General features: G+C 44.1%; 4 protein-coding genes across 29 annotated transcripts; 3 read left to right on the top strand and 1 right to left on the bottom strand.

Moving 5' to 3' along the window:
• Nucleotides 1-35646: 35646 nt before the first annotated feature.
• LOC134577772 (alkaline phosphatase-like) lies at nucleotides 35647-58907 on the bottom strand. 2 transcript variants are annotated; one of them, XM_063436662.1, is made up of 12 exons: nucleotides 58754-58907; nucleotides 45221-45363; nucleotides 44290-44409; nucleotides 43999-44114; nucleotides 42391-42565; nucleotides 42137-42312; nucleotides 41686-41829; nucleotides 40945-41014; nucleotides 40371-40505; nucleotides 38169-38360; nucleotides 37710-37829; nucleotides 35647-36806 (listed from the first exon to the last, which is right to left on the bottom strand). In XM_063436662.1, exons 2-12 carry the CDS (start codon nucleotides 45282-45284, stop codon nucleotides 36535-36537), a joined length of 1584 nt encoding a protein of 527 aa, XP_063292732.1. In that variant the 5' UTR covers nucleotides 45285-45363; nucleotides 58754-58907; the 3' UTR covers nucleotides 35647-36534. The 2 variants fall into 2 exon arrangements, with proteins under 2 accessions (XP_063292732.1, XP_063292733.1); XM_063436663.1 differs by lacking the exon at nucleotides 58754-58907 and adding an exon at nucleotides 50646-50868.
• Nucleotides 41365-120968, top strand: ECE1 (endothelin converting enzyme 1). 5 transcript variants are annotated; one of them, XM_063436645.1, is made up of 20 exons: nucleotides 41365-41433; nucleotides 41975-42024; nucleotides 93430-93516; nucleotides 100627-100768; nucleotides 101152-101361; nucleotides 104304-104428; nucleotides 107585-107731; nucleotides 108366-108431; nucleotides 108529-108717; nucleotides 109208-109350; nucleotides 109439-109553; nucleotides 111201-111311; nucleotides 111489-111587; nucleotides 112392-112469; nucleotides 113541-113644; nucleotides 116702-116812; nucleotides 117873-117944; nucleotides 118015-118201; nucleotides 119169-119264; nucleotides 120059-120968. In XM_063436645.1, the coding sequence occupies exons 2-20, from the start codon at nucleotides 41980-41982 to the stop codon at nucleotides 120233-120235; spliced, it is 2304 nt and encodes a 767-aa protein (XP_063292715.1). In that variant the 5' UTR covers nucleotides 41365-41433; nucleotides 41975-41979; the 3' UTR covers nucleotides 120236-120968. The 5 variants fall into 5 exon arrangements, with proteins under 5 accessions (XP_063292715.1, XP_063292714.1, XP_063292716.1 ...); XM_063436644.1 differs by lacking the exon at nucleotides 41365-41433 and having other exon boundaries at nucleotides 117873-117940; nucleotides 118011-118201; XM_063436646.1 differs by lacking the exons at nucleotides 41365-41433; nucleotides 41975-42024 and adding an exon at nucleotides 86327-86431.
• Nucleotides 120969-139511: 18543 nt separating this feature from the next.
• On the top strand, nucleotides 139512-214003 carry EIF4G3 (eukaryotic translation initiation factor 4 gamma 3). Of its 21 annotated transcripts, none has more exons than XM_063435916.1 (37): nucleotides 139512-139877; nucleotides 169186-169264; nucleotides 171068-171199; nucleotides 171290-171361; nucleotides 173038-173133; nucleotides 176065-176097; nucleotides 180650-180670; nucleotides 181755-181934; nucleotides 182319-182433; nucleotides 183097-183171; nucleotides 184299-184399; nucleotides 184611-184730; nucleotides 185728-185833; nucleotides 186856-187632; nucleotides 189652-189740; nucleotides 189992-190217; nucleotides 190994-191178; nucleotides 192450-192572; nucleotides 192692-192865; nucleotides 193026-193223; nucleotides 193679-193825; nucleotides 194069-194305; nucleotides 194392-194496; nucleotides 195924-196056; nucleotides 196160-196257; nucleotides 197777-197870; nucleotides 198643-198757; nucleotides 199989-200188; nucleotides 200655-200785; nucleotides 203675-203847; nucleotides 204476-204601; nucleotides 208722-208803; nucleotides 209007-209105; nucleotides 210867-211010; nucleotides 211572-211653; nucleotides 211737-211883; nucleotides 212184-214003. In XM_063435916.1, exons 1-37 carry the CDS (start codon nucleotides 139747-139749, stop codon nucleotides 212363-212365), a joined length of 5328 nt encoding a protein of 1775 aa, XP_063291986.1. In that variant the 5' UTR covers nucleotides 139512-139746; the 3' UTR covers nucleotides 212366-214003. The 21 variants fall into 21 exon arrangements, with proteins under 21 accessions (XP_063291986.1, XP_063291985.1, XP_063291984.1 ...); XM_063435915.1 differs by having other exon boundaries at nucleotides 185725-185833; nucleotides 196163-196257; XM_063435914.1 differs by having other exon boundaries at nucleotides 185725-185833.
• Nucleotides 214004-234059: 20056 nt separating this feature from the next.
• HP1BP3 (heterochromatin protein 1 binding protein 3) lies at nucleotides 234060-249824 on the top strand. The gene is made up of 12 exons (XM_063437132.1): nucleotides 234060-234141; nucleotides 239302-239400; nucleotides 239571-239727; nucleotides 240322-240484; nucleotides 241804-241947; nucleotides 242686-242766; nucleotides 243218-243372; nucleotides 244351-244441; nucleotides 245936-246095; nucleotides 246552-246663; nucleotides 246744-246872; nucleotides 248409-249824. Exons 2-12 carry the CDS (start codon nucleotides 239319-239321, stop codon nucleotides 248698-248700), a joined length of 1566 nt encoding a protein of 521 aa, XP_063293202.1. The 5' UTR covers nucleotides 234060-234141; nucleotides 239302-239318; the 3' UTR covers nucleotides 248701-249824.
• The last annotated feature ends 2606 nt before the right edge of the window (nucleotides 249825-252430 follow it).

The raw sequence follows: 252430 nt of genomic DNA, 5'->3' as shown, positions 1-252430 counted from the left end.
ATCATTGACATAGGGGCATAACTGAAGATTGGAATACATTTTTTTTTTTTTAACTTACCGGTAAGTTACAAAAAGGTTTACGGAGTCTCCTATATTCAAAAATTTTGGAAGCGAATATGGAAAATATTAATTTGGGAAGCTGGTATAGAGGCAGTCGCTCCACAACAGAAGATATAGGTACCCCCCCCCAAAAAAAAAAAAAATCAAACCCTTCCCTAATCTTGCACCAGAGTTTAACTCACCAGAAAAATAACTATTTAATTATTTGCGTAAACAAATTCTCCAACTCAGATCTAATTATAGAGCTGCTAATTAGATCTGCTATTTAGATATAACATTTGGTATAATAGAATACCATAACCCTAAACCCTTCCAGATAAATAAAAGAGAAATATTTTACTACCTTTGATAAGGGATATAAATAAATTTTTGTTTTTTTTGTATTGACCTTTATATTCTTTATACAATTTACAAAATATAGTCATTCTCTTATTTTACTCACAAGACCAGAGGTGTAACTAGAAACCACTGGGCTTCGGTGCAAAAATTACCCTGGATCCCCCTCATGTGTCTCATTCCCCCCGCCCCCAGCCCCTCCATGTGTCTCATTCTCCCCCATTCCATGTGTCTCCATTCCCCACAACCCTTCAAGATGTCTAATTCTGCCCCTCCATGTCTCAATCCCCCCCATCCCTTCCATATGCCTCAACTCCCCTGTCCATGTGTCCCTTCTGTGTGTGTCTCATTACCCCCCAGGCCCTTCTGTGTGTGTCTTAATACCCCCAGGCCCTTCTGTGTGTGTCTCATTACCCCCAGGCCCTTCTGTGTGTGTCTCATTACCCCCCAGGCCCTTCTGTGTGTGTCTCAATAACCCCAGGCCCTTCTGTGTGTGTCTCAATATCCCCCAGGCCCTTCTGTGTGTGTCTCATTACCCCCCAGGCCCTTCTGTGTGTGTCTCAATAACCCCAGGCCCTTCTGTGTGTGTCTCAATATCCCCCAGGCCCTTCTGTGTGTGTCTCATTACCCCCCCAGGCCCTTCTGTTTGTGTCTCATTACCCCCGAGGCCCTTCTGTGTGTGTCTCAATACCCCCAGGCCCTTATGTGTGTGTCTCATTACCCCCAAGGCCCTTCTGTGTATGTCTCATTACTCCCCAGGCCCTTCTGTGTGTGTCTCAATAACCCCAGGCCCTTCTGTGTGTGTCTCAATATCCCCCAGGCCCTTCTGTGTGTGTCTCATTACCCCCCAGGTCCTTCTGTTTGTGTCTCATTACCCCCCAGGCCCTTCTGTGTGTGTCTCAATAACCCCCTCCCCTTCTTTGTGTGTTTCAATAACCGCTTTTGTTCTGCCACAAGACGGTTTATAATGAGGGAAATAATAATAAAAAAGAAAAGAAAAATACATGTGTCTCAATACCCACCCCACAGGCCATTCTGTTTGTGTCTCAATATCCCCCAGGCCCTTCTGTGTGTGTCTCTGTCTCATTACCCCCTGGGCAATTTTGTGTGTGTCTCAATACCCCCAGGCCATTCTGTGTGTGTCTCAATACCCCCAGGCCCTTCTGTGTGTGTCTCTGTCTCAATACCCCCTGGCCCTTCTGCAGGGCCGGATTAACATAGGGGCTGATGGAGCTGCAGCTCCAGGCCCAGGCCCATGGAATAGGCCCATTTAAAAAAAAATATTTTTTTTTTTACACACTACTCTTAGGTTTGCCACCTGACTGGTATTTTACTGGCACAGCCGGTATTTGAGGTTGCCTGGCCATGCCAGTATTGCAGTAATACCGGCAATACAAATGCAGGTATTTTTCTCAGAATAGATGGAGATTACTCTGCAATACCAGCACCGACCACTAGGGGTCACTGTGTGTGGAGAGAGGCAGGGATAGGAAGTTACAGCATAACCCTCCCTGCCTCTCTCTACTACTCAGTGATCTGTGGGGGAGCAGCTACACAGCACAGAGAGTCCAGACAGCAGCTCTACAGCTCAGGTAAGTGAGGGATGGGGGGAAAGGCAGCAGGGACACATGGGGACACTGAGACACTAGGGGACACATGTGGACACTGAGACACATTGGGACACTGAGACACTAGGGGACATATGGGGACACAGACACTAGGTGACACAGACACTTGGGGACACATACACTAGGGGACACATGGGAACACAGACACTAGGGGACACAGACACTGGGAGACCTGGAAACACTGAGACACTTGGGGACACAGGAAAACATGGGGACACTTGGGGACACTGGAAAACATGGGGACACTGAGAGACTAGGGACACTGGGACACATGTGGATGCTGAGACACATGGGGATGCTGTGAGACATAGGGACATTGGGAGACACTGAGACATTGGGACACGGAGACAGGGGCGTATTAGCCGCGAGGCAAACAAGGCATTTGCCTTGGGCGGCATTTTCCAGGGGGCGGCAAAAAAAGCCGCCCCCCAAATGCCCAAGGCAAATGTCTTGTTAGCCTTGCGGCTAACAGACATGCCGGATGGACTGATGGGCTGCTGGGCGGCACTGCCGGGCGGGCGTGCGGGCGGGCGGGCGGGCGGCCGGCCGGCCGGCTGGCGAGGGAGCACTTCCCCTGAGCGGTCTGCTCAGCTCCCTCGCCAGCCGCAGAGTGAGGCTGGGAGGCGGAGCCGGAATATGACGTCATATTCCGGCTCCCAGCCTCACTCTGAGGCGCGCGAGGGAGCTGAGCAGACAGCTCAGGGGAAGTGCTCCCTCGCCAGCCGGCCGCCCGATCACCCAGCAGCCACTGGACCGCCAGGGAGGAAGAGACCCCCCCCCTCCCCAGCATTCCCAAAAGTAAGGAGGCTGGGGGGGGCGGGGGGGTGTTAAATAAATAAAAAAAATGTGGTAAAAAAAAATGTGGTAAAAAAAAATAAAAAAATAAATGTTAAAAATAAATTTTAAAAAATGTGTTAAAAATAAATTAAAAAAAAAGTGTTATAAATAAAAAAAAACGTGTTAAAAACAAATAAAAAAACAAATGTGTTAAAAATAAATTTAAAAAAAATGTGTTAATGTGGGTGAGTGTGTGTCTGTGTCTGTTAGTGTGTGTGTCTGTTAGTGTGTGTGTGTGTCTGTTAGTGTGTGTGTGTCAGTGTGTGTGTCTGTTAGTGTTTGTGTCTGTTAGTGTGTGTGTGTCAGTGTGTGTGTCTGCTAGTGTTTGTGTCTGTTAGTGTTTGTGTCTGTTAGTGTGTGTGTGTCTGTTAGTGTGTGTTTGCCTGTGAGTGTGTGTGTATGTTAGTGAGTGTGTGTCTGCTAGTGAGTGTGTTTGTCTGTTACTGAGTGTGAGTGAGTCTGTTAGTGTGTGTGTGTTTCTGTTAGCTAGTGTATGCGTATCTGTCAATGAATGTGTGTGTATTTAGAATGCGGGGCGGGGGGAAAGGTTGGGTGGGGGTGGCGCGGGGGGAGGGGGGGCGCCTGAGTTTTGTCCTGCCTAGGGCAGCACAAAACCAGGATACACCACTGCACGGAGACACTATGTTCCCATTTCTCCCAGTGTCCCCATGTCCCCCATCCAGTGTTGCTAGGGTCTCAGTGTCCTCAAGTCTCCCAGTGTCTGTGTCCCATGTCTCTCAGTGTGCCTAGTGTCCCCATGTGTCCCAGTGTCCCTATATGTCCCAGTGTCCCCGTGTCTATGTCCACAACTGTCCCCATGTCTACCAGTGTCCCCAAGTGTCTGTCTCCCAAGTGTCTGTCTCCCAGCCAGTGTCCCCTAGTCTTCCAATGTCCCCAAGTCTCCCAGTGTCCCCTAGTCTCCCAGTGTCTGTGTTTCCATGTCTCTGTGTCCCTAGTGTCTTAGTGTCCCCAAATGTTTCAGTGTCCCCATGTCTCCCAGTGTCTGTGTTCCTAGTGTCTCAGTGTGCCTAGTGTCCCTATATGTCCCAGTGTCCCCATGTCTATGTCCACAACTGTCCCCATGTCTCCCAGTGTCCCCAAGTGTCTGTCTCCCAGCCAGTGTCCCCAAGTCTCCCAGTGTCCCCTAGTCTCCCAGTGTCTGTGTTCCCATGTCTCTGTGTCCCTAGTGTCTTAGTGTCCCCAAATGTTTCAGTGTCCCCATGTCTCCCAGTTTCCCTAAATGTCTCAGTGTCCCCGGGTCTCTCAGGGACACACTGAGACATTGGGACACTGGGAGAAATGAGGACACTGAGACACTGGGAGACTAGGGGACTGGGTGACATGGGGACACTGACACTGTGATACATAGGGACACTGAGACATTGGGTGACTTGCGAGACTGAGACACTGGGAGCAATCCATCTATACAGCAGAATCAAACTGTGAGTAGTTTGTTGGTGTTTTTACATAATTTTCTCAGATTCACTCCTTTTGATTATACAAATGAGGCTGGTATTTTTTTCCAAGAAAGGTGGCAGCCCTAACTACTCTTCACATACTCTTGCTTAAAAGAGCACTATAGGGTCAGGGACACAATCATGTATTTCTGACTCTATTATGTTAAAACCACCACCCTGGCCCCTTCTTGCCTCCCTAAGTATAGTAAAATATAACTTGTATTCAAGTCTGCAGCTGCTGGCTCTGCCTCTGAACTAACTGTCTGCTGACATCATCAGAAGTGGTGGTCTGAGCAAATTACAATACTTCCCCATAGGATTGGCTGAGACTGTCAACTAGGCAGATCAGGGGCAGAGCCAGCACAAGTCCAACATAGCCCTGGCCAATCAGCATCTCCTCATAAAGATAAATTGAATCAATGCATCTCTATGAGGAATGTTCAGTGTCTGCATGCAGAGGGTGGAGACACTAAATGGCAGTGCTACACACTAGGCAGTACTGCCCCAGGAAGCACCTCTAGCAGCCATCTAAGGAGGAGTGGCCAGTGGAGTTATTTTATCTGAAAATACAGTGTTTACTACAAAAGGCCTGAATGGAAAGACACCTCCCTGGACTGACAAGGAAGGGGGGACATGACTGCGGCTAGGATAAGGAGTCTTAAAGGAAGAGCAGATGGGAGGGGGATATATGGATACATAGTTGCTAAGATGGAAGACAGTTATAAGGACAGTGAGGGGAGGGGACTTACCAGTCAGCTCTTGGAAGTGCAGGGATCCTGACTTTCAGATTTTCAGATTTGCATCTGTCTTTCTTTGCTGACCCCTTAAAAAAAAAAAAAAAAAAAAAATATTATAGACATTATTCTTAAAAAGTTTTATACTTACCTGTTCCTGAATTTTGAGAGTGATGGACGTTTCCCAGGAATCGTTGGTGGCCCTGTTGCAGGCTTATCGGGCTGCACATGGTGCAGGCTCGTTAGCAGAGGTGTTGGCCGGCATGGATGGCGTCCCCGGTGAAGAGGCTCGACCTGTGGAAGGTGGGCGGCGGGCCAGGCGTTCAAGGCCGCCGTCGCGACTGTCTCCCAGCCCGGTGAGAGGAGGTCGTGAAGGCCGAAGAAGCCGGCGAGCTGGAGTGGCTGGGAATGTGGAGCCGAGCCTGGTGTCGTCCCCCCGAGCGATCCGGTCCCAGGTGAGAGCTGCGGCTGCGTCCGGCAGCCATTTCCAAGATGGCGATTCGGCGGGAAGATCCAGGAGCCCTCCACCTTCTCTTCCGGCGCGGCCGGAAGTGACGTCACGACGCCGGTCGCGCACGGCCGGCGCGCCGGATATGACGACAGCAGCCGGCGACGGGCAAAACCCGGAAGTGGGTGCCCGCGCCGGAAATAGGACGCCGGGCGCCCGGAGACCACAAGCGCCGGCGGAAGAAGGCGGCAATAGGGGTGCTGTGAGCCGGACAGCAGCCCCAAGGAGATGGGAGTCCCCAGGACCGGCCGGTTCATGGGGTGCCGCGGATCAGGCGGCAGCCCCAAGATTGCAGTACTGCCAGGATGCCGGCGGTCGGGAGGCCGTGTCGGCTGCAGCCCCTCTGGGAGCTGGGAGGCTCCAGGGGGAGTCCGGTGAGGAGGAGGAGTCTGAGGAGGAGCGAGAAGGTGAAGGAGGACGCCCCCTGCGCCTCCCCTCATTTGGTGAGTCAGCATGCGCAGGCGCCTGGGGTGCTGCAGGGATTTCAGGTCAGGATAGCGAGGTGTTGCGCCTGCTGAGGATGTTAGTGGAGGGGCAAGCCAGGGGTACTGGGCTAGGGGCTCAGGGTCCCGGTAGTGCGGATAGTTTGAGGGGTCATGGGGTTGGGGTGGGTTCCTTTCTCCCAGGGTGTGAACTGGCTCCCCTAGGTTTACATGTGCCAGCGGAGGTGCAAGAGAAGATTATTCGTGGTGAGTATGTGGATCTCCTTTCTCTCGTTCCGCCAGACAAGGAGTCCGTGGACAGACCGCGACGTGGCGAACAATTGGAGGGAGAAAAGGGTAAGGCTATCCCGCGTACGTTCGGTAATTGGCTGCAAGGATTTAATATCTTTGCCAGCGTACTAGTGCGCCGTTTCCCTGAGAGGGCCCCCTCTTTATTTGGTTATTTGGACTTAATTTGGGGCGCCTACAAGGTTTATGGAGGGCAATGCTGGTTCAAATACGACCAGCAATTCCGCCAGAAGATGGCGGCGTGTCCGGGTATGGGTTTTGGGGTGCAGGACGGCAGCCTGTGGCTGCTACTTATGACCCCGTGTAGACCCTCTCCCTTTTCGGGGGCGGCCGGCGTCCCCACGGGTACGTCGGCAGGTCAGAGGAAGGGAGTCTGTTGGCTCTTCAACGAGAGCCACTGTAAGTGGTTTAGCTCCTGCAGATTCCGGCACGAGTGTGCCCACTGTGGGGGAGCCCACCCGGCTCTCCGTTGTTTCAAGAAGGGCAGACCATCTGCCTCCAAGGGCTCTGGTAGGGACGACGTTCCTCGCAGAGAGGACTCCAGTGAGCGTGGAAAAGATGCGTCCATGGCTCGTCCAGTATCCTAAGAGGGACGTTGCTAGCCTCTTGTTCGACGGTTTCACAACGGGTTTCTGGATTCCCTTTGTGCTGTCGGACGAGGGCCAGTTCGCGGACAATCTTCGGTCCACGCGGGGAAAAGAGGTTTTGTTACAAGAAAAGTTGGAGGCGGAGATTCAACGGGGCCGCATGGCCGGCCCCTTTGATTCCCCCCCATTCCACAACCTGAGGGTGTCTCCGCTGGGTCTGGTACCCAAAAAGGATCCGGGAGTTTTTCGATTGATTCACCATCTCTCGTACCCTTCGGGGTCGTCGGTCAATGATGACATTGACAGGGATGCGTGCAGGGTACGTTATGCGTCCTTCGACTCGGCATTGCTCCTCCTGCGGCGGGCCGGTCGTGGGGCGTTATTAGCAAAATCGGACATTGAATCGGCCTTTCGTTTGTTGCCGGTTCATCCGGATTGCTTTCACTTGTTGGGGTGTTTCGCTAACGGTTGCTTCTATTATGATATGTGTATGCCCATGGGCTGCGCTATCTCTTGTTATCATTTCGAACTGTTTTCTTCTTTTTTGGAGTGGGTCACGTCCAGAGTTGCGGGTTTGTGTTCGTTGACACATTACCTGGATGATTTTTTGTTTGTTGGTCCGTCGGGTTCCCAGGATTGTACAGCGTTGCTTCAGGCATTCCGGCGGGTGGCGGCTGAGTTCGGGGTTCCTGTGTCCGAACAAAAAACGGTTGGCCCGGTGTTGGTCCTTTCATCTCTTGGGTATCGAAATCGATACCGAGGGAATGGTTTTCCGGCTTCCGGAAGAGAAGTTGGAGGGGTTGCTGCGGATGGTGGACTTAGTCAAAGGTTCCAAGAAGGTTCAGTTGCGTCAGATGCAGGGCCTGTTGGGGCACTTGGTTTTTGCATGTCGGGTGTTACCGATGGGTCGGGCATTTTGTCGTAGATTGTCCTTGTCCACGGTGGGGGTGAAGGAACCTTTCCATTACATTCGGATCACGAGGCGCCTTCGGGCGGATCTGGCAGTGTGGAGCTCCTTCCTCAGACGTTACAACGGGCACTCTTGCTGGTTGAGGGAGGCCACCACCAATGCTGCCTTGGATCTGTTTACCGATGCCTCGGGGTCAGTTGGTTTTGGAGCGTATTTTCGGGGTCAGTGGTGCGCGGGGGAGTGGCCGGAGGAATGGCAGTCTTCCCCATTTCGAAGGAATTTGACCTTTTTGGAACTGTTTCCGATAGTGGTCGCCCTGGAACTGTGGGGTGAGGAGCTGAGAAATCACACGGTGGTCTTTCACACGGACAACATGAGTGTGGTCCATGTGATTGCCCGATCGTCCTCCTCGTCCCCTCCAGTGTTGGCTCTTCTCCGTCACCTCGTGCTCCTTAGTCTTCAGTTTAATGTTTGGGTGCGGGCGCAACATGTCCCGGGTGTGCAAAATGTGGTGGCTGATGCATTGTCTCGCTTGCAGTGGGAACGGTTTCGCGAGGCAGCGCCGGAGGCGCGGCGGACCGGTCTGCAGTGTCCGGACTCCTTATGGAAGCTCGATTTCGAGGCCTGATGGGTTTGGTATCGGACTCCTTGGCGGAGGCTTCCTGGAAGGCATACCGGGCAGTGTGGAAACAGTGGCTGTCGGCAGCACGGGACGGGGATGTATCCACGGAAATGGGACGTACGGAGGCGACTCTTGTGTTGCTGGATGACTTGGTCAGGAGAGGTAGGTCTTGCGCAGTAGCGGAGAAGGCGCTGGCTGCCCTGTCTTTCTTGTTTCGATTTATGGGCTGGCGGGATGTTACTAAGGAATTTGGGATCCAGAGGGTGGTGAAGGGGTGGCGACTGCGGCGTCGCCCGGATCGTCGTCGTCCGATTTCGGTGGAAATGTTGCGGCGGATTCTTTTAGTCTTGCCGCGGGTCTGTGGCTCGGATTATGTATCGAAGTTGTTTCGCGTAGCCTTCTCGGTCTGCTTTTTTGGAGCCTTTCGCATCGGCGAGTTGGTAGCCCCGAGCAAGGGGAAGGCCTCGCCTTTGGCATTGTCGGATGTGCGGTGGTCTACTTCCTCCGTTGACATTTTTGTGTGGCGCTCTAAGACGGACCAGGCGGCCCGGGGTGCCTGGGTTAGTTTAGGGGCCACGAGGGATGTCGTCTGTCCTGTCGGGGCTTTTCACGATTTTCTGGAGGTGCGCCCGGAGCGGGGAGGCCCTTTGTTGGCTCACGCGGATGGGTCTCCCCTAACACGCTATCAGTTCTCGGCAATGCTGAAGAGAGCATTGGCCGCGGGTGGTATGGAAAGTCAAGGGTTTTCGGCCCATTCCTTTCGGATTGGGGCGGCTACCCAGGCAAGTGTTTTGGGTTACTCGGCTGCGGGCATTAAACGCATTGGAAGATGGGAGTCGGGGCGTTTTAAGTCTTATGTCCGACCTCATATGCTGTAACCCTCTTCTCGTTGTAGGTGGGCGGCCCCGGTACGTGTGGATACTAGGGCATTCCTACGTGTACTGGGCAGCTAGGCGAGCTGAAGACCGGGCCTATGGACGAAATTTGGGGTTCTCAGTGGACTTGGCCCGAGTCAGGTGGAAGGGCATTAGGGGCCTCCGATGGCAGCAAGTATATCCTGAGTTCGTGGAGCTCCGTAAGTTTGTGTCAGGGCCGGTGGTGGTGGTGGTCCATGCGGGCGGGAACGACTTGGGGGTTTCCAGGACTGTGGACCTTCTCCACGCGATTCGGCACGACTTGGCGAGGTGCATGGCGCTGTTTCCGGACATGACCTTGGTTTGGTCGGAGGTGGTTTCCAGGCCGTGCTGGCGCGCGCTGCCGCACTCGCGCGGTTTGGAGAAGAGCCGGCGCAAGCTGAACATTGCAGTGGGGAAATTTGTCCGGCGGCTAGGTGGGGTGGTCGTTCGACACGTGGAGCTGGAAGGGGAGAACCAGAACTTAATGAGGAGGGATGGGGTCCACTTAAATGAGATAGGTTTGGACATCCTGAACACGGGTTTGCAGAGTGGGATTGAGGCTGCGCTGTCGGCGGGGGGCGCGATGACGGCAGGAGGCGTGAGGGGAAGTCGTCATCGCGGTGGCGGGAGTCCTGGCCAGCGCAGGCAGAAGTGATGGAGTTGCCGAGGAGGCTTGGGGAGTCGCAGCCTGTTGGGAGCTGATGGCGGAGGCAGGCTGCTCATGGACTCATGGTTTGTGGGGATAGACCTGTCTGTTGGGCAATCACCCCAACAGCTGACAGTATTTATGTTGCTGGCATGGAAAATTAATAAAGCTGTGGCCGATGCCCTTACCCAACTTTATACGGTCTCTGTGTGTCATTGGGAAAGGGGGGCACCGGGTGGGTGGTACAGTCATCTAGACAGCAGTCAAGACACCTCCCTGGACTGACAAGGAAGGGGGGACATGACTGCGGCTAGGATAAGGAGTCTTAAAGGAAGAGCAGATGGGAGGGGGATATATGGATACATAGTTGCTAAGATGGAAGACAGTTATAAGGACAGTGAGGGGAGGGGACTTACCAGTCAGCTCTTGGAAGTGCAGGGATCCTGACCATCCCGCCCTCCCGCCCTTAGGACATTTGGTTATTGAAGGAATGTGGGTTTTGTTTCTGGTGCTTGTTGTTGGTTGTCTTTTCTTGTTTTGTCACAGCATGCGGGAGTCCTGGCCAGCGCAGGCAGAAGTGATGGAGTTGCCGAGGAGGCTTGGGGAGTCGCAGCCTGTTGGGAGCTGATGGCGGAGGCAGGCTGCTCATGGACTCATGGTTTGTGGGGATAGACCTGTCTGTTGGGCAATCACCCCAACAGCTGACAGTATTTATGTTGCTGGCATGGAAAATTAATAAAGCTGTGGCCGATGCCCTTACCCAACTTTATACGGTCTCTGTGTGTCATTGGGAAAGGGGGGCACCGGGTGGGTGGTACAGTCATCTAGACAGCAGTCATGATTCTACTTACCAGAACAAATACAACAAGCTGTAGTTGTTCTGGTGACTATAGTGTCCCTTTAAGTTTGGAAGCTTAAGAGGGATGTATGGGAACAAAACATTTGTGGACTGGCTGACAATAAAATTAGTTTAGGTAATGCAGACGTTGGTCTCTCTAACACTGTGGCATGTCCCCTTTCTTCTACACTCACTACATACACCTTTTCTCTGTCTCAAACTATATACCAGGAACTTCTGCCTGCTAGTAAGAAGGTAAGGAGCCAAGTGGACCAGCGAGTGCTAGGGGACAGTCCTTGGAAAGCATGGAGTGAGCGCGTCATTAGATGCATTTATGTCAACCTCAGGGTGCTGCCTGCATAGTATGCCCTTAGTTGGACAGCCTGCAGGATTGGCAGGCAGCCTGACATGCATTCATGCCAGGCTGTCCTTCAAATTCTTTGGACAGACATGCCCCCTTTTTGGGCATGTTCTCCCCTTTTAGCAGGTCTGGTCACGTGATTCGCACCAGTGACACACCCTTTTACCCCGCCCATTGACTTCCTGCTTCACTGGACACTGCTATTAGGGGTTATGGATTTACTTGAAAGATGAAATCATAAATTAGAGAGAGATTAGCATAGAGTATGTGTTTTCTTATAGCTGCATCCTATGAGTTTCCCTCCAGTACCATCTCCATCAGATACATGACGCTTGGGAGGAATTACTGTTTTAGTGTTTTTGGTCGATAAGATTACGTAATTAGGCCCATCATAATTGTCAGCACCAGGCCCAGTGTGCTCTTAATCCGGCCCTGCCCTTCTGTGTGTGTCTCAATACTCCCCAGGCCCTTCTGTGTGTGTCTCAATACCCCCTGGCCCTTCTGTGTGTGTCTCAATACCCCCTGGCCCTTCTGTGTGTGTCTCAATACTCCGGGCTGTTCTGCCACAAGACGGTTTATAATGAGGGAAATTAATAATAAAAAAGAAAAGAAAAATACATGGACACGTTTATTCAGTAAAGAGAATTATAGGGAATTATTTTCATTTAATATTTTCCCTAGTCTGCTATTTGGCCCTAAATTTAAAAATGTACAGGGTTTTCAGTAAAGTGAGAATTCAAAGTGAGCTTCAAATTTTAGGCCAAACTAGCCGACCTGTCAGCAGAGAATCTTTTACAGTTTGGCTGTTTTGGTCTTAAATTTGAAATTCTCTTTGAATTCTCACTGATTGAATAAGCCTGTAACTGTCATTTTCCAGTTTGATAAACGTGACAGTGGCAACCAGGAAGTGTAACTTCTACATTATCGGGGTGTCTGTAGAGGGGGTGGTCCTTGGAATTTGCCCTGTATTCTTGGCAATCCACTCTAGACTGGTTTAACAATAAAGGATGAAACCCAATTTAACAGCATTCCCTTTTGCAGCGTAAGAAAGTTACAAATTATAGGGCATCACTTTTCATGCATTGCCCATAAGATGCAGAAAGTCTACATGAAGTGGCAAACTTAATCTGGCATACAAGTGCCAATAGTCCTGAATTTGTCAGAACAGTCACGCATTTTAGAATACTGTCCCTGCAAAGAAATGTCCTGGTGACCTGTCCCACATTTTGAAACTGGAATTTCACTAGGGCCATTCACAGAGCACTTCAGTAGCCCTCTGTAGGTTGGACCCACTCACAGTGCCCTGTGCAGCCTGCTCTCTCGATGTCCTATCAAAGTAAAATAATACAAATAATAAACTCTATCACACACGAAGCCCAACCAGCCTCAAAGCTAACTGAGACTCATGGGAAATGTAGTTTGAAAATCCCAGTCCAGGGCTGACCAGGGGTGGTGGGAATTGTAGGTGAAAACATTCTGTTTGCTATCTGTGATACATGAATCTTTAAGAGGGTGTCTGAGTACAGCTTATGGTTACCAGATCCTGAACATATCATTTATAGACATTGATTGGCAGCATGTGAAAAGTATTGTCCTGCAGTATGAAGAATTCATATGCTGCAGGGAAATAAAATCATTAATGGAACCGTGTATTGTAGTGATTATGGTGACAGGATTGCCTTTCCGTGTCAGCTGATCACTCTCACCCAATGTGCAAAGCCTGGCACCTAGCTCAGATTGAGAGCTTCTGATAGACTCCAGGTAAAAAGTCAAACTGTTAGAAAATGGCATGGCTACTTATATGGAGGGGGGCAATGGGGCAACGCGGCCACCAAAATCTATTATCAACAACTATTTGGATCAAAAAGAACATTTAGGAAGCCAAAGTGAATTTCTGATATCAGACCTAAGCAGCCGAGCTGGAAGCATAGATGACTTGGAGAATTTTTCCAGTTTGGCTAGTTTGGCCTTAACTTTGAAGTTCATTTTAATTCACTTGAATTTTCCAAGTTTTCTCTCTTTAGTGAATAAGCCTGACAGAGCAATTAACCCCTAACGAGATCCCTGACTTTTATCCTAACAAACTAATTGTGCTATGGGTTTTTTATTATGGTGAGAACTAATTATTGGTTAATTGCCAATGTAACATATAGGGAGTGGCAGGGAACAGCTGATTTACTGGTTCTGGTTAGACACAGGCTTTGTGTTTGATATAGTTTAAAGGTTTTTGCAATGGGGATAGATGGCGTTGCCCTCATTCCTACCCATAAGTTACCAGAGTCCGGTATGTATTGCATCTGCGGAGTCTAGATATTGTGTCTAATTGTTTTGTATTGTTGTTTTTGCTTTAGTAACTAACTTTAGTTGAAATTTCATGCTATGTGTTTGGAGCTTTTCTTTGCTCTTCCACAGGAAATGGCTGAAGTTGTGACTCTTGACTCCCACCCCCCCGAGGCAGATATTTAATACCCCTGTACTGAGTGAACCATTCAGACGCCTGTGCAGTGTTTTTGTGTCTGTCAGGGGGTTGTTAATGCCACTTTTGTGACCGTAGGTGCAGGGATAGGCCACCTTTGGCACTCCAGATGTTTTGGACTACATCCCCCATAATGCTCTGACATCCATAGTGCTGGCAAAGCATCATGGGAGGTGTAGTCCAAAACATCTGGAGTGCCGAAGGTTGCCTATGCCTGCCGTAGGGTGACTGGTGCCCCAGTGGGCTGGAGACTGTTTATTCAGCCGCTCAGTATTTGTGTTGGTTTGAAAGGGTCATGTGTAGCTTTATTTGACTCTTATATATGTGATGGCTTTGTTTATGCACTTTGTTGGGATTAACGTGGTTAATATGTGGTATGGATGGGTTAGTCTGTAAATATTCCTCTGTCGTGTAGGTGTTGCTGCCAATTACTAAACAATCACTTTAATCTGATAATCAAACAACCTCTTAATCTGTTCTGGAGAATGGGATGTATTGTGGACAGAGCAGAGTTTGCAATCTTTACGTTTATCTGAGACTTTCAGTTTATTCTATTAGCTTGTGCTTATTTCTTTTTTATTCTTCCTCTGGGTGCAATAAACAATCTCATTAACCTAGATACCGTAATTAACTGCATTTCCATATTATCTAGATTATTTTATTTCCACAAATACAACAATGCAAATAGCTTTCTCTTCTATTTAAGTTCTAGTACAATTGGCTGAAATGACTTTTGTGTTTCTCTGGGCGGAGATGGCCATTTCCTAATTTCTGTATAATCACAATTTTCAAGTCTTGGCACTTATAAATAAAAGGGCGTACAAACCTTGTGAATCCAGTCTGTGATTTGCATAGAGGCTCCCAGCATTCCACAGAGCAGGACACTGTAAATGATTCTTTGAAACTTGGACCCAAACTTATTAACTGTAAATCCTATTTTGTTAAAGAGTAACGTGAACAGGTTAAACCTGATCAATGCAAGGTATAGGCCATGTTTAACAATCTTTCATACGTGTAAGGTCTAAACCGGTATCTCAAACTCTACCTTCCCCCAGATGTGGTTCACCTACAATCCCTACGATTCTCAGGTTATCTATTGCATTTAAAGAATTCTGGGAGTTGTACATCTTTGGGGGACCAGAGCCTGAGATTTCTCGTCTAACGGATAATCCAAATAAGAACACCTTGCTCACAGTGTCTATAGTGAGATTGGCAAGTCACTGGAAGTCAGAGTGCAGAGGTGGCCTGCACAGGGCCGGGCATTAGGCAGAGTAGCCACCTGAATACAGGTGCATGGCATGTAGGGGGCGCTACGGTTTTCAGCGTTCATAATGTGCCTGGACCGTGTAAGCATTGACTAAATTCTCTTAAAATGAATCGTAAGGCAGCAACCTTTTATGATGCAAGGACGTTGCGTAACTTAGTCCTGCACACGACCCTATCCTTACACCCCTTTTACTAGAGACCCCACCTGCTACATGCCCCTTAGATAAGTTTAAGAGCTCTGAATGGCTGCATGTGGTTTGCACGAGCTTTTCATGTATAACAAAACTCTATTAACCCTATAGTGCCAGAAAAACTGCTTTGTTTTCCTGTCACCTAGAGGATCCCTTTAAGTGAGGGAAGAGAGAACGACTTTCCTTGCCCAGTCTGCCTCCTATGTTTGATATCAGAGCTGCATTAACCGTTATGTAGGGTGTAACGCTCAGTGCTGTCCCAGCCTCCAGTGTCTGTGTGTGAGGCTGGACAGGAAGTGGAAGGGATCACTTCCCATCTGTCTACTAACAGCCTCTAACACAGGAAGTGCCTTCCAGAGGGAGCAAGGGCCGCATGCACAGTGTAACAACCCCTACATCTCTATTAAACTCTGCAAGGGGAGCACTTTAAAAATAACATTCCAAGCTATCCATGCCTGTACCATGAACACCCCTAATACAGAACCCTAAATTTAACTCCTCCCAAAAAAGTTTCCTTTGCCTCCAATTTTAAGCATCATAAGCCCAAATCATGAACCTTTACCTTAAACCCAAATTTAACTCCTATTCTAAACTAAGCACCTCATGTACCCAATACTTAATTTACCTCCTCTGACCCTAAATATCTTTCAGTCCTTAAACCCCCTTTACCCGGACCACTTCAAACATACCACGACAAGTTGCTTTTCTGATCTCGGTTTTCTTACACTGTTTTTATTTTTATTTTGCTATATGATGCTGTAGACTATGGTGACTGGGTTACATTAAAAAGCAGGTTCTCTGCCAGGGCACGTTCTAACTTTATTTCATATCCTATAACTGTCCCCCTCCACAAATACAGCCGTGAATTTAACCTCATCGTATTCTGCCAAGAACTCTGCTCTGTGAACCTGTAATTAAAGATGATAAAAGCCGCTACCATGTCATTTATTCCAGTCCAAATATTGTGACTTTTGTAATATGTAAAAATCTATTTGTATATTTTGGTGCAGAATATCTTCTTTAAAACAGACTTATCCTTTCAGTAGAAAATAAATCTAATTCTTGTTTGTAGAAGGACAAGTCAAGCGTTTCAGCATTTTTATTAGAATTTAAAACACGGATTCTCTGAATCAGTGTCAGTTTATATTTTGCATAGATTTATTTTTTCCTCATTTTTTTTTATTTTATATTTGTGGGCTATGTACCATCGATATAAAAAAAATCTCATGTGTGCTTATTCTCTAAACCATGAACTAACCAGGGAATTTAAAAAAGAGGGGAGATCGGGGGCAGAGAGTACGTAAATTGGTCCAAATAAGCCTGTATATTTTCTTACTATTTGGTGAATTACTGATCATTCCCAGTCTAGCAAATAACCCAGATTGTTTGCGGTGACATATGGTCAACAGGAAGGATTCAAAATGGCATGCACCAGCCCCCCATGTTGTCTGAGGCTTGTGCGGATCAAACTGCAGTACATGCATCAGGGGGCAGTGATGTTAGAACTGTGTACTATGGCATGAAATCTTGTAAAACGGGGAGAATCTGGTAACCACAGGTATGGCTTTAGAGTTACACAGTATAATAAAACTGTTGTATAATCCATTAACACACGAGATGAGCAGAATTGGTTGGCTACAAAGATTATGAAGTCTGAAAGTAGAATAAAGGCCTAAACTCAAAACTTTTTTATTTTTTCTCTCCCTCCCTCCCATTTTATCTAAAATGTTTGCTGCATTTCAATAAATCTGCAACTCCCCATGATTCACACTACGATTGTTGGTGCAGCCACTAATAGACTTCTACTCTGTCTACCGTAGCGGTAACCTGTCATGGAGCTCGGTACAGACACACAGCTAGGGGGCAACTTGTATCACTGTGAATACTGGACACAGTGTTAGAGACCGGTTATATTGCTTGAAAAGAAACCTTTTTAAAATAATTTAGAAAAACTGCCGTTATAAGGTTGTCTTCCAACACAGTGCATTATAACTGCAGCTATAAGGTTATGGTGTAAGGAGGTCCCCTGTCTCCCTGCACGCAGTATATTATAACTGCAGCTATAAGGTTATGGCGTAAGGAGGTCCCCTGTCTCCCCGCACACAGTGTATTATAACTGCAGCTATAAGGTTATGGTGTAAGGAGGTCCCCTGTCTCCCCGCACACAGTGTATTATAACTGCAGCTATAAGGTTATGGCGTAAGGAGGTCCCCTGTCTCCCCGCACACAGTGTATTATAACTGCAGCTATAAGGTTATGGCGTAAGGAGGTCCCCTGTCTCCCCGCACACAGTGTATTATAACTGCAGCTATAAGGTTATGGCGTAAGGAGGTCCCCTGTCTCCCCGCACACAGTGTATTATAACTGCAGCTATAAGGTTATGGTGTAAGGAGGTCCCCTGTCTCCCTGCACACAGTGTATTATAACTGCAGCTATAAGGTTATGGCGTAAGGAGGTCCCCTGTCTCCCTGCACGCAGTGTATTATAACTGCAGCTATAAGGTTATGGCGTAAGGAGGTCCCCTGTCTCCCCGCACACAGTGTATTATAACTGCAGCTATAAGGTTATGGTGTAAGGAGGTCCCCTGTCTCCCTGCACACCGTGTATTATAACTGCAGCTATAAGGTTATGGTGTAAGGAGGTCCCCTGTCTCCCTGCACGCAGTGTATTATAACTGTAGCTATAAGGTTATGGTGTAAGGAGGTCCCCTGTCTCTCCACACACAGTGAATTATAACTGCAGCTATAAGGTTATGGTGTAAGGAGGTCCCCTGTCTCCCCGCACACAGTGTATTATAACTGCAGCTATAAGGTTATGGCGTAAGGAGGTCCCCTGTCTCCCCGCACACAGTGTATTATAACTGCAGCTATAAGGTTATGGTGTAAGGAGGTCCCCTGTCTCCCCACACACAGTGTATTATAACTGCAGCTATAAGGTTATGGCGTAAGGAGGTCCCCTGTCTCCCTGCACGCAGTGTATTATAACTGCAGCTATAAGGTTATGGCGTAAGGAGGTCCCCTGTCTCCCCGCACACAGTGTATTATAACTGCAGCTATAAGGTTATGGTGTAAGGAGGTCCCCTGTCTCCCTGCACACCGTGTATTATAACTGCAGCTATAAGGTTATGGTGTAAGGAGGTCCCCTGTCTCCCTGCACGCAGTGTATTATAACTGTAGCTATAAGGTTATGGTGTAAGGAGGTCCCCTGTCTCTCCACACACAGTGAATTATAACTGCAGCTATAAGGTTATGGTGTAAGGAGGTCCCCTGTCTCTCCACACACAGTGAATTATAACTGCAGCTATAAGGTTATGGTGTAAGGAGGTCCCCTGTCTCCCTGCACGCAGTATATTATAACTGCAGCTATAAGGTTATGGAGTAAGGAGGTCCCCTGTCTCCCTGCACGCAGTATATTATAACTGCAGCTATAAGGTTATGGAGTAAGGAGGTCCCCTGTCTCCCTGCACACCGTGTATTATAACTGCAGCTATAAGGTTATGGTGTAAGGAGGTCCCCTGTCTCCCTGCACGCAGTGTATTATAACTGTAGCTATAAGGTTATGGTGTAAGGAGGTCCCCTGTCTCTCCACACACAGTGAATTATAACTGCAGCTATAAGGTTATGGTGTAAGGAGGTCCCCTGTCTCCCTGCACGCAGTATATTATAACTGCAGCTATAAGGTTATGGAGTAAGGAGGTCCCCTGTCTCCCTGCACGCAGTATATTATAACTGCAGCTATAAGGTTATGGTGTAAGGAGGTCCCCTGTCTCCCTGCACGCAGTGTATTATAACTGCAGCTATAAGGTTATGGTGTAAGGAGGTCCCCTGTCTCCCTGCACGCAGTGTATTATAACTGCAGCTATAAGGTTATGGTGTAAGGAGGTCCCCTGTCTCCCCGCACACAGTGAATTATAACTGCAGCTATAAGGTTATGGTGTAAGGAGGTCCCCTGTCTCCCTGCACGCAGTGTATTATAACTGTAGCTATAAGGTTATGGTGTAAGGAGGTCCCCTGTCTCTCCACACACAGTGAATTATAACTGCAGCTATAAGGTTATGGTGTAAGGAGGTCCCCTGTCTCCCTGCACGCAGTATATTATAACTGCAGCTATAAGGTTATGGAGTAAGGAGGTCCCCTGTCTCCCTGCACGCAGTATATTATAACTGCAGCTATAAGGTTATGGAGTAAGGAGGTCCCCTGTCTCCCTGCACACCGTGTATTATAACTGCAGCTATAAGGTTATGGTGTAAGGAGGTCCCCTGTCTCCCTGCACGCAGTGTATTATAACTGCAGCTATAAGGTTATGGTGTAAGGAGGTCCCCTGTCTCCCTGCACGCAGTGTATTATAACTGCAGCTATAAGGTTATGGTGTAAGGAGGTCCCCTGTCTCCCCGCACACAGTGTATTATAACTGCAGCTATAAGGTTATGGTGTAAGGAGGTCCCCTGTCTCCCTGCACGCAGTGTATTTTAACTGTAGCTATAAGGTTATGGTGTAAGGAGGTCCCCTGTCTCTCCACACACAGTGAATTATAACTGCAGCTATAAGGTTATGGTGTAAGGAGGTCCCCTGTCTCCCTGCACGCAGTATATTATAACTGCAGCTATAAGGTTATGGAGTAAGGAGGTCCCCTGTCTCCCTGCACACCGTGTATTATAACTGCAGCTATAAGGTTATGGAGTAAGGAGGTCCCCTGTCTCCCTACACACCGTGTATTATAACTGCAGCTATAAGGTTATGGTGTAAGGAGGTCCCCTGTCTCCCTGCACGCAGTGTATTATAACTGCAGCTATAAGGTTATGGTGTAAGGAGGTCCCCTGTCTCCCTGCACGCAGTGTATTATAACTGCAGCTATAAGGTTATGGTGTAAGGAGGTCCCCTGTCTCCCCGCACACAGTGTATTATAACTGCAGCTATAAGATTATGGTGTAAGGAGGTCCCCTGTCTCCCCGCACACCATGTATTATAACTGTAGCTATAAGGTTATGGTGTAAGAAAATATTGTTAATGTGCACCTACTGAACACCATGTGTCTGATATTGGAGTTAATTAGTGAGTTTCGTATAGAAAACTGTCTAGACTGGAGAATTTCCTTCTGCACTAAAAGCAAACCAGAGTTGGGTGGGGGTATTTCACAAGGATCGCCTTGCACTGTGTAAGCTTTATCCAGTTACTTCATGTGCCAGGGCGGCTGCTGTTCTGAACTTTCCTTATAAAGTTTGATTTCAGATAAACACATTAATCCTTCCTTTCATCCTGTCCTGAGAAGTGTGATGCTGATTGTAGTAATCGCTGAGTAACACGCGCACCGGCCTCCGTAAAGCGCTTCTGGCAACGGAAGCAATCTTCTTAGTAATGATGGAAAGCTCTATTCATTTTGGCCATTTGTTGGCATTTTATTTGGAAAGCAACAGATATTTTGTGCGTCTAAATCTGCAGACTTTAAACAATATAAAATCTTGTGATCCTTCCTGGCATATAGTAAGATAAATATTGTAAGTATTCATGGCTGGAATTTTCAACAATTACATGTTTTCTGGTGAAAACTGATCTTCTGCCGTGATTTCTGAGTAATAAACCTATTAAATGTTATCCATTCTATAAACCAATCCCTTAGATCAGCCAGCATTCAGGATTTAAAAGATGGCGACACCTCGGCATGTACAAATCTATAAATCCTGTTTATCTCGGCATATAGGAGGCTCTAAATAAACTGCTTGTTCAGAACATCCTTCAAACTTCCACTCCAAGGTTTGATTCTTGGGTTAACCGAGTTAATGTGGCAAACTGCACATATTAATAAAGCTATGACATGCGCACAGTCGATTATTCGGCAGGTGCGCTGTTTACCCCAAACCCCCCGATAACTTACAGACACCGTATTTCTGTTGGAATAAAAAAGTCCACAGCTTTATTTATTATTACAAACAAGGTAACAAATTGGGGTCATTGCCACAAAAGTAAATATACCTCCACCCCCCACCGTACATAAATTACCCCCGGCAATGACCCCGCCAATAACAATAAATAACATTATAAATAACCAATAACACATAACATATGGCCTACCAAAGAGGCCCCATATCCATAACTTTTTAAACTGTAGGGGTGTACCGAGACCCCCCTACACCACCTGGTTCGGAGCCACCGATGAGCTCGAACCCACAAACCATTTCACACTCCAGTTTAATCCAGCCTAACCAATTTATACTCCTCCTACCTTCCAATTACCCAAGCCCTATCCCGCCGCTGTGACCAAACGGGAACTCCAAAACAACAGGGAGGGTGGGAGGGACAATTACCAGGTAAGTGTCAGTTTAGTTAAAATGTCCCTTAGTCATAAAATGGCCGCTTAATATACTCCTATAGTCCAACCCCCATTTACAATAACCACACCCCTTTAACTGGTTACTCCCCTGCCTACTCCTGGCTCTGTCAAGGCCCACTCCCCTGACTGCGCTGTTCCATGGGCTACATGACATGCGCACAGTCGATTATTCGGCAGGTGCGCTGTTTACCCCAAACCCCCCGATAACTTACAGACACCGTATTTCTGTTGGAATAAAAAAGTCCACAGCTTTATTTATTATTACAAACAAGGTAACAAATTGGGGTCATTGCCACAAAAGTAAATATACCTCCACCCCCCACCGTACATAAATTACCCCCGGCAATGACCCCGCCAATAACAATAAATAACATTATAAATAACCAATAACACATAACATATGGCCTACCAAAGAGGCCCCATATCCATAACTTTTTAAACTGTAGGGGTGTACCGAGACCCCCCTACACCACCTGGTTCGGAGCCACCGATGAGCTCGAACCCACAAACCATTTCACACTCCAGTTTAATCCAGCCTAACCAATTTATACTCCTCCTACCTTCCAATTACCCAAGCCCTATCCCGCCATAGCAAGAGACTTGACCCCTTAATGTCTCGAGCGACCCCCACCACACATAAATAGGGCTTTGGAAATACCCTCCTGGAATCCTAAGTTTAGTAGATCACACCCCACATCAGACAGGTGCACACCATCCCGCCTAAAATAACCGGGCAACCCGCCCTCCAATTCAAAGTGCCTCACTGGGACCCCCCCTAGTCTCCTAATAAAGACAGACATGGCCTTATTTACTTTACCACGGCAACGTGCCACAGCCGCCGGGTCCCTGGCATGCCTCCAGTTCAACCGCGGCACCATTTCAGACCAAACTATTGTAACTCCTGGGACCAGAGCCCTCACCCTGTCCAGGTCCCTCTTCATTCTCCTGACCAACACCTTCTGGGGGACCAAACCTAAGTCATTGCCCCCACCGTGAATCAACAGTATATCCGGGGCAAACCCCTTGGACAACATCCCAAAAATTTCACCACTTATACTCTGCCAGCTGAAACCCCTAAAACCAAACCACCGAAGGTCCACTGTGTCCAGAAGAAAACCCAGTTGTGTGCCTTGTCTCCGAACTGCGGCCCTCTTCTCCGCCCAGTAGACAAACGAGTGACCCACCAGCCAAGCGACCAAGCCTGAAAGGAAACAAATTCAGTTAACCGGCAGAGCACCCTTTTCCCACATCCACAACATTCCATTCACACCAACCTTTCCGGCCTCACATATGCACGGAACCTGATGGATTCCCATCTCCCAATCTGCTTTATCCGCTCCTCCCCCAGCCCGAGCCGCGCCGCCTCAGTCGCAGCCCCGATACGGAAGGAGTGCGTACCAAATTGTCCGGGCTGCAAGCCCAATCTCGTCAACCCCATGCGGAAGACTCGCAAGAACTGAAAGCGCGACAGCGCCTTCCCATCCTCGTGAATCAGGAAGCAACCACCAACCTGCGGGCGAACCCGTAAAAACACGTCCCCACACGCAACCGGGCACACCGGGGACCCTGGTAGTGAGGACAGGACAACATTCTTACCTTTTCCGAAGACATCCGTCTTCGAGCGCCGGAGCCAAATCACGACCTTGTCCTGTTCTATAGCCACATCCTCATACCGGAGGCCCGATGCCCCCGACCTATTGGCGCTCACCAATTCGCCAATACGAAAAGCCCCAAAGAAAGCCCACACGAAAGCCACAGAGAACACAGTTACTTCAAATGCCGAACTACACACTTCGTTCAACAACCCCACCAACCCTTGAAGGGTGGCAAAGGACACAGGCCTCCTCGTATCCACAGACCTCCTGCCCTTCTTGAAACCCTTCAAAGTTTGCTTTACCAAGAAATGTTTGGTCAGGTCTTCCCACCCGTTAAACTTGAACAGGAAGGCTAACGCAGACATGTAGCGCTCCACCCTAGAAGAGGATGACCCACCTGCCACCAACCTGCAAAGAAGCCACAACAGCGTGTCCAACCTACCAGCTGCAGAATCGCCTGCTCCCGCCTGGGACAACATTTCTTCCCATTCACACCAAACCTTAGTATAAGCGGTCCAAGTCCCCGGCGCCAGTGAGCTCCTTATGTATCGCCCAAGCACAACGTCCCGAGCCGCCACATCTCCTCCGGGCATGCCTGCCCTGTCGCTTGTGCGTCCGGCGCTGCTTCCCGGAACCGCACCCACTGTGAACGAGACAGAGCGTCAGCGACCACATTCAGCAGGCCCGGCACGTGCCGTGCCCGGAAGACAATGTTCCAAGACATACACAAGAGCACTAGCTGCCGCAACAACCTAACCACTGGCAGGGACGAAGCCGATAGACTGTTAATTACCTGTACCACTGCCATATTATCAGAGTGGAAGATAACTTTCTTGTCCCTGAGCTCCTCGCCCCATAGTGACACCGCTACCACAACTGGAAAAAGCTCCAAAAAGGCGAGGTTCCGAATCAAGGGGCTCTCGGACCAAGCCTCAGGCCAAACCTCGGCACACCACTTGCCCCCAAGGTAAGCCCCAAAGCCAACGCTCCCCGAGGCGTCCGTAAACAGCCCGGCTTCGCCAGATGCCTTCATCACATCCCTGAAAAACACCCGTCCGTTAAACTCAGTGAGGAAGCGGTCCCATATGTCCAAGTCCTCTCTCATACCCACCGACACCCTGATGTAATGACTCGGCAGACGGACCCCACAGGTAGCCCTAGCCAGCAATCTACCAAAAACTCTTCCCATAGGGATCACCTTACAAGCGAAATTAAGGCTGCCGAGCAAGGACTGCAGTCCCCGCAGCGTAACTTTCCTAGCGCCCTTTATCGCGCGCACCTGCTGGCGGAGCACCCTCAACTTCTCCTCCGGCAGCCTACATTCCCCCACGACCGAGTCAATTTCCAGCCCCAAAAAACTCAGACACTCGGTCGGGCCCACTGTCTTGTCCTCGGCCAGAGGAATCCCAAACTGTTGGGCTAACCTCTGGAACACCCGCAGTATTTGGGCACATCTGTCGGACCCAGCCGGGCCCACACACAGAAAGTCGTCCAAGTAATGGACCACCGTACCCCCGCCCGATTCCCTGCGCACTACCCACTCCAGGAACGTGCTAAACTTTTCAAAATACGCACATGAAATGGAGCAACCCATGGGTAGGCACAGGTCCACGAAAAACTTACCCTCAAAAAGGCACCCTAACAAATGGTGACAGTCTGGGTGGATAGGAAGTAGCCGGAATGCTGCCTCCACATCCACCTTCGCCATCAAAGCCCCTCGCCCTGCTCTCCGAACCAACTCGACAGCATGGTCGAATGATGCATACGATACGGAGCACAGGGCCTCATCGATATCATCATTTACTGACGCCCCTTTCGGGAATGATAAATGATGAATCAACCTAAACTTACCCGCCTCCTTCTTGGGGACTACCCCCAGCGGGGATACCCTCAAGTCAGGCAGCGGCGGAGCCTCGAACGGCCCAGCCATCCTACCCAGTTGCACCTCCTTCAGCAACTTGTCCCTCACAACTCCCGGGTGTTCACCCACCGACTTGATGTTACTGCATAACCTCCCCACATCCCTACTCTGAAACGGTATTGAAAAACCCTCCGTAAAGCCGTGCCATAAGAATTCAGCGTCCTGACGGTTACCGTACTCTTTTAACCACGGCAGCATCTCGCCTACTTTCACCGGGGTTGCCCCCCGCGGCAGCGGAGGGGGCCGACGCTCCAACGGCTCCCGCTCCTGGTGCAGACTTACCTCGCTTAAAACACCGGCTGGCTCCGTGTGCACCCCCACAACCTGAGCACTCGTGCTTAAACCGGCACGACGCACCCCACTTACATTGGCCCTCGTTAAAGAGCCAACAGAAGCCTTTCTTTTGCCCGGCCGATGCAGGTCCCCCAGGGGCCGCACCGGCCGTCCCTTGAAAGGGCGCAGCCTTTTGCGCCATCATGAGCCGCATCCAGAGGGGAAGGTCCATTTGATCCCACCGCATGCTGGGATTCGCCGCTAACCTCTGGCGAAACTGCTCATCGTACCGCCACCAGGCGACCCCGCCATAGGTCCGGTACGCTTCCCCAATCCCATCTAGGTAGCAAAACAATTGGGAGCATTTATCCGGCGACTTTTCCCCTATCACGCTGGCCAGGATACAGAAGGCCCGCAGCCAGTTCCCAAACGTTTTAGGAATCTTCCGATACCTACGCTTTTTCTCCTCCTCCTCCTTCTTTGCGTCCTTCTTGTCCTCCTCCTTCATGTCTAAGAACTCCTCCAGCGGGAGCAAGGAAAAAACCTCCACAAACTCACCCTTCCAAATTTTCTCCTTGATGTCCATTTTCAGATGACAACCTAATGGGCCCGAAAAAGACACGTGCACGTTTTGCCGCGCAGCGTCGGTAATTTCGCCCCCAATACCTACCTTGTCCCCCGACTCCTTACTAGTTTCAGACACAGATAACCCCACTTCGCTATCCAGCGTTGGGCCCACGGCCCTACCTTGTAACCCCTGGCCTTTCTCACACGTCCACACTCTCCCAAACTGAGGTGAAGCCATTTCCCCACCCGCCCATGAATCTAAGAAAGATTTTAAGCAATTCAATAGTGTTCCTGCGTGTGGTGTAACAGTTGACTCACCGCCTGAGCCCGAAGCCGCAGAAGGCTGTGGGTTCGTTTCCCGTCCGTCCGCCATGCTTGGCTCCGGAGCATCCAATTGGCGCCGACTCCCGTCAGCCTGGCCCTGCCTCAGGACCGCGGGTGTAGTGCTGCGAGACCTGCAAGGAGAACGACACCTGGGTAGTGTGTCCACATGATCACATACCCGCCCAACCTCCTTATGTTCCTGCCTGTAGTTCCGCACCATATCCCGTCTCCCTGCCTGGCCCTCCCGGCCGTAAGCACTGCGCCGCTGACCTGGCGAGCTCCTGCCTGATGACCCAGACGCACTGCGCCGCTGCCTCCACCTCCGGTCCCTTGAGGCCGATCTCCTTCTGCTAAACCTGCTTGCAGACCTGCTCCTCTCTCTACCCCTCCACCCGTCAGCCTGCCTCCTGTCATGTCGGGCACTGACGCCGTGCTGCTCCCTGCTGCGATGCGGCCTAGGGCTCCGCGAGAGACCCCTCGGTCCCCGGGAGCCGCCCCTGCGGCCCTCCCGCTCTCTCCCAGCCCGTCCTGCCTCCATGCCCTGAGCTGAGTCCTGGGAGCTATCCCGACTTGCTGAACCTGGCCCCTTTTGGGCCGCCTTGCGAACTGGGGATTCCGCCTGTCTATCCTGGCGTTTCCTGTCTGCTAAAGCCGCGGGCCCTGCCGGCCCCAATGTACCTGGCTGAGCGGACCCGCCGTCTGCGTCCCTTGTGCTGAACCTGGCCCCACTAGAGGCCGCCCCCGATGTGTTCCCTTGCCCAGGGGCTCCCCCTGCCATCAGGGGGACCGCCTGATCACTAGAGGCCTCCGCTCTGCCCCCCTCCCGCTGCCCAGCCCCAGCGCCATTCCCTGACTCACCGGGCCGCAACCGCTCACTGCTTCCACCATCCGATCTGCTCTGGGTCCTGGCTCCAGCCGCAACCGTCCCGCCTGCCGCCTCCCGGCGGGGCGCACACCGCGTGGTAGGCCTCGGCCTAGCTGCTGCCCGCGCCCGGCCAGCACCGCGTCGGACCGACGGTGCCGGCCGCGGTACATCCACTCCGCTGGGGCCCGCTACCTCATCCAGGGCCCCAACAGACTCCGCTGACGGGCTCCTCCGTCTGCCGACTTCGGGCTCCATGCCCGGGCTCAGCCGCTGGGGCGGTCTCGCCCTCCTCATGGAACGCCGTGCAGCCGCCGCAGGGGTTGTAGGGGGGGGACCCTGAGCCCCCAGTTGCTCGTGAAGCCAGGCCAGTCCTCTATCCCGCACAGCAGCTCTCACTCCCTCCAGGATTTCTTCCATTGATGCCATGATCTGCAAGACAAAAGAAAAAACCAACACAGACCTGCCAAAAACAATTACCAGGTAAGTGTCAGTTTAGTTAAAATGTCCCTTAGTCATAAAATGGCCGCTTAATATACTCCTATAGTCCAACCCCCATTTACAATAACCACACCCCTTTAACTGGTTACTCCCCTGCCTACTCCTGGCTCTGTCAAGGCCCACTCCCCTGACTGCGCTGTTCCATGGGCTACATGATGGTGGCTATAGTGTGAGTTATTGTTGTGTTTGGAGAGATGTATGGCTTGCCTTCAAGAGGGGGTGTTGGGACGATAATTTACAAGACACTTCAAACTGTGATTAAAACTTATTTTGTGGGGGGCGGGGCCTGACCAGCATGGCGGATGGTCGCAACTTGCAGGAGCTCTCTACCAAACAACTGTCCTGAGCGTCTTTCCGAGACTCCTGCTACACACAATCTGCACCAAAGAGCGACTTGCCTGAAGTGGACGACGGCTGGAGTGTTCCGGGCCGGAAAACCGGGATGCCGCCCGTCAAAAACTTGAAGGAGTGGCTGCGGCCTAGTGGCAGCTTTGGGTGGGAGAAACGGCCGATCTCCCATCCCCTGTCTGCCCCCCTAGCAAAGCTTCAGAGAGTCCCGTTCCCCCCCCCCTGGACCGGGGGGGATATCCCGGTCCACACCCCACTGACTGCAGAGCGGATGGCTCCTGGCAGCCCACGCCTCAGAATAGCGGAGAGTGACCCCACATACAAAATGGTGGACACACTCCCCTGCAACAGCCGAGTCCAGCGAACAAGCACGAACTGCGGTCTGGCACCACAGGAGAGCCTAGAGTCGAGACTTGATGCCATCCTGGAGGCTTTCTGGGCAAAGTTAGCAGCACGAGAGGCAAGCCCCAAACGGGACCTCGAGGTGAAAACCCAGAGGCGGGAAGCACGAAATGGCCACAGACTACATGGTGGTACACAACACTATACAGCACGCGCCACTGGAAACAACCGCCTACCTAGATCTGGGGTCACCAAACGACCAACCCGTCGGCACCGACCAAGCAAGCGGAGTACCCTACCCACACGGCAACGCAAAACCTCGACCCAGATCCATTCTCCCCATACAAGGAGAGACCTGGACTACGCAAGGCCCCCGGATAGCGGCTCCGAGAAGAGGACCTCAGCACGGGCCTGGGGCCGGAGAGCTCCATCACTACACCTCCAGCCAATAATGGGAGTCGGAACCCACAGCGCTTACCCCATCACTGCAGCGCTACGCACTCCTGCGGCCCCCACGATTTCCCGGCTGAAAATGGGTATTGGCTGAAGGCCGCTATACAGAACCCCCTATCTCTAAAAGAGCAAGGTACCAAGGACTCTGTCACTGTTAACCCCAAGGGCCACTGCAAAAGAGACACTCAGTGCGTACACCAGTTTGGAAGATGTGCTCGCGATGAGACTCTTAAGGCACGGACTGTTTTGCTCCTAGCTGTGTTACCCAGTTAGTCATATAGCCTATTTAACGAGGGTGACAAGCTACATATGCTCGCACGTTTTAAAAATGTTATAACCTGTTCATAGCTTAACCCACCTAACCAGCTCTACCAGCGCTGTACTAGCCAGAATTGTTTAAAAGTTAAATTTAGACATGTCATGGGCATAGCGCACTCTGTAGTACCTTACTCGAGTTTAATGTAACTTAACAAGACAGCGAAACACTAGTACTACTGCAAATGTTCCATAAGTTGCACAGACTATTCTCTAAGCTTGTCTGTAAAATTTCATTGTTACACGACACAAAACAAAAAATGAGGCATCAATGTCACGGAAATGTAGACCAACAATGTTAGCACTGTAATAATCTTGTATCGTATATCTGGCTCACACGTTTCCCTTTCTTCATTCTGTACCCCATCGCTAATGCCTTAATAAAAGAAAGATTGACAAAAAAAAAAAAACTTATTTTGTGCAGTGCCTGACCATACGCAGGAAAACTTGTGACCATTTCTCACAATAGAATTCCTTAGGTTTGTCCTCCTGAATGGCAGGTTTGGTGATATTGGCGATCAAGTCTCCTAGACAAGGTTACAGAGTAATATATCGCCATGTGGGGCAACACTGAGGCTGGTTATTTCTGTATGGGGTAGTTAAATCAATGGATTGCAATCTGATGTGTTGGGTTTAGTTATTAGTTTAGTGGTATATTCATTTTTTTCACTCATTGTTACTTTGTGCCCAAGCTGTTGGGCTGTTCTGGCCTATATTTCTAGTGTATTGATGTGCAGTTTTTGTTCTCAAAGTTCTTACCCACAAGAATGTCTTTAGAAAAACACAATGTTGTGTATTGGCGAGCCCAGCCCACATGCATATCTAGCATGACAGGAGACCTCCATCATATCCTTTATTTTCCTATTTGGTTTGGATGCTATACTGCATCAGATAATGTCATCCTGTGCTGCTTCCTGTATCCTAGAGTTTCTGCTGGAGGACTTGCAGCTCCCTGTAAAACAGCCAAGGAATGTGTTGCATGTTCTTCTTAAAGGGGAACTTTCACTTCCAGGGATTTTATTTTTACTTGGATTCAATAATTAAGTTTGTGAGGTGTTTAGCAGCAAATGTAAGGGGGAGAAGAGTAGAGCTGTCTTCCAGGATCAAAATCCCTGGCCTTATAGCATTCCGAGCACAACCACTGCATCGAAAGCAACGGTGGGGGTGCAGAAACATATGGGGAGGAAAACAAAAGCCGAAACCGGATCGATCCTGGCTTTCAGCTGATATCCGCCATCTGTTGCAGAGAACGCATGGCACAGGCAGGCCCGTTGTGGTGGCTGACCTGGACAGCTTCTCCAAAACTTCGGATGCCTTGCTTCTCCATGGGATGGAAGAGCTGGGCTACCGGGGATCCTTCAAGCCATCTCTGCTTGTACAGGGTGCCTCTCCCCTAGTGACCACGGAGGTCCTAACTTCTCTCCTGGCAAACGTCCAGCAGAGCTTGTCCTCTAATACGTCAGGGGATATGGAACAGGCCACTGAACATAATCACAAAACAAAATCTCCGACCTGCCACAACAGATAGGAGCACTCCCCTCGGCTCATAACATTCTGGAACACTAAGTGGCGGCCCTAGAAGATAGATGGAGGTGGAAGCACCTGGAAATCAGTGGCCTATCTGAAAGCCTCAGCACAACAGATGCCCCACTTCCTGCGCAGGTTGTCTGTGGCCCTCTTACCTCCTAAGAAAGTGAAAACTATCCAACTGGATTGCGTGTTCAGAGTGCCAAAACCCCAATCAGCCAAGGCATCACTCTCCAGTGACTTACTGATAAAATTTCAAAACTGGCAGGCTGCCTTCCTGAATGCCACTAGAGGAAAGAAGTCCACTAGTGCATTGACTGAGCTTCAGCTGATCACAGCCAATGAGCCGAGGCCTCCACTGCCTGCTTCTGGCTGTTAATAAGCAGTAGTGGAGGCATGAATTGGCTCTCGGCAGACCCTAGATAAATTCTCTTCCAAAACTGACACTCCTGGTATCCCTATAGTGTGCTTTTGTGGTGTGATCTGTGCCTTTAACACAAATTATGGGTGATTTTCAGCGTCATATTCAATGATAGTCTAGAGAAACGGCAGTTGCCCCATAAGCTGACTCTGCATTTCTCTTGAGAGCTATCAATTTATTTTAATTTTTTTTTTAAGATTAAGTTTCCTTTGTACTGGATTCTGTACCAAACACAGCTAAACATGACATGGACTGCCTTTATACCGCATTCAATATCTGATGGACTTGCTGCATCCACAAATCCGGATATCTGTCTGAATCCACTTTGAGTCCATGTGAAGTTGAAAAATATTATAATTTTTGCCTTCGACCGTACAATCTGAGAGGCCAGCAAATGGTTAATGTTTCAGTGTTTATATGGTGGTGTGAGTGTTTAGAGTAGGATGTTGGCCTGTTTTGAATGAAAGCTGATATCAAGGGGAGGAAAAGCTAGGAAGATTTAATATAAACAATTGGAATAATGAACTTGGCATTAATTTCACTCACGTTCCGGATTTCTGCTCTGTAGACAAAGAGACTATTCAGTGTAGGGTCATGGTATGATCTGATTTTTATTCTTTATTTTTAATTCACCCAAGGCAGTGGTTTGTCCAATGTAGACGGCTTGCAGAGTACACATTTTCTTGATTCTCACCATCTGTAGTACAGGCTTGGAGTTGGCTCCTGCAGCAGTTTCTAGCATTCCATTTTTATTTCCCCACTGGAAACTCCATTTCTTCTAATAAATGTGGTTTTAAAGTCACAGAAAATGAACTAGTAATCCGCTTATTGTGGTATCGGCGACTTTGGTGAAACTCTATCCAAGGTCGGGATGGGAAGGACGCCCATTTTGCCCGAGGTTCTACTGTGAGTTGGCCGGACGGTCTAATGGCTAATTAGGCCTCAACTGCCTAGAATTAAAACTTTTTTTTTTTAATTTTAGTACCATAATTGCTAAACCTGATTTATCTGAAAGTGAAACAACGATGGACTGACCATTGGGACCTCGGTCGTTGAACTAGGGCTGGACGCCAGCAGGAGTTTAGATGCACACTTTGATTAACTGTAACGTCAATCCAACCTCACCTACACTTGAATAACTTCCATAAAAATTCCCTGCAATGCCCAAAATTCTCCTACCAGTCTGAACTGCAGCATTGAGGTTATCTGGCTGCAACAGGTGATGCCTCTCAACAAAATTGCACCCGGTGTTATTTTGGATACCAGGTGTAAAATCCTACTCTAGCAAGAAATCGGTTGCTCCCTGTTTGCTTCATGTAGGCAGAATATATTGTAGTAGTTTTAAACATCTGGTGAGATGTGCTCTGGAACTGCCTAATCTAGTCACCGCTATCAAACTTAAATTTTTTTGGGTGGGGTGGAGAGTGCATACTTTCCTTTCTTAAAGGGAAACTATAGTGTCCCCTCTCCCTCCCCAGTGGTGCAGAAAGCCCCTTCTGTCAATTATCCGATTCCAGCGCCAATGTCCCTCAGCGCTGGTTCAGGGTCAACCTTTGTCCCTTCCAGCTGTCAGCTGGCGTGGGAGATCTAATGCGCATGCACGGTGATGGCAGTGCTTGTGTTAGTACTTCCCCTATAGGAAACCATGTGTAAGTATTTCCTATGGGGTTTTGAGAGATGCTGGACGTCCAGTGTCAGGTGACCAAAAGTTGCCGAGCAACCCTTAAGTCCTTCTAGTGGCTGTATGGTACTAGAGATGGAGTTAATCCTACATGATAATTATTGCAGATTAGTAAAAACTGTAATAATTACCTTTTTGCAGGGTTAAGGGACCTGAGACTGCACCCAGTCCATTTCAATGAGCTGAAGTGGTCAGAGTGCCTACAGTGTCCCTTTAAAGCTATTGCCTATTTTGTGCGATTTGTACAGTATTCTCTTCATTCTACTGAAATGTAACATGTTTGACCAGAAATTGGATGTTTTTCTGGTGACTTCTTGTTCGAGAGTCAGATAGCGAGCCTTTTCAGTTAATTGTGTCTAGGTTAGATCCATTCTGAGATCTGCCTCATTGCATTGGTTTTCTGCTCTGTCCTTATTTTACCCAGTGGTACTGGCTGAATGATGCACACCCCAGTCAGCAGTCATTGGGGGTAGCTCTGAAAGGATGGCATGCTCTGTGATCATGGCTAAAGCTAGCTTCACCTGTGATCGCTGGGCTCCAGAGTTTGTGCATAAAATTTGTATTTCAGAAAATATTGAGGAGCGGGGGAGAGCTGAATAGCATGTAGTGTCACTTTTATCCATAACCTTTGTCACAACCAATACATACACTGACCCCAAAATACAGCATGGGTCTTACAGGGGGGCTTGGGGTCTGCTCAGTTGGTGCTGCAGTGGGGCTTCAACTTTTCAGGGATTGGTAGAACATCCCCAAGAGTAACCCCCACTAAACCTAAATGCTTGTGAGGGTATGTAGTGCCTTAGACTGGTTAAACTGATGGCATACAGATTATCTATAAACCCGATTCTGAAAGTTTAGAGGTGCTGACTGACAGAGGATCCAGATCTAGGTTACTGTGGATGGAGTGAATCTGGTCCTAGGACCCACATTAACCTTTAAGTGGCACTTATCCCATGTGACTAAGCTTCCATATTGGAGTAGGTGGCATCTGACTGTGTATCAGACCTAGAACTGATACTTTTTATCCCGGGCAGTAAATGGTGAAATAATCCATATAATCTTCACAGCACAGATTTCATGTCTGAGGTCATTAAATAGAAGACAAAGTAGTGCTGCTTTGGCTTGCCCTGCCTTCCTGTTTAGGGATAAGATAGACTCTTCAGATCACTTTGTTTAGTATTTTAATATCCCATAATTTAAGGGATGATGGTAAATGAATGTTTATAATGTGACATCCCCCCCATTGGCTTCCCAGATTGAACAGAGCCTCGCTTGCAGGTTTAGTTATGAAAATAGTCAATTCTGTGGACCTTGCACATATGGGAGTGTGGTTTGTATTTTTCTCATCCCCTTCCCGAATTGAGCCTTACTAAGGCTTCACAAAGGATATGTATTTTTCGAGAACCAGATACTCTATGCCGCAGCGTTTCCCAATTGGTGTTCCACAGAACCCTGCTGCGAGAACACCATTTGGGTTCCGCCAGAATTTATAAAAACAAAATGGCGGCGAGGGTGCAGTGGGCAGTGATCTCCCTCGCGTGCACAGCAGTGATGTGTCAGGATCGGGACAGGGATCCAACACGCAGAGTACAAACAGTAGCCAGATACGTATACCGGACCTTAGAATGGCCGGACTAACGTAAGTAGTACAGTATAGAATGGTCAAAGACAAGCCGAGGTCGAGGGTAACAGAAGACAGGTAAGCGAGAGACAAGCCGAATCAAGGGTAACAGAGATAAGCAGAGTAAGGTAAACAAGCCGGGTCAAAACCAAAAGGATAATAGAATACACAAGCACTGAGTGACTAGAACAAGCTAGAACCACGACAGGGCAATGAGCTAATGAACGAAGCTCTGTTAAATACCCTGTTCAGAGCAGTAACCACGCCTCCGAGGCTTCCTGATTGGTCCTGCAGCAATTGAGTGACAGGTCGTTCCGGAGGAGTGTCCTGATGACAACTTCCTGCCTAGATGCTGTAAAAGGCAGTCACTCCCTCGGGGCCGGCCTTGCATGACCGGATAAACCGTGGGGAAGGGAGCCATCAGGCCGTCTGGATGGAGGAACAGCTAAGTCTCTACCTCTTTCGGAGGTAGAGACCGCAGGTACCCTGACATGATGCCCGAGCCGGAATGTGACATCACTCCAGCATCACTAAGAGGCGCACGAGAGAGCTGAGCAGAGAGGTCACTGCTGAATCGCTAGTGTAGAATATTGCATATTCTGTATATTCCTATTCAAATACATATTAAGGTGTGGCTGTATAATGGGTTAAACAGAACAGATGGTGTTTCCTATTCTGTACCATGAGGTCTCTGGAATTTGCTGTATAAGAGATTTGGGGTGGTCTTTATATGGGGAATTTCCTTATATGGCTATTCTAAACTACAGGTTATGACGTAATTTGGGCTATAAAGGGCAGAGGACAAAGGACCACGTTCTCTTGCCTTTCCTGCTACGATCCGATGTCCTGAATTGCTGATACAAAGACGACTCTGTAACCATTAAGACATACCATCTGTTAAGTATATTATGATTTGCTATTGAAGTAGAATAAATACTTATTTTTTATAAAGAACGTCAGATTGCGTATTAATACTTTTCAATAATATAGACATATATTATTGTGGCGAGCATTTGGCCCAAGACTATATATACATATATATATATATATATATAAAAGACTTATTCAACTAAATAAACACACAGGAAGATATTACAAATACACTGCCAAAGGGTTGTACTGAAAAAAAATTGGGAACCCCTGCTATATTGATATACTACTGGATGCTTGATGGAGGGGCAAAATGGCTTCTGAATCTAGGACTGCAGTGATTAGGTGGTGATTGTTTATTTATTTCCCCAAGCCCCTGAGGACCAAGCAATGTCCCATGCAGGAATCCAGTTAATTGTTAAATGAAAATGTGACTTGGTTGGCTTCAAAAGTGCTTGCGATATAAAAAAAAAATTCACACACAATTTGTACATTTTATAAAACAGATCTTATTTCACTTTCATTTCATATAATGTACATTTAAACCTGCTATCCCTGGTCCCCTCTCCGCCCCCCCTCCCCCCCCCCCCCCCCCCCACTAACTTGTGAGTGGCTAGGATTTTTTTTTCTCTCTGCATGGAGTTTGGTGAATCCCACCAAAAAATGGGTTCCTGAGATTAGTTTGTCATCATGTCTGTGTGGGAAGATTTACAAAGTTAAACCCACACAGGACCGTGACAAGAGTGTGCTGGTCCTTAAATAATCTTTAACATGGTTACTGCCATATCTCAAGATAACGTCGGCAAATGTATAGATACTGATTTTGAATTGAATAATACCACACTTGTTAAATACCTGTTGGTAACAAACTAGTTAAGGAGATGGAAGATGTATGTTGGTCTGTGGCAGCAGCAATCTTGAATTGCTCCTCTGGTTAACATTTGCTGTTGATATCACACCACGCGTATACAGGTAGACATTCACCATGTAGTTTTAAAACCTGTATATCACCCACATTATTTGTCACGGACAGTCCCTTTGTCCTATGTAATTTTTGGGCAAGTTATATATTTTTATTTTTTTCCCACAGTATGGTTTCAAATGTAGTGGGAATAAATATCCATTTCCAACTTGTACATTGCTAATAGTTATTTGACACTGAACTGGGGTAAATAAATCTGATTAAATGGCCATCCTTAATTCTTTAACCCCTTAAGGACCAAACTTCTGGAATAAAAGGGAATCATGACATGTCACACATGTCATGTGTCCTTAATTCTTTAACCGCATGTTGGAATGGAAAAACTATGCCAGTCTTGCCAAGGTTGCCCATGAGAACTTATTGTGTGTAACCAATATTGTTGGACACTTAACAGCCAATACAAATAGTCAGAGCAACCAAAGCCTTTAGTCTGTAGGTTCTAGGCAAAGATGACTCCTATGGCTCTGCTGTCTCTACGAAGAGGTAGATCTTCTTTGGACCTGATCTTGTGTTTCCATTCTTAAAACAAGAGTTGAAGTGTTAGAATGGATACCAGTGTGGAGACCAGGATCATGGAGGCTGGCAGGCTTTTACTTCCACTGGCTGATGAGCAGTGGTCTTCATTCTGGCCGATGCATGCAGCATATGCCATAACGTGAGGGATGTAATTCTGTTCATGAACGCCATGTAGAAGATGTGCCATTGGACCCTTGGCAAAGACTGCCACATCCTCCCCACCATGTGTCTCACTTTTCAGAGGTACTGCAGACTGCGCCAGGTAGTTGTTTTGAGCTGTGAAGAGAACGAATAGGACACTGAAATGTATATATTGGTTTTTTAGCAGTTTATGACCAGAATCAATAAATATTTTACCCTTTTTTTTTTTTTTTGCCAAAGCTCCCTTGGTTCTGGTCACCTTCTCCTCTCATGACCTCATGGAGCATGGCCTCCTCTACAAAGGTTTATTCTAATGCTCTTAATAGAAGCCTTGGGGATGCAATGTGCGGAGAGCACCTTGTGCACATCCACGCTTTCCCATAGGAAACCACCAAATCCATGAGTTTCCACGTCACACCTCTAAAGGTAGACTTAACACCTACACATAGAACTGTGGATGTTTAATATCCAAAATGGCTGCACCAGTTACATAACCTTTCTTAAACCTTCCACACATTGAGATGATTTTTAAACATCTTCCGTTATATGTGCATGAACCGTCATTTAGGCATGAGGTAGGGGGAAAGGCTAAAACACTGGTTTTGGTTGAAGTAACCCTTTCTGAGGTGGTTCCAATACACAAAATGCTAACTCTCTCCTCCGTTCCATCGGAGAGGAGGATAGTGGTGCCAAATTTGGGCTAGCTAATGATGCTGTCAGAAGTGAAGTTAAAGCTCTGGCAGCTATGGGGGTTTTCTCTGCACATTGATACTCCAGATACCATGATCACTTCAAATCAATGAAATGTTCTTGGTCCTTAAAGTAACCTTTTACATACAAACTGAGAAATGAGGTATGTAATGCACTTATGCCATCATACCTGGATGTATACAGGGTCGGGGTTGGGCTCTGACGCCTCACCCCCCCCCCCATCAAACTAAACCAAACTTGCACAAAAGTGTCCAGAGATCTGACCGGTAACCGAATGGAAAATGTGACTCCATTAGGATGCTCCTGGCAGAAATGGTGTCTACTCACTGAAATCCACTGTAGAAACATTTTCCCGTGAGCCATCCACCATTTTGTAGCCAGGACCGTTGCCATAGAGGATTGAAGTAAATGGTTTCTGGTCGATATCACTTGGAGATGGCGCTAAACCTGAAAAGAGAGAAAGTTTGTTAGAAGCTGGTAGAATCTTCTCTCCTGACACTGCCTGCATCAGTCCGAAGAATACAGGTTGTTGAATACCAAAGGTCAAACTTTGGCACAGGATACAATATTTCCACATAACCCATTCAGGGAATTGTAGACATTTGCAAAAAAATCTTATGTGATTTGTCGGAATAAAATTCTACATTGTTTGTGTGTATATATGCATGGCTACAACAGGCAGGTGTGTTGGTAAGCATGCTCCTAGTTGCAAACTGGTTGGGTGTAATGCTAGAAAGTGATTTTTATTATATGAATGTAATGTTTGATCTATACATAGCTTCTCACCAAAGATGGGGTTCCCTCGATGTGTGTATCCACCGAAGGTAAAAACATGGGAGTGATCCGCCGTGACGACAGTCAGTGTATCTTCTTCTCGGGTCATGGTGCTGGCAACACCGATGGCAATGTCCATCTGCACTGCCTCATGTAGGGCCTGTTTTGCCTTTCCTTCATGGTGACCATGGTCAATTCTGCCTCCTGTAGACAAAAAGGGCATGTTATCTAAACCTGAACATGGGAGCAACTGCAAAGGAAACAGGCTCACACTTGTATAAATCCAAATTATAATTACTCGGTAGGGTGCAAGCTTTACATTTTAAAAGTATTAAAATATGAAACACAATCACAAATCTGTGCTTGTGTTTTTTTGTTTTGTTTTTTGGAAAAGGTGTGAAGGTCATGACTAATTGGGGGGGATATTTGATTCCTCTTTCAAGGCTGGATTTCCCATTGAGTAGCACAAGAACAATGTACCTTCTTTCCACAGACTGATTTCTAAACAGTTATTGTAGTTTAAAGACCCATTACTGGGAGTACTATTGCTTTGGACCTCTGTTATACACGCCTACTAACAAAATTGAGCTCCTAGAAAAGAGGGACAGAGGAATTTGGGACCAAAATAGGGACTGTCCTTCCAAAATAAGGAGGTATTGAGTAGGAGATCTATGTTTATCAGAGCTGCATTAACAGTTATGGAGGGTGTAACTCTCAGTGCTGTCCCAGCCTCCAGTGTCTGTGTGAGGCTGGACAGGAAGTGGAAGGGATCACTTCCCATCTGTCCACCATCCACAGGAAATGCCTTGCAGAGGGAGGCATTAGCACAGCAATGAGTCGTGCATATTCTGTAACTGCTCCTACTACTGTTATCAATTGCAGGAGCGTGAGTAATTTGCAAATATCCCTTCAAACGCCACGTGCCTTAAAGCGGCATGTAACACTTGAGTACTTTGCCGAATTTGCAAAGTCCCCTGACCGTGACATCACTGCGGTTTGGAAGGAGGGGGCAGGGTCCAGGTAAGTGAGTTTACTTACCTGACCCTATCCCTCGCAGGCATGGCCATCATGGTCTGGCGTGGTCCTCCTCAGTGCTGACGTCACTGTTCTCCACATTAAGGTCGAAAGGGATCCCACTTCCCTGCAGTCATCAAGGAAAATCAGGCAAAGGAGAAATACAGAGACAAAATAGACTCCACTTTGTCTCAGTGTATCTCTCGACTGGGTTGGACTTTCAGTGAAACTTTAACAGTCAAAATGAGAATCATAAAGATGCTCTCTATGAAATCTATTTTTTAAATAACAAATTTTGGGGGAATGTCAGTGCTGTTGTAAAATCCCCTTTTCCTGGATGCTAAATTTAAAGGGATACAACTGATCATGCCCTTGCAGTCTCCCTGCTCATTTATCTGCTTTTTACAAGTTTAACCCCTTAAGGACACATGACATGTGACATGTCATGATTCCTTATTATTCCAGAAGTTTGGTCCTTAAGGGGTTAAATAACATTGTTTATACAGTCCATACACCTCACTACATGTGACGACACAGCCTTCCAAAACACTTCCTGTAACTAGACCTTTAATATTTAACCTTCCTTTTTTTGTACTACAGTCAGTTTAATTATTTTATTTTTATTTTTTAAGCACATTCTCTGGTAGACTTCTAGACCATGCAGGTGCCTTCCATGTGTGGATTTATTTTTTTATTTCGATTTACAGAGCAGCAGGTAAAGACATCTGACTGAAAAATGAAACCATTTTGTTTTAATGCAGGCTCTGTCACTTGGAGCCAAATGAGGTGTGGCTACAGCTGTATAAATAAACATGTGATTTACCTCCTAAATGGTAGCGGATTGAGCAGTGAGACCTCATAGGCACCAAAACTGCCTAATTAAGCTAAAGTTGTTTTGAGGACTATAATGTCCCTTTAACCCTTATAAAACCTAAACAAACATGTTCCTTATTTCCAAATGTAAGCACTCAAAGCCTAAACTGGGGGATGTAGAACACCTTGGTGGAGTACTCATGTGCAAGTAACAGTAACCCTTGTGGTTATGATGAAATGATGCATTCATAGATTGTCTCCATGGTGCTGTCTCCAGACAGTTCCCACTTTCGCAGGAAGTAGAGACCTGTTGAAATTGGGTCTCATGGTGGGTATGGGCAATCAAACTTCTACGAAGTTAACTGCTGTCTTCAATTGTTGACATACCTTCCACGAGCAGGAAGAAGCCTCTGGGATTTTTCTTCAGGATATTCATGGACATTGTTACCATTTCTGTCAGAGATGGGTCTGTTGACTTATTTCGTTCCAATTCATAAACCATATCCATGGGTTCAAACAATCCTGCAGCAAAAATACAGTTTAACCACATCTTACTATGAGATCTAGGCCAATGTGAGGAGCATTATCTAAGGTTCTGGGAATCTGATGGGGGCACTGGTTAGGTCAGGACAATTGTATAATGAGATTGTGTATTGCTAGCCCTGACTGGTTGCCATAGTAATTTTGGAAATGACTGGGCCTGACTGTGTAACTGGTGGACCAGTCTGGCTGTATTGGGGCTGGCATGGTTGGATCCATGTAGTCATTAGGGTTCTGACTGGGGATGGCTGTATTGGGGCCTGCCTGGTTGGGTTCTGACTGATGGGGATGGCTGTATAATGTGGTGCTAGGAGTGCAAAGTTGGGACAGAGGATTAAGCCTTTCAGCCCAAAGGGACCTTAAAATGACCAGTGTCGATAGTCCTGGACTTTGATGCGGTGATTGCTTTTGTCTGACTTACCGAGAAGGTAATCCACATCCTGCGGTCTAAGTGCCATTAACTGATCCCGGTTCCAGACATAGCGTGCTGCCTATGGAGAAATCAGAATATTGTTTAAGAATTCTCCTAAAGATGTTCTTTGTCTTGGCCTCACTTGCGTTGAGCATTTAGAGATTTTTTAAAATATATTTTAAATGTCTAGTTTTATTGTCTATATGCAGGCCCAGTCTGTAAGTGCTATGAAAAGACAACATATTGCAGCACTATTCTTAATCTGACCAATCAAAGAGTAAAGTGGGCAGGATTTGAAGTGTGTTTATATTCTAAAAATATTATACAAGATCTTGTTTCCATCTCCAGATATCTACAGTGATTTGTGCAAAATCTATAAAATGTACCATAATGCACTCTAACAAAGTGTCTTACTTGCAGGATCAAATATGGGCAATGTGTCAACTCGGAGACAGGAGTCTGGCTCGGACCAAGAGATCTACTCTCTGTGTAAAGCAGGTACAGTCCAACCTTCACATGCAATGCAGACCTACACCCTTGGATATAAACTAAATGTACTTTGTGTGCAGTATACTCCATATCGTTCATTAAATTAGGTCATATAACAGGTGATCTTAAAGAGACCACAAATATGGATGTGACTTAAGGGATAGGGGGGTGGATGTCAGTCAGAATGCATGGCCGTTTTCCAGAGCCAATAGATTAATTTAGATGGAGGTTAAGGTTTCCGACCTGTAGTGTATAACTTACCTGTTTGTTGGGTTTATTATCCAGCCAGACTTTGGTCAAATTCAAACCGTCATGCCGTGAGCCGTTTGCCTTGGGGTCTTCAGGATACTCCACGTCTGGGGTGTTTAGGGGAAACATGTACTTCCTTCCACCACCCATGATCACCTACATAATTTAGGGGAAGGGGTGAGTACAGTTCAGAAGCCTACCCTCCTAGAGTGTAATGTTAAAATCAAATAAAGCGGCAGGGAGGATGTGATTTGTCTGTAACCTAAATTTAAAAAACTTAAATGTATTTATTTATTTTTAGCTAAAATGCTTCTGTTCACATTGAGTATGAAGTCTGTTGTTCCTGTAAAGGTAAGAGTTAACTGAAATCTCTTCGTGTGGTTGCATTGGTGAAGCTATACTTGTGTTGTGCAGTAGTTCTCCTTTCTGTTTTGTATTTTACTTTACCACAATACGTACTTACATCGATATTGGGAATGTTATTGAAGAGCTGCCAGGCAATGTCCTTACAGCCCTGGGTGATGGCATCATTGGGCATTTCGTGATCTGAGTACCAATCCCGGTTAACACAGTGGGCATATGCTGCGCTGGGGGTGGCATGGTTGATTCTTGTAGTTGTAACTACACCAACTGATTTCCCTGTGGGTGGAAAGTGTAAAAATAAATTAAATGGCAGATTTACATGTTTTCACAAGGATTATATGCCCCCACACTCACCTGCATTTTTGGCCCATTTTAGGATGGAGTCCACTTCGTTGCCCTTGGTAGTATTGCACAGCCCGCGTACAGCTGCTGCGTTCACACCCACTGTGCCCTCATTGGCTTTCACCCCACACAAGTAGGCTGTGGCAGTGCCAGCACTGTCCGCTACCTGTGCATCGGTGTTGTATGTCTGTGGGAGACAAATCGTAACTCTAATTGCATTCTGTCTAGCGTAACGCACTACACTCTCCTCTGGCCATGAAAGGGTTTAGGGCCTTACTAAGACCTTGTTAAAGACTTGCTTGTAAAGATTTTTCCTTGGCTGGCATCTGAGCAGAAATGTGATTAAAAGCATAAAGCTGTAGAGTTGTATCCACCATCCTCCATCTCTAGTGATCTCATGGGGCCTTGGTGTCCATGAAAACTTGGTTGGCACGATTTTACGCTGGTGAGGCACACTGAAAGTGTTGCCCCAGTATTTAAAGGTACATGCTGCAGTAGGGACACCTATCAAGAGTTCTGCGTACTGTGGTTAGCAACCTTTTGTCATCTCACCATCAGCAAGAAGTTATGTATTCAGGAAAACGTGGGTCTGGCAACCATTAGTGGCTTCATTAGAATGGATATTCACCTTATTGACCATGTAACTGGATTTATAATGTCCTACATAGGTGGGTACAAGACTTAAGTATTTTCTTTTCAATGTTCAAATGTTAAGCCAAAAGAATGCTGGGAAACTGAAATCTGCATGGAATGTAGAGCTGGATTAATAAGTAGAGACCACTATCCCTGCTAACTGCAACCTGGCTGGATGAGAGTAAAGTTCATTCTGCTATATTTAAGCTGAAGTTTGACTTGTGGACTGGTGACTCCCTGCTCACAGATTACTTATTATAACAGGCAGGAATGTGCTTGTACACTGCTCCCCTTAATGAGGCCAACGGTGATTCCCACAGAAAGGATTGGTCAGAATCAGGATTGTGGCCATGGTCCGGTTTTAGGCGCAAGGTGCTTTCCACAATTTATTTATTTTGTGGTCTGGTCAGACAGGTAAACTGAACAAGGATTCACTCATTGGCAAAGTTATATTTGTCTTTTGGTTTTTCCCAAAAGTTAACATTTGAGTCTAAAATTAAAATCTGGGTTAGGAAGGAGAAAACTGACGTAAACACTAGTGAAACCATACTCGTCTGTTTCCACATCAATAAGCCATTTTGCTAAACTGACATCTTTTATTACAGGTTTTCTTGGTTTTTCCAGTCTATATAAAATTCTCCTGGGGCGAAAGTCCCTCGTCTGATACAAGGTTTTGGAAAGTCTGGAGCACAGCTGTTCAGATGTCAAACACTGCAATAATTTTACTGTACACTTGCGTAATTAAACCATTCACACATTCCTCAGAGCGAGACGTCCTTTGAAGGGCTAAATGGACAGTTTAAAAGTAACCTCTAAAAAAACATAAACCTACCTTTTGGTTTTTCGATTTGGATCTAATTCAAACTGCAGCATTTAGGCTAAACAGACAGACTATTGTTGAATTGGAGACTTTGAGAATTTACTATTGTTTTTTGCAGATCAAGGATTAATTCAAAGGTTCACATTTCAGAAGAATAAAGGTCTCACCTTTGCAAGAGCCACATATGGAAACTTATCCATTTCCAGTTCAGTTTCTTCTCCAGGCTGTCCATCAAGCTGTCCTTTAAGGATACGAGTAGCAGTCACAGTTGGTACCCCCATACCTGAGAAAAGAAGTCCTGTTTAAATGAACTAGTCTACTGGTTCTAGAGGTAGTGTTCATGCTACCTGCCTACACCGCGTTTGGTCTTCTTGCCATCCCTGAGGCATATAGGACCATTTTAGATTTGGAGACCATCCTGAGGAACATGGGACCGCACCAGGCTTGGTGTTGCTTACCGTCGCCAAGGAACATGATGACATTCTTTGCAACCTTGGTGTTTAGTTTCTGAAGGTCCAGAGCTCGTTTCAAGGTTTGCTGGGCTTGATCCCGCCAGTAATCTGGATTCTTTTCTCTCTCTGCAACATGGAAGACAAATGGCTCAACATTCAGAGTGCAGAAACGGATAAAGAAATTTTGATTAAAAAATGGAAATGTATCTCTGGTTTAAATTTCCCTATGTTAAACCTGAATGTGATGGTTCGTGTATTAGAAAGCTCTTATTGGCAAGAGGGAAAAAATTTATTTAGCGTGAACCTCGTCTTCAGATGATTACCACAAATTACATTGGCCTGTTTATACAAAAAGTAAAAGTAATATCGACTGTAAAGCGGATCATTCAAAGGCAAACTCTGCGAAAAACAAGTGGAATGATCTTGCTGATTTTTTTTTTCATGATAACACTCCCCCTCCCCCCCTTGAAAATTGCCATTTAAAATATCTCCATCTACTGGCTTTCCATGCTTTTGCATGATGGGCTGAGTTCATAATTTATAAATTATATTAATTTATCCTTGTGACAACTGGTCCTCTTACTTCCTGGTTTGGTTAGCTCAGTGGAGATAAACTCAAGAGGCAACAATTGCCCAGAGCACCTGCCTTCCACAGATTTCTCATTGAGCTGCATTGGAAAGTCTGTGATTGGACAGCCACAGAAATTCTGGGCGGGGCTAGAAAGGGAGGCTTTTTTTTTCTTTTTTTTTAAAGGTAGTTAAATTGATGGATCAGTTGTCTCAGTAAATAATGGCATATAGTGAAAATGTTGAGATGCAGAATCAGGTGTTTATTAAATCTGCCAATTTGCCAAAAACCAAACTTACGAGATGGCAATATTTTCATAAATTTCCTGCAATGTGTCACAGTATGGCTGTGATGTTGACCGTTCTTTACCTGGGAAGGAGCTGCATGAGGAGAGTTCAACAACCAGCAACAATATCCATAGTTTCACCACCATCTTCGCTCCTCGGGGCCGGACTATCCGCCACGAACTTGTATCTTGATTTTAGAACAGTTCCAGTACTTTGGGACTAGTCCTGGTGGGAGAGAAGGCATCCGTTGTTAAAATCCCTATTGACCATTTTTTATTCCCTTTCTTTCTATTCACTAAACACATGGACTCTTGTTTCCAGCCCATCCAGCAGAGCACGAAGATAAATCGATGACTTTGTTTTTCTATATTGCCTGTGCATCGGCTAAGACCTATAATAAAGATACAAATGCTTTGTTTAGAGTCTGACAAACTAAATCTATGTGATCTTGGGATATCATGTGAGTAAAGTGCAGCCTATTTTAGTGTGGGGGCTGCACTTTTCCAGGAAGCCTCATTCTCATTTGCTCTTTGGCGAACTGCATCCCAAGGCCCGCATTCTTGGACACTCTCTCAACATGTAGTTCTATGGCAAATGCTGCCACAATGTAACTTTCAGGGCATGACCCTTTCACTCCCTTCATGTAGGAACCTTGTTCCAGCCCTGGGAGGTTGGTGGGGTTTTTAGAAGCCATAGTAAAATTGTGGGCAATGTGAAGCTCAAAGACTACAACCACTAATTGTCAGGGGGGATGCCCATTATACCACAGAATTGAAATTAAGTCCTTATCTCGGTGTTACCACATAATCGTTTAATATTGGAACGTTTTAGGGTTCAGATACCTATATATTATATATGAAACAAAAAACTGACCGTGTTGGCTAGTTGGATTGACTTCTACTCACGCTTAACCCCAGCTTCAATTACCATGCCAACTGGATCCTTCTAGGGTTATGTTAATTACCCACTGCCTTGGTAAACTTTGATCTATTGAGTTTGGCGACACCTAGATCAAAATTCTGAGAGTTCGAGGTGTCACTCTCCGGTTTCTGGTTTGGAAGGATGCCACCAGCCACAGTTCAATTTAAAGATTTCCCTGCGGGACTAGTCTGTAAACATAGTATCTAACAAGGGAAGGGTGAAAGGTGGTGTCACTGCTCCAGCCTTGCCAATGAACCCCTGGCATCACTAGGATCATTTCTGACTGGTGTTTGTGTGTGATCCTTTATATGGAATAATAGAATGTATGTTACTTTCTCTGCAAATACAAACATTGCTTAATTTTGTAAGTGAAATATCATAACTGGCTGGTCACGCGATTTTCTGAATGGCAGAACATGGGTAACAGGCAGTTGGTAAATACCCGTTTACTGAATGATTTGCTCAGTTTCTGATAAAATGAATATCGGTAACATAGCAATTCTAAATATGTATCAAGGCCTACAGGATATCACAAATATAATGCCGTAGCAGACATACCCTTCAGTGATGGGCTATGTGTGGGATCCGCGTCATTATCTTGTTTCCCTTTTCATTTGAACAGATGTAGTCTTTATAACACTGCAGTTCTAATGCCCAAATACAGATCTATCCTGTTACATTATTAATTCATCTGAGATTTTTTTTGCACACATTGTACCATCCATTGTTTAGGCTTAACTTAAAGAGACACTCTAAGCATCAAAACCACTTTAGCTCAATTAAGTATTTTGGCTGTGTAGATCATGCCCCTGCAGTCTCAATTTGCTGCCATTAAAGCGTTAAACCCTTTTATTTTTTATTTTTTTATGCTCTCCCAACCACACCTCCCCCGACTGTGACTCACACAGCCTGTGGAGAAAAAATGGTTTTGTTTTCAATCAGATGTTAACAAATTTTATTTCTTTTTTAATCCCCCCCCCCCCCTCCCCCTTCCTCCTGCTCTGTAAAGTGAATTTTAATTACACAAGATGCTCCTGCAAGGTTTAAAAAAATTATTAAAAGAAATTAGACTGTAATAAAGGAAGTTTAAACCTCAATCTCTTTACAGGAAATGTGTAGGGAGGCTGTTTGAGTCACATGCAAGGAAGGTGTGGCTAGAGCTGCATAAACATGTGAATTGACTCCTAAATGGCAGAGAATTGAGCAATGCGACTGCAGGGGGGCAATTATATACACCAAAATTACTTTGTTAATCTAAAGTTGTGTTGGTGCCTATAGTATGCCTTTAAAGGGGCAATCGGACAAAATACAAAATTAAAATGACTGTTTAGTAGATATACCTAAATGGAACCGTGACTGCATTTAATTAGGCTTTTTTTTTTTTTTTTTTTTCCTGCCCAGACTGTCTGTTCAGACTTCGCAATGCAGCTGAGTGAAAAGTCTTTGCAAGACGGGTGCTCTGGGCAAAAGCTGACTCTTGAATTTAGTAACCCTGAGCTAACCCAGGGAGTACATTACAGTTTAATAGCCAAGCGGGTGGAACAAAGTTTAGTTTTTTTGTTTGTTTTTTAAAGTGTTCCTCTTGAAATCTGCACTTTCTAATGTTAAGGGCTTATTCTTCACACAAAGCACTTAAGCAAGCTGGTGAGCAATGTTTTGCAAAATGCTCAGTGGGATTATGCCTTTATTTTTTATTTTTTTTTATTTTTGCGGAGCCGTCTCATTATATGTAATGGTAAATTTGTAAATGATATGAAAGATCTTAAACAAGTCTACTTTAAAATGTCGCTGAAATGGGAAGAAACTGTAATAATGTAATTCAACACACAAACTGGTTCATGAAGGACAAATACAAAATTAGATCTGCGTTACACTATGAATTCACTGCCTGCGTGTTGGGACTCTCATAATTCTATGTAATCCTTAAAACCACTCATAGCTGAGATTGGGAGGGATGTCCTAACTTTTCATTTTTTTCCTGCTAAACTAGATCTATTTGGGTGTGATGTGGGTTTTATAAGCCTGTTTTAATGAGGAAATGATGAATTGTTACTCAACACCCTTCTCTTTCTGAAAACATTGTTGGGCAATCCTGTGCTATTTTTTTTTTTTTGTCACAAAAATGTCTCTGGCCTAGTGTGACCTCTGCCAAACACAGATCTTAATAGGTTTGGTGTTTGGGGGGGAGGTGTGACTGTGTGTGACTGTGACTGTGTGTGACTGTGTGTGACTGTGTGTGACTGTGTGTGACTGTGTGTGACTGTGTGTGACTGTGTGTGACTGTGTGTGACTGTGTGTGACTGTGTGTGACTGTGTGTGTGTCGTGTATTAATCGAAAGATACACAGCTGCCATGTCCAAGGAAGTAACTGGGTGCACAGTGCTGCCCACACTGTAACATGTATAACAAATACTTGCAAAATAATCTTGGCTTGTTGACTTGTGTATACATATACGCAATGTTGTGCTTTTTTTTTTAATAAAAATTCCCTCCCTTTTAACAGCCCAAATTACATCCATTGGCATTCGTGTGGGGAGATATTAAACTTTCAAACCTCTTTCCCATTCTTCTCTGGTTATGAAATAAAATTCTGCCGAGCTCCTGAGACTGACCGTGTTAAAAGGCTTTCCGTTGCACTGGAGAAGTCATTGCTGCTAGAGTAACATACCGATTGGAAGGACCAGATCTATAGGAGCCTGTCAAACCGCTCCTTTTTTTTTATAGACTATTTCTGAAGTTTCCAATACTCTGACATATCAGATTGAGATCCAACATGACCACTTCCAGGATTAGAATTTATTTGTGTATCCCAGATTACTCATTGGGCTGCAGAAGCATTATGGGAAACATAGTTCACCGCGATCTGCTTGTATTTCAGTGTCCATTATTACACTATGTAATAATCAGATTATGGGTTACATATAGATTAATCCGCCATCTGTTATCGGGAATATTTTTGGCTATTTGAGTCAGATAAAGATATGCTTTAATTGCTCTAAACTTCCACCAGACTTTGGCAACTAGTCAGCTCTGGCTAGTGGAACATCACACCTGGTACCACAGTGGACCCCCCACTGGCTCTGAGGAAAGCAGTTAATCCTCCTACCCCCACGTCTGCATTAAGCTATAGACCTTTAAAGATTGGTACTCTTGCCAGTAAGCCAGCCGCCCCCCCCCCCCCCCTCACTCGCCTATAGCAGCACCCAGGAGGGCAAACTGCTGCAACAAGGAACGTATATTCCCCAAACAGGGAATCTTAGTGGTAACGATTCTCTGTGTATGTGCCGATACCCTGTCCATTCCAAGAGGTCATCTACGGAGACGTTTGCAATCGCTAGTAACTCAGGACTTTGAATTTGTCAAGGAAAGGAGACAGAGCTTCATACCGTGAACAAATACACACTTCACCATTACACTTGTGGGAGCAGGCTCTAAAAACATGGAGCAATTGCATAGAACATCCCTTTAAACAAATATTAAACTTTATACATTTCTGCTCTGGGTGTAACAAGATCCCACTGGTGGGTAGAAGCTATTTTACCCACAGATACACCCTTTTCCCAGTATTTTGGCAGAGGGGGCACTGCATTATCTTATCTAGTACCAGATCTGTATTGTTTGGGACACCCTGAATGGAGCGTTACGATGTAAATATTTATCTGCTCTTTACATATCGCACCCGTGAAGTAAATCCCTTAACCAGATATAACGTTTGCTTGTAGCTGGCTGCAATATGAAGCTTTTTAACTCCTATATTGTAAGATTTGAGCTTCACCTCTCCTGTTAATATGATCTCTTATATCCATTACTTGTCAGAAATCGCCATTCTGGAATTGTAAATTGCTGCGGATATACTGGAGTATATAAATGGAATCGATAATCCACTTATCCCTGAGTTAGAATTACTGTAGTCTTGTATTCTGTAAAAGCTGGACAGTTTCATAAAAGGGAACTTAAAGCAGCACTGTCGCCATGAACATGAAATACTCATTTTTACTGTCGAGACTTAACTAAACGTCCAACCCATTCAAGAGACCTACTGAGAGGGACTACTTTCTCTCTGTAGGTTTCCTACGCCTGACACTTCTAGACACTGGGTGGAGTTACCGCCATCGAAGTGTCAATCCCCCCCCCCCCCCAGCCGTCACCAGAGATGGCTGCAAGGTATTGGCTCTGGGGACTGCAGGGTCTCGCGGGATCCCCCATAGAACTTAATGCTTTACTCTAGTGCATATGTAAGGGTTCAGCAGTGACATTGATGCACCAGGACTTGAAGAGGACCTGCTGGAAGAAGATGGCAGTGCCCACAAGGGACGGGTTCAGGTAAGTAAATCTCTCCTTTACCTGCTGCCACTGTCCCCTCATCCCCCCCCCCTAGTGGCAGTGTCATTCGGGGATCTCTGCAAAGTCCCCAGACATGGACGGTGCCACTTTAATCCTTAAAACAAGACTTGGCTCTCAATGTCTTATGTGGGTATCATGTCTGGATGAAATGCTAATCTTGGATTGCAGTATAACATGCTGCCACCATGCTCTTCTTACCCCTAGCTCTACCCATTCAGCACTCACACGTTCTGTTTGCTTACCCTGCCAGCCTACAGGTGAAATAGCACAGACAAGTCAGCACAAGGAAAGCCACGATGGAGCAGACCACGGTGGTGAGGATGAAGTGTGTCTCATTGTCTAGAGCCATGGTTGGATGTAGATCTTGATGCTGAGACTCAATGGAATATAGACCGCTTATCTGCTAGCTCGCACTCTCTCTCGCTCGCTCATACACAATCTGTGTATGTCAGCCGATTACTGGATTTATAGCTCCTTGGATTATTCCGCAAGAGGAGATTAAATGTACATTGAAACAGAGATGCAGTTACACTAGTATCATGCCAGTCAGCGTGCGCTCCTGCTGTAAGAGCTTGACCCTTTATCAAATAAAATAATTAACCTTAATTCCATGATTGACAGTGTAGTGGTTATAATTTTAAGATCTGTACAAAGACCAGTTGAATCTGACAATTAACCCCGTTGTACGTTCTTAGTCTGAGTGTATGAAGCGGGCCCCAGGAGGGAAGTCTAACCTCTCCATTGAAGGTTCATTCTAATTGGGCCTGATGGAGGGTTCAGCCTTCTGAACGTGAACCACAATCTGTTGAACGAATCTATTTTTGTGATATAAAAATCGGCTCTGTGTCCAGTGACTTATAAAATGATCTCTCTATCTAAACTTGGCCACATGACTTGTCACCATAATGGAAGAATGGCCACAGAAGTAAAAAAAAAATAAACTTAATCTGCTTCCATACAGCTCCCTAGTTCTGACTCTCCATCTTAAAAAAAAAAAAAAAAGTTGCCATGAATGCAAGTTTTAATAAAATGCATAAGGAAATTAGACTCTGGTTCTTTATAGCAGTCAAGTTGACAGAACTTTGCAATTTACCCACAATCCATCAGTAAAATGCCACAGAGACACATCACAGGCATTGTGGGCAGTCAGCACTTGCCCCCATGCTAATCAGCATTCAGATGTCTGAAGACCTTGCATTACCTTGTGCTGTCATCGCAAAGATACATCTGGTCATTCGGTTATAAAGAAACCGGTTTAAAAGAATAGCTGAATGTTCTTATTAGGATGGCTGCCTACTAGAGTCTCCATGGAGCCGGAGTACTTTCAGTAACTTTGTAACCAGTAACTGGCTGATCTGGAGAGAGCGTTGACGGTAGAATGGTGGAGTGACACTAAATGTAATCTCCTCGGCCAGGCGTGAATTGTATTTTATATAACCAGGTTATTATGAAATGTGTGTATTTACACACCCAGTAGTAATTTGATTTATATCTGCTTTGATAAACCTCTACTAAAATGTACTGTTTCATTGGGCGTAATGGAAATGCCGTAGATTCCATACACTTTGCTGTACATTGAATAGGCTGGGAACATGTTTTGTGTTCCGTTCATGCAGAATACCTGGTTTAACAACATGGAAAGCAGTTTAGATATCTATACTACTCTAGCTTTCCTGGGGACTCCAGGCCTGATTGCTGCCATGTATTCAGTCAGGGCGAGTAAAGACTTACTGGCCAGACATGTCACAATAATGGGCTACTTGTCATGTGTCTTCATGTAGTTTACCAGATCATCCACTACCAACATTACAGTGCAGGGCAGGATCCTCTATGTACTAGATAAGTGGTTTAAACCATAATCGATGAGAACAAGGATAGAAAAGGGTTTCTATAGTACAGACTCCCTATAAATCCTCTTCACCCCTGTGGTATTGTCTGTACGGTGCTCCGCATGTCCTTGTAAGGCGAATGGGACCTATTGAGAGGCCTGTTTCACAGAAGTCTACATTTTAATAATTGCAGAAGTATTAATGGTTACTGAAAAGTAGACCTGGGTTCACATACAGGAAATACCAGCTGGCTGTAAATGTGGTATGATGGTCTGAAATGGTAATCTTACACCCTTTTGGCTATAGTAACTTAAATTCTAGCAACACTTACTAATCATGTGGCAAGTAGCAGTGTCGGTGTGTTGAAAATATCCAGACATGTATTGAAATATCATATGGAGGGCTGCGCGAGGTGTTGGGATATGGCTGGTTTCTATGGCTTGCGTGGCTGTCATACAATACACTAGGTTGATCTTCCCACTCTTTAACCAAACCTGTCCCTAATGTGCTAGTTGGCGCACTGCATCCCTTGTACACTCAGTGTTCTAATATTCTGGCTCTCTGCCTCCCAGAGTTGGAAGCTATGGAACCCCATCACTGACTAAACTGTAAGCTCATGGGTACAGGGTTCTCCTTGTTCTATACAAGACTGTATTTGATATATAGATATATTTTATTTTTTATAGCATTTAAAAAATATTCTCTCAAAGTGACTGACCACACAGTAAATTCAACAAGTTCCCGTAGTCACTAGCCCACTACTTGGTATTTTGATCCAAAATTGCTCTCTGTACTGCCCCGATGGGGGATGGGAATAACTGCAGGAAGAAACTTCTATAAAACTAAGTTGTGTATTATCACCATTTATATAGCGTCAACAGATTCTGTAGCGCTTTACAATATGACCGGGAATTGAATTATAAATAGGACAATTACAAGAAAACCCACAGGAACAATAGGTTGAAGAGGAACCTGCTCAAACAAGCTTAGTCTATAGGATGACGATAAAATGACAACCGGAAGACACTGCACATAAAGCAAGTTGCAGGAGATTGGAAGTATAAAACCACTGACCCAAAACTGCAATTTTAATATTGCGTGTTAAGAGTGCCTTCGATTATGGCAATTTTTGAAGTTACGATCATATATGAACAGTGACTAGACCTGAAACGGTGTATGAGAATGCTACTGTAACCTGTTACTGGCACTATGGGATTTCCTGCATTCTAAGGAGAATCCGACTGAAGGGGTTACCATGTTGAATTCACCTATGTTCTGGCTTTCCCCCAAAATAAAGCTGGAGGGTGAATGGGAAATGCTAATGACCATGTTAGAGGAGACTGTTGCATATTGAACTACTGAATCCACAATTTGTCTCTTTTCCAAAGCTTCTCTCCATGATCTGACATGGTCCCATTGTCCTCCAACAAACCATGCTGTGCCAGACAAGGCCTCCCATGGATCTTCTCTCTACACCGAGGAAGTGTAAGGCTTTAAATTCCAGCAGCTTTGTCAGTTTAAGTGTTTCTCTTAAAATGCAGAAAGCCAGCTCCAAGCAGGCCTTGTTTGTGTAAGATGTTTGCCAATAGGGAAGGCTGTGATACTGCCTAATTCAAAGATTGAGACAATGGCATCCCTACGGAGGCCAAATACAGATATGGGACTTGATATACACATGGGAAGTGGGTAGGTCAATGGGTGAAGTTTGACGGTAATGACTCCCTATTGTTTAACCTCTGAGATTTAAGGAGTTTGACTCTGGCTAAGTAATCTGTTAAATGTTGCACTAGAGTCCCAGGTTTTTAGATTTAGATTTGAATTATGAGTGGATACACATTTGTTTCTCAGAGTGCCGGATCTGAAACTGTATTGTGGATAAGACCAAAGTGACTTATCAGCAAATTTGAAAGGGAAAGATTTCCTGGAGAATTTCAGGCATGTCTAGAATCGCTCTATGGGAGCTCATGTACACGTAATTTTGAGGTAGGTGGGAAGTTTGATAAATGCAAGCTGTGAATAACATACTTTTGTGTCTGTTACATTCTTCCATTAAGTAAATACTAAATCTTAGTCACAAGGGGGCGCTTCAGAGCCAGACTGGGATGAGTTACTGGATTTGCTCATTAAAGGCAATCTTTGAGCTTTCCTCGGAGTCTGGGAAAGGGGGCTGAAAAGACCTACAAATCTCCTTTTCTGCCCACAATCTAAACGGTTTGCACTTGTCTGCTACTTGACATGAATGACCTTATGGGAAAAGGAGGGGCTGCATTACTAGCAATTAGTGACATGCAGCTCCCCTTCCCCCAGAATTATTTGGGGAGGCTGGGAAAGGAGAGGCCCCACTGAGGGCCGGGTAAGGAGGGGGCCCACACTGCATCGCTTGGTGTACAGATTAGGAATTGCTGTCTTGGATTTAACAAATGTCTCCGCATTGAGCCTTTACACACATCACCCACTAACCATTCATGATCAAGCTCGTTGCTCGCCATATATCTTGCATATAAATTTATTTTAGTTTTTTTTTTAATGTAACCTCATTCAAAGACTGGCTAAAACTTTGGAAACTGCATAGAAATACTAATCTCATAAGGCCTAATGTGTATATAAAATATTTTATACGCCTATAGTGCAGCCAGATTTTAGTCAGTTTAGGGACATAGTATGGTAAGCCACTTCAATAAGAAAGGGAATCATGCTAGATGCTGTCATTGTGGAAAACGGTTTAGATACAGGCATAGGCAACCTTCGGCACTCCAGATGTTTTGGACTACACCTCCCATGATGCTTTGTCAGCATTATGGGGATGTAGTCCACAACATCTGGAGTGCCGAAGGTTGCCTATCCCTGGTTTAGAATATCAGTTGGACTTTGGGTCTGGGTCACATGATGTGATGGGAAAGAGCATGTTTCCTCTGGAGCTGAATCAGATTGAATATTTTAACCAGACGTCACCTTTTTGCCAACTGGATGCAGGGCTCCCTGTAGACTGACACAGGAAATGGGGAAGTGTGTTGTTGGGAGGTGGACAAAACCAGGAAAACAATGTATTTGTAAAGGGAAGTTCTGGACACAGCAGGCTGATCCCCCAAATGATTTGAAGCACATTCTTGTCACTGGAGTCCAGCACCAGTTGGATAATGTATATCAAAGGTTTATTTGAACCTTGGCAGTCAACCGGGAAGGGTAACCTGCAGCCTGGCCAGTGGACTTGAATTGGAATTGGCTTGAAATACAGGGGCACAGTGTACATTGAGAATAAGGAACGGACTCACTGTAGTAAACTAAGATTACTCTCAGACTCTCAAGTACTTGTTCCCAAACACATTTGTGGGCAACTCTGTGCTAGTCCCAGAATACAGACCAGACACTATACAGGTTGATGTAGTCTTTCAGCCTTCCTATTACTGGTCAAATAACGGTACCTCCTCTTACCAGCCATGAATTGAACCGCTCCCACAGACAGAACCCTGGTCTAATGAGCCTTTTCTCCTAAAGGGCATCCACACACCAACCCAAACTGACCAACTAAAGGGCATCCACACACCAACCCAAACTGGCCAACTAAAGGGCATCCACACACCAACCCAAACTGGCCAACTAAAGGGCATCCACACACCAACCCAAACTGGCCAACTAAAGGGCATCCACACACCAACCCAAACTGGCCAACTAAAGGGCATCCACACACCAACCCAAACTGGCCAACTAAAGGGCATCCACACACCAACCCAAACTGGCCACCACATGTGCGTAAAGTGTGACTAGCACGAAATATCCGGATTATACCCAACTATATTGCAAGTTAATGGCTGTCTCCATGTTATTTTCACTTTGTATAATGTTAATCTATGTGAAAGGCATGGGATAAGGGCAGGCTGGCGGACTGAATGTTGTAGCCGTATCACACTGCACCAATACCACGTCCTCCACACCCATATATAGAATAGCTAGCTGTAATAAAATGATGCAGCTCAGACCTGTCGTGTTAATGGAAGGATTAGGGCCAATGTATACACCTCTGGCAGCAGAATGTGGAGAAGGAAGTATCAGATGAATGATAAACATTTTCATCCCATGCTGTGAACTTCTTCCCACCCCAATGACCTACTTCAAAAAAACCCTCGTATCCCAGGGTCCCCATGCCAGTTTAGTGGGCTTCCAGTGGATGATGCACAACTCCTATTCATAAAGCCCCAGGCAACTGTCAACACCAAGTTGTTTACTGTCATTGCCCTGCCTCCCCCAATACAATGGAGACCATTCTGACGCTGGGAAGGGATTAAGGCATCTTGCTAAATATATTTTGATATAAATATATTTTGAAGATTGGGTCACTGAATTAACTCTTACAACACAATGGGTTGACACCAACTGTATATAATCTGACAGTTAGGATCCCTTGTTATAAATTGTATTTTATAGGACAATGCTAAAATCCATACTATCTTCTCTCTATAATGCACAACCCCTGAATAATCTGTATAATAGACACTATTAGCAGTGTAATACACAGCCCCTGGATAATCTGTATAATAGACACTAGTAGCAGTGTAATACACAGCCCCTGGATAATCTGTATAATAGACACTATTAGCAGTGTAATACACAGCCCCTGGATAATCTGTATAATAGACACTAGTAGCAGTGTAATACACAGCCCCTGGATAATCTGTATTATAGACACTAGTAGCGGTGTAATACACAGCCCCTGGATAATCTGTATAATAGACACTATTAGCAGTGTAATACACAGCCCCTGGATAATCTGTATAATAGACACTAGTAGCAGTGTAATACACAGCCCCTGGATAATCTGTATTATAGACACTAGTAGCGGTGTAATACACAGCCCCTGGATAATCTGTATAATAGACACTAGTAGCAGTGTAATACACAGCCCCTGGATAATCTGTATTATAGACACTAGTAGCGGTGTAATACACAGCCCCTGGATAATCTGTATAATAGACACTAGTAGCAGTGTAATACACAGCCCCTGGATTATCTGTATAATAGACACTAGTAGCAGTGTAATACACAGCTCCTGGATAATCTGTATAATAGACACTAGTAGCGGTGTAATACACAGCTCCTGGATAATCTGTATAATAGACACTAGTAGCGGTGTAATACACAGCCCCTGGATAATCTGTATAATAGACACTAGTAGCGGTGTAGTACACAGCCCCTGGATAATCTGTATAATAGACACTAGTAGCAGTGTAATACACAGCCCCTGGATAATCTGTATAATAGACACTAGTAGCAGTGTAATACACAGCCCCTGGATAATCTGTATAATAGACACTAGTAGCCGTGTAATACACAGCCCCTGGATAATCTGTATAATAGACACTAGTAGCGGTGTAATACACAGCCCCTGGATAATCTGTATAATAGACACTAGTAGCAGTGTAATACACAGCCCCTGAATAATCTGTATAATAGACACTAGTAGCAGTGTAGTACACAGCCCCTGGATAATCTGTATAATACACTAGTAGCCGTGTAATACACAGCCCCTGGATAATCTGTATTATAGACACTAGTAGCAGTGTAATACACAGCCCCTGGATAATCTGTATTATAGACACTAGTAGCGGTGTAATACACAGCTCCTGGATAATCTGTATAATACACTAGTAGCGGTGTAATACACAGCCCCTGGATAATCTGTATAATACACTAGTAGCGGTGTAATACACAGCCCCTGGATAATCTGTATTATAGACACTAGTAGCCGTGTAATACACAGCCCCTGGATAATCTGTATAATAGACACTAGTAGCGGTGTAATACACAGCCCCTGGATAATCTGTATAATAGACACTAGTAGCAGTGTAGCATAATCTGATGGCATATGGCGCATTATATTATGTTTACAGTTGTAGAAATTAGGTTTTATTTTTATCTCTGACTTTTTAAAGAATCCAGACACCGGATTCTGAAACCCCAGAAATGTATGAAGATTTCAGAACAAACGGCCATGGAATCTTGAGGAAGCAATGCTATGACACGATGTAGCAATTTACCCCCCCAAGATACTTGTTGCTGCTTTAAAACAATCTAGTCCACATGCAGGACCAATCTCAAACATTTTTGGTTTCCATGGAGACTGCCCCACTTTTAGAATTTATCCATAGCTGATCTTCGAGCAGTCCCCGCAGCATGCAGATGGGGGATGGCACAGGGATTTAAATTTTTTATTTAGTTTTTTTGCACCTAAAGGAGTTAATATTTGCCAAATCAAAGTCTGAAATGCTCTGGCCACTTTTTGTTTATCGTCCCCCCCCCCCCCCTCCTGGGTGCACAATATCGATCCCAATATCCTTCATTGTACCAGGAATGCGAGCTACACACTCGGCAGATTATCTAGATCCCTCCAGGGTTACCTTCTGCTGGGATGGATAGTGCAACTGTGTGAGCATTCAAACTTGCACCGTTTTTAGGAAAGTTACTATCTAACCATGCAGTTGACTTCCCTCTTTTTAAAGTGCAAAATAAATCGTTTTATTGCTTACCTGCCAGCTGAGTTGTCTTCCTCCTGGAGATTACCCTGACAAGACTGCCGAGTGGAGTGTCTTCTCACCGATTTGAGGTGTTATGGGACAGCCCATTGGGATGTGCTCTAACAAATCATCTGCCCTTCTTCTTCCCCTCTGTATCAAGCCTTCCTTTGATCTCAGCCTCCTCTCCTTCCCCTCACACTCCCCTCCAAAGTCTTCCTCTGCCTTTTACTCCCAGAGAGGAAGGGGGGGAGGGGGGGTTGGGTCCAGGGGAGACTGATTTCACCCTGCCGATTGCAAGCCAGGGCATGTGGACCCTGACTATAGACTCCTCTTAATGTAAATGATGCTGGATTTTGGCAGATTGTGACTCTGGGGGGACTAGACTGATTGGGATGCGGTTGGCATGTCTGTTTTGTTCACACAAGTGAGGTCTGCTGGTACAGGAGTAAAATCCTGATTGTGTTGCTGCATCTTAGGACCTGACAAAGCTTTAAAACGGGCAGTGTCCCCAAACAACCTTCTGAAATTAATTCAGGTCATTTCTAAACTGATTTTTTAATATATTTTTTAATTTTTTATTTTCCCCCAGAAGTTATCTGCGCTGGTATTTGACTCCTTAACTAAACACAGTGTGAATTTTGTCAAATGTCACTGTTGCCTCAGGACTGGAATTTGGGTACTGCCAAAAGTTGAAACTGGAGGACACAAACTGTGGGGGAAATGAGGAAACTAGTCTAGGCGATTACTTCCCAAGTGCTATGCAGACACCCCAACATCCATCCCATATTAATCCTACTTCCCTTTAGATTCAGTTCACCTCCCACATACTCCCCTCCACTGTGGGGAAAGTGGGTCCAATGCAGAATTCTACCAGTTGGTAAATGCTACATGCAGATACTAAACCAAATGGCTGAAGTAAAAGGCAGTAACTTTTGTCCTGTATTTGTCTTGGTGTGCTTCATTCTGGAACACATCTTGGAGTATAGTACAACAGGAGTTCAGTCTGACCTCTCTCGCACAATATAGAGCAGCCAAACAGGATGTCACTCAATGTCTTTGACATGAACCCATTGGGTACTTTGCAACACCTGCATGGCGAGAAACGACCAAGGTCTATACATGCCAGAGCACACCCATCCCATCCTGCAGGAGCAGAAAATACAATTCTACAGGCAAATAGGAAACCAAATGATTAAAGTAAAAGGCAGTAACTTTTGTCCTACATTTGCCTTGGTGTGCCTCATTCTGGAAGAAACCTGTTTATATATAAGTAAGCACTTCTGAAAAGGAAGATTCTTGCTGTGCCATTTGTTAAATTGACAAACTTTCATGTGAGTCACATTGAAGGTCAATGGTTTCCATATGGATGTTGCTTGGCCTCTCCGCTATATACAGAGAAACGGTTACCATGTTCAGGGACCTTTCTTGGGCACAAAAATCTTAGAATGACTTGGAACTCAGTCTGGACTCACATATTGAGGAGCTTGTTTTGCAGACTGCAATTCCGATATACTTCTAGAAGTGCATTCAATTCTGACGTTGAAGTTGGCAATTAGTTTTAATGAGGATAAATCGGACATGCAGCACTTAAAATTCTGATTGGAGCTTGGCGGGCCAGGATGCTGGAAATTCAAAATTTTCCATATGGTTTTATAATCTGGGTCAAGAATGGAATTTGTTTTTGTTTTGAGGTTTTTATTTTGTTTGGTCATGGTGTATGTACACTAAAATTGTCTGCCTCCTGATGGATGGAAAATGTTAATGGGTTTCATTTTATTCTATATCCCTAAACCTTGCTCATGAGCAATTTTTCAACATGGTCATTAGTGCGAGCTGAAGTTATCCGAGCGGTCATTAATTGACTCTTTCTATTTTCGGTTCTTATAAAGGGCAGAATAGGAAGTCTGGAAAATATCTGTAGAAAATGTCAGTCATGGAATCCTGGCTGCGCTCGGAGATGGGGAAGCTTGGACTGGTCTTTGGTGGGAATCCTGAATCAGAACAAGAATGGAAAAAGGGAAGTTTGCCTGTGACCATATCACTCGTGTCCCAAATTTCCAGCTTTCAATGTGGTCTTTCTAAAAAGATATTCTATTAATGCGAGCTTAGTATTGAGCCTATACTAATCATTGGTGGATCACCTTGTTCTGTGCATTATCAAGTTTCTTTGGCCAATGTTTTTTTTAAATGGTTTTCTGCTGAAGTTTTATCTCTAGTTTAACGTGTCCCATTTACAAACTGATTAGTGCCCACACCCCTTGGCATTCGGATAAATGAAGCCTGGTGAATTTTGTGAGAAGCTCAATGCCCAGTTGGCACTCTATTATTGAGCCAGCAGGTTTTATTTAATTTTTTGTTTCAACAATATAATGTGGCTGCAGACGAGATGAATGAACGATTATGTGCACGTAGATACCTACTGGAACAAGGTGACAGCGGGTCCTGCTCTTTATAGACATTTTGAGAACAGAAGAGAATCTTTGATCTCGGGGTCCCATAGTAAAGGAATCAGAATTCATATTGGCCTGTGAATAGCTTGTGTGATATGCTGGGATTTTAAATAAACAAAACTTTAGGTATTAACCATATGATGTGGTTAAGGCACATCCTCTGTAGTGGTTTATTGTTTGTGTTTTGTGCTTGTATGTAGAAGTATTGTTCGAGTGCCTGTTGGTATCATTGCTTCTATTTATCACTGGGACTTGAAGATCTGAAACTTTTAGGTCAGAGTAATTCAGGAATTTTATGGTCTGTACTTGAGTTGGCTGTTCGTACTCTTTTGGGAGACTGTCTGACTTCTAGAAGTTCAGACATTGGAAATAATTTTATTGAGAAGTTGCCAGTTGTACCTTCTAATACGTGTGGTGACTGTTGGAGAGCTGGACCTTTTAGCTTAATTTCCATGGACCTCATGAAAGCATCTAGTAAAATGGAGTCTTGGAGTTATCTGCGGAGCAGTGGTGTATCCTGGTTTTGTGCTGCCCTGGTTATGCTTTCCTATGCGGAGCTCTAATGCGCACGCGGCAGGTCTCCCACCGGTGGCGGAGGAGCGTGAGCGGAGCCTGACTCGGCGCCGACGGACATTGTAAGTGGCTAAAGGGGTCTTAATCCCTTCAGCCCCGAGGGAGGGGGGGCACTTGTAATTAGCTTCTTCTGTGTGTTTCCAGGTTGACTGAAATATTCTTTTATGTATATTTCTTCTTGGGTAAAAGGCTCGCCATGTTAATATAGGTCTATATTAACCAAAAATACTAATGTGAAATCTGACTTGCGGTTTATTCTTGGTTACTGATGCATAATAAAACAAAGGATGTTACAGGATTATGGATGTTCAACAGTAGATGGCAATTGCTGGACTAATGAAGCGTTAGTCTCTACATAGTTGGACAGCCGGACAAGAAGAACAACTTCGTGCAGCAAGACCTCTATATAGCTATGACAATTGTGACATCAGACCTTTTTAAATATAACCCTAGCCATAGAAGGACAAGACCTCCCCTCCCCCCCCCCCCCCCCCCAAATTACCAGCATAGCAAAGTACCATCTGTTCTATTTAACCCATTAGACATCCATGCCTACTATGAATATAAATGGGAACATAGTAATATTCTACAGCAGTCCAGGAGCCTATAATGACGGGAAAACTGGTTTGTTTTCCTGGTACTATAGGATCCCTTTAACCCCTTATGGAGGGCAGACAAACCTAGTACGGCAAATATGAGCACTGGAAGCTATCGAGATCGCTTCCAGCCGCTCTAAGGGTATTGCAGTGATGCCACATGTGAAGGGTTATTTAGGGATTCCTGACGGATATCAGTGTTACAATATAACTTGCGTTCATTTTGGGGGGGGGGTAAATGGTTTGAAAACAGCAAAGTGCTACTTGTAGTTATATCCCCATAACTTACAAAAAAACGAACATGTTAACATTGGGTATTCTAAACTCGGGACGAAATTTAGAAACCATTTAGCACGGGTGGTTTTTGGCGGTTGTAGATTCGGAACAGTTTTTTTTTTTTTTGGGGGGGGGGGGTTTTAGTCACATTTTATTATAGTAAATTATATGATGAAAATAACGGTATCTTTAGAAAGACTATTGTCGAAAAACGGTGTATAATGTGTGGGTACAGTAAGAGGAAAATTACAGCTAAACACCAACACTGCAGATATGTAAAAACAGCCCTGGTCCTGAATGGTAAAAAAATTGAAAGTCTGGTCAATAAGGGGTTAAAGGGTTACTCCCAGTATTATAATAATCTTTGCTTTTAGAAGTGGTTATGGTAGCAGGAATCTGTGCTACATTTTGACTTAAAACATTGCACATCAGAGATATTTGCAATTCTGTTGGCGTGGTCTCCCATTTCTGCTATTCCCACTTCCTTGTGTGGCCCCTCACCGGCTCAGAGCCGCATGCACTTAGAGACATGAGAAAGTACAATATAATGCATTTTGAATGGACTGCGTGAGGGAGGTTGTGATGTTGGACGTATGGAATCTAGCAAAAGGAGCTTTGCCCAGCACAGGATTCCAAGTAATTTCCCTCTAGTGTTAGGGGATTGGCTGCTCACGATTAATGATTAATTCTGAATTTGCCATTCTACACTAAAAAATACAATCATTTATAAAGGGATAAAGTAACCCTTTAAATGACAGTCTGATAAAATCGAAATGTGTTGATAAAATCACAGGAACATGTTGTGTAATGCACTTTGGGCAGGCTAAGTGAATGTGTGCAGGAGGAACTTGTTGAACATAAGCATTTGGTGCAAAATTCCAATCTTTGGTCAACAGAGATGACCATATATTTCCCAGCAGGTTCTTGACCTGCTAGGAACCAGGTTACATTTTAGCAAGTGTGGCAATAGGTTATTTAGAAAGTAATGGAGAAAATTCTATTGGCCTTTAGACTTTGACTTCTAAATAGACCTTTTGTGATCAGTGGGGAAATACCCAGAAAGTTGAATGCATCTGGACTGTTTTTAGTCCATCACCAACAGCCTTTTGGTAGGGTTATAATTGGGGAAAAAACACGATGTGCATTCCAGATTGATTTTATTTTTAGCTGTTAAAAGCTTTCGGAATTTTTCAGACCCGTGTGGCTGTGTGCAGGGTAGGTGAGAATCTTACCGGATGCTGTCCCCGCAGGTCTATTATTTAATGCTTTCCTTTGGGGAAATATCTGATGCTGGAAGTTCTCATGTAAAGAGTCTTCAATTCAGGAAGTCCCTCTAATGGCTGACTGGTAGACCGCCACTAGAGGTGGAGTTAACACTCAGAGGTAATTATTGCATTTTCTCAAACTGCAATAGCTACCACTGTAGGGTTAAGGGACATGGGACATTGCACCAAGACCACTTCAATGAGCTGAAGTGGTCTGCATGCCTACAGTGTCCCTTTAAGACAAAGTAGTGTCTGAAATTATAACGCAGTAAATGTAGGTTGGGAATTATTTATTTATTTTTTTGGTGTTTTTAATCTTGGCTTGGCCATTCAGTCTCCATACAAAGCAGAATTTGATTAATACAGTGAACTAACTTTAAAGTGAATTGTTTATTTTACCAGGCCATGCGTAACAAAGTTGGCATTAACGTGAGGTCCGTCTAAGAGCGTTCTTTTTTTCCAGTTTATGTACCTGTCATTTGGGTGATTCATGTATTAAATGGCTTTTTACCAGAGTGAGTTATAGGAAACTCATTCGGTGAGTAGCTTATCCTGGGTGAGACTTATGGGTACATACTGCACCCTTATTTAGTAACAGGGCAGGGCACAATCTTGAAGTCCTTCCTATGATCTAAAAATCTTGGTGTCTTCCTTCTACCAAATCAGCCTAACAGGAGTGTCACAAGTTCTTTTATACACACTTGGCTTTAGCAAATGCCAGCTGTATTGGTAGCCTGCTTTGGTCTCCAGATGGCATGCTCATTTTGGCCACACAATATGTTGGACTGGTATGGAAGCTTCCCACCTGTTGGAACTAAAGAATGAACTGGGCTTTCCCTGGTCCTTTGACCACTGTATTGTGGCTGTGAATTCCTTGGCCGATCGGAAATATGGGGTAATGGGCACTTACTGGATGTCTCCTGTAGACTAGGGGTGTAACGGATTTTGTACTCACCCAGCCCTCAAAATTCCACCAGCAGTCCAGGTTTTGCCAATGTAGTCATTGGAACAAACTCCATAAATGCATAAGCCATGGACTCTGAGGTCTTTGAACACTGAGTGGTAAACACGACCTTACAGCATCATGTACCCGGCACGCAGAAAGGGGGTGGACAGAATAAAGAGGCGTCTTCCAGTTATTACAGGTAAAATCATCTAAACATGCCCAAAGATGGAGAGGACTGCAAGTTAATGAACTCTGCAAATGTATTTATTTAAAAAATATAGATTAAACCAGGAAGGATGCATTGAGTTCTCTCGTTTACAAGTATGTCCATGGTATCTTCCTTCCAGTTATTGGGAGGTCCTGATTCGGGTGACTGGATTTGGAAAAATATAATTTTTATTTTGCACCTAGTTTGGCAGTATGTTGGGCTGTATGTAGGAATGTCTTCACTGCTGTAATAGTAAAATGTCTATTCAGATCTTTACCATAGATCCTAGATTAAACTGGATGCTGACCTCTCATGGTAGCATGTGTTAAGTGCAACATCGGAGTTCTGACTACCCATATTGGGAGACTCTGGCTGGTGTCTAAATTTTAAATTCAAATAATGTTGCCACAAATTCCCAGGATCTGCAGTTTTGTGCAGTGAGCTTCTCCCAAACTGAGAGCAAACCATTATTAGAGCTTGTCCATTTTGTATATGGATCAAACAGTGGATCTGCTTTGACTGCAAACACGGACTATGTGGAACTCCCTCCGTACCATAAAGATAAAGAAGATACAACTAACAAAACAGGTTACGTGTAATGGCAAACCAGATACGATGGATCTCTGTAGTTTAATTTCAGTTTTGACGTTAGACAGACAAGTACTGGCCGACCAACCTGACATCGTGGTGGTAGACAAGGAACAGAAGACTGCAGTGGTGGTGGATGTGTCCATACCCAGCGACTATAACCTCAGGAAGAAGATCTTTTCTAGCTGGTGAAATACCAAGGACTGAAAGACTAGTCCCAGTTGTGATCGGACTACTCAGGCCTGTGGCTTCAACAGATTCCAGGTGGGACATTTGAGATCGCTGTCCAGAGGAGCGCAATTCTAGAAAGATACTGCGCAGAACCCTGACACTCCCAGGCCTCTAGTAGAGGACCTAAGAATGACCAATAAAATACCATTAAGAAGGGGTGAGAATTTATATTTTAAGCCATATATCCAACATGGGTCCAGCACGCACTCTCCCATCTCCTCGCCTCGGTGTAAGTCTATGCCTTAATATATGAATCCAGAAAAGTGTGCTCAGGATGACTGTGAAAAAAAAATATTTTAAACTATACCGATTTTTAAATTAATGAGGCTACAACATTTTTTTAAATATACTTTTTATTACAGTGAGCATTTTTATTTTTTTACATTACCCATTCTATATACAATACTGCACTATTGGCTTTTTCTCTGGCTATGCATATTCATCACTGGAATAATGCATATGGCTCTTATACCCATCAGTGGGGACTAAATGGATTTAACGCCTAAATTGCAAAGAATTGATGAGGGAGGCTCAAGGGGCATGTTCTATACACCAAAAACTGCTTCATTAGGCTAAAGTTGTTTTGGTGATTAGTGTCCCTTTAAATATATAGTTTGGTTTTTTGCTATTGGGTGCAGTCGTTTTTGTTCTATTAGGAAGTAGCTGATGTCTGCCAATCCCATATTTACCATGTTCCCTTTAAAAGTGCTGACACATCCCAGAACAGAGGATTTAGGTAGGTTTATTAAATATCTAACTAGGCACTTTGTAGCCGTTCCAATTATCAGGAAGTGTGAATGGCAGACGCAGAGCTGCTTCAAAAGGAGTTTGGCTCTGTTTGCACGTTCACCAGGCACATTCCTTATAATTCCTACTTAATTAAAAGTATTATAAATATATATATATTCACCAACATATTCCACAGCGCTGTAGTTAGAGAGGGCATTTTGAGAGGTGAACGAACTTACAATATGAGGTGGATATATTTTGTGGTCTTGCACAAAGCCACTTTCTGAGGAGGTGGTGTGACTGTAGTCTATAAATCAATGTACGTTGCCTGTTGCCTTTCTCCCCGATTTTGGAATCACATTAACGTGGATAACCTCTTCTCCCCCCTCCCCTTTCTCCCCTGTACTAATAGGATTGTGTAAAACGGCTGGGTGGAATGACTGACAGATTAAAATACATGTTTTATTCACAAAGAAAGTAAATACTGGAGGTTATCCACACAGGACAATGAAATCTGCAATACACGTGGTCTTCACCAGTCTGTCATTCTACGTTAATGACTCATTGTTTTGCCATATCCTGGGTCAGGCGCTCAGACCCTTCACTGTTAATTAGATCAGATCCAAGTGATTCATAACAAGACTGTGGCAACAATGTCCCTAATTACCCTGATATGGTGGCATTGTCTGTAATGCTTTTCATGCACTGGAAATCCTGCTGTGTAATGCTAAGCCAATTAGCTAGTAGTATTTAATTTTTCTTCCTTGATTAATCTACTTGGTCTCCTGTATAAATTGTGTGCAAGTGCTTAATCTTCTCATAACAATGTCCACTATGTACTGGGTGGATGCCCTGCACTCCAAGCAGCTCCCCCAGCTGATATGTGATGCCCACTGCAGAACTGTATGGGAATAAATGGTGTTAAAATTCCTGCATTTGCAGGATATGCAGCTTCTGTTTTGAGCGCTCTCCAAACCAGGAAGTGTCTTTTTCTATAGCACTGCTGAGATTATCCCCGAAACAGTGCTTCTAGGACAAAGCAGGAGTTTCAGGGAATTTTAGTTTGTCCTGACATCATAACTCCCAAGTGTCCCTATTTTAGGCACAAATCCCCTGCCCTGTCTCTCTCTTCTTTTCTAATGTCTGTGACCGTGACTGCCAGGGGGTAGGTTCAGGTAGGTAAAACTACCCGCTCAACCAGACAATCAGCAACTGCAGGATTCTTAAAGATCTACAAAGGTGACAAGTCCCTAGATATTGACACTGCCACTTGAATAACCCTGACCTTTTTAAACTCCACTAAGTCATTAACCCTTTTAGTGCTCATCAGTTTTATACCGCGATTAGTTGTAATTTTTTTTTTTTTTTTTTTTTGGGGGGGGGGTGGGGGGGTTCTCTGGGTTGATGGGTTAAGGGAGTATGTAATGGGCAGGTAGGGGGAAAATAATTGCAACCCTTAAAGTGACCATTGCCCTTTACTAAACAGCAAAGGAGGTTTACGCCAAGCTGACGCTTAAGTCAGAGAAGAGCGACTCCCTTGACCTATGTGACAGATATTTATTGCGTCAGATGTAGCGCCCCTCTAAGAACTTTCTGGTGTGGTGCTCCCACTGTAACACCATCTAGGAGGAGCTTAGAATACCACGCTGTCTGAGCATAACGAATTACCACCAAATCAAACTGCCCAGTGCTCTGAAATCCCCCAATTTTTGGCAGGCCCTGCTATCACAACCAGAGTTGATAATTGTGAGCCTGTTTATGACGGATTGCATGTCTGAGCTTATGGCTGTGCAAACTAATTTCTATGCCAGCCAATATTTCACTGCCCATCCAAAAACCACAAAGACACAGCTGCATTGAGACATATGAGGTGTAGGCCTTTTATGGGGTCGGACAGAAAAGTTGTGAACATGTTTTCCATGCTTCGTGATGAGAGCACAGTGTCAGTCCTCAGAAGCAATGTGCAAATTGAGAAGCCATAATGCATAGTTGAATAAAACTGGCATATGGGGACCAGTGTATTCAGCCATATCTGGTTCACTGTAAAACAAAGACCTGGTATAAAAAGTCCCATCTACCTTGTCCAGAACGCGGTATATAATTCATATATTGTACAACAAAGCAGCCACATGGAAGCAATAAAGATTTTTTTTTTTTTTGGGTGGCCACCCTGAAGCTATGAATTTCACCAGCCCCTAATCTCTTGTTGGGTTAATCTGAAGATGCCAAGAGTCTCTGGAAGACCTTTCCCTAGTAATATCCTCTCCACAGCACACAAGTGTGCTCTGCTTCAAAAGAGGAGCTAGGGCTATATATTTATGGTAGTTATTACAGTACCGGTATCTTTAAATGAGAAATCTTGTTATTAATGAGCATTAAGGAATTCAGGGGGAAGACGCACAATCTTTTTATTACTACTTTATTTATATTTTTATGACCCCTCCCCCCCCCCCCCCCCCCCCAAAAAAAAAAAAATTGGGAGGGAGTGGGGGTGATGCGTTTCGTGGCAACCAGACACACTTTGAGAGCGCTTCTCAATATTCTCTATGGAACCAGTCGGGAAGTTCTGGTCAGACATCTCATAGTGCCTGCCGTCAAAACTGAGGTCCAGGAGGGCCTAGCAAAATTGTCGAGTGGGGAGGTGGCCACTTTCCCTAATCCGTGAAGTACGGCACCTATGCAGAGATATAAAGCCGTACAGTTCTCCTGTCCTGATCTCAGGACACAGTTATCCAAGATTGCAAATGAATTTCCTCCCTCATGGACGAAAGACATTGAGAAGGACCACTACAGCTCCATTTAGTGTTCCCTGACAAGCCTAGAGGGAATCTTTTTGTGCAATGCTGGGCATCAATGGAGGCACGGGCAGTGGCCTCACAGTTCCTGCCATGAAAAGGAGAATGGAAGGGTGAGAACCCAGAGTGTACCTCATTTTGAATGCAACACCTTCTCAAGCATCTGTTCCTCTCAACACTCACCTGCCTAGGCAGAAGGCTATTAGGGTCTTAACCCCACCACATCACCCACACAGGCGATGGGCTAAGCGCCACAGGCAACAGACCATCTGGGCCCACTGCTGCTTCACGATTGGGATTGGACTTTGAAGACTGAAATGGCCACGTTTTGCTCTGTTACTTTCCAATTTTCTGTTGTACTTGTGAAATACCGCTTAACACAAATGAGTGTTTAAGAGAAATGCAGTGTTTGTGTGGAGAAAAAAATGCAGAAAACAAATGTGAACACTAACTACTAAACTACAAAGACTGGACGCACTACATTTTGTATGCCCTGGGTTGGTCTCAAAGGCAACATGGGCCCAAAAAAACAATCTGGCAAATTTCAGCAGCTGCCTCCTTCCTTAAGGGGTTCAACTACAATAAATGTGTTTAGAAATCAGTCTGTGTAAATAAGATGCTTAGTTCTTGTTCGAATAACATTTTAGTCATTATTGGTCACCTAAAGTCACCTAAAAGTTCTCAGGACTGCCCCGCCCTTTGGTTCTGTTAAAAGTAAAGTTGCTCACACCCCTAAAATTTAAATTCCCTCCTTTGCTTGTAATGTTGGAAGGCATGTGCCATTTCTAGCATGTTATTGGAGCAAATGGAGAAATAATGTAGGTTAGGACTGAAGAAATGTGGTAATTTTTTAAAAGAATTTCTAACTCTAAATAAATCTTTTGGATGTGTTTGCTGGTTCTGCTTGTAATTTTATTATGCATCTTGGCAGTTTGCAACTTCACCACTAGATGGTGCTCAAACATGCTAAAGATCACTCTGGTCTGTTCACGAATGGTATGACTTGTTTTGTCCGTTACTAATTAAGAAAACCTCAAAAATGCCTGAAATGTCAGTGCTTCAGTTTTCTAATAAAATTCTCAATTCACCACAACTTTCAGATCTGAAATAGTTTTTTATTTTAAAGACCATAAACGTGTCCTTAACCCCTTAACGACGCTCGACGGAAATTTTCCGTCAAGGCAGACCTACCCTTAAGGACGAAAATTTCCGTCAGTTACTAAAGTTAACGCCAGATCGCGGCGATCGTGGGGTTAACGCTGTTGCTGGGTGCCTCGGCGTTTGAGGAAGCCCAGCAACAGCCAATAGCGCTGTCCCAGCACATGTGATCGCTGTGACAGCCAGTCACAGCGATCACAGTGCTGCTGGGAATTCTGATCCTCCTCCCTCCACCTCTGTGTGTGATTTAGAAGTGGAGAGAGACGGATCGTTTGAAACTTTGTGTCCCTGACACACACAAAGTGTTTAAAAGTTAGAAAAAAACGACCTCCTTTTACCTGTGAAAATTAACAAGGGTTTAACCCTTTGATCACTGGCAGCAGTGATCACAATACTGATCACAGTACTTTACTGAGATCAGAGTTTTGTTTTAACACTCAGGGGTTAACTTTATTTTCTTTTTAACCCTCAGGGGTTAAATATATATATATATATATATATATATATATATATATATATATATATATATAATTATTATTATTATTATTATTATTATTATTATTATTATTATTATTATTATTATTATTATTATTATTATTATTATTCATTAGTGTAGCTAGGAAGCTGTAAAGTTTTAGAAAGTTATTAAAAGTTTATAAAAGTATAAAAAAAAAAAAGTGAAAAAAGGAAAAGAGTTTATTTTAAGTCAAAGCATTTCTGCTTTGCTAGGTGTAAGCACTGTGTTTAGCGGTGATCTGATTTCTGTTTTTACTCACAGGGGTTTTTAGAAGTTTTAGAAAGTTTTTAAGAGTTTTAAAGTTTAAAAAAGTTCAGAAAACAAAGTGTAAAAAAAAAACAAAAAAATACGTTCTTTAAAGTTAAATTTAAGCTTTCACCATGCTTAGAAGGTTTAGTGGCGAGGAGGCATATAATATATTAGCAGCCGACTCAGAGGCAACCGACACTGCCTCAGAGTGCAGAGGGTGACTATGTGCCACACATAGATGAAGAAAGTGACGATACCCCTGGCGCTGATATCTGGGTGCCCCCTAACAATTTTGTCCCCGACATCCCTCTGTTCACTGTGACTCCTGGTATTCAGGGAGACGTGACCAGCTATAACTCCCAGGATTTTATGGAGCTGTTCCTTGGGGATGATTTTTTAGGACAGATAGTTACACAAACAAATATTTATGCAGCGCAGTATCTGGCACAAAATGCAACAAGTCACCTTGCCAAAAAAGGGAGCTGGTACCCCACTAGTGTGCCAGAGTTAAAACAGTTCTGGGCACTAACCATGCTGATGGGAATTATAAAAAAGCCCAGCATCCGAATGTACTGGTTCAAAAACCCAGTATGCAATACTCCCATTTTCTCTCAGACCATGAGTAGGCCCAGATACGAATCTGTACTGCGTTTTCTGCACTTCAATGATAATTCGAAGTGCCACCCCAAAGATCATCCGCAGTATGACAAACTCTATAAAATCTGCCCCCGAATTAACCATTTTAATAAAGAATTTGGCCTAATTTATACTCCCCAAAAGAATATATGTATTGACGAGTCCCTAATGAAATACAAGGGTAGACTGGGGTTCAAGCAATACATCCCAGCCAAAAGATCCCAGTATGGCATCAAGCTATAAAAGTTATGTGAAAGTAGCCATGGGTATGTTTATACCTTCAGAGTATATGAATGTAAAGATAGCCACCGGGATCCCCCAGGTTGCCCTGATGTAGTTGGGACTAGCGGAAAAATAGTTTGGGATCTAATGAACCCGCTACTGAACAAGGGGTACCACCTCTACCTTGATAATTATTACAATAGCATACCCCTCCAAAAAATGCTATATTGTTTTGAGACTGTGGTCTGCGGCACTATCCGCAAGACACGCACTGGGTTCCCCAAGGCTCTGGCAGAGAAAAAAATTAAAAAGGGGAAACTGCTGCTCTATGCCAGGACGAACTGCTGGCTCTGAAATACAGAGACAAAAAGGAGGTGTTCATACTGACTACCATGCACAGTGAACACACACGCAGGGTCGCAGTCCGTGGCAGACAGGAAACAAGACGGCTGCCTGTCTGCATTAAGCGATACAATAAACACATGGGGGGAGTTGACCTGTCTGATCAACTGCTGCAGCCATATCTGATAATGAGACCAGGGCCTGGTATAAGAAAAGGTGCAGGCTGTTACCAGAGAGGCATTCGAACGGAGACCAGTTTCTACTGCCCTCATTGTCCCTCTCAGCCTGGCCTTTGTATTGGGAACTGTTTTAAATTATTTCATACTCTGGCCCAATAAATTCTCAATAAATTAATATTCTTGTTGTAGTTCTTCTGGTATTTAACCACTGATATAGATATATATAATTTTTTACCTTTTTATTTAGTTAATTCGGGTGGATGATAGTTCCTGGGGAATTGGGGAGTTTAGTGCGTATGCTAGGGGTAAAAATACAAATTAAAAAAAAAAAACCACAAAAAATAAAATATTATAACATTGTTTTATTAAGGTTCTTGTGTAAAAAGTTCAAAATGCTTATGAAGTACAGTTAGATAATTCTGACAGCGGATTCAGAGGTGAGACGGTGCCTCAGAGTTTGACCCAAAATGGGACATGGACCCAGCATGCAAATTCAAAGTTTGACACAAACCTGAAATGGCAGAGTCTCAAATTTGCCCCTTCAACATCCACATATACCTGAGAAAGGTACACACGGGGGTATTGCTGTACTCAGACGACATAGCTGAGTGACATATATGAAGCGTTATACTGCCGTAGCACACCTAAGGATTGTAAACTATGCAGTAAAATCTCAAAGTCTGTGTCAAAAAGGCAGAGAAAATGCTTACTACTACTAGACTTGGTACTCACTAGCGAAAAAATGATTCCACCCTAAGGTTCAAAATGGGCCTTTTGAAATACCCTGGGGTGTCTACTTTAAAAAATGGTAGGCCTTTGTGGGGAAAGTTTGAATAAGCAACCTGCTATTAGAACCCAAAATGAGTCATAAACCTATAAAATTCTATAAAAACTGAAATGGTCAGGTCTCCTATATGGCAGTGTAGCGTCAGAAAAAACGACTAAAGGCATACATTGGGGGTATCGTTTTACTCACAGGAGATAGCTCAGCATAATTTAGGTTGTTTGATCATATTGGAACATATCAAATATACAAAATGCCCAGCACAAATGTAATGCATTAGTTAAAAATGCGAAAAATATTTTTTTACCACAAACTTTGACATATAATGGTGAAAAAATGGCGACCTGTTAAGGCACAATAGATGCCATATGAGATACCATGGAGTGTCTACTTTCACGAATGGAAGGCCTTTGTGTGGTCATTTGAACAACCAAACTACTATAATGCCCCAAAATAAGACATAGGTCCATTAAATCCATCTTTGAATTTTCTAACTGTAGAAACTGAAATATTCTGGCATCTTATATTTCATTGTAGCTTCCTAAAATAGTGGCAAAGGTATACAATGGGGGTATTGTTGTACTCAGCAGATGTTGCTGAACACAAAATGGGATTGTGACCAGGAATAGCACACAGCAGCTTTACAAAATACACATTTAAAAAAGCCTTGTTATATGTATTTTTAAAAAAACAGAAAAAACACAATTTTACTACAATATGTAGCAGAGATTGGTGTAAAAAGTGTCCAAATACCCTTAAATAAATAGCCTGTGATGTCGTCTTTATATAAATATATACTTTTGTGTAGCAATTTTGTTTTCTTTCAAACTTACAAGTTAAACATACCAACTTATACATTTCTTCACATTTAAATTTTATATTACTCCTTGTATTTTGTGACCTGTAACTTTTAAAATAAGCTTACATATTATGCACTTTGAAAAACAAGACGCCTAAATGAATTTATTTTGAATTACTTTTCCTGGACATATTATGCACACACTATTGTTGCCAAAACGGTGAAAAATATATATATTTTTTCATTTTTTTAATGTTTTTTAATAATAAATTAGATTTTATATATGTATGTCACATCAAAGTAAAGCCCATCTTGTCCTTTAAAAAACAATATATAATATGTGTTGATTCAATAAATGAGAGCGATGCAAATTGCAGCTGAACACAAACGGCAAAAAATGCAAAAATAGCTTGAGTCCTTAAGGGTATGTCCAGCTTCTGAAGCTGCGTCCTTAAGGGCTTAAAGGATAACTATAGTGTCAGGAAAACAAAGCGTTTTATTTCTGACACTATAGTGCCCTGAGGGTGCCCCCTCCCATGGCGCTGAAGGGGTTAAAAACCCTTCAGCCACTTACCTTAATCCAGCGCCGGGCTCCCTCGGCGCTGGTGACCTCTCCTCCCCGGTCGAATGTCGCTGGAGCCGAATGCGCGTACACGGCATGTGCCCTGTCCACATTCAAAGTGTCCATAGGAAAGCATTTCTCAATGCTTTCCTATGGACGCTCTGCGCGATGGAGGTTAAATTCGCCTCCAGCGTCGCAGATGCGCCTCTAGTGGCTGTCCAGAAGACAGCCACTAGAGGCTGGATTAACCCCAAATGTAAACATAGCAGTATCTCTGAAGGGTTAAAACCTGAGGGACCTGGCACCCAGACCACTTCATTGAGCTAAAGTGGTCTGGGTGCCTATAGTGTCCCTTTAAAAGGTTCAGCTTTACAGCTGGCTTCTGGTTCCATTAATTTGTCATTTATCGGTTTGCACATACCTCTCCGTTGTAAAGCACGGTGGAATGTTACTATAAAAAGTGAAAAGAATTTACACACTACACAAAATACATGTTTTTATGTTTTTTTCCTTCATGATAAATGGGACTGCAAAGTTTGGAGATCTAATAACCGCACGTGTATCTAAAATCTGTCACAAATTCCATGTTTGTATTCGAATTGTGACAAATTGGTGTTTAACCCAATATTCACATCCGTGGGCCTTGATGTAGGGTTTTTTCAAACTTTGCAATCCTGTAACTGTCAAACCGGCTCTGTTAAAGCCCATTTATAAATCCCCTGTAATAACGTCATACGGTTAAGAGTAGTTGAACCTTTAAGCAGTTTCCACAATGGTGGTGTCTGTCCCTCGTGATTGCCACAATCTGCATATAGAATGTTACAAACTCCTTGGAATCGATAACGCGCTCAGTGTTATTGTAACCGATAAGACACTCTCCCCTCCCCCTACATAGACAAACTCTGTCTATTGTAGTTCCTCTGACTCTGTGGAAAAGGGAAACTGCGGTCATGCTCTTCCATGACGTGCATTTCCCATCCCTACGTACTAAGCCATGTGATAAGGCCATTTCCCTTGGCTCTGGTTATGGAGCCTCGACTGGTATCTCAAGCTTGCACCTTGCTATATTGGCGTCGTTACCTTCTCTTGCTAGAGAGTAAGATGGGAACCGGTCTGTGCTATGTCACAGGAAAAATGCACTTGGCCCCTTTCGTTTTAAATGAAACCACTTTTAACAAAGCTGGCTTTCGGGCAGCAAGGCCTGAGGATACACAAAACAAAAACGCTAGTTCTTTTTAATTTATATGGTGCCAACCTATTCCACAGCGCTGTACATTTCTACAATGGAATATTAAGGGTAGGTGAAGACGAGCTTGCAGTCTGAAAAAGGTGGAACATTCATGAACCAATAAAGTAACCCTTTGTAATACTAGTCTTGAGTTAACCAGCAGCTCTGCTCCAGACTGGTAGCTATAATCTTTCGTTCTTTTACTTTTTATTCATGAAAGTATTGATGATCTGTGAGAGTGAAAAACTAATTTGCTGAAACCAAAACGGATGATTTGCATTTCTGCATGGTGATGTGTACACTGGACATAACGACTATTTCATTGCATCATATGTTAAAGGAACACTATAGTCACCTAAATTACTTTAGCTAAATAAAGCAGTTTTAGTGTATAGATCATTCCCCTGCAATTTCACTGCTCAATTCACTGTGTTTTAGGAGTTAAATCACTTTGTTTCTGTTTATGCAGCCCTAGCCACACCTCCCCTGGCTATGATTGACAGAGCCTGCATGAATAAAAAACTGGTTTCACTTTCAAACAGATGTAATTTACCTTAAATAATTGTATCTCAATCTCTAAATTGAACTTGAAGCACATACAGGAGGCTCTTGCAGGGTCTAGCAAGCTATTACCATAGCAGGGGATAAGAATCTTAATTAAACAGAACTTGCAATAAAAGCCTAAATAGGGCTCTCTTTACAGGAAGTGTTTATGGAAGGCTGTGCAAGTCACATGCAGGGAGGTGTGACTAGGGTTCATAAACAAAGGGATTTAACTCCTAAATGGCAGAGGATTGAGCAGTGAAATTGCAGGGGCATGTTCTATACACCAAAACTGCTTCATTAAGCTAAAGTTGTTCAGGTGACTTCACTATAGTGAAGTTACCTAAAAGCAAATGTGTTGCTATGGCTCATGGTTGTGTGGTTTCCTCTCCCAGCTGTGGTGGAATTACTCTATTGCCTAGTATTTGCAGTTTTACTAATCTCCCAAAGGAGATACACTTTGAAAAGCCCTAATATTGTACGCATTCCATACACTCGTTCCTTAGTCTATACCTTGCCGTACTTTAACCTTATGTGTTACAGCAATGCTTCTCTGGCTGAGACCTCGTTGCCTTTGCCTGTTACTAATGGCTGCAAGTATATTTAAAATGGCAATCTGCATGTGGCGCTGAAATGCCAGGAGTGGAAGAGGAGCAACGCGAGAAAGATGGCGCCCACAAGGGAGAGGATCGGGTTGGTAAGCTCACCTTTACCTGCCCTCCACCAGCGGCGATGTCACAGTCCAGGAACTTTGTGGATTCAGTAATAGAGCTGCTTTAATTCTCTCTAGCCATCACCTCTATATTACCCCTGCTGCATTTTGTCTCAACTCCCTGTTTTAACCTTTTCGATTGTAAACGCACAGACTGTAACCAAGTACTCTTGTATAAAAGTGATCCAAAGGCCAGACCAGGGCCCCTGTAACCTTTTGGTATTGGTCTGTTTATATTGTTTGTTTGTTTTTGTTTTTTGTTGTACAGCGCTGCAGAATTTGTTGGTGCCTTACAAATGCCAGTAATAAACACTTGAAATTCCTCAAATTTCATCCATCACCCACAAGACTATAAACGTTCTCTGCCCATTTAACGCATGGATCGTAGTTAAATTTGTTTCGCTCACTCATAAATTGAGTTTTTTTTTTTTTTTTTCAATTTATTTTTATCCTGCAGTAGCTAATCTTTTTCGCCTGTTTATCTGCTATTCAAATTTCAAACCAGCATGAAACTTCAGCACAGAACCGACCCCTAGCAAGGGCTCTCAAATACAGCTAGCGGGCCGCAGAGACCGTCAGGACTCTGAGCACTCAAGCATGCTATGTTACTCTTAATTGCTGATCTGTCATATTTTTATACTCTTATAGACTCCCCAGCTGGCTATTTATAAAATCCAAAAGGGCCCCCACACAATCTGCAGCCTTTTTGATGGCTATGTGGTCTTTGTCCTGTGATAATTCATGCATGTTTTCTGCCAAGTAACCTCTATATATTCCCAATATGCTGCCTACATGTCTCCCACCCACATTGGAACGACTTCCCACCAACATGCAGAGTCTGTACAATAATTATGGACTCTTAATGGGAGGCACGGTCGATCTAGTTGCCTGTTAAGACACCTCAGATTTTATTGGATTCATTGTTCAGGATAGACATGTACACATCCTCAAACGTTGTGACTTCTTTACAGTGCTAGGCTACTGCTTCCATTGGAAGGCTGTTCCAGGTATCTACTACTATTTCTATATCCCGGTTGGCTTTTACTGCTCCAACTGGAAGGTTGTTACAGGTATCTCTATTACTAATCTCATATACTGCTTCAGCTGGAGATATTCCTTTAAGATCACTTTACCTTCTTGGTTACATAGTTTCAGGTGAGAAAATTCAGTAATCTTGGTGAAGGTGACGGCCTGGGGTGTTTAGTTACACCAGGAGTGGCAATGTGTAGCTTGCCATACACAATACAGAGTTGTGTTCCTGTTCTCTGGACCAGGATTTTGTACCTAAAATCATACACGAAACCATACCTTATGATACTGCCAGGGTCCTGGGAGCATTGATTTTCCCCGTTTTAAAATAGAACCGAAACAGCTGATGACACCCTAGTCAGAGGGGCTTACAATCTAACCAGGATTACAAACTTTATCAATATTGGACCCAGAAACCTAATGGGATCCATTGGGTGCCATAAATATACAAGAAATCGGTAAGGATGCCAATCTACTGCGTTATTGCCCTTTATATAGCGCCAACATATTCAGTAGCGCTTTACAATATTAGAGGGGGGATTTAACTATGTATATGTATATGTATATGTCAAGAAAGCTTACAGGAACGATAGGTTGAAGAGGGCCCTGCTCGAACAAGCTTAGTCTATAGGAGGTGGGGTATAAAACGCATTAGGATGGGATATAGCAATTGGATAAGGTGGGAGTGAAGCAGAGCTGTAGGAGAGAGTAAAGTGCTGCCCTTTAGGTGAGAGTAAGACTGCTATGTGAGGTAGAGGTTAGTCTGGGAGGCCATAGGCTTTCCTAAAGAAATTTGTTTTAAGGCAGTTAAACGATTGAAGACTAGGGGAGAGTCTGGCGGTAAACAGTCTGTTCCATAGGAAGGGAGCCGCCCGCAAGAAGTCCTGCAAGCGCGAGTTGGCCGTACGGGTGCAAGCAGCGGACAGGTCACGGGCAGAGCGGAGAGACCGAGAAGGAGCATACATATGGATCTGTGAGAAGATATGAGTGGCTAAGATTGTTCAGTACTTTAAAGGTATGGGCTAGCACTTTGAATTGACTCCTATAGGATACAGGAAGCCAATGTAAGGACTGACAGAGGTGTGAGAGGGTCGACTAGAGAGGAAAATCAGTCTGGCGGCAGCATTCATTACAGACTGTAGCGGGGTAATAAGGCTATTCAGAAGACCAATTAGAGCGTTACAATTGTCCATGCGAGAGATTACTAGAGCTCTTTAGTAGCATCTTGTGTAAGAAAGGGGCGGATGTGGGCTATGTTTTTTTTTTTTTTTTTTTTTTTTTTTTAAATTCTTTATTTTTGAAGTGCGCACAGTGATAACAATTGCTTATGAGGTACCCCAAAGGCAATCCTCTAGCACGTTAGGCACATTTGTACATAGGGGTAGACATGAGGTCTTGCACACAATTTTTAAAAGTAAGGAGATAAACAGTAATGAGAAACTTAGCTTAGTGAGTTTACAGAGCATAACAAAGAAAAACAATGTTCAGGTTTGTACGTGGTGGGTTAATATGTTGTGTCAGATGCTAGGCAGAAGCGTTTTCGATTATTCTTATTCTAAATGATATGCATTTCAAGGCTGAACTAAGAAAAACAATCTATGCTGGAAAAATGCATGTAATAGCTGTCAGCTAGGGTTTGTGTCTTAAGAGTAACAGTTAGGCTGAAAATTTGTCGCTGTTGGCAGTTCAAAGGTCTGTACGGCTTGTAAGGAGCAGTTCGTATGCAATAAGGCAAGTAAAATAAAAAGTCCCGCATTACCAAGAGGTGCCTGCCGGACTCTGCGCCGTCTCCTGGGCTCATCCTATCCCTTCTGGGTGCCGCTTGCTGATCGTGTGGGTCTTTGGTTCCCGGGGCTTCTGTGGCTGGTGTGTGGCTGAGAGCCAGGCATCTGGCGAGTGTTGAAGTTTCCCGCGGTTCAGCAGGTCGGAGCAATGCTTTAGGCCTCTGGGCTTCGGGCGTGATATATGGGGCCAGTCAGGTCTGCGGGTTATGGTCGATGGGGGTGTCTGAGATCTGCAGCGATGGGCATAAGGAGTTCTCGCTTGTCGGGGGTTTTGTTTCTGCTTTAGCTTGCGTTGGGGTGATGTGCCGGGCCCAGTCCTCTGCCTCTGTGTGAGTTTCTTCCCTGTGGGAGTCGCTCGTATATTCTGTGAGCTGAATACCTGCAGGGGGTCTCCATAGTAGCGTCTGCGGGTCACTGGCCGAATCCACCCAGCTACCGCCTGCGCCGCGTGGAAGTAAGGTATACCCCTGCTGCATTGTAGGTTGTAGAAGGCTGAGCACAGCCAGTCGAGGACTTCCAAGGAGGAAGGCATTCTTTGAGTGCTCGCGGTCTTCCCCTGTGAGCCGTTACGGTCAGCCATCTTGGGCTTGCCTCGCTTGCCTCGTGTGTCTGCCAGATTTACGAGTTTGATCGCCGTCGCTTGTCCGCTTGCTTTGCGGGGACCGGGATGACCCCCACCGGTCCAAGGGGGGGGGGGGGTTCAGCGGCTAGTCGTGCTTGCCGGGGTGTCCGGCTCCGGAGAGAGCGGCCGCCTCTCCCCAGCTCCGTCTCCCGCAGGCCTCAGGTAGCTTGTTGGGCGATATGCCCCGATCCGCTTCAGCAGGGTATCTACCGCTTCCTTTCAGTGTCCCCGATGTGGGTGGCACACCTTGGAGGGTCTCTGGGCTATAAGGCAGCAGTTATTGCCCGTTGTGCCACTTGCCCGTCGGGAGCTCTGTTCCTGCACGTCCGTTCGCCTCGGCGGCCAGACTCCGCCCCGTGGGCTATGTTTTTAAGGTGCAATTGGCATGATTTGACCAGGCTGGATGTGAGGCTAGAATCGAAAGTAACAACAAGACTACTCTCTTATAAGGATGGGCTGATATGGGTACCACCAATGTGAAGGGAGAGAGAGGAGGATTAATATTGGGAGGAGGAAAGACGAGAAGTTCTGTTTTGGAAAGGTTGAGTTTCAGAAAGCATGAAGACACCCAAGCAGAGGCAGAAGAAAAGGCACGAGGTGACATGTTGCAGGACATCAGGGGAGAGGTCCGGTGAGGAGAGATATATCCGGGTGTCATTAGCGTACATGTGGTTTTGGAATCCAAATGGGGTAATAAGTTTGCCAAGAGAGGCAGTATGAAGAGAAAATAGAAGGGGACCAAAGACAGAGCCTTGGTGGACTCAAACGGAGACAGGACGAATGGTGGAGGTATCATTAGAAAAGGAGACACTGAGTGTTGGGAGAGATGAGGGGACAGTCAGAGTAATTAAAGAGTTTGGAGAAGAACATGATAAACGGTGTAAAGAAGAATTGGTATGGAGTAGTGATCTTTGGATTAAGCTGTGATAATGTCATTGGTGACTTTGATAAGGGCAGGCTCAGTAGAGTGGAGGGGGCGGAAGCCGGACTGAAGAGGGTCAAGGGAGTTGAGGAAGCAGGCCACCCTGGTAAAGAAGCTTTGATGAAAAAGGGAGCCGGGATATAGGACGATGGTTAGAAGGGGAGGATGAGTCAAGACATGGATTTTTAAAAAAAATTTTTAAGATGGGTACTACAGTAGCATGTTTGAGGACAGCAGGGAGAGTGCCAGAAGGAGCAGTTGAAGATGTGTGTTAAGGAGGGCACAAGACAAAAGGAGAGAGATCTGATAAGTTGAGACAGGACCGGATCAAACGGGCAAGTGGTGGGGTGAGAGCAAAGGATAAGCACAGCCACCTCTTACCCAAATTTAAGTAGATTTTTTTGGGGGGGGATAGAGCCCTATGTAAGGGAGCTTCCTATTTTCATAGAGCTCCATTCGGGGGCTAGTTTATTTCACATATTGGCAGTGCCTACCTTGTTTTATTGTTTACCTCTTAATCAGTAGGCTGGGAGAAGGTCGGAAGGGTTGGAGAGGCATGGTGTGGTTGAGAAAGTGAGGGCGCAAGGTGGTGAGAATTCTTTCCTTAGCTGTTCAATCTTGTCAGTAAAGTAGCATGCAAAACTATCAGCCATAAGATTTGTTTGGGCGCAGCAGGGCAAAGTAGAGAGTTAAAGGTATCAAAGACGCCATCCAATTGTTCAGGCTTGGATCTGAGTAGGAAGAATTCCTTGTGCTGGAGTGGCTACCATGCTCTCTCTGTGGTGCTAGTAGTTCTGCCCTGGGTATTGTCAAAGGGAAGCCCTCAGTACTAACACTGTTATTTGGTCAGTCTCTGGGGGCCTCCCCCCCCCCCCTCACTGAAGGGGTCTGGGTACAGTGTCACTCTCCTCTAAACCCTGCAATGAGAAACTCAATGTCTACCTCTAGTAAGACCGTTGTGTGATGTGGCAGGCCCATGGGAAAGCATTGATTTCTTGCTCTATAGGGAAGTTTGAATGCATGCGCGTTGCTCATAGTGCATTAGGTCCCCAATACTACTCTGAGGATCATTGGATTGGAGATCCACAGGGTTCGAAAAGGTACCTTAATACAAGCAGGGGCAGCATAAGGAATGCAGATTTGAATGCTGAATGCTAGTGTTCCTTTAAGGAACTTTGTTTTGAGAAAAGAATAATTAAAAAAAAACAATCTCTCGTTCTACCAGGAAAATACCTGCATGGTGGCAAATCGGCCACATCTTCCTTAGCTGTGATCTAATGAGGGCATATCGAATCTCATTCCAACCCTCTGATCGTAAAGAAATGTTAAAGGGACACTCCTGCCCAAACAATGAGTCTCTGTTTAGTAGATATAACCCCAATGATATGCATTTAATTATTTTCCCCATTGAGTCTATATCCTCTAGCAGGTAAGCTCATTTCAGCAGGGCCCTCAACTTGCCTGGTTACAAATACATGGGTTAGTTTTTATATTTATAAAGCACCAACAAATTCCACAGCACTGTACAATGGGTGGACTGTCTCTGTCCAATCAGACTTTCCAATGCAGCTTAATGAGAAGTCTTTGCAAGGCAGGTGCTCTGGGCAATTGCTGCCTCTTGAGTTTATCTCCACTAAGCTAACTAAATCGGGAAGTAACAGGACCAGTCTCTGACAGCTAGGTGGGTGTAACAATGTTATAAAGGTGTCAATATCTATTGAAATCTGTAAGTTTTTGTAAAATTGAAAGAAAGAGGGCAAACTCTGTACACATAAAATACTGTAGGGGTCTGGAATTCCCTTTAAGGCTCTTAATAGCTCTTATCGTGGAATAACACCCTGTCTCTCAAAAAGAATCCAAAACCCCCTTATCCTGCCCCTACAGAGGAGAGAGGGAGACCCCATAAGTGGTGGCACTTTTTAGCTCTCACCTTGGTTCACCATACCACCACTGTACTGCCTTCCAGACACTTACTTTCTCTTATAATAAAAACTGTGCTGTGACCATAATGTCACATATATGTACCATTGTTTGATTAAGCTTGCGTACGCCGTTGTGGCAATGTAAGATATCTTGTTATTTCTTGCACAACCAAAAAAAAAAATCCCCAAAAAAATCAGTAGAGCGGGTCTGCTGGGAACAGTATGTTCAGCTCCGAAAACAAATGATAAACCAACAAAATAAAGTAGAGCCAAAAAAAGTTTGACCCGAGTAAAGTCTGTATTCTGAACACTTTCAGCTACAGTCGGGACACTGGATTTTTTTTCCCCATTGTGGTTTTCATAAGCCGTACATCTGCTCTCGGGCAGGGAAGCAATTTTTTTTTTATATATTGCCCTGACCACGTGAATGCCATGCCTGTCATAGTTCTAACAAAAATCCCTTTGAATGTGGGAGCCCCTGTCCTAACACTGAAAGTAAGCACTAAATCCCAATCTGAATTATATTCTGGGTTCTAACATTTGTATTTCTATTTTATTCTGTACATGGCATTAGGTTGCTGTCAGACCCCCATACTGCCAACACTTCAAATATACAAAGAGGGACATCCTTAGTTTAAGGGTGTGAAGGGGTGCAGCTGTTCTGAGAATTTGTGACTTCCTAAGAACAATGGACTAAAATGTAATTTAGCACAATGTATGTTATTTACAGAGTGATTTCTGAGCGCATTTAATGTAGTGACTCCATACTGGGAGTATTATTGCTGTGGAGCTCTGTTATACACTCACACTCCAACATGGAGCCCTAGAAAGCCGGGATATTAAAATAGAACAGGGGGATTTGGGCCCAAAATAGTGACTTGCTCTCCTAAATGGGGACACTTAGCAGGTATAGGCGCTTCCGTGTGGAGGCACTTTATTCTGTCAGGATCTCTGCTGGGGGGGGGCGCCCTGTCCTTGCTGTGCCGGGTTCTCTCCAGGTGGGGGCGCCCTGTCCTTGCTGTGCTGGGTTCTCTCCAGGTGGGGGCGCCCTGGCCTCGCTGTGCTGGGTTCTCTCCAGGTGGGGGCGCCCTGGCCTCGCTGTGCTGGGTTCTCTCCAGGTGGGGGCGCCCTGGCCTCGCTGTGCCGGGTTCTCTCCAGGTGGGGGCTCGCTGTGCCGGGTTCTCTCCAGGTGGGGGCGCCCTGGCCTCGCTGTTCCGGGTTCTCTCCAGGAGGGACGCTCTGGCCTCGCTGTGCCGGGTTCTCTCCAGGAGGGGGCGCTGTGCCGGGTTCTCTCCAGGAGGGGGCGCTGTGCCGGGTTCTCTCCAGGAGGGGGCGCTGTGCCGGGTTCTCTCCAGGAGGGGGCGCTGTGCCGGGTTCTCTCCAGGAGGGGGCGCTGTGCCGGGTTCTCTCCAGGAGGGGGCGCTGTGCCGGGTTCTCTCCAGGAGGGGGCGCTGTGCCGGGTTCTCTCCAGGAGGGGGCGCTGTGCCGGGTTCTCTCCAGGAGGGGGCGCTGTGCCGGGTTCTCTCCAGGAGGGGGCGCTGTGCCGGGTTCTCTCCAGGAGGGGGCGCTGTGCCGGGTTCTCTCCAGGAGGGGGCGCTGTGCCGGGTTCTCTCCAGGAGGGGGCGCTGTGCCGGGTTCTCTCCAGGAGGGGGCGCTGTGCCGGGTTCTCTCCAGGAGGGGGCGCTGTGCCGGGTTCTCTCCAGGAGGGGGCGCTGTGCCGGGTTCTCTCCAGGAGGGGGCGCTGTGCCGGGTTCTCTCCAGGAGGGGGCGCTGTGCCGGGTTCTCTGCAGGAGGGGGCGCTGTGCCGGGTTCTCTGCAGGAGGGGGCGCTGTGCCGGGTTCTCTGCAGGAGGGGGCGCTGTGCCGGGTTCTCTGCAGGAGGGGGCGCTGTGCCGGGTTCTCTGCAGGAGGGGGCGCTGTGCCGGGTTCTCTGCAGGAGGGGGCGCTGTGCCGGGTTCTCTCCAGGAGGGGGCGCTCTGGCCTCGCTGTGCCGGGTTTTCTCCAGGTGGGGGCGCTCTGGCCTCGCTGTGCCGGGTTTTCTCCAGGTGGGGGCGCTCTGGCCTCGCTGTGCCGGGTTTTCTCCAGGTGGGAGCGCTCTGGCCTCGCTGTGCCGGGTGATCTCCAGGAGGGGGCGCTCTGGCCTCGCTGTGCCGGGTTCTCTCCAGGAGGGGGCGCTCTGGCCTCGCTGTGCCGGGTTCTCTCCAGGAGGGGGCGCTCTGGCCTCGCTGTGCCGGGTTCTCTCCAGGAGGGGGCGCTCTGGCCTCGCTGTGCCGGGTTCTCTCCAGGAGGGGGCGCTCTGGCCTCGCTGTGCCGGGTTCTCTCCAGGAGGGGGCGCTCTGGCCTCGCTGTGCCGGGTTCTCTCCAGGAGGGGGCGCTCTGGCCTCGCTGTGCCGGGTTCTCTCCAGGAGGGGGCGCTCTGGCCTCGCTGTGCCGGGTTCTCTCCAGGAGGGGGCGCTCTGGCCTCGCTGTGCCGGGTTCTCTCCAGGAGGGGGCGCTCTGGCCTCGCTGTGCCGGGTTCTCTCCAGGAGGGGGCGCTGTGCCGGGTTCTCTCCAGGAGGGGGCGCTGTGCCGGGTTCTCTCCAGGAGGGGGCGCTGTCCCGTCACGTCTCATTGTTTCTCCTCGTGGACACATTATGACTGATCCGCTTCCCATGCTGGGCGGTGAGGGCTAGCCCCGCCTCCGGCGCCGATTGGTTGCTGTGTGCTGCCTGCTGTCACTGTCTGTCCGCTGATTGGCTGCAGATCTGTCACTCAGGAAGGAGAGGCGCTGGCTACTGCCGCTTCCACCACTGAGCGGAGCTTCCCTGAGTGAGAGCGGCGGGAGGTGAGTGAGAGAGGGGTCAGTGCGCACTTGGGGTGAGAACGAGTGATCACTCCCTGTGTGGGAGTCTGTTAGTGAGAGGCAGCTGGGGGGGGATATAGGGGTTTGTTATATGGGAGGGGGGTAGATTATATAGGGGGTTCTCTGTCCTGTGATCCCCCTGTATGTTCTCTGTCCTGTGATCCCCCTGTATGTTCTGTCTGTCCTGTGATCCCCCTGTATGTTCTGTCTGTCCTGTGATCCCCCCTGGATGTTCTGTCTGTCCTGTGATCCCCCCTGGATGTCCTGTCTGTCCTGTGATCCCCCTGTATGTTCTGTCTGTCCTGTGATCCCCCTGTATGATCTGTCTGTCCTGTGATTCCCCTGTATGTCCTGTCTGTCCTGTGATTCCCCTGTATGTCCTGTCTGTCCTGTGATTCCCCTGTATGTCCTGTCTGTCCTGTGATCCCCCTGTATGTCCTGTCTGTCCTGTGATTCCCCCTGTATGTTCTTTCTGTCCTGTGATTCCCCCTGTATGTTCTTTCTGTCCTGTGATTCCCCCTGTATGTCCTGTCTGTCCAGTGATCCCCCTGTATGTCCTGTCTGTCCTGTGATTCCCCTGTATGTCCTGTCTGTCCTGTGATCCCCCTGTATGTCCTGTCTGTCCTGTGATTCCCCCTGTATGTTCTGTCTGTCCTGTGATTCCCCCTGTATGTTCTTTCTGTCCTGTGATTCCCCCTGTATGTTCTTTCTGTCCTGTGATTCCCCCTGTATGTCCTGTCTGTCCAGTGATCCCCCTGTATGTCCTGTCTGTCCTGTGATCCCCCTGTATGTCCTGTCTGTCCTGTGATTCCCCCTGTATGTCCTGTCTGTCCAGTGATCCCCCTGTATGTCCTGTCTGTCCTGTGATCCCCCTGTATGTCCTGTCTGTCCTGTGATTCCCCCTGTATGTTCTGTCTGTCCTGTGATCCCCCTGTATGTCCTGTCTGTCCTGTGATCCCCCTGTATGTCCTGTCTGTCCTGTGATCCCACTGTATGTCCTGTCTGTCCTGTGATCCCCCTGTATGTCCTGTCTGTCCTGTGATCCCCCTGTCTGTCCTGTGATCCCCCTGTCTGTCCTGTGATCCCCCTGTCTGTCCTGTGATCCCCCTGTCTGTCCTGTGATCCCCCTGTCTGTCCTGTGATCCCCCTGTCTGTCCTGTGATCCCCCTGTCTGTCCTGTGATCCCCCTGTCTGTCCTGTGATCCCCCTGTCTGTCCTGTGATCCCCCTGTCTGTCCTGTGATCCCCCTGTCTGTCCTGTGATCCCCCTGTCTGTCCTGTGATCCCCCTGTCTGTCCTGTGATCCCCCTGTCTGTCCTGTGATCCCCCTGTCTGTCCTGTGATCCCCCTGTCTGTCCTGTGATCCCCCTGTCTGTCCTGTGATCCCCCTGTCTGTCCTGTGATCCCCCTGTCTGTCCTGTGATCCCCCTGTCTGTCCTGTGATCCCCCTGTCTGTCCTGTGATCCCCCTGTCTGTCCTGTGATCCCCCTGTCTGTCCTGTGATCCCCCTGTCTGTCCTGTGATCCCCCTGTCTGTCCTGTGATCCCCCTGTCTGTCCTGTGATCCCCCTGTCTGTCCTGTGATCCCCCTGTCTGTCCTGTGATCCCCCTGTCTGTCCTGTGATCCCCCTGTCTGTCCTGTGATCCCCCTGTCTGTCCTGTGATCCCCCTGTCTGTCCTGTGATCCCCCTGTCTGTCCTGTGATCCCCCTGTCTGTCCTGTGATCCCCCTGTCTGTCCTGTGATCCCCCTGTCTGTCCTGTGATCCCCCTGTCTGTCCTGTGATCCCCCTGTCTGTCCTGTGATCCCCCTGTCTGTCCTGTGATCCCCCTGTCTGTCCTGTGATCCCCCTGTCTGTCCTGTGATCCCCCTGTCTGTCCTGTGATCCCCCTGTCTGTCCTGTGATCCCCCTGTATGTTCTCTGTCCTGTGATTCCCCCTGTATGTTCTCTGTCCTGTGATTCCCCCTGTATGTTCTCTGTCCTGTGATTCCCCCTGTATGTTCTCTGTCCTGTGATCCCCCCCGTATGTTCTGTATGTTCTGTCTGTCCTGTGATTTCCCCCTGTATGTTCTGTCTGTCCTGTGATTTCCCCCTGTATGTTCTGTCTGTCCTGTGATTTCCCCCTGTATGTTCTGTCTGTCCTGTGATTTCCCCCTGTATGTTCTGTCTGTCCTGTGATTTCCCCCTGTATGTTCTGTCTGTCCTGTGATTTCCCCCTGTATGTTCTGTCTGTCCTGTGATTTCCCCCTGTATGTTCTGTCTGTCCTGTGATTTCCCCCTGTATGTTCTGTCTGTCCTGTGATTCCCCCTGTATGTTCTCTGTCCTGTGATCCCCCCCGTATGTTCTGTATGTTCTGTCTGTCCTGTGATTCCCCCTGTATGTTCTGTCTGTCCTGTGATTCCCCCTGTATGTTCTCTGTCCTGTGATTCCCCCCTGTATGTTCTGTCTGTCCTGTGATCCCCCCCTGTATGTTCTCTGTCCTGTGATCCCCCCCTGTATGTTCTGTCTGTCCTGTGATCCCCCCCTGTATGTTCTGTCTGTCCTGTGATCCCCCCCTGTATGTTCTGTCTGTCCTGTGATCCCCCCCTGTATGTTCTGTCTGTCCTGTGATCCCCCCCTGTATGTTCTGTCTGTCCTGTGATCCCCCCCTGTATGTTCTGTCTGTCCTGTGATCCCCCCCTGTATGTTCTGTCTGTCCTGTGATCCCCCCCCTGTATGTTCTGTCTGTCCTGTGATCCCCCCCCTGTATGTTCTGTCTGTCCTGTGATCCCCCCCCTGTATGTTCTGTCTGTCCTGTGATCCCCCCCCTGTATGTTCTGTCTGTCCTGTGATCCCCCCCCTGTATGTTCTGTCTGTCCTGTGATCCCCCCCCTGTATGTTCTGTCTGTCCTGTGATCCCCCCCCTGTATGTTCTGTCTGTCCTGTGATCCCCCCCCTGTATGTTCTGTCTGTCCTGTGATCCCCCCCCTGTATGTTCTGTCTGTCCTGTGATCCCCCCCCTGTATGTTCTGTCTGTCCTGTGATCCCCCCCAGTATGTTCTGTCTGTCCTGTGATCCCCCCCCTGTATGTTCTGTATGTCCTGTGATTCCCCCCCCCCCTGTATGTTCTGTCTGTCCTGTGATTCCCCCCCCCCCCTGTATGTTCTGTCTGTCCTGTGATTCCCCCCCCCCCCTGTATGTTCTGTCTGTCCTGTGATCCCCCCCTGTATGTTCTGTCTGTCCTGTGATCCCCCCCTGTATGTTCTGTCTGTCCTGTGATCCCCCCCCTGTATGTTCTGTCTGTCCTGTGATCCCCCCCCTGTATGTTCTGTCTGTCCTGTGATCCCCCCCCTGTATGTTCTGTCTGTCCTGTGATCCCCCCCCTGTATGTTCTGTCTGTCCTGTGATCCCCCCCCTGTATGTTCTGTATGTCCTGTGATTTCCCCCCCCCCCCCCCCTGTATGTTCTGTCTGTCCTGTGATCCCCCCATGTATGTTCAGGTTTAGTAAGGTTTTGGTGGATGTCACACTGGGTTATCTGGTAGCTAGGAGTTCATTCTATTCAGAGATGTTTGGATAATGTGTGTTCCAATAATGTGTACACCTTGTTACATTTATTCACTGGCTTGTAAGTTAGTGTAAACAAACTGTTAAACTTTCTCAACCAAACCATATCCAGGACCTGGCAGATGGCATAAATAATGGCTTTCCAGCTTAGCCTGGGCTATCTCTTAAATCTCCATTTATAATGTTCATGTTGTGTATGTTTTTCCTGAGTGCTGTGATAGTGCAGTATTTTAATTACTTTACCCCCACCCTGTCAATCTCCAGATTCTATTTCAAGGCCCCTCTTAAGCCAGGCCTGGATTAGTCACCAGATGTTGTGATGGTAGCTGTGGCATTGTCGTTCTCAAGGAATTACTGGCTTGTTAGACTGAGAACATTAAGTGAATACTGAAACCCCATACACTCCTTTTAAACGATTGTGTTTTTTGGCAATGCAGATATTCTTATCTAGATCAGCGGAAACTCCAGTTGTACATGTCAGAACTGCGACCTTTTTAGGTGTTGGTTTTTGTTTGTTTTTATTTAGCCAGTGCAGTCTTGCACTTCTCTCTTGTGAACCCCCTGCGGTTTCCCATTCCATAGGTTGGTGTGTAAATGTACACAGATCCTTTTAAAAATCCCCTATTAGTCGAAACCTGTCAGTTCTCAATTAACCCTTCCCTTCCACTAACCACCGCCCACCCCAGTTAACTGAGGGTTGACCAACTCCTGGTGACGTTGGCACACAGCTTGTACTTTGGATTACCCATAATTCTGGGTAAGCCCCCCCCTCCCCCCCACACACTCCCATTTCTTCAACAGGTGCAAGGCACTCCTACTCTGGGGTCTCCCCCCCCCCCCCCCCCCCTGTTAATCTGTAGCAGTGACCCACTGAGTTTAGTAACAGAAACCATTACTCTTTCTGTGTTTATACTCTGCCTCTGGCAAGCTGCCAAAGTTAAATGTTTATCTGGCAGCTCTCAGTTCTGTTACAGTTTCAGCTGTTCCCACTGAATGAGTTAAATGTTAATGGTGGGTGAGGCATTTCATTTTCCAGCAACTCTTCTCACACCTTTGTCTACATGGCCAGGGTTCAAGAACTTTCAAACAATGGCAAGTGCTGGCTCCTTCCTGCTTTTGGTTTGAAAGTTGATTCCCTAAGGCAATATTAATTGGGCCCTGTAGGCAGGTTTTTATTGCACATGGCCACTGCCTTGCGGCTCAGGCTATTTAGGTACCAAATCGTGGCAAAAACATGAATCTGGCCTCTTGTCTGGTCGCTGGCAGGATGGAGCCATCTATGACTGACCACAGTCTCTCCAGGTAGCGGCAGGTGGTCCTTAAACCTTTTATCTTTGGATTTAATCAAAACCCACCACTAACTAGCAGTCTTACAATGACAAAACCCTCAATGTTTCAAAAGGTATTGAGATGTTTTCATTAAAAAAAAAACTGTCACGGAGCAGGGAATGTCTGACCGTGTAAATATGAGCCAGGTTTGTGTGTGGGGGGAGAGTAAAGTAGGGGCAAGTGTGGGGAAAATAAAAGCGTGGCCTATGCGTTTAAACGTGCGGTCACTGTGTTGCTCGTCACTTAAAATATGATTTCCCAGTGTCTGAGCCGGCAGGCTTATCTGCCGTATATACTGCATGTGCCCATGTCTCCACAGCTCTTGAAGTATCTTGGCAAGCAAGTGGCATGGCTATCTAGAATATAGTGTCTACAAAGGGTCAGGTTCCATTAAGTTATATTGTATCCGTGTACGCAGACTGCGATGCATGTTGGCGAAAGAACACTTGTATGAGTTCCCTTCGGATGTGAAACAAGGAATGGACTTGTGAAGCAAAATTATTCCAATATTTTCCACGGCAGCCATATTGGGGTTTCCCCAATAAGCAATTTAGGATTCCGTATTAAAGGGCTAGGTCATATATTGTCAAATTCTCAATTTAAATCTAAAATGAAGATTAACGCGGTAAGGGGGTTCAATGACCATGCTTTATATCTGTTTGTAGACTTAGAAGGAGAGACTTGAGCTAAGGTGCAGTGAAGTGGGTAGAGGCGGTTGGGGAGCAGTTTAATATTAATAAATATATATTATTACACACACCAGGCAAGCTGTAAGACTTTCTTTTACCACAGAAATCTCACTTTTCACCACGGAAAGAGTCCCCCCTCGAAATGTCGTACTTTATGAATCGAGCAGTTTCTCGAAGGCAGTGGGGAAGGAAATCTCTGCTTTTGATAGCTTCCTTAGCTGGGATTAAGCTTTCTAACAAGCATTGCTAATTAATTTACCTGTAAGCTTGGCCTGCTGGGCTTATTACTTATTTTTTTTCTATCCCATGGCTTCCACAAGGTCTATTTTTGGCAAAGGTGACTGCTGAATATAGGATTAAAGGGATTTGATGAAGCCGTCTCAGAGCCCATACTTTTGGACATATTATGGTCCCATGCCTCTGGATATCTGAGAGGTGATCAACTGCCAGGCTATGCAGCTGGGTATCGGAAGGGTACTGGTCATACAGAATATTGAGGAGGGCTTTAATCTGTGTGGTCACCGTGAGCTGTTACATGTTAAGGGGCGATGTTGTTGTGAGCTCAAATAACTTAATATCTCTACTTCTAGTCATGTTCTACTTCCTCTAATGTAGTTTTCTTGAGCCCACTACAATGTTGCTACTGTATGATCTAGGCTTTGGGAAAAAAGTTCCATGTAATATTTTGTTAGAGGTTCTCTAAGAAGGCATTAGGGTGGACCTCTTTTTGGTTGTTAAAATTGCTCATTTCATTTGTCTCTGTGCTCATGAGGTCACATGCACAAGTATCCACTGGGATATAGTAAATATCTGGTGCCAAATCTGGCAGATTTTTAAAAATGTGCATGCCTGCTGTTGTCCAGCAGAGACTGGGTTAACAGGGCATGTTTAAGCGAGCACTCCCCTCCCTGTGAGCAGCTGCCAAGCTCCCCCCTATATATTCTTCGTAGTGAAGCGAGGAAGTGTTTTCTGACAAACAGAGTAAATATATATGTATATATATATAGTTGAGAGGACCCCTCGTTCACATACTAGACACAACTGGGACATGTATTCTTTCTAGAATCTCTAGTCTGCCGTGGACCCCCTATTGCTGGTCAGTTGCCCCTACTGAGGGTTATGCAGACCGTTACATAAGGGGTGTTCGTTTGTGGGTGGGCCTCTCCAAAATCTTTTGTATGTTTGCATTTAGGCCCTTTTATCCCCAGCTATTCTCAGAATTCCGAGGTTCTTTCTGTTTGTCTTCCCACCGGGCTGTGTTTCACTCCTTGTGGGTTACCTTGGGGCAGGGCGGGTGCGGCTTTGTAATCCATATCCAACCCTTGGGATGTTCTTGAACTTTAAACGTTTTTTTTTTTTTTTCTGTTTTTCTTGTGATGGAAACCTTGAGAGAGTCTGTTGTGCATTTTACTTTTCAGATGTCTGCTTACAAGAGAGCAACACTTGATGAAGAGGAGCTGGTCGATTCCATTGGTGAGGGTGAGGTTTATCCAAATGGGGTCCAGGTAAGAAAGTATTCACTGTGCCATCAACATGTGTTAATATGGGGGGGGGGGGGGGGGGGGTATGAAGTCATGTCCTGTAGTTGTGTAACTGCCTGATAACCTTTTCTATTGTTTGAAGGAACACTACATAACAAGATTCTGCCCCCTTGTCTAATACAAGATTTCTGTTTCAGTTGATATTTATTTTTTGAGGGGCAAAGGGGGGATTTGCGCCCCTTAAATTACGTGGGATGCAAAAAATCTGTGAAGAATAGGAAGCAGTAACCGTTTCTTACATATTTTATTAAACAAAGTGTTTCAATGTATCTGCAAGGAGAGAGATTCTTACCAGTCAGTATACCTGCTTTACAGCTGCTGCAAAGGCTGACCCAGGTCATCACACTGCCAACACCCCAGGCTCACTCCATTTTTAGGGGCCCAATTTACTGCAATGTCTGTGTGCAGGGTTTAGTACTGGCGATAGTGCCTTCCTTTCTGTGACAAACAGGAAATCTGATCTGTTGCACATAGTGGAGGAGGGTGGGTGTGTGAGAATGGTTTACATTCCTAGTGTGTCAGAAAAACACACACAGGTAATCTGAACCAGGCCCACTTCTGTACCAGAAACCTGAGCTATTAATCTCTCTGCGCCTTTAACCCTTCACCAATTGACTGCCATAAACAGGGCTTGGGAACAAGCCTTCTATGACACGCTGATCCTTAAATAAGCAGTCTGTGCTTTTGTCCTACTTCTCTGGGGCTACTGGAGGTTGTGTTTAACCTCTTCACTACTGACGTATTGTATAAAATTGGCATAACCTTTATTTTAGATGGCATTTCTTCTAAATTACCACTAGAGAATTTTACATTCATTTTTCAGTGAAGATTAGGCTAATTTTATGAAGACTAATAAGTGTCTTAAATAGGTTTTTGCAGTTTTTCCATCTTTTATTGATGACTGGAGATGCTGCCAAGGGGCTGATTTTGGGCCGTGATTTGGGGGTTTTAATGTTCCAAAGTGAACATCAGTTTAAGAGAAAATGGATGCTAAATCTAAAATAGAGGGTAAGTGGCTTGTTAATTATATTCTTCAGGCTTTATTTGAAAAACCTTTCTTTAAAAAGGTTTCCTGGTTAAAAAGTAAAGTGATGCATGTCCCTTTTTAAGGGAGAATTGTTGGTAAATAACAAGTGAAGTTCACATTTAAGGTGATAATAGCTGAAAATTGAAAACTGCTTATTTTTTTATTTTTTTTTAAACTCTTTGATTCAACAATTCTCAATTTGGTGAATAACCTTGTTGGAGTTCTGTATAAGGTCCTGTCTTCTAAAGCTGTCATTGGGTAACATTCAGGGGGTGCAGTCTAACCTTTTTAAGGTTTTTTTTTTTTTTCCCCCCCCCCAAATATGTGTATTGTCTTTGGCTTATGGTGCACGACAGAGCAGGACCTCTCATGGTCAGGGTACGTCAGTTCAAGTGGGCACAGCTAAAGTCTCTGGGTAGAGTCAAATTCCACTAATGGTATTCGTACTACAGTCCCTACTGAACTGAAAGCGAAGATACCATGTGATCTGTAGAGAGAACTTGCATTTACATACATTTAAATCCTATTAATGTGTGTCTTTACAAAGCGATTTATACAGATTGCAGTCTTATCATAGATTTATATACCCAGCAATGCATTAAATTTTTTTTTCTCATGCACAATAGGTTTGACCAATCATGTTTAAAAAAAAAAAAAGTTACAGCTATTTCCTTGTATAGAATGTGTCTTTGTTTTTGTCAAAACTGCTTCTTTAAAAAAAACAAAAAAAAACACTAATGTAAACTGGCATTATGCCAACCTCTTGTAAAGGTTTTATGGCCCAAACTAATTTGCATGCCTTGGGAGTGCAGGTGATAGGACAGGAAATGACTACTGTACATAAAAACTCTTAATGTTAGTCTCCTTTTGGCTTGATAAAGACCTGGGTTCAGGTCGAAACGTTGCGGTGTCCAATAAACTTGCTTAAATGTGTAACCGTGCCTGAGATTTATTTTAACTGTTCTTATGGGTTATGCTGACCCATACTCGGTCAGCACCCTGTAATTTTTGTGATTGAGTGCAACACTCTTCTCTTGATACCTAGTCTCCTTTTGGGACTTCAATGTAAACCTGTGAGATGTGAGAATACATAGCTGGAATAAATAGATCAGGGATTCTGTGGTAGCCAACATAATTCTAGAGCCGGTTGTGTTGTAGGTCTGACGCCATCTTTAAAGACTCGGGTTTTCACCACATTAAAATAAGTCTTTGGAACAGCAGGAGCAAACCTTGATATCCCTTAAGGTTGGGAATCATGGGAAATGTAGTCCAGAAGCATACAGGGTGCTTAGGATGCCAATCCTTGATCTATAAATTACATTTTATTGCTTCAAATGCTTGGCAGTGTACTTGACTCAGCAGTATGCCTGGCTGAGGAGGGAATGGGTTAATGTGCTTGTATGAAACCTTGTGGGTTATAATCCCTCGTTCACTAGTGATCGGAAAGAGCTTTCTCCCTTTAGGGGATGTGGGGCTTTGGTGTATTCCGGTTACTGTGACGCGGGAAACAATGGGAGATGATCTTATGCCTTACGGCTCTTCCAACAAACAGAGCAATAAGTGTTGTGTTGCTAGGTTAAAATAGTCTCTGAAGGCTCCGCAATTCAGGGAACTCTATCTGCTCTAAAGTCCACTAGAGAATCTGACACAGCTAGCTAATAAGCACTGTCTGTACTAGTCCGTAGGGGCTGAATCACCAACACTTTGTAGATCTTACCTGCGTTTGATACCACCTGTCCTCCTTGAAAACCCCAAATCCAGGAAAGTTTTAATTGCTAGATCAGTGGTAGCCATTGGAGCTCTTATTTAAATACTACCTTCTAAGTCTAATCAATCCACAAATGCTGCTTACTGTTAGGATAATTTTTGAGCATCATGGGACTTGTAGTTCTGCCACATTTAGATTGCCACCTGCAAATTACCAGCTAATCTGTCTAGAACAGGGCTGCAGGTTTGGATATAAATCTGTAAGTTTATCACTTGGTAACTGTATTAGTTGGGGCCCCGTTAAGTACCCTAGTCCTAGCCTGTAGATCCTATATCTTCCAGTGGCTGCCTGTAGGGGTGTGGTGGTATAAGACTGCATTATTGCATTTGATAACTGAAACAGAGGAGAGATTGAGATTTTAAATTTATTGACGGTAATACTTTGTATTCTGTGAATTGCCAATGCATGCTGGGATACGGTGATACTGCGATATAATCTCACTGATTTCCCCCACCACCACCACCCCCTTTTTTATTTTTTATTTTTTTTAAATAGACCTTTTACACAGTCGCACTCTAGGTGATCGATCTGCTAACCCCAATGCTCTGCTGTTAAAACTGGTAAATCAGGCAGCTCTCGGCTCTGCGTTTAGGAATAACAGATTTGTATGCTGGAATGAATCCAGCCTTTTCTGATCCTCCGTCCAAACATTTATAAACAATTCTCCCATCTCTGCTTACATGAGCTGGCAAGAGCCAGAGATGACCTCACAGGGAGCTAACTGTCCCCAGCAGGAGGGAGAATGGGAAATGAGAAATTGTCGAAAGAGGCTGGTAATCTGCATTGTCCAAAACAGGTCAGACCGAGCTTGTTGCACAAGGACCACCCAGCATGTGATGGCATGCTTCCCGTCAGCCCTGTATGCAGTATTCCACCTGCATGGACTTTGCAGGATGTGCCCAGGAGGGACTTTTAATAATCGATCAACATGAAGGTTGTCATTGTTGGTCATTTTAATAAAAAAGTTCCCTTTTACGTACTGACCACTTGGTAGAATATTTGAGGAATGTGCACGGTTCGTGTAGATATCCTGGAACCACCTGCTCTGTCAAGCTGTGTTCGTATCCTGCCAGACACGGCAATATGGACTAGTAGCTATTAGGGATGCACTGAAATTAGAATTCTGTTCCGAAACCGAAAATTCAGGATGCCCTTGGCCGAAAACTGAATTATTTTTCCCCCAAATGATTTAAGTTTTTTTCCTATAATTTTATTAGACTTTTTAATGAATTTAATCTTGTATGAAAAACTCCCTTTCTCTTTTAGTAGTCCACCATACCCCAGTACCTTAGTGTCCCCCCCTAGTGTTCCTCTCCCCTCACTCTTTTTTTTAGTGCTCTTTCCCCCCCCCTGTCCCATAGTATTATTCCCCCCTCGTCCCATAGTATTATTCCCCCCTCCCCTGTCCCATAGTATTATTCCCCCCTCCCCTGTCCCATAGTGTTATTCCCCCCTCCCCTGCCCCATAGTGTTATTCCCCCCCTCCCCTGCCCCATAGTGTTATTCCCCCCCTCCCCTGCCCCATAGTGTTATTCCCCCCCTCCCCTGTCCCATAGTGTTATTCCCCCCTCCCCTGCCCCATAGTGTTATTCCCCCCTCCCCTGCCCCATAGTGTTCTTCCCCCCCTCCCCTGTCCCATAGTGTTCTTCCCCCCCTCCCCTGTCCCATAGTGTTCTTCCCCCCCTCCCCTGTCCCATAGTGTTCTTCCCCCCCCCTCCCCTGTCCCATAGTGTTCTTCCCCCCCTCCCCTGTCCCATAGTGTTCTCCCCCCCCTCCCCTGTCCCATAGTGTTCTCCCCCCCCCTCCCCTGTCCCATAGTGTTCTCCCCCCCCTCCCCTGTCCCATAGTGTTCTTCCCCTGTCCCATAGTGTTCTTCCCCTGTCCCATAGTGTTCTTCCCCTGTCCCATAGTGTTCTTCCCCTGTCCCATAGTGTTCTTCCCCTGTCCCATAGTGTTCTTCCCCTGTCCCATAGTGTTCTTCCCCTGTCCCATAGTGTTCTCCCCCCCCTCCCCTGTCCCATAGTGTTCTTCCCCTGTCCCATAGTGTTCTTCCCCTGTCCCATAGTGTTCTTCCCCTGTCCCATAGTGTTCTTCCCCTGTCCCATAGTGTTCTTCCCCTGTCCCATAGTGTTCTTCCCCTGTCCCATAGTGTTCTTCCCCTGTCCCATAGTGTTCTTCCCCTGTCCCATAGTGTTCTTCCCCTGTCCCATAGTGTTCTTCCCCTGTCCCATAGTGTTCTTCCCCTGTCCCATAGTGTTCTTCCCCTGTCCCATAGTGTTCTTCCCCTGTCCCATAGTGTTCTTCCCCTGTCCCATAGTGTTCTTCCCCTGTCCCATAGTGTTCTTCCCCTGTCCCATAGTGTTCTTCCCCTGTCCCATAGTGTTCTTCCCCTGTCCCATAGTGTTCTTCCCCTGTCCCATAGTGTTCTTCCCCTGTCCCATAGTGTTCTTCCCCTGTCCCATAGTGTTCTTCCCCTGTCCCATAGTGTTCTTCCCCCCTCCCCTGTCTCAGTGTTCCTTCCCCCCCCTCCCCTGTCTCAGTGTTCCTTCCCCCCCCTCCCCTGTCTCAGTGTTCCTTCCCCCCCCTCCCCTGTCTCAGTGTTCCTTCCCCCCCTCCCCTGTCTCAGTGTTCCTTCCCCCCCTCCCCTGTCTCAGTGTTCCTTCCCCCCCTCCCCTGTCTCAGTGTTCCTTCCCCCCCTCCCCTGTCTCAGTGTTCCTTCCCCCCCTCCCCTGTCTCAGTGTTCCTTCCCCCCCTCCCCTGTCTCAGTGTTCCTTCCCCCCCTCCCCTGTCTCAGTGTTCCTTCCCCCCCTCCCCTGTCTCAGTGTTCCTTCCCCCCCCTCCCCTGTCTCAGTGTTCCTTCCCCCCCCCCCTCCCCTGTCTCAGTGTTCCTTCCCCCCCCCTCCCCTGTATCAGTGTTCCTTCCCCCCCTGTCTCAGTGTTCCTTCCCCCCCTGTCTCAGTGTTCCTTCCCCCCCGTCTCAGTGTTCCTCCCCCCCTCCCCCGTCTCAGTGTTCCTCCCCCCCTCCCCTGTCTCAGTGTTCCTCCCCCCCCTCCCCTGTCTCAGTGTTCCTTCCCCCCCTCCCCTGTCTCAGTGTTCCTTCCCCCCCTCCCCTGTCTCAGTGTTCCTTCCCCCCCTCCCCTGTCTCAGTGTTCCTTCCCCCCCTCCCCTGTCTCAGTGTTCCTTCCCCCCCTCCCCTGTCTCAGTGTTCCTTCCCCCCCTCCCCTGTCTCAGTGTTCCTTCCCCCCCTCCCCTGTCTCAGTGTTCCTTCCCCCCCTCCCCTGTCTCAGTGTTCCTTCCCCCCCTCCCCTGTCTCAGTGTTCCTTCCCCCCCCCTCCCCTGTCTCAGTGTTCCTTCCCCCCCTCCCCTGTCTCAGTGTTCCTTCCCCCCCCTCCCCTGTCTCAGTGTTCCTTCCCCCCCCTCCCCTGTCTCAGTGTTCCTTCCCCCCCCTCCCCTGTCTCAGTGTTCCTTCCCCCCCCTCCCCTGTCTCAGTGTTCCTTCCCCCCCCTCCCCTGTCTCAGTGTTCCTTCCCCCCCCCTCCCCTGTCTCAGTGTTCCTTCCCCCCCCTCCCCTGTCTCAGTGTTCCTTCCCCCCCCTCCCCTGTCTCAGTGTTCCTTCCCCCCCCTCCCCTGTCTCAGTGTTCCTTCCCCCCCCTCCCCTGTCTCAGTGTTCCTTCCCCCCCCTCCCCTGTCTCAGTGTTCCTTTCCCCCCCCTCCCCTGTCTCAGTGTTCCTTTCCCCCCCCTCCCCTGTCTCAGTGTTCCTTCCCCCCCCCTCCCCTGTCTCAGTGTTCTTCCCCCCCCCTCCCCTGTCTCAGTGTTCTTCCCCCCCCCTCCCCTGTCTCAGTGTTCTTCCCCCCCCCTCCCCTGTCTCAGTGTTCTTCCCCCCCCCTCCCCTGTCTCAGTGTTCTTCCCCCCCCTCCCCTGTCTCAGTGTTCTTCCCCCCCCTCCCCTGTCCCGGTGTTCTTCCCCCCCCCTCCCCTGTCCCAGTGTTCTTCCCCCCCCTCCCCTGTCCCAGTGTTCTTCCCCCCCCCCCCCTGTCCCATAGTGTTCGTTTTTTTTTTTGGCAAATCTGACCCTTTTTCAGCCGACCTTTCGGTGCATCCCTAGTGGCTATCACTGTAGAGTAGCCCTCGCCTTTTCTGTGCTTCGTATTGGCTACTCTTGCCCATGTTCATGTAGTGTATCTCCAGCGGTTTGCTTTAATGGAAACATCTGGAACCTGCTCAGAGCATAACTGCAAGCATATTTAATGATTTGATTCCTATTAATGCTTTGCCTGAAGGTCAACCTGCGTGGAGTGCGGCAGAAGCCTGGCTGTTGGACAGAGCGGACACACGTAGAAAAGCGGTTGCTGGCTCTGGTCTTGCTGCTTGGCGTGAGCCTCTTGGCATGTCTGCTCTCGTTGGGACTGCAGTACCGAAATTGTAAGTGCTGGGAGGAGGAAGAATATATAAATGAATAAAATGTTACGGTGATTGTCTGTAAATGTTTTTGTAGATGTTTGCTGCAGGTGGTGGGGAATGAGTGAACGGTTATAGGAAATGCTGGTGGCATAGCTAAAATTTTATGATGGGGTAAACACGGGCTTAGGTGTTGGAGTGCTGCATGGCATGTAAAGGTGAGGAGGCCAGTATGTGTGGGGGACCATAATGCGAAGAGTGTCCTTGTACCATTGTAGCTCTTTTTTATTTTAATTTTTTTATTCATGTTTGTGTATTGTGTACATAGTAAGTTGCAGAGAACTGGAGGTTAATGTGGTTCAGATTGGTCAGTGGATGGTTGTAATGATTCCTTCTTCCTTTTGCAGATAATGGCGTTTGCCTGTCTGAGCCTTGTGTGTCTGTCACCAGTTCCATCCTCCGTTCCTTGGATCGCTCTGTGGATCCGTGCCAGGACTTCTATAGCTATGCTTGTGGAGGATGGATAAAGTCAAATCCAGTCCCTGATGGGCATTCTCGCTGGGGAACCTTCAATGAACTGTGGGAACATAACCAGGCCATCATGAAGCACCTACTGGGTAAGCGGGTGACCAGCAAACTCTACGGGGGCTGAATATTTTCTGACTTGAATGCATTCCTGATTTTTGACCAGATTTTTGTGTGGTTCTTCCCTTTCACTGAACGGTAAAGCCCAGTTAATTCTAAGGGCAAATGATTCTTTCCTTTTTATTTAATTTGTTTATGAAATGTATCCTTAAAGAGCAGTTGATTCTCTATTCATCGCTGCATCGCCCCCACAAACTGTGTAGAGCCAAGTCTTCCCCTTTCAGAACAGAACTTCCCTCCTGAAGTGAGTGTTGGGTAAAAGCCAGGTCGATGTGTACGCAGCTTCCATTGAATCTGGCTTGTATCTTGCCTTTTGAAGTGTGCATAGCTTCCAGATGTGAACGTTTCATTATGTAATTCAGAGCGGGTTTGGATGAGCTTGGATTGTGAGTCTATACTCTCGTCACAATGCTGCCTTATGATTGGCCTGTAGCTGACCGACATTCCTATCGCTGGCGAAGGACGGAAACTCTGTACAAGGCCATAGACTGAATGCTGGGCTGGGAGAGAATGGTTTAGATAAGATACAGGTTTTGTGAAGGGAATGCGTTACTTATTAACCTTGGTGCCTGCGAGATATCAAATAGCGGGGTGCCTGAGGGGGTTAAACTTGTTAATCTAGCAGGAGGACATTGTACAACTTGTTTGTTTTTATTTTTTTTGGATGATTTGGGCTGATGCTAGTCAGACTTTTTGTTGTACAAAGGATGCTTATGAAGCATTTATGCTGTGTGGTTCCATTGCGTCATACAGCCTTACTGCATGTATTGAGAACACCCAGATCCTCCCTGTATCTCGCTTTTGTATAAGGGCTCAAAATAAGGGTGCAACCCACCTTAAATAATCCCTCAAACTCCAGTTCGGCTCATAGAGGATGCCTTTGATTGCAAGCTTGCTTTAAACTTGGTCACCTCTTGTATCTAACAAGTTGGCAATCAGCCCCATTAGATCATTTTAAAATACTGCGGAAAATGTCGCTACCCTTGCGGCTTGCAGTTATGAAGAACTAAGAAAGTTAACAAACTCTTCTATGTATTAAAAGTGCATATGTGTAGTTCAGGAGGAGTAAATAGTTTCATTCATGAAAACCACAAACTAGAGCCATGGATGTGGCTGTGCTTTAAGAGGCCATTCGAAGCAAATTAAGACTTGTAAGGCCTGCTAATCGCCTCTCCATTTACTTCAAAGAGGAGGTACTAGGAAAATGGCTGTAGTGGTTTTGACAAATCTGTAACATGAACTACATGCAGGGAGAATTTATTGTTGTGCGCAGACTTTGTGATAAGTAAAGGGACTCTCCAGTGCCAGAAAAAAACAGCCACTAGAGGAGGACTTCACCCTGCAAGGTAGTTATTGCAGTTTATAAAAACTGCAATAATTATACTTGCAGGGTGATGGGAGTTGGCACCCAGAGCACTCCAATGGGCAGAAGTGGTCTGGGTGCCTGGAGTGTCCCTTTAATGCCCGCTATCAGGGTAGAAAGGGAGATGCTATTATTCAATGCTTTCCTATGGGGATTTGTGTTTTAAGAACCCGGAAGTGCTTCTTTCAAGTTGCTGTCTGATAGACAGCCACTAGAGGAGGACTTAACCCTGCAGGGTAAAAACTGCAATAATTATACTTACAGGGTTAAGGGAGTTGGCACCCATACCACTCCTATAGGCAGAAGTGGTCTGGGTGCCTGGAGTGTCCCTTTAAGTAGAAATGAAACTTCTTTATTTTGGAATAAACATAGGTCTCTTTGAACATGCAGCACCTGGGATTGTACACATGCCAGATTCAATTAAGCCTTGTTAAAGCTTGGTTAGTAATGTTTACACAGATAATGGAATTTGAGCCCCAGCTATAGTGTAAGTTCTGATGCTGTTTGACTGGCTAGCCCGCTGAATCATACAGAAGTATTTAAGGTTTATTTTGGAAATGATCATTTGGATTGGTATGAATCTGCCACTTGCGAAGACTTGTCTCTTAGGAGTAAGTAGCGGGCTAATCCCAGGCCCGTCTGCACATGTCCCTACGTTACATCTCTTCAGTGAATACATACAGTAACCGCTTCATTAAAGAGTTACTCCAGGCTGCTTTTTAAATGCATTAATACACCTTAAAAAAAAAAATTCAAGTTAAGATTAAATTAAATTCTCCCTTTTTTTTTTTTTTTTGTTTTGTGTAAAAGCTCTGCTCGCCTTTTCGAATGGTCATCGTGAATGCACACTGTGCCAATATTTTAACACCATTGCAGATTACACCATCACATGCACTCTGAGGGCAAGGAGGCAGAGGACTCTGGTGCTTGAAAATACTTAATCTTAATGGATTTGTAGTGTACTTTTATACTGTAAAATGTTATTGTCTGGTAGTTTCACAAACTGTGGATATAAGCACAATCTGAATGTGCATTGCACAGCTACGTCTGGCTGCAAATGTAGCTTAGTGTCTGGAGCACAACAATGAGGGCAGTATCTGAGATTCAGGAATCGGGGTTTGACTAGTTGGGGAACAAACACCACATCTGGGAAGAGGGTTCTTAACATGGAGAGGGGGGGGGGGGGAGGTGTTTACCATCTATCTGTAAATCTGCCTTTTACTAATGAACACTATAGGAATCATGGCCACTACAGCATGCTCTGTTTTAACATCTAACCATTTATTCTTCCTGGTGCTTAAGGATTGTCTCCAACCATATTGAAAATGCAGAATTAATATTTCCACATTATCCGTGTCAATTTCGTCCAGCATGTTTGGCCATGAGCTAGCGACTCATAACAGCCAGTCTGTTACGAGCCTCTAGCAGGCCATGAAACTTTTACCTACTGCTGCTCGCTGGTGTTTAACCAGCCGGCTGTGCAGGTGGAGCTTGTGTATGCATAACTTTTCTCTTTTTTTTAACTTTTTTCCTTATCCCCATCTTTGTCAGAAAACTCTACTATGAATATTAGCAGTGCTGCAGAGCACAAGGCACAGCGATATTACCAAGCATGTATGAATGAGACCAAAATAGAAGGACTTGGATCCAAACCGCTGCAAGATCTGATTGAAAAGGTGTGTGCATATAGGGGTGAATACTACAGACAGCTTGTTTCCCGACTCCTGCCCGTTTCTTTATACTATGCATTAAAATGTCGGGTGCTTTTGTTTTTTGTTTTTTACAAAAATCTCTAAAGCTTGGGTCTTGGTAAAATTGGTCAGATATTTAATTTATAAAGGGGATGTCATATTTTCAGTGACATGTCATGACATACTTGAATATCCCTAAATGATTGTCATGTTGATTTAACTCTTTAAATTGTGAGTCTTTTCTTTCTGGTTTTGTTTTTTGATTTTTGTAGAACTGTAATATTGTTTCCAACAGTAAATGTTTCACAAACACTGATTTTAAAGGACCACTATAGGCACCCAGACCACTTCAGCTCAATTACCGTATATACTCGAGTATAAGCCGACCCGAATATAAGCCGAGGCCCCTAATTTTTCCCCAAAAAACTGGGAAAACGTATTGACTCGAGTATAAGACTAGGGTGGGAAATGCAGCAGCTACTGGTAAATTTCTAAATAAAATTGGATCCTAAAAAAAATATATTAATTGAATATTTATTTACAGTGTGTGTATAATGAATGCAGTGTGTGCGTAAGAGTGCAGCGTGTGTGCGTAAGAGTGCAGCGTGTGTGCGTAAGAGTGCAGCGTGTGTGCGTAAGAGTGCAGCGTGTGTGCGTAAGAGTGCAGCGTGTGTGCGTAAGAGTGCAGCGTGTGTGCGTAAGAGTGCAGCGTGTGTGCGTAAGAGTGCAGCGTGTGTGCGTAAGAGTGCAGCGTGTGTGCGTAAGAGTGCAGCGTGTGTGCGTAAGAGTGCAGCGTGTGTGCGTAAGAGTGCAGCGTGTGTGCGTAAGAGTGCAGCGTGTGTGCGTAAGAGTGCAGCGTGTGTGCGGTGTATGAGTGCAGCGTGTGTGCGGTGTATGAGTGCAGCGTGTGTGCGGTGTATGAGTGCAGCGTGTGTGCGGTGTATGAGTGCAGCGTGTGTGCGGTGTATGAGTGCAGCGTGTGTGCGGTGTATGAGTGCAGCGTGTGTGCGGTGTATGAGTGCAGCGTGTGTGCGGTGTATGAGTGCAGCGTGTGTGCGGTGTATGAGTGCAGCGTGTGTGCGGTGTATGAGTGCAGCGTGTGTGCGGTGTATGAGTGCAGCGTGTGTGCGGTGTATGAGTGCAGCGTGTGTGCGGTGTATGAGTGCAGCGTGTGTGCGGTGTATGAGTGCAGCGTGTGTGCGGTGTATGAGTGCAGCGTGTGTGCGGTGTATGAGTGCAGCGTGTGTGCGGTGTATGAGTGCAGCGCATGAGTGCAGCGCATGAGTGCAGCGCATGAGTGCAGCGCATGAGTGCAGCGCATGAGTGCAGCGCATGAGTGCAGCGCATGAGTGCAGCGCATGAGTGCAGCGCATGAGTGCAGCGCATGAGTGCAGCGCATGAGTGCAGCGCATGAGTGCAGCGCATGAGTGCAGCGCATGAGTGCAGCGCATGAGTGCAGCGCATGAGTGCAGCGCATGAGTGCAGCGCATGAGTGCAGCGCATGAGTGCAGCGCATGAGTGCAGCGCATGAGTGCAGCGCATGAGTGCAGCGCATGAGTGCAGCGCATGAGTGCAGCGCATGAATGCAGTGTGTGCAGGGCCGGTGCAAGGATATTTGCCCCCCCCCCCATATGTCCTGACCTCCCCTCCTCCTCCCTCAGTGGTCCTTACCTCCCCACCCCCGTGTTCCTTCACCCCCCTCCCCCAGTGGTCCTGACTCACCCCTCCCCTAGTGGTCCTGACTCACCCCTCCCCTAGTGGTCCTGACTCACCCCTCCCCTAGTGGTCCTTACCCTCCGCTCCCCTAGTGGTCCTTACCCTCCGCTCCCCTAGTGGTCCTTACCCTCCGCTCCCCTAGTGGTCCTTACCCTCCGCTCCCCTAGTGGTCCTTACCCTCCGCTCCCCTAGTGGTCCTTACCCTCCGCTCCCCTAGTGGTCCTTACTTCCCCCTCCCTCCCATAGTGGTCCTTATCCCCCCCTCCCTCCCTCCCATAGTGGTCCTTATCCCCCCCTCCCTCCCTCCCATAGTGGTCCTTATCCCCCCCTCCCTCCCTCCCATAGTGGTCCTTATCCCCCCCCCTCCCTCCCATAGTGGTCCTTATACCCCCCCCCCCCCACAGTGGTCCTTATACCCCCTTTTTTTTATTATTATTTTTTTTATTATTTTTTATTATTATTATTTTTTATTATTATTTCTTATTTTATTTATATTTTTATTTATTTTTCGTCCCCCCTCCCTGCTTGATACATGGCAGGGAGGGGGGCTCTCCTTCCCTGGTGGTCCAGTGGCAGTTCAGTGGGGGGGGAGAGGGGGGCTGGCAGAGCTGTAACTTACCTGTTCTGCAGCTCCTGTCAGCTCTCTCCTCCTCTGCGCCGTCCGTGCAGCTCCTTCTATCAGCTCACACTGTAAGTCTCGCGAGATTTACACTGGGAGCTGACCGAGGTGCTGAACGGACGGCGCGGAGGAGGAGAGAGCTGACAGGAGCTGCAGAACAGGTAAGTTACAGCTCTGCCAGCCCCCCTCTCCCCCAGTCTGTATTATGGCAATGTAAATTGCCATAATACAGACCTTGACTCGAGTATAAGCCGAGTTGGGGGTTTTCAGCCCAAAAAATGTGCTGAAAAACTCTGCTTATACTCGAGTATATACGGTAAGTGGTCTGGGAGCCAGGTCCCTCTAGTTTTAACCCTACAGCTAAAAAACATAGCAGTTTCAGAGAAACTGCTATGTTTACACTTGGGGTAAATCCAGCCTCTAGTGGCTGTCTTACTGACAGCCGCTAGAGGTGCTTCCGTGATTCTCACTGTGATACGCTGGACTTCATAGGAAAGCATTGAGTAATGCTTTCCTATAGGTGGTTTGAATGCACGAGCGGCTCTTGTCGCGCATTCGGAGCTGACGTCGGTAGAGGGAGGAGTTTCCCAGCGCCGAGGGAGCCTGGTGCTGGATAAAGGTAAAAAGCTGAAGGGGTTTTAACACCTCCAGCCCAGCGGGAGGGGGACACCTATGGACTACATAGTGCCAGGAAAACGAGTTTGTTTTCCTGATACTATGTGGTCCTTTAAACATTTACACTTTTTCAGAATTAGAACATTCTTTCAGCTTTAACATTTAACCCATTTATTCCTTGCCTGCTGTAGCTTGGTGGCTGGAATATCACAGGCCCATGGGATCGGAACAATTTCCAGGAGATTCTTCAATCCGTAACGGCTTATTACCGCGCCTCTCCCTTCTTCTCCATATTTGTCAGTGCAGATTCCAAAAATTCCAGCAGTAACATTATACAGGTGAGTACGGATGTTTCTCTTTCATCTTAAATGGAAATACAGGGACGTTTAGCAAATTACTTCTGCTTTCTTCTATTTTTATATCAATGGCTTTACAGATGCCATCAGAAGTAAACTCCATTATGTCATAAATCACTAGCATCACCAGAGAATGCTCCTCTTTGCTTTTGTAAAAGTGGCTGGCATTTCCTTGGTGTAGATAGAAGGTTGGCTTTGCATAAACATTTTCTGCTCACTGTCAGTCCTGACTACCCAGCTTTGGTTTGCTATCCCCTCAAAGTGCTAAGACTTCTTTTACTTCTGCAAAAAATATTCTGTACTCTGCCTCCAGATCACCATCTCTCTAGAACATTGTGATAGCCACACAGAACCTCAAGATGGGTGAACTGGGAAGGGCGAAAGCACAGCTGTGGTTATTGATTTGTATCTAGACACTGCAATGAAAGCAGCAATGTTTTGTCATGTGCCTTTACTTATAACGAACGTCAGGATGGAGAGTTAGGTGCAGGATTTCACATACCATGTTTGATCTTCTTTGTAAAGTCTCTTTAGTGCTGGACATCTAGCTGAAACATGTTACTCTCCATGTAGCTTAAATGAGTGATAAGTTGTACCCATCCATTTTTTCGCCTAGATTGACCAGTCTGGACTGGGATTACCGTCGCGGGATTATTACCTGAATAAAACTGAAAATGAGAAGGTATCTGCTAATCGGAACCCCACCTTTGCCTGGCACACTTCACTTGAGTTTGGCTGTTGTGGTGTCTTGATCCCTAATGTTGTCCTTATTTTACCAGGTCCTCATTGGATATCTTAACTTCATGGTTCAAATTGGGATGCTGCTGGGAGGCAGCGAGAATAATACGCGCGAGCAGATGCAGGAGATCTTGGACTTTGAGACGGCCCTGGCCAACATAACTATCCCTCAGGATAAACGCCGAGATGAGGAAGTGATCTACCACAAGATAACTGCAGGAGAGCTTAAGGTAAGTGGTTAGCCAATGCACATTGCCCTATTGGCTACTTAAGGCTTATTTATTTATTTTTTCAATAGAGGCTCAAAGTAACATTTAAAAAAAAAAAAAAAAAAAAATTAAATTGGATAAAAAAAATAAATAAATCTTGGCTCTTCAATTTGTCTAAATTTCAGTGGCATTCATTGGTTGAATGTGTCAGCTGTCAGTCTTAACCAGTGAATGGTATCCAAATATGGATGGAATTGATATTGCTAATGTATGCGTGTAATATGCACTGGATGCCTAGGGGGCCCTTTGTATTTAATTGCTTTAACAGTTTGTTAGAGGTACCTGGCCATGCTGACACCATAACTACTGCAGAAGACTGTAGTGGTGAGTGTTTTTTGGGTTGCCTTTTTTAATGTTAAGGCAAGACTGTGAACAAGAGAACATTTAGGAGATTTTATTTTTTTTATTTTTCTCAAAACATCTTAAACTGATAACTTTCATTTGCCCCTAGACTCTTGCCCCTGCGATTGATTGGATGGCACTACTTCAGACAGTCTTCCACCCAGTGGAGATCAATGAGACGGAACCTGTGGTGGTTTACGCCAAGGAATACCTTATAGATGTGTCTGCTCTGATCAATTCCACTAGCAAAAGGTATAAGTTGAATGCTCTGCCATGTGAGCACTCTGGGTTTAAGGAGTTAGATTTCTGCCTCCTGCTGACTTGTAACTCTCCATCACAGGATCCTTAATAACTACGTTGTGTGGAATGTAGTCAGGAAGGCCAGCTCTTTCCTTGACCAGCGCTTCCAGGACGCTGAGGAGAAGTTCATGGAAGTCATGTATGGGACTAAAAAGGTGAGAGGGGTACCGGAACCTCTATAATTTATATGGCACCCAACATATTTCACAGCGCTGTACAATAGATAGACAATCTGTTCTGACAAAATGATTGACCTACGGGAGGAGTTGGTGAAGAGGGCCCTGATAAGCTTACAATCTAAAATGGGTGCAGGAACTCTACAACAGCCGCCTAGTAAAGATTTCCTGACTGAAAGTCTTGGTTTATAACATTCTCCTCACTAGCAACCTTTCACCGATCTCTCTACAAAAATCTTTCATCTGGGACTGTGACTCTGAAGGAGAGTTCCCATATTGATCCTGTCTTCTTGGATACATACAGTACCAGCTGTGGGTATGGATGGGCAGTTCATAAAGTTCCTTGTAGTGAATACAATTCAGAAGCTGCAGATTGAATTTTATTTTTTATTAACATGGAGTTATGGTGGATATGTCTGCCCTACTCTAAAGAGATTGTTGGTATATTTTGGAGATTCCTTTAAGTTAAGAATGAGAGGTGGGTGGGCATTTTGTGTATTTTTATTTGACCGCAACTGAGCTAAGACCGTAATGTGGACGTGTCTTATCTGGCCAGCATTGTGGCATTATAATGGCAGGAAGTGGAGCGGAGGAGCTAGATGGAAGCTTAGATTTGCCCTGTATCCCCTCCCTCCCTCTGTAGAACACAGGGAAATTCTTCACATTCTCTGCTTTTTAATGTATTATTTTAACATGTGCTGTCAAAAGCTAAACTTTCCACAGAAAAAACTCTATTTGACAGACATCCTAAGGAGTTAATCTCACAATAATTACTATTTACAAAACGCCCATTTACAGTAAAAATAAAATTATGGAAGAAAAGGTTTCATTTAACACGGCATTCTCTGAAAGTATTTCACTAAAGGGGGTTGAGAGTGTGTGTAATTGAATCTCATTGAATTGGTTCTAGTGCCGGGAATCCTCTGGTTACATAGTTACATAGCTGAAAAGAGACTTGCGTCCAAGTTCAGCCTTCCTCACATATGTGATGTCCCTCCATTCAGTGTTGAAGCATTTTTGAGCAGTTTAATACTAAATGATTTCTGGTGACTCACAGCCTGCCCTCCACTGGAAGTGTGGTCAAGGCAGGGATGAAACACTTCCTTACAGCCATATAGATTCAGCCAATCACTGCCCACTGCTGGTGTGAGACGGTCAGCTGACCACTTTCATCCTGTCACAGCGACCCACTGACATTCGTGAAAATGCTTCCTCGTTCGCACAAGCAGCACAGAGGGGATGGGCTGCTGGGGTCTGTTGCTGATCCTTAAAACCTTAACGCTCAATGAAAGTATGGTGCCAGGGGACTCTAGATACAATAACCACTTCAATGAGATGAAACGGTTACTGTGCCCTCATTGTCACTAGAAGAAGATTCTATAAATCACTTGTTGCCTACATATATAACAGTTTGTCTACTCCCTGCATCTTATAGTTTAATGAAGAATAATTCTACAGGAATGTGGGGCTAGGGATTCAATAAGCATGATCCATGCTTTAGACCGCTGCCCTCGTGTCACAGTAGAAATGGTTATTTGAAGTGCAACGCCTTTTAACTGCATGTATGGTGTGCTAGAATTGCTCTACAGAAACTAGTGCCTAACCTTGTCCTTTTATCCCCCTCAGACGTGTTTGCCTCGCTGGAAGTTCTGCATTAGTGACACTGATAACAACCTGGGCTTTGCGCTGGGTGCCATGTTTGTCAATGCCACCTTTGCTGAAAGCAGTAAGGTGCAGGTGAGTTCACTCTGCTGTGGTACTTCAGAAGGCGAATCCAACCTTATTTGCTGGCTGGACTTTTTACCAGTTATCGGACGTGTCTGGCATTCTAGACATGTTGGTATATCATAAAAGAAATGTTGTGGGAAATCTTCCTTCACTGTAAGTCTGACGTGCATCACGTTCTTTTCACAGGCTGTGCAAATGATCAGAGAGATCAAAACTGCTTTTGAGGAGAGTCTGAGCAGCCTGAACTGGATGGATGAAGAAACGCGCAAGGCAGCGAGAGAGAAGGTGTGTATTTAGGCTGCCTGAAAACTGTTATTTGATTAGAGCATTCTGTCTGGGTATGGTAATTAAAGGGTCTCTACAGTGCCAGGAAAACTCCCTCTCTCCCTCCCTCCTACCCCCTATCACATGTTGCTGAAGGAGGGGACCTAATGTGCATGTGCGGCAAAGGCCATGCGCATTAGACATCCCCATAGGAAAGCATTTTCAATGCTTTCCTATGGGGATTCTGGCGACGCTGCAGGTCCTCATGCATAGCGTGAGGACATCAAGCGTCGTTTTAAAACATTTTTTGTATTTTAAGATGCCGGAAGTCCCTCTAGTGGCTGTCTGATAGGAGTTAACCCTGCAAGGTCATTATTGCCGTTTATAAAAACAATTACACTTGCAGGGTTAAGGGTGATGGGAGTTGGCACCAAGAGCACTCCAATGGGCAGAAGTGATCTGGGTGCCTGGCGTGTTCCTTTAATGCCTGCCATCAGGGTAGAAAGGGAGAGAATGTCTAATGTGAGGGTGTAGCAGGTGACTGGCTGCTATCTGAGAGGGAGTAATGGGCAGTCGCCTAGCTTTTAGCAAGGATGGAAGGCGTGCTAGTGAATTCACTGTGTAGCTTTACAGCCACTGGTTTTGTGTGCTAGGGAAGGAATTTGCTTCTTGGGGAATGGCCTCCAAGGAAGGTTTTGGGATAGACCCTGCCAATGTGAAGGAGTGAGCGTTTGGCAGACTTAATCTAGGAATGACGATTACTCTTAAGCCGTGCAAAGCAACATGTTGGACATATGTAACATTTTTAATTTCTCTCCTGTTTAGGCTGAAGCAATCTATGATATGATTGGTTACCCCAACTTCATCACAGATCCTAAAGAACTGGATAAAGTGTTCAATGAAGTAAGTGTGCACTTTGTGTGCTGCTAGTACCTGGCTTAGTTTCAACTCACTATTCCATAACAGAGCCATGGCCAAAAGCCTTCCCCTTATTTATTCAGAACCCCCTTGATTCTTTGCACAGATCTAGTCATTGTGAGCGTTTAAAACATAAGCGTGACACTTTCTAATTTCATCAGCCTCAGCTGTCTAGTAGTCTGTCTTGGCAAGACCCAGTCATCAGGTAAACATTCATATTAGAAGGCTGACTGTATTAAAGCGGCTCTGTCACCATCACTTGCAAAAAAAAACCTGACCGTTACATTTCTGCTGGGTGTCCGCTGGCCAGGGGTTCAGGGAAGGAGAGCTATACTCGCTTAGCCTGTCCCTTAAGAGTGCTGCCATCCTCTTCCTTCCAGTCCTGTTCAGCTCTTGGCATTCGGCTGCCAGGAGAGAGCATGTGCAATCCTTTATAGACAGAGCATTTCACCTCCATCTTCACTAGTGACGGCTGAGGGTTGACAAGCTTTGACAAGGCTTGATTTTGCCTTTTAGTCCTTACTTTGTCTTAGTATATCTTTTGACTGTAGAGTTTCAGTGAAATTCCAGCAGTCGATAGGAGTACCTAAAAAGACTTTATCTTGATGAAGTACTAATTTTGGATAGAGGGGGGGAGGGGGGGGGGGTTGACAGAGCAAGTTTAATAGGATATTACAAATCAGTCAAATGGAATTATAAAAATGTGGGTTTAGATTTCTTGTATATCCTGCACGGAGTCCTACATAACAATTACTGTGAAACTGGTTATTACTTAAAGGTCTTTCTTTTAAAATATAATTTTCTGAGAGAATGTTCCTGTGAATTAAGTTGGGTGTGTCAGGATGAGCTTGTTTTTACGCATGAGGAAGGGGTGATCCAGAAGAGTGGCTCAGTCCTTTGGGAAGATTCTATGTGCTCCCCATGGGAAATACAGACCTGATGACCTTTAATATACATCCAGTTTGAACTATGACCTGCCTTTGTGAAAACACAAACATATCTTGTGCTCTGGTTAACCATTTATCTCCTATAGTGTGACTTTTTTTCACTTTACAGTATGACGTGTATTCTGATCTGTATTTTGAAAATGTGATGAACTTTTACAATTTCTCTGCACGTGTGACCACTGAGCAGCTGCGCAAAGCACCCAACAAAGACCAGTAAGTGTGAACTTTCGCACATGATTCTGTATTCTGTGGGTTGTGACTTTAAGAGCCTGCTACTAATCTATTTCTGTGTGGCTGAAATTCTGATCTAAAAAGGTCTGTAGAATTCCGTAAGTAAAATGTTTAGATTGTCATGTAAAAAGTATCCAGTGTCATGCATTTCCTCTGTAGAAAATATTCATATTCCTTATAAACTACAATTCCCATCTCCCCTTCAACGTAAACTGGGAAGAGACTTCAGTGGGGACAGCCTCATCCTGGTATGATTTTAAGGTAAGCTTAGTAGTTTAAGAAAAAAGAAAAGAAGCCAGTGACTAAGTCAACTGGCCTCTAAGTGTGTCAGGGGGATCCTTAAAAGGGGTAACCCTTACATACGTGAGAAAAAACAATATTTACAAAAAGGTAGACCTAGGTGGAGAAGAGGAACCTCCTCATCCCTGCACTAAGTCGACCCAATAGGAGACCCCTCCCTTCGGTAATGCTTCACGATAAAACTTAACATTTATTGTAATTTATCAAAATAAAATATACAAATGCAAACACAAACAAAAATAAAGGGTGAAAAAAAAAGGATGAAAAAAATATAAAATAATGGGGAGAGCCACAAAAATAACTGTGGGTGTGGACAATAATCTATAATGTATATAGTCCTTCCAAAAACACCCCCAGATAGAATTCCAGCAAAAAGGATATATATATATATATATATATATATATATATATATATATATATATATATATATATATATATATATATATATATATATGCAAGTTACTGATACATAAGTGATAAGAGTATATACATATATGCAAGTATTGGTACATAAGTGATAGATGAATGAATAAACTATTTCGCAAGTAACTTGCATATATATATATATATTCTTGATGGATTAGCTCCTCTAATCATTAAGTTCGTGTAAAGAGGTTAATCAGCTTGATCTATCAGATCAAGAATGGATACAGACTGATTATCAAGGTCATGGAAAAACTTCAGTCCGATCTATCTGATCAAATACGGACACAGATCGACACCTTGTTCAACATCAATTGAATGTTTAGACGATAGTGCACCAGGGAGGTCCTTAGAACTCCTGTCAATCATCCGGTGACGTACACAAGGGGGCGGTACCTATTCGAACGGCATTTTTTCGGCGCGGACAGTTTGGATACGCCCACTGTTTGCCGACCCGGTATACAAGTATAAAAGAGCCGCACGAGGGACCGGCTAACACTTTACCTCTGACGAAGGCGCGTTAAGGCGCTGAAACGCGCGTTAGGTTAGTTTAGTCAGGAGTAGCCACATATCTTAGATTCTAGCGAGCAATAGATTTAGGAATTTGGGGGCTGAGAAGGTGTATCTTATAGAGAGGAGCTTTGGATGTTCAAGCTCTTTTCTTGTGATCTGGGGGTTTGGGAGGGGAATTTCTTGAGAGAGGGGCTTCCAATGTTCTAGCTCCATTATTTAGCTGGGACAAGTTTGTAAATTCAGCTCTATTGCTTCTTAGTGATAACACGATTTAGTTTAACCCCTTAAGGACCAAACTTCTGGAATAAAATGGAATCATGACGTGTCAGACATGTCATGTGTCCTTAAGGGGTTAACATCCCACAATACAGGGATTTAAGAGCAACTGAGCAACAATGTGCACTTGATACAATTTGTTTCTACTGTTGTTACCAAGTACACCAGGATTTTATACCTATTTGAGTCCCAGCATTATTTAACTCTCTCCCCTCCCCTTTTCTCTCCTCCCTATACCTCACCCTATCTGGCTATTGAGCCTTTTTGCTGGAATTCTATCTGGGGGTGTTTTTGGAAGGACTATATACATTATAGATTATTGTCCACACCCACAGTTATTTTTGTGGCTCTCCCCATTATTTTATATTTTTTTCATCCTTTTTTTTTCACCCTTTATTTTTGTTTGTGTTTGCATTTGTATATTTTATTTTGATAAATTACAATAAATGTTAAGTTTTATCGTGAAGCATTACCGAAGGGAGGGGTCTCCTATTGGGTCGACTTAGTGCAGGGATGAGGAGGTTCCTCTTCTCCACCTAGGTCTACCTTTTTGTAAATATTAAGCTTAGTAGTTTGACCCGGTTAGGGTTTGTTGAACTGATCTGTAAAACAATTATAGATGTTCCAAAACTATGATCCTTTTACATATATCTTGTATATCAGCTAAACTGTCAACTGGACTAAATGAAACGATCAGAAAAGCAGTGGTCTGCTGCTCAGTTGTCATGGGATGAGCTGCCTGACCACCACCCAAATTGATGTGCATAGACAAAACAGACCTGGAATATTTCCATAATTTTTTCCTGAATGTAAAGTTCCAGTAAACGACTTGCACCCTCTGTACGAAAGCTTATTCTAGGCACACGATGAGCAAGCAGTCTTTCCAAACAGACGATGTATGTAGAACGGGAATTTGAAGACCCCAGCGGCTCATGTACTGTCCTGTTTAATGAGAGCTGCTGTGCGTCTGTTCTGACGATGTAAACTCTCTCCCTTAGTTTAGAGTGCTCTATGTGCACAAGCTGATGCACTCAGTTACTACATAGAGAATCCAGTGTATGTGTGGAAGCAGAGGCTTCTTTCAGCTTGCATGTTTTCTCATCCCTCCCCTCCAGTGCCCACATTAAGTGCTGCACAGGTTTTACTGGTTATCTATTGAAATCAGAGTGGAACAGAATTTACCTGAATATCCATTTCCTAATCTCTGCATCCGTCACTGCAGAAGCATTAAACCCGGAGTTTAATATTCAAGGTCAATGAACGTGTCATGTTGCCAAGCATGCACTTGTTCTGCCAACAGTGTACCCAGAATACTGGCTTGATGTGCAGTCGTTTTCTTGGAAAAGTGGTTTGTCTTGCTCCCCTCTGTGGAGATCTGTGGTGTTGCAACCTTTATGTTGTAACTTACGAGCTGTAGCGATCTATATATGTATGTTTGGGACGGGCAAATAATGTAAGATTTGTAAAGTTTTACCCGGTGCCGATTGATATGCTCTGTCTAATGTTAATTCTCCCATCCCAAACAGATGGAGTATGACGCCTCCCACAGTCAATGCTTACTATTCCCCCACCAAGAACGAGATTGTGTTTCCTGCTGGGATCCTCCAAGCTCCATTCTACATGAGCACCTCCCCCATGTAGGTACCAACATCTGTTTAATGTAGCAATTAATGCTCTGAAAGGTCTTCAGCCAAGACTTGATACCAAACATGAACTACTCAAAACATATCCCAAAATGTTAACAAATCTAATTTTATTTTTTTAAGCCCTGGGACCCTTAGTCAAACGGTTTCCAAATACTCCGCATCTGCATTTAATATAATATTTTTTTATTTTTTTTTTATATAGAATTGCTTTTCCAGTTATTACTTTTGCCTTTCAGTCTTTCTTTTGGGTTCAGATTTTTTATTTTTTTTGCCTCTAATTTTGGCTTCAAAAGCAGTACAGAATATTCAAACCGTATTCTTGGTACATAATTTGGGAGGAGCTGATGCAATATACAAAGACTGCTTTCTAAAATGCTTTAATTTTGACCCCTCCCCTTACGATGTCAGATAAATCACCACTATGGTCTTTCTAGTGACTAACTTAAATTACTTTACGGTCCTTTACATGTGCATTCTATATCCTTTATTTTAGATGTGAGGTATTGCAGAAATCTTAAGAATTCCGTTTAATCTGTCATCAGCTCGGAGTATGCACAGATTTTGTAACTATCCAGATTGAAACTCCCATACTACGCTATTTAGAGGCCAAGATGTCTGATTTGAAGCTGCTTTATTATTGTTAGAACCATCTCTTGAAAGGGGCACTTTAGCTTGCTGAAATGTGACGAGCACGTCTTTTTATTTTTTAAAAGGTAGATTTCAGTAGGAAGACGACAAGCTAATAATAATAATTTTATACAGCATGCATGTTTTTATTGGGGGTATATAATCCTAAACACGGATAATTTTATTTATTTGTGCATTGGAGTATCTGACCTCATTGCTTATGGTTTCCAGCAGTGCAAAGGGCCAGTCAGGATAATGTCCACCAAGTTCTGCCTTGACTGGGACACCAAGAATAAATGCTGTCTGTCCAAGCAAAGAGCAGACATTTAAAGGCTGTTTAAGAATGCCCTTAACACGTTCTTGCTGCTACGATTAAGAATGTTAAGTAAGGACTTATTTTTTCTTTTTTTTTCTTTTTTTTTAGGGCCTTGAACTTTGGTGGCATTGGAGTTGTAATGGGCCACGAGTTAACGCATGCCTTTGATGACCAAGGTTGGTATTGGACTTTTTGCTTGTTCAGCAGGCACTCCCAAATGTTGAGTTAATGCATATCCTTCTTCAGGTAGGGAGTACGATAAAGATGGGAATCTTCGTCCATGGTGGAAGAACTCTTCTATAGAAGCTTTCAAGACGCAAACTCAGTGCATTACGGAGCAGTATGGGAATTACACTGTGAATGGAGAGCCAGTGAATGGCAAGCACACTCTGGGAGAAAACATTGCAGACAACGGAGGACTGAAGGCTGCATATCGGGTAAATCTTCCATAGCAAGGGTTTCCAGAGGAGTTACTGAAACGTGGGGGAATGAGTAAAGGTTGGGATGTGCAGGATCTATTCCTTCCTACCAATGGAAGCCCAGACCTGGAGTTTAGCACTACTCATCCTACTAACAAAGTCTTCTTCACAACAGATTAGTGTCAAATGGCAGGTTATTCGTTTGTTTATACTCCGTCTTGACCTCGCTTTTATTCACCAAGTTTTTATGTTATTTAAAGGGACACCAGAACAACTACAGCTTATTAAAATTGCCTGTAGGGAATAATTATACTCACCAGAACTACTACATGTAAACACTGCCTTTTCAGATAAAGGGCTGTTTACATTGCCTCCTAGGGACACCTTCAGTGGCTGCTCCTCAGGTGGCATTTGTCCCTGCCCCATTCGACCTCCATCCTGCTTCCTTGCTGGTTTCCTCCAATTCACAGGCCTAAATGCTACCACTATAATCCTGGAGGGTCCATGGCAACCTAACCTGTGCTAAATCTTCTCCAGCAAGTGGAGAGTGGCAATATTGAACCATTGTTGTAAACGTGCTAATCACTTATTTGCTCTAATTGATCAAGCGGGAATTAATTGCTTGATGCCATTGCTCCATGTAATCTCGGGGCAGAGGGAGGATTTACATGGTTACTAGACTTGGAGTTAAAGGTCCCTCCCTGAATGTTGTAGTGGGATTTGAAAACAAGGTTTATACACGATTTTTCAGGGTTTTTGGCTTAATGTTGGTCATATGGGTGAGTGTTGCAGGAGGATAACCTGACTTATTCTGTAGAAACCTTAACCTTTTTCTTCGTTTACTGGTTACAGTGAATTGCACAGATACACGCTTGTTATGTATTAAAAAAATTATATTCTTGTCACTCATTTTCCTCTTTACCTGAAATGGTGGAATTGCAGAACCTACAATCCTAACGTGGCTTTCATTCGGTTTCTTCTGCAGGCATACCGTAACTGGGTGCGGAGTAATGGGGAGGAAAAGCTGTTGCCATCACTGGACCTTTCCAACGATCAGTTATTCTTTGTGGGCTTTGCACAGGTGAGAACAGGATGTGTGGGGGTTTAGTCTAGAAAGCTTGCTGTCTTGTGTCGAAAAAGCTCTGTGCGTTTTAACATTTTAAAGCATTTTAAAACTGTTGCCCTCTGTGATGCCTCTTACCCAGTATTAAAGTCTTTGTTTCTGCCATGCTGCTTTACAGTGTGATATTTGGCAGTTCAGATATAAGTCTGGTAAAATCTTACAGCGAATAAAATTCCTTGATGGTATGGTACAAGTGGGGTGTTCAATTTCACTAATTGCGCTCATTAATTGTTTGTTGGGGGATATACTTTTGAATGCATGCGGTTCCATAGGACTGTTTTTTTTTTTTTTTATAAAACTCATGGAGCAACACTTGTTCCAATTAAGCATTTTATGGACCTTGTTGGTGCCTGTTTGAACTGAATCCTTGAGAGAAAGTTGTTCTTGATCCAATCCAGATAAATTCATTAAGGTGAATGAGTGCATTGTACTGTTCTGGCACACAGATAAAGGGGCACACAAACCTGCTAAATGTCTTTCCAAAGAATGAAAAAGCTGGTATTGAGCATTTTTAAAACTCAATGACTGTTCCCTTGATGTAGCATTTTCTAAACCGTATAGGAGAACTTGTAACCATTTATATATCCGATACCATATACCTGCCCTATACACCTGTATTCCAATGTCATATTTAAAAAAAAATAAAAAAATTGAATCTGTTTGAAAGGCTCAGTATTGTCCGAACGTAACATCTACAGTTGTGAATTAGACTTGGTGTAGTAAAGAGCCATTCGCTGGTCTTTATTTTGCAGGTGTGGTGTTCGGTGCGCACAGCTGAGAGTTCACATGAGGGATTGATTACTGATCCTCACAGCCCATCCCGCTTCCGTGTCATAGGCTCCGTCTCCAACTCGAAAGAATTTGCAAGACACTTCAAGTGCCCTGCGGGGTCGCCTATGAACCCACTCAAGAAATGTGAAGTCTGGTGAAAGCTCACGGGAGAACAAGTGTGCATGGGGGGGTAACCACTGGCGGGAAGGTTTGAGGCATGCCACTATCTTCCTCCATTACTGGAGGCTTTTCATTGGCTGGATAAAAAAAAGAAATCAAGGCATTTGCTTTGTGGATAAGTTTCCACGAGTTTCTTTCCCCTTCTTCCAGCTCAAGTAACTTGGTGCACTAATCTGTTAGACAATCCTTTCTATGCACTTTCTGAATGTTCCGTGTTTAGTCGTGAAGTACTGTCTGTGCCCCTTTACCCTTCCCCAACGCATTTTGCTGTAGGATTGATGTGAGCCTGTTCTTATGAGTGACTGTTCAGCTCAATGAGAGCTGCTTGTGATTGAATGGTTGAGCACTGGTTAAAGGGAAACTTGGAGCATCATAACAAATACAATAAACTGTAGTTATGTTGGTGAGTGTCCCTTTAAATAGCCGTCTTTAATATATATTTTCATTTTGCCTGCATTTAAAGGGACAGTGCAGTGGGAGAAACCACTTCGTCTTACACATTTCACAATCTTCACTACTTGCCTTTTCCTAATCTACATAAAACAGAGCCTACAATCTTATTCTAGTGAAGATTTACTTTATGTTGAAACTTAATCTTCTGAGCAGAGTTTTGTATTGATGTATATATTCTATACATGTGTATATAAATGTGTGTGATTTTGTATATATTTATATCACATCTGGATGTCTGATTAAAAAGATTGGTTTGTACATTTTTTGTGATATTTTCTATATTAAATACTTTTGATGAACCTGTTCGGCACATGGAATACCATAGCGTTTAGAAGCCAAACAAATTTGTCTACTGAAGCTATCAACTGACATGCTTATCTCATCACGGCTGTCTAAAATTGGCTGAAGCTGATCAGTTTTTATTTTATTTTTTTAGCCCAAACGGGATGACCTTTGAATTCCAATAGTACTATAACCACTTAATCAGCATGTAGTGGTTATAACTGCTCCTTTAAGCACCACATTGTGTGTGGTGGGGGGGGGGGGGGCGCGAGGGGAGAGAGTTTTGGTTAGGGGCATGCAAGTAGGTAGATCTATATCATAAACTTGTCTCCGCAGCAAAACTATTTAAATGTCATTTAAAATGATGTTAACGGGACACTATAGTCACCAAAACAACTTTAGCTTAATGAAGCCGGTATGGTGTATGGGTCAGGCCCCTGCAGTCTCCCTGTTCAATTCTCTGCCATCTAGGAGTTAAATCCCTTTGTTTATACAGCCCTAGTCACACCTCCCTGCATGTGACTTACACAGCCTTCCTGTAGAGTAATTTAATGTTTACATTTCCTTTATTGCAAATGTTGTTTAATTTAGAATTTCTCCTGCTCTGTTAAAAGCTTGCTAGACATTGCAGGAAGCTCCTCTATGTAATTAAAGTTCAAATTACAGAGTAGGAGATAAAACCTTTTTTAAAGGGAGTTACATGTGATTGGTGTGGCCAGGGCTGCAGGCAACGTATGTATGTAGGGGAGTCAAATCCTAGTGTTAAGTTTATAAAGATTGTTCCATACTTTTCTACACTCCTGGGGTTCACATTTTTAAAACCTGTATAGATAAATTAAAGTATGCAAAAAAGGAAAACTTTGTTACTGGATAAAACATAACTATTTGTTCTTTTAGGTCTGAAATGTAGTATGAGCCGTGGTCTGTATCTGTAGGAGAGGGGTCAGGCCTTGGTTGGTGAATATATATTCATTCTTTGTCGTCTTTGGTGTATGCCCTGCAGGTTTTTTTTTTATTTAATTGGCAATGGATTAATATCAACCCACAAACATGTAAATGGAACAAGGCTGATACAATCTTGATAAGATTGCATCGCACAAGCAAAGCAGGTCACCTTTTTTTTTTTGTGCATGGGGAAACATAGGCATGTAAGGACATTTTTAGCTATAAATATATATTCATTGTCATAGGATAACACTGCATTTTTTTGTTTTCTGTAAGAAGTCAAGAAATATCATAGACCAATATAAAACAAGCAAAATCAGGCACAAGAGACATAACTATGCAGTAGACAGGCTAGAGAAACCTGTCGAAGTACCTAGAGTAGGCCCAGGAAAATACTAGACGTGACTGGGAAATGAGCGTATGCACATAAAGCTAGAACAACTTGTGAACGAGTAACTGAAACCAGAGCGAACCATTAGAGATTCTGCTACAGCATATTCCGATTAACAAGTGATAATGCCACTAGATACTTGTCACCAATTGGAGTCAAGGAGAGAAATAGTGGAATCCCTTCACTGTGAACAGGATTAATGGTGAATTCACAGGACCACGAACACCAGATCTTCATCCCACACCATTCCAGGTATTCTGTCTCTTCCCCACATACTGTAGTTCGGAGATAGCCAGACTTTGGGTGTGTGAGCTGTGACTAGGATGGATGTGGAACTCTTTCTCCGTTAGATGCTCACCCAGTCTCCACTCCTTCAAAAATCATTAAAAACCCACTTCTTCATGAAAGCGTATCAATTAAACTGTTAATGGCTCCCGACTGATTCCTCTCCTGCAACTGTCACTAGATTAATACTATCCTTACCTTCTGTGTCACTATAACCCACTCAGTCTAGCATGTAAACTCACTGAGCAGGCCCTCAATCCCTCTGTTACTGTGTCACTATACCCCACTCAGTCTAGCATGTAAACTCACTGAGCAGGCCCTCAATCCCTCTGTTACTGTGTCACTATACCCCACTCCCTCTAGCATGTAAATTCACTGAGCAGGGCCCTCAATCCCTCTGTTACTGTGTCATTATACACCACTCCCTCTAACATGTAAACTCGCTGAGCAGGCCCTCAATCCCTCTGTTACTGTGTCACTATACCCCACTCCCTCTAAAATGTAAACTCACTGAGCAGGCCCTCAATCCCTCTGTTACTGTGTCACTATACCCCACTCCCTCTATCATGTAAACTCACTGAGCAGGACCCTCAATCACTGTTACTGTGTCACTATACCCCACTCCCTCTAACATGTAAACTCACTGAGCAGGCCCTCAATCCCTCTGTTACTGTGTCACTATACCCCACTTCCTCTACCATGTAAACTCACTGAGCAGGACCCTCAATCACTGTTACTGTGTCACTATACCCCACTCCCTCTAGCATGTAAGCTCACGGAGCAGGGCCCTCAATCCCTCTGTTACTGTGTCACTATACCCCACTTCCTCTACCATGTAAACTCACTGAGCAGGACCCTCAATCACTGTTACTGTGTCACTATACCCCACTCCCTCTAGCATGTAAAGTCACTGAGCAGGCCCTCAATCCCTTTGTTACTGTCACTATACCCCACTCCCTCTAACATGTAAACTCGCTGAGCAGGCCCTCAATCCCTCTGTTACTGTGTCACTATACCCCACTCCCTCTAACATGTAAACTCACTGAGCAGGTCCTCAATCCCTGTGTTACTGTGTCACTATACCCCACTCCCTCTAACATGTAAACTCACTGAGCAGGGCCCTCAATCCCTGTGTTACTGTGTGTCCAACTTGTCTGGTTACAACTAGATGTTTGTTCGTCCACCCATTGTAAAGCGCTGTGGAATTTGGCGCTATATCATAATAATGTGGTATATGCCATCTAGTCCCAATATTTTCCAAATGTAGCTCAACCCCTAAACAGCAAGTTTTATGGAATATCTAATTCGAACTTCAGCATCAATTCCACACTGTATGAAATGCTGATTGCTTTCTGTGACTACTTGTGTATCTAGTTATAGACAGAACGCCTAATTTCTCCCCATATCTTATGTATTTGTAAAACCTTGCCGGGATGTGTGTAATGCAGTGTATTTGTTTGTACAGTCTGTAATGTAGATTATTTGCTGATCTTTCACCAATCACTAAATAAAATTGTCTATTTCTCCCCCCCAAACCTGGGTGATAAAATAGAGGAAGACTGCTTAATTCTGTTACTGTCACGGTAGTGTTCCAATGTGAGAACAATATGCTGCTGTACAGCTTCTACTGTCTGCCCTCTCAAACTGAGAAATGACTGTGCCAATCAGAACTCCGCATTGCTGAGCTAATCCTGTAAGCAGAGTTTCAGTCACAGGGATGGATCCTGGGAATTGGTAAATTAAGCAAACAACTGGACTCGATCTCGCTGAAATCCAAGTCAAGGCCTTGTGCGCAGCGATATTTTTTGAGCAATAAGCAAATGCTTCTGGTTTGGAGAGGGGGCAGAACTCATCTTTTGTTATAAACAAACACCCCTCCTTTTCTCCAAAGCTCAGTATTGAGTGGCCCTTGAATACATCCTGCCAGTGCTCCCATTGAAGCTGCTGTTTCTATTACAGAATATACTGGTGCAGTTAGTAGTTTAATGGGTTCCAAGCTTGTAAGCGATGATGGTTTGCAGGAAACCTGCGTTCAGCCTGTAGTCTGACAAAGTGACCTCCTTTTAGGTTCTTAATGTTACATCTGCTTCTCATCTGGCAGTGAGGGGGGTGGCGGGGGGGGGGTGGCGGGGGGGGGGGGGGGGGAGGGCCAAGAGAGCCATGAATGTGGTTGGTAGGATTTACTGGATCCACATGGGAACCAAAACCCAGTGAAGAAGGAAGGATTGGATTTCATTAAACTGTTATTTTTCACGAGGGCCCCTTAACATCTGGACCATGTTTGTGAGCTCTACATAAAAATGAATCAACCTGTACTCCCACGTATTCTGCTCAGTAAAATGAGCTGAGTTCACTATTTATTAATGCAATGTTTGCCTCAAAACACAGCATGTGACAGAGCTCAGACCTGGCGTTCAAAAACACAATTTTGAGGTTATCCATTGAAGTCCAAATACCCCTCCATCCGACAGCGCAGCCCTTGCCAAACCGTCCTACTTTTCTTCTCTTATTAGCTCATTCTCTCGCAATCCCAGGTGTCTTTGATACCTTTAACTCCCTTCTTTACCCTGCTGCGGCCACCCCCCCAAACTAACCTTACAGACGATAGTTTTGCATGCTACTTTACTGACAAGATTGAACAGCTAAGGAAAAAATTCTCCCCACCTTGCCATTCACTTTCTCAACCACACCTGGATAATGCCTCTCCAACCCTTCTGACCTTCTCCCAGGCTACTGAACAAGAGGTGGCTCGCCCCACCACCTGCCTGCTTGATCCTGTCCCGTCTCACATTATCAGATCTCTCTCCTCTTGTCCTGTGCCTTCCTTAATGCACATCTTCAACTGCTCTCTCTCTCTCTCTTCTGGCACTGTCCCTGCTGCCCTTAAACATGCTACTGTAGTACCCCTCTTAAAAAAAAAAAACACGTCTCGACCCATCCTCCCCCTCTAACTATCGTCCCATATCCCTGCTCCCTTTTTCCTCAAAGCTTCTTGAAAGACTAAACTTTACCCGTCTGGCTTGCTTACTCAACTCCAACTCTCTCCTTTTTTTTTTGGAAATCTTTTTATTATGATATTTTCATGTTGAGAAAGGCACTCAATTGGTAAACAGTAAGAAACTCGCAGGTTTCTGTTCTCTGTAGGCAATGTTAAGATAGTGAAGCAAGTAGAATTCAACATACATTTCAATAGAGAGACCCGCGGGTCTCCGGGTATGATAAGAATAGCTATCCAGCATAACGTTTACAGCGTGAGTATTATATATTGCGAGACGGTAGCTTTATACAGAATAACATGTATGTATCATATTAAAAGTTTCGATCAACAGGATTATATGCAGTAAACAAACATTGGTTGCATACGGGGTAAACCGCTCCCAACACAGAAACATGAGAGTCACCTAGCACTGTATTACACGAACAGTAGGGTACGGTGTCAAGGAAGGTATAGGAAAGATGGGTTCAGACTCCCAGTGAGTTCTGATTTGTGGGTCAGTTAAGTTCTCACAAAGTAAACCTAACACGTCGCGTTGGCGGGTGTAGTCACGTATCGTGGTTAGCGTCACTGTAAGGTAAGAATCCGGTCGTATAGGGATACATTATTGAGGTATGAGTGGCCCTCATATAAGGTCGGCACGGATTGGTTCCCACGGTTTGGCTGCGTATTGCCGCGGGAGGGTGTCCTACAGTCCTTGTCAATAGTGTGCTAATCTATGGTTGTTGCTCCTCTTGGCAGAGCCCGCAGTGCGCGGATATCCCAGGATGTGAATTACATAAGTTTGTTGAGTACAACGCAATTGTCAGGCATGAGCTGTGGAACCATGTCATTACAGTGTGTTTCAGCGTTAGCGTGAAGTTAGTTTGAAGTGGGTCTACGTGGTACAGGACTGTCAGCTGCGGACGTGTGAGGTCCCAGATATTTATTCGTGTGGTAACAGTGTGTGCGTCTGGGCGCGTCTCTCGCGCCCCAGAAACCTAAGCAGGTGAGCGGGTCCCGTGTGGGTCAGGAGCCCATATCGTGTTAAGGTGAGGTGGATTTGCGTGCGTCAATAACACTTCATAATGATCTCGGCCCCCCTCCCACAGGCCCCGGGACCCTTGAACTCAGCAATCATAGAGGTGGGAAAGGGGACAGGAGGATGTGAGTGTAGTAGGAAGGGATATAGGGTGAGGTGCTCTGCGTCAAGCAGAGCCCACGCCAGCCGCCCCCCGGTTAGCGGGCCCAAGGGAATCAGTTGTCTGTCTATACTGGGTAATGTATGTGAACCACGGAAGCCACAATTCCATATGTTTTGTTTCACGGCCAGTCAGGGAGGCGTGAATGTCTTCCGCTCCATGTATGTCCTCCACCCTGCGGATCCATTCTTTCTTTGTCGGCGTGTCGCTCGTTTTCCAGTGTGCTGGTATATTGGCTTTGGCTGCGTTAAGCAAGTGGCGTAGTATAGATCTTTTATAGGTCCGAATGGATTGCGTTGAGATGTGTAGTAGGGCCAGTTCTGCGTTCCATTCTGGGATATCTCCTAAAATGTCGGTTATGGCTCCTTTAATCATCGCCCAGTATGGGACGATATCCCTACAGTCCCACCAAATGTGTATCAGCGTGCCGCGTGCTGCTTGGCATCTCCAGCACAATGGGGTGATCGATGGAAAGATCCGGTGCAGCAAGGTTGGGGTCCTATACCACAATGAGAGCAATTTGTAGTTGACCTCCTGGTAGTATGAACTCATAGAGCTTTTCTGTTGCCATAGCAATGCCGTTTCCCATTGTGCGGGTGTAAGTACTTTTCCAAGTTGTTCTTCCCATTGACGGCGAAAGGTGGATGCCTGAGGTTTGTCCCCGATAAGTAAGTGTTGATATAAAGCAGAGATTGTGTGGCTAAGTGGGACGCCCTGGTTGCAGAGGTCTTCAAACCAGGTGAGGTCCCGATGCAAGCGATCTTTATGTGGTATCGAGTTGTAATAATGTTGCATTTGTAGATATCTGAGGACCGTGAGGGGAGTCCTGGTATTTGTTCCCAATAGCGTGGTCAGGTCCCGCATTCCGCCCCCTTCGAGAATTTGGTAGATGGGAATGTATTTCCCAGCGCTCGCGATGGGCCATGCGCCCGATGGTAGTCCGCCCCCCAGAGACGCGTTATGCGTCAGCGGTATCATGGGGCTGGGGGTAGGCGAGATATGGCCCATGTTCCTCAGCGACCGCCATCCGAGCAGCGTTTGTTGTATCGGACCTCCGTTGTCTTCGTTGGACATCCGTCCCCGTGCTGTCCCCCATATCTCCATTTCGAGCGATGGTCCGAGTAGGCCTTTATCCAGCGCTACCCATTGTTTCGACGAAGGGTCTAGGTGCCAGTCCAGTATCCGCTGTAATATCGTGGCTTGGTGATACTTCTTGATGTCCGGGAGTGCCAGTCCCCCGTGGTTCCGCGGCCGGCAAAGTATGTCGTGACGGATTCTGGAACGGCCTCCGCGCCACACAAATTTAATTATCGCCGTTTTCAGTGAGGAGAAGAAGGTGCTCGGTATGGCCAGAGGAATTGTTTGCATGAGGTAGAGAACTCTCGGTAAGATATTCATTTTTAGTACAGCTACTCTGCCGTGCCATGTTATGTGCGGGTGTGACCATCTATTCAGATCGGCCGCTATTGACTTCAAGAGGGGAACAAAGTTGATTTGATAAGTGTCGTCCGGTGCTGTGGCCACCCAGACCCCCAGGTACTTCATTTTGCCATAGCACCACCGGAATGGGAACTGCGAATCAAGTGACTTGTAGTCTTCCGTAGGGATCGTGATATTCAGGACCTCACATTTGGAGAGATTAAGTCTGAAGCCCGAGATCTTACCAAATGTGTCGAATTCTGCGAGTAGGCAAGGTAGCGTTGTCCTCGGGTTCCTAACGAAGAACATGAGGTCATCCGCGTAAGCGGCTACCTTATGGTGTGTGTCTTGCCACTCATATCCTTGTATGTTCGGGTTTAAGCGAATCGCCTGGAGGAGCGGTTCCAATGTCATTGCGAACAGAAGTGGCGAGAGAGGGCAGCCCTGCCGGGTGCCATTGCCAATCCCAAAGGCAGCAGTCGTAGACCCGTTGACTCTTACAGTTGCATGCGGTTTACTATAGAGGGCTGATATCCACGTGAGGAACCTCTGCCCACATCCCATCTGTTGTAAAGTGGCCATCATGTACGTCCAGTCGACCCTATCAAATGCCTTTTCGGCATCAGTCGATAACAGGAGTAGTTGGGCCTTCGTCATCCTGGCGTGTTGTTGGATGGAGAATAGCCTCAGTGTGCTATCCCTAGCCTCTCGTCCCGGGATGAAGCCTGTCTGGTCTACGTGGATCAGGTCCGGTAGGAGGTGGTTAAGTCTGCTTGCTATGACCTTCGTAAACAATTTGGCATCTGTGTTTAACAAGGAGATGGGACGATAACTTCCGCAGAGCAGAGGGTCCTTTCCTGGCTTGAGCAAAACTGTAATGGTCGCCGCTAAGGATTCCGCGCCCAGGCTCCCTCCTTCACCCACCGCATTAATCGCTTTAGTCAGCCATGGCAGCAGGAGGTTGGAGTAGTTCTTATAATAGCCAGTCGAGAAGCCATCCGGGCCCGGGGCTTTGCCTGATTTGGATATTTTGAGGGCCGCCGTCAGCTCTTCCAAGCTAATCGGTGCATCAAGCACGGATGCTGAATCCTGGTCAATCTTGTTGGTGACTGTGTTGATTAAATAGTCCGATATTTGCGTGCGTCGGCTTTCGTCTCGTGTCGTCCGAAGGGGAGGACGCAGGTTGTAAAGATTCTGGTAGAAAATCCGGAACTCATCAGCTATCTTCTGCGGAAAGGGGGTCACCTCGCCTGAGGCTAGTCTGAGTTTCCGTATTTGCCTGCGGGGCATGGGGCCCTTTAGCAGCCTAGCCAGGTATTTCCCCCCCTTATTAGCGTGGGCGTAGTAAAACCCTTTTGTACGCTGTAAGGTGCGAAGATGTTTTCGTGTGATGAGGTCCCTAAGTTTTCTCCTGTGTTCCATCAGTTCCCCATAGACTTCGTTCAGCTGTGACCGTTTGTGTCGGCTTTCCAGTGAAGTTATCTTCCGGTATAAGTCGGTCATCTCGGCCATGGTTGCTTTTCGCTTTTGTGACGCGATGCGGATGAAAGAGCCGCGGATGACACTTTTGTGGGCTTCCCACACAGATATTGGTGACGTTTCAGGTACATTGTTTTCGCGAAAGTAAAGTTCCAACTCCTGGTTTATTTGATCTGTAGTGGCGGGATCCAGTAGTAGAGCCTCATTGAGTCTCCAGGTCCAGGACGATGGGCGGAACAGGGGAGACTCCAATTCCATCCAGACAGAGCTGTGATCCGACCATGTGGCAGGGTCTATGTCTGACCTAAGTAGACGGGAGAGACCTTCTTGTGTTATGAAGAGATAGTCAATGCGCGAGTAGCGATTGTGAAGGGCGGAATAGTAGGTATAATCCTTCACCGAAGGGTTAAGCGTCCTCCAGCAGTCAACCAATCTCAGGTCCTCCAGTGATCTGCGTATAGACCGGATACTGCTCTGTGGGATGCAACTGTGTCCCGAAGAGGAATCCAGCATTGGGTCTAGGGGGACATTGAAGTCTCCCCCCACAATTAGGATGCCGTCTGTAAAGTCCTCCAGAATGTGTAAGGCATTCCGGAGAAAAGGGGCTTGGCGTCGGTTGGGAGCGTAGATGTTGGCCAGTGTGTATATCTTATCTGCTATGACCCCTTTTAAAAAGAGGTATCGACCTTGGGAGTCTTGAGTACGTTCGAGTTCCTTAAATTCGAGCTCAGCGGCTAGTATTATGGCCGTGCCAGCTTTGTGGGCCGTCGAATGGTTAGAGAAAAAATTGTTCGGATAGTGTCTATTTTTTAGCTGGGGCACTGCGCCCTCTTTAAAGTGGGTTTCCTGAATCATGGCCACTGTTACGTGTTTTTTCTTCAGTTCCCTCAGGAGGTGAGTCCTGCGTTCAGGTATGTTGAGGCCCCTACAATTCTGCGTGAGTACCCTCAGGGGTGTATTTTGGTAAGCCATACCCGTAGCGTGTTATCGGTGCTACCCTAGTTCACCGATGTCCCAGAGAGCCCGCGATCCCAGGGGGCAACCGGTAGAGTAGCCAAGCTCGACACAGATCACCGTAGGAAGGGAAGAGGAGGTAGAGAGGGGAAGAGAGAAGTAAAAGGGATGAGAGGCAGGTAGCAAAGGCTCTAGGGTTCGAGATCAGGGTCCAGGTGCCCGGGAAACGTAGCCTGTCAGCGTCCCTCTAGTGTGACAAAAAATGGAAACTTGTGTCCCTGGTGGTCACTCCGGGATTGTAGGTATCTCGAGTGTAACCCCGTATAGAGTGATATTAATGGTGGGTCTCGTGCTGCAACCAGTGCTAGTGGTACCTCGCCTTGGTTCCAGCCCAGAAGGCGAGAGCAACCACAGCCCAGTTGCCCAACTCGTAGCACGAGTGTGTGGTGTGGGGAATGCGCGTCAGGCTCTGCCCAAGAGAATTGATTTACCTAACAGTGGGTTCGTCCGCCCCACCGGACCCCCTAGAGCTATTGTCAAGCCAGACAGATCGGTCTGTGTGTGGAGGGCGGTCATAGTGTCTCAGGAGCGTCGGGGGTGGTATAAATGGATTGTATATTGGCTATTGTCTACGTCTCAGACCCCCAGTGTCCCCTTCGAATCCCCCGGACTGGGGGGTACCTTCCCAGTCGTCGTCTGAACGTCTTCCCTGTCTCTGTATTTAGTCATGTGACTTCGTACTAGTGGGACGGGGGTTCAGAGCGCCACTCACGGGCAACGGTGGCTCCACCAGTCTATCCACCCGGAGGGAAAAGTCTGCTCTCTCTCATGGGAGTGCTAGTCAGTGTCACAGATTCGGTGTTTGGGCCATGAAATATACATTAACAAGAGGAGTGCAACAGCTTAAAAAAAAAAAGAAAAAAGGGGGGGGGGTAAATCAGGCAATCATAACGAGACAGAATATAACAGTGTATCAACATTGACCCCCGGTGTCTCCAAACCCGCCCCTCAGCCAGCCGGGTTCCGGCACAACCCCGTTGTCGTCCAAGTCGTATGTGGTCGGTAGGGGAAGGAGAGAGAAAAAAAAAAAAAATAATAAAAAAGGGGGGGGGGGGGGGGTGGAGGGCTCCCCCGGTCTAGACATCGTTACCACCTTTCCCTATAGGTGTGTCTTTGAGTTCCCTCCCGGTCAGCGATAGGGGGCGTAGGCAAGGTGGGGGGGGGGGGGGGGGGGGCGGTGGGTGGTAGCGGGATACCGTAAAACTACGTCTCCAGTCAGTGTCACACCCAGCACATCCCAGTAATACACCAATCAGGAAGTAGAGGCATGACAGCAATTGCATATTTAACCCACATATGTGTCCCCCACCCCACACCCCCCACATATAGGTACATGCTGATACTTGCGTAATTAGGTGATATGAAGTAAAATATAATAACAATAAAATAATAATAATAAATAAAATAAAATAAAGTAGACTGAAATAAATATTCTCCCCTTTCCTTCCCTTTGCCCTTTCACTTCTCCCTCCTTATATTGTATACATACAAGGACTCATCGGCTTGACTGAGCGGAGGCCAGGAATTTCGGTGTGCAGTTCAGGGCACGAGTCAATGCGGTGGATGTCTGCTCCCTCGCCCAAAGGGTCCCCCCCCCCAAAAAAAAACCATGCGTGCCCAGGTCCCTGAAGAGAAGCCTCCCCCAAGGTGAGAAAGGTGGTAGGGCAGTCGCAGAGAGAGTCACCCGAAGAGGCCCGCAGGGCCATGCCCCGAGTCCACAGACCCCCCCATTCCCCGCCCAAATGCGGCTCACCATACCTGTAGGCGTGCTCCGTCCCGTCAAGGCCCAAACGAACTGTGGGGGTAGATGGCAGCAGCTACAGGTGAAGTCCGGGGGACAGGTCGGTGGGGCACCCGGGTTAGGGCCCCGGGGCGCCGGCTCCCATCCCGGCAGATCGGTGTTCATTCTTCAGGGGATGCCGGGTTCCTACGTCGTATTGCAGGCCGAGCAGAAGGGGAGCGGGCGTCTCTCCGCCGGGATGCTCTTTGCGGTCTCGACATAGGAGCCGTTGGTCCCAGGATCCAGTTGGGAACGGTAGGAGTTGGAAGGCCCAGGTCATCCATGAATCTCGGGACATCTTCAGGCCAGCGGATAGATATCCAGTTGTTGCGGTGCCTGGTCAGCAAAGCGAAGGGGAACCCCCACTTGTAGGATATGTTGTTGTCTCTTAGCGCTGCTGTCACAGGGCGGAGGGCCCGCCGGGCCTCTAGCGTGAGTGGGGACAAGTCGTTGTATAGGGCAACCTGTGCCCCTCTATAGGGCCACGTCGGTCTATCCCTGGCCTTCTTCATAATGTTGTCTTTAATGGGGAAGGAATGTAGGCAGCATATGAGATCCCTCGGACCGTCTTCCAGGGATCTGGGTCTCGCAATTCTATGTGCCCTTTCGAACTCAATATGCTCCGGCGATGTTGGTTGCAGGATAGTCTGGAAGAGCTCAGTGAGTATGTCCACCACATTCTCATCCGTACCCTCAGCCTCAGGCACCCCCCGGATGCGAATATTACACCTCCGACCTCTGTTGTCCAGGTCCTCGAGGTGTCTCCTCGCTGATAGGAGCATAGAGCCTTGGCGGGCAATTGCCGTGTCGGCAGACGTCTGGCGTGCTGTGAGGGCCTCAATTGCCTCCTCCGTCCGTGCGATACGGCCTGCATGGGATGTGACCTCGGAGCGGATCCCCGCTATTTCAGCCCTGAGGGTGTCTTGGATGGCGGAGGTAAGTGACTTTAGGTCGTCTTTTGTGGCCATAGATGCGGTCAGGCTCTCCAGCCTATCCTCAATCCTCTCTAGGGCGGTGCCGCCTGACCCCGGCGGGGTGGTCGGCGCCATTTTGGGGCTTCCCGTCTCTCCGCTGGCTCCCGGCTGCGGGAGCAGGTAGCCGTCCAGGGGGCCCTGTTGGAGGTTCCTGGAGGTCTGGGGTTGCTCCGGGCGCTTAGTGCGACCCATTTGGCTGAGTTAAACGCTTAGAAGGCGGCTTGTCAGGGTCCGGTGGAGCGGAGCTGTCTCTCTATGCGGCCATCTTGGTCAGAGCCGTAACCACGCCCCCTCCAACTCTCTCCTTGACCCTCTCCAGTCCGGCTTCCGCCTCCTCCACTCTACTGAGACTGCCCTTATCAAAGTCACTAACGACCTAATCACAGCTAAATCCAAAAGCCACTACTTCATACTAATTCTTCTTGACCTATCTGCTGCCTTTGCCACCGTTGATCATGTTCTCCTTCTCCAAACTCTTTAATCACTCGGTCTCTGTGACTCTGTCCTCTCGTGGTTTTCCTCCTATCTCTCCCAATGCTCATTCAGTGTCTCCTTTTCTAATGATACATCCACCATTCGTCCTGTCTCAGTTTGAGTCCCCCGAGGCTCTGTCCTTGGTCCCCTTCTATTTTCTCTTCATACTACCTCTGTTGGCAAACGTATTACCTCATTTGGATTCCAATACCACCTGTACGCTAATGACACTCGGATATATCTCTCCTCCCCGGACCTCTCCCCTGATGTCCTGCAACTAATGAATCACATACCTGTCTCTTGCTCTCTCCTAAAGAGCAGGAATTTACTCTCTTCTCCAGCTCTGCTTCATTCCCACCCTATTTGATTGATATTTTCTGTCCTAATGTGTTTTATACCCCACCTCCTATAGACTGTAAGCTCGTATGAACAGGGTCCTCTTCAACCTATCGTTCCTGTAAGTTTTCTTGTAATTGTCCTATTTATAGTTAAATCCCCCCTCTAATAATATTGTATAGCGCTATGGAATCTGTTGGCGCTATATAAATGGCGATAATGATAATGATATATTGTTCTTTAGGGTACGGTAACAAAACTCATTCTACACTTTTAAAAATGCCCAAATTAGGGTAAAATAACCAAGGTTTCACTAAAGGCAAGTTTGAATTTGTATATGTATAATATCGTTATTAACATCAATGCCTTGGAGAGAGCAGCAGTTAGTTCAATATGTTCTAGACTGGGATCAATCAATTTCAATCTATTTTTCCTGGAAAACAAGCAGACAGTGTACATTCTGTTCAATGTGATATCTTGTGCCCTTGAATCCCTGCCATCTTTCATTTTAAACAGGTATTTTCAGCACTGTAATCAAAATGGAGAACGGCGGTGTTGTGGTTATGGTTTGATGAGTGCTGGCAAAACTGAGAGGGGCTAGCATACTCCCAGTGCATTCTGCCCACCGCTACCATTCAGACTACATGGAGGTTAAAGAAACATTAAGAAAATACAAAGTCTGAGTTATCAAGAGGAATGATAGTGGAACGGTGTATAGGTGCTGCAGCGTCTGTGAAAACACGCCAAAAGTGTTGGACAGAAAAATGGGATACTAAGTGGCACGTCTCTCAAATTGGGGAAACTCTGATACATTGTGGAAGGTTTATGTCAGCGATCTTAAAAGCGATTTTAGTCTATAATATATAATATAATTCACTCATTAGTCCTGACTGTTCAAATGCCTCGTGTCCATCTGTTTCAATTAATGTTTGGACATTACAGGACAAATACTGCAAGGAGTGAAGTTTGGATTTAAAGCTAATGTGTTGTGAAATTTGGTCTGCTGAGACAATAATTGTAATTCTAGCTTAAACGATTATGCTCACATTTTTTTTTTTTGTCTGTTTTAAAAAGTATAATTATTTATTCTGCATTATACTTTAGAGCCCTCAACTAATAAATCAGCTTAAAATAAAGTTATTACGTAGCTGGATTCCAGCGCTGGGTGAGGTTCCTGGCATTGCTTCCCACGTCTCTTTGTGACGTCAGGGCAGCTGCTCCAAGTCCAATCACTGGCTTCACACGGCAGTGGTCATGGTGGTCATGGTGGTTTGAGTAACCCTTTAACCTTAACCTTAGAGTAACACTAACCATTGCTGTAAGGGACTCTCCCAGCCAAAGTCACTACTGTTTGATACCAGCAGATGGCACTGCTCACTGCGTTACCTTCCTGAGTGGCAGAACTGACATTGTAATTAAACCCTACTGTAATAGCTTCCTCTTTGACCTATATATATATTAAATACCACTAATATCAAGAAGCAAAGAGACATGTATGTACTGATTACTTGTTCCAAAATGGCAAAATCTTGGCAATATTGGAACCAGTTTTCTCCCTTAAATTCCTTGTGTCAGGTTTAAAGCACATGGACTTAATGAAGGGACTCTCATTCTATTTACCTACACACTTAAAGCATATCTTCCAACATCTCACATGGACAAAGGAAACTTTAATATTAGGGGCGGGGCACATTATCGGGAATATTATAGCTGTGGAGCTCTGTTATACACTCACATTACTGGGAGTATTATTGCTGTGGAGCTCTGTTATACACTCACATTACTGGGAGTATTATTGCTGTGGAGCTCTGTTATACACTCACATTACTGGGAGTATTATTGCTGTGGAGCTCTGTCATACACTCAGACACATTACTGGGAGTATTATTGCTGTGGAGCTCTGTTACACACTCAGACACATTACTGGGAGTATTATTGCTGTGGAGCTCTGTTATACACTCAGACACATTACTGGGAGTATTATTGCTGTGGAGCTCTGTTATACACTCAGACACATTACTGGGAGTATTATTGCTGTGGAGCTCAGTTATACACCCAGACACATTACTGGGAGTATTATTGCTGTGGGGCTCTGTTATACACTCACATTACTGGGAGTATTATTGCTGTGGAGCTCTGTGATACACTCAGACACATTACTGGGAGTATTATTGCTGTGGAGCTCTGTTATGCACTCAGACACATTACTGGGAGTATTATTGCTGTGGAGCTCTGTTATACACTCAGACACATTACTGGGAGTATTATTGCTGTGGAGCTCAGTTATACACTCAGACACATTACTGGGAGTATTATTGCTGTGGAGCTCTGTTATACACCCAGACACATTACTGGGAGTATTATTGCTGTGGAGCTCAGTTATAAACTCAGACACATTACTGGGAGTATTATTGCTGTGGAGCTCTGTTATACACTCAGACACATTACTGGGAGTATTATTGCTGTGGAGCTCTGTTATACACTCAGACACATTACTGGGAGTATTATTGCTGTGGAGCTCTGTTATACACTCAGACACATTACTGGGAGTATTATTGCTGTGGAGCTCTGTTATACACTCAGACACATTACTGGGAGTATTATTGCTGTGGAGCTCAGTTATACACTCAGACACATTACTGGGAGTATTATTGCTGTGGAGCTCTGTTATACACTCAGACACATTACTGGGAGTATTATTGCTGTGGAGCTCTGTTATACACTCAGACACATTACTGGGAGTATTATTGCTGTGGAGCTCTGTTATACACTCAGACACATTACTGGGAGTATTATTGCTGTGGAGCTCTGTTATACACTCAGACACATTACTGGGAGTATTATTGCGGTGGAGCTCTGTTATACACTCAGACACATTACTGGAAGTATTATTGCTGTGGAGCTCTGTTATACACTCAGGCACATTACTGGGAGTATTATTGCTGTGGAGCTCTGTTATACACAATACTGGGAGTATTATTACTGTGGAGCTCTGTTATACACTCAGACACATTACTGGGAGTATTATTGCTGTGGAGCTCTGTTATACACTCAGGCACATTACTGGGAGTATTATAGCTGTGGAGCTCTGTTATACACTCAGACACATTACTGGGAGTATTATTGCTGTGGAGCTCTGTTATACACTCAGACACATTACTGGGAGTATTATTGCTGTGGAGCTCTGTTATACACAATACTGGGAGTATTATTGCTGTGGAACTCTTGGAGTTGCAAGACTACAATTAAAACTTGGTTTAATCATGCAAATAGTGTTATTTTTTTCAATGTCTTATTTTTATTGAGGTTTTTATTAGTGGTTTTTGTTAACAGAAACAAATAAAGCAGAAAACACATCATTTCACATTGTACCGTTGAGGAGTACGATACAGTTACTGAAATCTTGAGGAAATGACAGGGTTATGTAGCAGTGTTTGCAAGATTCCCTACAATTGGTAACAGTTGTTCTCCATATTTACAGATAGTAACCTTAGTATCATGCAGTGTATACAAGTTCTTTGTAAATAGCAGAAAGATAATATTGCAATAACGGCATTACCAATATTACCAAACGTGCTCTCGGATATGCTGGTTGTTTCCCAGCTTATGTCAAATTGGATCCAGGGTAAAGAAATTATGGTATCGTCTTCATCATACTCTGAATAGTTACGCTTTTCCAGTCTCTGGCTATGGTTATTTTAGCAGCGAGGAGTATTTAAATAATCCTTATTATGGCCTCCACGTGCTGCCAGTACACTTTTAATTTTAGACAATCTCTGTTTTGTTTTTAATATAAAAAACAATAAATTACAAAATTTTGACTAAAAAAAAAAAAGTGTTCTTCCAAATACGCTACTGCTTAACCCCTTAAAGGACCACTCTAGGCACCCAGACCAATTCAGCTTAATGAATTGGTCTGGGTGCCAGGTCCTTCTAGGATTAACCCATTTTTTCATAAACATAGCAGTTTCAGAGAAACTGCTATGTTTGTGAATGGGTTAAGCCTTCCCCTATTTCCTCTAGTGGCTGTCTCATTGACAGCCGCTAGAGGCGCTTGCATGATTCTCACTGTGATTTTCACAGTGAGAGCACGCAAGCGTCCATAAGAAAGCATTATGAATGCTTTCCTATGTGACCGGCTGAATGCGCGCGCAGCACGTGCCGCGCGTGCGCATTCAGCCGACGGGGAGGAGAAGAGGAGGAGAGCTCTCCGCCCACCGCTGGAAAAAGGTAAGTTTTAAACACTTTCCCCTTTCCAGAGCCCGACGGGAGTGGGTCCCTGAGGGTGGGGGCACCCTCAGGGCACTCTAGTGCCAGGAAAACGAGTATGTTTTCCTGGCACTAGAGTGGTCCTTTAACCCCTTAACCCCTTAAGGACCAAACTTCTGGAATAAAAGGGAATCATGACATGTCACACATGTCATGTGTCCTTAAGGGGTTAAGGACCAAACTTCTGGAATAAAAGGGAATCATGACATGTCACACACGTCATGTGTCCTTAAGGGGTTAAGGACCAAACTTCTGGAATAAAAGGGAATCATGACATGTCACACATGTCATGTGTCCTTAACCCCTTAAGGACACATGACATGTGTGATATGTCATGATTCCCTTTTATTCCAGAAGTTTGGTCCTTAAGGGGTTAAGGGGTTAAACTTTGCATTTTTGGTGTTCAGTGATTAAGCCGTACCATTACAGACTATCGCTTGTGCCATCATTTCCCAGCATGCACCTGATATCCTGCTTCGGACGTGCCGCTACCCTTTTTCATATTTTATTAACTTGTTTGATAACCAGTGCTGGTCCTCAGGAAAATGGTGGCTTTGATGAGCGTCCAACGTACCTCATATATATTACCAACATTTAAAGAGCTAGAAAAATTTGAATTTCAAATTTAGGATCAAAATTGCAGAGCTCTGGAATAAATTAAATTTAAAGGAAATTTCCAATTTAAGGCCAAAGCAGTTGTAAACATAGCAGCCTTGGAGAGTGCCTTGACAATTCTGACAACTCACAGGATTTCACCAGCAGTCATGTATAACCCCCAGTAGGGGGCAGCAGAGTCCAATATGCCATCGAATTTTGTCGGAATCAACAGAGTCTGCTTTCGTAACCCCGCCCACATCTCACAGTCTCCGAGCCGACCCGAAGGATTCCGGAAATTGGCGAGTGTTGCTACTGATGTTGCTCCGCCCTCCGCTCGAGCCTAACCGAAGGTTTCCGGAGATTGCCGAGTGTCCGTCCTGCCGGACTGCTGGAGGCGGAGGCAGCGCCATGTTGGATGCTCCGGTCGCCGAGTGAGGAAAATCCACCGGCATCTCCCCGTTTCCCCCACCGAGAACGGCTCCAGTGACCCCGGGGAGGGGGAGGGCTACGCTCGGCCCCTGAGAGCCCCATTGACCTCTGGTCCTGGTTTGGGGCCCCTCAGCCCCCCGATACCCCCAGCCCCCCCCCGACCCCGCTCCGGGGGGCCCCTCGGCCATGAGTCTCCCCCAGAAAGCGGCCCTAAAACCGGCGGCACCGAGCGGGACCGGAGCTGTGGGACCTCCACCCCCTGCAGTGCCTCCCCCCACCGCCTCGTCCGCCGCCATCCGGGGCCTGCAGCCTCCACCGTATCCTTTCACTGGGGACCCCGGGATTGCAGAGAGAGAGGGGGAGGGGGAGGGAGGGTATAACCGCACCCCCACATATATATAGAGGGGGAGGGTATATCCGCACCCCCATATATAGAGAGAGGGGTATGACTGCACCCCACATAGAGGGAGAGAGGGGCTATAAATGCACCCCCACATATAGAGGGGGGGCATGACTGCACCCCCACATATAGAGGGGGGGCATGACTGCTCCCCCACATATAGAGGGGGGGGGGGCATGACTGCACCCCCACATATAGAGGGGGGGGGGGCATGACTGCACCCCCACATATAGAGGGGGGGGGGCATGACTGCACCCCCACATATAGAGAGGGGGCATGACTGCTCCACCACATATAGAGAGGGGGGGATGACTGCACCCCCACATATAGAGAGGGGGGGATGACTGCACCCCCACATATAGAGAGGGGGGGCATGACTGCACCCCCACATATAGAGAGGGGGGATGACTGCACCCCCACATATAGAGGGGGGCATGACTGCACCCCCACATATAGAGAGGGGGGCAAGACTGCACCCCCACATATAGAGAGGGGGGGGTTATGACTGCACCCCCACATATAGAGGGGGGTTATGACTGCACCCCCACATATAGAGGGGGGGGGTTATGACTGCACCCCCACATATAGAGGGGGGGTTATGACTGCACCCCCCTATATAGAGAGGGGGGGTTATGACTGCACCCCCCTATATAGAGAGGGGGGGTTATGACTGCACCCCCCTATATAGAGAGGGGGGGGGGGTTATGACTGCACCCCCCTATATAGAGAGGGGGGTTATGACTGCACCCCCCTATATATAGAGGGGGGGTTATGACTGCACCCCCCTATATAGAGAGGGGGGGTTATGACTGCACCCCCTATATAGAGAGGGGGGGTTATGACTGCACCCCCCTATATAGAGGGGGGGGTTATGACTGCACCCCCCTATATAGAGTGGGGGGTTATGACTGCACCCCCCTATATAGAGAGGGGGGGTTATGACTGCACCCCCCTATATAGAGAGGGGGGGTTATGACTGCACCCCCCTATATAGAGAGGGGGGGTTATGACTGCACCCCCCTATATAGAGAGGGGGGGTTATGACTGCACCCCCCTATATAGAGGGGGGGTTATGACTGCACCCCCTATATAGAGAGGGGGGTTATGACTGCACCCCCACATATAGAGAGGGGGGGTTATGACTGCACCCCCACATATAGAGCGGGGAGGGTATGACTGCACCCCCACCCCACATATAGAGAGTCGGGGGGGGGTGGGGGGGATAAGATTCTGCACCGCAGATAGAAAACCGGGGGGAGGGGCGATAAGATTCTGCTCCTCAGGTACCCCAAGATAGAGATGGGGTGTATGCTACCTACTACACCCCATAGAAATGAGGGGGGGGGGTTGTTCCCCAATACTGCATCTAAGTATAAGGGGGTCCCCTAACACTGCACCCCACATAAAGGGGGTCCCTAATATTGCACCTAAATACAAGGGGGTGCCCTAACACTGTAGCCCACACATAGAGGGGGGGTCGCCCCGTAACACTGCACCCCACATAGAGGGGGTGGGCCTTAACACTGCACCCCACATAGAGGGGGAGTCCCCCCCAACACTGCACCCCACATAGAGGGGGGGGAGTCCCTCCCTAACACTGCACCCCAAGGGTGGGGAAGGGGGGGGAGTCCCCCCTAACACTGCACCCCACATAGAAGGGGGGGAGTCCCCCCTAACACTGCACCCCACATAGAAGGGGGGGGAGTCCCCCCTAACACTGCACCCCACAAAGAAGGGGGGAGTCCCCCCCCCCTAACACTGCAGCCCACATAGAGGGGAGATCCCCAAGCACTGCACCCCACATAGAGGGGGTGGGCCTTAACACTGCACCCCACATAGAGGGGGGCCCTTACACTGCACTTAGGGTAGAGAGCAGTGGTAGGGACAAGATTCTGCACCTCAAATGGTACGCTGGAGGAGCTAATAGCGAACCCAATATAAAGTTAGTGGGCCTTGATGCTACTCCCTATATAGAGAGCTGGAGGGGGGATTCCAACATAGAGATATGAGGTGGCCAGAGCAGCACCATTTTAAACTCCACCCATATCGAGAGCCAAGGGAAGGGACCCAAATACTGCACTCCAATATAGAGAAGTGGCAGGAACAAGATGATGCTCCCTATATAGAAAGCTAGGGGGTCCATATGCTGCAACTAATATATAAAACCAGAGGGGGACCGATATACTGCATCCAATTTAGTGACCTAGATTCTGCCCCACATATTTTGATTCGAGGAGAAACCTGGATACTGCACCCTCTATAGAGAACCAGAGAAGATTATTCATACTGTGTCTCATATAGAGAGTCGAAGGACTCTAGATACTGCACCTCTGATACACATCTAGAGGTGATCCTTAGATTGTGCACCTCTCGATCGTTTGAGAACCCCAATTCCTACACCCCTTGTATCTGGGAGCATTTCACTTCCAGATCGCTGAATGAGGGAACCCCAGAACCTTAATCCACAGGTGGATGGTAGGGGTGGAGGCCAGATATTGAACCTCATATAGAGAGCAATGGAGGCACATACATTGCATTCCCCAAAAAGACTGCCAGAGGATAGATACTGCACCCCATATAGAGAGCTGTGGGAGGGAGATAATGCACCCCATATAGACAGCTATTACATCCCCTGATAGACAGTGGGAACCTGCATTTAGGACACCTCTAGATAGTGCCTCCTGAGATTCTGCACCCTAGGCAGACAGCCAAATGAGCACCCTAGATCCTGCACCCTCAAATATACATCTGGGAGGACTCCAAATACTGTAGCCTCATGTATATGGTTCTCACACCCACAGGCAGCCAGGGGTAGGGTAAACCCAGATCCTACACCCACCCACAGACTGTGGGAACTTCAGATCTCGCACTCACAGGCAATTGGGGTGGGTAGCACCAGATCTTGCATCCACAGATAGCCTGAGGTGAGGAACCCCAGATCCTGCACGCACTGGTAGACAGCTCAATTGGGATATCCCAAAAACTGTACTGACTGATATCTGGGGGAAAGACACACATACCTGCAATATATACAGCCTGGGAATTGGGCTCAACACCTATGCATTGAAAAAACAATGGTCTTATATTAGAACATCGGAGAGCCAGATCCTTTGTACAAAGAAGTCATAGGAACATTATGTTTAAAGATTGCTGTTATCTTAATACCCTAGTATTTACAGCAATGAGAATCCTACATACAAAGACTATTGCACCTTGAATATATATATAGCCGTGGTGAAGATAGAACATTTGCATCTATAAATCGGTGGGCCTGCAGACAGCTGCATAATGTACATACAGAGATTACTGCACCGCAATATATATATATATATATATATATATATATATATATATATATATATATATATACATACATATACATACAGTTTGGTGGGGAACCTAGAAATCACCTCTACTATTGCCTCCAGGGGGCCACACAGACTTGTGCAGAGGGGTTTCTGTATCTGAAGTCATTACCTGGGAGAAACCTCAGGACAAAGCCTAGTATTGGGTTATCAGATCATGGAGCATCCTGCATACCTTGAAGCCATAAGGATCCTAATATATAACAAGAATCCTTTTGTAAAGCAGCATCAGATAGGGCTGAGGAAAGGGTATCGCCGCTGTCAGAATCTGTCCCATGAATATGCTGTGATAGTGTGTTACAGAGCCCTCCCTAGAGTTATAAGGGTCACCATACAGGTACATCCATATACTGCTAAGGAGAGGATTGCGCTGTGAGATAGAGGTAAAGCTAACATGTATATAAGAGGAATGACACGTTTATTATAGCAACGAAGTACTGGGATACAGGTAAGATACAGTGTTCCATGATATAGTGCAGCATACTCCCTATTATTCTTAACCATAAGGGGGGATAATTCCTATCATTGCTTCTGTTGCTGAATCTCGAGATGTGGGGGATATCACAGGATGTGGCTTTGCTTTTTATAGAAATAGTGTTTAAGCAGTACCTCGAGACCTGGTTTGGGGTGCATTTACCCAGAGAAAAGGTAACTAACCTAAAATACCAGGAGTTTTCTAATGTGAGAGGTAAATGGTGCGTTACTTTGCTCTGACTCATTGGGTTGTAAATGTACCCCACAATGTTTATGCCCCCATATTTCTCTCCCATTTTCTAGCTGTTGAATGTTCCTTTCTAATTTCATTGCATTGTCAATGGGAAGCCTCTTTATCTGTCGGGGTTAAATAATCCTCTGTTAGGAAAGGAATCTGCCCCGACCCATGTGAAGAGGTGTACAGTATTATGGGTGTTGGCCAGCCTGTGCGGACAGTGAGTGGCACTTTATACTTCCAAATTCACAGCGCTGCCGGGAGATACTGACCAGCCTGCACTGCAGGAATTACAATCTAGAACTACACCGAATGTCTCTACTTTGCACATTGTGCTGAGCTGATTGCTTGAGTCAGGTGTAAGAATTTCTCCAAGTGCATTGATTCACCCTTTCAATTCTGGGTTGTATGATTGATCTGGTATTCTGGTGTGTCTCTGTGACCAAAAGATGCCTGCCTCTACTGTTATAGGGAACTTGGACGTTTTTTGCCAAACTCGAAATCATAATAGTTTAAGCAACAATAATAGACTTGTAGAAATTCTCCGTCCCAGTGGACTAAATGTTACTTTCTGGCTGTAAATCCAGTCATTATTTAGATAATATACCCCCTTAGTATATATAATATTTAGATCTTTATGCTCCAGGCTGCAATGGTAAACATCTTTATTCATTTAGGAATTAAAAATCACTTGTGCTTTGAATCTCTCTTTACTTTGGATTTGTTTTTTGTGTGCGTTTTTTTCTGGTTTTATGTATAAGTTGCAATTTTGGGGAAAGGTAAACAAATTCGCAAAATGTAAGCTAAAATGGCAGAGCCGTCATTATAGTTTAGTTTTTTTTTTTTTTTTTTTTTTGCATATCAGCACTTTGCCTAAATGTTGCAGTTTTTCCACTTTCACTACACTTTGGTTTCTTGTAAATAAAATCCACAATGTGATTTCACTGTATGGATATCTGGAACACGTGGTGGTCTCAGCTTCAAAACTTTCAGTTTGTAAATGACTCTGATTCATGTCTGTTGTACATAGTACATGTTCATGGATTGCCTTTCTGTATATATTATGTCTGTATATCATTTGAGAGTTATGTGGTTTCCCGCAGTAAAGGTGGCCTGGTTTATTGTAGCAGATATTGAGAATATTTTGGTATTAAAAGTACATTGGCTAGATAATCATTGCCAACTATCTTGCGACTTCCAAAGCTATATGTAAGTCTATTATGTTTAAGTCTAAGTTGCCTGGATTATGCACTCAAAGCAATATCACAATGTATTGTGTGTGACAATTCTCTTATATGAATGTGAACTGTACGGTTTTGTTTCATCCCGCTAAAAACGGCAAAAATAAAGAATGAAAAAAAAAAAACGTACGCTGGCAAGTGAAAACTCAGCCTTGACAAGTATGAACTCACCCTTGGTGAGTGTGCTATGGACACTCCAGGCTTGCAGCAGTGAATAACTTTTACTCCTGTCTAGTAACATAGGACTTGAAATTGTGAGCCCTAATAGTGTATTCAATACATATGCAAAAATAATTTTAATAATTTTAGAAATAGGTTTAAATTCCTTAACCTTTCTTCATAGCTGATATGTTCCATTCCTTTTATTAATTTTGTAGCCCGTCTCTGCACTTTTTCTAGTGCCATAATATCCTTCTTTAGAACAGGTGCTCAAAATTGCACAGCATATTCAATATGTGGTCTTACCAGTGATTTATAAAGAGGCAAAATGATATTCTCATCCCGAGAATGAATGCCCCTTTTCATGCATGACAATACCTTACTGGCCTTAGCAACTGCAGATTGACATTGCACATTGTTGCATAGTTTGTTGTCTATAACCATTCCCAAGTCCTTTCCGTGTTTTGTTATCCCTAATTTGCTTCCATTAAGGGTATACGTTGCTTGTGTATTCTTTACGCTGAAGTGCATAACTTTGCATTTTTCAACATTAAAGTTCATCTGCCATTTGAGTGCCCAGTCCCCCAGTCTATCTAAATCCCTCTGCAGCAAAGTAATATCTTGCTCACATTGTATTATTTTACAGAGCTTTGTGTCATCTGCAAACACCGAAATATGACTTTCAATGCTGTCTTCAAGATCATTTATAAACATGTTAAATAGAATGGGTCCCAGAACAGACCCCTGAGGGACACCACTTGCCACCTCTGTCCAGCTTGAAACTTTACCATTAATGACAACTCTTTGCACTCTGTTTTTAAGCCAGTGTTCTAACCAAGAACGAGCATTTTCATCTAGACCGATTTCTTTGAGTTTGAACACTAATCTATTGTGTAGAAAGTATTAGCTTCCTGATATATATTGGAATCGACTTTTTTTTTTATAATTATTATTATTATATATAAAGGGATGCTCCTGACACCATCACAAATTGTATTTATTTACATATATTTTGTAGACTTCCAACATGCTGGTTGCTTGAGCGAGAACGTGATGTCACAGCTCCCTTTTTATCCCTCCCAATCTGCATTAAGATCTGCTGAGTTGCACCAATCAGTGAAGTGTTCATGTGCTTTCTCTTAATAGGCCACGGCCACTGTGTGCGTTAGGTCAGCTGGAGATTTTATTGCAATTTTTACAGGATCTTCTAAAGAGTTACAATCTCTATTACAATTTCTCCCAAAGTAGTCCAAGTTTTTACCATGTCGGCCTTGCCTGGATCAGGCTGAAGTTTGTCATCACTGAATCTTACCCAGAGAAGAGACCCGTGGCCGTCAGAGCATTGCCAAGGGTTACCATGGCAACGCTCCGCACGGCACGCTGGCCGCGAGACTTACACTGGGGAGCTGGAGGAGCTGCTGTGAGGTAAGCGCTTGCTGCCCGCCCCCCCCCCCCCCCCCCCCCCCACAGCTCAGCCAATGCCACTGGACCACCAGGGACTGCTATATCCCCCCTCCCTGGCCAAGTATGAAACAGGGAGGGGGACAACAAAAATAATAATAATGAAACATAAAAAAAATAATTTTAATATAAAAATAAAAAATAATTTAATAAAAAATGCCCCCTCACTAGTGATGTCCCGAACAGTTCGCCAGGAACCGTTCGCTTGCGAACATAGCGTGTTCGGTCCGCCCCCTATTCGTCATCATTGAGTAAACTTTGACCCTGTACCTCACAGTCAGCAGACACATTCCAGCCAATCAGCAGCAGACCCTCCCTCCCAGACCCTCCCACCTCCATGACGAATAGGGGGCGGACCGAACATCGCACGTGTTCGCAACCGCGAACACGCTATGTTCGCCGGCGAACTGTTCCCGGCGAACTGTTCGGGACATCACTACCCCTCACACACACACTCCATTATATACACCTACACTACACAAACACACTGTGTATATAATGCAGTGTGTTTGTATAGTGTGTTTATATAACGCACACTATACAAACACACTGCATTATATAACGCACACTATACAAACACACTGCATTATATAACGCACACTATACAAACACACTGCATTATATAACGCACACTATACAAACACACTGCATTATATAACGCACACTATACAAACACACTGCATTATATAACGCACACTATACAAACACACTGCATTATATAACGCACACTATACAAACACACTGCATTATATAACGCACACTATACAAACACACTGCATTATATAACGCACACTATACAAACACACTGCATTATATAACGCACACTATACAAACACACTGCATTATATAACGCACACTATACAAACACACTGCATTATATAACGCACACTATACAAACACACTGCATTATATAACGCACACTATACAAACACACTGCATTATATACGCACACTATACAAACACACTGCATTATATACGCACACTATACAAACACACTGCATTATATACGCACACTATACAAACACACTGCATTATATATGCACACTATACAAACACACTGCATTATGTAAACACACTATACAAACACACTGCATTATATAAACACACTATACAAACACACTGCATTATATAAACACACTACACAAACACACTGCATTATATAAACACTGCATTATATACAGTGTGTTTGTGTAGTGTGTTTTTATAATGCACACTACACAAACACACTGCATTATATACACACACTATACAAACACACACACTGCATTATATACACACTACATTCACTGTACATACACTACACAAATACACACACACACACACACACACACACTCTTCATTCCTTATATATACACACTACACAAACACACACTTTGCATTTAGTATATACAGCATTCACTTTACACACACACTGCATTCACTTTACGCACACTACCCACACACTACACAAACACTGCTTTCATTATATAACACTACACTAATACACACTGCATCCACTACACACACTAGACAAATAAACACTGCATACACTACACAAACACACACTGCATCCACAACACACACTGCATCCACAACACACACTGCATCCACAACACACACTGCATCCACAACACACACTGCATCCTCAACACACACTGCATCCTCAACACACACTGCATCCACAACACACACACTGCATCCACAACACACACACTGCATCCACAACACACACACTGCATCCACAACACACACACTACACAAACACACACAGCTTCCCTGTCTAAACACACTGCATCCACTACAAGTGGCATGTATATTTTGTGCATTTACCTTTAGAAATAGTTTTTATTTTCCAAAATGATAAATGTACAAAATATCTGCAAATCATATCGGCTATCGGCCTGAAAGTTCACAGAATATCGGTATCGGCTCTAAAAAATCAATATCGGTCGATCCCTTATTAGTTGTAATATAGAATATGTGAAATAAACTGGCAGGCCTTATGTAACTGTTTGAATGATAGGATGTTTTAGGGATTCTGCTGGTGTACCTAAAATAGAGGATAAGACAGTGCAAATATTGTTTGATACTTAAAATAATATACTGGTTTATATGCACTCACAAGTTCCAAATTGGTAAAGCGTTTTATGGGTGCCTCCCCACGATGTAAATGGGGGGTGTTATTAGGTGTCCCTCCTCGAGTGGTAGCCAGTGGGGTATCAGGGTCAGCGAGATGATCCAAAAGGCTCCAATCAGATGAATACTTCAAAGGCAATGTATTCACTCATAAAATCAGGAGGTGTACAAAATAGAAAAATAAAAACAAATATAAAAAGGTCACCGGTCCTACGCGTTTCGTCCTTGTACAAAAGGACTTCCTCAGGGACCTCTTACAGCAAAAACAACAGTTACATGTACAATAGCTAACAAAGCATCCTAAAAACGCTACCAAATAAAGTCTTATATAGGGCTAACCCCTTCAAGTCATTGGTGGAATAGTGGGTGTCTTCCCTCTTCTGAACTTCCATTCGTTACCCGGCATCTTCCTCCAGGTGTAACTCCTTCGCCGAAGATTTTGAATCCTTCCCACATTATTCTCTGCCACTTCCGCATACGTCACGCGTTACGTTCCTATCACGTGACCGGTGTGCGTTCCACACTCGAAAAAAACATGGCCGTGCGTTCCACCATAATCATAAAGGAATCCACTGTTATTTACACACATTGGTGATACCCGGGAATCTGAACGAGAGGGCTATTAGATGTTGCACACAAACAACAACAGTCATGATGATAATATTAATATATCCTCTACATCTAACAAAAAATTAATAAATCAATGAAAATTTAAATTGAATGCAACAACTTCCTATCCAAGCTTGCATTCAATATAATCATACATCTACACAATATATCACAAGCTATTATCTCTTGTAGCATTAATGGTTTAATATTTGTAATCTTTTTCTTATTTTAAATAGTATTTAATAAATTTGTGACATAAATGGGAATATATCAAATTTAAAGTGACATTATCCTTAATTACACATCCATATTGTGTCTAACATAATTAATTGCTATTAACCAATCAAATGGCTTTCCAATTAAATTCTCAAAGTGATTATCTTGAACTTAATCAATCCAAATCAATCCAAAAAACAGACTATATCCATATCTACATTTAACCCCCTTGGAGTAAGGGTACCCAATCTGTGAATCCAATATGACTCTCTTTGAGCTAATCGTTTCTCTTTGTTGCCCCCTCTCCAATGTGATCGAATTTGTTCCACCCCTATGCAACGCAGCCCTTTCAGAAAAAAATGTGGGCAACTGTTACAATGGAGGGGGACCGAATGGGTGTCAAGTTTCTTCTTAATGTTATTAATATGTTCAAGGAACCTCACTTTCAAACACCTCTTCGTGCGTCCAACATACTGGCTGCCGCACGGACACTGGAGCAAATACACCACAAAGTCCGAGCGGCAGCCTATCTCTGACTTAATGAAAAACTGTCTCCCAGTGGTGGAGCTAGTATACGACATGGCTTTATCAGTATTCACTTGTGAACAAGGATAAGGCAATAGAGATACCCCAACCACTAAAAAACAAACAAAGACAGCAAACCTACTAAAAAGTGTGCCCTCTTACAACACCAAAAAACAATAATATAACAAATGGAGAAGTAGGGATGCAAGACCAGAGATACACTTCTAAGGTGCAGATATAAAAATATATATGCATACAACCTTTCAGTAACGAAGTAGGCGATATCTATAAAAACAAATCGCACATAGTGTATTACATAATAAACATAGAGGACACGCAGGATGATAATGTGGAACTCACAAGATTGTAGTGATAATCAAGCCCATCATCCTCAGTCAGAAAGTATCTTCAGAATATATGAGATGAAATCTTCTATTTTTCCTTATAGGGTAAAAGAGACCAAATAATAGTGCAGGTGTAAATAAAATATGACAAAATTTATTATACAATGCACTTACAACAGGGTCCAAATAAAAACGCATAAAAATCCACTCCGCAAGGTGGTAATGACAGCATACAAAGTGAGTCCCCCAAACAGTGTAATCCGACGCGTTTCGTCTAGAAGACTTCCTCAGGGACTCACTTTGTATGCTGTCATTACCACCTTGCGGAGTGGATTTTTATGCGTTTTTATTTGGACCCTGTTGTAAGTGCATTGTATAATAAATTTTGTCATATTTTATTTACACCTGCACTATTATTTGGTCTCTTTTACCCTATAAGGAAAAATAGAAGATTTCATCTCATATATTCTGAAGATACTTTCTGACTGAGGATGATGGGCTTGATTATCACTACAATCTTGTGAGTTCCACATTATCATCCTGCGTGTCCTCTATGTTTATTATGTAATACACTATGTGCGATTTGTTTTTATAGATATCGCCTACTTCGTTACTGAAAGGTTGTATGCATATATATTTTTATATCTGCACCTTAGAAGTGTATCTCTGGTCTTGCATCCCTACTTCTCCATTTGTTATATTTCACTTGTGAACAAGCTTTACAGTTTTTACATCCCTTGAAACCTTTTGCACCCTTTTTATTCTTAGATCTGCTCTTTAAGGCGTAACTTGGTGCTAATACATTTTTTAGATTTAGTTTTTTCCTTTATATAATTTTTGGTTTCTTTGGCAAATGTCCTCCCAAAATGGGGTTCTCCAACAATATTGGCCAATATTTACATAAACTCCTCCTAATTTTAGGATGATCAATGTTATATTGTGTAAAAAAAGATTGTTTAAGATTTTCCCCTTTCTGTCTATCACTGGGGTGATCCATCAAACAATCATTTCTATTCTTTTTAGACATCATATGAATCTCCCTTTCAATCCTTTTCTTGTTATAACCTTTTTTTAACAAGTTTATCAGCTACATGTTGGGGCTGCATGGGAAAATCCTTAATGTGGGAACAGTTTCTCCTAACTCGGGTAAGTTGTCCCTTTGTGATCCCCTTCAACCAAGGTTGATGGTGACAGCTATGTTTATGAACATAGATGTTTCCATCAGTTGGTTTAAAAAAAACCATTTGGTTTTGATCTCACTTCCTTCTCAGAATAAAGTCATATCCAAGAAATTGATTTCCCTATGGTCCCATGTTGGAGAAAGTTTCAAATTATACTCATTTGAATTTAAATAACTAACAAAGGTCATAAATTCAGAATCTGACCCCTTCCAAATTATGATGACATCATCTATATATCGCCGCCATAGGACCAGGTTCTCCACCCAGTCATGCCCTGACCACACGCAGAGGTCTTCCCATCTGCGCATGTATATATTGGCATAACTGGGGGCGAACCTGGTAACCATGGCGTTCCCCACCAGTTTTAGAAAAAACGATTTGTCAAAGAAGAAATAATTATGTTCCAATATGAACTGAATGCCAAACAGTATGAAGGTTTTAAGGCCTAGAGAAATATCTCCATCCCTATCCAAATAATAGGCCACTGCCTCCATCCCGAGATCAAGGCTAATGACCGTGTACAGCGAGGTCACATCCAGTGTGGCCCAGCTGTAACCCTCCTGACACTCCAGATTTTCAATCTCTTGTAAAAACGATTTTGTGTCTTTGGTGTATGACAGTGCCTTTTGCGCATGTTTCTATAAATGAAAATCCAAAAAGGCAGATAAATTGGCGTTAATTGACTCCATGCCACTGATTATTGGGCGTCCTGGTGGATTTTTCAGATTTTTATGAATTTTCGGGATAAAGTAAAACATTGGAATGACTGGATGAGGATTCCAGAGATACTCAAAATTCCTATCAGAAATAATATTTTCAGTTCTGGCTTCTTCCAGAAGGGTTTTAAGTTCTTTATTGAAGGCTAAAGTGGGATCACTCCCAAGCTTTTTATATGTCTTGCCATCTGCCAAAATATTAAAGGCTTCTTGTCTGTAATATTGTTCCAACATAATCACTATTGCTCCGCCTTTGTCTGCCTCCTTGATGATAATATCCTCCCTTGAGGTTAAATTATTTAATGCTAGTTGTTCCCCCTTGGTTAAATTTTGTGCTCTCTTTCCTCCCTTTCGTTTGTTCATTCCTGCCCATTTTTCAAAGTCCTTCTCAACTAGACTCTCAAAAGTCTCCAAATGGGACCCTTTACTCTGCACTGGAAAGAACCTAGACCTTCGTTTAAATTTCTTTTAAGCACTATTTAGCTCATTTCCAACATCTTCCCCAGTTGGAATGGGAAACTTTTTTAAAAAAGTGTCTCGTCACCGTCATAGATCTAATAATTTTTTTAAAATCAATATACAATTGGAAATCGTCCGCCTCCTGATTAGGGGCAAATTTCATTCCCTTCTCTAGCAACTGAATCTCCTGTTCTGTCAAACTTACTCCAGATAAATTCACAACACCCCTTCTTAATTCTTCCCCTGATACTTCTAATCCCTCCCTTAGTATCTCTCCTGATCCTCTGCTCGTTTTCTTTTTTGTGGGGATTCTGTGTATAGGTGAGAGAACTGGTTGGGATGTTCCCACCTTTTCTCTCGAGGGCGGAAATAATTGGTGATCATTTTCTCTTTGGGGGCTCTTGTTCTCCCGTGAAAATTTTCCTCTTCTCTTAAGTCAGAGGTGTTCCCTTTTCTATTCTCCTCTTTGTTTTTCAGGGCCTGTGCATAAGATCTAAAACGGTTTATTCCTCCACCAGGGGATCGTTCCATATTATTTACATTACTGTTTACATTTTCATCTGCCATTCTCCTGTAAGATGGCCTCCCCTCTCTTTCTGTTTTTTTTTGTGTATGATACTCCCCTTCCGCTCTCTGGAGTCCGCTTTCTGGGGTCATTTGATAACCTCCTTTCTCTCACTGGGGTTAATTGATGGAATTCTTTCCCCAAAATTATATGGTGGTTTCCTTTCCCTCTCTGGGGTTCTCTTTCTAAAATTCATTGGGGTTCTAGTAAATTTTCTTTTGGCATTAGATCTTCCTAATCTCCTGCGAGCAACCCTATTCTTAGTGGAGAAGATATTATGTGTCATATCCTCTTTGTCCCTTAAAAATTTATTATTTTTAGTGTCTGAGATTTTTTCATCTAACTATTTTAGTCTTTTGAACATGATTTCCTCTTTGAATTCCGGGTCCTCCCTGTTCCCAACCTCTGTCTTGTCTAAAATTTCCAAGTCCTCTTCAGCTTTTATCTTACTTGCTTTGGAAAAATTTAATAGTAATGTCATTAATTAACAAGAACAATTAAACAAAATATCGTCCCACTTATTCAAAAATTCTTCATTATCTAAACCAAAAGCTGGAGTTTTATCTATACGAAGTCCCCTTGGAATGAGACCTTCCTATCATTCATACAGGTCTGTCATATGGTTATCAGCTGGGAAGTAACCTTGGGAAGCTGTGTACCTATAAGTTAAGTTTCTCTTTTTGTTTACACAAATCACTTTGTTCACGGGTGATTGTGTGTATTTGTATTTTTTCGAATCTTATGTAACTGTGTGACTGATTCTGATCTGCTAGGGTGTGTATATGTGTGTGTGTGTATATGTATATATATTTATTTAAAAAAATAACTATTTGTTGTTTATTTGATCTTTGCTACATTCCCAAGCTGAGGTGTTACATCGGCAGTGTTGTTTTTCTTTATCATTAAGAGAGAATTAGACATGCTTTCGTTCTATAAATTGAAGTAAAGTAGATTCAGACTTCATGTTGCCTGTAGACCCTAAAGCTTAATTTCCAGCAGTTTCACAGCAAGTGGAACAGTTGCTTCATGAATGGGCATGTTGCCACAGCAACTGTGTTACTATGGCAACATGCTCATTCATGGAAAAAAGTGTTTCATATTAAAGGGACACTTTACTTTAACTTTTGCTTTTGTGTTATAGAAGTAAAAGTTTAAAAATTCAGTTCTTATGCGGCGCGCCGTTGTACATGTTTTAATTACATGCCATTTTACCCAGATCAGGCATCTCCATGCTTTTTGATTCATGTAAACTGACCTCTTCCTGAACAGTCATTCTCCGCTTTATTTGTGATGTTTGTCTTGTCTGAACTTGTCTGAAATTGATTATTATTTATAAAACGACAACAAGTTCCGTAGCGCTGTACAATGGGTGGACTAACAGACACGCATTTATAACCAGACAAGTTGGGTTACATATGGCTGCATCTTCTGTCATAGTATCTTACATCTTAACCTCAATAAACGTATCATTGGACTGTTTGGAATTTTCGGTATTCTAATTGTAGGAATGCATCCACATAACACCCATGCTTAGCATTTGAGAAAGTTACTGTGTCAAGATAAAAACATTCAGTTCTTTTGCAGTGTGTTAAAAAGATTAAGCTCTTTTTTTATATTAATTTAAGGCCAGGGAGTATCCGACATTGGTGCACATTGTGTTTAGCTGGTAAACACAGGATCACTACAATTTGTTGTCAGACGTGCCATAGCGCTATGTCTAGTGGGATATGACCCTCGGTTGATTTTCCTTGTTCCACAATGCACCAAACTCATTTTATTGTTACTAGGAGCATGTTCAAGATCTTCTTCCTGACCACAAGTATTGGATAACACCCGCTGAATGTTCTAGGCAGGTCAAGTACAGTTCTTCGCATATCGCTGCCTGAAATTTAGGGGGTTTAATTGTTCACTAAGCGCGTAGTTGACCACCTACTGTGCATGTAAAACCAGACTAAACTATCCAAGCTGGACATTGGTGAAAAGGTCACTGCAACTCACTGTTTGGTGAATAAACCCCTAGTTGGTGTTTAACTTTTTATGTGGCAGAGTTGAGCAGATTGCAAAGCTCTGAAACGTCGCACCTCCTGTGAAAGTCATTCTTAGCTGAATCTGCTGGTCTGGCCTTTCTTGCTGGGGCTGTGAGATTTTAGGCAAACAGACAATGTTTTATCTGTGTGATCATTGCTGTTTTCCGGAGAGTGTGCACGATCGTACCAGCTCCTAGTGTACTTTGTGAATGGACTGCTTTGTGACATGTTTTCCCTTTGTATAGATACTGTACTCAAACTGCGTTCATTGTTTAAATAGACTCAGCAGTTGTCCTTCCTAAGTTAATGTAACGGCTGTGCATTGCTGGCCTGAAACCCACATTATTGGCTTTAAAATAACTGGCAGAGCCTTTAAATTGTGGACTTTCCCTCCTAAGCAGGATCCGTTGTGTTTGATGAATCCATGGTTTGTTAGTGGAATAGCCCTCAGTGCAGAGAGCTGCAGCTATGTCTCCAGCTTGGACTCGCTGGGGCTATTATTAAAGGAACAGTAAGCACCAAAACCTGGATCTTAATGTAGTGGTTTGGGTGTATAGACCTTGTCCCTTATCTTAGACTTAAAATATTATGTAAATGTAAACATTGTTGTTTCTGTGAACTACATTTGTCTGAGGACAAGCTTCTAGTGAATTAGACTGACAGTCTCTTCTTCCTTAAGATCCTTAGACTTGCAAAAATGTTTAGTTTAAGTCAGTTCTTCCGTATCAGAATCCTGTTAACCCCCACATAAACGAATTGATTGGTCCAATATTTACTTGTGGTGTCTCCTTCATGAATGAGGCCCCACAAGTAAATCCCAGGCGAATTTATTCAGGTATGGATAAAAGGATTTTAATTTGGCAAAACCAGCTCAAACACATTATTGCTCAACCCGAATAGTGTATGAAATGGCACACTCACTTATTCAAGGTAATACTTAGCTTTCTGAATTACAACAAATAGTAAGTTTTCAATACTTTGCAGGTGTCTTCAGGCCGGTTACATTATAGATCTCTTACTTTTGTCTGTCTTTGGACATGTTAGCGGAGGATTGAAAGAGATTTAAAGAAGGCGATAGTTGTTCACTTAAACTGAATTGTCACTAAACGGAGAATAGCCAAAACATTGTATACTTTTCAACTTCAGTTATTGTGACCTGAAACATCTTGGTAAATAATCCTGCCAAATTCACTGAAAAATAATTCATACAGACAATGATGGCTAACCTTGGCACCACAATGTTTCCGATCTGTGTTTTTTTTTTTTTTAATGCTCAGCCAACCGTAGCATCATGGGAAATGTAGTTTTTAAGCCATCATTGATCTAGAGTTGTCTAATTATGCATGAGGATTACTCAGTAGCTGTTGTTTTTTATTTTTTATTTATTATTAACTGAGTTACCACAAATTCTGAAGTTCATTCTGTGAGACCTCCTTTGTCCAGGGGTGTTTGCCAATTGCTATAGAAATGAACCAAGACACGGTTAGATACATTTTTCCGATGATTGGTTCTCAGTAAATAGGAGATACGTATTTTCAGGTGCAGATTTGAATGTACATGTTGAGGCCCTCCTGTGCTTAAATCCCCCCCCCCCCCCCCTCAAACCCCCCCCCCCACAGATATCTAAATTTATAGCATTTATTAAGTCATTTTTCCCCGGCCTTGCGCAAGGTTAATGAAAGCTGTATGGGTAAGGCATCCATAATGGCCTGCGTGGGAAAGGAGGGAGGGATGGTTTTACTGCACAAAGAGCAGTATAGATTTTCTCTTGTCTGCTACAGTGGGATCAATTTAGGTCATTGCATCTGATCAGCTAATGACACATTTAGCGTTTTGTTTCACAGCATGTGTGCTAGGGAAGGCCTTGTGTTTTGGTGGGAGGAGGGCTGTCCTCCTGCGCTGAATGGAAAGCTTCACATACAGAACTTCCCATTATGGAGGACAGTAGCATGCGAGGATGAATTTGATATAGATGGTCGCATTCTATAATTCCAAACATCACAGTCTTGTCACCTATCAGTGCATTCTGATTAAGCTCTAGGCTGGGAAACAATCAATTTTTGTAAAAAAAAAATTCTGTGCTACAGAATTTCCAGTAAGGTAAAAAGGTGGTTTTGTACAGAACTATAAATAAACGGACTAGTAAAAATTAACCCCTTCAGGACCGCTGACGGTTCAGGACCGTCAGCGGTAAAACGTGCGTTTGGACCGCTGACGGTCCTGAACCGTCATAACGGTCTGGGGCTACTTACCTGATCGCCGTCGGTCCCACGGCGGCGATCAGTGCTCCACCCGGTCCAGGGGGACTGCCTGTCTGCCCGGGCAGTCCCCCCTCGGCAGATCAGGACCCCACGGCCATGTGATCACTCGATCACATGACCGCAATAGGGGTCTTTGTATCTGCCTGCAGGGGGACTGTCTGTGCTGACAGGCAGTCTCCCTGCAAGTAAAAAATCCAAAAAATAAAGTAAAAAAAAAACCAGTGTAAAATCAGTGTAAAAATAAATAAATAATATGTGTATATATATATGATATATATACATGTATTATATCTATATATAATATATGTATATGTATCATATATATATATAATGTCATATTAAGTGTATTTTTATATTTATATATACGTATATTAATATAAAAATACACTTATATTTAAATTACACACGAATATATACAATATATATATAATTGCTATATATATATATGATATATATATATTATTATAAAATACAAATAATATGTTAATAAAAATAATAACAAAAAATAAAAATAATTTTTAATAATTATAAAAAAATATTTATATATGCAATTTTATTCTAACAGTATTTTGATATATATATATATATTTATATCAAAATATACTTAGAATGTAATGATATATATATATCTATGTATAAATAAATAAATAAAAACAATACGAAATATACATATGTCCATATATATAATTACATAAATAATTTCATAAATATACACGTAGACGTCAAATATATAAATATGTATATATATTAAAATTCTACATGTGTATTTATGTAATATTTTTACCTAATTAAGTAATTTTAATGATTGCAATTTGAGGGACCTGCCTGCCAACCCAGGCTGAAAGTCCAGATAATTTAATTTGCTAGCACTGTGTTTAACCCTGTAACTTTCTATGACACCCTAAAACCTGTACATGGGGGTACTGTTTTACTCGGGAGACTTCGCTGAACACAAATATTAGTGTTTCAAAACAGTAAAACATATCACACGGATGATATTGTCAGTGAAAGTGATTTTTTTTGCATTTTTCACACACAAACAGCACTTTCACTGAGGATATTATTGCTGTGATACATTTTACTGTTCTGATACACTAATATTTGTGTTCAGCGAAGTCTCCTGAGTATAACAGTACCCCACATGTAGAGGTTTTATAGTGTTTGTGAAAGTTACAGGGTCAAATATAAGGCTTGATTTTACTTTTTTTTTTTTATTGAAATTTGTCGGATTGGTTAGGTTGCCTTTGAGAGCGTATGGTAGCCAAGGAATGAGAATTAGCCCCATGATGGCATACCATTTGCAAAAGAAGACAACCCAAGGTATTGCAAATGGGGTATGTTCAGCCTTTTTTAGTAGCCACTTAGTCACAAACACCGGCCAAAGTTAGCGTTTCTTGCATTTTTAACACACAAACAAATATAAATGCTAACTTTGGCCAGTGTTTGTGACTAAGTGGCTACGAAAAAAAACTGGACATACCCAATTTTGAATACCCTGGGTTGTCTACTTTAAAAAAAATATGTACATGTTAGGTGTGTTTCGGGGATTTATGACAGATAACGGTGTTACAAGGTCACTATTGATACATTTAAAATATATATATATTGAAACAGCAATTTCCTACTTGTATTTATAGGCCTATAACTTGCAAAAAAAAGCAATAAAGCATGTAAACACTGGGTGTTTTTAAACTCGGGACAAAATTTTGAATCTATTTAGCTGTTTTTTTCATTAGCTTTTGTAGATAAGTAAAAGATTTTTCAAGTAAAAGTCCAAAAACATGTTTGTTTTTTTTAAATTTTTCACCATATTTTATTAATTTTTTTTAAATACAATATTGGACATAATACAAATAATGGTATGTAAAGAAAGCCCCTTTTGTCCTGAAAAAAACAATATATAACTTGTATGGGAACCGTAAATGAGAGAGCGGAAAATTACAGCTAAACACAAACACCACAAAAGTGTTAAAACTGCTCTGGTCCTTAACGTACAAACATCGCAAAAACAGGCCGGTCCTGAAGGGGTTAAAGAAAAGCTAATCATTTTTGTTTGTCGTTGTTTTTTTTCTTTTTTCTTTTTTTTTTCTCCTCTTCGTAAACTGTAATTTAAATTTATACAAAGTCCTAAATCAGTCTGTAGGGAAAAAAATCTGAAAGTATTTTGTTGTACAAAATGTAAAACACATAAAAACAAAACATGGCTAGAATAGGAAGGGATTTACGGTAGAAATCTCCGATATTTCATTCCAGGTATATTCCCATACTCTGACCACATGGCCCAGATTTGATCATAGACGGGTAGTAGTCAACAAATGGCTTATTCTTCCCTGTCGCAAAGGTTCACCATCTGACCAGGAGCGATGATAATGACTGTCCGCCTGCATTTGCTGCAGGTAGATTAGTGGATGTGCTGATAATTTCTAAAAGACTCCGAGTGGGATTGTCCCAGTTATCTGTTTGCAAAAAATGCAGCTTCTCTGCAGTCCAGGATTGCGTGAGGTACTAGAACCGCCGTTGGCCATTCCAGATTCACTCAGCTGGTTGCAAGCATGGATACTGGACGGTCCTGTGTACCTCTGTCTTTCAGGCTAAGCTAATATAGTTGCTTCAATCGGTATTGTGACCAATCTCATTTTAACATAGGAGGGAAGTTATGTTTTTTGCTTTATGTACTTACTAAGAGCTGAGAACAAAACATCATCCTTTGTACACAGTGCAATCTGTATTTATCCAGGTTAGGGAAGTATTATTAAAAGGTTTGTGCTACGTCTCAAATTTTCTATTTTAGGGTTCCACAATGGTGGTACACTATGTCAAAGGGTTCCACAAGAAAAATGAATCGGGAACCACTGATCAATAGGTTAGATTGGGGTCACAAGGTTCCAGATTTGTAACACAGAATGTTATGGCTGTCCAGCACAGCTGAACATGATTGAGCCTTTGAGTAAACAGTTTCTAGCTGTGACATTGCCCTTGTACTCTGCCCTGCTCACATTGTGTACAGAGCAGTGTGCTGTGAGGTTTCCAGGAAGTCCCAGTGCTGGGTTCAGTAAACATGAAATGCAGACACGCCACTTGGCACAGTACCGGCTGTTGCCTAATCACTGTGACGATGAGCTTGACTCACAGTTCTTACTTTCTGTTTTCGTTTTCCCAGGCTAACCTTTCTGAAAGCTCAGCGCCTATAAGGAAGTTTAATACTGAGCTGTGAGAAATCTCCAGGGGCTTTGCTCTGTGTACACGCAGGTCCGGCTTTTACCCTGCTAAATCCTGGCACTTTGTAGGCTTTACAGAGCTCGATGCACATAAGGAAAGGAATACATACTGAATGTATCTTGAATCAGCATACAAAACAAATTCCCAACAAACGACTGATCCACATGGAGATGTAGACCGGTCAGGTTAATATGATAAATGGAGGTGAGTGTGGAATCCACTGATGGTGCAATATTGGGTCAAACCATTCACTATGATGTTTACATAAATAAGTGCTATCCAATTTAGAGAATATTCCTGGGAGCTGAGGGCACATTCCCTCCCGCCCTCTCACATGGGGTACTTTTCTTAATGATTGTAAAAACAAGATGATTTATTTCTTCGGATTATTTAATTCTTTGCTAATCCTTTGTGAATTAATGTTTAAGATATCCAATTTGGAGAGGCTGCAGTGAAGGTTTTTTTTTTGTGTGTGTGTGTGTGTTTTAATTCAGAGCTGTGTTTTCAGAATGAGTTGGATGGAAAATTATCATCAAGATTTTGCTCTTTAAGTGCCCTGAAAGGCTTTTCAGGATTGGTTCCAGTCAGTTTAGCAGTTTTATTTGCCCCTCTGTTTGTTTGTTGTGTTACTTGGCAGGGATAGGCTCTAAACACGTTTTACAGGCCTCAAACCCAGTTACCGTGTTTCTCCGATTTGATTACTGGTCCTGTAGAAGCTAAAACCCCCCACTTACTGATACATTCAGAGCGTGTGGAATATTTATATTTAGAAAGTGATTGTTTTCTTTTTAAACCTGGGCCAGCAATCCGTCATGTGGATGGAATGGAACAAAGATTGTGAAATGTGCTGTCTGGTAGCTTGTAAACAGGGCCAATAGCTGTGCTTCCGAAGCCATTATTCTGTTTATTCTACCCCATATTTGTTATAGTTTAACCAGTAGAAATTGTGGAATACGATTTTGATAATTTTACTGCTGAAGATGCACTCGAATTATGTTCAAATGTTTGGGTTTCTTCACTAAACAGGATTGTAAATGAAATTGAAAATGTCACCAGTGCTGGGTTGAAAATCGTGACACCTGCTTTAGAAGTTTTACAGTGTGTCTTAAATCCACCTCCATCTGCTCATTACGTGGGAGGGCACAGGTGGTGAACAGGGGGCTACAGTGTTTTTGGTGCTTGAAGTGTTTCTTGGAATGCCCCATGTATTTTTCCCAAGACCATAATCAATTTGGTGAGAAAAACCTTTATCAGATGCTCATTAGTAATTGCTGCTCTTTGTATCGTGTACCCCTATTTTTATTTTATTTTTTCCTCTTTTTATTTTTTAATTTTTTTACTGCCTTTGAATTGCAGTAGGCTCCACATTCCACTGATATCAGTCTGAATTTTGTAGTGCTGGCACGTCTCCAGTTATTCTGTTTCACTTACTCATGCCTGTTTTCCATGATGGTTTAACTGATTCCTGTGTCTGCGGAATAATCCCTGAAATCGGTTATAATATTTGGCAACATGCACTTGGTGATATTATCACTGGTTCCGTTTGGGAAAAATCAGTACATTTTTGTGTGCTATTTAGTGCTGCTATTAAAGGACCACTCTAGGCACATAGACCACTTCAGCTTAATGAAGTGGTCTGGGTGCCAGGTACAGCTAGGGTTAACCCATTTTTTTTTATAAACAAAGCATTTTAACTCACTCATATGAAATATTTCATTTTTTTCCCTTAGAAAGCTTTAACATGAAAACCCTGTAAAACTGTGCATCTTGTTCTCTGGTAATGTTGTGTTCTGATGCTGCATACAGGTCAGTTTTGCGAAGCTGGGATAACAGTCTGTGAATTGCCTCTGCAGAACAAGATGTTTTCAGGGCTGCGCACGCTGTGGGATGTGATGAATCACAGAGAGTGCAGACAGTGCATTCAGGGATACTGGCTGTCCTTACAGCGACAATCCCGTTTACATTGTGCACCATTGCGCAATGCCAATCCCACTAAAACCCAGACTTGGTATGTGCAGACTCCACGGTGCCTGGCTGCTCCCTGCTCTGTGAATGCCGTCCTATGAAAGCTTCTGTAATCAGATTTAAAGTGTACTCACATGGCTAAGCTCCCTCGTAGCTACTAAAGTTGTCCCGAATATTGTAACAATTTGCTGTGTAAATGTGTGATTTCTGGGGTTAGCAAGGCCACAAACGCTTTGGCAAGAGCTATCAAAGTGTTGCAGATCATTTGGAACCTTTCACTGTTTGTTTTGGTTCTTTTAAGATGTGAAGAGGGGGTAACCATTTTTTTTGTGAGTTTTTTCCCCCCTTCCTTCAACTGTTCATTTTGGCTGGGCTCTTTCTGTGTTTCTGATCTCTCTTCATATTGTGATTGGTTTAATGTGAATGTTTAACATAGAACAAAGTAACTTGCTCTAATTGGAAATAAAATTGCAGTTTTTACACTAATATCATGACACACTACATCATGGTAGTATTTTCTTGCACAAATAGACCGTAGGAAGCAATGCGAGCAAATGCAGAATCTTCATATAATGATCCCAGGAAAATTACAAACAATGGCGAAAAACAAGGGCGGGCAGGCTGTGTGCTTTATTCGGGAGATCAGGCTGGCTACGTGCTTTTATTCGGGGGTGCAGACTGTCTGTGTGCTTTTATTCGGGGGTGCAGACTGTCTGTGTGCTTTTATTCGGGGGTGCAGACTGTCTGTGTGCTTTTATTCGGGGGTGCAGACTGTCTGTGTGCTTTTATTCGGGGGTGCAGACTGTCTGTGTGCTTTTATTCGGGGGTGCAGACTGTCTGTGTGCTTTAATTCGGGGTACAGACTGGCTGTGTGCTTTTATTCGGGGGTGCAGACTGACTGTGTGCTTTTGTTCGGGGGTGCAGACTGGCTGTGTGCTTTTATTCGGGGGTGCAGACTGGCTGTGTGCTTTTATTCGGGGGTGCAGACTGGCTGTGTGCTTTTATTCGGGGGTGCAGACTGGCTGTGTGCTTTTATTCGGGAGTGCAGACTGGCTGTGTGCTTTTATTCGGGGGTGCAGACTGGCTGTGTGCTTTTATTCCGGGGTTTAGGCATTCTGCAGACGCTGTATGTTTTATTCTGGGGATCAGGCTGTCTGCATATTACTGCCCTGTGCAGTGTGAAGGTTACTTACTGTACTGTATTGTGTACATCACAGCACTGCAGCCAATCAGAGAGCTTTTCCCAAGTGTTGCTGTGTGAATGTAATCTGCCTGGTGACAGTGTTCCGACCTGAAGTAACCCCTTCCACGTTACTTTGTTTTTCTCCCTGGTCCAGGATTAGATGTCCTCTCGCTGCTGTTGGGTGGCTGTGTTGCTGTGGCATGTGTGTTTCTCCCACAGTATACAGGGCACTCATGTGATCACATCACCAGCTCTGTGTTTACACTACATAGTGTTAATCTAATCTTCAGCTAGAGAAGCAATCAGTTCTGACATTACCTGCTACCCCTGCACTGTATCCCTGGGGAATAGAACCAGCAAAGGCTGCTGTGAATCTGATTCATGGGAAAAGCTGGAGTGTACATGCAGGTACGGAAAATGTTCCTTTCATTCCTGGGCTGTGAGATGCGTTGCTAGGGACTCAGTCCTATTGTCGTTCCTCTTGAATGAGATGGGGGGGATTGGGTATATATTACATTTCTAGGGAGTGAGATGCAGTGTAGGGGGTTCTGTTACATATAGTACTCCCCTCCATTTCTAGGGAGTGAGATGCAGTGTAGGGGGTTCTGTTACATATAGTACTCCCCTCCATTTCTAGGGAGTGAGATGCAGTGTAGGGGGTTCTGTTACATATAGTACTCCCCTCCATTTCTAGAGAGTGAGATGCTGGACCTGGAGCATGGGCGGTCAGATACTTCTAAAAGACCCTGGCTCATGCATGTGGTGTGAAATTAAGGGTGGGGGTGCTCAGGTGCATAACCAGGTCGTTCCTGGTGTATGCTCCTACTTTCATTCCTGGTGCATGAGAAATAATCTAGCTGTCATTCCAGGAGGTAGGAGATGGGTGGGGCACAGGTACATTATTCCGAGAGTGTGAGATGCAGTGCTGGGGTTTTGGTACATTTAGAACCCCCTATTCCTAGATTGTGAGATGGGGGCACAGGTACATATGGAAGTTGCGCGGTCATTCCTGGAGTGTGAGATGCAGTGCTGGGGTTCGTGTATATTTATAACCTTCTATACCTAGAGTGTGATGTGCAGTGCTGGGGTTTCACCCGGACACATTTTTTTTTCTTCTGATTTGCCAGTGTCTGTGGCTGACACACATTGGATTCTCTCTGCTGTGCGGCAGAACCAACAGTGTTTACTCTTAGATTTGCGCAGTTTAGTTTAATTTTCAATCACATTAACAATGTTTTGAGGTTTTTATCTCCTGCTCTGTAAAAACATCTTCAGGGTCTAGAAGGCGATTATTAATAGAGCAGGAAGTAAGAAATTATAGATTAAACAGGACTGTGCAGTAAAGAAACTTAGAATATTTAGGTTTCTTTTCAGGGAGTATTTAAGAAGGCTGAGTCACATGCAGGGAGGTGTGACTAGGACTGTACAAACAAAACCAGTCTCCATGCACTCCACAAGCTGTTTTGTGATTCTAATATCCCCAGTACATCCATCATTATTAGGTTCCAAGCAGAGGTGATGGACTAGGGTGCCCTCAAGCCTAAATGGGCTAGTATATTATTGGCCCTTTAGAGACTCTCATGCTATTTACTAGAGTGAGAATTTCCAGGAATTTTAAGTGGACTGCAAAACATAGGTCAAAAAAGCCAAATTAGGAAAATTCTTTAAATCCATTCTGTTTTCAGTTTGGCTCTTATTGTCCAAAAGGAACACTCTAGTCACAAGAACCACTACAGCACGGACACGGTCTGAGACCGCTCTGTCTACATAGTGTGGGAATCCACTACCATCGGGCTGAACTTACAACATGGATCACCCCAAAATATCCTTATCAAGTCAGCACTCTACTACTAAACACCCTGTGGGGAAATCAGGCACCCTTACAAAAATTTTCGTGACAATGCGGACCACCATGAGGCCGCATCAGGCCCAAACATGGCTCCGGAATCATCCCAATACGGCTCAGCTCCATCAAGTCCGGAGGGCTCCGAGGCTTTGTTATGCCCGACGGACAGTGACCTTAAAGAGGTACTCCAAAATCTCCCCTCAAAAGCGGACATAGCTGCCATGTTAGACAGACTGGAGGTTTCCTTCCAAACTTGAATGGAAGCCCTGGCGACTGATATCCGCCAGGTGGGCGAAAGGGTTTATACCCTAGAAGACGACAGGAATCTACTGGTCTCACAAGTACGACTGGTCATAGATTTGCTCAGATGAAGGAATATTCGCTACAGATAGGGTTTCCCCCTGACTCTTATTGCACACATAATGGCAAAACTCACTCGCTGGCATCAGCGCAGGACATCAGAATCTTTACCCAAGCAATGGATTTCCCAGACATACAGGTAGCTGATTGGTATGGACTGAATCAAGCTGCTGTACCCACGCAACCCCAACAACGACAAAGGTGGCATGTGCTGATAATTTCTAAAAGAGGCATTAAAACGAAACTTCTCTCACCAATGTATAAGACACTGCAGCAGGAAGCATCTCCCTCCTTGCCAAAATACGCAAGCTCTTGGGAGTCTGAGCTCAATCTCACACTTTCACAAAGGGTCTGGAAACGCATATTCTTTAATGTACATAAGTCTAGCATTAGCACACACACTCAAGAAGGAAATTACAAACGATTATCCAGATGGCACTGTCAAAAATACAAAAACAAATTCCCAAATGCATCAGCATTAGTGGGTACTGATCCAAAATAGCCAAAATGATTCACTTCGTGACCAAAATCAGGTTACACATCAGCTTACAGCAGCTAATGCCCTTATTCCAACGAACTGGAAAAAATTAGGAGCACCCACGATCAGGGAATGGATCAATAAGGTAGAATCCATTTGCCTCTTGGAAGAGGTGCATTTTTCCCTAACACCTGCATGTGGCACGTACGAGAGCATATGGGGCCCTTGGACACTATTTCTCAATAACACCAGACAAACCAGCAGTCAGTTAGTACACTCAATGTAATGGTATACCTGAACGGCCTCAAACACATTTTTACGCCAGACTGAATGTTAACGTTACACACTGTTTCCCCATAATTGTTCCGAATCTGTTTTTACCAGCACAAGATTGCACTACACAGGCATAAATGGAACGACCCATTAATTCCTGTTTCGTACATGTGATTGTTCTTCTGGGTCACAGAAATGTTCTTTGTACTGATTCAACTGAAAGCTTGTTTGATCGTGTGTGCAACTGCAGCATACTTTATTCCTACTGTACTAGATACACTGTACTGTTGCAATGCCTGTGACCTATGTCGATACGCGGTAAAAAAAAACCCAAAACATCTACAGCTTTATGGTGTCTATAGCCTGTCCTGCAGGCTCAGCAATGTAGAAGCATTCAGAGACAAGGCATTATTACATTGTTGCAGTCACTCAGATGGCCACTAGAGTTGCTTCATAGTTCAGTGCTGCGCAGTGTGCAGCACCTACGTTCAATGTCTCCATCCTTGGCATGGGAGTCTGATTTACACTCCTGTTTATCCAAACTATTGACTGTCCCTCCGTAATATAAGAATATAATGAATGTAGTGTATTATATTATGGTTTGTGACCTCTGTAACTTTGTATCATACCTCCCCCCCCCTCCCCTCCTACTACTAGCTACTTCCAATTGGCAAGCCGCCACGTCACCTTGACCCAGACTTGACATATGTCTACTTTCTTTCTGTCTTGGTAAAAACCTGAAGTTATTTTGTGAATGTTATTCAAAGTGTGAGAAATTCTTAAATGAAAAACAATTGAACAAACGCCACAGATTAATGTCTTGATTTACAAGGGTATTGAAAGCATATTAGAACAGAAGTGCAGCAAGTCCTATGCTGTGTATGTACCCCCACACTGTCCATCCTCCCACTGTTTGTAGGCAACGAAAACGCGTCTACCATCTCTTAGAAACACGAAATGCTTTGTTTTTCTAACCCTTTCGATGATTCTGCATTTCCCTGATACGGAAAAGCTTTCTAATTTTTTTTTTTTAACCCTTTGAATGCAATGCTTGCAGTTAACGCACACAGTCCGTTTTGAAATTTTGTGCATTTTATTTTGATTGCAAGATGACCGGGATGGTCCTTCTGCAATCAAATGTCTCGTTCAAACTATCGGTCCCTGTATGCAATGCGTTGGTTACCTCTTTGGTATTAGAGTAGGTAAGTCTCCCCAGAGCTGCTGTGCAGTGAGGAGTTTGTTCGTAATGTGATCAGTCCATGACTTTATTTAAAAAATCTCAAACTTGTTCCATAGTGCGTGCATCAGACTACAAGTCTCCTAGTTCAGCTAGTTTAGCATTATGATATTCAGTGAAATGTTGGCGACTTTTATTATTCCTCGTATCCTCATCCATATTTATGCCTTTACCCCAGTCTTGAAGTTCCAAAGTGTTAAAATTCTCTGTGGGCTTAACTATTACCTATAACAACCACCTGACATTCACCATTCTCCAAATCCGAGCTCCGGTGTATTTCTAAGACAGATCTGTCTATTTGCTGGAAGCATTGCACAATAATTGCTGTCTATGTCATTTCTCCAGGACAGCATTCACGGCTGCAGGCGTTCTGTGAGCTATCTGACTCTGTTTAGCGATGTTGTTGCTGTGTAGTCTTTCCTAGTGGAAGTTCTGTCTCTTAAAGCAATATCACCCAATGTGGGGACTCTCTGCAAAATGATTGATTCATTTAAAAAAAAATATATATTTTAAAAAATGTCATTCTAGGTTGGTTGTGTTAAATCTGTAAACTAGGAGTGGCCATTATGTATATATGTATCTCTCTCTCTCTCTCTCTCTGTCATAACAGCTGTTAGGATAAATGGAAAGTGTAAGCTATTTGCGACTACTGTTCGTAGTCTGGGATAACTGTGCGTAGTCCAGTTCCTTCCTTAACCTGTTAAATCATAGAATATCCCGTGGAGCACTGCAACAGGGCCTCGATGATCGAATCTTCACCCCTTCTGCAGTGTCTGCTGTATATAGTACAGTAAGTATGGTCCTAAGTGCCCAACACTGGTTACACATGTACAGGGTTATTTATAAAAGTGAGGATCATTGGCATTCAAAGTGAATTTCAAATGTAAGGCCAAAATAGCCAAATTGGAATAATTCTCCAAGTCTGCTATGCATCCAGTTTTGCTATTCTGGTCTAGATTTTGAAATTAACTTTAAATTCCTGACAATTCTCAGTTTAGTAAATTACCATGCCAGCCTTTAATTGCAAGTTCTATCCCTCTATAACCAAATTCCCTATTCAGTGAATATTACTGCCCCTTACAGAGAACTTGTGTATATACTTCCTTAATTTGTTAAGGCAAACATTCTCCCAGATTTGGCTACAGATGCAGGTTGGGACATGCTCTACTCTGTAAAACTCTTAACCTGAAATGTTAAGTAGACAACTTTCTCCACAATTCCACTCAGCATTTTAAGTGCTTTTATCATCAGATTTGCCTTGTAATCCCCGCGGGCTGGCGTGTGTATTGTAGATCATGCTTTGTTTCGTGCTGACCGTAGAACTCCTTGTGCACACTGCAGAGCTATGCTGCGTCCCCCGGTATTGGGGATATCTCATTGTCTTTATATCACAGGCATTTTTTTTTATTTTTTTTCTCTTTTTAATGAACTCGCTCAGATATTAAGGGAATAGGTGGAAAGGTGAGGCTGAAATTCGGAGATCCAGGTCAGCGATCGAGGGATTGATCACAACGGAGTGCATCATTTCTTCTTTTGTTGAAATTGTACAGATTATGCTGTCAGATATTACTAACTAAATTCAACATAAATGCATATGTATGGACAGCAACTTTCACAACTTAAAAATAAAGTGTAAAGTGATATAGTGAAATATAAATTAATAAACTGGCAAAAACCTTCCTTTAAACAATCTTCAAAATGCGTAGGGGCAATCCTGCCAGGGAACAGAGATGGCACAACGTAGTGGAACCTGTATATAGATTTTAAATGAGATTTTTGTCTAGCTGGCCACTCAGTTTTTATGCCAAAAAAGAGCCTTCAGAATGGTACTTCCATTTAGAGGTCTTCACAAATCTCCAGCTTTATTTTCAATCTCTGTGCAATCTAGTTAGATACAGTATATAAAGTGCAACAATATATGATCAATGCAAGGTAAAGTGCAGAAATAAGTAAGCAACAGACAATGTAGTATGTCACCCCAAGTCCTAGGCGTTTGTTCCCTGCCAGGAACTTTCTTAGGGACAGTTTTGTTGTGCATACAAGTCAAACATGAATATAAACCCCCCTCCCCACCAGAGTCCTTTTAATCCCCTCCTAATGGTTCCAGCAACTCATTCATATGTCCCTGTCCTACTTCTTAGTTGAGACCAATCTGTTTCCACTTCGCTGACATCATCGCATATCATACACAATGACAATGCTTTTTATGGGGTCTGAGTGCTTCCCCATTCCTCCTTAGGTCATCGCGTTGCGCATGTGATGATGTACAAGTTTCACACACGTTCCACTCTGCAGTCTTTTCTGCCCGATCAAACAGGCAGATAATGAAGTATTCAGTTTGTGCATCATGAAGATAAATATTATAGGCATAAAAGTGAAGGGGGTGGGAACGCTCTTTATGGCGTACAAGTTGTGAGTGGCAAGTTGGACAAATACACACATATATATATATATATATAGAGATATAGATATAGATAAAATCTCTTCAGTTTTGCACCGAATTAGATTGAATTGTTTTTTTTCATTTCTGAGTTTAAATTATCAACCATGAGTTCCCCCAGTTTCTGAGACTTTGAATTATGTTTCTGTACAGGTTGCAGCACAGGTAGCGAGACAGCCAGGGCCTCAGGCCCCCTCCCCATATTCTTCACATGACTTAACTAAGGGACTTCCCAATCTGGCCGTCACACCACCCGGGCATGCCTCATCTCCTGGACTGTCACAGGTAAGATCTTATCTATAGCCCCACCAGTGCCTTACCCCACCTTGCCTGCTTTATAATTAAAAAACAAATCTTTGCATTCTGTATTCACAGCTCTACTATCCTGTGTACCTACCTGTCAGGAAATACTATGACCCCAACACGCAGTGTCTAAGTAAAACACAGGTTAAATAAAACTCTTGTGAAACAAACGTATTACCGGTACTTGGCATGGCAGGACTTAATGTTAATATAGACTAGTCAGAGACAAGCCAAGGTCATGAATATAGAGTGAGAAAAGTATGAGAAGACAGGCCAATAGGTCAAGGATAACAGGAGGAAAAAGTCAATAACAAGCAGAGGTCACAATGGTAAAAAAATAAAAATTCAATGGAAATACACTCTCTGATTACGAGTAAATGGGCTTAAAAGAAAATCTAAAATTCAGGAATTGGTCAGAATTACCCCTGTGACACCAAAACGTGCATCACATTTGCTCCTGTTTAGTCAGTGGAGGTAGAACTAAAAATGGTTCCATTGTCAAATATTCCTTTCTTTGTAACCACCCACTGCTTCCGATCTATAACCTCTCCAGCTCTTTATATAGTTTATCTATCCCCCATTAGAAGGAACCTCGCACATAGCACTCTGTTACAGTGTCACAATGAGGCTCCGTATTTGTGAAACTCAGACTGCACTGTATCACATTCAATGCACAATTTGCCATAATGCAGACTGCCCTTGCCATAACTCATGTTTATTCACAAGCCATATAACTCTGTCCCCATATGTATTTTTTGGAATCTGTAACGAGCACTGGTCACACATTAGCATTTTTCTGAAAGGCAGTACATGCTAGTTAGTGGTAATTGCTGTTCCAACCCCTGAGGCAACTAAGTTTGTAAAACTTTTTCTTACAACATCAAATTTAAGCTCCTATTTCCATGCTGGGTTTCGCAATCAAAACAACGGCACACTGCACCTTCCCCCTCTCCAGTGCCAAATTTAGCAAAGGTACAAAAGGCAGTTTATTTTTAGGCCTCTAAGTGCGTAGCCTAATCAACATTGGTGGAGCTAGACAATCTAAGCACTAGTAACGCTTGGAATAAACAGGCAAACTGCATGCTCATTAGATACATGCTAGTCTGCCTTTTGGAGAGATGAGTCACGCTCTACCACTTACTTCCTGCTTCGTCAGCACGACATCAGCACAAACGCAACAAGGGCCTGATATTTTAACCCATGATTGTCAGGTAGCTATTTATACACTTAAAATAATCCAGGTTTTCAGAACATGATTAATAGATCTGGTCTTCACCATTGCAAGTCAATTTAATTATTTTTTTAATATATTTACCATATTCAACCTTCAAAAGCATGCAATGTTTTTAAAAATACAGTACACCGTTAATTGGATACAGAAAAGTATGTAACCCACCTGAGCACATTTTTACAAGGTGAGGGCTGTGGTTCTTGCTCTGATTTAAAAAAACATTTTTAAATTTGAGCATCAGAGCATATGCACCTTCTTTATAGGATACCACAACCAATTCATTCTAGGGCTCTCCTTGCCCTGTCAACTCAGCCTTCATCTCCTAATTGTACAACCGCCTCATCACTTCTGCTTGCATCTCCTCTATAGGAACCCCCAGCCTATGCTTTCTTTATTGGACACCCTGCAACTTGCCAGATCACCTCAGTCTTCACCCCCTATGTAAGAGACCAGTCTCCCTCTCAGGCCCATTCACTATGAAATTTCTCTATAGGTCATCCCATTATATTCTCCATTACCTCCTTCTGCACAAACTGTACTGGTCGCTTCATTCATTTTTCTTTTAATCGTACTTGTTTTTGTCTAACAGGCATCTTACGCCTCGGGACAGAATGCAGCGGCGCCTACACTGGTATATCAGCAACCGCCACAGACTATGAGTACGCAGCCTCAAAATCGCTCTCCGGTAATTATCATTTACTCTCTCTGCTGTAATTAAAACCCGTAAACCTTCTGTGCTCAGCAGTATAGTAACCATATTAAGCTTGGTTATTCACTCCTTGACATGTTGTTGCTGTATGATGACACTGGGACCAGAGCTTTGGTGGACTGTCACTTCATTAACCCTTAGTTAACCAATTCACAGGTACATTCTGAAAGAGAATGACATAGATCCACAAACAGTGTTGTGCGAGAGACCTGAATATTTGTATAAAGTCTTCTACCTCCACTGGTTGATAGCAGTTCAAGAGCTTTTCATTATATTGGACCTGTAGACAAGGGTATAATTCTGCCTTGAATAGCATCCATGATGAGGTGTCGCTATAAGCCACACAAATATCAAGAATTTCCCTGCCTGCTCCATGTGTTATGTTGTTTTTGTCGGAATGACTTAGTGTTTAGGAGCCTATGCAGCAAGCTGGTCACTGTCACATGGGTATTCTGCTTATAATATAAACCATTTCCTTTCTGTTATCCGCTCCCCTGGTATAAAGAGACATGTCTTTATATGACTCACACTATGTCAAATCCACACACCAGTTACTAGAGCGCATTGAAAACATAAGTTTTTGTCGATGACTGTCGTCAAAGTACAAGTAAAGTAGTCGCCCGTGAAATGTGTTGTCGGAGTGTATTGGTTTCCTTGGTGATTGTCCCACTTTTAGAATGTTGTATCTCTTTTCTAATAACAATTTTCTAAATCTCCCTCAGGATGGTTGTAGTCCCACGTTGCTGTAGTCCCACGTTGCTGAGGCCTGGCGGCTATGACCGTACATGTGTTGATTTTTATTTTTTTGCTGTGCATGAAGTTAACACATACAGACCTGAGGTACCCCGACAGCAATCCACAGGTTCGACATTTGCTGTACAATTTGGAGTAGTAGATTATATAAGCACAATTTTATAATAGTATGAACAAGAGTTAACATTTATGAGGGTTCCAGTCTGTTCCATCTAGCATATATACAGGCTTGGTGAATTATATGTGGGATGGTTAGATGGCAGGCTAGATGTGATATTAAGAGTTAAACAGTTGGTCTACAACCAGGCTGTGCTACTGGTTATGGTTGTAAATAAACATGCATTCGATAAGTCAGTAGTTGACAGATAGCTGTATAAACAGGCTGACTAGACTGACAAGATGGTTACTAAGCGTAAAACATGTATAAAGAGTATTAATCATATCTCCGTGGACACAGTATAGACACGTACACTCTATATGCCTGAAGTGATAGTGGTTAATCCAGCAGTGGTTAAGATGGGGTCGGGTGTAATCGCTACGCGACTATACAAAGCACAAGCGATAGGTTGCGGGTTGGGTTCTCGGTCCAACAAAATGCTAATCAGAGTTAACCCGAGGTGGCACATGTGTTTTGTACCTTGTGTGTCTGTTGGAATAGGGCTATGGGGCACTAAAAGGCGGTGGCCTAGATTTTACAGTAAAGATCAAGAAGTAATATGGCGCAGGGACACAAGATTTAGGGACCTCTTTTTGTCGCCCCTTACTCCCTCATATAACCCACCCCAGCTGCCCTTTCCAAAATGCTGAGCCTACAGAATGAAACCCTTTCTCTACCAGCCACTAGGAACATTGCACATGGAATTCCACATGCCTTGATACTGTATCTTTCTGTGTATGACATTTTAAATTTACATTGAATTCCTAGTCCTTTCACATTATAATTGTGATTTTTGTTAAATAACTTACCTGCCATCTATTTATGTAGCATTTGTGTTCTGCTAAAAACTGCACCTAGATTTTATGGCTTGGATTGTCCTGAAGATTTTACATGGAAGGATTTGTTCAATATATCTCCATTTAAACCTTATATATATTCCTTACAGTATGTTTTAATATGATTTGCGTGAATTAAAGGAATTATCATTTTGTGATGTTTATATAATATCTAAACATTTTGTGTTGGTGTGTGTGATTGAATTATGGGTGTCATAGACCAACCCCTCTGATGATGGACTACAACTCATAAAATGTGTTTGATTACAGTAGACAAGCCAGAGAATAATGGGAGTTGAAGTCCAAATACATCTGAGGGGCTGGGGTTTGATTAGCTCTGAATTAGATTATTTTTATACCGATGCCCATATCTTGGGAAGTATGTTGATTTCTGTAGACACATTATTTAATTACCCAATACCTTATATCCTTCAGTATTGTAATATACACAAAACTGGTTGGTTGTTTTTTTGTTTATTGTAACATGTATATTTGTTACAAGTCGTTCAAATCATGCCCTGTTTCATTTTGTTCCCTCCAATTGTTTTTCCAACTGTATTTTTGTCTGTATATTATTGTGGTAATCTGGACATGTTCTACCTTGCTACATTGTATGTGCTTGTTATACCGTAGTGCGTTCTGATGAAGTGGATGCCCTGTATTTTGGGTGTTCATTGTTTGTCTACCAGTCCTCAATAAGTAATGAGTGACTACTACAATCTACTTAGTATATGCCTGGCTATTTTCTGACTTGAGACTATGTTGGTTGGGCTCCTAAACACTTTGCTCAGGGGCAATCATGACTGTGACGCAAGGATATTAGCCCCAAAGGTTGCAGCTGTGATATCATCACACTCCCAAGCCTGTCCTGCTCTACCAAAATCTCTATATATATTTTAATACTCCTATTGTTACAGTAAAGGAAATATCTAGTGCAATTTACACTTCCCCTGTTTAAATTCTGCATTAAATGGTAATAATTTGATGAAGATCCCACCCAGTATTTGCCCGTGTCATCTGAGATCTCATGCTGATCCTGTGCCGTTTGTCACTATATCTCAGCCACGCTTGGAGTGTTTGCTGTATTTTTACTGTCTGTGGGCACTGTATTTGTGTGTTTGCCTCTCCTTTTGTGATTGTCTTTCTCGCTCCTTTCTATAGTTTGCAGCTGGACCTCGACCAACACATCACCAGGTAACATGTCTTCTGTTGCTTCCCAACCCTTTTCTGCCCCCATAGTCTCACTTGTCCTACTAACTTGTCTGCTATGTTTATTGAACACCAATGGGCAGCCACAGCAATTGAAAGGTGACTTGCGAATAACACAGGAGTGTTTTCCCTAAGTGCTTTTTGTGACAGTCCAAATCTGAAACCATTACTAAATGAATCATTGTTATAACACCACCTTTTGCATTGGGTACCTCTACTTTTATTCTAGTGAATACTATGGGTTGTGATTTTGTGCCAGATTGCTCACAAAACTGTGCTTAGGGAAAACTGTACACAGAGGCATGGAAAGCTGTAATTTCAGTCACGGGTAACTTTGTCTTCAAATGCCTCTATCCAAGATCTGCGTAGATTTTATACTCTAGTTTTTTGAAAGCTAAATCATTTTAAATTTCTGTATAATCCAGTCCGGGCAAGCTACACCCGTTCTCAATGCCTTTGGCTGCTCATTGGTGCTAATTTTACACCAGTCTTTTAAAGATGGGTTCGCTCCTGTTGGTATTGGAGATTCATCAATCGATCTATGTGTAGGTCTGTTATCCTGCAGGCAAATGTGATTTATCTGCTGAATAAAGCCTATTATTTGAGTTCTCAGATTTCAAACCCTAATAATAAAAAAACAGGAGGGAATGCATTTGTAAAGGAATCATTGTCTTTTACCCATTTAAAACACTTTTTTTTTTATGTGTAGTGTTCATGGTTTATTATGTACGGTATACAGTATAAAGTAAGAATTGCCCTGTCACAGTTGGTATACGCTGGGCTTGCTGGAAGCACAATGCAAATACCAGAGGCTAACGAGGGAAACCCTAAAATAAAGCACTGTAACTGGTGACACAGACAGAAGATTGCTAGGCAGGATAATGGTGCAGTTCTGACGATTCAGAAACACAGGAGAGCTGCTGTGCGTATTGGGTTTCAGTTTGTCAGGATGAACACAGCCAATTGTTAATCTCCTAGCTCAGCCCAGCCCAGTCCCTCCATGCCCTGACTGTGCCCATTTTAATATTATTTAGTAGGAACTGGCACCATGCGAGGTCAATCCAACTCTTGGTTAATAGTTTTCCTTTGTCATTGTTCTTTCAAGGCTCAGTGACCCAGAAATGCTCAAATTGGCCTGCCGACACGAGAATTTATTGTTTACCCCATATTTATCTCATTGGGATGCCGACACGAGAATTTATTGTTTACCCCATCTTTATCTCATTGGGATGCCGACACAAGAATTTATTTATTTATTGTTTACCCCATCTTTATCTCATTGGGATGCCGACACGAGAATTTATTTATTTATTGTTTACCCCATCTTTATCTCATTGGGATGCCGACACGAGAATTTATTTGTTTACCCCATCTTTATCTCATTGGTCTGCCGACACGAGAGTGTATTTATTGTTTACCCCATCTTTATTTCATTGGCCTGCCGACACGATAATTTGTTTTACCCCATCTTGATTTCATTGACCTTACGGCACGAGCATTTATTTGTTTACCCTATCTTTATTTCATTGGCCTGGCTTTGTCTATCCCATTGCTTTCCCATCATTTGCCTGCACTGTATGCTACTGTGAGATCTTCAGATGTCATTCCATATAGAATTAATAAGTCTTGGGAATACGGGCATTTAAATGTACAAATCTGTAGACGTTGGCGAACTACATAGTTAATCTAGGTTCTCCCTAAATATATCTCTTCAAAAGGGACACTCCAATCACCCCACACAAGATTTATACAATATTTAGAATAGGTTAGGTGTTTTTTATATTTGTTTTCATTTTGCACCATCTTCTACTCATCTTATGCACAATAGTGCAGCAGTATGATACGTCAAGGATAACTGCACTTTACTACTGAGACATTGAGGGCTTTCTTATAGTTTCCATGAGATTGCTGCAAGCACATAAGTTAAATCCGTAAAGGGACACTCTGAGTACCAAAACAACTTAGGCCTAATAAATGGTGTTTGGTATATAGCTAATGCCCCTGCAGTCGCACTCCTCAATTCTCTGCCATTTAAGAGCTAAATCACTTAGTTTATATAGCCCTAAACCCACCTCTTTTGCATGTGACCTATACAGTCTCCCTATACATTTCCACCACTCACAAGGTGGCGACGGCATTACACTACTAGTCTAGATGGCCTAGGAGGAGGAGGCTATCTAGACTAGTAATGTAATGCCCTCACCACCTTGTGAGTTCATTTGTTTAGAGGGGGATATCTAGACTCAGTCCTGATTTAAGTTTTGGATCATAGCCCCCTTTTTTCACAAGGCTAATCCACACTTAGTTTAATTGCGACTGCAGAGATGTTTTGCTACTTTGTTTGACAGATTTATCAGTAGTGTCTAGATACACTTTCACTGTGTGGCTTTGATACTATATCTCCACACATTGTTAATATCCTCCTCTAATATGTATGGAGAATCTCTATTTGGACTAAGCATAGCCTTTTCCAGATCTCAGCCTGTTCTCTTATAGCACTCTATATAGAGAATTCTATTCAGTTTTGTAACGTCTAGATGCTTTTTACTCACATATATATATATATAGGGATATATATATATATATATATATATGTATATGTGATCGCACTCTATACATTGATCAAATTATTAAAGTCTGAAGTCTGAGCAATATTTTAAGCAGAGTAATTGGAGGATTAGCCATTTGGCTTTTGTCTTTTGACTGTCACTTTTTGGTTATAATATGGGGCTTGTTTGATAAGCACACGATAATTTGTAAATAATTATTATAATTATAACTTTTTAAGTGATTATTTCCAGCAGACACTCACCCGCAGGAATTTCTTATTCCATAAGGTAGTGTCATTTATATTTGTAAAATCAAATCCAACCTGTATCCTGTGTCTTCTCCATGTTTCCTGCCTAAATTCAGAGTGTTGAAATGAAATACAACTTTCACCATTGTAGACATTTTAAATCCTAATGCAGATTCATCAGGCAAACACAGAATTATTCTCCATTTAACCATTCTAGTTTTGGAGGCTACACTTGGTTTTCCTTGAGACACCATAGGAATTTTAGTGCATTTCTACAGATGTCTGTAACAAGCCTTTGAAGCGTCTGTGCAGATTTTTGATTTTGGAATTATGTTGATTCGCTATTGGGACAGTGCACATTTTTGTATTATCTCCTCTTTGCTAGTAGACAGTCATTTCCCTTGATATTGCCCAGGTTCTAAGCTAGCTCAGGATACCAGCCTGAAGTGGCAGCAGATTGGGGGAACCAGCTGAGATCACAGGGCAAAAAGAATGGTAGGAAAGGACAGAGTAGAAGATCTAAGGAAATAGACTGATCTGGTATGACGAATGAGAGTCAAGGCAGAGAGAGGGTATTAGACATACTGGCTGGGGGACACATGGGTGAGGATGGTACGGTGATGTGAGAAGAGTCCATAAGAGGGAACGGAATAGAGAAAAACGAGTGGAAGAGATTAGAGAGGTTAGATATTGCGAGAAATTATGTATTTTGTTCTTCTTTTAAAGGTCCTCTCAAGCCACCACAAACTAGAGCTGCTTAGTAATGTGACTAGGTAGCCCACTAGTCAATCTGTGTCATTAGGAAGCCTGACTTGAAATCTGTCGGATGTCTGTCCATATCTGAGACCATTCTCGCTATTACAGGAAGTGTCCCCTGCAGTCTGTCCCCCGGTGCCTGTGTTTTATTCTGTCTCTCTTTCTACATGTCACATATAAGGTGCATCATTTAATATCAAGTCCTTCATAAAGCAGTGTATTTATGCTCTTGGAATATAGAGATTATCGTGTATATATATATATATATATATATATATAATGTCTATAACTTTCAGTGACCCAGGGAAGTCACAGCTAATGCAGAACTTAGTATTTTGAGAGAATTTCGCCAAAGTTTTTTCAAATAACAATTTCCCTTTTGTTTGATTCAAGGAAGCTTGGGGACAGCCTTTTTGTTACTCATGTCACTTCCTGTGTTTTATAACATGTCGTGTATAAGGAGCTTCACCAGCTTTCTGAAAATCACCTGCATAATTATATTCTGTCTAGGGTCTGCAAGCTACAGAAACCTTTATTCGTACAGAAGAGATGCATAAGTTTGGTTCCATTTTTAACTCCCATTATAATCCCTCTGAGATTTTTACGATCACTCACGCCAACCAGGATTACTTTTTTGACAGATGAAGGTTTTAGTTGGCCAATTTCACAATTCGTAGCATTCAGGAAACCTATAGCTATATACGCAATAAAGACGCATTATCTGACACTTCTTTCACCTCTTGGTTACAAGGATGTTCCCTTCCTGTTGTGTTTTTATATTTTTGATGATGTGACCATATTGTTCAAGAAGGGAAATAGTCTATTTGGATGAAATCTATCTATAAGAGGGAGATTTACTATGCTGAGAACTGGGTGGGATGGGGATGGTTTGTCTTGTTCATGTGTAAGAGTTGTTTTGTCTTGTCTCTCCTACTGATCTTTGTATACTCTTCCATTGGCTTTCCCTCTGATTCTTTTTCCAAGGGAGGATTCAGACCCATCCAGGTAAATTACGGTGAACTCCTAAAATGAGTATAATTGTTACATCCTTTGTTATAGTTTGACATAATAACTATTTGGGGACATATGTGTTTTTTTTTTGTTTTTTTTTGTGGGGCCAGTGAGGGAGGCATGTTGTGTTCAGGCCGAGCAGAGCCATTATTGGCAGCACCTTTCGATTTGGGAGATTGTGAGAATGTGAAGTTGTTTTAACTCCTAGGAACAGGTTGGACAATATGGACCAATGAAGCAGCTTTCTTGATTTATAAATAGTTTTAATGACTAATGCTAAACATGCTATATTTATATAAAATGTTTTATCATCTGACTTCGCGTTACACCTGTTGGTTGTCATTTTATTAAAACTTTGTGTTCACGGAGTACTGCAGACAACTTACTCTGACTGCTTTTAAATGAAACTGCAGTGAAGGGCAGTAAATACCTTTAGATATACATGCACATATATTCTTATAGTGTCTCTTCAGACACCACACAGGTACCACAAGGAGCATAATACTTAAACAAGTTGCTCTGTCATTTGGTGAAGACATGGGCTTTATAAAAGCATGAGCTTGCTGAGCCAAAAAGAGCCCCGTTATTAGAGTATACTGATGACACCATTGTTACTGGAGGGTATACCGATGGATCCATTATCACTGGAGGGTATACTGATCGTTCCAATATTACTGTAGAGTATACCGATGGATCCAATATTACTGTAGCCTATACTGATCCATTATTACTGTAGCATATACTGATGGTCCCATTATTCCTGGAAAGTATACGGATGTCCCTATTATTACTCTAGAGTATAGTGCTGGCCCCATTAGTACTGGACTATATATATATATATACTATTGGTGCTGAAAGTCTACATTTTTTAGGAGAGTATGTGGATTTTAGTTTTATACCTCAAATAGGCTAACTAGGAAATCACAAAGAAGTGTCTTTATTCCCTATAAATCCACAAATTGTCTTATATTATGTTCCACAATATTCGGGGCTAGTACAGACTAAAAGTGGGGTCTTGATAGCCTGCTCTGCACTTTTTAACGTATTTGACTGGCTTTCTTTTCTGTTTTGTGTTCAGTTTTTCCAGAGGCCACAGATACAGCCTCCACGCACAGCCATTCAGAATAACAACCCTTCCATACGACCCGGTGCCCAGACTGCAACGGCTGTTTACCAAACCAACCAGCCCATCATGATGGTCAACCATCTCCCTATGCCATATGCAATGCCACAAGGGCCACAGTACTGTATTCCCCAGGTAATCTATATATCATGATCTGATATTAGGTCCGTGACTGCAGTATGAGTTTCTAAAATATCTTGAGTTTTAGAGGCTTGTTTAAGCCAAGTCTGTCCAGACCAAGTTCTCCTGCCAGACTTCACTCCTTTGATTTGTGCACAAATAAGCAGTGTAAAAGCTGAGCGTGTCTCTGGACATAACCCTGGGTTTAGACAGCCTTGCACAGTTTGGGAACTGGACTCTATGGGGACACAGACCATTCACATTAATTAACCCCTTGAGGACTATATGGGTGAAGTATGCCTTACTTTCCAAAGAGGTGCACATCTCCTATCTTGCGCTAAAGTGTAAATGAATCCTCGCAGGGTGTCTGGTTATCATGTTTTGCTCTTTTTCTCCTAGTATCGACATAGTGCTCCACCGTACGTGGGACCCCCTCAGCAGTATCCAGTACAGCCGCCTGGCCCCAGTCCTTTCTATCCGGGTCCTGGCCCTGGGGAGTTCACTAACCCCTATGGTAAGGACAACTCATGGGCAGAGCTGTCTCCTCATGAAAAGAAGCCCCTAGTTTGCTAACATTTTGACATATTTAGTCTGGTGTATTTGGTTCTCTAAGCAACTGCCCCTCCATGGCTGCTCTGTGGATGGGACGATTGGCCTTATGTGTTTGAGATATTCCAAACATACTTAACCATTTTATTACTAAGTGTTCTTATTAATTAAATAATTTGCATATCAGAGGCCATTAAACTAGTACTATAATTTTTTAATTTTTATATAAAATAATTTCAAATGAGTATGTCAGTTAAATTAATGTAATTAATAAATGATCACTGATACCTTTTTGTTAATACACATTTGTAAAGTGCCATTGTTTAGAAATCAGAAATGTACCATGTAGTGTTTCCATCTTGTGTGATGTCATAACATGTGCGCCATATTAGTACTTCAGTGCGTATATTCTACTCTCTGCTGATCTCTGCAGAATAATCAGAGGCATAATCTGCATATACTATTTGAATGTTAACATACTTACACTTGTTGGCTCTCTATTATTTTTCTGGAATATTTTAGAAGATAGTGTGTGTTTCCATAGTTAACTGTTTGTTTCTCCTGGAGAGCGCTTGGCGATTTTACTGCTCTTTCAGACACTAGTTTTCACTTATACCTGATTTACTAGATCTCCTGTCTCCATTTGGGACCAGTGACAGCAGAATGGCTCTCCTGACTCGTGTGAGAGGGGGAGGTGAAAATAGTATGTACCCTGGAAAACACAAACACTCTTTGCCAAACATTTCCTGGCTTCCTTCATGGGACACTCCAGGCTTCGAAAGCAGATGTTGAGTGATGCAAAATGATAAAATGTTTGGATTTTTGAATGCATTGTGTGTGCTTTGTCTCTGTAATGCAATAAAATGAATCACCGGATGGGGACTGATGTTAGGGAGGGCAGGCGGAGGGGAGGGTCATAGGTGGCACAGGGAGTTGGTGAATGTCGCCATTGGCTTCTACAGACATACAGGCATTTTGCTTGGAGGAACCCTTTAAATAACCAGAGGAAAGACTAACTGTTATAATAAATTTATAGTGCAAGCTGTGGATTTTTTTTATTACTCTTTTTTGTTACAATTGTGTTACAGTACAAATGTATCAGTGGATATCATTTAAAAGAAATGTTTGTCATTAGAAAATGTACACAATGCTTGCATTTCCAAATTTAAAATACTGCTGCTATGCAGCAAGTTAATCCATGTATTCATCAGAGCAGAGAGAAACCCTGGCTTGCAGGGAGCAGGCTGGGCCTTTTCACTTTTTCTGTATCGTCTGGAATGGCTGTTTGTGCTGAGCCAGCACGGCTAGGATAATCTGCAGTGCAGGCTCCCTCTGCTACCATCAGAACTGCTGAAACTTACCTGCAAGCCGGGAACAAGCCCCTTGAGTGTCATTCACCAAACACAAATAAATGGCTTGAATTAACCCAAAATTCACTTTACCTGCACAGAAGGTGTGGGCAGTCCTAATTTGCTTCCAGTGACTCTTTAGCATGTGTAGTCCAGTTATATTCCTCCGTTATTAATCATATCAATCCTTAGGAGCATGGGAATACAATAGTAAGGGGATTCACCACTAGCGGTATTCTCTTCTGATGGGATTGGCCAACATTAATATTTGGGTAGTGCAGTGGTCTATGTAGCATATTGGTGTGATGGGGCCAATCCTTTGGGGTGATGGGATAACCTGGTGTATATAATTCTTGCACTGCCAAATTAAACTTATCTGTTATCCTACTGATATTTCAGATATTTCACTGATGACTAGGCTCAGCCATATTTTAGTGTGAATAGACTGCAGCTTTTTAATAAACCTGACTTTCCTTTTCAGGCACGCCATTCTACCCAAGCCAGCCCGTGTACCAGTCCGCACCAATCATAGTGCCTACACAGCAACAGCCACCTCCTCCGGCCAAGAGAGAGAAGAAGACGGTAAAGCATTTTAAATTCTAGACTTAAAGCTTTGACTTGCTCAGTCAGTGCCATTCTTTATAGAGAGATGTACCCATAAAATGCTGTGAGCAATCAGGGTGGAGGCAGCATATTACGAGTGGATCAGACTGCTTTATAAATTGCAGTAAAGAATGCTTAAATCTTATGTCTACCTGTGAGTTCATCACACTATGTCCCTCTGCACTTCCAGATCCGAATAAGAGACCCCAATCAGGGCGGCAAAGACATAACAGAGGAAATAATGTCTGGGGGTAGCCGGAACCCCACACCTCCCATTCTCCGACCCAGCTCTACACCAACACCACCTCAGGTAAGTCACACCCTCCCCACAACTCATCTTACGGTGAACTGTATCTGTAATATTCTCTTACCACAAAACCTTCCTCTGCTGGGCAGCTTGCTCACTGTATCCTGCCAGTGATCCCTGAGCATACGGTTATCCTTTAAATGTGTAGTACTGGTCACTTAGTGCCTGTCACAATTCTTTTACTTCAAGATAGCATATTCACTTTGTTTCTTACTTGGTAATCTCTGTTTATGTGTTTAACTGTTTTACAGCAGGGAATTTACAGTATGGAACTTACTTAGTATCTCTTAAATGTAATTCTTGTATTTGTAGATAGATCATAGAGTGTGTGTGTCACAGCTGAGAATTCATGTTTTTTATGATTATCCCAAGGACTCCACTCCGGTTTTATGGCAACTTAAATCACTTCTTATTTCTTTGCTGATTCGGTGTGTTTCTTCCGAGTTTAGGTCTGTGTTGTATTTCGGGTTCAGTGTATTAGATGTGACCTGTTCCCAGCTAGTACACTTTGGTTTTGAGTGTTATATCCCTTGGAATTCTGGGTATTTTCTTTCATCAAAGTTTTGTTTTCCTTTATTTCAGACCTACTGTTAGCAAACCATTTTGCCAGCTAGAAATAAACGCATATATTCCATGAAACGCCGCATGCATTAATCCCCAGTTTGTATTTTATTTGAACCTCTGAAGGAGGGAGAGTTGGAGGGATATTGTCTTATTATGGGTTTTAATGTCTGCTTTTTTCCTCTTCCTGTCTTTTTATTTTTTTTATTTTTTTTCCTCTCGCCTTTTTCCCACCTCAAATTTTTTAAATTGACCAATATCTTTAATTTGCTTTGATTTTGCTTCACTTCCCTCTCCCAATCCCAATATTCCAACCTTGCCTTCCCTCTCTCTTGCTTTTCCAATGCTGCCTTTTTCCTGCATTTCGTTGCCCTTTTTTTGCCAGCTTTTCTGTTCGCGCGCTCATTATCACCCTCTTTTGTACTTCAAATCCCAGCAGCTGCCTAGCCAGGCTCCTGAGCACAGCACAGGGGTGTTTGGGACAATGGAAAGCCCACATCTTACTGCCAGCATTCCCGCCATTGCTGCCATCCATCCCAAATCAGGTCAGTACCCCTCACCATCGTATTAGACATTCCTTATGTTCTTTGCTAAATATCACGATTTTAATGTTTTGGAACCAGGACCAGGGATATCTTTAACTTGTTAAGCATGGTGATTGATTTGAATATTCTCCATATGATTCTGGTTATCACAATACTGGGGTGTCCTGCTTTGTTGTGGAATGGTATCCTAGTTACAAATTAATAGGCAGGCAAGCATGAACTGGAAGTCTGGTTTGCTGAGCCATGCTGTCCACAGTGTCACTCAGAGGCACAGAACAGTCCTCTTTAAATTATGATCTTATGACGTTTTGTGGGAGACTAGGAACCTGTGTTGCCAGCGAAGTTGCATAGGCTTTTCAGAGTGAACCACATTTTCATTGTTAGAGCTGCGCTTTTGGAGGTGGGGTGGAAGCCGAAGTAAAAAAAATTAAAAAAAATCCTCTTAACCCCTTAAGGACACATGACATGTGTGACATGTCATGATTCCATTTTATTCCAGAAGTTTGGTCCTTAAGGGGTTAAAGTAGTGCAGTCTGCTCCCTGGTCTAGCCCGGCCCGCCACCACAAAAGGCATCTTCTCTGCTCCCTGATGAGCTGCCGCGCAGGGGCCCCCTCTGCTCCCTGATGAGCTGCCGCGCAGGGGCCCCCTCTGCTCCCTGATGAGCTGCCGCGCAGGGGCCCCCTCTGCTCCCTGATGAGCTGCCGCGCAGAACCCTATCTGCTCCCTGATATCCTGCTGCCTTCCATGTATTTACCTATTGCCACACAAACCTTTCACCTGTCCTTCATTTACCATTGCTGCCTGACTCAGTGTTCCCTGAGCATTCTAGTATCAATGAGTACTAAATATTTATAGTCCTTGACAATCTGTTCCAGTGACATTTACAGGTCAGACTTTTAGTACCATTTTCTGTCTATTTCTACCTCTCTTCTTTAGGTGAAAACTCAAAGCTACATTTAGAATGTCTCTATTGCTGTTGTGCCCATAGCATCTGATTTCATTTCGTTTTCTAAACTTTTAGAGGAGAAGCCAAAACAAGATCTTGTGTTAAAATCATCTCCTCCTCCTTGCCTGCAAGCAGAATCTAGCGCCATGGAGAAAAGTATTGACTCTGAAACAGTCCCTTTGGACACTAGCCCTGAACGCCCACAGACGACTAGTCTATTGCCGCTTGTAGCAACAACTCCACTTGCCGTACCCACCGCTCCGGCCTTTCCCTGCCACCTGGAGGACACTAGCGAGGGTGATGAGTCTCCTCCAGCTACTGAAATCCTCCCAGAGGAAGCAGCAGCAGATGAGATGGAGGATGAGCTATGCAAGGATCCTCTTGGGCTTCCGGTACCCACGGAGGTCCAAGTGATTGCTCAGGAAATAAATGGAATAAACTATGAAAAAAACACCTTAGACAATACACCTGGGGAAAAAGTACTGTTGGGTGACGTGGTCGTGCCAGAAGTGCCAGAGTTGGTGCCATCCTCACCCTCAGACACAGATGTTGAATGCACTTCCTCTTCAAATGTGCCTCTTTCATCCCAAGCTTTGTCAGTGTCCTCACAGCCAGAGTCCCCTCCACCTCCTCTTATAGCTCCTGCTGCTCTCTGTACCACTAAATCCTCTCCACCTGCAACAATTCTTCCACCTCCCAGCCAGGGACATCTGGAGGAACAGGAGGAGGTAAGAACTTCCATTGTAGATGGTGCAGGAGACTTAACGAACAAAGGAAGATTGGAAGCAGAGTCTGAACTGGAGCACAACGTCCAACTTCTGACTGTCGCCTCAAGGAAAAGTCCTGTGGAAGGTAGGTGAACGCTGTGCCCACTGCCGTTAACAAATCTCAAGGTTGCAGTCATTAGAAATGTTTGCTGCTTCAAAAGAAGCCGCTAATGTAAGCACATGTAGCAGGACTTGTTTGCCAATCTCTTTTCAGGTTCCCATGTGTTGCTGGTAGTGATTTATTATATTGTCATGGGAGCGGTTACGCATTTCAGTTTATTTACTATCCAGTACATTGCAGTAAATTTAAAAATTGCAAAATGTGGTCAAAAAGTTGGGAAAACGGGGTGATTAGAGAATTTTTCCAATGTAGCTATTTCAGTTTTACAGTTTTGTTTTCAGTTCATCAATAGACACTGTTTAGTGAATAAAAACTTCTGTTTTTTTAATTATGCATAGTTACTGTTGAAGTGTTGGAAATAATTGTATTTGTTTTGGGGCATAATTATTTAAGCTCTATGTTTAGGCCAATCATTTGTTATGGTGTCCCCCCTGACATGTCTTTTGTCCTTAATTGGGATATGACAAAAAAATTTGATTTTCTGTAGTGTTCACACCAATAATGGTTAAAAGAGTGTGAACAATAATGTTTACAAAGTGATTAAACTCCTAAAAGTCAGAGAATTTAGCAGTGAGACTACAGGGGCATGATCTATACACCAAAACTGCTTCAAGTTGGTTTGGTGCTTAGTGTCCCTTTAAATTTGGCACTGCAGATGCCTGTGAATGATACCTATGGTATTCAGCTAACCTTGTAGACACCCATAATTTGCGCTGTTCAGCTTTAGCCTCCATGTCCACTAGAACATCCAATCCCCTTTACTTCTCCCTGTAGGTTCACACCCACCTGTACACCTGTCCTGTTCACCTGTCCAAATTATGCTTCCAATGGCTCTGTCGTATTTCATGTACATTTGTGTATTTAATAAATTTGTACAGGCAAATATGCTATTGTGCTGCATGTGATCACTCATTTTTAATTATGTCCTTCCAAATTGGGGGCTGCCTCTGGAGTACACCTGGCAGAGTACAGTTTAAATAGGGAGCACCGTGTGCATGTCCCATCTTCTGATCACAGATTAGTCCCATCAGTGAGGTTGACTCACTCCATGAAATTACCGTGTAACTCTCCATAATTGTGTGTTGAATGAAGGGTGACAATAATGTGCTGCTTTTTATTTTTTATTTTATTTTTTTGAGGCCCAACACTTGAATACTAATTTAAACCCTTCTCTTTCAACCCTGTGTAAGCAGGAGGTCATTTTGTTTTGGTTTTTATTGTACAGCAACGCAAAGCAAATCTAATACCTCACAGACACCTTTGGTCACCGTATTCTAGAAGTCTGAGTTGGGGTGCGCCCCCTAAAGGCCCTATGTGATGGCTACAATGTGAGCCTGCAATGTCTTGTATAATATAGGTGCTTGGTGATAGCCAGGTAACTACTCCACACACAGTATTTATTTCTACGTTCTGCTTACATTGCATCTAGTTGGATTCACTGAAAGCCCTTGTTCCTGACAATTACCCATAAGGTGGCTATTTGGCGGTTTAATTTTATAATTTTTTTTGTCACACCTACTGTATGTAATGTGGTATTTCTGCTTCTGTGGGAATATTGAAGACTGCTACATGAGTGATGCTGTGTAGTCTAAAACCATGTACCTACTATTTTAGTAAAAGATGGACATATAAAATATTTTTTAGTTCCAGTATTCTGTGTACCTGAAAATGTAATTTCTTCCTAAATTGACATGGTTGTATTGCATATCCTTGGGGACAGCCTCAATCCGTGTCCTCCTCCTAATTTCAGTTGTCCAATCATAGTTCAGCACTTCCATTTTGCAGCCAGATTAGTAGGTAATGCGTCCCACTGATAGCTGCTATTCAGGAGTTTTAGATGTGTACATACAGATTTAGATTTATTCACTAATCTGAGAATTGCTAATGTGAGGCCAAAATAGATTTATAGCTTTAGAGAGCTGGCTTCTTGCTAGTCAGAGCAAGGTATGACTGCCTTGTGAGTAACACATTGCATTTTTGTAGTCCACACAGTGGCAACTGCACCAAAGATGTGGCAGAAACCAAAAGATGGCAGCCCAGACATCGAGGCAATGTCGCAGCCAGAGGAAGAGGCAAGTACGAGCTGTGAGGCATACCCCCTCTTCTACAGTCATATCATGGTCATGTTTTTGACAGAGCTTCCCTGTAACTTCTACGTTAGTTAAATTACAGTATGATCATATTGTATGCTCTGTTATTATGTGAGCTATCAGAGCAGGCTCCGAGCGATAGGAGGATTGCTAGTTACACATGTCTTCTGTTAGCATAGCGTTTTAGTTTAACAGATCAATACTTATTGCCAGCTCTGTGATTTGTGCTGCAGCCTCAAGACGAGGACACTGAGGAAGAGAAACCTTTGGAAGTGGAGCAGGACCAGATCACGGGTAACGGTGCAGCCACAGAATGCCCCTTTATTGCCAGTACCAAACCACTAGAGGAAAATGGAGAGGCAGAGCCTGTGCGAAATGGAACCGATGGCGGTTTGGAGTGCGAAGATGTAGATGTTCCACCAGTTGCAGAGGACGGTGTGGTATTCCCATATAAATCAGGTAGTGTTTCACTTGGTATACTGCGTTTAGGGACATTTGAGGTGTTGCAGCCAGTCAGGCTAACAGCCTGGTATGGTGAAAACACACGGTAGGACTAGATCACGTAGAATAGTTTCCTAATTGTCAGTTATTTTGCCTGTTCTTAGTGGCTCTCACTCAACACCAGTTTATTCAGTTTGGTTTCTTTTTTTTTATAAAAACTTTTATTACGGCCTGTTTCAACATTTATATCCAAGTCCACCTTTTTACTTACTGAAAAAATAAAGCATTTGTTCTTAATCTGCCATTTACATTGTTGCTAGCATTACTCCCCTTCCCCTATATAAAGCTGTTTTATTAGATGTAGAAAGTAGTAACATGAGTATGTAGGAGTGTTCTAGGATTCATTGTAATATGTCTGTTAGTAATATGGATATCTCATACGTTGTATTATGAGTGTAAGGAATAAGAGGGAGGGTTCAAGGAATAAAGGGGGTGGAACTTGGAATGTCATAGAGGGGGCTCAAGAATAGAGTGAAAATGTAAAACTCCTCGAAGCTTATTCAGGTTGATGAAGTCATGGCTGGCACTGATGTCTTGCTAGTTGAAGTTTGGCCCAATAGTGTTGCAACAGACTCGCCCCATGAGAAGTCCACCTTCAAGCCAATTAAATCCCTTGTCATCATAATAGCTGATTGGTATTGAAGGGGTTAAGAAAATGTCAGACGAATTTGAAATCTGTGAATTTCATTACTGCCCTTCTGTGTACTTATTGGTCCTAACTTTCCTTTGTGTAGGAGGAGGGCCAACGGAAAAGCCTGCAGAAAGTGTCATGGATCCTTCCCCGTTGCCAGCTCCCAGCGAGCAGCCCGAGGGGAAGAGACAGTATGACCGAGACTTCCTGCTGGGGTTCCAGTACATGCCAGCCTGCATCTTGAAACCAGAAGGCTTGCCACCCATCAGCGACGTGGTCCTGGACAAAGTGAGAAGAGAGGGAGGTGTCTTGGTGTGATCTTGTGTGGGATGAGTCAGAAATCAGGATGTTGTTTAAAGGACCACTATAGTACCAGGAAAACAAACTAGTTTTCCTGGCACTATAGGGTCTTTGGGTCCCCCACCCTCAGTGTCTCACTCCCGTTGGGCTAAAGAGCAAAAGAAGGGGTTAAATTCTTGCCTTTCTTCAGCACCTGGCTCCCTTGGCACTGGGGACTCTCCTCCCTCTTCCGGCGTCATCCGCCGCATGCGTGGTAAGAGCAGCGCGTACATTCAGTCGGTCCATAGGAAAGCATTTCTCAATGCTTTTCTATGGACATTGGCATCTTCTAACTGTGAAAATCAGTGAGAAGCGCGGAAGTACCTCTAGCGGCTGTCAATGAGACAGCCGCTAGAGGCTGGATTAACTCTAATGTAAACATAGCAGTTTTGCTGAAACTGCTATGTTTACAGCTGCAGGGTTAACCCTAGATGAACCTGTCACCCAGAACACCACTATAGGCTGAAGTGGTCTGGGTGCCTATAGTGGTCCTTTAATGTCACATTTCTGAACAGTTTAAAAATGAAGACGTCTTTTGCAAATTTATTTTTGATTGCTGCTTAGAAAAATTACCAATAGAAAATTGTCCAGTTTTAGCAATATTGACCTTGCTGAAGTGCTCTGTGTGAAGTTGCTCATTCATTGGCTGAACGTGTCAGTTGGGCACTTATCTAATGAATGAGTGACTTTGCAGAGAAATATGCACAGAATTGATATTAGTCAACCTAGAACCCTTGTTCCGGGCTGGCTAATGACGCTGCTGCCAGTGGCCTTATACTTCCAGCTGGTATTCTAAATATTTCTGTATGTGCAGTGTTTCGTATTGAAATGCTGCACATAGAAACTCCAGACACAGTGACTCCTTCAAAACACTGAAGTGACCATGGAGCTTGCAGTAACCTTTTAAGTTACAGTGTAAGGGGGTGTGGTGCAATGCAACATTCTCATTAACATCTAGGGATGCTATAAAAAGTGTAGAGAATATTGGTAGAGTTAATGTAATTTCAATTAATGTAGAGTTAATTTGTTCAGTTTAGAGAGGTTGGCTTTTACATGAGCTTTTTTGTTGACTTTACATTGTTTTACAGTGTTTACATTTTGATCTGCTTGTTTATTGATTCTCCATTCTATATTACCTGAGGCATGTTTATCAGGGTAGACTTTCCCATCAAATTGTAAACGTTTCAAGACCTTAAAACAAAGTATTATTTTACATACAGATCAATCAGCCAAAAATACCCCTACGGACCTTGGACACACGAATGTTGCCGAGGGGCCCTGACTTCACCCCTGCCTATGCGGATTTTGGAAGGCCAGCTCCAGGAGGCCGTGGTGGTGTTCCTGTAAGTATGGAATGGTTGGTAATTAACAAATATCTGTGTGCTCACATCTGGAGGAGATTTCTCAACCTGACTGTTCTCTTTATCTAATTTATGAACCCCTCCCTTTCTTGTCCCTGCAGTTACTGAATGTGGGTCCTAGACGTTCACAGCCAGGCCAAAGGGGGGGACCTAGGAAGATTATCATGAACATTTCCGTAACAGATGACGTCCACTTGAAGAAATCAGAAAATGCATGGAAACCCAGTGTGAAGAGGGATAGTATGGCTGAAGACCCAGAAAACATCAGGACGCAGGCATGTGTTTTATGGGCATTTCAATTTCAAATTATTTGACTATTAATAATATCCATAATCTGTGCACAGAATGTGTTATAGAAATCATTGTCATCTTAATGGATTCTGGATTAATACTTCTTGAACTGGACACAATTGATCTCTCCCCTTCTTTCACCAGGCTCTCTTCCGTAAGGTCCGAAGCATCCTCAACAAGCTGACGCCTCAAATGTTCCACCAGTTAATGAAACAAGTGACAGATCTGACTGTGGACACAGAGGAGCGGCTCAAGGGTGTCATTGATCTTGTTTTCGAGAAAGCAATTGATGAACCAAGCTTCTCCGTGGCGTATGCCAACATGTGCAGATGCCTTGCTACAGTAAGGACGAAAGGGGATGTCTGTTTAAATGGGTTTCGTTAACAATGGAGTTTTAAGGTGATGAATTTTATTCCAATGCTCCAAGTACTATCTAATATTTAGAAAGGATAGTTGGGTAATGTGCATTCTGTTTACACTGTTACCGTTTCCTCTTGCAGATTCCCCCCATCCTCAACATAGATTCCTTCTCCCCTTTTCAATAAACCATAGTACATTTTATACTTGTGTCAAAGCAAAGCATGCAGAATTAACAGGATTTACAGTTTCTTGGGCACATCTTTTATATATTTAGCCTTTAAAATCATTTATGTAAAAAACATTTAATATTTGTTGTATGGTAGAATTGCTTCCTACTTGGTCTTGCAGAGGATGTTTGTAGCAGCAGGTTTGTTTGTTTTTTTTTTTTTTTGGCAACTTACAGTGATTTTACCTGATTATTACTACTCTGTTCACAGCTTAAAGTGCCGATGGCAGACAAGCCTGGAAGCTGGGTGAATTTCCGAAAGATTCTGCTGAACCGTTGTCAGAAAGAATTTGAGAAGGATAAAGCAGACGACGATGTTTTTGAGAAAAAGCAAAAAGAGCTTGAATTGGCTAAAACGGTAAAGAGTGGCAATGCATGAGGAACTGTCACCTGTCTACTTCATTATAAATAAAGCTAATATCTATATATTTTATTTTTGTTTTCCTACTTTTGGAGGGAATACATGCCTATTAGTTGTCACTATCCAGTAATACAAACTCAATGTTGCTATTGATGTCATGATCTTATTGAGCAAGCATATAATTTGGGATGCCTTCTCTAGTAGTACTTCAGCTTTCTAACATTTCTGTCTTGTCCACAGCCAGAGGAGAAGACTAAGCTTCAGGATGAGTTAGAGGAAGCCAAGGACAAAGCTCGCCGAAGATCGATCGGGAACATAAAGTTCATTGGGGAACTCTTCAAGCTGAAGATGTTGACAGAAGCCATCATGCACGATTGTGTTGTGAAATTACTCAAAAATCATGATGAAGAATCTCTGGAGTGCCTGTGCCGGCTGCTCACCACCATTGGCAAGGATCTGGATTTTGAAAAGGCCAAGGTGAGTGTTTAAAAACAGCATGTTATGTATTTATAGAATGCATGTCAGTATTGATGGAGAGCTTCATAAGACGGTGTGTTTTACAGCCACGCATGGATCAGTACTTTCACCAGATGGAGAAGATTGTGAAAGAAAGAAAGACTTCTTCCAGAATCCGTTTTATGCTGCAGGATGTAATAGACGTTCGAATGGTATGTTCCCGATACTAATAATAAACAAAAAGCTCGATAACAAGAATTATATAGGTTGCCAAAAACAGCAGGGGTGTAATCCCTGTGATGAATGTAGAAACACAGACAAAAGGAAATGAAAGGCAGAATAAAACACAAAATATTTTAAATTAACATTTATTTTATCATGTTTAGTTTTAAAATAAGGGAATAATAAGATAACAATGTGGTCAATAACACCCTATTCTAATGGATGTTAACTTATCCTGTCCTTTTAGTGTCCTACTCATTTAACTAGCGGTGTAATTAAGACTTTTGCTACACTGAATTAATCATTTGTATCCAATTAAGGACACAGAATAAAATTTGTATCAATTTGTGTTAATCCCTGACATAGATGTAGCAGGAATGATAGTGACATATAACAGCAACAGGGCGAGACAATAAAGAGGAGAGAGCCCCTAAGAATCTGTCCCTCCCTGAGCATTCCTTTAAGGGTTCATATACAGGACTAGAAATCCCAATCCTGCTATAATATGCTGGCTACAAATTCCCTGCTCTAGTTAAAAAAAAAAAAAAAAAGAGAGAAATTACAGGTGTAGTTACAGAAAAACATTTTTAGCCAAGTTCCACAGTACTACAATCAATCAATGTACTATGAGAGAAGCCACGTGGGCAGAGTAACAGAACTGACTGCAAATAGAGGCCCAGTGATCATTTTACCAGTATGTCGATCTTCAAGGGGAATGGGAGCCGGAACCCATTCAATGGTGCTCCCCAGTGTGATAGTTTTAAAAGTGAGTCAATAGAATGGTCAGATTATGAAGGACATATACCACATCAAATCCTCTATAAATTGGGTTTGGAACACTTATGTAAAAGTTAAAGGTGAACTAAGTAATGCAAAATAATTTCAGAAATATAAAGCAGTATCATGAAAATGACACTGTATAGGTGGATTACCCACCATCGAACAAAATGGAAAATAATGACCTGGGACATCATAATAGGGATTAAAGTCACAAATCATCTACTTGATGGTGAGATGATTAGAGATATCAGTAATGTAATGCATGCATAACCGATACAAATACAGAGTTTAAACTGTACTGGACAAATACCTGATAACACCCCGGCTTTACAACTGCAGAGAGGAGAAATATATCATCCAAATTGGAAATGAAGGCAAAGATGGTTATAGGTGGAAATAAAATAAAATCCAGACGCTAATGCTGGCTATAGTAAAGTGCATTGAGAATAGACATGGGTAAATATTTACAAGGGTGCTGATTAGGGCATCAATCCAGGGGGGAGTACTGCAAGTTAATAAACTGAATGATCCCTCATTTATACCAAAAATTGTGAAACTGACATTTGGGAATGGTGATTTCGATAAGTAGTGTTTTGTTTTGACAAGTGATTTGCAGTGTATTCTATGTGATTCATAGTGCAACTGGGTGTCACGAAGAGCAGACCAGGGGCCCAAAACCATCGAGCAAATTCACAAAGAGGCCAAGATCGAAGAACAGGAGGAGCAGAGGAAAGTCCAACAGCTGATGACCAAAGATAAACGGAGACCAGGTGAGAACCGCCTGTCCAATTACCCTCTCCTACCCACGTAATTGCAGCCTTAGGCATAACCAGTAAGGAGGCTGCTGTGTTCACAGGCTATGCTTGTCCCCAGCAGGGGTTCAAAGAGTAGACGAAGGAGGATGGAATACAGTTCAGGGAGCAAAGAATAATCGTGTCATAGACCCTTCCAAGTTCTTAAAAATCACAAAGGTAAGTTTAAAGGCTGGAACTGACCCGTTATTTGTAATGTGTTGTATAGACCAATCCAGTATTATAAAGTTACTCACATGGTTTCCCGAGCTTTACATACACTGCAAAAACTGTGACAGAAAATGTTTTTGTTTTTTGTGAGACTTTTCAAAGTGCCAAATGTATCCCGCAAATTCCTTCACAGCAGGGCTCTTTTGGAATTGCAGGTGTTTCTGGAAGTTGTAGTTCACTTATCAGCTTCTTATATTTTGTTACAAAAGGGGCTGTTTGGACTCCAGCTTCCTTGAATGCTTTGTTCGGCTTGCAATGATATGTGCCTCTGTTTTATTGGGCATTGCAGATCAGGCAGAAGGGAGGCACGGGAACTGCACAATAGCCAGCAAGCAAAAAGTAACAAAGGAGACTGTGTTAAAGGACAACTCTCCTCAACACAATTTTTAAATATAATCTTATAGACAGTGTTAAAAAATATATAGAAGTATATGAAACAAAGAGACCGTTTAGTATACGAGCGGATCCTTCAGCCATAAACATGGATCGGACAGCAGTGTCTATGGTCCGTGCTTTTGTGCAGTGAGTAAAGCAGAGAAGATCATGTCAAACACTGTCTGACCCAAGGTGCCTGTGTAAGGCTGCAGAAACCTGTCAAATACTAAAGCCAAGTATGGAGTTCTCACACCACAACAGAAGCGACATTATCATCATCATTAGCATTTATATAGCACCTACATATTCCACAGTGATTTACTGTTATAGAAATGGGAAGTTTAAAAATAAAGAAGGCCTTGCTCAAATGAGCTTGCAATCTGAGATGATTTGAGGTTGGGAGATATTTATTGTTAGGTATTTTGCCCAGGGACACTTACTGGTAAGGTGGTCTCACCATGATTTGAGAAAGAGAGATCTTGTATTCTGTGGCTGTACTTGATTGTCGCGTACCCACATTCCATGAGAAATGTATCCACAGGGAATAAGAAATGCAATTTAGTTCAATGTGTACAATATGTGTAGGGATCTCTCATCCCCCGCTGAGTTTTTGGCTGCTTTTTGCAGCAGATTGTGTTATATTTAACAGGGAGCTGCAGGACAAATGATGTGCAAATTTGTTGCCATATTGTGTTTTTCCAGTTACCAAATGAAATTTAGAATTTTAAATAAAATGTGTAACATGGAGCGCTTTCTGCTTAAAAGGGGCAGCCTCACCATAACCCCCACAGTCTAAAGTTTGTCCTGCCAGTGTTTGGGTGAGATACTTTGCAGATACCATCTATATTGCTTCATAACTTGCTAGTTCAGGGTCAGGATAGATATTTACGACGAGCGTTCTTTGTAGCCACTAACGCTACAAATATACATTTTTGCAGCTAGCCAGTAAATTGTTCCTGAAATAGGAAGCATACTAACTGTAAGTGCCTGGCTGTGGGTGAGAATGCATGCTGGGTCCGCCTTTTAGGTTGATATATGGCAAGCAGGCTTAGTGCTTGTATGTAATGGTACCATGTCTTCTCTCTCCTTCAAGCCCACAATAGACGAGAAGATTCAGTTAGTGCCAAAGGCTCAGCCTGGTAGCTGGGGGAAGGGAAGCAGCGGAGGCGCAAAAGCCAGCGACACAGGTAAGAAAATAAGTGTTTACTATGTCATCAGCGAACTATAACCACTAACCTTTCAGACTCTATGCTTTCTCTGTTTATAGAGGTCCTCAGTGTAAGATTGCTAAAGGCACAATTTGGGCTGCAGTTTACGCAGCTTATTTTTATGCATTTGAAATATACATACATATAAAGAATTCTCACCTGTGAATGGATACAGTTTGCCGCAAATCCCCTTGATCTGTAAGACAGCGTTTCTCAGCACAACATACATAACACAAATGCAGGTGTTTGTGTAGCTGTATTCATGAAAAACCAGAAATGTATCATTTCAGCATTAGCCAGTTAGGCATAGCTGGTGTAAAGGTGTTCTCCTAGAAAACAGAGTCCCTTGGTGGGTTTTTTAAGTCTTGCACATTCCATACAAGTCCTTGTGCGGTCACTGAGGAATATAGCTTCCCTCTTTGACATCAGAGTGAGGGCGATAGCTGTAGCCAAATTGCTTAATCTATCATACATTGGCTGATGGGAACCAAGGACCCTTGCACCATAGTCATTCCATATACATTAGTGGTTATGTAACACTTTAACCTGTCTTCCCATGCTGGCACGGTGATAGACTGTAACATTTTATTTACTTTGGCCATTATATTTAAATACTCTGCCTCTGTAATTAACCCCTTAAGGACACGTGACATGTCATGATTCCCTTTTATTGCAGAAGTTTGGTCCTTAAGGGGTTAAAGCATCATAGACATAATGTTAAGAACCTGTTTGTTTTATTTGTCTCTGGTAGAATCATTGAGACCGGGTGCCCCAGGACTAAACAGATTCTCTGCCCTTCAGCAATCTCCATCTCCAACCTCCTCTCCTACAAGTGCTGAACAAGATCCGCGCAGGAATCTTGCAAGGTAATACACTGGATCACAATACAAAATCTTACAGCTGTGATTATTTCAAACAGGAGAGGTTATCCATATCCTTGACCCTTAGCAGAATTTGTAATGATTTTTCTTGATGTGTTTAGTAGTGTCCCTTAATGTTCTGATAATGTTCTTGGTGAACCCAGTAGCAGAGCTGGATTCCTAAGTCTGGTGCCTGTAGGTAAAAAATTCTAAAGCACCACCTGCTCCCCAACCCAAAAATAATGAATTTATTAACTGGGTATTACAGGCCTAAAAACATCTTTTAAAACCTATATTAGAATTTGGCAACTGCATGTGTATAAATGTTTGTGCATGTTTCTACTGGTAATGTATTGTGTTTAAATCTGTGACGATAGTGCGTATATGCAGCTTTGCAAATGCATACAGGGTTAAAGATAATGTTAGAAGTGGTTATGGTAAAGAGGACTTTAAGGGGTTAACATCAGAACTAGCTTACATAGGTTGTTAAGTGTTGAAATTAAATTTGGGACGAATATGAGTTTCTTTAAGTTTGGGGAGGGGTTACATTTAGGATTAGGGCAAGGGTTGTTTAGAGCATGTGGAGGGCATGTGGAATGTGAAGGGTTATTTATAAAGTACTCGCCCTTCTATGTCTTTTGTAGACCATTCAGTCTCCTAAGATTGTTTTTAGAGCTGCATGAATGGTTATACAGTGTGCATCACTCAGTGCTGACCCTGCTCCGCCTGTAAGGCATTTCCTGTGGCAGATAAGATATGATCTCTTTGGCTTTCAGACCAGCCTCACACACAGACACTAGAGGAGCTGGGACAGGACGGATTTTTACACCCTATAGAGCTGTTTCTGCAGCTCTATTAAATGACTGGACTACATCAGACACTGGTCTCTTTTTCTTAACCTATTTAAAGCTTCAAGAAGTCTTATAAGTGCTAAAACAGGGGCTGCCTACTCTGCCTAATGAGAAACACAGCACTGCCTAGTAATGTCCCTTAAGGTAGTGTTCTTTTTTTTATCTTCGTAGAGTCTGTTACAATACTGGTATTGTTCTCGGCTCGCCGTGTAGAGTTCAATGTATTAGTAATGTCTAGTACAGTCTGTTATGATATTCATAATGTTTTTGGCAAGCCTAGTAGAGTCCATTAAGATACTGTGGTGAACATGGTGTCTGGTAGTAATTTTTATAGTGTCTACTAGGATCAGTTAGGAAATTGCTGTTTGTCATCTTTTTTTCCCCAGCCGTGAGAAGAATGATAAACCTACCGGCCCCACTGCGGTCTCTTCAGCTGCACGACCAAGCAGCTTTATCCGAGGCAGTGGTAGCAAAGAGCTGATAAACAATCAGGAAGAGCTGCGCAGGGAGACACTGCAGACGGTGAAGCAGTTGATGAGCAGCACAGAGGTGGAGAAAACCACAGGGCTGGAACGCAAACTCAAAGGTCTCTGTGAGATCATTTTTGGCTTTTTAAATGGGGGAAGCTAATCACCATATGGGATTTAAAGGGACACTATAGTCACCCAGACCACTTCAGCTCAATAAAGTGGTCTGGGTGCCAGGTCCCTCAGGTTTTAACCCTTCAGATGCAAACCACTTTTTTTCCGGACACTATAGTGATCCTTTAAGTATAAAACCGTTTAACAGTGGACTTGTTCGTTTTTGTAATAAATATCAATGTTTCCAGCTTTGGATTTTTTTTATTTAGAAATGGCAATTCTGTTAACCATTCTCTCCAATTATTTTTTTTTAATAAAGAACTATGTTATTGGAAGCAAATCCATACTTTTTCTCCTGGTTACTCCATCAGCTGCTGGCTTTTTATTAGGTGCTAGATAGTATTGCAGAATTCTCCTGAATGTAGGTAAATCTTTGGTTTCTTACTCTTGGACTCTATCTGACCCTGGCAGGAAAGGCTGAATCTCCAGAAGCAGAGAAGTCAGAGACTCGGGACCCCGACAAGTTATCTTTGTCTGAGGAGGAGATGGAAAGAAAATCTAAAGCCATTATTGATGAGTTTCTTCATATAAATGACTATAAGGTGAGCCAGATGCTTTTGCAAAATGTATTAATCTCTATAATGGTCTTGCCTCAGATTTGTAAATTTGGTGATGAGTAGAAGATTAGCTCGTCTAAACCATCACTTACATTGCGAAACAAAGCTGTCCAACATCCAGATGCTGGTGTAGATAATTAGGTCCAAACTCAGTACTTTCTCATCTGTTTTAATGCTAGCAATTAAAGGAACACTCTACACTCGTAGCTTGCTAAAGTGCTTCGTGTCTGCAGACTGTCACATTTGTGACCGTTTATAAAAGTTCCGATTTCAATAGAAATCAGCACTTTTATTAATCGGGGCAGAAACCTGGGAGGTTTGTGTATTCCCTGGAACAAACCGAACGCCTGTGTCTGGGTAAAAGGGGAAACTGCAGCATTTGCAAGCTGCTTTTAGACATACTTCCAAAGAAAAATGCATCAATAAATGCGGCATGCTTTAATTTGGAGTATATCTACTAAATAGTGATTTATTTGTGTCAATTGAGTGTTTCTTTAATGTCTGGAAAGAAAAACAAAATATATATTTAATATAATAACAATTAAGTTTTTTCGATTTGTTGAACTTGTGATTAACCCACTGTATCCCCTCTAGTGGGTCAAGTGGCTGTAATCACTGATAAAATGCAAAGTTAATTAATGGTGCTTAAATTACTGTATATACTCGAGTATAAGTCGAGTTTTTCAGCACATTTTTTCTGCTGAAAAACCCTAACTCGACTTCTCGAGTCAATGTCTGTATTATGGCAATTTACATTGCCATAATACAGACAAGGGGCTGTGTAGGAGGTGGGCTGGCAGAGAGCTCTTACTTACCTCTCCTGCAGCTCCTGTCTGCTCCCTTCTCCTCCCTTCTCCTCCACGCCGGTCCGGTCAGCTCCCAGTGTAAGTCTCGCGAGAGCCGTGGGGTCATAGCGCGGCCGCGAGACATACACTGGGACTTGCAGAGGGAGCTGACCGGACCGGCGCGGAGGAGAAGGGAGCTGACAGGAGCTGCAGGAGAGGTAAGTAAACGCTCTCTGACAGCCCCCCTCCTACACAGTGCACACCACTGGACCACCAGGGAGTGAGAGCCCCCCTCCCTGCCATGTATCAAACACAGAGGGGGTACGAAAAAAAATATAAATAATAAAATAATATAACAAAAAAATAAAATAAAATGATAATTAAAAAAATAATAATAATAAAAATGCCCACCCCCCACCAAGGCTCTGCAACACATACACAAACACACACTGTATCTCACACACTCACACTGCATCACTCACACTGCATCACTCACACTGCACACACACACACACACACACTCACACTGCACACACACACACACACTGCACACACACACACACACACACACACTGCACTCATATATACACACACTGCACTCATTATATACACACACTGCATTCATTATATACACACACACTGCATTCATTATATACACACACACTGCATTCATTATATACACACACTGTAAATAAATATTCAATTAATATATTTTTTTTAGGATCTAATTTTATTTAGAAATTTACCAGTAGCTGCTGCATTTCCCACCCTAGTCTTATACTCGAGTCAATAAGTTTTCCCAGTTTTTTGGGGTAAAATTAGGGGCCTCGGCTTATACTCGCGTATATACGGTATATGTAAATATATATATCATATTCGCCGCAACCTTCTAAAGTATAAATATTCAAACACTCTTTTTAATAAATACAAAGTGCGCTATGATTTTAAAAAAGAAAAACATTTATTCTCCCCCCCATACAGGTAAGCAGGAAGAGTGAAGGGAGCAAATCACAGAGCACCCTTACAAACACTAAACACAATCTATATTCCCCACATTACACAAAGCCAACAACCCCCCCCCCCCCCCACACACATTAAAGACGACCAGCGCACATTACACACAAAAAAATGTAACTATGCCAGTGCAAACCGAACACAAACATTACACAAAACCAACAAACCCCCTACACATTAAACACTGCCAGCACATATGTACTAAACACTGCCAGCACATACTACACACTACAAGGACACACATACTAAACACAGCCAGCGTACACCACACAGACATTACACAAAGCCAACAAACACCCTACACATTAAACACTGCCAGCACGCACATACTAAGCACAGCCAGCGCGTGCACACAGACATACTACACACTGCCAGCACGCACATACTAAGCACAGCCAGCCTGTGCACACAGACATACTACACACTGCAAGCACATGCATACTAAGAACAGCCAGCATGTGCACACAGACATACTACACAAGGCAAGCACACTATGAATAACGACAGAGGGAGACACGCTCTAGGTTGGGGCCCCAGTATTGCTAGTTAAAATTATTTTGTGGGTCATGCCAAGTAGCTTGTTATGAGGAACAAGTGGATCGGTTTTTATTTTAGTCCTGTTTTTTTTAAATTTCCACACCCCTGCTCCACTGTTATGGTCTTGAATCATAAGGCACATAAGCAACATGCAGATAACAGCCTGTTCTCATTTACCAATCCCTCAGTTTAGTATCAGGTGTGAATAAGCTCCCAGTTTAATAAATTGGGCTACTTGTTATGTCATAGATGGCGCTATCTTAATCATGCTTTGGCCAAAAGGGAGAGACCTTAATGTTGGCATTGCATAATGGGAGTTGTTTTTGTACAACTACTTGGGTCTAGATTTCGGTTTTGGAATAATGGCTATTGATGTTATGGTTAGCATGTGAAGATCACTTTATATCTTGTGCTGAATTCCTTTCCTGGGTTCACAGCACATGCTGGCATGGTCTCCTGCTCACTCAGTGCTGTGAGGAGGTGACATTATTTTCCCCTAGCTGATGCAATATATCCTTTGTCTTTCCTATTACCCCAGGAGGCCATGCAGTGTGTGGAGGAGCTCCGAACTCTTGGTGCACTTCCAGTGTTTGTCAGAGTGGGAGTGGAGTCCACACTAGAGAGGAGTCAGATCACCCGTGATCACATGGGACAGCTCCTGTACCAGCTAGTGCAGTCTGGCAAACTCAGCAAGCAAGACTTCTTCACAGGGTGAGTATACTTTCTGCTGTTTGGCTGTCAGTCAGAATAATCCAAAACACAAAATGATACTGTTAAAGGGACACTCTAATCACCCAGATCACTTCATCTCATTGAAGTGGTCTGGGTACAGTGACCCTCTCCTCTTAACCGTGCAGTGTAAACTATTTTTTTTATTTTATAGAAACTGCAATGCAGGTTACATTGGAGGGTTAAATCCACCTCTAGTGTCTGTCTTCCTGACAACCACTAGAGGTGCTTGCTGCTCCAGACAGTAAAAATCTCATTTGATTGGAGTTCAGCATGTGACCCCCATCTCTTTGAGAAGCAATGAATTAGAGCAGATTGTGGTTAATGTCAGCTTGGTTGGATGCTGACATCACCGGAGGCTGTGCGGGAAGCTGCAGTAGAGGAGTCCCGCCGCTGGAATCTAGGTGAGTAGTCTTTAGTAAACTTTGTTTTGTTACTGAAAAGGGATTTTATTGTCCCGAAATAATGATTATTTTCATGACTACAGGTTTCTTTTAATTAGGCTTTTTTTGTTTGTTTTTTAGAAATTAAGTTACTTTTCGATGACTAACTGCTGTATGCTTTGCCATGGGATCTGATTTACAAGAATCCTATTTATTTATTTCTCCAGGTTTTCAGATACTCTGGAGCTAGCAGATGATATGGCAATTGATATACCACATATCTGGTTGTACCTGGCTGAGCTGGTGACCCCCATGCTGAAAGAAGGCGGGATCTCTTTGAAAGAGCTGATATTGTGAGAAGGGGATTGGGGCCACCTGATTAGATTAAGCTGACATTAGGGCTTCATTTTGATATTGAAATAAGGCCTTGAATTTTTAATTCTCAGATTTTAACACCATAGTGAACGAAGTGAAGTTAACAAAGAGTTTTTTGTTCTGGATTAAGTATGGGCGGATCTTACAGGGGATAAAAATAAAAAAACGTTGTGAGGGAGGATTTGATACCATGTAAGGGAGTCACGGAGATGTTTTTCATTGTGCTGTTTATTTACAATATTTTTATCCTGAGAGCAATCAGCATATAAATATTTTCATTAGATCTGGAAGGTTGTGTTTATGTAATGTGTTTTCTGTTTGTCTCTCAGGCAGCACACTGGATAACTCTCCCCCCTTTCTCATGACTACAGCATGCTAAATAGTGGACTCTCCTACCTACCTTCCTATTTATTCCTGTGGTTGGCTAGGTCCAAGTACTAGGCACAAGGTTCCGATTGCAGACACTGTGAATTAAGCCAGGAAGATGATACGCCATTGGTCATCCTAGATGGCATACCATCTGAAACTCTAAAAACGTTGCCACCTTTAACATCTAGGCTGGGCATTCATAAAAAAAGATGATGAAATAGGGGAGATTAATTCTTTCCATATTGTTGTGGTTTAACCTTGGAGGTGGACTATCTTGTCTGGAGAAGTGAAACCCTTGGGCAGTTGCTCATTCTTACTTGGAGGCTAAACCTGTCCAGAAAACATTCACTCCTGCTTCAATAAATTTGTTCGAGCTGAATATATAATATCACGGCGTGCCAAAGGAAATGGTCCTTGGAGGATAAATTAATCTTCCAAAAGCATGAATGTCATGATTTCAGTGGAGGCGTAGCCTACAATATAATTGCTAAGCCACCATTATTGGCACTCAGACCTCCAAAAGCAACCAGATGTAAAGTCAGATGCCAGGGATTGAGGTAGCAATTTCTAAACCTTCTCTCATTCTATGGTAGTGGAACTGTCCAGGCAGGTAAACTGGCAGGTCTTTGCATGAGAAAATAGATTAAGTATAGATGGATTTCTTTATTAGATACATTTTCTGTTTTTCTGTTGTCTGCATTTGACTTATCAGAGGAATGGTCAAAGAAGTGCAGACAGAAATCAGTGGGACCATTCTGCTTGTGGTGGGATATATAATTCCTAAGAGTGATACAATAAAATGTTAGGCCAAGACTTCATTCAGCCTGAGTTCTCTGAAAACTTACCAGCAGACTCTTTAACCCCTTCAGGACGGAGTCAATAGTACACGTTCTGATCAAAACAAAATGTAAACAAAAACTGGAATTTGCACTATATGTCTGTTCAACCGTAATTCACCTCTTTCATATTATATGCACGCACACTTATTATATATCATTTTGTTCTGGAAAAACAGGGCTTTCATTTCATATCAAATATTTATATATGAAACATAATTTATTAAGAATAAAATCAAGAAAACCCTGAGAAATAGTTCCGCCTCACATTTTAGCTGTTAATGTCATAATACTGTTGCAAAAAAAGCACATATTTGGATTCAGCAAAGTCTCACGAGTACAGCAGTAGCCCCCATTAACAGTTTTTACGGTGTGTTGGAAAGTTTAAGGGTCATATATAGCACATTCAATTTTTCAGTTTTTTCACATTGAAATTTGCCAGATTAGTAATGTTACCTTTGAGACCGTCTGGTAGCCCAGGAATGAGAATTTCCCCCAGGATGGAATACCATTTGCAAAAGTGGACTACCCAAGGTATTGCAAGTGGGGTATGGCCAGTCTTTTGTAGTAACAAAAAACTAATATTTGGCCAGTGTTTGTGACTAAGTGGCTACTAAAAATGACTGGACATACCCTGTTTGCAATACCTTGGGTTGTCTACTTTTGCAAATGGTATGCCATCATAGGGGTAATCCTCATTCCTGGGCTACCATACGGTCTCAAAAGGCAACATAACCAATCTGGCAAATTTTTATGTGAAAAAAATGAAAATCAAGCCTTATATTTGACTCTCTAACTTTCTAAAACACCATAAAACATGTACATGGGGGAGGGGAGGGGGGTACTATTTTACGCAGGAGCCTTCGCTGAACACAAATATTAGTGTTTCAAAATGGTAACTTGTATTACAACAATAATATCGTCAGTAAAAGTGTCATTCATGTGTGAAAAATGCAAAAAAGTCACTCTTACTAAAAATATAATTGTTGTAATACAAGTTACCATTTTGAAACACTAATATTTATGTTCAGCGACGTTTTCCGAGTAAAACAGTACCCCCCATGTAAAGGTTTTATGGTGTCTTGGAAAGTTACAGGGTTAAATATAGTGCTTGCAATTCAAATTCTCTGCACTTTTTGTCTGGGTTGTCAGGCATGTCAATCAAATTTTAACTAATTAAATCACATAATTATGTTACAATATTACTTAAATATACACATAAAATTTTAATATGTACATATACATGTATTTAAAGTCTACGTGTACACTTATGTAGTTATTTATGTAATTATATATATTTAATTGTGTATATATATATTTGTGGTTATTTGTATTTTATATATAGATATATATAGAATGTCATTCTAAGTGTATTTTGTTACCAATATATACATATATTAATAACAAAATACAGTTAGAATGAAATTACATATGTATATATAATTTATTTAAATTTTTTCTATATTTTATTTATTATTGTAGTTATACGTGTATATACAAATATAAAATAAAGATGTATTATATATAATATATATCTTATATATGTAATGTCATTCTAAGTGTATTTTAATACTAATATGTACTTATAATAACATTAAAATACACTGTATGACGTTGCATATATATGATGTATATATTATATATAAAAATACATTTAATTTTAAACCTGTTTAATATTTTTTTTACACTACCCACCAGCAGGGGGACTGTCTGACTCCAGACAGTCCCACTACTGGCAGATCCACAGCCAGCTATAGGGGGCCATGTGATCGCTCTCTGAGAGCGATCACATGGCCCCCAGGGGCCTCATTTGCCGTGGGAGGGCTGCTTCTGCTGTCAGGCAGCCCTCCAGAAGAGGATCGCGGCGGAGGTGAGTAAATCCTGGCTCCTGGGGCTGAATGCCGTTACGGCGTTCTGTGCCGCTGCAACGGCTTTAAAGACCATTTAAATGGGGACGGCATAGAACGTCTTACGGGGTTAAGGGCAGAGAAAGGTAACCTAAACATCAACACTCTGAATGATAACGATATTCTGATTGAGTAAAAGATGACACCTGAGACGTCTCAAATGTCTTCCCTGTGGAGGAAGTGAATGGCCTGGTAATATCAATAAAAATATTAATCTGCTTTACCAAGGATCTGCAGCATGTGTGTAAATGTATGTGACGTGTTCACTTTTTACAAATAGTAATTTACAGTTGTTAAAACACTTTAAAAGCTCTCTGTCCCTTTAAGTAGTATGTAGCTGGGTGCAACTCGGACAGTCTCAGTACCAGAGACCAAATGCTGAGTAACAAAATTAGAAGAAAGGTCCAGGCACTCCTAGGAACAAACTAGGCAATTTTATTGAACCCACTCCATCACAAAGTTTCGGCCTACACGGTCTTTGTCAAGCTTTCTCTTGACAAAGATCATGTAGGTCGAAACGTTGTGATGGAGTGGGTTCAATAAAATTGCCTGGTTTGTACCTTGGAGTGCCTGGACCTTTCTTCCATTTTTGTTATTGCCAGATGACACGGGTCATTTGTGATGTGTACACTTCTGTGGGCTCATTCCATCATCAACGAGCATTGAATAACATTCAAACGGAGCCATGAATTCCATGGCGTCTCATGTAGGCCTCGCCAGAAAAACAGTGGAGTACAGTAACTTGTATTCTGTCGAGCCTTGAACATGCTTTTACTCCATGTCTCTGTTTAGGGACAGCTTGAGATCAATGCTCAATTGGGATGGAAACTTTGGTCTGTGTAGTCAAACTCCTGCCCTGAGAAAGGGAATGAGAGATCTTTCAAGTGTGCTGTGTTGGTAGGCACTTAATGGAAAAAGTGTTTAGTGTGTCTTTGTTTATAAAATGTAATTCTGTTTTGACTGTTTTTGCTTTGTTTTTTCTTCAGAGAGTTTGGCAAAGCTCTGCAGCCTGTAGGACGTGGAGGCGTCTTATTGTCTGAAATTTTGCACCTTCTATGCAAACAAATGGTATGTTACAGATGTGATTGAGGGAGCTGAATTATAATCTAGGGGTGTTAATTTATCTTAAATTGCTCAAATTAGATGAACAATTGCATGTTTAGCATTGTTAATGGCGAGTGTAAATGAAGCAACCAGAACCTCAGCCTACCCTCATACCACATAAAACCAACCCTATACATCACAGCTCTGATCATGTTTGTTCTTTTCAGAGCCATAAGAAAGTGGCTGCTTTGTGGAGAGAAACTGGCTTAAAGTGGAAAGACTTCTTACCAGAAGGGGAAGATGTACAGAGCTTTGTCAGTGAGAAGGTGAGAATGGCAGGTGATCCAGTGCTAATTACTGATACTTTCTATGTTGTACTGCTAGGTCGGAGCAGAGACACTCTCCCCTGTGCTGTGACACTAAGTGCACTTAGCCGTAGATACCTAATGTTCTTTCTCTGATTCCACTATACTTTGAGGCTAATGGCAAGCTCTGCCTCTGCTCTTGAGGTTGGTGGCATACTCTGCCCTTTACTGGAAGGCTGCTGGTGAGCTCTGCCCCTGCACTCGGTGTTGGTGGAGAGCTCTGCCCCCGCACTCGGTGTTGGTGGAGAGCTCTGCCCCCGCACTCGGTGTTGGTGGAGAGCTCTGCCCCCGCACTCTGTGTTGGTGGAGAGCTCTGCCCCCGCACTCGGTGTTGGTGGAGAGCTCTGCCCCCGCACTCGGTGTTGGTGGTGAGCTCTGCCCCCGCACTCGGTGTTGGTGGTGAGCTCTGCCCCCGCACTCGGTGTTGGTGGTGAGCTCTGCCCCCGCACTCGGTGTTGGTGGTGAGCTCTGCCCCCGCACTCTGTGTTGGTGGTGAGCTCTGCCCCCGCACTCGGTGTTGGTGGTGAGCTCTGCCCCCGCACTCGGTGTTGGTGGTGAGCTCTGCCCCCGCACTCGGTGTTGGTGGTGAGCTCTGCCCCCGCACTCGGTGTTGGTGGTGAGCTCTGCCCCCGCACTCGGTGTTGGTGGTGAGCTCTGCCCCCGCACTCGGTGTTGGTGGAGACCTCTGCCCCCGCACTCGGTGTTGGTGGTGAGCTCTGCCCCCGCACTCTGTGTTGGTGGTGAGCTCTGCCCCCGCACTCGGTGTTGGTGGTGAGCTCTGCCCCCGCACTCGGTGTTGGTGGTGAGCTCTGCCCCCGCACTCGGTGTTGGTGGTGAGCTCTGCCCCCGCACTCGGTGTTGGTGGTGAGCTCTGCCCCCGCACTCGGTGTTGGTGGTGAGCTCTGCCCCCGCACTCGGTGTTGGTGGAGAGCTCTGCCCCCGCACTCGGTGTTGGTGGTGAGCTCTACCCCCGCACTCGGTGTTGGTGGTGAGCTCTACCCCCGCACTCGGTGTTGGTGGTGAGCTCTACCCCCGCACTCGGTGTTGGTGGTGAGCTCTGCCCCCGCACTCGGTGTTGGTGGTGAGCTCTGCCCCCGCACTCGGTGTTGGTGGAGAGCTCTGCCCCCGCACTCGGTGTTGGTGGAGAGCTCTGCCCCCGCACTCGGTGTTGGTGGAGAGCTCTGCCCCCGCACTCGGTGTTGGTGGAGAGCTCTGCCCCCGCACTCGGTGTTGGTGGAGAGCTCTGCCCCCGCACTCGGTGTTGGTGGAGAGCTCTGCACTCGGTGTTGGTGGAGAGCTCTGCCCCCGCACTCAGTGTTGGTGGAGAGCTCTGCCCCCGCACTCGTTGGTGGTGAGCTCTTCCCCCTCGCTGCGGTGTTTGTGGCGAGCTCTTCCCCCTCGCTGCGGTGTTTGTGGCGAGCTCTTCCCCCTCGCTGCGGTGTTTGTGGCGAGCTCTTCCCCCTCGCTGCGGTATTTGTGGCGAGCTCTTCCCCCTCGCTGCGGTATTTGTGGCGAGCTCTTCCCCCTCGCTGCGGTGTTGGTGGCGAGCTCTTCCCCCTCGCTGCGGTGTTGGTGGCGAGCTCTTCCCCCGCGCTGTGAGGCTGCTGGCAAAAGCCTCCCCTTCATTGCAACATGACTACTTAACATCTATGAAGTGTCAGATGCTGTTAACACTATCCATGTTTGACATCCTGACACTTTGAGACATTGTTGATTTTGCAGAATTTAGATTTCACGTTAAGTGACAGCTCAAGCTCAGAGAATCTTTCCAAGAAAGAGATGTCAGCAGAGGAACTCAACAAGCGTCTGGAGCAGCTAATTCTACAGGAAAAGGCAAATGACGAACAAATTTTTGATTGGGTAGAGGTAAGTAAAGAGGAATTAATCGGATCTGCATGTTGATTTTCTTCTCAATTCTATATAAAAATCTGCCTCACTGTTGATTAATTTCTTATTTCCAGTTCCCCATGTCATTATCCTTTCTCTGATCCAGAACCCTGTGTCATTATCCTTTCTCTGATCCAGGGCCCCGTGTCATTATCCTTTCTCTGATCCAGGGCCCCGTGTCATTATCCTTTCTCTGATCCAGAACCCTGTGTCATTATCCTTTCTCTGATCCAGAACCCTGTGTCATTATCCTTTCTCTGATCCAGGGCCCCGTGTCATTATCCTTTCTCTGATCCAGGACCCTGTGTCATTATCCTTTCTCTGATCCAGGGCCCCGTGTCATTATCCTTTCTCTGATCCAGGGCCCCGTGTCATTATCCTTTCTCTGATCCAGAACCCTGTGTCATTATCCTTTCTCTGATCCAGGACCCTGTGTCATTATCCTTTCTCTGTTCAATAGTTTTCCTTTTCTCTCAACCTTTTTATTAGTCACTTCACAATGTATGATTTTCACACGTCTAGTCATTTCTCCTCTTCCAGGCTAATCTAGATGAATGCCAGATGAGTTCACCTACATTCCTTAGAGCTTTAATGACTGCAATCTGCAAAGCAGCAATTCTAGGTGAGTGACTTTCTTTCCAATGTTAAGAGTGTGGATGTGAGTGTGGATCATGCATACATTTTCCTGTTTTCTCTATTTTACAGGGGACTGTTCTTCCTGCCGCGTGGACACTACCTTTCTGAAGCAGAGGGTCCCAGTGTTGTTAAAATACTTGGACTCTGATACAGAGAGGGAACTACAAGCACTTTATGCACTTCAAGCATTGATCGTAATACTGGATCAACCTCCCAGTGAGTATCTTCTTAGTAATTACTGGAAACCTAAAGAAACAGCAGCAGGATATGTAGGGGGTGCTGATTACCTTAAACACCCACTGCGTTTGATAGGGTTTCCCAGCATGCCATCGCCCACTGTATTGGCTTTTCAAAGCAGCATGACAACACTGCGTGATGGTGCGTCTTAACATGAAAATGCATTGGGGGTTTTCCCTAGCCTGACTTGTCCCTTTTAATACCGATCTCCATATCATTCTGTAATTTGAATATTGAATAACAGGCTGTATTCTGAGTTAAAGTTATTTCCTTTTGCAGACTTGTTACGCATGTTTTTTGATTGCCTTTATGATGAGGAAGTCATCTCAGAGGATGCCTTTTACAAGTGGGAGAGCAGCAAGGATCCAGCGGAGCAGAACGGAAAGGGAGTAGCGCTAAAGTCTGTGACTGCCTTCTTCACGTGGTTACGAGAAGCTGAGGAGGAGTCAGAGGACAATTAGAAACTTTAATTAAATGACATTCTATAGACCCCATGCAGCCTCTCTCACATGAGGGAAGAGACTATGCAAAGGGATACTTTCAACATCTTTATATACTTTTTATTTTATTTGGTTTTTGATTTTCTTCCGTTCCCATCTTCGCCAATCAGGGTACATCAGAGTTGGTACATACATGGGATAGCTGACAGCGGAAATAAAACAAGTCAACAAAAGGGAGGGGTGGAAAAGGGCTCCCAAACTGGTAGTTATAATGCATTGTTTGACATAATAATAATAATAATGAAGAAGAGGCGGAGAAAAATAGGGGGAAAATGTGGAAAGGCACTCATTTGCCCCCTAAACTATTTATAGAAGTAAATATTTTCTGTTTTAAATCCCTGCCCACCCCTACTCCCATTTTTTTTTTTTTTTTTTTTAAAACAAAACCTCAAAGGAAAAAAAAAAAAAAGACGTGCCCTTACGTAAAAACACAGATCATTTCAGAAGATAAGAGAAAATAATTTATTACCTTATGAACTGCACAGGCCAGTGTTTCCTTCTCTTTAGTTTGTGGTATCTGTAAAGTCGGGGAAGGGGATCTCTTCATCCCGTGCATTGTAGCCTTTTATATGGGAAAGGATAAAGCGCTTTTTGATGAAGGAGATAGTCTCTCATTGAGAATTACCGCAGCAGTCAATTTATAGTTTCTAAAATGGAGCTCAGATTGTACCATTTCTTTTTCTTCTTTTTTTTTAAATTTGTTTTTACTCCCGCCTGCCCCTCACTTCAATGAGCTTGAGCATCATAACCATTTGCTCTTCAAATTAACCCTGCTGTCACCAGTAAGTCATTTGTTCCGTTCAGCATCATGAAAAAAAATGTTAGATAATTGGTGGCAGTACAATATGCTGTCACCCAGGAAATATGGGCAATGCTGTGTATAAGTGGGCAGTGCCAGCATCTTATGACACAGAAATATGCTACATGTCTGAAGCGAACGGTTATAGGTCTAAATGTATTGTCTGTGGAGTGGTACCATCAGAAGTTTAATATCCTGCCAAGAAGGAAGCTTCGGGCTGATAGCTTTAGCCGTCCTGATAGCTGAATCTGCTTACCTTTTATGCAGGGTTAATGTTAGGACATTTGTGGTTCCAAGTCTTGGCCCACTAGCCGATGGCTCTGTGTAGTGAGAGCATGGCAAAAAGATTTGTTGCAATACAGTATTTTAACAGCTCCCAGCAAGAAATACAGAAATCAGTTAAGCGATTCCTGATTGACTCAGAAAGGGGATCATAACGCAAGCTCTGTGCGGCAGCAAAGAGACAATTAGTTATAACACTCAATCCTTTGTTCACAGTTCTAGCTGTCAGAGGTCACTAAATATTAGACTTTCTCTCACAATGTTGCTGAACCTGTGGAGGATTTTGTAAGTACCAGGTATAGAGAGGGGGATTCATGGCTTAGTCCTCATTCACTCAAGAGAAAAATATATGGAATGTTGCGCAGTGGGAGGGGCTCGTGTCTTTGGACTTGTAGGAGCTGCGTAGCTTTTCATAACAATGGCAGGTGTGCTTGTCAGATCTCTTATATTGTATTTCTATTCATTTTAGCCTGGTTTCCTATGGAAAAAAAAGGCTAATAAAAAAAATCCGTACCCTGTTTGTTTTCAGTGTTTGTCTGGTCTGCAAATGTTAATTAATTCTAGGACCAATTCTTGATTCTTCTAGAACATATTTATGCCACTATCTGTTTTAGCTATACACATTTTATTTTAATCTCCGTTGCTATTATTTGCTTAGTATTCATAGGTTAATCACAAATGCCCTGTGTGTACTTTAATCTGCTGTTTAAGAAGACACTGCTGACCGTTCTGTGGCCTAAAAGACATTGAATACGATCCCTGGAAATCGTTGGGTTGCTGCTGGTACTGAGAAATGTACAAATCAGTACCAGAGAAAGGAAAGACACATTTCGTTACTGACGCCCTAACCACTTTTTGATGTCCTAGATCCCTTATTGGAACGAAAATATTTAGATGTGAATTGTTGGCCTTTATTATTATTGCAATGTTTATTTTATGGAATACTTGCTAATGAGTATCCATTAATGTGCACTGCCACCACCACCCAAGCTCTGGCAGAATCACCTAGGCTAGAATTTACTTCCTGACTCGTGATACAAGCCTCCTCCGGCACCGAACCAGCAGCTAATTCCTTTCTAATGAAATGATTGCTTTTGTTGGCTCTGATCCTTGCAGAAAACAGTATTGCAGGAATATGGCACTAAACACCTGTAGATGGGTACACACTAAGACCCATGAGAATGGAATACAGTGGATCCAGCCAATGTACCAGTCTGCAGAAGGCTGCACAGTAATACTTTCTCCGGAATTACTATTGGGGTTATTACATCAGGGGAAGAGGATCCCAGTTAGGAACATTCTCTATCTTTTTCCAACTCCATTCTAAACTCTAAAACAATTCCCAATTGATTGAATTAACATCATGTTGCATAGAGAAGGTAAATGTGTAAAAATATCAATACTTTGCTCTAAAGCAATTCACGATTAATTTAATTAACATCATGTTGCATAGAGAAGGTAAATGTGTAAAAATATCAATACTTTGCTCTAAAGCAATTCACGATTAATTTAATTAACATCATGTTGCATAGAGAAGGTAAATGTGTATAAATATCTGGTTTGTGAGAATTTAGTATGCCTGGCTTGAAAGCTGCACCAACTACAGAGATCTATAATAATGGCCAGGTCCATTTAATTCTGTTTATTTTCTAGATATAGCGCTCTTCTCCTATTTTTGGAGATTAAAAGACAGTGAAGAGGATTCTTACCCTTGCATTGAAACACCAGACTAGCTCGCCTTGCAGTTGTGGTGGTTCACCTAATGAATAAGAAAGAAAAATCATTTTGATCGGGCTCCATCTGTACTGGACTGTTGGACATGCTGTCTTTCTAAGTGCAGTCTCTTTCAAAAAAAAAATATTAGACATTAGAGGCACCAAAACAACTTTAGCTTAAAGGGAAACTCCAGTGCCAGGAAAACAATCCGTTTTCCTGGCACTGGAGGGTCCCTCTCCCACCCCCCAATCCCCGGTTACTGAAGGGGTGAAAACCCCTTCAGTGACTTACCTGAGGCAGCGGCGATGTCCCTCGCCGCAGTCTCCTCCTCCGCGACGCTCCTCCTGTGCATTGCGTCGGCCGGTGGGCGAGACTGACCCCGCCCACCGGCCGAGGAGACCTAATGCGCCGCGCATGCGCATTACGTCTCCCCATAGGAAAGCATTGAAAAATCATTTCAATGCTTTCCTATGGGGTTTTGAGCGACGTTGGAGGTCCTCACACAGCGTGAGGACGTCCAGCGACGCTCTAGCACAGGTTTCCTGTGCTATGGACCAGGAAGTGACCTCTAGTGGCTGTCTAGTAGACAGCCACTAGAGGTGGAGTTAACCCTGCAAGGTAACTATTGCAGTTTATGAAAAACTGCAATAATTACACTTGCAGGGTTAAGGGTAGTGGGAGTTGGCACCCAGACCACTCCAATGAGCAGAAGTGGTCTGGGTGCCTGGAGTGTCCCTTTAATGAAGCAGTTTTGGTGTACAGATCATGCCCCTGCAGACTCACTGCTCATTTCTCTGCAATTTAGGGGTTGAATCATTTTGATTTTCCATCCCTAGTCACACCTCCCTGCATGTGACTTGCACAGCAAGAACATTGTGGTCACCAGAACCACTACAGTTTAATGTAGTGGTTCTGGTGTGTAGTATGTCACTGCAGACTCAACAATGTAAAAGCAGCCTTTTCAGAGAAAAGGCAGTGTTTACATTACTTAGTAACGACTCTAGGTGCAGTCACTCATACAGCAACTAGAGGTGCTTCCTATTTAAGATCTGTGTTGTGCCGGACCTACATTATAGCCTTCAAATGCTTTCTTGTGGAAAAGCATTGGATTGGCTGAGATCATAAAGATTAATGATCTCAGCCACAGAGGTGGGGCCAGCTGCAGCAAGACCAGTGCATTGGTGGACAAAAGGGCAAGTTAAATCCATTTTAACTCCATACTGAGGGGAGCTAGTTACCTATAGTGCTAGTCCAGCACTATAATGTTTGTAGTCCCAACACTATTTTGCAAGGGTAAGCAACCTTTGGCACTCCAGATATGGTGTACCATATCTCCCTTAGTGTTCTTACAGCCATAATGCTGGCAAAGCTTCATGGGAAGTGTAGTTCTCAATATCTGGAGTGCCAAAGGTTACCTGCACCTGCTGTAGTGTTCTATAAACACTTCCTCTAAAGATATCTAATGTTTAAACTTCCTTTATTACAGAGTCTGTTTAATCTAGAATTAATGTTTAATCTAGATCTCCTGCTAATAGTCTTGTAGACCCTGCAGGAGCCTTCTGTGTCAAATTAAAGAGAAACTATTACTATAGTGCCCCCCCCCCCTGAGCGCAGAAAGTGCTAAAAACATTTGTTACTTACCTGATTCCAGTGCCAATGTCCCTCGGTGCTTAGTCAGGCTCCGCCTCGACTCCTCCACGTCAGGAACCTAAAGTGGGCAAGCGCAGCCAGCCATCACATTAGGACTACTCCACAGGATAGCATTGAATTAAAGCTTACCTATGGGGTTTTTAGTTGACGCTGAATGTTATCATGTAGAGCGTGAGGACATGCAGCATCAGATGACCAAAAGTAACGACCCGGAATGGCCTCTAGCGGCTGGTGTAGTTAACTCTGCAATGTAATTGTTGCAGTATATCAATAAATGCAATAATGACATTGCAGGGTTAAAGTGAAAAGGGCAGAGCCAGTCCAAGTCATTGTGCAGGGTGCGTAGTGGATGCAGAGTGTGTGTAGTGGGGTTGGATAGGGACTGTGTTGGACAAGAATGCTGTGCCGCTTGCCTAGTGGTCCATTGGCACATCATTATTGTCCTGTGAAAAGGGGGCCCCGAAGTATAGTCTTTCCTCACAGCTCACGAGAGGAAAGGACATGAAGCTGGTAGAGGGGAAGATTAAACTCCTGGGCACCCTCTTCACAGAACAAGGGTCCGGAACTGTGTGTAAGTGTATAATATATACGGTCCAGGCCTCACAGTACCCACATTAAAGTGTATGCCCCTGTGAAAGTGCCACCTGGAGCCATAGCTCCTCCAGGACCAATGGACAGACTGGCTCTGGACAGACTGGCTCTGGACAGGGGTACTGCACCCATTCCACTTCAATGAGCCCAAGTGGTCTGCTTGGCTATAGCTGTTCAATTTACAGAGCACGAGATAAAAAAAATATATATATATATATTCTAAACAAAGTTAACATCTGCTTGAAATGGAAAGCATTTTATTTTCATGTTGAATGTATCAGCTGGGGCAGTGTGGTTAGGGCTGCATAAACAAACAAAATAGATTTAACGTCTAAATGGCTGAGAATTGAGCAGTCAGAGGGGCATGATCTAGACATTCAAACTGCTTTGGTAAACAGTTATTTTAGTACTTATAGTATCCCTTTAAGAACCACTGTTTCCCCCCACGGTAATGAAGGACAACATGCCTTTAAAAAAAAAAAAATGACCTTAAAATGTATCTTTTTAACATTTGTGTTGGTCACTGAATTTAGATTAAGGCCTATTGTACAGCGCTACGGAATTTGCTGGCGCTATACAAACAATAATAAAAGTAATAATGGTAAATCATACAAGTGAAACCTGACGGAAGAAACATACACCTGAGAAAAGCAATGAAGCATGATAACAAAAGAAGAAATAAGAGAGGGAGAAGCGCAGCCAAATTAGGTAGGACAATTCTCTCCCCTGTGTCTCATAAAATCATGGCTTTTCATCATAAAATAGCAAAATCATGTAATTTTATTTCAAGACACGGAAGCTCATAGTATGCAAACAGAGAAGAAAAAATATAATAGACTTAAAATAAAATGCACGGGGGGCGGGGCCTAACCGTCATGGCGGACAGACACATTTCTCTGGAGCTCCTCCACAACCCTGGCATTAACGGCATTAAAAAGACCCAACACAGTCTGATCTGAGAGACAACTGAAGCTAGACCTCGCTGGGACTGGTGGCAGGGACCAGAGACCCAATAGGAGCTGAACGGCCAGCCTGAGACAACATGCGGCCTGGTGCGCACCCGGCGGGAGAGGCGGCCGATCTCCCGCTCTGGGGCTACTTAGCTGCTGCTCCTGTGAAGCATGCGCTCCGTTACCCCCCCCCCCCCCTGGGACCGTTGGGGGTAATCACGGTCCACCCCGGGAGAACTGCTCTCGTCTGGAATGAGGGAGAGGTGAAGCCGAGCAAGCCAGCCGACCCACCCAACATGGCGGAAGCCACGCGCCTCCCCCGCCATCAGGCCAAGCTGCAAGACAAGCTGGACGCCATCTTTGATGCCTTTTGGCTAAAATTAGAAAGCCGGGCACTCCAGCAAGCCTCACTGCACACAAGCAGCCACTCACCTGACCAGCACCCCTCAAACACTGAACTCCAAGCTGGGGTTCAAGCAGCGGGGAAGGTTCAAAGGAGAAGGCGGAATAGACCACACACCTCAGCCAAGCACAAGCAACCACACAGAAAGAAGAGGCAGAGTCCTAACTTGGAACAACGCCGAAAACCTACAGCGTTCCTGGAGACTCCTATACAGGGGATTAAACAGCCCTACACGACTACACCAGCGCCCAGATGCTTGAACCCACTATCAAAATTGCAGCTCGATGAGGTGCCCACGGCAGGTATCGGCTGACCCCCTTAAAGCCACAGGACACTGCGATGCCCCTCTGGCATAGGCTGACACAGGGGCCAAGACCGCATAAAAGACAACTGCTGCCCTTCTATGACACATATCTTGTGCACCCTTGACCTCTTGTGACACAAACCTCTAGCATCCTTCCCCTAATCGCGACTATCACCCCTTGGCACACTCTTTATTACATGCAACTAGCCGGGGGCGTCCCTGGGGAACTTTCTTGTTTAAAATTCATGTTGATATATGTCTTTACTTTTACCCTTAAGAATATCTGTGCCTTAGCTATACTATCTATCGACCATCTATATATCGTAAATTGCTTAGGCACGCTAGACTTCACTGTATTACTAATCAAAAAAAAAATTTGTGCTAACTTACTGATTGCCATGCTACTATCTTACATTGTATGTTACTACCTTGCTTGTTATTTCTGTCGTGGCATCATAAGCATGTTTCTGATATTCCTGGCACAGTAAAAATAAAGAATTAAAAAAAAAAAAAATGCACGGCCGATAGATAACATGACCAATCAGCAAAATGCTTTAAGTCTTCCACACTGCTCCCCATTATCTTCAAGGCAGACACCCAACAGGCAGAGTGGGGCCCTGAAACGACAGACATCCACAGCAGCAGAGAACAATACCCACTTGACCCAGCGAGCCAGAGTAGTGCTAAAGACAGGGTGAAAGGGGGGGGGGGGCATCTGGAGGATGGTGGAAATAAGTCCTGCGTTTTTACTTCCGAAGGCAAGAGATCGGGCACAAATGCGGCCTAGAAGGAAATAGGATAAAAAAACGGACCAGCAGGGAGGTGTAAATGTGCCTTGAGATATCAAACTCCACGCGGGCATCCAAGTCCAGAGCGTATACCCGTTAAGCGGAGAGATCGCAGAGCGATTCACGTTAAGCATGCGATATGCTTGACGACTAACAGCAAAGAGAGGAACTGGAGAATCACCGTCATAGGTTCTCAGACGGGATCCAGGTTTCGAGCCACACACCAGCCAGTCCAGAAGACGTCTAGATGAGTCCGATAGTTCCAGGAAGCACAAAGGTCCTCGGACATCAGCCACGCCAATAGGGGGAGCCGCTCTTCAAGCAGCAGAGGGCGAGCACAGCCTTCGGGATGTAGAAGGAGAAAGGGTCTGGCCCGGGCAATCTGGGAACCTCAATGGTCAATTCCAGGACCTGAGGGCAGCATGGAGAATGGGGGAAAAGTGTAGTGGCGAGCCCCACTGCAATCCTGAAGAAAGGCGCCCACCGCCAGATAGTCCAGGTCTGGCAGAAGAAGAGTAGGTGAGTCGTGAACAAGTTCAGGCTGAGTGAAACAAAGAAGATAGTCTCCAGTCACTGGGTCCAGCAGGAAATGAGAATTCCAGTCGGCCGTGACCTTGGATAGGCCAGGTATGTATTCTGCTTGCATCATGATGTTCAGAGCCAAACAAAGATCCCAAAAGTCTTATGCCAGTGTTGTCGAGGTGTCCTGCCCAGGTGGTTGATGTATCAGACAACTGTCCGATAAACTCAGAAGGGCGAAGGATCTTTCCAGCAACTCCAAACTGCTGACGTGCACGCGGGATGCCTCGAGGGACCAGAGACCGCCTGTGGAGACCGGGCCGTGAAGACTTGCGTCCGACTCTATGGACGCCTCCGGCTAAAGCCCAAAGATGGCCCTGCCGTGCCAGATGACCAGATTCAGGATCCACTAGTGGAGTTCATCCTTCTTCACCATGTGCAGAGGGATGTAATCCCCTTATGAGAGGCCCCAGCGCCGGTGAAAGATTTTGAGGTGCTGAAGGGCACGGTAGTGCAGGGATCCCAGAAATATTGCCTGGACCAAAGCTGCCAGGAGGCCAATCACCTGAGCCAACTGCGAGACAGAGTCTGGTGAATTTCCCTTCAGATTAAGTGAACCTAAGAGGCAGGTAAACTCGCAGTCTCATTGACAGTCAATCAGAAATCTTAGAAATTCCGTCTTCCTCATGTGAGTCAGAGGTGACTTCTCCCAATTTATGAGGAAGCCTAGTTGAGAGAGGAAAACTATTTTAAATTATAGGTATAAGTATATCTCCTGGAGGAGAGTAACCCCTATTGAATTGAATTAATAAGAGAAAGAATTAGTTCAGGAGTAGAGAGGGGAGGGAAACAAATACCAAATGGTCCCAAATTAGTGGAACTATACAAAAATATTTTATTTTAAAACGTAACCTTTATTAAGTCAATAAATAAAATTCCTATATCACCCGTGGATTATAGTAATTTATTACACCACCTAAAATTGAGATGGAAAAAAATAAATATATATATATATATATATATATATATATATATATATAATTCGTTAGCGCTGACTATAATAAGTACAGATTGCTAAGCTACGAATATATTAGACTTTGTCTAATATATTTTTCTCTAAAATACCTCTTCTCTTCAATATCTTCAGTTATTTAATAACAGAACTCTTTACTGTACTCATTAATGTCAGTACAACTTACACCAATAAGCAAAGCACAAAACGCCATTTGATTGGAATCTATAGTATATTGTCTCCAATATGAGAACATCTTAACCAGACTAACGATAACAATGATAATAAAATGACATTATTATTTTTGGATCTTCAATTTATTTAATAAACAACAAATCTGTCTGTCATAATCTTTATAACATCTGATCAGGATTGAGGTTTGCACCTGACTGGCAGTCATGTAACCGTTAATTAATAAAGAATGTTTTTTTTTATTTATTTACTTTCCTACATAGATTGACATTACTAACTAACCTATTCTAACAAAGGGTTAATTGGACCTGTGTTTACCCCCAACTCAAGCTATGAATGGGTTAAAACAAGCTTTGAACAAACATCCAATCAAGGCATCTTAGAAGAATGCATGTTGGCCCCACAGGATTCAAACTGACCAATCACTGGGCTTCACCAATCTTAAACCGGATCACTGATAATAGCAGATTTATTTTCTCCCCACAGGCTAATTTAGCGAGATAATGAGTTCTCGTAACTTCTGCTACATTTAACTCTCTACGCTCTGCCAGGTCTAAAAATATTACATCATCTAACCTAGGCTGACAAAGATCTATTCAGCTGCCTAGTATCGATCCAGGACTAAGTCTATTTCTGTGATCTATTTACATACTTACGATGGGGGCTGAATAAGGGCCAAATTTCACTGGAAATACCTTAAGACCGGCATTTAGTGAAGGGATGCTTAGGTAGACACAGATACGTTGATAGCTAAAATTGGTTTGATACCATTCACTTATAGACATCTCACCAATGCCGGTCTTTAAGAATGCAAACTCATCGTATTAAGGCTGACATAATAGACATATTTATTTGCCCAGTATCCATACAGTCCTAGCTCTCAGACAGAGTCTAATATATTTGTTGCTTAGCAATCTGTACTTATTATAGTCAGTGCTAACGAATTATATATATATTTTTTAATCTTTCAATTTTAGGTGGTGTAATAAATTACTATAATCCACGGATGATGATAGGAATTTTATTTATTGACTTAATAAAGGTTACGTTTTAAAATCAGTATTTTTGGTACAGTTCCACTAATTTGGGACCATTTGGTATTTGTTACCCTCAACAGTGGGAACCAGCCTGAGCCACCACTGGACCCCAGGGAAAGTCTCCCTCCTGCATCTAACAGGTAGGAAACAGGAGGGTGACTTAAACATTTTGTATATGTGTGTTTTTTGTTTGTATGTATGTGTTTGTGTGTCTGTCTCTGTGTATGTCTGTATGTGTGTGTCTTTGTATGTGTGTCTGTGTATGTGTCAGTCGGGGGGAAGGGGGGGCATAGATTGTGTGTCCGCCACTGGCTGCAGCAATGCCTGGGCAATGAATTGGGAAATAGTAGAAGACCATTTCAGACATAATTTCATCAGTTAGGGAGAGCTGAAAAACAGCAGAAATGTCTTCAGGGCAAGTGGGCATGATCCTTGGGCTCAAAGGAGGAGGTAGGATCAAGTGAGCAGCAAAGAAAGAGGAAGTTGGGGGTGTGATCCTGGATTATATCGGGATGTCTATTCATAAGGGTTGGAGTTTGACAGGTCACATTTAAAGCATCCTTTTTTTTTTATTGGCGTTTTCTTTGCTCCTGTGTTGAAGTAGAAATAGAGTTATGCACAATTTGAGCCTAAGTGTCTTGAGCTACAATACCTAATTTACTGAATAAGGATTGCGGTTAAAGCAGGCCCTGCGTGCACAGCGTTTACAGCAGCAGATGTAGGACTGGGGATGTTTCTTTTTAAAGCACTGGAGGTGGTGTGGTAATAGACATGGACATGCAAAGAAGTGCAGATTTCTATATTTACATTTTCACACATCACAAATCCATATTTGGTGTAGATATATAAACATATTACATGGGAGAGTAACCGTTTTCCCTTTAAATAAAATGTATTCATACTTCTCATAAATCTAATTTTCTATTTATTATTTAGGGCAGGCTAAACAAAGGAGCTAGCCTTCCACCACACAACAGCAAGTACAGGAAAAAGGCTAAAATCCCACTAGAAGGCTCGTTCATCATGTGAAACTGAGTCTATGTTTCCAAAAGTTAAAGGACCACTATAGGCACCCAGACCACTTCCGCTCAATGAAGTGGTCTGGGTGCCAGGTCCAGCTAGGGTTAACCCTGCCTGCTGTAAACATAGCAGAGAAACTGCTATGTTTACATTAGGGTTAATCCTGCCTCTAGTGGCTGTCTCATTGACAGCCGCTAGAGACGCTTCCGCGCTTCTCACTCAGATTTTCACAGTGAGAAGATGCCAGCGTCCATAGGAAAGCATTGATTGAATGCGCGCATGATGTCGGCAGAGGGAGGAGAGTCCCCAGCGGCGAGGGAGCCCGACGCTGGAGAAAGGGCTCCTCCCCCTTCAACCCGGCGGGAGTGGGACCCTGAGGGTGGGGGGGGGGGGGGACCCAAAGACCCTACAGAGCCAGGAAAACGAGTTTGTTTTCCTGGCACTATAGTGGTCCTTTAATGTTAGACTAATCAAGGGAGGGAGCTGTATGCAGCATTAATAATGGACGGGGGGTTGGGGGGGGAAATATTACAGTGCATATGTATAAATTGTCTTTATTGTTGGATAACAATGACGGTAAATAACACTGGGTAATAACCATGCTTCAGCTAATAGGAGGAAGAGACAGCCATCCAGAGATGTCATGTATTATAGATATACAGTTAAAGTGGTAAAAAAGTAGCTAAAGGTACCATGATACAGAATTATAATGAAAAATGCCAAATATCCCATCACTGTTGGAATACTGCTAAATGCAGGAACACACAATACAAAGTTCCCGCCAAACCTGACGCATGCTACACATCTGTCTAAAAAGTGATGATCTGGTAAATACTGGAAACTATTAGCAGGGCATCAATAAGAGCCAAGCTCGATGACAAATACGACATCAGAGGAAGGGTTCATGCAACCAAAATTCTGTGTTATCGGGTAGAGTAAAACATGCTGTGCAGGTTCCCCTTCACACTCACACCTGCAATTAAAAATTTATCTAAAACTGACTTTACTCACCCTAACTGCAGGGGGAATGCTGACATCAGACGTCCAATATGCACAGAATTAATATCGGTTACCCTGAACTCTTGTTTCAGGCTGGCTAATGACGCCCCATCGATGCTGCTGGAGTTGTAGTGAAGTCATTGCTCATTTCACACAGCCATGGCACGTCAAAGAAGGTGTTATTAAAATTCTTATTAATTCTTAATTAAAAGTCTTCAGGGTAATCAAACCCTTTGCATCCTGTAAAAAATAAAACATGGTTAAGAGGACCACAATCTACTGATCAGGGAACAAATCACTTTAGCATGTAGATCTTAGAACAAGGATCACGTCAGGGGCGTACCTAGAGCATATGGCACCTGGGGCGGGTCCTAGTTTTGGCACCTCCCCCACCCCTCCCCCCTGCACTTTAAAATGTACAAAACACCCACAATTTTTTTAATGTATGTAGCATTGAGCAGTGCGTGTATGTTTCAATGTAAGCATGCTTTTGTATGGAGTAAGTGTGAGTGAATGAATGGGTGTGTTTGTATGTAGTGTTGGCATTTTAATGCAGGCATGCTTTTGTGTGTAGTGTTGGCGAGATGCAGTGGTGTGGTTATATATAATGGTGATGTTTTAAAGGGACACTATAGTCACCTGAACAACTTTAGCTTAATGAAGCAGTTTTGGTGTATAGAACATGCCCCTGCAGCCTCACTGCTCAATCCTCTGCCATTTAGGAGTTAAATCCCTTTGTTTATGAACCCTAGTCACACCTCCCTGCATGTGACTTGCACAGCCTTCCATAAACACTTCCTGTAAAGAGAGCCCTATTTAGGCTTTCTTTATTGCAAGTTCTGTTTAATTAAGATTTTCTTATCCCCTGCTATGTTAATAGCTTGCTAGACCCTGCAAAAGACTCCTGTATGTGATTAAAGTTCAATTTAGAGATTGAGATACAATTATTTAAGGTAAATTACATCTGTTTGAAAGTGAAACCAGTTTTTTTTTTCATGCAGGCTCTGTCAATCATAGCCAGGGGAGGTGTGGCTAGGGCTGCATAAACAGAAACAAAGTGATTTAACTCCTAAATGACAGTGAATTGAGCAGTGAAATTGCAGGGGAATGGACTATACACTAAAACTGCTTTATTTAGCTAAAGTAATTTAGGTGACTATAGTGTTCCTTTAATACAGAGGTTTGTTTGTATGTAGTGTTTGCACTGGAATGCAGGGATGTGTTTGTGTGTAGTGTTGGCAAGATGCTGAGATGTATGCAGATATATACACACACCGACACACATGCAGATACAGACACACATTTACACACATGCAACTACACAGACACAATGCCATCCTCCTGTTTAGTACCTGCTGGCTGAGGCTGTTGGGAGTTGGGCTCTAGTTCTCTCCCAATCAGTGCCGCCCTCCATCCTGCGTGTCTCAGTGTTAGCTGGGAGGAAGTGACAGAATTTCACTTCCCCCAGGGCTGCCATTATATTATTACAGAAGCCTGGTCGCACCATTAAAGCACCACCGCGCACAACTGGGCCCCTGAAGCAGTGGTGACTCTAGGAACAATATATAGGGGAGGCACATAAACAGTGGGGGCTGGAAGCATTAATAATTTTCACTAGGTAATGGGGTAATGTGCTGCCATTGGCTGTCTGACGACAGCATGTTGTGCATGCTGGCATCAGACAACACATTTGCATAGAATTCACATTAGCCACCTAGATTTCTGGGATGGCTGACACCTCTTAACTTTGATCTTTGTTTAGCGGATAACTCCCTTAATGCTTATCCTTGTGTGGGATTGCCAAATAAGGGAGCTATCTGCTAAACAGCACCCTAATTTGGTATCTTTACATATGGAATCTCACATAAGGGCACCAATTTAGGGAATTCTCTACTAAACAGCTAAAAGATCAAAATTTAAAAAGCCTTTTTCTTAATTTTAATCTTTAGGTTGTTTAGTAGATAACTCACTTATTTGTTATCCTTATGTGGGATTGAAATATTTAAGGACACCAAATTAGGGAGCTATCTACTAAACATATACACAACCACAGATATACACACGCATTTAGTTATTAAAGGGAAACTCCAGTGCCAGGAAAACGATCCGTTTTCCTGGCACTGGAGGGTCCCTCTCCCTCCCACCCACCAATCCCCAGTTATTGAAGGGGTGAAAACCCCTTCAGTGACTTGAAAAACAATAAAAAAGGCTGCGCCCTTCAGTGACTTACCTGAGGCAGCGGCAATGTCCCTTGCCGCTGTCTCCTCCTCCGCGACGCTCCTCCCTGTGCTTCCGTCGGCCGGTGGGCGAGACTGATCCCGCCCACTGGCCGAGGAGACCTAATGCGCATGCACGGCAATGCTGCGCATGCGCATTAGCGCTCCCCATAGGAAAGCATTGAAAACTAATTTCAATGCTTTCCTATGGGGATTTGAGCGACACTGGAGGTCCTCACACAGTGTGAGGACGTCCAGCGACACTCTAGCACAGGTTTCCTGTGCTAGAGGGGGTGACTGACAGATTGACTGAGGGGGGGTGACTGGTGACTGAGGGAGGGGGTGACTGGTGACTGAGGGAGGGGGTGACTGGTGGCAGAGTGAGGGGGGTGACTGGTGGCAGAGTGAGGGGGAAACAGAGTGACTGAGGGAGGGGGTGACTGGGTGACAGAGCGTAGGAGGGAGGGGCTGACAGAGCGTGGGAGGGAGTGACAGGTAGCAGAGTGAGGGAAAGAGGGAGTGACAGGTGGCAGAGTGAGGGAAGGAGGGAGTGACAGGTGGCAGAGTGAGGGGGTGGCAGAGTGAGTGAGTGAGTGAGGGGATGACAGGTGGCAGAGTGAGGGGATGACAGGTCGCAGAGTGAGGGGGTGGTTAGTGTCAGAGTGACTGAGGGAGGGGGTGACTGAGTGACTGAGGGAGGGGGTGACTGACAGATTGACTGAGGGGGGGTGACTGGTGGCAGAGTGAGGGGGTGACTGGTGGCAGAGTGAGAGGGAAACAGAGTGACTGAGGGAGGGGGTGACTGGGTGACAGGGTGACTGAGGGAGGGGGTGACTGGTGACAGAGTGACTGAGGGAGGGGGTGACAGGGTGACTGAGGGAGGGGTTGACTGGTGACTGAGGAAGGGGTGACAGGGTGACTGAGGGAGGGGTTGACTGGTGACTGTGGGTGGGGGTGACAGGGTGACTGAGGGAGGGGGTGACTGGTGACGGGGGGGTGACAGAGTGACGGGGTGACAGGGTGACTGAGGAAGGGGGTGACTGGTGACAGGGTGACTGAGTGACTGAGGGAGGGGGTGACTGACAGATTGACTGAGGGGGGGTGACTGGTGACTGAGGGAGGGGGTGACTGGTGGCAGAGTGAGGGGGTGACTGGTGGCAGAGTGAGAGGGAAACAGAGTGACTGAGGGAGGGGATGACTGGGTGACAGGGTGACTGAGGGAGGGGGTGACTGGTGACAGAGTGACTGAGGGAGGGGGTGACAGGGTGACTGAGGGAGGGGTTGACTGGTGACTGAGGAAGGGGTGACAGGGTGACTGAGGGAGGGGTTGACTGGTGACTGAGGGAGGGGGTGACAGGGTGACTGAGGGAGGGGGTGACTGGTGACAGGGGGGTGACAGAGTGACGGGGTGACAGGGTGACTGAGGGAGGGGGTGACTGGTGACAGGATGACTGGGGAGGGGGAGACAGGGATGACTGAGGGAGGGGGTGACTGGTGACAGAGTGACTGAGGGGGGTGACAGAGTCACTGAGTGGCTGAGGGGGGATGACAGGGTGACTGAGGGAGGGGGTGACAGAGTGACTGGGGGGTGACTGGGTGGGTGACTGGTGACAGGGTGAAGGGGGGTGACAGGGTGACTGGGGGGTGACAGGGTGACTGGGGGGGTGACTGGTGACAGGGTGACTGAGGGGGTGACAGGGTGACTGAGGGGGGTGACAGAGTGACTGAGGGAGGGGGTGACAGGGTGACTGAGGGGGGTGTCAGGGTGACTGAGGGAGGGGGTGACTGGGTGACTGAGGGGGGTGTCAGGGTGACTGAGGGAGGGGGTGACTGGTGACAGGATGACTGAGTGGGGGGGGTGACAGGGTGACTGAGTGGGGGGGTGACTGAGTGGGGGGGTGACAGGGTGACTGAGTGGGGGGAGTGACAGGGTTAGAGTGGGGGGGGTGACAGGATGACTGAGTGGGGGGGGTGACTGAGTGGGGGGGTGACAGGGTGACTGAGGGTGGGGGTGAGAGGGTGACTGAGGGGGGGGGGGTAGGGAGGTGACTGAGGGAGGGGGTGAGGGTGAATTGACAATAATATTTTCTTACCATGATTCAGGGGCTGTCTCTCTCCATCCCAGCCCAGGCAGTGCAGGAGGTGCAGGCAGAGTGGCCGCAGGGGAGAAACCTGGCAGAATGCACTGCGCCCCCTGCTGGCACACTCCATAACAACTTCCCTGGTGCTCAGGTATGACTCCGAACACAGGCTGGGAATCCCCTCCCTGTGCTCTGACTCACTCACTGAGTGCTGGAGCCGCAAGGGAGAGGATTGTTATTGTGACCAGCAGGAGGTACAGAGTGTGGCACCCCCCTACTGGATGGCACCCGGGGCGGACTGATTTCCATTCATGAATTATACGCACAGGACCAAATTAGTCATAAGGAAGGCCTTCCTTTCCCATAGAGTCTGTGTCTTTAACATATCCAATTGCACTGTACCATACAAATATCCTCATCAACATGTAACTTATTAAAAAGCATTTTCTAAAATATTTGAAGATGGTTGAAGAAAGCAGAATATAAAATGGACTCAACTCTTTCTATTTCATCTTGACTTTTTGTAATTATGAACAAAAAAATCCTTCTTACTTATTATTAGCTACTAAATTAATCATAACTAGAAAATGGTAGCGTTCAACACCACCTTTAGGCATGTGCATGGGGAAGATTATCGCAATTCGGGACTTCGGCAATTCGGCACGTCAAGACTTCGGAACTTCGGCAACTTCGGAACTTCGACACTTCGGAACTTCAGCACTTTGGAACTTCGGAAATTCGGCAACTTCAGCACTTCGGAACTTCGACACTTCGGAAATTCAGCAACTTCGGCACTTCGACACTTCGGAATTGTGGGACTTCGGCACCTCGGGACTTCTCTTGCAGCCGCTTGGTAGATAACTCCTTAATTCCCACGGTATTAGGGAGTTATCTACCAAAAGGCTGAAAGACCTAAATTGGTCTTTCATCCAAATTTACTAATACTAAGTGAAAAAAAAAAAGGGCCCCCCGTGGCCCCCACCCCTGAGTGGCGTGTGGGGGCCCTAAAGTAAAATGATGGGGGGGGGGGACCTATTGTCCTCCCCCCTGGCCTCCACCCCTGAGCGGCGGGTGGGGGCCCTAAATTGTAATAAGGGGGGGGACCTAGTGTCCTCCCCCCTGACCCCCACCCCTCAGCGGCAGGTGGGGGCCCTAATTACTAGTAAGGGGGGGGACCTAATGTCCTCCCCCCTGGCCCCCACCCCTGAGCAGGCTGGTGGGGGCCCTAAATTGTAATAAGGGGGGGGACCTAGTGTCCTCCCCCCTGACCCCCACCCCTCAGCGGCAGGTGGGGGCCCTAAATACTAGTAAGGGGGGGGACCTAATGTCCTCCCCCCTGGCCCCCACCCCTGAGCAGGCTGCTCACTGTTTAATAGACATGCCCCTACTCGCGATATAGCGAGTAGGGGCATAATTTACTAATACTAAGTAATCTTTATTTAGTATTAGTAAATCTGGCTGAAAGACCAATTTAGGTCTTTCAGCCTTTTAGTAGATAGCTCCCTAATACCATGGGAATTAGGGAGTTATCTACTTATTCATTCCTGTCATTACACTGACTGGCCAAGTAACTTACATTTTATATGAATGTATGTTACTTGATTGTTGTAAGTGTTGCAAATGCTTACAGATGAATCCTGGCTATGTTTGTATACTTTTTATTTAAAATTGTTTAAAATGTAACATTCTTCTTCTTTCACTGTGTAAGTATATTAGTACTTAGGCAATACTGTGCTTCGGAACTTCGGCACTTTGACACTTCGGAACTTCGACACTTCGGATATTCGGTAATTTCGGAACTTCGGGACCTCGGCACTTTGGCAATTCGGAAGTACCCGAATTGTCCGAAATTTTATATTCGGACTGAAACTAATTGCACATGTCTACTACCTATACAGGCTGAAATGATTGCTGAAACAGAATATCAGATACAAATGGAGGGCAGTTGGTTTTGGGTAAAAATTTACAACAGATCTATTAAGGATCAGAATGGGTCAATTTAAATCCTTAGCAGTAATCTAATTAAGTTATATCTTCTTCTTAAAATTCCATTTTATATGGATCAAGGATCTCTCCAATCTCACAGGGAACCAATATATTAAAAAAAAACCTTCCATTACAGAAGTAATTGTTTTAATAAGTATGAATGGATTAGCGAATGTTGTCTCCTGTCTATAAAGTGTTTATTAGAATATCAAGTTTAATTTAAATAAATAAATTACAAAGTCTGTTAACACGCAATAATGCACTTTAAATGTTTGTGCAACTTGTATTTACTAGTAAAAACCAAAGAAAAACATGTTACTTGCGCTCTCTCCTTTATCCCTATGTATTTTTAAAACAAATGGAGGTCTTTTAGTTACCTCCAATGGCCATGAGAGGTTGAGCCCACCTCTGATGTGTACTGTAGTCATTGCAGCCGCCCAGTAGTGATGGGAGTTGAGCGCAGGACTTTTCTTTCTGCATTTGTATCCAATTTTTGTATTACTCAGCCTTGTTACAATGCAGCCGCCCATCCCATGTGTTCCCTATTAAGGGTTAATAATGTATAGGGGTGTATATAAAAAATACCCCTTTCTGTCTCATTAGAGATTTTTGCCAGAGGCTCAAGGAAGCAAGGTGAATGGTTAGAGTTAGGACCCACCTAGGGGGGTCTGCCTTGATGTGGCAGGTGGGCTCAACCTCTCATGGCCATTGGAGGTAACTAAAAGACCTCCATTTGTTTTAAAAATACATAGGGATAAAGGAGAGAGCGCAAGTAACATGTTTTTCTTTGGTTTTTACTATGTATTGGGGCTGATGTGTACTGTAGTCATTGCAGCCGCCCAGTAGTGATGGGAGTTGAGCGCAGGACTTTTCTTTCTGCATTTGTATCCAATTTTTGTATTACTCAGCCTTGTTACAATGCAGCCGCCCATCCCATGTGTTCCCTATTAAGGGTTAATAATGTATAGGGGTGTATATAAAAAATACCCCTTTCTGTCTCATTAGAGATTTTTGCCAGAGGCTCAAGGAAGCAAGGTGAATGGTTAGAGTTAGGACCCACCTAGGGGGGTCTGCCTTGATGTGGCAGGTGGGCTCAACCTCTCATGGCCATTGGAGGTAACTAAAAGACCTCCATTTGTTTTAAAAATACATAGGGATAAAGGAGAGAGCGCAAGTAACATGTTTTTCTTTGGTTTTTACTATGTATTGGGGCTGATGTGTACTGTAGTCATTGCAGCCGCCCAGTAGTGATGGGAGTTGAGCGCAGGACTTTTCTTTCTGCTTCTGAACTTGTATTTACTGTCTGTATGTGCTTATTTTCTAAAATATTAAATAAAGAATTAAATATAGAAAAAGAAAAAAAAATACAAATATACCAGGGTTAACAGGTCCCTAGGCATTTAAATACCCCATATAAATAGACCTCTTTAAACCTGAATTTGCAGATCTTTGAAGGCTGAACATTTACATAATTGTAGCTAGAATATTCCAACATACAAGGGATTCACTCACTTAATACAGAACTGTAGCTGTTTGGTTTCATTCAGTGTACTTATTGGTTTCATTCGTTTGTGGCCCCTAGTTATTGGTTTCATTCAGTTTGTGGCCCCTGGTTATTGGTTTATTTCAGTATGTGGCCCCCCTGGTTATTGGTTTATTTCAGTATGTGGCCCCTGGTTATTGGTTACATTCAGTATGTGGCCCTTGGTTATTGGTTTATTTCAGCTTTTGGCCCCTGGTTATTGGTTTATTTCAGCTTTTGGCCCCTGGTTATTGGTTTATTTCAGTTTGTGGCCCCTAGTTATTGGTTTATTTCAGTATGTGGCCCCTGGTTATTTGTTTATTTCAGTTTGTGGACCCTGGTTATTGGTTTATTTCAGTATGTGGCCCCTGGGTATTGTTTACATTCAGTTTGTGGCCCCTGGGTATTGGTTACATTCAGTATGTGGCCCCTGGTTATTGGTTTATTTCAGTATGTGGCCCCTGGGTATTGTTTACATTCAGTTTGTGGCCCCTGGGTATTGGTTACATTCAGTATGTGGCCCCTGGTTTTTGGTTTATTTCAGTATGTGGCCCCTGGGTATTGTTTACATTCAGTTTGTGGCCCCTGGCTGTTGGTTTATTTCAGTATGTGGCCCCTGGGTATTGGTTACATTCAGTATGTGGCCCCTGGGTATTGGTTACATTCAGTATGTGGCCCCTGGTTATTGGTTTATTTCAGTATGTGGCCCCTGGGTATTGTTTACATTCAGTTTGTGGCCCCTGGCTGTTGGTTTATTTCAGTATGTGGCCCCTGGCTGTTGGTTTATTTCAGTATGTGGCCCCTGGCTGTTGGTTTATTTCAGTTTGTGGCCCCTGGGTATTGTTTACATTCAGTATGTGGCCCCTGGGTATTGTTTACATTCAGTTTGTGGCCACTGGTTATTGTTTACATTCAGTTTGTGGCCCCTGGGTATTGGTTACATTCAGTATGTGGCCCCTGGTTATTGGTTTATTTCAGTATGTGGCCCGTGTGTTGGTTTATTTCAGTTTGTGGCCCCTGGGTATTGTTTACATTCAGTATGTGGCCCCTGGGTATTGTTTACATTCAGTTTGTGGCCACTGGTTATTGTTTACATTCAGTTTGTGGCCCCTGGTTATTGGTTACATTCAGTTTGTGGCCCCTGGTTATTGGTTTATTTCAGTATGTGGCCCGTGTGTTGGTTTATTTCAGTTTGTGGTCCCTGGGTATTGGTTACATTCAGTTTGTGGCCCCTGACTGATGGTTTATTTCAGTTTGTGGCCCCTGGGTATTGGTTACATTCAGTTTGTGGCCCCTGACTGTTGGTTTATTTCAGTATGTGGCCCCTGGGTATTGTTTACATTCAGTTTGTGGCCCCTGGGTATTGGTTACATTCAGTATGTGGGTGAGTATGTGGGTGTTGACACTGTTTTGATGCACTAGGCGGCCCCTGGGGTCCATACAATGTAAGTCCCAGGAGTCCGTGTGATTGTGGCCCCTGGGAGCAGAATGACCCCAGATCGCTCTTCAACCGTTGCTATGACACCGATCGGGGTTGGGCGGGGTCTCTGGCTCAGCGGTTGCCATGGCGATGACGTCGCGGACGCAGCCAGGCGCCGTGCACGCTGAGGGGGCGTGGTTAGCAGGGAGAGCGCGCGACGGCAGTACGTTATTCAGCTCCGGAGCTCGAGGTAAGCGCGGGCAATGCGGGTCCCGGTCCGGCGGGGGAGGGGTACACGGCGGCGGGGGGTACAGTGAGGGTGACTGCGCAGTATATCGGGGGGCTGGGGTTGGGGTGTGTGCATAGCGGGGGGAGCGCTGCACCGCCGCCATTTTTAGGAGCTCGGTGAGGGGGGAGCTCCCGGGCTGAGCCGCTCTTGGTTTCGGGGGTCCGGGGTGCCGTACTCGGTCTCCTCAGGCCCCCCAACCCCTCCCCCATCCACCGTTTGTTTGCGGATTCTGAGCCCCGCCCACTCCCGTCCCCGTTCGAAAGATGCTGCCGCCTCCCATTGGCTGAGCGGGAAGCCAGGCCCCGCCCACCCCGCGCCGCTTCTTTGTTTTGTGGTTTTTTTTCGCCTTATTCTGCGCCGCGCTGATTGGCTGTCAGGGCAACGGGTGCGCGCTGATTGGCTGGTATTGTCCCCGATCGGCTTCCATTCTACTGCACTCGGCATCCCTAACCCGGGCCCTCACTGCGTGCCAGCCGTGCGGTGCCAGGGGGGGCCCTCACTGCGTGCCAGCCGTGCGGTGCCAGGGGGGGCCCTCACTGCGCGCCAGCCGTGCGGTGCCGGGGGGGGCCCTCACTGCGCGCCAGCCGTGCGGTGCCGGGGGGGGCCCTCACTGCGCGCCAGCCGTGCGGTGCCGGGGGGGGCCCTCACTGCGCGCCAGCCGTGCGGTGCCGGGGGGGGCCCTCACTGCGTGCCAGCCGTGAGGTGCCAGGGGGCGCCCTCACTGCGCGCCAGCCAGGGGGCGCCCTCACTGCGCGCCAGCCAGGGGGCGCCCTCACTGCGCGCCAGCCAGGGGGCGCCCTCACTGCGCGCCAGCCAGGGGGCGCCCTCACTGCGCGCCAGCCAGGGGGCGCCCTCACTGCGCGCCAGGGGGGCCCTCATTGCGTGCCAGCTGCACGGTGCCAGGGGGCCCTCACTGCGTGCCAGGGGGGCCCTCACTGCGTGCCAGCCGTACGGTGCCAGGGGGGCCCTCACTGCGTGCCAGGGGGGCCCTCACTGCGTGCCAGCCGTACGGTGCCAAGGGGGCCCTCACTGCGTGCCAGCCGTACGGTGCCAAGGGGGCCCTCACTGCGTGCCAGCCGTACGGTGCCAAGGGGGCCCTCACTGCGTGCCAGCCGTACGGTGCCAGGGGGGCCCTCACTGCGTGCCAGCCGTACGGTGCCAGGGGGGGCCCTCACTGCGTGCCAGCCGTACGGTGCCAGGGGGGGCCCTCACTGCGTGCCAGCCGTACGGTGCCAGGGGGGCCCTCACTGCGTGCCAGCCGTACGGTGCCAGGGGGGGCCCTCACTGCACGCCAAGCGTACAGAAGCCAAAGCATAAAACGGCATTCTAGATAGACATCAGTTGCGCACAGGCATTGTGCAACTGATGTCTATGGCTATCTAGAATGGCGTGTTATGCTCGTGGGTCGTGTTGCCCAGTTTACCCCAGGTAGTGAAAGTGTTAATTCCAGCACTCCTGTTAAGTAGACAGACTTTATTGTGGCAGCAACAGTGATAGTAACTATAACAGCAAATAGTGTGAGAGCAGCATTGTTGTCTAGCGTTTAAAAAAAAAAAAAGTGGGTGTATGGAGTATTTTACCCTCCCTGTAGATGCACAAAATAGCTCCATCACACTATTCTATAAGTTGTATTGACACGTTTTGGGTCTGTCATATGTCTGATTGTTTGGTGTCCAATGCAGAGAGAAAGGGAAGGGTGATATACTTATCAGAAGCTTTCTTACTTGATGCAACCATTTTATATTTCTAATCCGTTCCCCCACCCCGTGTTTACCTGTGGAGTCTTAACTGATAAATAAGACTTCACAGGTAAATCGCGGATGGATTCATTAATTCGGGCACAGATAAAAAGGCATGTGATTCATTCAAAGCTGAAATGCATTTTTACACAAGTCTAATCGTAAGATGCTTTTTATTATACCGTAATCTGTTATAAGTGACATGACAAGATACTGCTAACTCAGCCTAGTCCCTTCTTTGTTTTGTTCATATCTTTTCATTTTGTTAAAATGTAATTGTAATTCCAGTACTTTATAGGCTTTTCATAAAGATTCTATGTCCATGAACAGAAATCAGAGAGGGACAGTATCCTTTTAAGATTACTTTTTTATAGTGAGCTCTTGGTCCAAATTACCTTTGTCAAGGTCATTTATATTGAACCATTCTCACTTTTACAGCTGTCTGGGAAACCTAAAACATTTTTTTTATTGGTTTTAAGAGATCAATCAAACTTTGTTTGGTCTTATGGACATATAATGCAAATGCAAAGTCTCATGATTCCCTGCATATGGTCTGTATATCATGAATAATGATAAACATTATTCCTGGCATGCATGCACACACATATCATAGAACCACTAAGGCACAAGTAGCCCAAAAGTACAGCAGGGTTGACCTAATAAAGGATCAGTCCACAAAATAAGCTGTTCATGCACAAACCTGTCTTGGATTCCTTTAAAAAATGAGTTTGGTCTGTGCATTGTGTTGCCAAATATGTAGCTCTGAAGACCTGGATATGAAGCTACTAGCTTTCTAAATGTGTGTGTGCAAAAGATTTTGTCAGATTTATATATTTGCGCAATGCATAGTGTTTTATTTTCTGGGCCAGTGAAAGGCAGGTCAGGCATGTAGTGACTTAAATGGGACACTAATAAAGTGGTTTTGGTGTAGAGGCCATGCCCCTACAGTCTCTCTGCTATTAAGAAGGTAAATCACTTTGTTTATGTAGCTCTAGGCACATATCTCCTTGCTGAGACTCGGACAGCCTCCTTAAACCCTTACTGGGTAGGAGTAAATGTTTCTTGGTTTTAATTTCTTCTCTTCACATTCTTCCTACAGCAGCCCCTTGTGTTTTAATGTTTAAAAAAAAATCAGAAGAGAGAGAAGAGAATATAAAGTAAACACAATGTGCTGTAAATTTGAAAGTTTTTATTTTTTATAATTGAGTGGTGATACTGCAGCGTCATTCTCTATATACGCAAAAACGCTTCATTAAACTAAAGTTTTTTTTGGTGCTTAGATTATCCTTTTACATGTTCACGTCAATTCCCAGTATTTTAAATATTCCGTTTACTTATCCCCTATAATAAACTTATAATGTATTTTAGAAATGCGAGAAATCGAATTTAAAGTGTAAAAAAAATCCATCACTCCCCATTAATCTATGTAATAAGTACTCTCCTTTGCAACTGGCAGACAGCATAAAGGAAGTATATGTACTATACATCAGGGCTCAACAAATCCCAGGCACCATGGCGACTAGGAATTCTTTCCTGGCGGCTGGGATTTGTGAACCGGTCAGTTGACGCAGCGAGAAGCATGCAAGCGCTGACAGATGGAGAGCCAAGTGGGCCAGTCGCCTGTGGGAGAACTGAGGGGGTAGCCGGCTGTGAGGGAGCTGTAATCTCCCTGATCTGCTGTCTGTCTGTGTGTCTGTTTAGGTGACTGCTCCCACCCCTCTCATTTTACTCACCCTTTTTCCCCATGGCTCATATAATCAATCTTAATGATCTCAGCCAAGCCAATGCTGTCCCAAAGGATATGCTCGTGTGCTAATCAGCATCTCTATGGGGAATATTCAGTGCCTCCATGCAGTGCGTGGAGACGCTAAACATGATGGCTACACACTGTGCAGCACTGGACTAAAAATCGCCTCTTGTGACCGTTTGGCTGTCACTAGAGGGGTTGCTTGGCAGCAATGTAACCACTGCCTTTTCTCTAAAACGGCAGTGTTGGCATTATAAGTCTGCAGGGACAGTCTATAGACACCAGAACCGCTACATTAAGCTGTAGTAGTTCAACGTGTCAATGAAAATGAAGCTTTGTTAGTTAAAAATACCTGGCTCCTAACTTTTTTAGCTGTCTCCTAGATTCCAAGCAAATTTGTCAAGCCCTGCTTTACATTTTTCTACCTTTGCATGTTTTTAGCACAGCTTTGTACTTTTATTTTTTAAATCTGTTTATTTTGACAGTTGCTTGCTCACGGTCTGTTTTAAATGTACCCTATTCAGCGATGCAGCTCATTTATTAATTAGTTTTACTATTAAGTAATTAATTTACTATTTCTTTGTATAGTGTCCCTTTGCTTTCAATCACATTTTCTGCCAGAATGTTATATTTCTTCTCTCTTTTTTTCTCTTACACATTTATGATCTTCATTCTCCTTCTTAATTTGCATGCCTTGTCTGTGACAACAGATAACATGTATACCACATGAAATAAGTGCCGATAAGTTTAAAACATTTTATTATATAGGCTTCCTGACAAAATGCATTTTTTATTTTTATTAAAATCTGAAGGGACATTTAAAGAACCATAACCACTGCATCTTCCTGTAGTGGTTATAATGTCTGGAATCCCCTGGCACCACTCTCTGGTAAGGTTAAACTGATTGTAAGCTCGTTTGAAGGTTCCCATGGGCGCTAGCGGTCCTAGTTCTCATTCTACTTTAGCAATTTTCATTTTGTGCAACTTTTTGCAGCATGAATTGGCTCACACTCGCAGCCAATAAATGCTGTTAATAGTTGCACTAAATAGATAAGGGTCAATTCAAATTGGGCTTTCCCTTTTATAACTTGCAGTTTTAAAACTCCTGTTGTGTCATCTTCCACTAAATGTATCCCATGTACCTCCTCTGTATTAAAGGACCACTATAGGCACCCAGACCACTTCAGCTCAATGAAGTGGTCTGGGTGCCAGGTCCATCTAGGGTTAACCCTGCAGCTGTAAACATAGCAGTTTCAGAGAAACTGCTATGTTTACATTAGGGTTAATCCAGCCTCTAGTGGCTGTCTCATTGACAGCCGCTAGAGGCGCTTCTCACTATGAAAATCACAGTGAGAAGACGCTGACGTCCATAGGAAAGCATTGAGAAATGTAGCATTAAGCGCTGACGTCGGAAGAGGGAGGGGATTTCCCCGGCGCTGGAGAAAGGTAAGTGATTAACCCCTTCAGCCCGGCAGGAGTGGGACCCTGAGGGTGGGGGGGGACCTAAAAACCCTATAGTGTCAGGAAAACTATAGTGCTCCTTTAACTGGGTTATTCCTGAAACAGGCTTTGAGCTCTAGCCATCGCTAGTCACTTGGGACATATTTTAGCTATTCTCTTTTAATCCCGAAACAGGTTGAAGAGTTTTCACCATGCCGATCCGTCGTGCAGTCAATTCATCCACCCAAGAAAGTGCGCCTAAAAACCGTGCCACTGACAGTGAAAAAAAAGCAGGTAATATACAGTGTCACTCATTCTCTCACTGGGGTGTTTTGTGGTGTCTCCTATTAAGGTGATACAGGGAGTTGTTTTCTCTGTAGTATCTCTACTGTAATTTGTCCCTTTTTAAAGAACATTTGTTGTATCATATGGAACATCAGGCATTCTCCTGTGTTTTTTCACAGAGGCTGATGCCAGCTCTGAGGAATCTGCTTCCACTGGGGAAGAGCAGGAGACTGAAACGCCCCCGGCTACTTCCAGCGAGGCCGAGCAGCCCAAGGAGTCTGAGGCTGATGAAGAGAAAAAAGCTGAAGGGGAAGTAGCAGAAGAGACCAAGAAAGAGTATGTGCTTTGCATTGTATCAAACACTGACACTGTAGATGTGTGTGGCTTGTTGGATGCTTTATGCTATAGCTGCTCTGTAGGTGTCGTAAATCAGCTCTAGTGTGTCTATATTGCATTCATTTGATTTGTCTGTCTTTATCATACTGACCGTTAGTGTTGATTTATAATCTACAGGCACAACCAACACTGACAGATTATCTTTGCTAATAAGTGGCTAATGATAGACCCTGGCATGAACGGTTTGTTGCTCCTAATTGTTGTAGTGGGTTATCGGACAAAAAATAAGAGGTGGTGAAAATGTATCTAATCTTTCAGTTAACATAGTTAATCCTGTTAACACTATTACTAGGGTTAGGATTAAGGTTATAATTAGGGTATGGGTGAGGATTAGCATTTGTGGTGAATGCAACCAACTGCTCTTTGAATAAAACTACAACCACCTGTAGTGGTTACAGCGCTTTTAGAAACTGTTAATGTCTGTAGGCTATGTATTCATAGAAACAAGGTTGACAGGCAGACCTGATCCTTTCGCATTCTTTAGAATGCCACGTGTGATTACGTTTTCTAATAGTTCTCTCCTTTCTGTTTCAGTGGAGAAAAGGAACCGTCAAAGGAAAAAGATAAGAAAGTGAAAAAGACCATCCCGTCATGGGCCACTCTCTCTGCTAGCCAGATGGCTAGAGCTCAGAAGCAGACTCATATGGCTTCCTCGTCTCGTCCAAAAATGGATGCCATCCTTACAGAGGCCATTAAGGTTAGCGCTGGATAGGCCCTCCGTAATTCCTTCTTGTGTTTTTTTTTTTTTTTATTTTTTTTTTTTGGTATTCTTTAAATACTCTATAATGGTGAAGGTATTGGTATATTAAAAGTATAGACAAAATATTCAGTTTGTTTAATTTCACTTACAATGAGAGCAGCTCTGTGATACACTAGGATGCACAAAATATTCTCAGCATCTAGAAAAAAGTTATCAAAATGTTTTTAAATGGGGTGGTCCCTGGGTGCTAAGAACTAATTGTGAGACCTTTCTTTTTGCTATTAAAGGAACACTACAGTCACCCAGACCACTTAATCTCAGCGATGTGGTGTGATTGCAGTGGACCTGTCATTTTAACCCTGCAATGTAAAACATTGTTATTACAAACTGCAGTGTTCACGTTGCTGGGTTTAATTCACCTCTAATGGATGTCATCCTGATGGCCAGTAGAGACGCTTCCTCGTCCAGACCATGTAAATTGGAGGAGCACAATGTTTTGCAGCGCATACATACACCTCCCATTCATTGCTTCTCTTTAAAAAGTGTTGGGCTGGTGGAGATTGCAAAGACACCAGTAAGAATGCTGATGTCTTTAAAGGCAGAGCAGGCAGCTGCTGCAGAGGAGCACAAGCCCTGGAAAAGAGTGGAGTAGTCTTTATTTTACTTTTTTTTTTTTTTGAGTGAATAGAAGGGAAGCTATAGCCCCAAAATATGTTTCAGGACTATAGGTTCCTTTTAAACCAAGGAGACAGTGCCAGGGCACTGTGTACAGCATTAATGCTACAGTGTTCTGTAGTTGTTATGCTTCCTTTAAGTTGTTGCACTGGCAATATATCCAAATGGCAATTTTTATCCAGTACTGTAAGGAGGCTGCGAAGGACATGTCTCCTATTTGTCTCCCCTATTGGTTCTCAATGAGATTAACTACAGTTGCATTGCACATGAAGCGACTGAGTGGGTGAGAAGGGACAACCCAAAAGCGTTTAATGCGAATATAGAACTATATCCCCTGTTTGAGTGGTTCCCCACAAACCCATACTAGTGACTAGCACAGCTGGTGACTCGCGTTGGTTGATGTTACTCTTCAGTGTCCTAATTCACTATAGTGTGAACCAGCAGGAGCTCAGACAGCTACACTCACACTGGAAATGCGGCCTTTACTCGTTAATCATTGTAAGCAGACTGAAGATAAACTAAAAAACAAATATGTACTATGGGAGAGCAAGTAATGTTTTATTTTTTTGTTCTGGCTAGTTGGTTAGGTCTTGATATTTTACTGAATCTGTGCCATAACTACCTTGTTCTTCCCCTGACAGGCCTGTTTCCAGAAATCTGGGGCGTCTGTGGTTGCAATCCGAAAATACATTATTGGAAAATATCCTTCCCTAGAGTTGGAACGGAGGGGGTACTTGCTCAAGCAAGCTTTAAAACGAGAACTGCAGAGAGGAATTATCCGCCAGGTGAGTTTATCGTTTTTAATCTCCTCCTAACGGATTCGTTTTCTATGTTTAATTAATCGTCATGTTGTCTATTAGTCGGTAATTTACACATTACGTCCAACTACAAGACTTTGATCGGGATTGTGTTTGGGATGTTCTAGTTAGTCTGGAAAGTGTTTTTTTTTTTGTTGTCTAGCAAGAAACCATTCAACATATGCAAAAAAAAATTAAAAAAAGATAAAATGTGAACAGAAGCTAGCCAACCACCGACCTTGGGATAGATATTTCCCGGTAAATCGTGGTTAGCATTTTGCGTTACACTGTGCACATTCATCGCGGCATTTCTTCTGAAGAGTTTCGATGCAAGTTTTACTTGCAGCCTTCCTTACGGCACAGGGAAGGTGAGCATAGATAGTGAAGTGTCGCCATTGTTCACTTGCTGGCATCATGTATTTCTTGGTTCTACCTGTTAACTTGTTTGTGGGCTTATAATAATCCCTCGACTACGGTCCAACAAAAAAGAAAGGGGGTATTTCACACGGAGTATTGCTTCAGAGCTGAGGAAGAGAGGGAAACTCTCAAAAGTTTGTCTTTTATATATTGTTAGTCCAATAAAAAGTTATCCTTGCATACAGCTATATTCTGGCATCTTGTCTGGACTAATATGGGTAATCCGATCTGCACATAAATATTTATATATATTTTTATGTTGTACTGCAAGTTTTACAAGATTCATGACTTAATTATTGTTTCCATTAGGTGAAGGGAAAGGGGGCATCTGGCAGCTTTGTGGTTGTGTCAAATTCTGGCAAATCGGCGCCAAAATCCAAAGACAAAAAGGTAAACCAATATGAGTTTGTGTGAATATGCAAGGCTGGGCTTTGTATTCTGTAACGCCCTAGTGCACATTTTGTGTTTCCACGGGGTTGATCACTAAACTAAGTATTATGATTAAGTAAAATAAGCCACTTCCAACCATGACAGAACATAAAATCAAAGCTTTTGGTTTATGCTTTAAGTAGCTGATTGCACGCGCTATGGAATTGCAAATTATGGTTTATAGATGCATGCATATATCCCACTCTGCGCAGCAAGTAAAAAAAACTAAATATTTGGGTATTTCTTCTTTTTTTGTGTGTTCTACCATGCATGCTCTATTTTATCTGTCTTTATAGGTCTGTCCCTTATAATCTTTCTGCTTCTAAAATAAATATTTTCAGACACCTGCAATGAAAGCATTTCTCATTGCTCACGGTGCTGGACACTGAATGCATTCATATTTTTTTTGTAGAAGAACAGCTCATCAAGTGCTGGTGATCAGCCCGTGAAGCTGGAAGACATCTTGCCTCTGGCCTTCACCAGACTTTGTGAACCTAAGGAGGCATCCTACAGCCTCATCAAGAAATATGTGTCCCAGTATTACCCCAAGCTCAAGGTGGATATCAGGTATGGGCCACTAATCATGAAAGTTGCTGGACCTGCTGTTTGTAAACGAATTGTCCAAGACTGCACTGTGAATAAACCTGGTAGAAATAATCGGGGTGTATTTCAGTATTTAATCTTTGTCCTTTCTATGCCTGTGTATATATTGTATTTCCTACCGTATGTAAAACAAGAGTAAGGCAAAACAGTCCATATTATATACATATATGTATTTATATATTCTATACGCCAACAAAAAGGCTGTGTTTCACCATGGATCCAGAATATCCGTTACTTACATTCGTTGGCACAGTCTGTTTGTTTGAGCTCATTAACCACTTAAAGGACACATGACATGTGTGACGTGTCATGATTCCCTTTTATTCCAGAAGTTTGGTCCTTAAGGGGTTAAAGTTGGGAATAGCTGATGCATTTATTCTGTTTGTTTTGCGCAGATAGTGAGTACCAGATCACTTGGTTGCCTTTAAAGGGGACAAATAACTGTTTTGGAATTGTACAGGTGAATAAGATTTAGTTTTCGAGTGAATGAAATTAATGTTAAATAACTGGTAACCTTACAATCCCATTCAGTCCTGCCATGGCTGGAGCACAAAACAATTGCAAGAACGGGGGAATTGTTTTTCTCCTTTTCCTCTCTGATCCTTTTTAATTTTTTTAATTTTTTTTATCCTCCATGACAGATGCCATCTTGACTCCATGACTGACAGGGAGCCAAGATGGAGGCACATCAGTGTGGATTTCTGCATATTATTATTTAGAACCTACCTGTATTTAAGTGATAAGTAACATAATATTAAAAAGACAGATTTCCTTTTAGGCAAGAAATTATTGTTATTAGACATTCTGCCATTCAGCAAGTCGGGATATTCTCTAAGAGTAGCACACATTTCTTTTGCATAAGTCCAAGTGTGATATTTCTTAAACCAAATAATTCATATATCTTTGATTTATCCAGAAGTTTGTTTTGTTTTCTTTGCCCAGACCCCAGATGCTAAAGAATGCCCTGCAGAGAGCAGTTGAAAAGGGTCAGCTGGAGCAGATCACAGGAAAGGGAGCTTCTGGTACATTCCAGGTGAGTAATAAAAAGAGAAATAGCAGCTTTGTAATAGGTGGCAGACTATTGCTGCATTTGCACACAACTGCAAAAAGGAAAAGAAAAGACACACACACACACACACAGTTTGGGAATGGAAACACAACCCCTTTACCGCTGAGCACTTTTCAGTTGATACAAATATTTCCATAATATTTATTAGAAGCAAGGGATACATAATTATCATATAAGCACATTTCATTTGTTCATCCTTTACAAAAAAATATTTGGGAAAACGGCAACTTTAGACCGAATGCAGTGTCCTTTATCTTGCAATATTTCACACAGGGTCTGAAATGTATAAAAGCAAAAATGCAATTTTTCTCACTTACAGGAGATGTAACAAAATTATATAAATCCAATGCTCAATGCATTGCTTATAGGTATTTTTAAGGACCCTGAAGCATTCCTAGCTGTTCAGTTTACTAAGAATTGCAACAGAATGTAAAAAATAAACTGTCTGCTTTTGAGCATAATGAGCATGTAAAATCGTATATTTCTAAAATAAAGATACTTAAAACTGCTATAGCAATCTGTATAATTCACTGGACTGCTAATGTATTGCTGACCGTGAACTGGTACAGTCCATTGACTTCTCCCTGACTCTATGAATGTTATCACCCAGTGACACGTCCTTTACTGTTTGAAAGCAGGCGGTGTGCTTAGATTTTCAGCAAATTTACAGACATTGTATCCGTGACTAGTGGCTTCTGGCAGAGCCAGTCTGGTAATCATAGCTAGAGTATGAATGAGGTTAAGTGAGGTTTTATGGTTTTAATTTCACACCGCAAAATACATGAAAATAAAAATGTTTGCCTGTGTTACTCTCCTGCCGAATTTCCTAATTAAGTAATGGATACATTCTTGACATTTTAAAGCTGGTATAAGTTGAAAACTTTCTTTGTCTGTAAAAGATTGCAAAAGCCTTGACACTATATCATGTTATTGGTTTATAGATAGCTTGAGATTCAGTTAGTTGTAAATGGCGGTTTGTTATTTTCCTGGACAACCTGTCTCAGTACCATTTTCATTTAAAGCATTCACTAAAGAGATATTAAAAAAACAAAACATCAAGAAGCATACCATTTATTTACCTTATGTGAGATTAAAGAACCTTGGATCTTTTTTTCCCTTTGCGGTGTTCCCTCTAAGGTATTTTCTAATTTATATTATATGAAAAATGTCCTTCACTTTCTGACCTTAAAAGTGTTGATTCTCTGAGTGACATTTATAGGCTGTAATTGGTATGTCCAGTAGCCAAAAGAATGAAAATCCTTTTGGCTTACATGTAATAGTGTGTGTCAAGCAATATGAATTATTTTATGGGAATAGTGCCCATATTATCTGTTTAATATATTCATTTTCAGCCCCCAAAGTTAAGTTTGTGCCATTTTAAAATGGTGGTTTTGATTTGGGTATAATTTTGTCATTTTTCTTGTGGCCCCCTCCCACACACACACACTCAATACACAGGTGAAGCGGGCAGGAGATAAACCTCTTCTGAGTGGAGGTGGATTTGAGGATGCCATCCTCTCTGCCATCACAGCCATGAATGAACCCAAAACTTGCTCGACGACAGCCATCAAGAAATACGTGCTGGAAAATCATCCTGGTGGAAACGCCAGCTTCCAGGGTGAGTGACTTGTATCTGGCAGGTCTGTAATGTTTTAAAGTCCGAAATGATCTATTGTATTGCTATGATTTGGAGATAGCATAGTGGATAGAAGGTTACTCCAAGTACCAGGACCACTTCAGTGATTTAAAGTGGCCATCGTGCTTTTAGTCTGTGCAGCGTTTCAGTATGAAATAGCCAGGTGCTACGCCTTCTGCAAAGGAAACCCAGGTCAGAGGTCAGACCCCTGCAAATTGGTTTGCCCCATTACTGGGGAACTGTGTCCGAGGGTAATCCTAGCGTCATAACGACTATTGATGTCTTTAGTAGTTATGTGGCTATGAGTAACCCTTTAATGTTCTAGTTGTTCTCTAGTACCTGTTTAGGCTACAGATCCAGTTTCCTTGAGTCACATCAGCAATATTTAACTTTAATATATTTTTTTGCAACGTTTGGTAATATTTTTGTCTTCTTTAGTTCATCTGCTAAAAAGAACACTGCAGAAGTGTGAGAAGAATGGCTGGATGGAGCAGATCTCTGGCAAGGGTTTCAGTGGAACATACCAACTCTGCTTCCCCTATTATCCCAGGTAAGACATGTTTACTGCCACTTGTCCTGCAGGTTGAACTCTGTTTAAGGAGCAACAACTGACTATAGCATTTTCTGCAGCCCCTACGTGCTGTTCCCTGAGAAAGCAGAGGAGCAGGATGAAGATGAAGAATCTGGAGATGAATCTGAAGAGGAGGAAGAAGAAGAATCCGAAGAGGAGTCTGAAGAAGAACCTCCTCCAAAAAGAAGGTAAGATGCACATTACCTGCATCATCTGTTATCTGACAGTTTACTGACTCCCCTAACCAGCAGCATTGATAATCAGACCATGTATTGACCCCACTCCCCAGCCTGCAGGATTGCTAATCAGACCATTTATTCACTTCCCCAACCGGCAGCATTGCTAATCAGACCATTTATTCACTTCCCCAACCAGCAGCATTGCTAATCAGACCATTTATTCACTTCCCCAACCAGCAGCATTGCTAATCAGACCATTTATTCACTCCCCCAACCAGCAGCATTGCTAATCAGACCATTTATTCACTCCCCCAACCAGCAGCATTGCTAATCAGACCATTTATTCACTCCCCCAACCAGCAGCATTGCTAATCCGACCTTTTACCGACTCCCCCAACCAGCAGCATTGCTAATCCGACCTTTTACCGACTCCCCCAACCAGCAGCATTGCTAATCAGACCATGTATTCACTTCCCCAACCAGCAGCATTGCTAATCAGACCATTTATTCACTCCCCCAACCAGCAGCATTGCTAATCAGCCCTTTTACCGTCTCCCCCAACCAGCAGCATTGCTAATCAGCCCTTTTACCGTCTCCCCCAACCAGCAGCATTGCTAATCAGACCTTTTACCGACTCCCCCAACCAGCAGCATTGCTAATCAGACCTTTTACCGACTCCCCCAACCAGCAGCATTGCTAATCAGACCTTTTACCGTCTCCCCCAACCAGCAGTAAAGGTCATGATATTTTTTTACTGACTTCCTAACCTGAGGCAGAGGTTGGCAGACCTCTTTTTCAACTCCCTGGCCTGAGACTTCAGTAATCATGTTTTACCAATTACCCCAACATAGAGTATGGTAATCCAGTTTTTACCCAGCTCCCTGACTGGAGACACGTGTTATCAGACCTATTTTAACCTCCACTACCTGACCTGACTGTACTTCGTCCTCCTACCCCACCTTTCTATAAAGAGGTAGTGATAGATAGATATGTTGTGTCACTTCTTTCATTTAACAACAAAGCGGAAGAAATAATCATAGTAAGAAGGGAGAGAACATGAGACCATTACAACCAGTGTGATGGACCCTTCAGTTAAAATAACCATGAGCAAATTATCTTGTATTTTAATTCAGAAAGAGGAGGTTGGTTATCTTTCAGTTCAAACACCTTCAGTTATTTTGGATAACAATGTATTTTCAGCCCTCTCACATGAAGGGATAGCAAGAAAACAATGATATCTAGAACATTATAATCACGCATTTTACGAACTCTCTGTAATGAGACCTTTAATTTTCTCGTAATCTTTTCCTCCTTACGGTAATAAGCTGCTGTATAGTGATTGGGTTCATGTCGCTTATTGTCTAAACACGTACTGCTTGGATTGCTTGGCATATAGTGTTACCATTTAGGGTGGAGGGAAATGGTTTACGGTCACTTCTGTTCTCCAGTCTAAAAAAAAAAAAAGATTGGTCTGCTCTTATCTATGCTACACGTCGCCCATACTGCTTAATGTCATTTATTAAATTATGAAATGTTTTACTACAGGATGCAGAAGAAAGCAGCTCCTCGAAAATCCAGGTCCAGAGCCCCTCCACCCAAGCCCAAGAAGAGCGCACCTGCTCCTAAGGGCAAGGCAAAGAGTGCTCCAAAAAAGGCTCCTGCACCTCCACCTTCCAAAGCTAAAAAGGGCAAGTCAGCTCCCCCACCCCCTCCCCCTCCTGCCTCCAAGAAAACAGCCAGCCGGTCCTCCAAGAAACCAGTAACAGGAAAGAAGGAAGCAAAGCCTGCAGCAAAGGCCAAGGCAAGCCGCAGGAAGTCCCTGAGAACAAGGAAGTGAAACCAGGAAGGTGTAAATAAAGCACCTTCAGGATGATGCGCAAAAGGAAGCGGTTCTAGTAAATTTACAGAGAAGAGAAACCTTTTCTAAGTTTAATGTGCATTTTCATTTTCTCCTTCTAAACTCCCGAAACCTTTCTGTACACTTCCTGATGCAATATTAAGAACCTTTCTTTTCCTTTTTTCCTTTTCTTTTATAGTTTTAGATATAGCCTATGTGTGTACCTGCCAGTTTCCTCTCTAGCCTCAGACAGAAACCAGCAAGTGCTCTGCTCTCACTTTCTTTAATCATGTGTCCTTGCTCCTTTTCCATCACGTGATGTCAAGTGTTTAAACAACCTTTTATTTAAAAATGAAAAAGATTCAGATTTTTTTTTCTTTCTATTTTTAGCTAAAATGTGTTTTATGTTTTTGTTTTGATTACTTGATCGTCAGGGAATGTTAAAAGGAATCCGTTAGAAGCCTGCTCTTCCACCTTCCAAATAAAACGCTTTTTGTAGCAGTTTGGTTTACTGTCCCTGCTATATTTTTGTTCATCCTGTCCACTTTACAACTGGTTGTTTTCAAAAAGGTGCTTACACAGTCCCCCTTCCGTCAGGCTGTCACATGACGCTAATGTGAAATAGTGCGGTTTGCATTAAATCTCTCCCGGCTTTACTTAAGGAAAGCAGGGCTGCCGGCCTGTCTTCCTGTTTGAATTCTTACCTACTGAGATTATCATTATCCTAGTAATTGCAGCGTTGTGTGCTCAGCCATTGATTTGTATAGTTTGTTTTAGGTTCTGGTTACCATTTTTGTCCACTTTCATTTAATCTTTATTAATGCATTTAACATGGGTTATTGTTTTGTTTTTTGGGAGAGGGGGGGGAGATCACGTGCTGTTCTCTTCCCCACTACCAACCCCCAAACACACAATGCTAGTTTTATCCATAAGTACTCCAGGGCAGTGGTTACTCCTGAAGCATGTACAAAGAAAGAAGAAAGTAGGAATTTGTGTCTCTTTTTTAACCAATTGTGTCTTTATTTTAATGTTTGCCAATTTGTAAAGACTTGAGTGAGGATAGACATGTAAACCCATGGGTATTCTGCTGTTTGCTATAATAAAAGAACTAGATTCTGCTAGAACACGTGTGTTGTTTATTGCTGCATGGGAAAGTCTTATGTGAAATTGGGGGAACCTATGCTGGACCCAATGAAATCATGCCAAACCAGGATATAGCCTGTAATACATTTCTGTATCATAGCTTTTTTTAAAGATGCTTCTTCAATGTAGGTGCCAATGGATCATAACTACTCATATCATCATGCTGAATATGCTAATCTCAAATAGTTTTTTTTCTTCAAATTTGCACAAATATTTTCTAAGACCTAAAATCCTCCCACATACAGTTCTCCTGCTTTTAGTAACTGCAACTACAGCACGCGTTGCTAAAGGAATACAGCAATGAGGTGACTGGTGTCATTCTACTCAAACTGAGATTTACTGGCACTGTAGCCATCTTTTGCCGACCTTGAGGAAGGATTTGGGAATTGGTGTAACACCCACACCGGCAGTCATGGTGACAGTGAATGCATTTAGCAAATAAAGTATTGATATATATCATATTTCAGATATTTTATAAATGTCTTGCATAAAAGGAAACTCCTGTCCAAAATTGCACACAAGTAACAATCATAAATTAGGAATTTACTAAATTTTGCACAAATATTTCTCAAGCCCTCTAAGAACAGTTCTGTGCAGCGAATAAATAACCAAACCAGCACTAACAAGGAAATGGGCATTGTCCAATCAAATACTTATGATGGAGGACAAACCTCCATTCCAATGCTATTCCTAGAGATAGGTGGTCTTATTGAGATTTAGAGATTTGAAGGAAATAAAAATAAATTTAGGATTGTGTTAGTTGAAGTTCTCTTGTTAAAGGACCACTCTAGGCACCCAGACCACTTCAGCTTAATGAAGTGGTATGGGTGCCAGGTCCAGCTAGGGTTAACTAATTTTTTTATAAACATAGCAGTTTCAGAGAAACTGCTATGTTTATCAATTAGTTAAGCCTTCCCCTTTTTCCTCTAGTGGCTGTCTCACTGACAGCCGCTAGAGGCGCTTGCGTGATTCTCACTGTGAAAATCACAGTGAGAGCACGCAAGCGTCCATAGGAAAGCATTATGAATGCTTTCCTATGCGACCGGCTGAATGCGCGCGCAGCTCTTGCCGCGCGTGCGCATTCAGCCGACGGGGAGGAACGGAGGCAGAGAGGAGGAGGAGAGCTCCCCGCCCAGCGCTGGAAAAAGGTAAGTTTTAACCCTTTTCCCCTTTCCAGAGCCGGGCGGGAGGGGGTCCCTGAGGGTGGGGGCACCCTCAGGGCACTCTAGTGCCAAGAAAACGAGTATGCTTTCCTGGCACTAGAGTGGTCCTTTAAGTATTAAATTGTGTGCGTCCATTAAAATGGTGACTTGCTTCCGTAAACTATAATTCTTATCAGGCATGGGGTAGCCGGGAGAGGGGTTGATGTAGGCTGGATAAACCCCTCCCACAACCACAGGCATACTGCCTTTACACACACACACACACACACACACACACTTTTATTTTTTTAAGTTTTTCTTATTTAAGAAGCATAAGCACAAACACAAGTTTCTGTGTCCTCTTTTTATTCATTTATTCCATTTCACAAAAAGTGTAGATTTCAATAGCTCTTATAAACGAATCTTGTTACACCTCTCTGGCTGTCAGACAACCGGTCCTGTTACTTCCTGGTTTCATTAGCTCAGTGGAGCTAAAGCTCCGAGCACCTGATTGAACAGACACAGTCTGGGCGGGGTTAGAGGGGGAAGGCTGCAGACGAGAGATCTGTAGTTTTTACAAGGTGTTTTGATATATACCCCAGTGAAAACAATGCATAATTAAATGCATGCATGTTTTACTGGGGTAAATCTGCAAACATTGTTTTGTGGGGGGGAGAGGGGGGAGAGGTAGCAGTTGTTTGTTTTTTGATAACATGTGGAGAAGGTGCATACTAATTCTATTTTGATGGAGAAAATGAGGTTGCTGTTCTATTAAAAAAAAATATATATATATATATATATGGGACCGAATGCCGAGATATTGGTGCTTAATATCGAGTAGCATGAAGCATGTCTGCTCTGGTAAGGGTTCCTCCATAAAAATAAAACCATTTATTAAACAATGCATGAATTTGTTCTAATGGATCATGGCCTTATGATATTGTGCAAAAAAACTTTTTATTAACTTCTAGAGCAAGGTATTGCCGTTAACAGCACTAAAGGCCTTTTGAATTCAGCTGGTTATATAAAGGAATCCATGACATTCTATTTATACATATCACCAACATTTCCTATAATGATGAATTTTAAGAGGGGGAAAAAAAATTGTGGAAGTTTGGAAAAAAGAAGAGGGCCCTGTTAAATTGGGCTTACAATCAAAATGCAATAAATGAAATGGCAAAATTAGAATAGAGAATCAATAAAACCAAAGATCATAACGTAAATCTTTTAACTGGTTCTACATTGAGCAGCCCCGGGGATTAAATTAGAGGACTCTAAACCATGAGGCCTTCTACTGAGCTATCTACTTGTTGGTTATTATTTCAAGTTCTGCCACTCATTTTCTTTAAGTTGGTTCCTTAAGGGGTTAACATCGCCTTGATGCCCTATTTCTATGTGACCTAAACCATTGTAATATTACTAACGACTAGCCTTGTTCAGACTGT

This window comes from Pelobates fuscus, chromosome 11 (genome assembly GCF_036172605.1).
Source record: "Pelobates fuscus isolate aPelFus1 chromosome 11, aPelFus1.pri, whole genome shotgun sequence".
Lineage (NCBI taxonomy): Eukaryota > Metazoa > Chordata > Amphibia > Anura > Pelobatidae > Pelobates > Pelobates fuscus.
This window is presented reverse-complemented; position numbering and strand designations above follow the sequence as displayed.

Bases quoted from the DNA above. Each gene is read 5' to 3' on its own strand.
- HP1BP3 (XM_063437132.1), top strand. From the start codon at position 239,319: ATGCCGATCCGTCGTGCAGTCAATTCATCCACCCAAGAAAGTGCGCCT. The intron at 246,096-246,551 runs GTGAGTGACTTG...TGTCTTCTTTAG, and splicing joins TGGAAACGCCAGCTTCCAGG to TTCATCTGCTAAAAAGAACA. The intron at 246,664-246,743 runs GTAAGACATGTT...CATTTTCTGCAG, and splicing joins TGCTTCCCCTATTATCCCAG to CCCCTACGTGCTGTTCCCTG.
- ECE1 (XM_063436645.1), top strand. From the start codon at position 41,980: ATGCTTCTGTTCACATTGAGTATGAAGTCTGTTGTTCCTGTAAAG. The intron at 93,517-100,626 runs GTAAGAAAGTAT...CTTTGCCTGAAG, and splicing joins TTTATCCAAATGGGGTCCAG to GTCAACCTGCGTGGAGTGCG. The intron at 112,470-113,540 runs GTAAGTGTGCAC...TTCACTTTACAG, and splicing joins TGGATAAAGTGTTCAATGAA to TATGACGTGTATTCTGATCT.
- EIF4G3 (XM_063435914.1), top strand. From the start codon at position 139,747: ATGAGTCTCCCCCAGAAAGCGGCCCTAAAACCGGCGGCACCGAGCGGG. The intron at 197,871-198,642 runs GTAAGAAAATAA...TGTCTCTGGTAG, and splicing joins CGCAAAAGCCAGCGACACAG to AATCATTGAGACCGGGTGCC. The intron at 198,758-199,988 runs GTAATACACTGG...TTTTTTCCCCAG, and splicing joins CCGCGCAGGAATCTTGCAAG to CCGTGAGAAGAATGATAAAC.
- LOC134577772 (XM_063436662.1), bottom strand. From the start codon at position 45,284: ATGGTGGTGAAACTATGGATATTGTTGCTGGTTGTTGAACTCTCCTCA. The intron at 44,410-45,220 runs GTAAAGAACGGT...TCCATGTTGCAG, and splicing joins CTCATGCAGCTCCTTCCCAG to AGAGAGAAAAGAATCCAGAT. The intron at 42,566-43,998 runs GTGAGACCTTTA...TGTCTCCCACAG, and splicing joins CATATGTGGCTCTTGCAAAG to ACATACAACACCGATGCACA.